A 288,358-nucleotide genomic window follows, 5' to 3' on the forward strand; every position below is an offset into this window, starting at 1 on the left:
AATGAAGGGGTGGTATGAGCCGCTGACCAGGTCTAAGACTAAGCTGACTCCAGCTGCCCTAGGGCTACCCCATGTGAGAGTTCTGAACCTTGTGACCCAGCGGAGAGGTTCCCTTACTCATGAGCTGCTGACCAGGTCTGGGAATTAAGCTGCTAGCCGGTGAACCCTGTGACCCAGCAGACCCTTTCCCTGTGAGAGGGTAAGAATTTTAATTTAGTTTATGAGCTGTTTATGACCTAGCGGACAGGGCACACCCCCGTGTAATTGGAAGATGGGGCGGGGCGGAACAGTCTAAGAATCCCCCCATCGAAGGGTGCATTATGGAATTTTTACACACGTGATAATCCATCTAAACAATTCCCACTAGAAGGTACCTTTGATCTAGATAAAATCATATACCTCAGAGGAACCCTTACATCAGTGGGAGCAATTTGTCTATTGGTGGGAGGAAGCTACAATTGAAACTCCATGAGTCTCGAGTGCAGAGTCTGAAGGACTCCCAGGAAAAATTAAAGACTCAAGTGCAGGATTTAAAAATGAAATGTAAAACATCCGGATGCCTCCCTACTCAAACCACTTCATCAGCACCCTCGGCTCCTTTATATCCCCAATTAGTTAAGGCTGAAAGGGAGGAGGGAAAGGAACAGGTTAATTTGAAAATTCAGCTCAGCCTAGAGATAAAGAGAAAGCTGGTCTGCATTCAAGGTCAAGAATCAACACAGTCTGCCTTGCTCTGCATGCCAGGCACCAAAAAACCCAGCTGACTGTGAAAAATATAGACAGAGGCAAAACAAAGGCAACACAAGTTACAGGACTGAGATTACATTTGCAAAGGTTAGCCGCACAGTGAGACCCAACAGTCTGCCTTTGCGAGCCTGGAGCCAGTGCGGTTTGGGGATGCTGAAGAAACCACAGGCAGCCAGCCTGGACTGGAATACTGAGCAAAGGTCTCTGAAAGGGATGCCCCAAGAGACTCCAGGGTGAAAAAGCCAAGTGTGGAAGCAAGTTGGAGATTTATTTTGCAGCGTTCCTCTGGACAACCTGTGCATAGGATAACCTCCCGTCCACCTCTCTCTCTGTCTCTCCTACCCCCAGGCCTGGCCAGCCTGGGCAGCGTGTTTGTGAGTATGAGAAAAAAAAAAGATTGCAGGTGGGTCTACCCCCGGTCGTAGCAGGACCGGGCAATAAGAGGAGTTGGGAAAAAGGGAAAAGATGTGTACCTGACAGCTAGAGAAAATTGAACAGTTAAAATGCCAGTTGGCCATGCGTTCTGTCCAGGTGGTAAGCCTCACAGGGGAGGACTCAGTTAGTCTTGTGAGTGAGAATGTTTAAGAACAGGACCAGGAGGGGTGGAGGTTAACTGAGAAGGCCACCCTCCTTGCTAAATTGGTAGTGGAACAAAGTCTGTGCCTATGGAAAGGGACGGTGCAGCAAGAGAAAAAGGATCGGGCCCAGACAAGCAGACAGGCAGGCAGAGAAGAAAAAAAATGGAAAACCAGTTGGAAACCCTGAGGGGCATGGTGACAGGACTAAGGGAAAGCAGTAAGTATAGGCATGGGGAATTTAAACCCCTGGAACAATAATTTGAATGGTAAAATCTGGGTTGATTGGGGTGTCGTTTTGGGAAAATAAGCAAGTGATTTAAAGAAAAAAAAGTAAGAAGTTAACTCTATAGTTGCTGGAGGGAATTATCAGTTGGATTTTGTAAAAACACTAAAAGAAAAAGAATTCTTGGTTTCTTTGCAGCCATTCTGAAGGAAAAATGGGCCCTTTTCCAAAGAAATGTCTGTAAATAAATCCAGGCAAAAGACTATTTAATTAAAATCATTTGGCTATGAACATTTTAGTTGGATTAGAAAAAACATGTGGGGTGTCTATTGGAATTTAACCACCCAAATTGTATGAAAGGAATGTCAAGGAAAAGAACATGTGTAGTGTATATTATAAAAGGAGTGACGAAAATGCAAATATGCAATGCTACTTAATACAAATCCTATTAGGCTCCAAGGGGCTACAATAGGTGGTGTTTTCCTTTTTGGATTACTGTGTGTTTTTGAAAACAGGAGTTAAAGATAACAGACAATCAGAACTCTGGTAAAAGTTAATTTTGTCCCTTTTAAGTAAAAGTTTTAACTTGTGAAAGCAAGCCAGGAAGCATCTGTGTGCTAATGCAAATTACCCAACTGATAAGGAAGAAGCCACTGAAACCTGGCCTGCCTATGAAACAAACACAGAAAAAATGGGGGTAATTCCTCTGTTTTGCCTGTAATCAGCAAGGGTATTTGTAGAAGAAAGAAATATTTTAAACAATGACTGATTCTACCAGAAGGGGTAGAAATATGTTTTTATCCCTTAGAAAATTAGAGAAAGCTAATGCCAGCTAAAGAGCAATCCAACATACCATGCATTTACTGGCACAATAGAAATTGTGTTCTGTGTTCTATATCCTTGTGTTGTTTTGTCTTGTGGCTAGAATTGTTGTGTTTAATTTTCTACAGGACAGCCTAGTTCAAAACCAAATGGAAGAGTTAGAGCTAAATGCAGATACTTGTTTTATCCAACTTGGAATACTAAGTGGTTTGTCAGCCAAGTCTCGGCTATGAGCAATGTCCTTGGGCGGGAGCCAGCATTTTATCTTTGAACTGAGTTTGCTAGTTGCAGTGTTGAATTCATTCGTTCTATGCTCCTTTCTTCTTCTTCTCTTCCCCCCTTGGCCTCTCATACCTGTAAAGGAAACTTCCAGTTTCCACTCACACACCTTTGACCATCCCTACAATGCTCTGTGATGCTTGTAATAGTGTTGGCCATGTGTAGTGCTGATCTGCCTTCCCTGGAGACTCACTGAGGGAAGAGGGTCAGCAATATAATATTGGAATAATACTGCCAGTGACATAATATTGGAAAAGCAGTTAAAGCTAGAAAAGCAGCACACCCCTTGGGGACCTTTTGTAAATATTCAGACTGATTTTATTCAACTGTCTAAACGTTGCAATTATGAGTATGTGTTAGTATTAGTTGATGTTTTTAAAGTTGTGTTGAAGCCTTCCCCTGCAGAAGGGCAGACACCAAGTCTGTTGTGAAAATTTTGCTTAAGGATTTCATTCCAAGGTTTGGCATACCTGTGAGTATCAACAGTGATCTGTCCATTTTTACTGGACAGATTGTAAAGGAGTTATGTGCAGCCTTGCCGACCCAATGCAACCTCCACTGTCCCCACCACCCGCAGTCTGCCGGGACAGTGAAACGTCAGAATGGGATTCTGAAAAACAAACTAGCCAAGATTTGTGCAGAAACAAACTTAAAATGGCCAAATGCCCTGCCATTAGCATTGATGAATATGAGGGCCACTCCTAATCGAAAGACTGGACTTAGCCCACATGAGATCCTGACAGGGCGCCCAATGCAACTACTGGCTGCGCCCCCACTGGCCCTTGCCCAGATGGACATTCATTTGATGGATGATACAATGCTTAATTACTGCCAGGCACTAATGAAAGGTGTCAGATCTTTGTATACACAGGTGGAAGAAGCACTACTCAAGGATCCTGAGCAACCCTGCCATTCGCTGGAACCAGGAGACTGGGTCTACATAAAGGTCCATCAACGAAAGACTGCTCTGACCCCGTGCTGGAAAGGCCCTTACCAAGTCCTGTTAACTACCAATACCACTGTGAAGTGCCAAGGATTAACTGCCTGGACCCATGCTTCTCACTGCAAAAAGGCCCCTCCATGTTGAGATGACCCTCTGACTGCTGGTCAGCCTGTCCCTCCTTCTAGTACTTCTTTTCCTCTTTCTGGACAGCAGGAGAAAAGGACAAGGTGAAGTGCTGGTAACCTCTCCCTTGTCCACTAACAGAACCACCATACATTTACCATCTGCTGGAGGAACCCAGTTATTACAGGGTGATGTGCTGGCAACCTCTCCCATGTATGATGCTGAATCACAACTGTTCCAGGAAAGAAGAAGAAGGTATGTGTGTTCCACTGAAACTGCCAAAGTCCAGGGATTCTTGACTACAAAAGACATTAAGAATTGGCCCTGGTGGAAGAGATGGAGTATCATAACCTGGCATGGAGGAACTTGTGGGAACAGTGCTTGGGACTGTGGTACTGAGTGGTGGTTTGGGTATATTCTGGGGACTGGGCTCTGTGCCTTCAGACAAGTACCTTCAGCATGTATAGCCCTCCCTAATTGGCTTTTAGATGATGAATAGTAAAGGCGCCTCGCTGCCACGACCACTGCCCCCGCCATTATCCTCACTACCACTACCACCCCTGTAACACATCCTAAGACAGACAATACCGTATACTCTGATGAAACCCAATGGCCAAGGCCTTTACAACTTAGTTATCCCTATGGGATGGTGCCAATAGTGCAGCAGCAATTTGGAATATTTACAAAGGCCAACAACATGATGAGAAATTAGAGCAACTGGAAAAGGCCACTGGTCTTATTATTGGAGCACAGTTAACCCAGGTACAGGCTGGGGTTGGTGAATTACATGTTATTTCTGCCCTTAGTTCAATGACCCAGAAGCTGTTGACAGAGATGGTATTGAATATCACTGAGGCAGGAAAGGAATTGCAGTGGGATCTGGCATGTTCAGAAATTCAGGATTTTCTGAATGACCCTGTCATGGCCATTCAGAGTGATCTTGAGCATCAGGCTTGGCACACTGCCCTTACTGGTGCTTCAGGAATGCCATCTGATCTGTGGCCATGGAGACATACTTGGAGATTTTCAGGGTGGAAGTGCAGACGCTCACAGTGCTCTTTCCAAGCATACGGGCCAGTTGGAGGGGTGTGGGCTCCCACATCCTGAATCCTGCCGGGTCCGTGGGGAGGATGCATGTGGGAGTGGATAATTCACTGTGATATTTGGGAAATTAAACCACCTGGTATGCCTAACCGATTTATAGTCAGTGCTCCTGGAATAACACCCGACATTTGGATAGGGATAGGGAGTCAATGGACACTTTGGCCATTAGAACCCCCACAGCTTCAGTGTGTACGTAAACTGAAGCCCAGGGAAGTTGTCTTTATGATAACGTCTGTTGGGAAGGTATAGGACAAGGAACTATCCTGATAGGACACCTGCTTTTCCAAGTGAATAACAGCTGTGTGTATGTTAAGGCCAGCACTTTGCAGGACATAAATTTTAATCTCACCACTGTTGCAGACAATAATATCATTTATTGGCCTGCCAATAGGTTCCAGATACACTTTAATTGGACTGCCTTAGCACCTGATCAATTCCAAAATTTGCTTTTACTCCTACCAGAGGTCCAGAAAATCTCTGAATTACAAGGGCAAATTCATATGCTCCAAAGTATATATCAAATTGAAAAGTATTCCTTTCATACAGCCTATAGAGTGTCTACTCCATGTACTAATTATGATGTATTGTGTTTTGTGACTGAGGCTATACAACAACCCCATCATATTATTACAGTGGGAATGTTAATGCTTTTAGTATTGTTGTTTAGTTTAGGATTATGTTATTGTTGTTGTAAAGGATGTAATAATAATAACAATAATACCTTTCATGTTCATACTAAACATGCACTGTTGTTGCATCCAACCAAAACCCATGAGGCTGAACCATTTGATCTAGAATCAGAAATACAAGGTTTGATGAACATGGAGGTTTAAGATTGATAGTTGTGCTGGAAGCACAAAAGGGGGGAGTGTGGAAGTTGGGAAAAGCGCAGACATCTTAGTCTTCCAGGAAGAGTAAGGGTCAGGCTAACTCTTCTATTTAATAATGCGAGACTTTAATTTAGGGCCTGGGCGAGTGGGAAAAAACTGTGAGAGGTTATTTTGACCTTGTGTTAGATAAGAATGGAACGCAGATTGTAGCAGAAAATTGCTGAGAAAAGTAAGATATCAGGAAAGAATATGTATAAATAAAATGTAGCTGTATGTAACAAAAGTTATAAATGTTTGCCCTAGTTGTTTATCTGTTGGAGACCTGCCTAGAGAGGGGAATCCTTGCCCTTGTGTACTCTCCTGTGCAATTGCAATTGCTCATAATAAAGCTGCCTCTGGCTTGTAGCTTCAAAGTCAGAGTGAGGACATTGTTTTCTTCCACAAACCTCATCAGATTTCTTTTGGACTAATCCTCCAATTTGTCTAGGTCAGTCTGGACCCTAACCCTACCCTCCAGCATATCTACCTCTCCCCCCCACCTTAGTGTCATCTGTGAACTTGCTGAGGGTGCAATCCATCCCATCATCCAGATCATTAAAGAAGATGTTGAACAAAACCAGCCTTAGGACCCAGTGGCGTAGCCAGGTTCTAAGTGCAGGGGGAGCAAACATAAAAAAGGCTCCCCCCCTTGGCTCCTCCTCTGGCCACACACCCCTTGGCTCCTCCTCCGGCCACTCCCCCCCGCCCGCTGGCTCCTCCGGCCACGCTACAGCCATGCTGCCCCCCTGCTTCAGAGGGGCTCGGTCCGGGAGGTAGCTAGGCCAACTTGTTTCAAGCCTATCCCAGGCCTTGCTCTTGAGCATTACCGCCCGTCTGGCTATCTACTCCTCACTGCATGCTATGCTGCGCTCAACTCACAGCTCCAGCAGCACTACCACTGCTGGCTAGCGTATATTATTCACTGTAATTCTCCTCCCTGCTGGCTGGGTTAGCCCCTGGGTTTCCCTCGTTCAGGCTGGGGGCTCTCTGGGGCAGGACGCCTTGGTGAGGGCCCTGCATAAACCTCCCATCCAGTATCCATCGCATAGCACAGGCAGGTGAAGAATGAATGGATCATGGCAGATGTAGCCCGGCGGCGGGAACGTGGGACAGGTCCCCCGGCAGAGCATGCCGTGAGCTGACAACAGGCACATCTCCCAGTCCCTGCCATTATTCCCCCCCTCTGATGGGCTCTCCCAGGGCGCCACCGACCCCTCCACACCCTCACAGGTGGGGCTCGGCCTGCTTCATGCCCAGGAAGCGCCCCTCAGACCGCGGCCTAGGAGCCTGAGGCGCTCCAAACCGTGCAGGCCTGATCGAGTCCCCCTCCACTCACTTTAAATGCTGCGCCACAGCCTCCAACGTCCAATCCCACATCCGGCACGTGCTGCCACTACCACCTCGCCTTCCTAAACCCGGCCGCCGTGGAGTAAGAGGTACGGGTCGGCCCCAACTGTGCCTGCGCTCCGGATGGTGTCACCATGTTCCCCTTCCCCTGCTGCACATGCGCCTCGGTGTCCCCGCTGCCGCCTTCCTTCCCAGCTCGTGTGCCACTGCGAGTCCTCTGAGCCTCTCCCCTGTCCCTCCGCAGGGAAGCGGAAGTGCTTCCACTGGACGGGACGGGATGGGAGGGTAGTGGCCTGATTGGGATCAAGCTGGCATGGGGCGGCCGCAGTGATGGAGGAGAGAAGGCGCCAGAGCCGGTTGGAAGGTTGGGAGGGAGGAGATCTTAGAGCGGCCCCCTAGGAAAAGAAGCAGATCCCCGCTCTCCAGTGCTGGGAGCAGTAGCGTATCTAGTACAAATTCTGGTTCTAAGGACCTGGTGCCTGGATCCCATATTGCCTTGCACTGGGATTGGGAATTAGTGCTCTGACATGCAACTCCTCCTATTGTGCCAGTGTAGATCCTGCTGTTAGTACAGCTATCTGCCCTTGTGTTTAGCTGAAACTTTGGACTTAGTTTAATGGAGATGGACTCAGAGACTGAGAGCTAAACTGACACTACTATCCTGCTGTGTGGATCCCAGTGTGCTTGTACTGTGAATTTTTGGCATGCACATGTGGCTATATTTATCTCATTGTGCTGGTGCTACTTCCTTGATGTGATGATGACATTATGCTAAGATGAATCGTGAAAATAGTGTCCTGGTGTTATGGTGGTCACTCTGCTGTTCATGTGACTCTTGCATTTTTGTATGCTGTGTTGGTGTAGCCCTGATGTTCCCAGGAAATTAGAGCCACAAGGTGGGTGAGGTAATATCTTTTATTGGAGCAACTTTTGTTGGTGTGTGTGTGAGAGAGAGACAAGCTTTGGAGCTTTCATGGAGTTCTTTCTTCTTCCTAAAGAAGAGTTCTGTGAAAGCTCAAAAGCTTGTCTCTCTCACCAACAGAAGCTGGTCCAATAAAATATATTACCTCACCCACCTTGATATATATTCCCCCCTGCCCATATTACCTCACCCAGCTTTCCAAGAGTGAGTTTTCATGATGACATGGGAAGTGCTCTGACTGGTCCTGACTTCTCTGTATCAGCCCCTCTAGCTTGCACTGCAGCCCAGTACCTGCAGATCAGGGACTCACAGACCCAGCTGGGAGGGGAAGGGCACTCCTCCTCGGCCTCTCTCTCTTGCTGCCTCCTTTTCCCGAGTGGCCTCATGATGCACAGAGGTGCTAGGTGCTGCATTGGAGAGTCTCCCAGTGCAGCCCCCAACAGACCCTGCCCACCTCTGTCCGATTGTCTCTCTTATGCGGGGGACTGTGCCCTCCTCACCCCTCGCTCCTGTGTGCTGGCTGCTTCCAGGGGCCACAGATTGCAGAGCAGCCCCCTTAGGAGAGATGAGAGGGGCTGTCCCACCGGGTGCGTGCGCAGCCCCCTGGAGCACTGCTTTGCCCCGTTATATCTGAATTCGTGTTATATCGGGTAGCGTTATATCAAGGTAGAGGTGCAATTTGATATGTCAGGTGGCGCCTTTTTTTATGTGTTCGCTCCCCCTGATGTTAGAACCTGGCTACGCCACTGGCTGGGAGCCCTGCTCTGGTACCGGGGCCAGGCCCCCTGCGGGCAGTGCTGCTCAGGAGGCACTTTGCACCCTACTGCCCGGAGAGCTGGAGCAGCAGCACCTGTGCCTGGGCAGCAGCAGCGCCTCCTCCCGTCCCTCACTTTCTTCTCCCACGCTCCAAGCCGGGCATCCCGCTGCAGCCCCTCCACACTGCGAAGCTGCCGGCACTCTGACTAGTGCCGAAATGTCTTGGGCTGCCGCCACAGCAGCTTCCCCCCTCCCGCCACCGAGCTGAGCCGTGCCGCGCAGGGACCCAGAGCTCCAGCAGCTGCCTCCCAGACACCCCTCTCATTGGCTCACCCGCTGCTGGCCTCACTGAAATCGCTCACACCTGCCGCCGGCCTCGCCTAGGGATTCTTTATTATAGGGGCGCCTGCTGGTGCCATGGTAAACCCTAACTAAGACACTGCTTTTGAAAAATGTGCTGAGGGGAAGCAGCTGCTTCCCCTGCACCCCGCTAGCTACGCTAAAGCTAGGACCGACCTCTGGTGCACTGCACTTGATACCGGCTGCCGAGTAGACATCGGACCATTGATCATTACCTGTTAAGCCCAACAATCTAGCCAGCTTTCTATCCACCTTTTAGTCCATTCATCCAATCCTTACTTTTTTAACTTGCTGGCAAGAATATAGTGGGAGACCGTATCAAAAGCTTTGCTAAAGTCAAGGTATATTGCATCCACCACTTTCCCCATATCCACAGAACCAGTTATCTCATCATAGAAGGCAATCAGGTTGGTCAGGCATGACTTGCCCTTGGTGAATCCATGTTGACTGTTCCTAATCACCTTTCTCTCCTCCAAATGCTTTAAAATGGATTCCTTGAGGACTTTCTTCATGATTTTTCCAGGGACTGAGGTGAGGCTGTAGTTCTCTCAATTCTTTCTCCCTTTTTTTAAAAGATGGACACTATATTTGCCTTTTTCCAATCATCTGAGACCTCCCCCAATCGCCAGTTTTCAAAGATAATCGCCAATGGCTCTGCAATCACATCAGCCAACTCCTTCAGCACCCTCAGATGCATTAGATCTGGACCGATGGACTTGTGCTTATCCAGCTTTTCTAAATAGTCCTTAACCTGTTCTTTCACCATAGAGGGCTGCTCACCTCCTCCCCTACTGTGCTGCCCAGTGCAGCAGTCTGGGAGCTGACCTTGTCTGTGAAGACCGAGGCAAAAAAAGCATGCAGTACTTCAGCTTTTTCCACATCATCTGTCACTAAGTTGCCTCCCCCATTCAGTAAGGGTCCCACACTTTCCCTTTCACCTTCTTGTTGCTAACATACCTGTAGAAACCCTTCATGTTACCCTTCATATCCCTTGCTAGCTGCAACTCCAATTGTGCTTTGACCTTCCTGATTACATCCCTGCATGCTGGAGCAATATTTTTATACTCGTCATCTGTCCAAGTTTCCACTTCTTGTAAGCTTCCTTTTTGTGTTTAAGCTCACTGAAGATTTCTCTTTTAAGCTAAGCTGGTCGCCTGCCATATTTACTATTCTTTCTGCACATTGGGATATTTTGTTCCTGTGCCCTCAATAAGACTTCTTTAAAATACAGCCAGCTCTCCTGGACTCTTTTCCCCACTCATATTAGCCACCCAGGGGATCCTGCCCATCAATTCCCTGAGGGAGTCGAAGTCTGCTTTTCTGAAGTCCAGGGTCCATATTCTGCTGCTTTCCTTTTATCCTTTTGTCAGGATTCTGAACTTGACCATGTCATGATCACTGCTGCCCAGGTTTCAACCCACTTCTATGTCCCCTAGCAATTCTTCCCTGTTTTTGAGCAGCAGGTCAAGAGGAGCTCTGCCCATAGTTGGTTCCTCCAGCAGTTGCACCAGGAAGTTGTCCCCAACATGCTCCAAAACTTCCTGGATTGTCTGTGCACTGCTGTATTGCTCTCCCAGAAGATGTCAGGGTGACTGGAGTCCCCCATGAGAACTAGGGCCTGTGATCTGGAAATTTCTGTTAGTTGTCCAAAGAAAGCCTTGTCTACCTCATCCTCCTGGTCTATAGCAGATTCCTGCCAACAAGATCACCCTTGTTGCTCTCACATCTAAACTTAATCCAAAGACTCTCAACAGGCTTTTCTCCAGTTTCATACTGGAGCTCTGAGAAATCATACTACTTTCTTACATACTCCATCTTTTCTCTCTCGCCTGTCCTTTCTGAACAGTTTATACCCATCCATGACAGTGCTCCGGTCATGTGAGTTACCCCACCAAGTCTCTGTTATTCCAATCAGATCATAGTTCCTTGACTGTGCCAGGACTTCCAATTCTTCCTGCTTGTTTCCCAAGCTTCTTGCATTCGTGTACAGGCACCTAAGATAACTAGCTGATTGCCCTGCTTTCTCAGTATGAATCAGGAAGCCTCCCCTGTTGCACCCTCCTCCTTGTAGCCCACCTGCCCACATACCTCTGGGCTTAGGTCACCATCCCCCAGTGAACCTAGTTTAAAGCCCTCCTCACTAGGTTAGCAAGGTTGCCTGCAAAGATGCTCTTCCCTCTCTTAGTGAGGTGGATCCCATCTCTTCCTAGAAATCCTTCTTCCTAGAACAACATCCTATAGTTGAGGAATCCAAAGCCCTCTTTCTGATACCACCTGCGTAACCACACATTTACCTCCACAATTCGATGATCCCTATCTGGGCCTTTTTCTTCAACAGGGATGGACAAGAACTCCTTTATCTCAGGGCCATGTTTCATAGAATCATAGAATACCAGGGTGGAAAAGGACCTCAGGAGGTCATCTAGTCCAACCCCCTGCTCAAAGCAGGACCAATCCCCAGACAGATTTTTGCCCCAGATCCCTAAAGGGCCCCCTCAAGGATTGAACTCACAACCCTGGGTTTAGCAGGCCAATGCTCAAACCACTGAGCTATCCCTCCCGCCCTGCAGTGACTCGCTCAGGGTCATTCTTGGCAGTATCATTGGTTCCCACATGGAGAAGTAGGAAAGGGTAGTGGTCTGAGGGCTTGATCAATCTCGGCAGACACTCCACCACATCCTGAATTCTAGCTCCAGGTAAGCAGCATGCTTCTCGAGTCTCCCGGTCTGGACGGCAGATGGATGACTCCATTCCTCTTACGAGGAAGTCCCTGATCACCAGCACCCATCTCCTCCTCTTGGGAGTGGTGGTCATAGAACCCCCATCCCTAGGATAATGCAGCCCATGCTTTCCGGTCGATGGGGTCTCCTTCTGATCCCTTCCCTCAGATGACTCTTCCAAACCACTTTCCGCTGTAGTACCTGTGCAGTGATCCTGAAAACAGTTTCTTACCTCTATCTGCATTGAGGATACATGGGTTCTCCTCCTTCTTCTTTTGGAGGTCACATGCTGCCAATTTTCTTCCCCGTTCTGCACTACCCTCTCTGATTCTTCAGCATGCTGTGCCTGCAGTACGAAACACTGACTTCTATCCAGAAAGTCTTCATTTTCTCTGATGCAACGCAGGGTTGATACTGAGTCTCTAGTCCTTGAACCTTCTCCTCCAATATGGCGACCAGCTTGCACTTTGTACAGATGAAGTTGCTTCTGTCTGGGAGAAAGACAAACATGGCACATTCTGTGCAGGTCACAACAGCTGATCGCTCACTATCCATAATATCTTCCTTCTAAGAGCCTCTGCATGTGTTGTATTTACTGCTCACAGAAGCCTGAAAGGCAAAAAACAACTTTGTGGGAACTCCCCCCAAGCAAACGCACTCTGTTTGCCTGTCCTCTGTTCTCCGCTCACTCAGTTTGCCACTGGCTGCTTTTTGGCACCCCAGGGTGCAGTCTGGTAGCCACTGGAACCCCTGTGCCCCCTAACAATTCAGCTGGGTTGGCTTCTCTCACACCGCTCTGATGATGATGCCAGCCAGCTTCTCCAGGCCCTGTTATCACCCAATACAACAGCAGGTGGCACCACACACACAAAAGAGTCACCTGAGTGCTTTACCTAAACCATGGACAAACAGCAGGCACCAGTCAATTTCCCAGCCCCCAAGCCTTGCACCCTTACTGGAGTATAAACACAGAATTAGACCAGCTCACACTGCACAGGGGTCTGTGTGGTGCAAGCTCATTAAATTAGTTCGCTTCCCCGTTGATGCAACACGCCTGAGTTTATCAAGCTGAGATTTTCCCAAACACTTCATTCAAAAACACACTGGTTAAGATAAAAACAAGTTTATTAACTACAGAATGATAGATTTTAAGTAATTATAAGTGATAGCAAACAGATCAAAGCAGATTACCTAGCAAATAAACAAAAATGCAAACTAAGACTAATATACTAGATAGATAGGATTTGAATTAGCAATCTTTCACCCTGACTGATGATACAAGCAGGCTTGCAGATTCTTGAGGCACAGGCTGCCTTTTCTGTGTTCCCCTCCCCCATTCCAAATTCTTTGTCTTCCAGAGGTTCTTTCAGGTATTGAATTGTGGGGTAGTGAAGACAAATCATGATTTCACTGACCATCTTTTATAGATGTGAGGGGTTGGACCCCCCCTTCTGGGATGACACCTGATGTACTGGGATTTCACTGAGCTTGCCTGCTCCACTAGCCTGGGCTCCCTCTCCTGTTTTGCTGAATTAGGTTATCAGGCCTCTGGCAGCACACACATTAGCTGTAGAATCACACAGAGTCACAGTATTGCTCTAAATTCTTTATTTTTAAGGTACAACTCTTTAACTCCTTATTGCACAGTTACAGGATGTTACCAAATATTCTATGAGAGAGGGACCTCACTAAAGGAGCTTAGTCTGAAAAAGGAAGAAACAGTTTGCTTAGGTCTGTGCCTTGGTTTCCCCACTCTGCAGCAACTGCTCAACAAGTACTACTTGATTAGGGTCACATGCTGCCCACATTCTCCACCAATTAGTTACCAGATTTGCCCACTACTTTGGGGTATGCTCATTTATTGGGGTTACTCTTCTGGGGGAGGAGTTTTTTCTGTAATTCTATCAATGTACTCCTTGTGTCACTTGTGTTCTTATACGGAGCTCTACTTCTCCCTTCTGCAAGTTCCCTACCAATGGAGCTATACTGCAGGACCTACGTTCCCCAGGGCTGGGTTTTTCCAGCCCTAAAATCAGATGAACACACACACACACACACATACACACATTAACAGAGCACATCTGAGAGGACCAGGTTAATCAGCACTCCCAAGCTGACCCCTTATATGTCCCTGGGCTGGGTCGAGCAGCACTTCCAAGCTGCGACCCTCATATGCTGCATGGTGTTTGGGTGCAGGAGGGGGCTCCCGGCTGGGGTGCAGGAGGGGGTGCAGGGTGCAGGCTCTGGGAGGGGCATCAGGGCTGGGGCAGGGGGTTGGCATGCACGAGGGGTTTGGGGTGCTGGTTCTAGGAGGGGGCTCAGGGCTGAGGGTTGGGGTGCGGCCTCCTGCTGGGTGGCACTTACCGTGGGCGGTTCCCAGTTGGCGGCGCAGCAAGGCTAAGGCAGGCTCCCTGCCTGCCCTGGCCCCGCACTGCTCCCGGAAGGGGCCAACGTGCCTCTGCAGCCCCTGGGAGGGGGACAAGGGGCACGTGGCTCTGCGTGCTGCACCTCTCTGCAAGCACTACCCTCAAAGTTCCCATTGGCCACAGTTCCCGGCCAATGGGAGCTATGGGGGCAGTGCTTGCAGGCAGGAGCAGCGCACAGAGACTCCTGTCCTTCCCCCGCCCCCGCCCAAGGCCATGGGGCCATGCTGGCCACTTCTGGGAGCAGCATGGGGCCATAAGGGCAGGGGGAATGCCTTAGCAGCAGCTCTGCTACACCGCCAGAGATCACAATCGACTGGGAGAGTCCCCAGGATTGACCAGTCGATTGCAATCGATGGGTTGGTGACCACTGGTCTACATGACCTCTCAAGGTCCCTTCCAGTTCTACATTTCTATGATTCTCTGATAATATTTAACACCTTCCTCTAGGTTTGAAGAAATGCACATTCTACATGGGGCTGAACATGAAAGCCACACAGAAGCTCCATCTGGTACAACATGCTGAAGCTGATATCTCATATAAGCGAGACTGAAGAGAACACATCACACAAGTGCCCATAGGCTCACTATAGGATTCCAGAACCACTTTGTACTCATTCTGAAAACTCTTTACAGGCTAGGAGGTAGGGCCGTCCCTAGGCATACACAGAATATGCAGCTGCGTAGGGTACCATGAAATTTGAGACACCAAATTGCCTCAGATTTCATGGTGCCCTAAGCTGATGTGCTGCGCCCACTGCTTGGGGATAGGCTGTCCCTAGGGGCTGTGGGGCCCAGGACAACTCCCTCCGCCCATCTCTTAGTCTTCCCCCCTGCTCCGCTCCCGGCCTGCCCCCATTCTACCTCTTCCCCTCAAGCCTCTTCCCCCAGCAATGGACCCAGCCCCGAGGATTATCAGAGGGCCTGTGCCAGCAGCAGGGGTCGGGCGCAACCCCACACTCACTGTCAACAGTGGGAAGTGGAGCAACCTGGCCCCAGCCCGCTCTACTCCGCCAGCTCCCAGCCGCATCACTCTGTTTCCCGCTGCCAGTGAGTGCTTGGGGCGGTCCTTCCCCCTCCCCTAAGTGACACGATTGAGACCGGGGTGGGGAAAGCAGAGCAGGCTGGGGCTGGATTGCTCCACTTCCTGCTACCAGTGAATGCAGGGAGAGGTCCTTTCCCCAATGCCTCCCCCCCCCCAAGCAACACGGCTGGGGCGGGGGGAGATGAGCAGGCTGGGGCTGGGTCACTCCACTTCCTGCTCCTGGTGCCAGGCCCCTCACTAATCCCCTGGACCCAATGTGAGGCCCCCCCAAAGCATCCCCCCCACAGCTCCTGCCTCTGCAGTTCTGCAGCCCTTGAGCGTGAGTGCCCCCCCCACGGGAGGGCGAAGCAGGTGCTCTGGCTGCATTGGGCACCATAATTTATAGGGATGGGGCTGCTAGGAGGGCTTGACTTTTTTGAAAACTACTGAACTCTCTGAGTCTCCAGGATCGGTATGCTTTATGGAGACATTGCTGTTGATGTAACCTGTAACCTGAGATGATACTCTAGGGAATCATGGATGAGGTATTCTTGGTTGAGGGCCTTGGCTGTGAAACTCCTCCCCCACTTCCAAAGATCAGGAGAGTCCGTCTGTCTACCTTCAGGGCACAATACAGGACCCAGCTATATGCACAAGCCTGTCTTCCATGATGAATGGCCATTGCCATTTCTCATGGAATTAATAATAATCCCCCCAAAAAATCTTAAATAATATCAGTTGAAGCACATAAAGGTGGATTCTAGGTGTAATTTATGTAATATATGATTTTCTTAAAAATATTGGTACCTAGTTACTACAGTGAGGACATATTAGAAATGCACAGCTAGTGCTTCTACCAGGATTAGCTATCACATGGATTTCTAATTGGAAATTTTCTGGACGTCTAGAAGAGCATATTATAGAGCAGTGGTTTTCAAACTTTTTTCTGGTGACCGAGCTGAAGAAAATTGTTGATGCCCATGACCCAACTGAGCCGGGGATGAGGGATTTCAGGTGTGAAAGGAGCTCAGGGCTGGGACAGAGGGTTGAGGTGCGGGGTGAGGGCTGTGGGGTGGGACCGGGAATGAGGGATTTAGGGTGTGGGAGGGTGCTCTGGGCTGGGGCAGGAGGTTGGAGTGTGGGAGGAGGTCAGGGCTCTGGGGTGGGGCCAGGGATGAGGGGTTTGGGGTGCAGGAAGGGGCTCTGGGTTTGGGGGGGCTCAGGGCTGGGGCAGGGGATTGGGGCATGGGGTTGAGGCACGGGCTTACCTCAGGCGGCTCCTGGTTGGTGGTGCAGTGGGGGTGCTAAGGCGGGTTTCCTGCCTGTCCTGGCACCACAGACCACACTGAGCCCCAGAAGCAGGTCCAGCTCCTAGGTGGAGGCGCTCAAGCAGCTCTGTGTGGCTCTTGCCTGCAGGCACTGCCCCCTTCAGCTCCCATTGGCCAGGAGTGCAGGCCAATGGGAGTGCAGGCCAATGGGAGTGCAGGGAACCGGCCAATGGGAGTGCAGAGCCAGTGCTCGGGGTGGGGGCAGCGCACAGAGCCCCGTGTTCCCCCCCCACCTCCTAGGAGCTAGACCTGCTCAGAACAGGTAGGGACTAGCCTGCCTTAGCCAGGCAGCACTGTCAACGGGACTTTTAATGACCCGGTTGGCAGTGCTGACCAGAGCCATCATGACCCTGCGCCTTACATTCCATGATGCAGTACTGGTTCACGACCTGCAGTTTGAAAACTACTAGAGCAGTTTCTCTGGCTCTGGCTCTTTCCTGCCTTGGCATGTGTTCAAACTCTCCACATTTACCTACAGCATGTTGAGTACCCACAGCAGGGTCACTGCTCCCCACATGGACGCTCTGCTCCATCCTGTGCATGTTTGCTCACCTCAGATCATGTAAAAGCAGAGGAATATCTGGCCACTAAACATGTCAAATAATAGTAAAGTGGTCTTGGTGGTGGTTACAGCATGACAAATCTGTTATCTGTGGGGATTTGGCAAAACATGGTCCCCAAATTAACCCTTTCCTTTGCTGAAGATCCCAATTTAATGATTAAGTCCTATTGTATGCATCTGTGAACTGCCTGTTTATGTCTTGAACATTAGTGTTGCTAATTGCGGCTATTACACTCCATTGTTATTTCACCCAATTAGCTCAAGAAATTCCTGTTCTTAAAGTGAGTTGGCCTTCCCAGGGTTTGTTATTGTGCAAACACAGGCAACATGCACTAGTGAAAGCTGCTGTTGTTTGTAGTAAGGTAGTCAGTAATCTATGTACTTAATACCTTTTAATGATAATTTTCATTACTCAGATATAATGCATTCCAACTCCTATAAATTTCATCACATCACAATAAAGATTTTTAAATCCCTTATCAGTTTTATGCTTTTAATTGAAAGCTGTAATTATTTATTCATTTATTTATTTGCTGAGCATAAAAGACAATGGGATGGATAGGGCCAAATTACTCTTTTGGACACAAGATGCTAATTGTCTAAAGAGAACTGATCATTCAAGACCAAGGGAGACTAAGGAGAGTAGCAGATGCATGAATATACAAAAGTGCCTACTGTTAAGGCCATAGCTTTAAGTGTTTACATTCAAACCACATTCCCATGTGAGATTTAAATATATAGAAAGAACATACACAAAAGAGTTTTAGTGTTTTATGTAAATTTCATCTGACTTCTCAGGATTTTCATGATCACAGCATATTTGAGCCCAGGGAAGGAGCAACTTGTTTTCCCCTCTATGTGAAGCTAAATGTTAAAGTTTTTGTTTGTTTGTTTTGGTGGTGGTTGTGTTTTGTTTTTGTACTCTGCAATAGTAAACAGAGGAGCCTATCATATCTAGGCTCTGGTTTTAAAATTGTGAGCTTAATTCTTGGCTTGCAATTCTATTGTTGTTGGATCCTTGCCTTGAACTGATGGTCTTAGATGTGGGGAGAAAGAGGAGGAACCAAGCTAAAAATAAAGTGAAACAAAATGCTAAATATCGCTATTGCATAGATAACACTTTCCTAGATGTCTTAGCTGTAGCTTACTTTCAGACAGATATGACTAGCATACTTCGATTTCACAGGCAAAAATTATAATTTGTATCTTGTACTGTGTTCGTAATATTCTGATTTGCTTCTAACAGTACTGCTCAACACAGTCACAACATCAGCAATAGAAATGGGCTCCATTTTCAAATACATAACAGACAAAGAACAACATTTCACACCACAGGTGTAAGATGCAGCTCAAATTACTCCTTTGAGCTACTAAATGTTACTGGATGGGTGCCCACTGCTGACATGACACCGCATAATTATATAACTACTGTGATATCAGATGCTGTGTAGCATATATATATATAGTCAAAGTATGCTAGTCATATCTGTCTGCAAATTAGCTACAGCTAAGGCATCTAGGAAAGTGTTATCAACTTTATATCTATATCTATAGGTTATATAGGTCTATCTATCTATCTATGTTAAAGGTATGTGCATGTGTGTGTATATATATATATATATATATATATATGTAGATAGATAGATATAGACATTATATATATATATATATATATATATCTCCAAGCTCTGTCTTGGGAAACTTCTGTCATTTTGTTTCCGTTTTTCTTTTTCCTGGTTTTTGTTTTTGATTCACAGTCTGTAGCAATATGGATCCTTTCCTCTGCTCACTTATTACAGACTCCTGCTAAAATTCTAAACATATATATATATAACAGGTTTTTTCCCCGAACATTAACTTGTAGTTACTTTTGCTAAGAAATCCAACTCTTACATTTAGGGCTGGCTAAATAATTTTAAAAAATTGTGACTAAACTACTCACTGACTGCCAGAAAAATTATGAATAATTCAATTAATAGTTTTTGATCTTCTAAATAGAGCTGGTTGAATAGGGGAAAGTACTGATGAATAACTGGACAATCAATGGAAAAACCGTCTAACTGAAGACTGTTATTCAGTCAGATATATTTATGTTGTCCAAGAAAGTTATAATAAAAAAAAACGAGTTTGGAAATTATTTATCGTTATGTTCTTAGAATATAGCAGTCGTCAAAAAGCAAACAATAAATAAAATGGGATAGAAAACAATGAAGATTATTGACATATTATAAATCACTGGTACTGAGTACTGTGATCAGTTCTGGTCAACCCAGCTCAAAAGAGACAACAGAAATAAAAGAGATCAGCAGATAGATAACAAAAATTATTAGCCACATTGAAAGGTTTCTGTTTGAAGAGAAACAGAAATAGCCTGGGGACTTAAGTTTAGAAAGGAGATAAATAAGAGGGGACACAATAATGGGGGAATGTAAATGGACACTATTATTTAACTGCTCCTATTTATTCTTTCCCATCCAATGAATGTTAAGGGCTACACATTTAACGCTAATAAAGGAAATACTTTTTTTTACACAAAACACAATTTGCAGAACTCATTCCCACCAACTATCATCTGATCAAGAGCTAAGCAGAATTCATAAAAGGATTAGGGCCGGATTTTTAAAGGTATTTAGGCATTGCTACTCTCAGCATAGCAATACCTAATTGATTTAGGAGCCTAAATCTCATATTCAAAATGGATTTAGGTACTTGGGAGTCAACATTGATTGAAAGTCAATTAGATTTAGGCTCTTAAATAAGGTGTTGCAATGCTGAATGGAACATTACATTAAAAATATCTTTAAAAATCTCAGCATTAGACATTTATTTATATAGATAATAAAAACATCCGCAGTTACATTGGACAGATACATGTGAGGGGGTGTCCACTCCATACCAACCCTAAAAGAGTTAAAGAAGCTCAAAAAAGGCCAATTAATGTGATAGACCCCCACATGAGGGGATTAGGCTGGCAGCACAACTCCTGATTGAAAGATGAAGCTCACCTGAGCAGGCATGGGCTGGGCTACTATAAAGCCAGGAAGCTAGCAACAGAAAGGGTTGAAGTGAGGAAGTCTGCAGTCATCCTCTGTGCATTAGAGTGGGAAGAAGGGATCCCAGAAAAAGAGTAGGAGCCTGGCCCTGAGGGAAGTGCATACCTTAAAGCAGGGGTGGGCAAATGTTTTGGCTGAGGGGGCTGAGTCATGAAGAGGAAGCTGAAGCTCCTGGAGTGAGAGAGGGGCTAGCGAGAGAGAGGAAAACAGATTGAGAGACCGCAATGGGGGATGGGGGGTGGATCTGGAAGAGAGGTATTCCCCAGAGCAACCAGGCAGAGGTGCCACCTGTAGGAGTGACTAGCCTGTGAAAATACTATATATATATATATATATATATATATATATAAGAGAGAGAACCCTCATGCTTCAGGACATAAGGCAATTACAAACTGTCAGGGATTAGGAGGAAAGTTCCCCTTTATGCAGGCTATTTGACGATTGTTCATTATGGAGGTTCTAGCACTTTCCTTTTACGCACCTGCCTCTCTTGTAATAGTTAATTGTTAAGCACTGACAGCAGGGTTAATGCTGTACAAAACATGAGAGAAGTCAAGATGAAATTCAGAGGTGACATAAATAGGACTGAGTTATACATTGATCAGAAAATTGGTGCAACTGGCAAAGACGTGACTTGTATCCACTTGGCATTCTGTGGGTGTACGAAATGAGTCTGACTTTCACCAATGGCCAAATTATGTTCTCCCTGATCTCAATGGCAAAACTCACATTGAGTTCAGTGTTAACAGGATTTTGCCCCAACTCTCTGTTCTGTAGAGTGCAAATTTAGCCTCTGGAATTATTGGATGCAATTTGCACTGATGTATGGAGATGTCTAACTTGGATTTTTCTCTGTAAACTGCTTCGTCTTTATTTTATTTTTCCATTTAAAATGATACTGAAGCCAAGTTAGTTTATTTTAGGAAGGGTTTGGGATGATGGTGATACACAATGCTATGGGAACCATTTTATTGACACTAGGTCTGAATTTGGTCCTATATGTCTAGTATTGGAAACATTTCTGCTTTTCATATAGAATAATGTGTTCTTTTATCAGAAAGCTTGTTCTAACTATTTATACAGTATGCAGTACACAATACACAAACTAACAAGTAAACGCGTTCAAGAAATTAATTAAGGAACTTTGGAGACAAATTTACTGCTGGCATAAACATGAACCATTCACTCCATTGACTTCAATGGCATTACATACAGTATTTACACCAGCAGGGAATTTGTCCATCTGCCTTTTGTTCAGAACTGCTGCTTGCACTGGTTACTGGCAGCTTGTTTTTAGTACAAAAGCTCAGTCTCTCTTCTCAGTGTTCAGACAGTAGATGGGGTGTGAGATTCGGAATATATGAAGGCCATGTCTATAGTATAGACTTGTGCTGGCATACCTATATTGACCATGGGTATGAAGAGATGTGATCTCTGACCAATGCAGTTGTGCTGGCAGATACCCATAGTGTAGACACAGTAATACTGGCAAAACTGCACTGTGACTAGTCAATCTTGTTTCATTCACAAATGTTACAGTATGGACAGTTTGTACAATGGCCCCAGAAGGAGCAAGAGGAGGGCTGTGGGACTCTTCACCTAAAGTGTCGGTGCAGGGGAACCTATGGGAAGTATAATACACAGGCCTAGACAGAGGGCTGTGGGATCCCTAAATCAAGGGAAAACAAGGGTTGGACTTGTGTGGCTAAAAACTAACTAATATTCTGTAAGAGACTTAATAAAGGAAAATCCTTATAGGGGGAATCTCAGTTTAAAATATTCTGGCTTGGGAGTGACATTAGTGTCAAAACTGTATGCTAATTTTGAGTGCCCAATGTGAGATGTCGATTGCCTGATTTTTTCAGAGACGTTTAGCATTATACGGTCCTTTATATATTCAAAGCACAGTTCCCATTGACTTCTGTTGTAGCTCTGAGTGCTCAGCACTTTTGCAAAGCAAACTTGTCTCAAATTGGGGTCCCTAGAAAATGAGAAATCACACAACCAGCATAGAATCATAGAATCATAGAATCTCAGGGTTGGAAGGGACCTCAGGAGGTCATCTACTCCAACCCCCTGCTCAAAGCAGGACCAAACCCAACTAAATCATCCCAGCCAGGGCTTTGTCAAGCCTGACCTTAAAAACCTCTAAGGAAGGAGATTCCACCACCTCCCTAGGTAACCCATTCCAGTTCTTCACCACCCTACTAGTGAAGTCTGGACGGGTGAGTAGTTCGAACTAAGGTAGTTCGAGTTCAGCTACGCTATTCGTATAGCTGAACTTGCGTACCTTAGTTCGACACCCCCCCCCAGTGTAGACTAGGCCTTATTCTCTATCCCCTTTTTAATGATTCCTAACATCCTGTTTGCTTTTTTGACCGCCTCTGCACACTGCATGGACATCTTCAGAGAACTGTCCACGATGACTCCAAGATCTTTTTCCTGACTCGTTGTAGCTAAATCAGCCCCCATCATATTGTATGTATAGTTGGGGTTATTTTTTCCTATGTGCATTACTTTACATTTATCCACATTAAATTTCATTTGCCATGTTGTTGCCCAATCACTTAGTTTTGTGAGATCTTTTTGAAGTTCTTCACAGTCTGCTTTGGTCTTAAATATCTTGAGCAGTTTAGTATCATCTGCAAACTTTGCCACCTCACTGTTTACCCCTTTCTCCAGATCATTTATGAATAAATTGAATAGGATTGGTCCTAGGACTGACCCTTGGGGAATACCACTAGAGTAAAAGTTATTTACTTATTCCCATAATACAAGAACTAGGGGTCACCAAATGAAATTAATAGGCAGCAGGTTTAAAACAAATAAAAGGAAGTTCTTCACGCAGCGCACAGTCAACTTGTGGAACTCCTTACCTGAGGAGGTTGTGAAGGCTAGGACTATAACAGCGTTTAAAAGGGAACTGAATAAATTCATGGTGGTTAAGTCCATAAATGGCTATTAGCCAGGATGTCCCTAGCCTCTGTTTGTCAAAGGATGGAGATGGATGGCAGGAGAGAGATCACATGATCATTGCCTGTTAGGTCCACTCCCTCTGGGGCACCTGGCATTGGCCACTGTCGGTAGACAGGATACTGGGCTAGATGGACCTTTGGTCTGACCCGGTACGGCTGTTCTTATGTTCTTATGACATAGGAAGTAGCCAAGGAAGAAGTAAGAGGGCTGAGGCAGATGTTAATTGCTTGCAAAAAGGTCCCTGGGCTTGAGCCCAGGGTAGAGGGAGAGATTTGGTTCTTCTACTGCCTCACTGAGAAGGCTAGAATGAAGACGCCAGACACAAAGTCCAGAAGGAATATCAGGCCTTGATTCAGGCTGATGACCTGACATACAGTCACGGGACTACAGTTGATTTGAATGCTGGTTTACCCTGGAAAGGGTGGGACTGGACGTGACATGGCTGGAGGGCTAAGTCACAAGACAAAGGTGTGAGAAAGTGGGAATTCCTGTAATTTTTTAATGAAGCTGATGTGTGCCTCAGTTTCCTCTATGTGCTGCAGTGTTACCTAGGGGGTTAAAAGGGTTGTTTGTTCTCTGCAGATGATCAGAAACTCAGGTGTGAATGGCTCCTAGCTGTCTGGGGCCTTAAGTCCCACATAAGTGGAGCTCTTGAGAAGACAATGGGAAATCCAATTGCCTGGACATGGACACCTAGCAACCAACAACCCAGAGAGAAATGGATTTCCCTACCTCTCAGCAGGGGCACTGAGCCGCATCTCCCCAACTCAGGAACAAAGGACTGGGGAGTGTGAGATGGAAGTTAAGTTTTGGCTATAGGAAGCAGTCAGGAGCAGGGCCGGATTAACTTTTTGTGGGCCCAGCGCCAAACATATTTGTGGACCCCCCTGGGGAATGAAGGGGTAGGGGCAAGAGCACAGCGGACAGGGTGGATTTTATTTAAATCATGATTTAAATCACTAGTCAGGAAGCCTTAATTTAATCATGGTTTTCTACATAAAAGTGCATTCTTGTTGATTGTTAATACATATTCTTCACAACTCAGAGATAGATGTAGATTTCATTTTTAGAAGGTACACACTGTACATTTTTAAACAGTGATTTATTTTGAAAACTTTTCAGATGAGTTTTACAGCTATATCAGAAAATGAATGATTGTTTGGTTATTTCATTTACCAAAGGTAATTGAAGCAGATATTTATGAAGTCATTGGGAGGTGAACTATCTCCAGTTCAACAGGTTAATCATTAATATTTGGAGGATTTTCTTGCCAGGCCGTATTAGGAGGAGAACATCATCAGACAAACTTTTAAATTGTTTTATTTAACTAAAACAACAACATTAAGTATTCTGGATTTTTTTCTTCATTAGCAAACATAATATTTTAACAAAAAAGCATATGTCCCTCACTTCTCACATTTATCTCCAGACTTCTTCTCCTGGTCCAGATCTATTCCGCCCCCAACAATCGTCTATTCACTGAACTTTTTGAAACTTTTCACTTTTAGAAAGAGGTAAGGGATTGACTCTGTGTACACAAATTTACAGAGGGACAATTGAGCTGAGGTCTGTTATTCCTCACCTCTATATATTATTTATTCATTTAAAATATTTTTGCTATTAACAAGCATGTTACCTCTGGAGACACAAATCCACAGTTTGAGAACTGTAAAACTAAGCATCTCTGATGGTATCTTCTAGACTGAGCACTGAGTCCCATTGGGTAGATAGAAAGATTAACCTAAATAATCTATACAGAAACCTGTGGCACCCCATAAGATTGGGTCCCTAATCCATGAACTATTAGAACTCATTTACAAAACTTTTCTCAAACATTACATGAATATATTGTCTCATACTATAGAATTAGAATTTATAATCCCTATTCCATGATGCATTATAATGTATCTTAATTAAAACTATCTTTAGATTGTTTTTTTCCTCAAAAATCTGATTTAAATAAAAAAATCTGATTTTTTTAAAGTCATTGATTTTTATCCACCCTGACAGTAGGGCATGGTGCGGGGGAAGGACTGGTCCCCAGCTGGAGCAAGGCAGGGGCCAGGGGCAAGATGAGCACTGTGGGGCATGGGAGGAGGATTAGTCCCTGCTGACTGGAGCAAGGCAGGGCCAGGGGCAAAAGCGCAGTGGGGCAGGAGCTAGAGTTGGTCCCTCGAGCAAGGGGGAGCCAGGGGTAAACTGCAAGTGCAGCAGGCTGGGGAGGGAGTAAACAGGATCCATCCCCCACCCCCCTGCCCACATAGAGCAGGTACCTACTTTCTCCATAGTTCTAGCCCATTCTCTTCATCTCTCTCTGAACTGAGCTGAGGGTAGGGGTGCACTGAGCACAGGGCCGGGGTTCAGGGTCTGGGAGGGAGTTAGGGTGCAGGAGCAGGCTAGAGGTTGGGGTGCAGGGTCTGGCCAGGAGATAGGGTGAGGAAGGGGGCTCAGGATTGGGGCAGGAGGTTGGGGTGTGGAGCGCTTACTTGGGGCAGCTCCCATTTGGTGTGAGGGGCACAGATGGGAATGGGGGGGCAGGGGTGCAGGAGCTCCCATTTGGTGCTCAGGGTGGGGATGTGGGGGGAGGTGCAGGAGTCAGGGCATGGGGAGTGGGGGGGCTGGATATGTGTGAGGGTGCAGGAGTCAGGACTGGGGGCTGGGTGTGTGTCAGGGCATGGAGTGTGGGGGGGCTGGGCATGTGTGGGGAGTGCAGGAGTCAGGGCTGGGGTCGTGGGGGTGTGTGAGGAGGTGCAGGAGTCAGGGCAGGGGGCTGGAGGTGTGTGAAGGGGTGCAGGAGTCTGGGCGGAGGGCTGGGGGTGTGGGCTAGGGTGTGAGCGGCTCGTGGCAGGGGGCAGGTATGCCCTGATTCCAACCCTTCCACAAGGCCCTGCCTCCGCCTCTTCTCCACAGTGGCGAGCGCACTGCGGCTCCACTCCTCCCCCTCCCTCACACCGGCAAACAGCTTTTTGGCAGCAAGGGAAGCGCTGGGAGTAGGGTGATCAAATGGGATGAAGAAAATATCAGGACAGATGGGGGGAGGGGGAGTCCCGCCAGCAGGGCAAAAAACAAACAAACAAAAACAGGAGTGTGAAATATTGGGACAAATTGCTTCCCAACCAAACATCAGTTGGGACGCAGGACAAACACCTAAATATCGGTACAGTCCCGATTTTATCAGGACGTCTGGTCACCCTAGCTGGGAGGGGGAGGGGCAGGAATGCGGCACTCTGCAACCTGCCTAAAACAACATTTAGGGTGAGAAATTACTATTTGTAACCAGTTTCTTTAGTGAACTGAGCTTAGACTTCATGTTTGTTTATTTTGCTCAGTGATCTGCTTTGTTCTGTTTGCTATCCCTTATACTCACTTAAAATTTATCCTTTGTAGTTAATAAACTTGTTTTGTTTTCTAAACCCAATCTGTGCAATTCATAACTGGGGGAAAGGGGCAAAGAGCTGTTCATATCTTCTTCCATATTGAGGGAGGGGGCAATTTTCATGAGCTTACATTATATAGATCTCTATACAATGCAAGACAATATAATTTGGGATTACACTCCAGAGGTCGTGTGCACAGGAGTGCTGGGCAATCTCCTAGTTGAGTCTTCCACTCAGTCTATCACTCAGAATCTGTGATATTCTACTGTTGGGTGTGTCCCTACTTGTGTGTATGCTGGAAAGGGGCTTGAGAGACTGTCACAGCAGCACAGACTAAGTGAAGCCCAGGCTGGTGGGACAGGTGGGCTCAGTAGGACCCCAGCACATCCGGTGGCATCCCGAAACGGGGATCCAACCCATCACAGGAACCACCAGCAGACCTGAACAGCCAGTTGAAAGGGCTACAGAGGAAAAGCCCTACAATGCTGCAACCAACCACCAGGGGGTACCCCAGCTGAAGAGTCACTCTGTTGCACCTAGCTCCCAAATCAAACTTTCATTTATCCATTGGATGCAGGAATAACCAAAAGAGAGATTTATGCACATACTTGCATGCTGACTAATGACTGTCAGCCAGTCAGAGAACAGGGATTTGAACACTTGAGAAGTAAGTGGGTAGTTATAGATCAAGAACTTTATACCAACTTTGCAATCTGGCTGACACAATTCTGTGTCAGTATAATAATTTTTTTTTAGAAAAAATGGAAAATTGTAAAGAGCCTGATGAAACTGTGACACTGTATGGAATTTGGGGGTCACTTTATGGTATTATGGATACCAATATTGTAAAATTGCAATGAGTCATGCCAGATAGGCTGTGTGAGGTATCAGCAACAATGTTATAATTTGCCAAGTCTGATAATCTTGTTTATATGTGTATATCACCTTTGTATTATAAGTTATAGCTGTGCATGGTATATCTGTATTTCCAAACTTGTGCTGTGTCTCTGGGTGACATCCCCCAGACAGAATGACATCAGCCCTAGGTCTGCTTGATGGCCCATCAAGGTACATCAACTGTACAATGAACCCATTGTACAGGGACTACACCTTATGACACAGCTTCTTGTCTTCGTTCCTGCTTCTTACCTCTGGAGTTTCTACAAACGAAGCTCTGAACAAAGGACTAATGACCCATCCAAGCTGTGGAGGTGTTCCAGAGGGACTTTCAAGCCAGCAAACTCACCAATTCTACTAGGAACTAGATGGACTTTGAAGTTTTTGTATGTATGTGACTGTTTTACCATTTAACATCTCTCTTCTTGTTCTTTCTTTTTTCTTTATAATAAAGCTTTAGTTTTAGACACTAAAGGATTGGCTGGCAGCATGGTATTTTGGGTAAGATCCAAAACTATACTGACCTGGTAACATGGCTGACTCTTTGGGGGTCAGAAAAACATTTTGAATATGTGAGCAGAGTTCTTCTCTCTGTACTGGACCTAGGTGCTGATGGGAGCCAGAGAACTGGAATGCAATAAAGGGGGTTGTGTGATTTCTTTTTTGCTCCGATAACCAGTGTTGGGGGTCAGAAGCATGGTTTGTGACTGGTTGGGGAGTTTAACTTTAGTATTCCCTACCAGTCTTGTGGGAGTATGTGCTCTCCCTTTTGCAGCCTGCCCTGATCTTGTCATTTCCAGTGAGGGCTGCTCTAGGCACACCGGGTCACAGAAGCAATTAAAGATTATCAAATCAGAGAAATATGCCAGCTGTCAAAGGGTATGGCTACACTTACGGTTTGCAGCGCTGGTAGTTTGCAGCGCTGGTCATCCAGCTGTGTAGGAGCAGCGCTGGTGTGTGGCCACACTCACAGCTACCAGCGCTGGTGTGTGGCCACATTTGCAGCATTTGCAGCGCTGTTGGGAGTGCTGCATTATGGGCAGCTATCCCAGCATTCAAGTGGCAACAACATGCTTTTCAAAAGAGGGGGGTGGAGGGTGTTGTACTGTGACAGGGAGCGGAGAAGATAGAGAGAGTGGATTTTTGGAGCCAACACTGTGTGTTAGCTTCCTGGATTGAAAAATCACAAAATGTTTGCGAACCCTTAGTCTTAATTGCAAACAGCCTGCATCCAACGCTGTTTCTCTGTCAAGCAAACATTCACTCCCTGCCTCTCATTTGATCGTTCACAGCCAGGTACAGATAGCTCCTGTTTGCTGTGATCAGTGTTTGTTTTTTTAGATAAGCAGTTCAACGGAGCTCCGATCGATCGGAGTTCACAACAAAACAAAAAGAGGCTGCATAACAAAACAAAGCGAGTAATTTAGTTAAAAGCATTCTGGGATATCTCCTTATTCCCTGGAGGCCAATAAAAGCGCTGGTGTGTGTCCACACTTGATGAGCAGTGCTGGATCACCAGCGCTGCAATCGCTACACCCCAACCTGACCAGGTGTACAGCCAGCGCTGCAGCCAGGGAGTTGCAGCGCTGGATGTGCCTTGCAGGTGTGGACGGTTACTAATTGCAGCGCTGGAAAGCCTCTACCAGCGCTGCAACTTGCAAGTGTAGCCAAGCCCAAAGTTAGACTCAGGACTCACAGTTTGTCAGACCACTCTGTTTTATTAGCACAGCGCTCTGCTAATAACACCCAGATAATGTGAGCACCATGCAAGACACAAACTATCTTATTTATACAGATAAAAGGGCGAGAACTTAACAAGATAACAAAGGAAGCAGAATCTGAGAAATTTACCTGGGCTAGGCATGCATATCTTATTTCTTTACTAACTATTACCAATCTTCTGTTAATGTTTCGCCATTAGCACCATTGTTTATGCCTAATGTTTCTTTTCCTGGCACCTGTATTTCAGCATTTCTTATTTCATACAACATTTCTTTAATCCATTCTTATTTTTACAATATAATTCATTCTACTTTCACACAGCTGTATATCAAAGGCTTCAGTGGGACAGCAGGCATTGCAATAAAAGTCAGTAATGGAACAACCAATACCATGATTGTAATGACCACAGGAAGTAAAATTAATTAATCACAGTTAGAATGTAATGACATTAAGCAAAGAAGTAAATAATCTGACTGTTTCTCCCAAACAGTATTCCATGTTTGGGAGAAAAAACATGTGGACTATGTAGAGAGTGGAGAGGTAGGGGAGGGAGGGAATTCTCTGAGGTGTTTTGAGAATTTGTCCCAATGAAATAGAACTGCCCACTGGAGGTAAGAGGGACATGAGGGAGGTAATGCTTATCAGAGCTGATCACCATAGAATCATAGAAGATTAGGGTTGGAAGAGACCTCAGGAGGCCATCTAGTCCAACCCCCTGCTCAAAGCAGGACCAACCCTAATTAAATCATCCCAGACAGGGCTTTGTCAAGCCGGGCCTTAAAAACCTCTAAGGATGGAGATTGCACCACCTCCCTAAGTAACCCATTCCAGTGCTTCCCCACCCTCCTAGTGAAATAGTGTTTCCTAATATCCAACCTAGATCTCCCCCACTGCAACTTAAGACCATTGCTCCTTGTTCTGTCATCTGCCACCACTGAGAACAGCTTAGCTCCATCCTCTTTGGAATCCCCATTCAGGTAGTTGAAAGCAGCTATCAAATGCCCCCCATTCTTCTCTTCTGAAGACTAAACAAGCCCAGTTCCCTCATTTTCTCCTCATAAGTCATGTGCCACAGTCCCCTAATCATTTTTGTTGCCCTCCACTGGACTCTCTCTAATTTGTCCACATCCTTTCTGTAGTGGGGGGCCCAAAACTGGATGCAATACTCCAGATTTGGCCTCACCAGTGCCGAATAGAAGGGAATAATCACTTCCCTCGATCTCCTGTCAGTGCTCATACTAATACAGCCCAATATGCTGTTAGCCTTCTTGGCAACAAGGGCACACTGCTGACCCACATCCAGCTTCTCATCCACTATAATTCCCAGGTCCTTTTCTGCAGAACTCCTGCTTAGCCAGTCGGTCCCCAGCCTGTAGCAGTGCATGGGATTCTTCCGTCCTACGTGCAGGACTCTGCACTTGTCCTTGCTGAACCTCATCAGATTTCTTTTGACCCAATCCTCCAATTTGTCTAGGTCACTCTGGACCCTATTCCTAACCTCCAGCATATCTACCTCTCCCCACACCTTAGTGTCAGCTGCGAACTTGTTGAGGGTGCAATCCATCCCTTCATCCATATCATTAAAGAAAATGTTGAACAAAACCAGCTGCGGGACCGACCCCAGGGGTACTCTGCTTGATACTGGCTGTCAACTAGACATCAAGCCGTTTAGTACTTCAGCTTTTTCCACATCATCTGTCACTAGGTTGTCTCCCCCATTCATTAAGGGCCCCACACTTTCCCTGACTTTTTTCTTGTGGTTAACATACTTGTAGAAACCCTTCTTTTACCCTTCACATCCCTTGCTAGCTGCTACTCCAGTTGTGTTTTGGCCTTCCTGATTACACCCCTGCATGCTTGAGCAATATTTTTGTACTCCTCCCTAGTCATCTGAACAAGTTTCCATTTCTTGTAAGCTTCCTTTTTGTGTTTAAGCTCACCGAAGATTTCACTGTTAAGCCAAGCTGGTCGCCTGCCATATTTGTTATTCTTTCTCCACATCAGGATGATTTGTTCCTGTGCCTCCAATAAGGCTTCTGAAGAATGTTTCTGAAGAAACATACCTAAAAGTGTAATCTAGGCTAAATCTTGGTCTTCCAATGTGACCCAGATAACTTCCCGTTCAGACTGCAGAGCGGCAGTGGAGCTCTTCATAGGGCTGAAGTAATCCCTGTGACTGCTGAGCCCTGCCCCAATGGGACAGTGGGGTAAATGGCTGGTTAATCTATTAGATTACAGATTCACTGACCCCATCTCTGCTCCTCTTTCCTTCCTCCAACTTCCCATGCACAGTTATGTTGTTCAGGGGCTTCCACACCTAACTTGTACATTGCCTCCACCTATCAGCAGCTTCTGTGAGTGGTTCCGGCAACCAGAAATAGTTGAGATGTAGGAAAACCCTGGGCATTATCCTCTCCTCTGTGAACATCCTTGGAATGCTCCTTACACCAGGGACTGCTGCATGGGATGGTATAGGACTGTCAGCATTGGCCTTATGCCTGCCAGGGACTCTCCCTATATTAGGGTTATTCCCAGAGCAGCACCTATTGATATTTTACAGCTCCCTTATGCTGGCAGAGCTGGTGTAAAGAAGCAATGGGGCACACTTGAATCAGGTCCTTTGTGCCTAATAAGTTTCTCTCTTTATGGTCAATCTTTACCCTATTGTTGATATGGGTCCTTCACACAGCAACAGAACATGCTTGTTTTTAAAATAGGAAAATATGATTATCAAACCACAAATATGGACAAGGAACTTAGTAGTGCTTTAAATTTATAACTAATTTTAAGAAATGACTAGAAATTTTTGGGATTCAGTTTAAGATCATGATCATAGATCATTTTAATTAAAATTACATGTATTTATAAGGTTTAGCTAATTGCATTCTACAACTGTGTCATTATTCAAGTACAGTATGTGTATATTTCTGCAATACAAAAGTGACTCAGACAGTTAAAGTTCATGCTAGTTTAGCTATACAGGTCAGCTACTTTTGGAAATTCAAAAACATTAAATAGGATGCAAGGAATATCAATACAATAAGTCTAACACAATGGAATTGACTGTAATGCACATCTGTATGTTTGTAAAATTCCATTCACAGTTTCACACAAGTGTGTGTGTCTTTTATTGCATATAGTGGGTTATTTTCCTTTGCCCTTATCACTTTTCCCTATGAAATCTCATGTTAATCTGAGGGAGTTGTACTTGCTTCCAAAATCTCTAACATTGGCTACAATATAATCTTTGAGTGGCAAATTCATATTTTACTTTCCTTTTGGTGCCACGCCTAATTTTTGGCTGATTTCCAGCAGCTTCCCATCTGGACTGCTATGGCATTTGCTTTTGGGAAACGGTGAAAAACAATGAATACAGCTACAACTGACCTGAGAATCAGAAACATTTGGAGTAATAAAAAGATTTGTGACAGAGTTTTGCAGTTGCAAACCAGCCTAACAGCTAACTGGCTTCATTCTCATCAACAGGTATCGCTAGCTTCCTTTGGAATAGAGAGTGGACATTTAGGAACACTGATATTATTGTCCTCCCTTCTCAGACAAAGTATAAACAGAAACTGGAAAACAAATGAACATTTTAAAGTCTGATAGAATTGAACATATTATGAAATCTACATTTATGGTGACTCAGAGATCATCTGATAAACATTTAACAAGAGGAACTCTCTTTCCTTTCCAACCTAATTTCTTTATGTAATTCTTTTTCAAAGAGATAGGCACACTCTTTGTGTCCCTTCATTCTGAGCCTTGTCCTGAGAGAGAGTGACTGGTGATAAATCTAAGTCTCTTTTTCTCCATTCTTCTTTTCTGAGCTGGTCAGCTTTTTTCAAGTTAGCTGATAATCCTTTTCAGTCATTTGATTGCTGGATACTGAAAAATTAAACGGAAATGTTTCTGATATATTTAACAAAATATCACCCCACAGACAAAATAAATTACCAACTAAAGATCTCCACATATGTAGGTCACCATGCGGAGGTAAGGTTGCAAATCCCATTCACATGAGGTAATATTGTTCATTTGCTTTAAGTTTACCAACCTCTTGAACTAATGTGTTTCAAGGTAAACACATTTCAGATGCACAGACAATAAATAGCTCTGCAAGATCTGAAGGTTACAACATACTCAATTATCAGAGGGGTAGACTAACACCTACAAGATCTTCACCAAGCATTTTCAAAACTACGATACCCGCATGATGAAATAAGGAAACAAATCAACAGAGCCAGACGTGTACCCAGAAGCCTCCTGCTGCAAGACAAGCCCAAGAAACAAACCAACAGAACTCCACTGGCCATCACCTACAGTCCTCAGCTTAAACCTCTCCAATGCATCATCAGTGATCTACAGCCCATCTTGGACAATGATCCCTCACTTTCACAGACCTTGGGAGGCAGGCCAGTCCTCGCCCACAGACAACCCGCCAACCTTAAGCATATTCTCACCAGCAACCACACAACGCACCATAACAACTCTAACTCAGGAACCAATCTATGCAACAAACCTCGATGCCAACTCTGCCCACATATCTACACCAGCGACACCATCACAGGACCTAACCTGTGTTGATAAGCTACAACATCACCGGTTCATTCACCTGCATGTCCACCAATGTTATATACGTCATCATGTGCCAGCAATGCCCCTCTGCTATGTACATCGGCCAAACTGGACAGTCCCTACATAAAAAGATAAATGGACACAAGTCAGATATTAGGAGTGGCAATATACAAAAACCTCTAGGAGAATACTTCAACCTTCCTGGCCACAGGAATAGCAGATTTTAAAGTAGCCATCCTACAGCAAAAAAATATCAGGACCAGACTTCAAAGAGAAACTGCTGAGCTTCAGTTCATTTGCAAATTTGACACCATCAGCTCAGGTTTAAACAAAGACTGTGAATGGCTAGCCAATTACAAAAGTAGTTTCTCCTCCCCTGGTGTTCATACCTCAGCTGCTAGAAGAGGGCCTCACCCTCCCTGATTGAACTAACCTCGTTATCTCCAGACTGATTCTCGCCTGCATATTTATATCTGCCTCTGAAAATTTCCATTACATGCATCTGACGAATTGGGTATTCACCCACAAAAGCTTATGCTCCAATACATCTGTTAGTCTATAAGGTGCCACAGGACTCTTTGTTGCTTGCAACATACTTAATGAATTTCAGCAGCATGTGTTTTCTTGGATCTTGCCATTCCTCAAACAAACTAGCAATTTTCTCAGAACCATGCGGCTTTAATCTGGTAACATATGTATATCACCTTCAAGAAGAATAGCCAGAGAAAGATTGTACTCATGTAGTAAGTACTTTGGAGCACTGGCTATCTTTTCGTTAGATGTGTGTTCAGTGAATAACAATCTTGATTGGAGCCTCCAGGTGCTACCACAATACAAATTGTTATTAATATTAGTGATCTCACAGGGTAGATGCATCAAGACTTTGAAAGGTGCATAGACAGGAGTGCATTATTTCCATCATCTCCAGGAAGTGTAGTTATTTGCTCCCATTACTTCACTCACAAGCCTTTCATCCCTTATTCCTCAAATCAGAGGGCTTTGTGGCCATGCCCTCTGCCTTCTTGCAATGTGGGTGTTACATGTAGATCTCGGATTCTCGGCATGATTTGCATCAGCTGTCTAAATGGCTCTCTGGCAGGTTATTTGGTTTGGCTTCCTTTGCAATGACTTGCATGAAAGGGAACTCATGGCTCTAAATACAGGAATATATCAACATCTAACAATAATGAGTTTTAATTGTATTTGAAAGATATTTTTCTAAATTGATATATAAATTCATTACTGTTTAATTGCAAGTCGTATTTTAAAGTAATTTAACTAATACAGTATTGTTAGTCATTGCTGGTCGTTGTACTCATTTTAATTATAGTGTTTATAAATAAAGATCTACCCAACAGCCTGTCTAAATGCTTTCATAATAATTGCACTGAGAAGAATGTGCAGTTAATAGTTATACAACATAATGTTAGGGCAGGATCCCCAAATCATCTAACAAATCCGTGGGCAAGGCCCTGTGATTCTGCCTGAATCCAAGCTTTGCTTAGGGAAAGGAAAAATAAAATAAAAGCAAGGACCATATCTCCACCTCATTTAATTTGGCAGAGCTTCCTTGACTCCAACAGAGTGATATTGGTTTACATTGGTTGAGGATTTGGCTCTAAGTTTCTACTCCAAATATGAATTGGACATAAAGCCATTATGGGGGACTGGAAGGGGGGGGGAACATAGGTGGCAGGTTCGTATAATTTTTGGTGGTGCCCAAAATGGTGGTGCCCCCCCCGCTCCCGCCCTGTAAGCTGATATAAAATGAAGCTACAACGCGTCAGCACCACAAGATTACAAGAGTCAATTAAAAATGGAAAGTCAGAAGCAGCACTTGCCTGCTTCAATATATGGTATTATATTTTGTTGCACCTGTTGTGACAAAGTGGGAATGTTCTTAATGTTTTCTCTGAATATTGTGTGGGTGCCTCAGTTTCCCCTGCAAGGTGCCAATTGAAGGTGTTGGGGACAAAGAGATCAGGTGGCCTCCTTGTCCAGAAGAGACACAAAGGCTAGAGGAAGGAGTGTCAGTTTGACCCTGGCTGGGGGAATGGGGAGAGGCCCAGAACTTGGGTCTAGGCTCCCCACCCTCCAAGATGGACCTGACTGAGGGGTCCTGTTTTCTGTACCTACAAGCTCTGTTTTAGACTGTGATCCTGTCGTCTAATAAACCTTCTGTTTTACCGGCTGGCTGAGAGTCACGTCTGACTGCAGAGTTGGGGGACAGGGACCTCTGCTTGCCCCAGGACCTGCCTGGGCACACTGACTGTGGAAAGCGCACAGTGTGGAAGGGCATGCTGAATGCTCCGAGGACAGACCCAGGAAGGTGTAAGCTTCTTGCCCTGCAGACAGTATGCTCAGAGAGAGGAGGCTCCCCCAGAGTCCTGACTGGCTTTGTATGGAGTAGTTCCAAAGCATCCCAGCATCCCCTTCCACACCATGCGCTTCCCGGAAGTCCGCACAGGCATTGACACTCTCTCGTCTGGCCTTTGTCTCTTTTCCAGGCATTAGGAGGCCACCTGATCTCTTTGTTCTCCAACACCTTCAGTTGGCACCTTGCAGGAGAGTGGCCCAGGCCATCAGTTGCCTGGAGACAGGGTTTTGGCCATTCTCTGTGCAGAAAGCATCACACTGGCATTCTAGGGCTCTACAACAATCACACACCCTTATCCCACCATCTAGATCCTTGAGAAATGCATAGGGAAAACTGAGGCACCCACACTGTATTCAGAGAAAACATTAAGAACATTCCCACTTTGTAACACCTGTATACTTTAAAGGGTGTAAAATAATCAAGTATTGTGCTAAACACAATGATACTCCAAACTGATCACCAAATTTAAGTTGCACGTTTTTCCCCTCAAGTGAGGGCTCTGGGGTGGGGCTGGGGATGAGGGGTTCACAGTGCAGGAGGGTGCTCAGGGTTGGGATGCTGGGGGCACAGGCTCTGGGGTGGGGCAGGGCTGGGGATAAGGAACTTGGGATGCAGACAGGCTTCACCAGAGCTAGGGTCAGAGAGGACTCCCCCTCCTTACTGGCAGCAGCAAGCTCCAGGGGAGGGACCCCTCCCCTCCTCTCCCTCCCCCCCCCCCCCCCGCAGCACACTCACTCTGAACCACGGTCATTGCACATGCTCCTAGGGACTCTCTCAGGTCCAGAAAGCCCATTCGCCTCCCCTATGGTGGGTACCGGGGGGGGGGGGTTGCCATCATGTGTGGCCTCCCCTGCTGCTGCCCCTCACCATAGCCTCACTGGGGATGGGGGATGGGACTGCCCCTTGCCCAGCATGGGGCAGGAGTGGGGACTGCAGGGAGGTGGCTGGGGTGGGGGGGTAGGGTGTCACAAAATTCAGCCAAGCCCCAGCTGGTCAGGTCTAGGAAGCTCCCCTCCTCCATCTCCCCTGTGGTGGGTGGGTGCTGGGGAGCAGGGAGGGGGGGGTGAAACTGCCAGCACATGTGGCTTCCTTCCTCCCCTGCTGCAGCCTGCTGCCCCTCACCCTTGTCTCACTGGGGATGGGGCTGCCCCTTGCCCAGCATTGGGCAGGAGTGGGGGTTGCGGGGGGAGGGGGTGGATCACAGGGTCAAACCTCACCGAAGCCCCAGCAGCTGCTCAGGTAAGTGAGGTCCACTCCAGATGTCCATCTCCTGGCCGGAAGTCCCCTTTGCATCTCCTCCATGTGGGTGCAGGGGAGAGAGAGCTCCCAAGCACATGTGTGCCTCCCCTACCCCCCTCCTCTCTCCCTCTTCCCCTCCCCCGGTGCTCCAAGAGGCTGCCGGCCACTGATCTCTATAGCCTTAGGCAGAAGCAGCACAAGCAAGGGAGAGAGGCACCGGCTGTTTTCTTTCAAGCAGGGAAGCTCCAAGGCGGGGGAGGGCCCGCTCCAGGCAGGGCCAGGGGAGAAACCCAGCTCCAAATATTGGTGGAGCACAACCCTCAGCCTTGAATATTCCTGGTGCTCGAGCACCTTGAGCCCATATAACCTGCCGCCCCTGGGGAGGAGGTGGAGAGATACTGTGTTGCTTATATTAATCATGATCTAGCTCTTCACTAAACAGCTCACTAAAAAAATTACCTGAAACTTCCACAGCTTTTCAAATCTGATGTACCAAGCATCTCAGGGCCTGTCTACACTATGGCAACTATATGAGCATAGTTACTTCCACCGTAATCTACCCCTCAAATACTCCTTTTGAGTAAGTGTCACTTTGTTTGCCTGGTTTCCACCTAAAACCTTGAACTGGAAACAACATCCCCATATGTAATAGACAGCCATTTCCCCCCAAACCTATAGAACTCTCTGTCCCTTGTAAGCCTCTTGGGCTTTTTTTTTTTTTTAGGGTCCACTTACAGCTGAAAACATCTTCAGTCGGTAGTCATCTGCTATCCATGCTTAGATACCATGGTGATAGGTACCGTAGAAAAAAATAAAATAAATTGATTTGGCTCCCTGCCTAGGTCTGCATGGATGAGCTTTCTACACCAGACTTCTGTCTTCTGAGGGCTTCCAAGTGAAAGCATATTCCTCCACTAAGTATCATCAGCAGCAGGTTCCTTAAAGGCTCTACCGTGTCCTTCTGCTGCTGTTACTGTACAATGGCCACTTTACCTCAATCTAAGAATGTAAACATCTCAGACTTCAGCTCCTGAGTGGCAGTGTTGCTTAAGGGTTATATTGACAGATTGGGAATCAGGACTCCTTCTCATTCTGCTAGTGACTCAATGCGGAATTTTAGGTGAGTTACTTATGGCCTTATTTTCAGAGGCGACAAGCACCCACACTTCCCATTGTAATTACTTCTCAATCTTTCTCTGATTCAGTTTACAATGGGTATAATAAGATGATGACCAACTATCTCAAAGGGGTATTGTAAATCTTAAATATTCACCAAGCACTATAAAACAGTCTAAAGATACTATGGGCTGGATCCAAAGCCCAGTGAAGTCATTGGCAGTCTTTCAGTTGACTTCACTGGTCTGTGGCTCACACCCTATGTTTTTAACAACTTTAAAGCATCAAGTTATATTTGGTATATACAGAATCAAATATTGTTTCCATTCAGTATAGCAACAAACCTTTTGAAATGCAATAAAAGTATTATTTAAAAAGAACCCTAATTCCATTTAAACCAAAGAATGTGTCTGTTTTTCCAGATCAGAAAATTAACTACAACCATCAGCTTTCAAGTGGCTCAAATTTTTTAAAGACAAACATAAAATGAAGCAGCAATGAAATAATGTTAAGTGCTGTGGAATATACTAATATAAGAAATTAAAGAATGATTGCTTAAAAAAACAAATACTCTGCTTACAATAACAAAGAAAATCACTGTAATGCAAAATGAAAAGAACAGAAAGCAAGTAGAACATGCCATTAATGGAGTCCTTCATTATCTAGGATAGCCTTTAATAGAGGAACTTGCATGTGCCATTGCTGTTATCTTACCATAAGCAGTATTCACACACTGTCTTCATTTTCTGCTTGAAAAGATCATTGTAAACAAAAAAAAGTGCCAGGGAGTGTCATGCTGATTTATTGGCAATTAAATCTGCAGGATTTCTGCACTCCCTTCAAAACAAAGTAACTCTGGGTAATTCAGCCTGGTAGATTACAGAGTGAGCTATCTGCTAGACTACACGAGTCTTTCTGTTTGTGCCAACAGAAACAATTGACTGGGTTTTATTTAGAAAATAACTGCCCTTTTCTGTTAGGATACTTGTATCTTCCACAGTTTTAAGGAGATGAGAAAGTTATTTCTTTATTCAATGTAACAATACAAATTCTTACCAAATAGTAAAATTGTATTTTTACTCACTCCATTGTTCAGGGTGGAATCTCTGCAGATAAACTTCCTTTGGACTAAGTGTACATAGACAACAGTGCTAAGCACGAAGACCAGATACATTTCTAAAGCAGATATTGTATGCTTCAGTCCCTTTTACATTTATCCATTCCTGATAAATATTTTGGTGAGACACTACCAAACTAGGATTCTTAGGCCTGGGGAACACTTAATAGCTTTGCTGGAGTAGCAGGGTCAGCTCTAGCTTTTTTGCCGCCCCAAGCATGGCAGCCAGGCTGCCTTTGGCGGCTTGCCTGCGGGAGGTCCCCGGTCCCGTGGATTCAGTGGCACGCCTGCGGGAGGTCCTCGGTCCCGCGGCTTCGGTGTACCCACCGCCGAATTGCCTCCAAATCCACAGGACCGGCAGACCTCCCAAAGGCAAGCCGCCAAAGGCAGCCTGACTGCCTCCCCTGCAGGGACTGACAGGCCTCCTCCCACAGCTTGCCGCCCCTAGCACGCGCTTGGAGCGCTGGTGCCTGGAGCCGCCATTGTGGAGTAGGTACATTGGGTAGGAGTATGAAAAAAAATCACACTGACATAACTCTGTCAGCAAAAGTATAGTGTAGACATAGTTATACAAACAAAATAGTCTTTTTGGGTACATCTTATTATGTTCATGGAATTGGTATATAAACTATACCAGCAAAATCTCTTTTTGCTAGGATAGCTGCATGTCTGCTAAAGCTGTTTTCCGATACTGGTGGCACGTCTACACTGGCAGAGTTACAGCGCCTGCAGTTACAGAGCCGCTCAGAGAGCGCTGAAGGGAAACTGCTGTTGTGTGTTCATACTGTCAGCTGCCTGCACAATAGCATGTTCACACTTGCGGCACTTGCAGTGTATTTGGAGTGGTGCATTCTGGGCAGCCATTTCACAGAGCATCTCTTTCTCTTCTGCTGCTAAGACTTGTGGGAAGGCAGAGGGGGTCGCAGGGCATCCTGGGTCCTGTCCCAATGACCCGTGATGGATTGCTTCGCATTCCGGAAATCCCTGTGCTTCCATCTGCATTTGGCACCACCTTTCAACGGTTTGTGTACTGTGTGCTCTGCCTCTTCGGTTTGCAGGAATGGATCCCGCACTGTTGACCAATATGCTGCTCGCTCTGACTAACACATCACGGGTGTCAGTGGAGTTATTCCTTAAACTATAAAGGTAAGAGGAGAGTGACATTGATCTCACCATGCATAGTAGCTACAACATGAGATTGCTTGTGGCATCACGGACGTGCTGACCACAGTGGAATGCCACTTTTGGGCTCGGAAAACAAGCACTGAGTGGTGGGATCACATGCACATCTGGGATGACGGGCAGTGGCTGCAGAACTTTCAGATGAGGAAAGCCACATTCATGGAACAGTGTGATGAGCTCGCCCCAGCACTGAATGAGAGCTGCCCTGTTGTTGGAGAAGCACATGGTCATTGTACGGTGGAAGCAGGGCCGGCCCTAGACCCCAGTGCACCAAGCACGCGTGTGGGGCAGCATTTTCCCAGGAGGGCGGCAGGCAGGTCCGGCGGACCTTCCGCAGTCATGCCTGCGGGAGGTCCACCGGAGCTGCCGGACCAGCGGACCTCCCGCAGACATGATTGCGGACGGTTCCCTGGTCCCGCGGCTCGGGTGGACCTCCCACAGGCATGCCTGCGGAAGCTCCACTGGAGCCGCGGGACCGGTGCCCGGCAGCGCGCCCCCTGCGGCATGCCGCCCTGCTTGGGGCGGCCGGATTACTAAAGCCGCTCCTGGGTGAAAGCTGGCTACTCCAGACTGCTACCGATCGGTCACTAACCAGTTCGGAGTGGGAAAGTCGACCATTGGACTTATGTTGATGGAAGTGTGCAGGGCCATTAATCGCATCCTGCTCTGAAAGACTGTGGGTCTGGGCAACATGCAAGACATTGTGGATGGCTTTGCACAAATGGCCTTTCCTAATTGTGGAGGGGCGATAGATGGCACACATATTCCAATTCTGGCACCAGACCACCTAGCCACCAAGTACATTAATCGCAAGGGGTATTTCTCAATGGTTCTCCAGGTGCTTGTGTATCACTGTGGGCGTTTCACAGACATTAACGCAGGCTGGTCCGGAAAGGTGCAGGATGCATGCATCTTTTGGAACACTGGCTTGTTCAGGAAGCTGCAAGCTGGGACTTACCAGACTAGAAGATCACTGCAAGGAAAGTTGAAATGCCTATTGTGATCCTGGGAGACCCCACCTACCCCTTAATGCTGTGGCTTATGAAGTCATACACAGGGCAACTTGACAGCAGCAAGGAGCTATTCAACAAAAGGGTCAGCAATGCAGAATGACTGTTGAGTGTGCTTTTGGCCATTTAAAAGCTCACTGGTGATGCCTCTGTGGGAAGCTGGACCTGGCTGATGACAATATTCCTATGCTGTACACTCCATAATATTTGTGAAGGGGAGGGTGAAAGCTTCACTCAGGGCTGGACCACAGAGGCTCAGCGCCTGGAGGCTGAGTTTGAACAGCCAGAGACCAGGGCTATTAGAGAGGCACAGCGTGGGGCCATAAGGATCAGGGATGCCTTGAGGCAGCAATTTGAAGCTGAAAGCCACTAATGTTTGTTGCCATGCTCGGGATTTCAGTGCTTGTAATGCTAGGAGGTGATTGGTGCACATGATGCAAGAAGGGGCCTTAACATTATTGTATGTTGCTTTGCATTGCTCATTTTGCTTTCAATTAATAGAATAAAAATTGCTTTCAAACCAACACAATTATTTTATTAAAAGACAACAACTGGAGGACGGAGTCAAATAAAAACATACATCAGCAGTGGGGAAGGGAAGGTCCCAGGAGAAGGAGGAGAGGTCCCAGGACAGCTAAAGATTTGTGTATGTCCAGGGATCATATCCAACCTTCTCCTTTGGAGTACAATGCAGCAGGTACTGTACTTCAGCAAGGCCAAATTTCAGAGGGATGGATGTTGAGTGCAGTGGGTAGTGGGAGTCCACAGTGCTGGACTGTGAGGAGGGAAGAATGGAATGCTGCAACAGATACTGGAGCCAGGAGGTTGATAGGAGTGTGTTGATGGTGTCTGGGGGGCTCATGGGAAAGAGTTTTGTGACAGCAGCCGCAGGGGAGGGTGAGCATGGAGCTGCTCAGTTTGAAGAGTTAGTATCCCCTGGAGCGTGTCCACTTGGTGCTCCATAATGTTTAAGAGCTGCGCCGTGGCTTCATTCTGGTATGCTGCATTCTCCTTTCGGTCCCTCTTCTTGCTGTCCTGCCACTCCTTCAATTCCTGTTTCTCAGCGGTGGAGTGCATTGTAACCTCATGCAGAAAGTCCTCCTTAGTTCTTCTTGGCCGCTTTCTAATTCTGCGCAGCTGTTCTGCTGCCGATAACAAAAAGGGAGGCTGGGCTTCCAAGGTCATCTCTATGAAGTTTAAACACAACATTTTACAGAAGCAGTATTGTTTGCAACACAGATAACACTGATTCAATGCTTTAAAACACAGCCAGTACTCACACACCTGTCACTAACTGGCTGACCGCAGGCAAGCGCACATGAGCCACAAGACCCCCCAAAATGGTGAGTAGTCGCAGGGGCAGGGTAAATCACTCTTCCTGGACCCTGCTGTACACTGGGCATGTGGCTCCTGGGGACAGCCAGCACTGTCCCCACACTTTCCACAGGATGCCAGGGCTGGTGCAAGGATATTTTGCACCCTAGGCAAAACTTCCACCTTGCGCCCTCCTTTCCCTGCCCCTCCCCCCGGAGCATTGCTTATTATAAACTTTCAAAAATGAATACAGTGGAGTCACATCTTACGCGGGGGTTAGGTTCTAAGGTCAGTGCGTAAGAGGAAAATTGCATATAGTGAAAATTACCATAAAGTACAGCACACACAGTATACACTAGAACAGGGGTCCTCAACCTACGGCACGCGTGCCAAAGGCGGCACACAAGCCAATTTTTTTTAATGGCAGGCTGTGGGTCCCAGCCACCACTGAGCCCGCTGCTGGTCTGGGGTTCTGTCCGCCAGTTCCTGCCAGCCGGGGTCCCGGCCGCCGGCTCCTCTTAGCCCACTCAGCCCACTGCCAGCCAGGGTCCCAGCCGCCGGCCCCGCTCAGCCTACTCAGAACGTCTACCCTGGCCGTCGGAAGGCTGAGCGGAGCCGCCGGCTGGGATCCCGGCTGGCAGCGGGATGAGCAGGCTTAGTGAACAGAACCCCAGGCCAGCAGTGGGCTCAGCAGCGGCCAGGACCCCAGCCTGCCATTTAAAAAAAATTGGCTCGTGTGCCACCTTTGGCACATGTGCTGTAGGTTGAGGATCCCTGTTCTGTGTGTACTGTACTTTATGGTAATTTTCACTGTACACGATTTTCCTCTTACGCACTGACCTTAGAACCTAACTCCCACGTAAGCTGTAAATCCACCGTAGTAAAAAAAAAATTGGGGCACCGCTTTTTGGTGTCCCCAAATCTTGGCGCCCTAGGCGGCCGCCTAGTTCACCTAGTGGTTACACTGGCCCTGGATGTGATCATTATGAGGGTGAGCAGGGAATCAAGGGATGGTCTTCTCCAAGCCTGAGGCTTCCGCCCTGGCCCCTGTGCTGCTCGCCTGTGTGCAGCAATGGTCGTTCTCCCCCCTCGCCCTGTGATGGCGCAGTGGCACCATTAATGGGGAAAGAAACAAAGCCGCTCTGCCGAAAAACTTGTGGAAGCGGATTGCCCAGTATCTCCACAAGAGTTTCTTGGAGATCTCTGAGGGAGATTCCTGTGAAGTGAAGGAGTCAATCAACAGCCTATTCCGCTGCTCAGACTAGGTATACAGTGAGAGGCAAGCCTGGTTTTTCAACCCTCCTGCCCTCTTACCCACAACAACAGCGATTCCCAAAAACAGCCTCCTCTCCTGTTTGCGCCTCACCAATCTCTGACAGTTGTGACTGGCTAGGCTCCTCCGGGGTAGAAAAGAGCTCCTGGCTGCATGCATCTCTGGCCTCCAAGTCATCCTCTGCCTCTGGGTCCCTTTCCCCCTCCACATCCTCGTCCAAGATTGCCTCATAGACTCATAGACTTTAAGGTTAGAAGGGACCATTATGATAATCTAGTCTGACCTCCTGCACAATGCAGCCCACAGAATCTCACCCACCCACTCCTGTAACAAACCCCTAACCTATGTCTGAGTTATTGAAGTCCTCAAATTGTGGTCTAAAGACCTCAAGGTGCAGAGAATCCTCCAGCAAGTGACCTGTACCCCATGTTGCAGAGGAAGGCGAAAAACCTCCAGGGCCTCTGCCAATCTGCCCTGGAGGAAAATTCCTTCCTGACTCCAAATATGGTGATCAGTTAAACCCTGAGCATGTGGGCAAGACTCACCAGCCAGCACCCAGGAAAGAATTCTCTGTAGTAACTCAGATCCCACCCTATCTAACATCACATCATAGACCACTGGGCATATTTACCTGCTAATAATCAATATTAAATCATCAGTCTCCTCCTGGATTGTTCCACTCTCGACTGGCATGTGAGCCAATGAAGTATCCACAGGATCCTTCGCAGTGGAGGTGGAGTCACCACCGAGTATAGTGTCCAGCTCTTTGTAGAACTGGCAGCTTGTGGGTGCAGGTTGTCTCACGCACCTTGTGGTAGGCATTCCACAGCTCCTTCACTTTGACCCTGCATTGCAATGTGCTTGGGTCATGGCCCCTTTCTGTCATGCATTGTGAAATCTGTCCATAGGTATCATAATTCCTACTGCTAGAGTGCAGCTGGGACTGGACAGCCTCCTCTCCCCAAATGCTGATGAGGTCCAGCAGCTTGGCATTGCCCCAGGTAGGGGATTGCCTGGTGCGTGGAGCAGGCATGGCTATCTGGAAAGATGCGCTGAGACCACTGCATGCATCATCAAGCAATCAGGAAGGGGACTTTCAAATTTCCAAAGGAATTTATGGGGTGGGGATGACAGTTGGTCACCTGAGGGCAGGGCAGTAGAGTTCAAACCAATGACCAGAGAGGTGAGAACAGGCATTGTGGGGCACCTCCCAGAGGCCAATCACAGCATTGTAATTGCCATGGTGTCTACACTGGCACCGCAGCTCTGTAGCCCCGGTGCAGAAAGCTGTACACCGCTCGTTGGGGTGGTTTTTTTAAAGCGCTACAACTGCACAGTTTCTGTGCACTAAGTGGCTAGGCAGTGTGTACACCTCGGGAGTTACAGTGCAGAAAGCTGCTTTACTGCGCAGAAACTTGCCAGCGTAGATAGGGCCTGGCAAACTCTTTCTAAAAGCTATCTACACACTTCTAAATGTCTTTTAGTGTAGGGACCTAAAATTAGCATAGTACTTTATTATGTGTTTTAAATCGCAGATATCTAATACGTGGTGACAATGAGAGCTACAGGCAACTAAACAACACAGGACAGTTTCCCATTCAGTGTAGTGAGTTCAGTTCTATGTTTGAGAGGAACCCAAGATTTTAATGTAATTGATAACACTGCTCTGCTACCAATCCGAGCTCCCTAGTAGTGTGGCCAGAATGACCCTGTCTGACCCGGATCAACCCTTAAGGCATATTCCATGGAATGATTGGAGCATCTTGAAAAGGTAATGTAGCCTAAGGCATAGGAGTTGTGCTGGGGTCAAGGCTGAGTGTGGGCGGGAGCAAGTTGTGGGCAGAAGGGAAGTCTCCATAGAGATGAGAGCTTCAGATTCTGTGCTGCACCTCTCGTGAGGAGCAGCGTGGAATCTGCCAACAGAGGATTTAGGTGAAAACTGCCCTGGGAACAGCATTCAAAGAGTTGAATGCAAAGCTTAGTGCATGCTTCTCTCAGATGAATGGAGAAGTTGTAACAAAGTGGCATTTGGCGGGACACTACTGAGAGTATCAATTCAGGACAAATTGCTTAGAGCAGGGCAGTTACAGACCTAGGCTGGGGTTCCTTCACTACTGAGGCACACCAAACCAGCCAAACAGAGAGGACTTTGGTTTTACCCCACTGGCTAACCAGAAGTCATACAAGCAATTCCTTCAGACACTCCAGTTTCACAGTATCACCACCAGCGCCACTCCTTATGGGGATGAAGGGTTATGACAACCAATACCTCAGTAAAAGAAAAAAAGGTTCTCCTGATCCCAAAGGACCAAGCCCCAGACCAGATCAACCCACAACCCAGTTAGATCTTACCCACAAATCACGCTGTTGCCAGTCCTTTAGAATCTAAAATCTAAAGGTTTATTCATAAAAAGAAAGAAATATAGATGTAATGATGCTGGTTCTGGCAGGACCCAACCGAGAGTGCCAATTCAGGACAAATTGCTTAAAACAGGGCAGTCACAGCCCAAGGCTGGGGTTTTTCCACCTCTAAGGCAAACCAAACCAGCCAGACAAAGAGGACTTTGGTCTCACTCCACTGGCTAACCACAAGTCACACAAGTAATTCCCTTAGACACACCAGTTTCCCAGTATCACCATCAGTGCCACTCGTTATGGGGACAAATGGTTATGAAAACCAATACCCCAGTAAAAGAAAAAAAAGGTTCTCTCGATCCCAAAGAACCAAGCCCCAGACCCAGGTCAATATACAGATCAGATCTTACCCACAAATCACGCTGTTGCCAATCCTTTAGAATCAAAAATCTAAAGGTTTGTTCATAAAAGGAAAAAGATATAGATGAGAGCTAGAATTGGTTAAATGGGATCAATTACATACAGTAATGGCAAAGTCTTGGTTCAGGCTTGTAGCAGTGATAGAATAAACTGCAGGTTCAAATCAAGTCTCTGGAGTACAGTACATCCACAGCTTGCATGGGTCATTCAGTCCTTTGTTCAGAGCTTCAGTTTGTAGCAAAGTTCCTCCAGAGGTAAGAAGCAGGATTGAAGACAAAATGGAAAAGATGCAGCTGCCTTTTATAGTCTCTTGCCATGCAGCCTGTGCTTCCTTTGTTCCAAACACAAGATGCCCAGAACATGGCTTGAAAGCCTTAGAGTCCTCTATGTAGGCATGCCCCTGCACCATGCTAAGGTGTATCTACCCTCTCTCAGTGGGTCAGTTGTATAGCTGATGGTCTTTAATGGGCCATCAAGCAGGCCAGGCAGTGCTGATGCCAAACTGTCTGGGGTGTCACCCAGAAGCATAGCCCAAGTTTGAAATACAGACAGAATAGAGCCAATATTTATAACTTTAAATACAAAAATGATACATGCATACATAGCATAGTCATAACCAGCAAATCATAACCTTTTCATAGATACCTTAGTTGACCTCCTTTGTACAAGATTTGGTGCCCCTATAGGACCCTGGTTGCAACAATGGTTTATACAGTTACAGTTCATGTCAATAACATCACAGAAGCGTAAATTGAATATTTATTGTGGGGCATGGTCACAAAAATGCAGGTATTGTACAGAAAATTCTGAGTAAAAATATAAATTGTAAGTGAACAGGAGGAAGGACGTAAGCATAGATATGAGGATGAGCACAGGAATGGAGATTATCAGGCAAGAAACTTTTCAGGGCAAAGACGGTATATCAGTATGTGTTTGGACAGTACCTAGCAGCACAATGGGGACCTGATCTCTCAGCTGCAGACTCTGTGCACAGAAGGGGCAAAGGCATGTATATCAATGTATGTATTGGTGCACCAGATATAGATAGGAACTAGCACAGAAAGTGCATGTATATCATTACTGGAGATGGGACAGAGCAAATTAAGCATAGAATCATAGAATCATAGAATCTCAGGGTTGGAAGGGACCTCAGGAGGTCATCTAGTCCAACCCCCTGCTCAAAGCAGGACCAAACCCAACTAAATCATCCCAGCCAGGGCTTTGTCAAGCCTGACCTTAAAAACCTCTAAGGAAGGAGATTCCACCACCTCTCTAGGTAACCCATTCCAGTTCTTCACCACCCTACTAGTGAAAAAGTTTTTCCTAATATCCAACCCAAACCTCCCCCTCTGCAACTTGAGACCATTACTCCTTGTTCTGTCATCTTCTACCACTGAGAACAGTCTAGATCCATCCTCTTTGGAACCCCCTTTCAGGTAGTTGAAAGCAGCTATCAAATCCCCCCTCATTCTTCTCTTCTGCAGGCTAAACAATCCCAGTTCCCTCAGCCTCTCCTCGTAAGTCATGTGTTCCAGCCCCCTAATCATTTTTGTTGCCCTCCACTGGACTCTCTCCAATTTATCCACATCCTTCTTGTAGTGTGGGGCCCAAAACTGGACACAGTACTCCAAATGAGGACTCACCAGTGCTGAATAGAGGGGAATGATCACTTCCCTCGATCTGCTGGAAATGCCCCTACTTATACAACCCAAAATGCCATTAGCCTTCTTGGCAACAAGGGCACACTGTTGACTCATATTCAGCTTTTCGTCCACTGTAACCCCTAGGTCCTTTTCTGCAGAACTGCTGCCCAGCCATTCGGTCCCTAGTCTGTAGCAGTGCATGGGATTCTTCTGTCCTAAGTGCAGGACTCTGCACTTGTCTTTGTTGAACCTCATCATATTTCTTTTGGCCCAATCCTCTAATTTGTCTAGATCCCTCTGTATCCTATCCCTACCCTCCAGCGTATCAACCACTCCTCCCAGGTTAGTGTCATCTGCAAACTTGCTAAGGGTGCAGTCCACACCATCCTCCAGATCGTTAATGAAGATATTGAATAAAACCGGCCCCAGTACCGACCCTTGGGGCACCCCACTTGATACCGGCTGCCAACTAGACATGGAACTACCCGTTGAGCCCGACCATCTAGCCAGTTTTCTATCCACCTTACCGTCCATTCATCCAGCCCATACTTCTTTAACTTGCTGGCAAGAATACTGTGGGAGACTGTATCAAAACCTTTGCTAAAGTCCAGAAATAGCACATCCACTGCTTTCCTCTCATCCACAGAGCTGGTTATCTCATCATAGAAGGCAATTAGGTTAGTCAGGCATGACTTGCCCTTGGTGAATCCATGCTGACTGTTCCTGATCACTTTCCCCTCCTTTAAGTGGTTCAGAATTGATTCCTTGAGGACCTGTTCCATGATTTTTCCAGGGACTGAGGTGAGACTGACTAGCCTGTAGTTCCCTGGATCTTCCTTCTTCCCTTTTTTAAAGATGGGCACTACATTAGCCTTTTTCCAGTCATCTGGGACCTTCCCCGATCACCATGATTTTTCAAAGATAATGGCCAATGGCTCTGCAATCTCATAGCAGCAGGATAGTTGAAGCAGAAAATTTGTCCCAGAAGAGATACACTGCAAGCTCTTCCTTTTGGCTTTATCTGTGGTAATGAAAAAGATCACACACATGCCACGTACATAGCAGTAGAGAGCAAACCAGCAGATGTACAGAGACACAAATTGCAAGCAGAGCATTACCGTTGACAACTAGATACGCAGACACATTAACTTGGAGAACAAGTTCACTTTGAAGTTGTCACTTTTCAAAGCATTTAGCAATGAACAAAATTACAAATCTAAGGTGCCACTTGCAGTAAAGAGCCTAAGAAAGCAGGTGTCCAAACACCTAGTGGTTGGTGGATAAGCATTTTTCTGAGTATAAATAGGGATGCCCAGCACTGCCTTTCCTCTCCTTGACACAAGAGTGAAGGTTGAGCACAATCCTCAGAATATGCAATGGGCATACCAATTTGTTTATAGCCTGCTTATTGGTGCTGTGGGATTGCAAGGGTCTGTGTAACCAAACTGTTTCTGTGTGTCTTAACCTGAATTATTTACTTTTCTTAAACATTTTCAGATGGTATAGTTATGATAAGGGTGTGAAGAGAGGTATTATTGTGATGAAAACCTGATTATGATACAAAGTAGAAAGATTAAATATTAAAATCATTACAGGTATTCTCCCAGGTCCTTTCTAATTTCACCCTTCTGCCATCAAATTATCCCCATATTGCTACAAGTGATTCAGTTCTTGCAATGGTAGCAATAGCATAGACAGTGCACTCATCACTGGTGGTTTTACCACCAAGGAATGATTAAAAACACAGGCACCACAGGACAACACCAGTGTTCCCATCATTGGTATTAGTAATGGAGCTGAATTACTGGTAGCACTGAAGTGGAATTTTGGGTCAAAAAGGCAAATGTGGACAGAACCTCAGTGATTAAGAGTAGAGCTGGTTAGAAAAAAGTAAGAATATTTTGTGACAATTTTCAAAAGAAATTAAAATGTTTTATTTCAATTGAAATTTTCTGTAATTTTTTTGTTTCAAATACAAATTTAAAAATGTAATGGAATTTGTATTTAAATTGCTTTGGTGGGGGGAAAACACTTTAAAAAATCTCTCTTCTATCTTTTTCCAGTGGGAAAAACGTAGAATGTGAAAGAAGTTTTTTTTCCTTCTGAAATCAAATATTTATTAAAAAGGTTTAAATGGAAAATTTGTGAATAGCTAAAGTTAAAAGGTCAGAACTGAAATGTATTCAAGCAACAAGTAGGTGAGTACTGTTCAGATAGTTGGTGGTCCAGACTGGAGCCCTAACTGAAACTGAATTCAAATGGATATTGAATTTGTAATTGAATTCAAATGGGTTTCCTTTAGTGTTGCAGAATGGCTGACAAAAGGGTGGTCAACACATCCTGATTCAAATGGCCAAACAATACTCAGTATGTGATAGGGAAGCAGGGGTGGCTCTAGCTTTTTTTCTGCCCCAAGCACAGCAGTCAGGCAGCTTTCAGCGGCTTGCCTGTGGGAGGTCCCTGGTCCCGCAGCTTCGGCGTACCGGCCGCCGAAGGCTGCCTGACTGCTGCCCTCGCAGGGATCGGCAGGGCGCCCCCCTGCGGCTTGCTGCCCCAGGCACGTGCTTGGAGCGCTGGTACCTGGAGTCGCCACTGTAGGGAAGGTGTGGCTTTGGGCTGATTGGAAGACCTTTTATCACAACATAGTCATGTGTCAAACATGTTTATGCACCACCATGCCTTCCTCTATGCTATGAAGCTCTGAGCAGCCATCCCATAGTGCCTTGGCAGGGGGAGAGTGCCTGGAGGACATTCACACAGAACGGCATTAGCATGATGTGGGAATTTTCCTAATGCTCTCTATATTGCCACAGTTGTTACCAGCAGAAGTGCTCAAGCTTTAGCTCCTTGACCTAGCGGCAAGGGCAACAGAGTGTTTTTTGAGGGAGTTCTCAGCTTTGGAACTACTCCTCCCTTGATCTGATATAATCCAGGTTTGTTGGCATGCTTGGGTTAAAGCCTATTTACTTGAGCCTTGGGGGACGGCAGGGCGTGGTGGTTACCAATGTTTGTGGGAAGGGGAAGGGCAAAGTGGTTGTTGCATTTGCCAATGAGTTAGCTGCTAGTTTTAGTTTTGGTTAATTGTTTTTGGTGTCAAAGGTGACTACAGTGTTAGTTATTTTAATAAAATATTAATTAATTAATAAATAATAAATAATTATAATTAAATGTAAGTGCATTTCCCTTACCTACCTGGGGGAGGAGAAGCCACGGAAAAGTTGACTGAAGCAGCAAACCAGGGAAAAACGAATCATAATGTATTTAGCAAGTGATAATCAGGGCCAACCCTAGGCATGAGGAAAACAGGATACTGGAAGTCTGGACCTTCAGTTTGGTGCAAACTTTGCAGCTCACAAGTCACCTCTATTTATGAATCTGGTTCTGTTCCATGAGTGTGGGGAAGAAATCTCTGTGTGCTGCTGCCAGGTGGACAAAGACCTCAGTGCTGCTAGATCTGACCTCTCTTCCCAGAAGGGATGTTCTGTGGATCATTAAGACTGGCCAAACCACAGAAAAAAATACATACAATAGAACCTCAGGAATGGAGGTTATTTGTAACTTTGAAATGTTTGTAACTCTGAACAAAACATTATGGCTGTTCTTTCAAAAGTTTACAACTGAACATTGACTTAATACAGTTTTGAAACTTTACTATGCAGAAGAAAGATGCTGCTTTCCCTTTATTTTTTTAGTAGTTTATGTTTAACACAGTACTATACTGTATTTGCTTTTTTTTTTTTTTTTTGGTGTCTGCTGCTGCCTGATTGCATACTTCTGGTTCCAAATGACATGTGTGATTGACTGATGAGTTCGTAACTCTGAGGTTCTACTGTAGAGGAACTATTTCCTGACTAGTAAATTATTTAACATTAAAAATAGAAACAGCTAATGAGGAATGAGAGAATTTCCTGGTATTCTCTCCTACAACTACATTACTGTCCTTCGCTCAGATAAGTGACTGCAATGCATCAGAGGCCAAGTGTCCCTCCGCAATAAGGGAAACCTTAGGGAGGGGATGGGACACCTTCCTACCGAGGAATGGCGGGGATTGGAAATGCAAAATCTCTCCCTGTTCCTCACAACTAGTTTCCCAGATCCTATTATGATGTTGTAAAACTGCAAGTGTACACAGCACTGTAAACCATGTTAAACAAATAACAAAGTTCCTGCCCTAAAGAGCTTAAAGCTAAAGGCATGAGTGAGCACTAAGCAGTACAACACAAAACAAACACAGTGGCCTGTGGTCTTTACAGCTGGAAACCTTATTATCTCTCAAGACGGATAAAAAATAAGTAAAACAGATTTCGTCTCTTTGGAAATGGAGCATTCACTCTGCCAAAAATATGTACTTCACAAAACAAAACAAACCACAAGTAACTAAGTTGCTAGCCTATAGTTGGGTGCCTGGGGAACGTGAGACTGCTGAGGGGTTGGGGGACAGGGGAGAAGCAAGACTTAAAGTGGGTGTAATTTTCTGGATTTGCTGCTGTCCTACTCCTTTACAGGAAAATCCTATAATTCTTTATTTAAAATTATATATTTTCTGTGTATTTTCCAGACCATATTAAGAATAAAGATTTATATCACTATTATAGAATTTTATAGGATGGCCCAGAAAGCCTAAGAGAAATGGTGTATTCTACCAGCTTTTGAGAGTAACTTCTATAGGCCCCTATTACATTTTTATAAGAACACTGTTGGTTTCATCCCTTTTAAATTCTACAGGACTTTTCCAGAAAGGGATATCTCTGTGACTGTCCCTGTTTGGTCAGGGCCACACATGTGCAGAAGGATGGCTGGCTGTGTGTTCCCCAAATCAGTTCCAGGGCCCACACTAGTTTCACACTGTAGGGCAACCTTTCAACACAAGGTCATGGTGCTGCCACACCATCTTTCAATGGATGGGTTTGAGTGACTTTAGTACAAAGGCAGTCTCAGTTCAATATAAATGGAGGGAGGGAGATGGGGGAGCACAGTCCTCATGACCATAGTCTAAGCCTCAGGCAGAAGGTCAGGAGCTGCAGAAATGTCTGTAGTGACTGACCGCAGGAGCCTCCTTCCTCCCCCATAGAACAACGGAACCCCCAGTCAGAGACACACACACTGAACTTGGCAGGGAAGGGAAGTCACCCCCGTCCCCTTTGCAATGAACTACTCACAAGCTATTCTCCATCCCCCCCCCCCCTCCACAGCAATGGACTCGTCTCCTGTATATGACAGCAGGAGGGGTGGGGGCCAGCCCACTTGGACAGGGGGAGGAGAAGGCTGTGTGGTAAGTATAGGAAGGGGAGGAGGGGTTAGTGGCTTGGGTGCCGTGTTGCTATGGGGAGACCGAAAGACTAGAGGGTGGTGTTGCTGCTGCGCAGGGAGAGAGGGAGCAGCAGCTGCTGCTGATCCCTGACACATCCCCCTACGGGCCTGCTGCCATATTGTGTCCACTTTCCACCAGCCGCACAGCTTCATGACTCCTGTGAGTATGGACCCCATTATTAACTGTGGTGGTGGGGGGGGAGATTTTTCCTCCAACCCCCCCAGCAGAGAGATTCCCAGCCTATATTTGCGTGTGTTTTATTTTAGAATATCTGAATCTACAAAGAACATACATGTGGTTAAAGGATGAGCGTTTCCTGCTCTGAGAGGTGGCAGCACTGGGGGGAGGGGGATCACTGCCGCCTCTCAGAGGTGGGATGTATAAAGGGGGTTTGTTAATTGGGGCTGGAATGAAATTGTGATTCAAAATAACAAACGTGGGCTGAGGGAGGAGGTTTAACAGGGGCAGGTGGGTTGTGGATTGGGGTTTGTCCCGCTCACCCGGCCGCACAGGGGACAGCCTGGCTCTGGTTAAAAGTGCTTTAATAAATATGGAGGGAGAGGAAGCAGTTTGCTCAGGGGGCTGGTGCCTCTGGAGAGCTCGGGTGTGACTCGTGAGGGGAAGGAGCCTTGTTTTGTTTTCGCAGTCAGGTCTGGGAAGAGGCTGGGGGCCGCGTGTGTGTGATGAGAGGGAGAAGGGCTGCTCGGCGGCGGGCGTGAGTGAGCACACATGGATAACGCGCAAAGAGGGAGAGGGTAAATGATGGAAGAGGCGAGGAAGCTTATGCTGACGACTTGGGGCTGCCTGGGTCGGTGTTCCGCATGGGTCGCTTCCAGAGAGGCTATATAAGGTCCGGAACCCTTCAAGCCCGCCCTAAGATAAAGCATGTGCCGAGATCGCCCTCCGGGTTTGCCATGAGAGGGGGCCGCTCTCGCAGCCCCCCCCCCCCAGCACTGAGGACGCTTGCCAGGCGTGCAGATCTGAAGTCGGCGCTGAGTGACTCCTGCGCAGCCCCCACAGTACAATTATCCCTCCAGAGAAGGGAGACTTGCCGTAAACTGACCCCCCCCCCCAAGAAGGGATGCTCTCCTCCCTGTTGGAGAGTGAGGTTGACAGCTGGGCTGAGTCCTGCAACTCTCTTACTGCTGTTGGACTGGCTCTTCCTTCCCAATATGCCCCCGTTTTCCTGTGGGAGGAGGGGGGAGGCTCTCTAAGGAGCATGTGGCCGGGAGACGGTGGTACGCCAAGAACAGCACCCACCGCAGTTCCTTGTAGGTGCCTTTCCTGCCTGAGCCAGCCCGGTGAGGAGAGGAGGTGTTAGTCCTCTTGCCCTTAAAAACATAACCATCCCCAGACCCCAACTGCAGGAAGGGCCTCTGGCGACCCCACTCCACTCTGCGCGGCTCCATTACCAAAGGCAGCAGCTGATGCGTGCAAAGTGAGTTTCACACACCACCACCCCCGGATCATGTGCGTTTAGTTCATTGATCTCCCCCATTTTGGTTGGGATTGTGACAGCCACGTGGCCAGCAGAGCTGAGCCCAGCCCAGCAAGTCATAGGCATTTCTGGGCGTGTGTGTGTCTGTAACAACCGCGACAAAGAGCCAGCCCATGAGCTCCAGAGAAAGGGAGATCGCCCCCCAGTCTGCTGCTGCCGGCGCTGCCCAGCTACTGCTGCACGGCAGTTTAGCCGTTGTTCTCGGTGTCTTCTTTCTCTTGTGCTCTTGGGTGAAGTACTTGGCTCACTGTTGAGATCTTTGCAGTGGGCTTCCTTCTGCCCAACCCCCCTTTTCCACTAGGAATTTTTTTTCCTGGATATGATGATCTCAAACTTTTGAGATACCTAAAAACGGATTTCTTTTTGTCAGGGTTTTCAGATGTTTCTCTTAATCTGTGTTTAGGTATATAAAGGGGCTTTAAAAGCAGTATTGTGTATGTGTATATATATGTACACAAATTGTGTGCATACATTTGTATGTGTTTATGGTAATAATATTTGCATTGGTTGTTGTAATGAAAATGTTAGCCACCGTTTCTGAAATTAACCCAGAAAACTGACTGGCAGTTGATCAGCTTGACATGTTCTTCTGTGTTTTGTACACCATTGGATATGCTTTGAGGCACATTATGAATCATACAGTAGTAGTAAGATGGATTTCAGTTTTTCTTAATCCTCAGCTTTTCAACAGAGATAAATTAACACTGTTTATATTAAATTAAGGGTTTTACTAAAAACAAAATGAAAAAAATATAACACCATTTTACTGCACTGTGATGTATCCTGCTTTTTGGTGAGCATGGGAAAATCCTCTGGCAGAAGTGGGTTGGTTAAGGCAATGGTGCAGCTATGTTTAAAAAAATATATATAGAGGAGAGGGAACCAGGAAAAAGAATTAACTAGTCCTGTACTGAGGAAGACATAGATAGGAGAGTTCAAAAATAAATTAATAAATTGGTGAGTGAGGAGAACATGCCCTCAGCATCCCATCTGAGCCATAACATTGGGGGTTGTAGACTGTGAGTCAGAGATTTTACACTGAATGATTTTGATGATGTAGGAAAAAAATTAACATTGCAATTGTGATCTTTGTTCTGGTTCAAATTATATGATGATGGAAAGTTCTGCTTTGCTCCTAAAACTATATATGCAAACTTAAGAGAGTATGGATTTTTTTTATAGCCAGTAGTGAGTAGGAAACTTTTCCTTGGTGTCTGGTTGTAAGTTACTTACAAATTTCTGCAAAACTGAAATCTAATTAACAGCTAGCAGTGCTAAATTATATTTTATTTTATGGCTGTGAAGACAACCTGATTATGAACTGGTACCGTGCTGTGTAATTGAATCAGCAGACAGAATGGCTTGAGAGGTGTGAACTTCCCCTGTTCTTCTCAGGGGTAGTTAACTTGCATTCTCTGGGCCTGAATATATACTCTACCCTGATTCTGCAACCTGCTGGGGATACTAGTTGGTGGCTCCTCCATGGAGCTGAAAGCATGGGTGTTTGCCTGGTGCAGTTAACAATTTCCCCCAACACCTGTCCCTTTTGGGGCAAGAGAGAGACCTTGGCACACATCTGTGTAGGGTTCATCAGATTGCAGCCCCTCCTTTTCATCATCTAGCACCTGTGGGAGGGATAGCTTAGTGGTTTGAGCATTGGCCTACTAAACCCAGGTTGTGAGTTTAGTCCTTGAGGGGGCCACTAAGGGATCTGGGGCAAAAAAATCTAGTACTTGGTCTTGTTAGTGAAGGCAGGGGGCTGGACTCAATGACCAAGGTCCCTTCCAGTCCTAGGAGATATCTCCAATTATTATTATCTTACTGAAGTTCTGGCTGCAATTTTCCCCGTATCTCCTGATCTGCGCACACTCTATCTGTGGCCTCCACAATCATGGGACATCCTCGTCAACTTTCTCTTGGCACTGGCCAAGGTGGCTATCCATCGCTCCAGATGTAGGAAGCTAGGTGGTGTGCTCTGTGACTTTGGGGCCTATTCCTGGTCCCTTATCTGAGCATACTTCTGGGCAGAATTCCTCTGGGCAGTGTCCACTGACTTCCTAGACACCTTTGAGTAGTGGGAACTGTTGGGGGATTCTCTGCTTGGTGTCCCCCCTCTGGATCCCTGATTTTCAACCTCACTCCCACTCCCATTTTTTTTTCATCTGTTGTCGCCAGTAATCAGTTGTAGCCTGGGCTTAACTGATGGTGTGGGCTTTTAATTATGGGCTGGCATAGAACTGCCTGTCCCAGTAATTCAAATAGTACTGCAGCTCCCACTGGTGCTACTACTTGTGCAACCCTAGTGGTAGCACTAGGGGGAAATTCCTTACCTCCCTGCTCCCTGCAAAAAACAAAAACCTTAGTGCAAGCACAGTTATTGTACCCCTCCACACTAGTAATGCAGTTGTATTAGGGGACTTGGTTACAAAACAGCTATCCCAAATGTAGCTAAAGCATGGTTTGGTTTAGATATACAGTAGTTGAGCCCCCCAGCATATTTTCACTGTACCCCATAGCTACTCCTAAAAATGCTGTGTATTTGAAATTTCTGGGACATGTCAACCATTCCCTGCACTCACTTTGAATGCTGGCAATGAGCTTATCTTCTGGCCAGTGTCTGATTGGGTGACTTTTCAAGAGTTGACCATGGGCCTGTGATAGCTTAAAAACATTGAGAGCAAGTTTTATAGGACTTTCAAAAACTCCCTTTCCTACTTTCAAGAAAGAAGCATGATTTATTAAACTCCTATTGCTTCAGAGTATCAGCCACTGTTAACACATCTGAAGGTCCATCAAGAGATACAAGTGAAAGTAGACAAATGAGAGCCATTGCACTGAGCTCTGCTTCTCAGTGAAATAGTGTTCCAAACAAACAAAAAAAAAAAGAAACCTAGGAGTTCAGAGAAAGTGGGTGATACACAAGTAGTCAGCTGGGGAAGAGCAATGTCATGCATGAAATGATTACAAGTAGATAGACTTTAAATCATTTTCCCTTGTGGGACCCAATTATCTGCAATTGGAGATGCTTTTATCCTGCAGGTGAGAATGGAGCCCTTAATAATTATCAGTAAGTCCCAAAAGAAGCTTGCCGAAATATATACATACACAAAGTATTTAATTTATTTTAAACAGTTTCTCTTTATCCCAGACCCAAAAGGAAAGAGACAGAGGTAGTCTGAGGTTTCATTGCACACAGATGAGAGAGGAAAAAATGTTGGAAAATCTTTCAGAATTGTTCTTCCCACTTTCTCTTGACTTGTACACTCTCTCTCTGTCTCCCCAGGGATTTTAAGTTCCTTCCACACAGTGGGCCTGATTCTCCACTGCCTTGCATCAGGGTGGATTTGATTTAAATCATGATTTAAATCACTAGTCAGGAAGACTCGATTTAATCATGGATTAAAAGTGCATTCTTGTTGGTTTTTATAACCTTAATACATATTCTTCACAACTCAGGCCTGGTCTACACAGGGGGTTGGGGGTGGGGGAATTGATCTAAGTTACGCAACTTCAGATACGTTGTAGCGAGGCAGCCTGGCTCCCAGCCGCACCTGAGAGAGTTGAGCCAGAACAGATGCTGAAGTGGGCGGAGCCACCACCGCCTGTTCCCGCCCCCCGGAAGTCAAGGGGCGGGACAGGAAGTATAAAAGCCCAGCCCCAGCGCTCAGTTGACCGCTGGCCGCCGGAGAAGCCAGACGCTGGTGCCCTAGCTCCCGCTGGGCCGAGCCTGCCCTGTGCTCGCTACCCTGAGGAGGACTGGCTGGGCCTTCCCCGTGCCCGGTACCCAGAGGAGCTGCCTGAGCTTCCCCGCGCCCGGTACCCAGAGGAGCTGCCTGAGCTTCCCCGCGCCCGGTACCCAGAGGAGCTGCCTGAGCTTCCCTGCGCCCGGTACCCAGAGGAGCCCATGGTGTGGGACACTGCGGAAGACGCTGGGGATGCACAGGTACCAATGGAGGGGGAGATTGGAAGTGGCCCAGGGGTAGCCGACCCTAGTCTGGCTGCAGCAGACCCCGAGCCAATGTCAGTGTGTTGAGGCCAGGATCCCCACTGACATAGCAGCAGACTGACTGCCGCTGTTAGGGCCCCGGGCTGGGACGCAGTGGAGTGGGTGGGTCTGCGTCCCCCCTGCCACCCCACTCATGGGTGGCAGTTGCCCCCTCACTCCCAACGCTCAGGCATAGGAGCCTGGACTTACCTTAGTGTCTGCTCAGCCCCTGCCTAAGGGCCTGAGCCCTGAACTGCTTGCTGCCCCGCCCTGCCCAAGGGCCTAGGCTTATGTACTGAACTGTTTGTCTGCTCAGCCCCTGCCTAAGGGCCTGGGCCTATATATTAACTGTTTGCTCAGCCCCTGCCTGAGAACTGGAACTCTGCCTGAAAGTAGTTTGCCTTCCCGCCCGGACTGAGGGCCTGGGGTTAGAGAATATTTAAAAATAAACGATACAAAGTGTTTGAAGCGTCAGTTATTGTGTCATTGGGGGTAACATACAGGTTGTAGGGGGATGTTAGCGTTTTGGTATTGGACGGCATATACATATACACAGTCTGTCATGTCCCCAATGCGGGGTATACGGTGGGTGAGTTCAAGGTACAGCCAGCAAGCAGTGAGGGTACATCACTCATACAAACAGGTTATGGATAGTCGTGGGCATGAATAAATGAGCGGACTGGGTAATGATGATAGGATGACCCTCACAGGGCAGAGTTCAGTTTGGTTGGTTCAGGGCTCAGGGGATAAAGTCCAACAGGGGAAGTTTACAGGTCTCTTCCCCCTTGTGGGTGCACGAAGTCATGCCGGCTCACTCTTGGTATTGATGGTGGCCGGTGACGTGCTCTGTGTAAATGTCTCTGGACCACCGAATAGCGTCCGAGACCATTAGGCATCTCATGAGCCGCGCGTAGCGACGGCCCACCCCACAGGTCCGCAGCATGCGTTCATTAAGGGGGTCCCAGGCACCCAAGGCCCCAACGATCAGAGCGTCAGTGTAGACCTCGTAGCCCTTTGCTCACAGGGTGTCAGCCAGGGGAGCGTACTTTTCGAGTTTGCGGGCTCGGGCTTGGCAGAAGGCCGTGGTCCTATTCTCGAACGGGACCGTCACGTCGACGAGGATCTTTTTCCGGTCCTCATCCGTGATGACGATGTCCGGGCGCAGCAGGCTGTCGGTGCCGGGGATGGCGCGATTGACAGCGATCTCTCCCAGGTACGGGGCGATGGCTTTCACCAGGCGGTCCTGGACGGCGTTGTGGTGCAGCTACCAGGCTCTGCCATAGGGCCTGCAGCTGCACAGGACGTGGGGCAAGGTCTCCATGGCGTACCCACACCTCCGGCAGCGTTTGTCCGGGTTCCCGTGGCGGATGGCTCCGTTGAGGGGGACACAGTTCAGCCGGGCGCGGTGTATGAATCGCCAGTAGGCGAAACGGATGAAGCTACCTGAGGGGAGGAAGTGGTTGCTGGAGTCCCACTTGCTGGTGACCTCGAAAGCCTTGCCCTGGTCCGGCTTTTTCTTCAGGGTGTCCACGTAGAGCGCGCGGATGGCGGCCTTCAGCGACCTCTCCAGCATGCCTCTGGCTCCGGGGTTGACGACGGTGTTGCCCTCTGTCCCGATATGTGGCACCAGGACTCCTAGCTCCTGCCATTCCTCGCTCCACACCCATCGGCAGCCCAATCGCTTTCCCAGTCGGCGCGTGGCGTTACGGGCGCGGATCCACAGTGAGGCGATGTCGCTCCTGTCCGAGGCGAACTCACCGTCCAGGGAGCCGCTCAGGAAGGTGGCCACATCTTGGTCAGAGGGAGCTCTGCCGATTCGCTTCGCGGTGGCAGCGCGCAGGGCGGTCGTCGCGATGTTCTTTACCACGACGTCTGGACTGATTGTTTGTTCAGCCCCTACCTGAAGGTCTGAGCCTGGAACTGTAGGGCTGTTGCCCGCCCTGAGTTAGGGCCCGGGCTAATTAGATTGTTTGTTCACTCGGCCCTGGCCTGCGGGCCTGAGCCCTACCTTACCGTTGGTGCCCCGCCCGGAGCTAGGGCCCGAGCTAAAGAGACTGATTTCCGGCTCAGCCCATCTGAGTGCCTGAGCCCCCCCGACTGTTCTTTGCCCTCTCAGACTACACCGCCGATAGCAGACTCGTGTAGCGAGGCGGCCTGGCTCCCAGCCACGCCTGAGAGGGTCGAGCCCCACCACCGGACGCTTGCATACGTGAATAACGTAGCTGAAGTCAACGTACTTAGATCGACTTACCACGCGGTGAGTCGACTGCTGCCACTCCCCCGTCGACTCTGTCTACACTTCTCGTGGCAGTCGAGATGGGAGAGTGCTTGGGGATCTATTTATTGCGATAAATCGACCTCTGCTGGATCAATCGCTGCCTGCCGATCCGGCGGGTAGGGTAGACACACACCCTCAGAGATAGATGTAGGTTTCATTTTTAGAAGGTACACACTATAAATTTTTTAAGTGATTTATTTTGAGAACTTTTCAGTTTAGTTTTACAGCTAGCTATATCAAAAATGAATGATTGGTTATTTCATTTACCAAAGGTAATTGAAGCAGATAGTTCACCCCACAATGACTTCATAAATATCTCCAATTCAACAGGTTAATCATAAACATTTGGAGGATTTTCTTGCCATGCTGTATTAGGAGGAGAACATCACTAGACAGACATTTAAATTGTTTTATTTAACTAAAACAACAGCGTTCTGAATTCTGGATTTCTTTCTTCAACAGCAAACATATAATATTTTAACAAAACAAGCATATGAATTTTTGATTTTAGTTAAATATTCAAGTTTTTCAAAATCAGGTTTGTTTTTGTTAATATTGTTTTTAACTAAAATAGTTTAATTAAATTTAAAAACAAAAACAAAAATTAAATCGACTATATCAGCCAGGTCAACATGAGAAACTTAAAATATTGTCTTCTTTCTACATTGTCAGAAGAAGCTACTGCTGTTAATAGTGAGATTATCAATTCAACAGTCTCTGAATCCAAGTGCTTAAGTCACTTCCAACAGTTCACTGGTGTGACTTTCTTTAAAACATCATCAACAAACATATTTATTGAATGGTTCTTATTCCCAAACTGGGTCTTTTTTATGGCCTCCTGCCATTATAGATTTTCCCTTCTAGTGACAGAATGGTATGGTAGATCTCAAATCAATGAAGGCTACACTCAGAAAGACCTCAAGACTTCTGGAATATGCTGCTCAAACAGTTTCACTTTTGTTTCTGCTGCCTGTCCTTCCCCTCTCACCTTTATTTCTAGGCTTCTTCTCCTTGTCCAGATCAATTCCGCCCCCAACAATAGTCTATTCCTGGAACTTTTTGAAACTTTTCACTTTTAGAGAGAGGTAAGGGATTGACTCTGTGTACACAAATTTGCAGAAGGACAATAGGTTTGAGGTCTGTTGTTTCTCACCTATATTATTTATTTATTTATTTATTTTAAAACATGTTTGCTGTTAACAAAAAAACATGTTATCTCTGGAGACACAAATCCACAGTTTGAGAACTGCAGAACTAAGCATCTCTGATGGTATCTTCTAGACTGAGCACTGAGTCCCATTGGGTAGATAGAAAGATTAACCTAAATGATCTATACAGAAGCCCCTGGAACCCCACTAAATTGGGTCCCTAATCCATGAACTATTGAAACTCATTTACAAAACTGTTCTTAAACATTACATGGATATATTGTCTTATACTATAGAATTAGAATTTATAATCCCTATTCTATGAGGAGATATCTTTGAGCTATGATGTATCGTAATTAAAACTATCTTTAGATAGGTTTTTTCCCTCAAAATGCATTTTATCAAAAAATCAGCTTTAAATAAAAACAAAATCATTGATTTTTATCCACCTTGCCTTGCATCCTATCTAATCATTTTACACATGTGAAGAATGGATGTTTAAATGCTATTGAATCAGAATGACAGGGCTTGATTCTCCACTTAGGCAGGTGCAAATCAAGAATAATGCCATTGGAGTTACACTGTGATGTAATGATATGATATCAGTGATATGTAAGATACATATGATCTTAACATTTCTGGTTTTGTTTAGTAGCTTAATCTGATTTAAAAACCACACTTAGACATAAAGAGGAAACTCCTTTTTGCCTGAACTAGTTTATAATACTGTTTGGCCAATACGGATAGGGACAAATGTTGTTTTTTAAAGTGTTCAAGACTAAGCCCTGTTGACTTGCACCTTATCAAGTATGCTAGTACAAAAAGTGTAAAATGCTACCATTAGAATAATTGCATTTTATACTCACTTTGCACTGCTGTAAATGACTACATAAGGTGCAGGCCAACAGAGAATTGGGCCATGGTCTCTGGCTTTGGTAGGGAACTGCAGTGGTATTGACAATACAGAGCACTAGTGTAGAAGAGATTTCTGCAGCTGCAACTGTTTTTAATGTGGTAAGGTTTAGACTTACCCTGGGTAGGTTTAAGTGACAGTGTGGCTGTTGCCATGGGCAACTGTGCCAGACTAGGGTGCTCAGACCTAGTCTTTATTAGAAAAGTTGCACTGGTTTAACTAATTTTTTTTTTTTAAAGTGTAGGGTTGGAAGGGACCTCAGAAGGTCATCTAGTCCAACTCCTTGCTCAAAGCAGGACTAATCCCCAGACAGATTTTTACCCTAGTTCCCCAAATGGCCCCCTCAAGGATTGAACTCACAGCCCTGGGTACTGTGCTATCCACTAAGCTATCCCTCCCCCAATTTTAAATCAACTTAGCTCAACCAGTGCAACTCCCTAATAATACAGAGGCAGTGAAATTAAACTGATTTAAGCAAGGGTTAGCTTGCAATTTACAGACACAAGATAAACTGATTTAAACCATTTTAACTTCTGCTTATGTGTATCTACATCTGGGGTTTACACCAGTCTAACTAGATCAATATATTTACACTGGGTGCAGCTTTTCTAATGTAGAAATGCTCATTGTCTTGCTACTACTGGTCGAGCAAGGAGGGGAATTTTCACAAAAAATCTGTGGTGTACTAGTCTCTGTTCTTTCATGACCCAGCTTTAATATTTAAAAACATTGACATATATTTGCTTGGCTGAACATGCACAGGTGTACTAGCAGGGATTATTCTATTGCTTTGATTGCTCATCTCTAGTGAGAGCATTTAGAAATCTCTGATAAGAATTGTGGATGGTTTGTGCATGTGATAGGTGAAAGAAGGACAAGAGACTACTTTCTTGCTGCACAGCGTACTTGGAGTGTGGGAGTTCTGAGTATCCTCTAGCTTTTCCCACTCTTACACAAATGAGAGGCTTTTGTTTTTTTGCTTTTTATTTTATATTACATTTGAGCTTCCTAGAAACGTCTCAATTTTCCCCCGCTTTTTAATACTATTCTAAACTTAGCCCTAAAATTACACTTCACAGTTTCCAAACACTTTATAAACACAGAGCCTGATTCATGGTAGGTGCTGAGCATCCTTAGCTCCCATTGGAACTGTGGGGAGTGAAGGATACTGAGCACAGTTGACTTATTGGCAAGGCTGTAAGAATGTCTTTTGATTTGTTTGTTTTTTGGTTCAAAAGTTGCAACAACTGTTTGCTGAGATTGTGGTTTTGGTGCGGTCAGTTCAACCTGGATTATGGGGTTGTAACACAACTCAAATTTGGCCGGACTGTGCCTCCATCATGATAGGCAGGTGTATGTAGAGGTGCCCTCAAAGCAGAAGTGTAGTATAGTTGTAGGGTGGGGAGCCCCTCAGGACAGAGGGATGAGGGGTGCAGGTGTGTGTGGGGAGGTGCAGGACCTAAACTCTTGTTTTGAAAATCCAAGAGAGGCAGCCCTCATGTGTTGTGGTATACAGGCCTTTTGTCCCCCAGAAATAAAGATTATCAGCTTTATGGGTACAGCAGTGTGTATTCCTTGCTTACATAATTTATATTAGCTTTTAGCATCAGTGTAAGTTTCATCCATTTTATTTCATTTGGCTGTACAGGTTTGGGACAGTTGTTAATCCATGTGGTAGTATGTATATGTTAGTATAAAATGATATTGTAATTAACTGTCTTGTGTTTCCATTTTTGAGTTAGTGCTTGGTGAGCATATTAACATAGATAGATCTGCTTTGTGTGCTCCCTGCTTGACAGTTAATAAAATGGTGTTGTGTAACTTCCTGTGCAGAAATTGTATTGTGCTTTTTTCACTTAGTGAATCATATAGCATATCTTCCAGTCTTTACAGTTTGTATGGAAGTATGCACTTGTATAATTTCTGTCCATAGCCAGGCTTCACAAATTATGAATTTTTATTTTTGAATGGTCACACAAAGCTTCCCTGTATCAAGAGAGAGATCCACAAGGAAAGCAAGAAGCATCTAAGTGACTTTTTTCATTTAGAAGTGGATATTTACATATTATTTATATCCCTATATTACAATGCATCCACTTCCCATCATATTTTCAATTTTGCATTGTGGATGTAATCATACTGTCTAACACAGTACAATATATGTCAGGGGTTCTCAACCTTTTTCTTTCTGAGGCCCACCCAACATGGTATAAAAACTCTGGCCCACCTGTGCCAGAACAATTGTTTTTCTCCATATAAAAGCCAGGGCCGGCGTTAAGGGGTAGCAAGCAGGGCAGTTGCCCAGGGGACCACACCACGCAAACTAAGTTGCTCAGGCTTCAGCCGTTGGGGTTCGGGGCTGCGGGCTGCAGTCTTGTGCAGCGGGGCTTTGACTTTCTGCTCTAGGCTCTAGTGAGTTTAATGCTGGCCATGCTTGGCGGACCCCCTGAAACCTGCTCGTGGCCCCCCAGGGGGCCCTGGATCCCTGGTTGAGAACCACTGATAAATCAGACACTTCTCATCACATACGTCTTTATCACATTAGGTAAAAGTGTATAGTGGTATTCCAGGGTATGGACAAAGTATAATTTAAGTCAAGTGAGATTTGCATGTGGTAGGGTAGCAGATTACTCACTACAAAAAAAATTGCTCCCTGGTGTCCAATGGTGTCCTTATAACCTTTGGAAAAAACAAGGAGGAGTACTTGTGACACCTTAGAGACTAACAAATTTATTTGGGCATAAGCTTTCGTGGGCTTCATCAGATGTGGAAAATACAATAGGTAGGTAGGTAGATAGATATACACACACACACACAGAGTACATGAAAAGATGGGGTTTGTCTTACCAATTCTAATGAGACAATTCAATTAAAGTGGGCTGTTATCAGCAGAAGGAAAAATCATTTTTGTAGTGGTAATCAGGGTGGCCCATTTCAAACACTTGACAAGAAGGGGGTGGTACCGTTCGACTGGAGATTAGCTCGGGGGTGGTACCGTTCGACTGGAGATTAGCTAATGTAGTTCCTATATTCAAGAAGGGGGAAAAAAAGTGACCCAGGTAACTACAGGCCTGTTAGTTTAACATCTGTAGCATGCAAAATCATGGAAAAAATTATAAAGGAGAGAGTGGTTACGGACCTTGAGGCCGATGGCAACTGGGACAAATTACAGCATGGTTTTATGAAAGGTAGATCGTGTCAGACCAACCTGATCTCCTTCTTTGAGAAAGTAACAGATTTTTTAGACAAGGGAAATGCGGTGGATCTAATATATCTTGTTTTCAGTAAGGCGTTTGATACGGTACCGCATGAGGAATTACTGGTTAAATTGGAAAAGATGGGGATCGAAATGAAAATCCAGAGGTGGATAAGGAGCTGGTTAAAGGGGAGACTGCAGAGGGTCGTATTGAAGGGTGATCTGTCGGGTTGGAGGGGGGTTACCAGTGGAGTTCCTCAAGGTTCGGTTTTGGGTCCGATTTTATTTAATCTATTTATCGCTGACCTCGGAACCAAAAGTAGGAGTGGGCTGATAAAGTTTGCGGATGACACCAAGTTGGGAGGTATTGCCAATTTGGAAAAGGATCGGGATATCCTCCAGGGAGATTTGGATGACCTTGTAAACTGGAGTATTAGTAACAGGATGAAATTCAATAATGACAAGTGTAAGGTTATGCATTTAGGGATGACTAACAAGAATTTTAGTTATAAGCTGGGGACGCACCAGTTGGAAGTAACGGAGGAGGAGAAGGACCTAGGAGTCCTGGTTGATCGTAGGATGACTATGAGTAGGCATTGTGATGTGGCCGTTAAAAAAGCTAATGCGGTCTTGGGATGCATTAGGCGAGGTATTTCTAGTAGAGATAAGGAGGTGCTAGTCCCGTTATATAAGGCGTTGGTGAGACCTCATTTGGAGTATTGTGTGCAATTTTGGTCTCCCATGTTTAAGAAGGATGAATTCAAACTGGAATGAGTACAAAGAAGGGCCACTAGAATGATCTGAGGAATGGAAAGCCTGTCGTATGAAAGGCGACTTGAGGAGCTCAGTTTGTTTTCCTTAACCCAAAGAAGCATAAGAGGAGATATGATTGCACTCTTTAAATATATCAGAGGGATAAATACCAGGGAAGGAGAGGAATTATTTCAGCTCAGTGCTAATGTGGACACGAGGACAAACGGATATAAATTGTCAGTTAGGAAATTTAGGCTTGAAATTAGATGAAGGTTTCTAACCATCAGAGGAGTGCAATTCTGGAACAGCCTACCGAGGGAAACAGTGGGGGCGAAGGACCTCCATGACTTTAAGATTAAGCTGGATAAGTTTATGGAGGGGATGGTATGATAGGATAATGGGTTTAGTCAATAGGTCAATAACGTGCCACACTGGTAATTAGTACAAAGGGTCAATGTTGGGATATTGTTAGCCTTTTCCAGAGGGTCTGGCTGGAGAGTCTTGCCCGCATGCTCGGGGTTCAGCTGATTGCCATATTTGGGGTCGGGAAGGAATTTTCCTCCAGGGTAGATTGGCAGTGGCCCTGGAGGTTTTTCGCCTTCCTCCGAAGCATGGGGCAGGGGTCGCTTGCTGGTGGATTATCTGCTACTTGAAGTCTTTAAAGCACGATTTGGAGCATTCATCAGCAGAGTCAAGGGAGAGAATTAGTTCATGAGTGGGTGGATCGGCTTATGTGGCCTGCATCTTGCAGGAGGTCAGACTGGATGATCATAATGGTCCCTTCTGATCTTGAATTCTATGATTCTAAGGTGTGAGTAACAGTAGGGGAAAAATTAGTTTTTAGTTTGTGTAATGACCCATCCATTCCCAGTCTTTATTCAGGCCGAATTTGATGGTGTCCAGTTTGTAAATTAATTCTAGTTCTGCAGTTTCTTGTTGGAGTCTGTTTTTGAAGTTTTTTTGTTGTTGCCACTTTTAAGTCTGTAACTGGGTGTCCAGGGAGGTTGAAGTGTTCTCAGACTGGTTTTTTAATGTTATAATTCTTGATGTCTGATTTGTGTCCATTTATTCTTTTTTTCTCTATGCAAAAGAATAAACGGACATCAAGTTATTTTTTGTCAAGGTCCAAATTTCTTGGTCAAGATATAGTCAAGGTCCAGACTTCAGAGAAAATAATACTAAAACCAATAATGATGATGATAAGTAAATAAAAAGATTTCAGGGTCTATTCAAAACTGTCAGTCCAGATTTGGCCCGCGGTCCGCCTATTGACTACCTCTGCCTTATTAGCTGAAGAGTCTTTAACATGATTTTAATTTGGGTCCATGAGGGGCCTAAGGATTCTTAATTCCTATGATTAGCCTTTTCAGCAGGCTTTGACAACTGTTATCCTGCTTTAAGTGGTGTTGAACTTGGTTTGCCCACATTAGCGGGACAGGTCAACACAGTTCAAAATGCCTTTCAGCAGCATCATTGACTATGCTTTGATTTTAAATTGGAAATACTGTTTAATCCATTAACAGTGTTGCCTCTGATATCAAGAGTTGCTTCTTGATCCTTGTACTGTCAGATATCTATGCTCACACATTACTTTCTGTGATTCTACCATTGCATTTGATGCTGCCTTGCTACTATGTTCTTGCTGTGGTGGACCCTAAAGTGTATAACTTGATCTGTCCTCCCAAAAAACATAATCTTTTGTACCTTCCCACTGTAGCACCTCTAAGCTTTGTTTTATCAAAATTATTTTTAGTGCATTCCTCATATTTACTACCTAACTTTAGTTGCCTATTTAAAATGTGGGCCCTTCATTTGTTGTTGTGATTGCAGTTTAGCAGGATGGTATTTTATTATGTTGTTTGTTTTGAATGCTATTATACAGCAGCCAAAGTAATTTTAGGATACTTTCTAAAGAAAATTCAGTGATTTAAAACCCATACCTAGTGAGATTAGAGTGCAGCAGCAGCTGGTGAGGGCAAGCAAGCCTGTTGCCAAACAGCATTGATAGCCTCTACCACAGACACAATCTCTGGGTCAGTTTGGCCCAAAATAGTCAGAATGGTTATAGGCAGCTTTTCATTACACCTCTACCCCGATATAATGCGGTCCGATATAACAGGAATTTGGATATAACACGGTAAAATAGCGCTCCGAGGGATGGGGCTGCTTTACCTCATTATATCCGAATTTGTGTTACTGCAAGCGGTTCCTCAGCACCCGCCCGTTACTTGCTGCAGCCCTCCCCGGGGCCCCCCCCACCCCAGCTCACCTCCGCTCCGCCTCCTCCTACGAGCACGCTGCAGCTCCGCTTCTCCTCCCTCCCAGGCTTGCTGCACCAACCAGCTGTTTGGGGCGGCAAGCCTGGGAGGGAGGAGAAGCAGAGCTGCAGCTTGCTCGTGGGAGGAGGTGGAGGCGGAGTGGAGATGAGCTGGGGCAAGGGGGTCGCAGCAAGTAAGGGGGAGGGGCTCAGAGGAACCTGGGCAAGCCTGGGAGGGAGGGAGAGTGGAGAAGCAGAGCTGCGGTGCACTCATGGAAGGAGGTGGAGCGGAGGTGAGTTGGGGCGGCGGGGAGGGATGCAGGAAATAACGGGTGGGTGCAGAGGAACCGCTCCCTGCTCCAGCTCATCTCCGCCTCCTCACCTGAGCACGCTGCCACCGCTCTGCTTCTCCCCCCCCCCCCCTTCCAGGCTTGCCGGGCAAAACAGCTGATTGGCATGGCAAGCCTGGAAGGGAGGTAGAAGCGGAGTGGTCGTGGTGCGCTCAGGGAGGAGGTAGAGGCAGAGCGGAGGTGAGCTGGGGAGGGGAGTGGTTCCTCTCCCTACTCCAATATAGCACAGTCTCACCTATAACGCGGTGAGATTTTTTGGCTCCTGAGGACCACGTTATATTGGGGTAGAGGTGTATTTTTAGAGTTTTTTAATCCAAATACAAACTATATTCTTCCTTTCTGCTTTGGTATCTTTTTACCATGTTGTATGAGAAGTATAGGATATCATTTTGTATTTACATAGTTTAGCTTGATTAATGCAAATGCTTTTCTCTTTGCTTTGAGAATACTGTATTTACTATATCTAACTTTCATTCTAAGTCGAGATAGCGTAACTATGTAAGGCTTCATCTCCCATTTTACCCAGAATGTAGTGGCACTGGTGGAACTGTTTCCTCTAATAAATAAATTGGTTTATTATTTTACTAAGTTTTGACTGGCATAGCTATTCTGGAGTAGTTTTCCCCATGTGGAGACACTGTTCTGGAATAATTACTCCACTCCCAAAGTGGAGTAATTATTCTGGAATTAAATCATTTTTATTTTGGAATAGATGTCCACATGGAGGAGTTATTCCAGAATAGCTATTCTGGTGAACTTCTTGCATGTAGGCATGGCTTAAGCAAAATTACAATCTGAAATCAAGAAAACTTAAACCATTAGGTGCATGAACATTCTATTGGTGCCAAGCAAAACAAAACAAAAAAAGGTGATTTTTTCTCTAACATCAGCACCATTTCACTTTAATCATGGTTTTCTAGGTCTGTTGACCTACATTAATATATTTCTGATGTATACTTTGTTATTTTGTATGCATGTGACACAGAGGTCCATTGGTGATTCAGTACTGTCAGCAACTCTTGTGAGGCTTGACTTATTCATCACATCTAAATACTATTGCCATAATCTGTATCTAAAAGGTGTGATGTAAGATATTATTAGAAAACTAATTAATCAATATTCTTCTGTAATGTATGTATGGGGTGTGTACAATGCTATGCATATGTGCTAAAATTACGTTCTCAAAATGTGTTTGGCAAGCAATGTATGAGCACAGTCTGCCTTTGACAAAGCAATGTGTATTTGTTTGGCTGACCAATCTGGTAGTTAGGCAGTGGCAATGAAGGCACATTTACAAGGTAAGCAAAGCTGTCAGCCTAGCAAGTGGGGGAGGTTGCGTCTTCCCTATAAAAAAAGGGAGTCTGAACCTCAAATAATTAACTGATTGTACACAGTATTACTGTATTATAAAAGTACATCAAGTAAGGTCTTTTATGAAAGCTGATGACACACTGGTGATCAACATCATTGTAAAATGCATGTGTAAACACTATGTGAGGAATTATGAATATTCAGTGATAGGCATTAAAGCAAAGGTTGTCAATTATTTTCTCATCAAGGTATACTCAAGGTCCAGACTCCAGAGAAAATAATAGAGCAAATAACAATAATAAGTAAATAAAAAGATTTTGGGTCCATTCAAAAGCATCTGCCAGTCTGGATTTGGCCTGTGGTCCACCTATTGACTACTCTGCCTTAAAGTCTGTGAATGAAGGGTATTTAAATCAGGCACATCAGAGGGAGTTAGTAAACAGGTTTTCTCCCAGACAGGAGGGAAGGTAGTTGTCTACCTGTCTCCAGTGAAATTAAGCAAGGAGTGACCTGAAACAATGGAATTTCTATTTACATATGAATCAGCAGGGAGATGGGATGTCCAGGGGGAAAGAAAGAACAGCTTGAGATTATCTTGAGTCTGGGGACAAGTTTTGGAAGATAATATAATGAGAGAGAAGATGCTATCTTGGCATCCATCACTTGAGGGAGTGAAGAGGCCAGAGCTCTTGAGATGAATTCTTCAGCGAAGGTGGTTGAAATCTCCGGAAATTGATTATAGATGAGAAACGTGCTTAGGCAAAGATAGTAACTGTCTGAAATTAAGTTTTAGTCTTAGAAGTGTATTCCTTCTTTTGTTTGTTCGTAACAAGGGACATACTGGTTAGCTGGCTGGCTGTTGGTGTCCAGGCTGAGAGCCACAACAACAGAGCATTCAAGGCACCCGAGGTTACAGAGCAGGCAGTGTTTGCTTACTCTGCCTTTTTAGTTTCACTGTTCAATCTGATTGTCCATGTCACTTTTCATTCCAATCAGTTACATTTTCAGGTTCTAATGCACATGGAGCCTGATCCAAAACTAACTGAAGTGTGTGGGAAAACTCCTGTTGACTTCAGTAGGTTTTGAATAAGGCTAGGGGCAGTTTTAAAATAAATGGCCCTGATCCTGCAATTCGTGTGCTGCTTCACTATGATGCTTACCCGCACATAAAAAATTACAGGATTGGGCCAATGTTTGCAGCTAATGTTGTCAGGGAATGTTTATTTAAAATACCAGTTTCATGGACATTATTGTTTTGTCTTTTAAATCATGAAAACATTTATATTTTGTTTTGATTTTGTAAAAATAAACTTACAAAACCTAAATCTTGGGCTAAATTTGAGCTGCCTGTGTCCCTGTAAGGTCTCTCTTCTTTCTGATGCAGAATTTTGTAATCATTTCATGCATCCCTCCTGATACTGGTTCTCTTTCAATTTTGTGCTCAGTTTCAATTTTACATCAAGGAGTGGAAAAAGACTGGGAAGAGACATTAAAAATGATAGAATTTTGAAAATTTTTTAGTGAATAACTGAAAACCTTTATTTTATATAACACCCAGTAAAATATGGGAAGAAAGAGTTCCTCCCCATATACGTGAGTCAGAAATGAATATTGCAGAGGTTTTGCTCAATAATAGGGAGACATTCAAGGCCCCTCACCTTGTCTGACTTCTAAAACATATTACAAACTGATTTTAATAAATTGTATCTCCATCTTTAAAGTATCTGGTATGCCTTTTTATTTAAAAAGAAAATATCAGTTTTGTTTCTGTATGCTGTTCAATTAGAACAATTATTTGGACCTTTTGTTTTTTGTAATGTGTTTTGCTGAAGAGTGCAGCTGCATACATTTTTCATTTGGAGACAACGGATCAGTCACATGCCTGGGGTGCCTAAATCTATTACCAAGAGGTAGTTTTATCCCTAGGAGACCATAATGCCTTAGTTGTCTTGGATACATGACATCATATAGCACTGTAATCAAATATAGGCCTTCTGCAGTGCATTTGGGATTTAAATCTGAGCTCAATCTGAACAGCAGCTCTTGTGAGATGCACAATACATTGTGTAGACAAAGGAAAAGGGGAGGGGAGAAGGAAATCAAATTAATTAAATAAATAACACCACCACCCCAGTGTCCGGCTCTTGAAATACATTGGTCAGATGAATGCATTGTTTTAACTTTTCCAGTTTTTAAAAATAATGTTTTACATAGCTAGGCAGAGATTTTTTTTTTTGACAATATCTTCCTTCATTACAAATAGATAGTTCTAATTGAGTTTGTCCTCTATTTGCATGTATTTCCAAGTATAGGGCTTGTGAGTAGTTTCACTTATTCCTACAAGGGCTGGTCTAAACACAGTTTTTCTACTGCTTTAAGGACAGCTATTTGAAACCAGGATAGTTAAAGCAGTTACAACCTTTTGTGTGGACAAGTTATACCAATAAATTTAGGGGAATAAGCAATAATAGTATAAAGATGTCTTATACTGGTGTAATTGCTTCTGTGCTAAGGGTTATACTGATTTATCTTGCATCCGATGAAGTGGGTATTCACCCACGAAAGCTCATGCTCCAATACGTCTGTTAGTCTATAAGGTGCCACAGGACTCTTTGCTGCTTTTACTGATGTATCTATTAAGGTGAAAACATAAAATAAAAAATCACACCCCCTCACCAAAAAACTGCATAGACCATGCCTAGGAATAGTGGTGTAAGTTAGGCTTCATGCACTCTTCAGCTATAAATGAGTCCAGGGCATGGTTAAAACGCTGCTGTCCTCTGACACAGTTACAACATAGTTGAAATTCTAGCCTATATGGGACTGAACTATATCCTCATTAGGCTAAAGCCTTGGATGATATACATTAGAATTTTTAACTTTCAGGGGACAGCTGTATTGTAACCAAGTCTCTTGACTCATTTATATTAGTAGTATACATGGGGCCTTACTCGCATCAGTAGTTCCATGGGAACAAGTGGGTATATTCACATGAGTAAAGGTTTCCCTGCCCTTGGGTGTAAATATTCTTTTTTATATTAAAACGGATAGCAAAGAGATAGACAAGTTACACCTCTGTCAAGAAAATGTGTCAACACAAATCTGTAAGTTTTTTGTTTTGTTTTTGTTTTTAAATCCTACAAATGTTAGGCCTTGTCTACGCTGCAGAGTTTTGTTGGCAAAACTTTTGTCAGTGATCAAAAACTGCTAAAAGAAAATGGGTATTGTGTGTTAATACTATGCTCCTTCTGTCGGCACAGTGTGCCCACACCTGGGGCACTAGCATCGTCAGTGAGAGCAGTGCACTGTGAGTAGCTATCCCACAGTTCAGCTTGCCATCTTCTGCTACTAGGTCTTGTGGGAAGGTGGAGTGGTTCGCAGCACATCATGGGTCCGAGTTTAATGTCCCATGATGCATTGCTTCCCTTTCCAGCATTCCATGTGCTTCCATCTTTGCGGCATTTTTCAATGGTCCTTGTTTACTGTTTGCCTTGCCATCTCTGTGAAAGGATGGATCCCACACTGCTGTCCAATTCTCTGCTTGCTGTCAGTAACACATCGCAAATGGCCGTGCTGTTCATCGTGAAGTTCCTAACTTAACAGTATTCACAGTTGCCTGACATGCTGTCTGACATGGACAGGAGCAACATTCGATTATTTTTGGCATTCATGGAACAGCTGCAAATGGTGGACCATTGCTTTTTGGCTCAGGAAACTACCCCTGGGTGGTATCGTGTCGTCATGCAGGTCTGGGACAATGAGCAGTGGTTACAGAATTTTCTGATGAGGAAAGCCACCTTCCTGGAAGTGTGTGCGGAGCTCGTCTCTGCCCTGTGGCACAAGAACACCCAAATGAGAGTTATGTATCAGAGGTGTAGCCGTGTTACTCTGGTTCTGTAGAAGCAGCAAAGAATCCTGTGGCACCTTATAGACTAACAGAAGTTTTGCAGCATGAGCTTTCGTGGGTGAATACCCACTTCTTCGGATGCAAGCAGTGGAAATTTCCAGGGACAGGTGTGTATATATAAGCAAGCAAGAAGCAAGCTAGAGATAACGAGGTTAGATCAATCAGGGAGGATGGGGCCCTGTTCCAGCAGCTGAGGTGTGAAAGCCAAGGGAGGAGAAACTGGTTCTGTAATTGGCAAGCCATTCACAGTCTTTGTTTAGTCCTAAACTGATGGTGTTAAATTTGCAGATGAATTGGAGCTCAGCAGTTTCTCTTTGAAGTCTGGTCCTAAAGTTTTTTTGTTGTAAGATGGCCACCTTAACATCTGCTATTGTGTGGCCAGGGAGGTTGAAGTGTTCTCCTACAGGTTTTTGTATATTGCCATTCCTAATGTCTGATTTGTGTCCATTTATCCTTTTCCTTAGAGACTGTCCAGTTTGGCCGATGTACATAGCAGAGGGGCATTGCTGGCATATGATGGCATATATTACATTGGTGGACGTGCAGGTGAATGAACCGGTGATGGTGTGGCTGATCTGGTTAGGTCCTGTGATGGTGTTGCTGGTGTAGATATGTGGGCAGAGTTGGCACCGAGGTTTGTTGCATGGGTTGGTTCCTGAGCTAGAGTTACTATGGTGTGGTGTGCAGTTGTTGGTGAGAATATGCTTCAGGTTGGCAGGTTGTCTGTGGGCGAGGACTGGCCTGCCACCCAAGGCCTGTGAAAGTGTGGGATCATTGTCCAGGATGGGTTGTAGATCCCTGATGATGCGTTGGAGGGGTTTGAGCTGGGGACTGTATGTGATGGCCAGTGGAGTCCTGTTGGTTTCTTTCTTGGGTTTGTCTTGCAGAAGGAGGTTTCTGGGTACACATCTGGCTTTGTTGATCTGTTTCCTTATTTCCTCGTGTGGGTACTGTAGTCTTGAGAATGCTTGGTGGAGATTTTCTAGGTGTTGGTCTCTGTCTGCGGGGTTAGAGCAGATAAGGTTGTACCTCAGTGCTTGGCTGTAGACAATGGATCTTGTGGTGTGCCCGGGATAGAAGCTGGAGGCATGAAGGTAGGCATAGCGGTCGGTAGGTTTTCGGTATAGGGTGGTGTTAATGTGACCACCACTTATTTGCACCGTGGTGTCTAGGAAGTGGACCTCCCGTGTAGATAGGTCCAGGCTGAGGTTGATGGAGGGGTGGAAGCTGTTGAAATCGTGGTGGAATTTTTCCAGAGTCTCCTTCCCATGGGTCCAGATGATGAAGATGTCATCAATGTAGCGTAGGTAGAGAAGGGGCGTAAGTGGACGGGAGCTGAGGAAGCGTTGTTCCAGGTCCGCCATAAAAATATTGGCATATTGTGGGGCCATGTGGGTGCCCATAGCAGTGCCACTGATCTGGAGATATATATTGTCATTAAATTTGAAATAGTTGTGTTTGAGGATAAAGGCACAGAGCTCAGCAACCAGTTGTGCTGTGGCATCATCAGGGATACTGTTCCTGATAGCTTGTATTCCATCAGTGTGTGGGATGTTTGTGTAGAGAGCCTCTACATCCATGGTGGCTAGGATGGTGTTTTCTGGAAGGTCACCAATGCATTGTAGTTTCCTCAGGAAATCAGTGGTGTCACGGAGATAGCTGGGAGTGCTGGTAACATAGGGTCTGAGTAGAGAGTCTACATATCCAGACAGTCCTTCAGTGAGAGTTCCAATGCCAGAGATGATGGGGCGTCCAGGATTTCCGGGTTTGTGGATCTTGGGTAGTAGATAGAATAACCCTGGTCGGGGTTCTAAGGGTACGTTGATTTGTTCCGGTGCTAGTGTAGGGAGTGTCCTGAGTAGATGGTGCAGTTTCTTAGTGTATTCCTCAGTGGGATCTGAGGGAAGTAGCCTGTAAAATTTGGTATTGGATGAGAGTTGCTGCTCTCGGTGTAGATGTGCGTGGTGATTGCAGAGTGGAAGCTGGCAAATCCAGACTGCTACCGGTCGGCTGCGCATCAGTTTGGAGTTGGGAAGTTGACTGTTGGGGCTGCGTTAACACAAGTGTGCAGAGCCATTAATTGCATCCTGCTATGAAGGACTGTGACTCTACACAATGTGCATGAAATAGTGATGGCTTTGCAGAAATGGGCTTCTCTGGGCTGTGGAGAGGCGATAAATAGCATGCATATTTAAATTTTGGCACTGGACCATCTTGCGACGGAGTACATCAATAGAAAAGGGTACTTCTCCGTGGTGTTGCAGGCACTTTTGGATAACCACAAGCGTTTCACTGACAGCAATCTGGGGTGGTTCCGAAGGGTGCATGATGCATGTATCTTCAGGAACACCAACCTGTACAGAAAGCTGCAAGCAGGGACTATTTTTCCAGACCAGAAGATTACAGTGGGGGATGTTGAAATGCCCATAGTTATCCTGGGCATACCCCTTAATGCCATGGCTCATGTAGCTTACATGGGAAACTTGGACAGCGGTAAGGAGCGCTTCTACAACAGGCTGAGTAGGTGCAGGATGACCATGGAATGTGCGTTTGGCAGATTAAAGGCATGCTGGTGATGCCTTTATGGCAGGTTAGACCTCAGTGAGGATAATCATAGAATCATAGAATCTCAGGGTTGGAAGGGACCTCAGGAGGTCATCTAGTCCAACCCCCTGCTCAAAGCAGGATCAAACCCAACTAAATCATCCCAGCCAGGGCTTTGTCAATCCTGACCTTAAAAACCTCGAAGGAAGGAGATTCAACCACCTCCCTAGGTAACCCATTCCAGTGCTTCACCACCCTACTAGTGAAAGTTTTTCCTAATGTCCAACCTAAACCTCCCCCTCTGCAACTTGAGACCATTACTCCTTGTTCTGTCATCTTCTACCACTGAGAACAGTCTAGATCCATCCTCTTTGGAACCCCCTTTCAGGTAGTTGAAAGCAGCTATCAAATCCCCCCTCATTCTTCTCTTCTGCAGGCTAAACAATCTCAGTTCCCTCAGCCTCTCCTCGTAAGTCATGTGCTCCAGCCCCCTAATCATTTTTGTTGCCCTCCGCTGGACTCTCTCCAATTTATCCACATCCTTCTTGTAGTGTGGGGCCCAAAACTGGACACAGTACTCCAAATGAGGCCTCACCAGTGCTGAATAGAGGGGAATGATCACATCTCTCGATCTGCTGGAAATGCCCCTACTTATACAACCCAAAATGCCATTAGCCTTCTTGGCAACAAGGGCACACTGACTCATATTCAGCTTTTCGTCCACTGTAACCCCTAGGTCCCTTTCTGCAGAACTGCTGCCCAGCCATTTGGTCCCTAGTCTATAGCAGTGCATGGGATTCTTCCGTCCTAAGTGCAGGACTCTGCACTTGTCCTTGTTGAACCTCATCATATTTCTTTTGGCCCAATCCTCTAATTTGTCTAGGTCCCTCTGTATCCTATCCCTACCCTCCAGCGTATCAACCACTCCTCCCAGTTTAGTGTCATCTGCAAACTTGCTACGGGTGCAGTCCACACTATCCTCCAGATCGTTAATGAAGATATTGAACAAAACCGGCCCCAGCACCGACCCTTGGGGCACTCCACTTGATACCGGCTGCCAATTAGACATGGAACCATTGATCACTACCCGTTGAGCCCGACCATCTAGCCAGTTTTCTATCCACCTTACCGTCCATTCTTCCAGCCCATACTTCTTTAAGTTGCTGGCAAGAATACTGTGGGAGACTGTATCAAAAGCTTTGCTAAAGTCCAGAAATAGCACATCCACTGCTTTCCCCTCATCCACAGAGCTGGTTATCTCCTCATAGAAGGCAATTAGGTTAGTCAGGCATGGCTTGCCCTTGGTGAATCCATGCTGACTGTTCCTGATCACTTTCCCCTCCTTTAAGTGGTTCAGAATTGATATTCCCATGGTCATAACCGCGTGCTGTACATTGCGCGATATTTGTGAAGGTAAGTGTGAAAAGTTTGCTCAGGGGTGGACTGCTGAGGCAGACTGCCTGGCTGCTGATTTTGAGCAGAGGGTTGCCGAATACCTCCAGGAAAGTGTCCTAGAGATCTCTCTGGAGGATTCCCATGAAATCTTGGTATGCATCAACACCCTGTTCTGCCATACTAGTTAGCTGCACAGGGAAATGTCCAGCACACAGAAACACAGCCAACCATGTACATTTCTATGTCCTCAGCCCACCTCTGCACTACACATAGCAAAACCACTTACCAGGGTCTCCTCTCCTGCTTCTTGCTCACTGGAGTGCGACTGCTGAGACTGGCTAGACACCTCTGGAGTGGAGAACAGCTACTAACTGGACGCACCACCAGGCAACCCCGCTGTGGGCTCCACATAGTCATCTGCTTCTACCTGTTTATCAGTGACTTCGTCCTCTGGGTTAGGTCCACTTTCTGCCAACTCCAGCCCTGCCAAAGTATCTATGGGGCTCTTGGTGGTGGAGGTAGGGTTACCACTGAGGATAGCTCCAACTCCTTATAGAAATGGCATGTCTTCGGCGCGGCACTGGAGCAGTGATTTGCCTCCCTTGCCTTCTGGTATGCGTGCCTCAGCTCCTTGATCTTTACTCTGCACTGCACCATGTCTGGTCATAGCCCTTTTTGCACAAACCTCGAAAAACCTGGCTGTACGTATTGAAATTCCTATGGTTGGAGCGCAGTTGGGACTGCACAGCCTCCTCTCCCCAAATACCAGCAGCTCTGCAGTGGTGCAAGTGGGAGAGCGACTGCTGCATGGAGCCACCATTGTCAGCTGAGAAGATGTGATGTGAGTTCTCCATGGCAAGCAAACAGGATGTGGAATTTCAATAATTCCCAGGGCTTTAAAGGGAGAAGGGTGATGGTTGTTTACCTGGCTGCAGGGCAGTGGAGTTGGAACTGCTGACAAGAGTGGTCAGGAGGGATATTGTGGGCCAATTAAAGTGATAAATTGAAGGCCAATTAAAGTGATAAAATCAAGCATGGTGTCCACACTGGCACTTTGTCAAAAAAAGTTTTGTGGAAAAAGTCCTATGTTTTTCGTCAAGATGGTTTCGTATTGTCACCAAAAGTGGCATTGCAGTGTGTACACCTCCATCGTTTTGCTGCCAACAGCTGCCTTTTGCCACCAGAACTTTGCAATGTAAACATGGCCTTAAGAAAGTGTTAACCGTAACTTCTTTATAGTTGTATGACCTGATTTGCCATAGTCTTGCACCTCATGTTGTAGCCATTTACAGCTGGCTGTGCAAAGTGGGTGAGTTCTGATTTTTGGTGAAGTTTATATATCCATTTTAAGGAAGAGTAAATTACTAAACAAAGCATAAGGCTCATAGTTTAGATGGGGCTTTATGTATGACCATAGTGTGATTGAATTCATTACTTGTATGAATATGCGGGCAGACTGGGTTGTTTCATAAAAGTCAAGCATGTGCATTAAATAAAGAAAATAATTGATTTAAAGTAACAAAGTTGTGTTTTCATGGATATTTCTTGAAGAAAATTACTTTTTATGTTACAGGAAATATAGCAGTATTGGATATACCTGCAATTTGATGAAAGGTAACTCTATAGTGGGGATAAACAGTACGGTATTCCACTCTGAAAATAGCAAACACTATATTGAATGCACCTGTATCTAACTGAACCCACATGTAAAAAAAACAAACCAACCCCGAACAATGACAACAAAAAACACCCTTAAAACTGTGTGGGTGTTGTGTGTGTGTGTGTGTTTTTATTTTTTGGTGACCTTGGTTTGTATATAAAGTTTAAAAAAACAAAACACCCTCATCTTCTGTATTTAATTGTGGTTCTGTTTATTTTTCTTCAGTGTGTGTGAAAAACAGAAATGAAAAATCATATTGTATCACTTTAAAATAGAAGCCATTCAAGAGACGTGGTTCATAGTTCTATATGTGAACTCTTCCATAGAGGAAATACTATCTCTTATCTTTGTTAATATAAAGATCAGAAGAAAACCTGTCTATCTTTCCCCTGGAAAAAAAATCAAGTTTAGTGTCTAAATTAAAACTTTGGGAATTATTAGGTACATAATTCCGATTTTAGGGTAAAATCCCATTGAAACAAAACATGTGTGTTTGACAAAAACAAAACAAAGAAATCTCCAAAATACCCCAAACTTGTAATTTTTAAAGTGTTGAGTTGATTATTGAAGGGCTCTAAAAAATCCCCTTCCCTCTTCCCTGCTGGGGCCCACTGGCAGCATGGGGCCTTTGGAAGGTGTCAACTTAAAAATATGATTTTTGCTTTGAAAGTAGGAGCAATAAATTGCTTAATAAACAAACAGTGGAAATCCACAACATTAAACACCTCCGTCACTTCAGTTAATTATAATTTGTAAGTCCAAGAAATGATCTGTTATGAAAACATTTCTTAGGATGAAACCCTCTTCCTGTGAGTGTGAGGCCCAAAAGATATCAGAAATGGCACACTTCTGCCAGGCCATGCCTGGGGAATTCTGCACATCCTTGTGTGTGGAATAGCCAAGTTTTCTGGCAGGTCTGTCAGCAGGAGTGTTGTGGGAGGGGCTTTTAGCCAGAAATCCATTGCTCAAAAAATAAAGTACACAGCCCGGCACCCCATCCCTTAATAGCAGCTGCTCATTGGGTATGCACAAGGTACTCTAATTTGGAACTGAGGTTTGCATTGCTCAGCCTCACTTGTTTTACTTTGAGCACAAGGTTTGATCACTTGGGCTGTGCACTCATTACCAGAATTTCACCTCTAGTATGTAATGTGATCTTACATTAGTTAATAGCTGTTTCTGCTGAAACTGTAATTACAAGATGACACCAGATAGGTTTATTCAGTTATAGCACTATTAGACAAGAGACATTGACTATCCTCCTCTAATATCTTATATACTTTATAAACCTGACCATTACCAGAATGTGTCTGTGCAACCTTAAATTTGACTCCTTGTACTTATGTAATATGATACTGGTCTTAATTACATGATCACTTACTGCTTGTTCATCAGGACCCTGCATTATTTGGTACATAGATTAGACAGTGAATGAGTCAGAGGATTGCATGAAAGGGATACCTTGTGTTTCAGGCACTGGATTGAATCCAGTAGAATGGAGTTTATCCCTGACTGTACCACAGACTTCCTGTATGATACTGGCTAAGACTATTATAATGCATAATCACAAGGGAGATGAAACAAAGCTGCCTGTACAACCTTATTTCTGGCACTTATTAACTTTAAGGTTGTAAGTCAAGCACTCAGCTGTTCATTTAATGTAGTTTTACTATATGTAATTACTGTTTTAAGAACATAACATAAGAACGGCCGTACCGGGTCAGACCAAAGGTCCATCTAGCCCAGTATCCTGTCTACCGACAGTGGCCAATGCCAGGTGCCCCAGAGGGAGTGGACCTAACAGGCAATGATCAAGTGATCTCTCTCCTGCCATCCATCTCCATCCTCTGACAAACAGAGGCTAGGGACACCATTCCTTACCCTTCCTGGCTAATAGCCATGAATGGACTTAACCACCATGAATTTATCCAGTTCTCTTTATAACACTGTTATAGTCCTAGCCTTCACAACTTCCTCAGGTAAGGAGTTCCACAAGTTGACTGTGCGCTGCGTGAAGAAGAACTTACTTTTATTTGTGTTAAACCTGCTGCCTATTAATTTCATTTGGTGACCCCTAGTTCTTGTATTATGGGAATAAGTAAATAACTTTTCCTTATCCACTTTCTCCACATCACTCATGATTTTATATACCTCTATCATATCCCCCCTTAGTCTCCTCTTTTCCAAGCTGAAGAGTCCTAGCCTCTTTAATCGCTCCTCATATGGGACCCGTTCCAAACCCCTAATCATTTTAGTTGCCCTTTTCTGAGGATAGCTGCCCTTAATGCACCACTCCCAACACCACTGCAAATGTTGCCACACGGCAGCGCTGGTAGCTGTCAATGTGGCCACACTCCAGCGCTTTACCTACACAGCTGTACGAAGACAGCTGTAACTCCCAGCGCTGCACATCTGCAAGTGTAACCAAGCCCTGAACCTTTTCTAGTGCCAGTATATCTTTTTTGAGATGAGGAGACCACATCTGTACTCAGTATTCGAGATGTGGGCGTACCATTGATTTATGTAAGGGCAATAATGTATTCTCAGTCTTATTCTCTATCACCTTTTTAGTGATTCCTAACATCCTGTTTGCTTTTTTAACCACCTCTGCACACTGCGTGGACATCTTCAGAGAATTATCCACGATGACTGCAAGATCTTTTTCCTGACTTGTTGTAGCTAAATTAGCCCCCATCACATTGTATGTATAGTTGGGGTTATTTTTTCAATGTGCATTACTTTACATTTATCCACATTAAATTTCATTTGCCATTTTGTTGCCCAGTCACATAGTTTTGTGAGATCTTTTTGAAGTTCTTCACAGTCTGCTTTGGTCTTAACTATCTTGAGCAGTTTAGTATCATCTGCAAACTTTGCCACCTCACTGTTTACCCCTTTCTCCAGATCATTTATGAATAAGTTGAATAGGATTGGTCCCAGGACTGACCCTTGGGGAACACCACGAGTTACCCCTCTCCATTCTGAGAATTTGCCATTAATTCCTACCCTTTGTTCCCTGTCTTTTAACTAGTTCTCAATCCATGAAAGGACCTTCCCTTTTATCCCATGACAGCATAATTTACGTAAGAGCCTTTGGTGAGGGACCTTGTCAAAGGCTTTCTGGAAATCTAAGTACACTATGTCCACCGGATCCCCCTGTCCACATGTTTGTTGACCCCTTCAAAGAACTCTAATAGATTAGTAAGACATGATTTCCCTTTACAGAAACCATGTTGACTACACTGGTCTACAATTTTTGAGAAGTCGTCTGCTTCAGAGATAAAATGTGCTATTTATTATGTATTTTGATGTGCTGAATTCAAATATGACAATTAAAACAACTGCTATTGTATTATGGTCACTATTTCCAATTGGTCCTGTTATAGTTACCTCTTCGACCAGCTCCTGCGCTCCACTCAGGACTAAATCTAGAGTTGCTTCTCCCCTTGTGGGTTCCCGTACCAGCTGCTCCATGAAGCAGTCATTTAAAGTATCAATAAATTTTGTCTCTGCATTTCATCCTGAAGTGAATTGTTCCCAGTCAATATGGGGATAATTGAAATCCCCCACTATTATTGAGTTCTTAATTTTGATAGCCTCTCTAATTTCCCTTAGCATTTCATCATCACTATCACTGTCCTGGTCAGGTGGTCGATAATAGATCCCTAATGTTGTATTCTTATTAGAGCATGAAATTACTATCCATAGAGATTCTATGGAACATGTGGATTCACTTGAAGTAAAATCTTATTTGATTCTACATTTTCTTTCACATATAGTGCCACCCCACCCCCCACGACCTGTTCTGTCCTTCCGATATATTTTGTACCCCGGAATGATTGTGTCCCATTGATTGCTCTCAGTCCACCAGGTTTCTGTGATGCCTATTATATCAATATCCTCTTTTATCACAAGGCACTCTAGTTCACCCATCTTATTATTTAGACTTCTAGCATTTGTGTACAAGCACTTTAAAAACTTGTCACTGTTTATTTGTCTGCCTTTTTCTGATGTGTCAAAATCTTTTTTATGTGAATGTTTATCGTCTGATCTGGCCCTTACATTATCCTCTTCCATCCTCTGCTCCTGACTATAACCTGGAGATTCTCTATTATTAGACTCTCCCCTAAGAGAAGTCTCTGTCCGATCCACATGCTCCTCTGCAGCGTCGGCTTTCCCCCATCTCCTAGTTTAAAAACTGCTCTACAACCTTTTTAATGTTTAGTGCCAGCAGTCTGGTTCCACTTTGGTTTAGGTGGAACCCATCTCTCCTGTATAGGCTCCCCCCATCCCAAAAGTTTCCCCAGTTCCTAATGAATGTAAACCCCTCCTCTCTACACCATCATCTCACCCACACGTTGAGACTCTGGAGCTCTGCCTGCCTACCTGGCCCTGCACGTGGAACTGGGAGCATTTCTGAGAATGCCACCATAGAGGTCCTGGATTTCAGTCTCTTCCCTAGCAGCCTAAATTTGGCCTCCAGGACATCTCTCCTTCCCTTCCCTATGTCATTGGTACCTACATGTACCACGACCACCGGCTCCTCCCCAGCACTACATATAAGTCTGTCTAGATGCCTCGAGAGATCCGCAACCTTCGCACCAGGCAGGCAAGTCACCATACGGTTCTCTTGGTCATCACAAACCCAGCTATCTACGTTTCTAATGATCAAATTTCCCATTACTAACACCTGCCTTTTCCTAGAAACTGGAGTTCCCTCCCCTGGAGAGGTAACCTCAGTGCGAGAGGCAACCCCCACACCATCTGGAAGGAGGGTCACAACTATGGGAAGGTTTCCCTCTGCCCCCATTGACTGCTCTGCTTCTCTGGGCATTTCATCCTCCTCAACAACGCAGGGGCTGTCTGATTGGAGGTGGGACAATTCTATGGTGTCCTGGAAAGCCTCATCAACATACCTCTTTGCCTCCCTTAGCTCCTCCAGTTCCGCCACCCTGGCCTTCAAAGTCCATACGTGGTCTCTGAGGGCCAGGAGCTCCTTGCACCGAATGCACACATATACCACCCGCCCACAGGGCAGGTAATCATACATGCTGTACTCAGTGCAATAAACTGGATAGCTCCCACTCTGCAGCCATTTGTTTGTCCCCACAATAGCTTGTGCTTTAACATGAGATATTTTGGGTGGGATTTTCAAAGGCCCAAATCCTATTGAATTTCAGTGGGATTTGTGTGCCTAATGTCTTTAGACTTTATTCACAATTGTTAAAATATAAAAACTGTACTAAAAGAGGAAACATGGTATGGCATGACTGACAGCATCCATGTGGCAGGACCAATACAGAGGAGTCAGTGTGAGCTGTTGAGTTAACAGGGGGTCTAGGGATGCACAGCTGATCAGATGTGTTGTGGAGTTTTTTTTTGTTTAGAAGAAGGCAGATTGAATTGGTGCTGCTTTCAGGTCTGGAATTATCACCGTGGGAATTGTAGTAAATTTCTGGGCTTCAAAATGCCGAGCAGAGAGGTCAGATAAGTGGCTGCCATCTTCCTCCTTTGGTAAGGCGGGGGTAAGAAGAGGGATGGCAGCAGGAAGGAGAAATGGAGTGTGTCTCATCAGTTGAGCAGGTGCATACTACTTTAATAGGGTTGCCAACTTTATACTCACACAAAACTGAACACCTTAGCTCCATCCCTCCTCCGAGGCCCCGCCTCCCGTTCACTCCATCCTCCCTCCCTCTGTCGCTCCCCCCACCCTCACTCACTTGCTAATTTTCATCAGGCTAGCTCAGCAGGTTGGGCTGTGGGAGGGGGCTCCGGGCCGGGGCTGAGGGGTTCGGAATGTGGGAGGGGGCTCTGGGCTGGGGCTGGAGTGTGAGGGTGTGTGAGGGCTCTGGATGGGGGTGCAGGATCTGGGGTGAGGCTGGGGATGAAGGGTTCAGGGTGTATGAGGATGGTCCGGGCTGGGACAGAGGGGGTTCGGAGAGCGGGAGGGGGATCAGGTTTGGGGCAGGGTGTTCGGTTGTGGGGTGAGAACTCCAGCTAGGGATATGGGCTCTGGGGTGGGACTGGGGGGTGCAGGCTCCAGGCAATGCTTACCTAAGGCAGCTTCCGGAAGCAGCTGCATGCCCCCTCTCCAGTTCCTACATGGAGGCACGGCCATGTCCGCAAATGCCACCCCTGCAGCGCCCATTGGCTGGGGACGCTTGGGGCGGGGGTAGTGTGCGGAGCCCACTGTCTGCCCCTATGTCTAGGAGCCGGAGGGGGGACATGCTGCTGCTTCCAGGAGCTGCGTGGAGCCATGCAGGCAGGGGAGCCTGTCTTAGTCACGCTATACCGTCAACCGCACTTTTAACGGCCTGGTGAGCAGTGCTGACCGGAGCCACCAGGGTCCCTTTTTGATTGGGTATTTGCACAGAATTAATGTTCACCACAGAATTGTATTTTTTCCTGCAGAATTTGTGATTTCCCCCGCCCCCAGCACTCCCACCCACTGTAAGCCCCGGCCAGCTGAGGCTCCTGCCAACAGTTGTCCTGTTCACTTTAGTGACCCGTTTAGCCACAAAAACCTTAGAGAGTATGACACTGGTGCTTCAGAGCATAAACCACATCTGTAGCCGTTACAGTCTTTCGCTTGGCATGTTCAGTGTAAGTGACAGCATCGCTGATCACGTTCTCCAAGAATACCTTCAGCACTCCACAGGTCAGTTTGTAGATCAACCCCGAAATACGCTTCACCCACCTACGTCGAGCCAAGCAACGAATAGCTGGCTTGGTTATACCCTGGATGTTATCTGGAAGCACTTTACAATGGCGCTTGGCACCTCCCTTTCTCAAGCCTTCACCACCCTTACCGCAAGCAGACATGGTGAAATCACACAAACAGTTGTCAGCGGGAGCCCCAGCCACCCAGGGCTGTCAGCAGGAGTGTGATTTATATTGTGTTATTTTGAAAAATAAAATATGCAGAATTTTGCAGGATTTTAAAATACTGTGTGCAGAATTCCCCCAGGAGTAGTAATTATAACTTTGTCTAAAACAGGATGCTTTTCCTAAACATTTTCTACTGTTGCTATGACCAATTCAGCTCTGATGGAAGCATTAGTGTGAACAAAGTATTGTTGACCACCTGATAAGCTGTCTACACTAGCCCCTCCACTAGTGGAGCTGAAGCACTGATGGCAACAGTTTAGCAAAAAATCCTAATGCAGAAACGGCTACAGTGTGTGTAAAACCTGCCTTGTAGTGATGTTCCAACTAGCAGTATTCTACCATTTGCAATTATTTTCTCTCCTTGAATTGTCATTTCCTTTAGTGCAGCATTCCTAGTAAGAAAACACTCCTCTTCCCCCGCCCCCCCCCACAAAAAAACAACTTCATTAACTTACATCTGAGATTGCTGTAAGTCATGTATACAAAATACATTAGAACAGAAACATATTTTAAGTGTTAAAAATCTTGGAAATGACCAATTAGGGTAATTTACTAAATATTCTGTTACATTTCAGTTTATATGTTCAGTTACTAGCTGAATACCCATATTGAAAGAGTTAATAAGTATGTCTTGTGGTTGTTGGAGAGTGTATGGTGGATGACTTGTCAGCATGTCATTAACTGAATGTATGAACAGTAAGAGCTGTAGAACGATGATGTAAATTAATTTGATTGGTCACTTCTGTTCTTTCAAATTGTCACATGATATGCACACCCCATCCTCCTTTGGGGGTGGGTTGGGGTTGTGATATAACCACAGTTAGTCTGGGGGAGGGGGGAAGGATAGCTCAGTGGTTTGAGCATTGGCCTGCTAAATCCAGGGTTGTGAGTTCAATCCTTGAGGGGGCCACTTAGGGATCTGGGGCAAAAATTGGTCCTGCTAGTGAAGGTAGGGGGCTGGACTTGATGACCTTTCAAGGTCCCTTCCAGTTCTAGGAGATTGGTATATCTCCAATTATTACCTTATTTCCTACCAGCCTGTCCTCAGGCTGAAAGCAGCATGGCCCAGGGGTCAAAGTCAATATGGCAGCTCTCAGGTACAGGGCTGCACAGCCTAATGGCCAGAGTCAACACAGCTGCCCTTATGTTCAGGGCTGCATGGCGTAGTGGCTGGATTCAGGGAAGTGGGCTGTCACCTAGGGGTGGGTAGTGGCTGGGGTAGGGGGACCAGGACTCTCCCTCTCCATGGGGTCCCAGCCCAGGGCCCTCTTGGAGACAGATGTGGTCACCACCCAGTCAGCAGGGAATCCTACCATAACACGCTGACCTTGCTCAGGTGGGAGATACCACTCTCTCTGCCCCGCCTCCCTGGGCCACTTCCTACCATGTTTCCTGAGGTAGCAGTCCATACATTGTCAGTGTCCCTGGGTTCCCTGGTGGGGATAGCACCCTGGAAGTCTGACTCCCAGCAGTTGACTGAAGGTAGCAGGTCTCCAGTCTGGTCCCAGGGTTCTCTGGCTCCCACAGTCAGTGGCTGTAACAGCTCCTCACCAGGAGCCTCCACCAAGCATCTTCTCTCCTGGGTGGTCAGCCTAGAATGAGCTGGGCTGCTCCCTTTTATTATGAGGCAGCATATGGAGCATTCCCAGCATGGTCTGAGGGGCGGGAATTCTGCCACCCATAGTGTGGGGTTAACCCTCTCTTGCCCACTGCAGGGTATGCACACCCAGTCACACAGATGCATACCATAGATCGTGTCAGGCGCTATCCAGCCCCTAGCTTGGTCTGTACAACAGGGGTGAAGATGGTGTCATGTCAGCTGTACAGCAGCAGTAATTCCCACAGGTTATATGGCCTTCTGTGTTTTGGGGGATGAAGAGCAAAAAAGGGGAGACAGGAAAGTTCATTTTAATGAGCTTTCCTTCCTTGAGTATCCTCACAATTCATCACAGCTAATCTCTGTTTAGAGAAATGGTGGGCTCTGTGGCATTGCAAGCCTTTCCTATAGAAAAGAAGTATCAGCTGCCTTTCTAGGCTTTTGCTACAGCAGCCCATAATGTGCTGAATTAAGCCCTAGAATATTCTGTTTTGTGGAGAAGAAAAATAATTACAAACCATTGTTACTTAAAGAACATCAGTTATTTGGAGTTGAGAATAGAACTCCAGGGACACCAATTATCTACAGGAAATCACCAAACCTCTCAGCTAAAGAAACCTGTCCTTTCTGTCTTAGGTGTCATTTTAGTCCTGTCTACCTTACATTAGTGTGCTCAGAGTTATTACAGTGGAGTTTAAATATAATTATATTTAAAATAACTTTTTATATACCATGCTTCTTATAATTTACCAAGTATTTAAATAATACTTGATACAGAATTTAATTAAAGCCCTTGTGGAGTACAGCCTCGAAAGTTATAGGGCTGTGACTTTATTGGGCCATAATAGGTGAGTTTACAAGTATTCTTCACAGTTCCTGAAAAATAAGAATGTTTGAAGTTATATTTTATTTTAAATGTTTAGGATAGTTCCTTATACATTTTAATGACATTTGGCGAACGCTTAATAACACATAAACCAATAAGTCTTTAACACCACAATGCTTACTTGATTGTAAGAGCCAGTTTAGCTAAATTAACATTTTCCTTCAATTCCTGCCTTTGAAAAGGCTGCACGAGAGGCCATGCTAAATTCTCACTAGTAAACTGAGATCACTGATTCACTTTCTCTAAAATGGATAACCGCAACCTAAATTTGAATGTTACTTTTTTGTCTCCTGTTTAAATGGGTTGACCAGTAAGTGACCATAATACATAGCTGAGCAGTGTGAACTAGAGCAGTGCTTCTCAAGCTATCTGATGTGGGGGACCGGCAATTTTTTTTTTCCAGTGTGCCAGGAACTGGTGCCATATTATTATCCTATTGGATGCTCTTATGAGGAAACTCGCTGTGGACCGGCAGCCGATGGCTTGTGGACCGGCACTGGTCCGCGGACCATCACTTTGAAAAGCACTGAACTAGAGCACAATTGGGTGGAAAGGAATGGAACAAGGAAATGAAAATTGCTTATCATGAGGAAAATTGTAAAACCCACATTGTATTAGTTTGGGGTTTTTTAGTTTTTAAAGAACTAGTTTAGAATTAATAGTGTTCTAGTTTTAAGAAAGCATGGAAAAATTGAATAATAGATCTATAAGTTTTTATTTTTCTCAGGTATGTTTAAATCGGTCCTCAGCAATGCACTGATTATTAACATAAATCTGCCATGAGATTTGCGGGCTTTTTGATTGGGAAGAATTATTTAGTTTTTCAGTAAAGTTGTTTTTGACCAGCTATACCAAGTAAGGTTGCATGATTTTTGAATGACTGAGTTAGTTAACAATCCCAGTCACTGCACATACAGAGAAAATGAAAAACTGGTTTCCAGCTGTAGCAATGGTAACTTTAGATGTGTTTTTTGTTGTTGTTGTTTTTAATCCTGAGGTCAGATTAATTTATTTTTGCTACTATGCACACTCCTAAAAGGTTTGTGCACATTTTAAAGATTCCACTACATTTAAAGATTCCACCACTTTCTAGGTCCTGAACAGTAAGCTCTTGAATGTACAGTGTTCGGCAAAAATTAGTCAGTAGCTCTGATCATGTTCTTAAATGGCAGTAGTTAAAGTGTGGCATTTCTGACTGAAATGCTACTTCTCCTTCCTTATATTTTACTTTATGAATATTTAACTGGTTTACAGTCAAACTGTCAGGCTAGTTCAACAGGAGGAGCAGGCAAACTTTTTGGCCTGAGGGCCACATTGGGTTTTGTAAATTGTATGGCGGGCAGGTTAGGGGAGGGGGTCGTGGCCTGGCCCCCACCTCCTATCTGCCGCCCCTGGGACTCCTGCCCTATTCAACCCCACCCTGTTCCCTGACGGCTCCTCTGGGACCCCTGCCCAATCCACACACCCCCACTCCCTGTCCCTGGACCCCCACTGCCCCACCCAACCCCTCCTCTCATTCCTGATGCCCTCCCCAGGACCCCTGCCCCATCCAACCACTCCTTCTGCCCCCAGAACCCCTGCCCTTGACTGCTTCCCACCCCCCCATCCAACCCTCTTCTCCTTCCTGACTGCCCACCCCCTGACCACATTTTTCCTTTGCTGTAGCAAATCTAACCCCTTGAAGTGGCCTCTAGGTTGATGGAAGAATTCTTCTGATGATCTAATGGTATCTGTACTGAGGGTCAGGTCAGTTTAGCTATGTTTATCAGGGGTGTGAATTTTTCATAACCCAGAGTGACATAGCTAGGGGCATGTCTACACTACATAGCTAGGGGCATGTCTACACTACGAAATTAAGTCGAAATTATTTAAGCTGACATTTAGCCTCCAATTTTACAAAGTCAATGCTGCATGTCCCCACTATGCACATTCTGTTGGTGGCGCACATCCTCACTACCATGGCTAGCATCGACTCAGCTATCCCACAGTTCCTGCTGCCAGTTGGAATTCTGAGTAGGCTCCCAATGCCTGATGGAGCAAAAACATTTTTGTAGGTTGTTTTGGGTACATATCATCAGCATCCCATGATGCACTTGCCTCCTCCCTCCCTCTGGCCCTGAAAGCAATGGCAAACAATCATTTTCGCGCCTAGGCCGGGGTTACTCGTGCAGACGCCACAGCACAGCAAGCATGGACCCCGCTCAGCTGTACACTGTTGTGAGTGTCGCATACACCTTGCACATCATCCTGCGGTATTTGCAGAGCCTAGCCAGGAGCTGTGCAGAAGAATGTGATGCCAAACTAATAGCCGTGCTGGAAGCCATGGAATGGAGCAATTTGCACATGCTGGCAGCAGCAGCTGGGCTTGATGACACAGTGGAACGCCACTTCTGGGCCCGGGAAACAAGCACAGACTAGTGGGACCGCATAGTTATGCAGGTATGGGATGAGGAGCAGTGGCTGCATAACGTTCGAATGCGTAAGGCCACTTCCGTGGAACTTTGCAAATTGCTTTCCTGAGCCCTGAAGCACAAAAATACCAAAACGAGACCCGCTCTGACAGTTGAGACGCAAGTGGCAATAGCCCTGTGGAAGCTTGCAACTCCAGATCAGTTGGGAATCAGTTTGGAGTGTGTAAATCTACCGTGGGGGCTGCTGTAGTCCAAGTAGCCAGGGTAATCAATTCACTTCTGCTAAGAAGGGTAGTGGCTCTGGGAAATGTGCAGGACAAAGTGGATGGCTTTGCTGCGATGGGGTTCCCTAACTGTGGTGGGGCGAAAGACATAACGCACATCCCTATCTTGGCATCAGACCACCTTGCCAAAGAGTACATAAACTGCAAGGGGTACTTCTCAATGGTGTTGCAAGCGCTATTGGATCACAAGAGCCATTTCACCGACATCAACATGGGATGATCAGGAAAGGTACATGATGTGTGCATCTTTAGGAATTCCAGTCTCTTCAGCAAGCTGCAAGAAAGAACTTTCTTCCCAGACCAGAAAATTACCGTTGGTGATGTTGAAATGCCAATAGTTATCCTTGCTCTCGTGGCTCATGAAGCCGTACACAGGCAGCCTGGATAGCGGTAAGGAGCAGTTCAACCATAGGCTGAGCAAGTGCAGAATGGTGGTAGAATGTGCCTTTGGATGTTTAAAGGGGCGGTGGTGCAGTTTACTCACTAGGTTAGACCTCAGCAAAAGCAATATTCCTATTGTTGCTGCTGCTTGCTGTGTGCTCCATAGTATCTGTGAAAGTAAGAGGGGAAAGTTTCTGGTGGGGTGGGGGGTGGAGGCAGATTGCCTGGCAGCCCATTTTGAGCAGCCAGACACCAGGGCAATAAGAAGAGCACATTGAGGCACATTGCATCTCCGAGAGGTTTGAAAACCAGTTTCATGAATGATCTAACGCTGATGTGACAGTTCTGTGTGGTGTTCCTTACCAAGCTACCCCCTTTTTTTGCATGTACTGCCCTGTAAACTAAACCCCCACCAACCACAGTGTGCAGTGAATAAAGAGCCTTTTGTCCTCAATTCATGCATTTTTATTTTGCTAACAAACACTGAACAGAGACAGCAATGAATAGCAAAGATAACCCACGTCTAAGGGCCTGATACCACAGGGGAGGAGGGGTAAGGACATGTGGCTTACTACAATTGCACTGTCTAGCAGTCAAAGCTGTGGGAATGAGAGCTTTCTGCTCCATGAACCATCCCCTGGAGTTGAGTTCAAGGGATAATGGAGTTTTCCCCCCTGCATTCTAGGATGTCTGGGGAAGAAGGAAATGGAACTTGGTGAGGAGGGCAACTGGGTCATCATTGGGTGCAGCGGGACTCTAATGTCTAGCTGCCTTTCCTGCGCCTCAACATGTCTGTTTGCTCCCCCATAAGCCGCAGCATCTCCTCTTGCATGTTACGCTCTTGTCCCCTGCATGCTTTCCTGCTCTCTTGGTCAGTGTGCATGCTCTCCGACAGTGTAAGCCTCCATGAATTCAGCTGTGCTCTGTCAGTCTCGGAGGAATGCATCAAATCACAGGAGATGTCTTCCCATGTGCGCTTTTCTGCCTTCTAATGTGGAGAAAGCTAGTGTACGATGTGGAGAAAGCTAGTGTACTCAATGCTTTTTTTGCCTCTGTCTTCACAGACAAGGTCAACTCCCAGACAGCTGCACTCTGCAGCACGGTAGGGGGAGGAGGTGACCAGCTCTCTGTGGAGAAAGAAGTAGTTTGGGACTATTTAGGAAAGCTGGACGAGCACAAGTCCATGGGGCCGGATGCGCTGCATCCGAGGGTGCTAAAGGAGTTGGCCGATGAGATTGCAGAGCCATTGGCCATTATCTTTGAAAAATCATGGCGATCAGGGGAGGTCCCGGATGACTGGAAAAAAGCTAATGTAGTGCCCATCTTTAAAAAAGGGAAGAAGGAAGATCCAGGGAACTACAGGCCAGTCAGTCTCACCTCAGTCCCTGGAAAAATCATGGAACAGGTCCTCAAGGTATCAATCCTGAACCACTTAAAGGAGGGGAAAGTGATCAGGAACAGTCAGCATGGATTCACCAAGGGCAAGTCATGCCTGACTATCCTAATTGCCTTCTATGATAAGATAACCGGCTCTGTGGATGAGGGGAAAGCAGTGGATGTGCTATTTCTGGACTTTAGCAAAGCTTTTGATACAGTCTCCCACAGTATTCTTGCCAGCAAGTTAAAGAAGTCTGGGCTGGATGAATGGACGGTAAAGTGGATAGAAAACTGGCTAGATGGTCGGGCTCAACGGGTAGTGATCAATGGTTCCATGTCTAGTTGGCAGCCAGTATCAAGTGGAGTGCCCCAAGGGTCGGTGCTGGGGCCGGTTTTATTCAATATCTTCATTAACGATCTGCAGGATGGTGTGGACTGCACCCTTAGCAAGTTTGCAGATGACACTAAACTGGGAGGAGTGGTTGATACACTGGAGGGTAGGGATAGGATACAGAGGGACCTAGACAAATTAGAGGATTGGGTCAAAAGAAATATGATGAGGTTCAACAAGGACAAGTGCAGAGTCCTGCACTTAGGACGGAAGAATCCCATGCACTGCTACAGACTAGGGACCGAATGGCTGGGCAGCAGTTCTGCAGAAAAGGACCTAGGGGTTACGGTGGACGAAAAGCTGAATATGAGTCAACAGTGTGCCCTTGTTGCCAAGAAGGCTAATGGCATTTTGGGTTGTATAAGTAGGGGCATTTCCAGCAGATCGAGGGATGTGATCATTCCCCTCTACTCAGCACTGGAGAGGCCTCATTTGGAGTACTGTGTCCAGTTTTGGGCCCCACACTACAAGAAGGATGTGGATAAATTGGAGAGAGTCCAGCGGAGGGCAACAAAAATGATTAGGGGGCTGGAGCACATGACTTATGAGGAGAGGCTGAGGGAACTGGGATTGTTTAGTCTGCAGAAGAGAAGAATGAGGGGGGATTTGATAGCTGCTTTCAACTACCTGAAAGGGGGTTCCAAAGAGGATGGATCTAGACTATTCTCAGTGGTAGAAGATGACAGAACAAGGAGTAATGGTCTCAAGTTGCAGAGGGGGAGGTTTAGGTTGGACATTAGGAAAAACTTTTTCACTAGTAGGGTGGTGAAGAACTGGAATGGGTTACCTAGGGAGGTGGTGGAATCTCCTTCCTTAAAGGTTTTTAAGGTCAGGCTTGACAAAGCCCTGGCTGGGATGATTTAGTTGGGTTTGGTCCTGCTTTGAGCAGGGGGTTGGACTAGATGACCTCTTGAGGTCCCTTCCAACCCTGAGATTCTATGATTCTATGAATCAGCCCAGCTTAAAAGCTGCTTTCTCCAGCCACATCCCCCTCCCAGGGCTGTTTTTAAGCCTTCAGGGCAGGAGCAGGGGTCCACCCTGCTACAGGGTCACACACAATTTTTCTTCACTGTTTTTTTAATGGAGAATCTTTTATAATTTCTGATAATTGGAGAAAATGACTTTCTTAAACTCTCCAATATTTTGGACATTGGAACAGAAAATATGTCCTCTTCAGTTTCTCCTATGTTGCATTGGGTACACAGACCTTCATTTCTTTTCACGCTTCGTTTTGTCTTCCATTTTCAATCTCTAGTGGAATAATTATATATTTGGTAAAAGTCTGCCTTAGTTTTTCACATTTAACTGTTGAGATTGGGTTGTGTAGCATTCTGTTCTGTTTTCAGTAGGGCTGCCAAGCGATTAAACAAAATTAATTGTGCTGTTAATAATAGAATACCAGTTATTTAAATATTTTTGGATGTTTTCTACACTTTCAAATATATTGATTTCAATTACAACACAGAATACAAAGTGTACTGTGCTCACTTTATATTTTTCATTACAAATATTTGCATTGTAAAAAAGAAACAAAAGAAATGGTATTTCAGTTCAGCTAATACAAGTACTGTAGTGCAATCTCTTTTTCATGAAAGTTGAACTTACAAATGTAGAATTATGTACCAAAAAACCTGCATTCAAAAATAAAACAATATAAAACTTTAGAGCCTACAAATCCACTCAGTCCTACTTCTTGTTCAGCCAAGTGCTTAGACAAACAAGTTTGTTTACATTTGCAGAAGATAATGCCCCTTTCTCACTTTCAGGTGACATTGTAAACAAGAACAGGTGTTCGCATGGCACTGTTGTAGCCAGCTGTGACATTACGCTCCATATTCTTTATGGAAATATACTTATGATATGGATATAACATAACTGAGATGTACTTTATGCAAGATGAATCATGTAAGGTATCATTGGAAAGGTTATGATTTACTGATTGTGTTTATCCAATTTGTATGCATGTATCATTTTTGTATCTGAAGCTGGGAATATTGACCATGTCTGTATTTCAAATGTGCTATGTTGGATGAGGCTTATTGAAGAAATGCACGCAAGCATAAGGATTACCCCAGGAACTGTGTGCAATAGAAACCTCTCAGAGATAGCTCTACACAATGGGAACTGTTTGACCCAGGTCACAGCAAAAAAACTTTCCAGCAAGTGGGGGGAAGATATAAAAGAGGGACAATGACACCATGAAGGACCTCACTCTCCCTAAAACAACATACCTGAAAACACCTGAGGAAAAAAAACGGAACTGTGGGAAGTGATGGTCCCAGGCTGGAAGGATTTTTAGCCTATGTAAGAAAACCTGGGAAAGCCAAGGCAACTTGTGTCTTAAGAATCTGCCAGCCTGTTTATTACTCAGGGTGAGAATTTGCTAATTTGTATCCTACATATCTAGTGTGTTAAGATCAGTTTGTGGCTTTTGTTTATTTACCAAGATAATCTGCTTTGTTCTGTTTGCTATCTCTTTAACCACTTAAAATCTACCTTTTGTAGTTAATAAACTTATTTTGTTCATTATTAAACCCAGTTTATGTAATTTCTAACTGGGAGGGGGCAAGAAGTCATGCACATCTCTCTTCACATTGAGGAAGAGGGTGGATTTTTACGACCTTGCGCTGTGCAGATTTTCTATATGGTGCAAGACAATATTATTTTGGGGTTATCTCCCCAAAGGGGTGTGCATATGAGTGCTGGGAGAGTCCTCTCACATAGAGCTAGCTGATTTTAGTCTGTGTCTGCAGCAGTGTGTGGCTCTACCTACATTTGTAGGTTGCAAGAGGCCAGAGAGCCTAATTCAGCAAAGAAGGGAGCGGGAACCCAGGCTGCTTGAGCAGAAGAGGCTCAGTGAAATCCCAGTATATCAGGTGGCATCCCAGAAGGGGGGTCCAACCCGTCACACCAGCGTCGCAAGATATTTACTTGCCAGATGCGCTAAAGATTTGTATGTCCCTTCATGCTTCAGCCACCATTCCAGAGGACATGCGTCCATGCTTATGATAGGGTCTGCTTGATAATGATCCAAAACAGTGCAGACTGACACATATTCATTTTCATCATCTGAGTCAGATGCCACCAGGAGAAGGTTGATTTTCCTTTTTGGTGGTTCGGGTTCTGTAGTTTCCACATCAGAGTGTTGCTCTTCTAAGACTTCTGAAAGCATGCTCCACACCTCATCCTACTCAGATTTTGGCAGGCACTTCAAATTCTTAAACCTTGGATGGAGTGCTGTCTGTATCTTTAGAAATCTCACATTGGTACCTTCTTTGCGTTTTGTCAAATCTGTAGTGAAAATGTTCTTAAAATGAACAACATGTGCTGGGTCATCTTCGAGACTGCTATAACATGAAATACATGACAGAATATGGGTAAACCAGAGTGGGAGACATACAGTTTTCCCTCAAGGAGTTCAGTCGAAATTTCATTAACACATTATTTTTTTAATGAGTGTCATCATCATGGAAGCATGTCCTCTGGAATGGTGGCCGAAGCCTGAAGAGGCATATGAATGTTTAGCATACGAATGTTTAGCATATCTGGCACGTACTACCTTGCAATGCTGGCTACAAAAGTGCCATGCGAATGTCTGTTCTCACTTTCAGGTGACATCATATATAAGAAGCGAGCAGCATTATCTCCTGTAAATGTTAGTTTTAGCGATTGGCTGAACAAGAAGTAGGACTGAGTGCACTTGTGGGTGCTAAATTTTTACATTTGTTTTATTTTTGAGTGCAGTTATGTAGCAAAAAAAAATCTACATTTGTAAGTTGCGCGTTCACGATAGAGATTGCACTATAGTACTTCTATGAGGTGAATTGAAAATTACAATTTCTTTTGTTAATCATTTTGACAGTGCAAAAATTGTAATAAAAGTAATCTAAAGTGAGCACTGTACACTGTATTCTGTGTTGTAATTGAAATGAATATATTTGAAAATGTAGAAAAACATAAAAAATAATTAAATTTCAATTGGTATTCTGTTGTTTAACAGTGCAATTAAAGCTGTGATTAATCACGATTAATTTTTTTTTGAGTTAATCACATGAGTTAACTGTGACTAATCGATAGCATGTTCTTGCATGTAACTAGTACTTTCATGCAGTAGATCTTTTAGGTCTAGTGGCTTGAGCATCATTCAGTTTTGAATAAGGTTGTCGGTCAAGTTAGTGTTGATGCCTGGGAGTAATGGCATATAGGAGTAGATGCACTTTTCATTTGGATTTAAGTTTTGTTCCTCTAATGCTTTGCAGTGAAAGAAGTGCATGCTACTTTAATTGAGATGCTACCAAAAGTTTAATATTATCTCTACTTCAATTAGAAGAGGGTGTGAGAAGTTCCCCCCGAGGTGCCACCTGGAACTGGGGTACCACTGAGTCCCCCTGACCTCCCAGCCTAGGCTCCCTTTACACTGTACTGCTATGACCATCCTGCACTTTCATCAGCACACATACAGGTAGGGACACACCCAGCTGCAGTTTCATGCAGATGCTGTAACCAGCCCTGCATGGGAAGGCTCTAGCTAGAAAACTTCCCAGTTACTCAGGCACACACCCCCTCTGGAGTGTAAACCCCAAATTATACTGTCTTGCACTGCAAAGGGAACTGTACGGCATAAGCTCATGAAATTCACCCCTCCCTCTATGTGGAGAGGAATACACAACAGCTTTCTGCTCCAAGTTATGACTCTCACACACTAGTTTTAGACAAAGCAAAAACAAGTTTATTAACTACAAAAGTTAGATATTAAGTAAGTATAAGGGATAGCAAATAGATCAAAGCAGATTACCTATTAAATAAACAAATACTACATAGATTGGATATGAATAGCAAATTCTCACCCTAAGTGATGGCACAAGCAGGCTGTAGATTCTTAAGGGACAAGCTGCACTTGCTTACAGCTTAGAAATCCCAGGTGTTCCATTCACAGGCTAAAAATCTCTTTAGCTTGGGTCCAGCACTTCCCCCATTTCAGTCTTTGTTCCTCAGGTGTTTCCAGGAGTCTCTTTGGGTGAGGAGTCAGTGAAGAACCAAGATGATGTCACTCCCTTGCGTTATACACGGCCGCTCAGAGTGGGGGGCAACTGGGGCAATTTGCCCCAGGTCCCGGACCCCGCAAAGGCCCCGTGAGCCCTGGCCCGGCGGCAGTCTGGGTCTTCGGCGGCGGGGGGCCCTTCAGTGCTGCTGAAGATGTGGATCGACTCAAGGGCCCCCCGGAGCCGAAATGCTGCCGAAGACCCAAACAGCTGCTGGGTGAGTACAAGCACTGCAGCTCCCCCGCTTTGCCCTAGGCCCCCTGGATCCTCTGGGCGGCCCTGGTCTTATATAGCTTTTGTTTCAAAGCTTGGTTCCCACGCCAGCCAGTGGAAAAATACTGATATCCAAAGGTGGACATCCTGGTCACATGTCCCTGTAGTATCACAGCTGCCATCACTCTGAGGCTGTTTGTAGTGTCCTCAGGGAGGGCCCCTCCCCCCAGGAGATAAGCTTCTTCTACAGGCTATTGTTTTCTTCTAATGGCTCATTAACCTGATTGGGCCGTTCCCAGCCAGCCATCTAGACCAAGAGCCTTTTGCTTTGTGGGCATTTTCCAAGTGTAAACACATTTGAAATGATACATAGTCAATATTTCTAACTTCAGATACAAAAATGATACATGCATACAAATAGGATAATCATATTCAGTAAATCATAACCTTTTCAATGATATCTCACAAGCTATCTTGCATAAAATACATCATAATATGCCATAATTGTATCATAATAATATCTCTATGAGGAATATGGGGTGTAGTGTCACAGAAGGGAATTTTCTTGTTAGTTTTCCTCCGTAGTTTGTGCTTCTGAAATTCCTATTGCATGCAGTATAATTGGAGCATGGTAAGTATAGGGCTTTCCTTGGGGTTTTACCCCAATTGAGGTATCTGGTTATTATGGTTGGGCTCTAGAGTTGGCACTCATAGAGTATGCTCGACCTATGTACTTCCACTCAAAATATACTGCAGGTTTTCTCCACAGATAGTCATGCATGGCTATGTAACATAAACATTTCCACCCTGCTTCTCTAAAATAAGGGCAGTCAAGTGGCTACGCTTGTCCTTGAGGCAACATGCTAATTTCTTTGTTGATACGACTTCGCATGTCTCATCACTAAGGTTAAGTTTTTATCACAGATCTTTTTAGTGAAAGTCATGGACAGGTCACAGGCAATAATAACTTTTACTAAAAATACCCAAGACAAAATGGGTAGGCTGGGCAGCTGCGGTGGTGGGGATCTGCCAGCAGCAGGGAGTGGTGGGGGTTCCTCTTGCTGCCAGCGGTGGCTGGGAGCTCCGTGGATCCCCCCTGCCTCCCGCAGTGCATGGGGCGGCCATGAGCAGCAGGTATTCCCCCTGCAGTGGGGAGCACTGCAGCCGTGAGCAGTGGGGATTCCCCTGCTGCGGGGTTCCCTTTGCTGCCTGCAGCGGCCAGGAGCGGTGGATCCCCCCTGCTGCCCATGTTGCTGGGAGCGGCGGGGGAGCTCCCCACTCCAACCACAGTGGCCAGGAGCTGCGGGGGGTTCCTTGCAGCTTTCTGCCTCCATAGGCAGCTCCCAGCCAGCCAGCACTGGCTGAAGTCATGGCGGTCCCTTGCTGCCTGCGGAGGCAGAAAGAATATGGAGCGTAATGTCACAGCTGGCTACAACATGACCTCCGTGACTAAATCGCAGCCTTTCTCATCACAGTTTGTACAAGGGCATCCTACCAGTTTCTACCTATCCTCTGATTAACCAAACAATATGTAAGATTCTGATATGAGTATTCTTTGGTTGACATTTATGTCAGTTTCCTAGGATCACGTCTATCTTTTATGATCCTGCATCTGCTTGTGAAATATTGATGAGTACAATAATCTTTCTGACAGAGTCTGGAGAACGTCATGTGGAAGCGTGGGTTCACGGTGTGATGACACTTTGACACAATCAGTTGTTGATGCAATATGAATCACGCTGAATTTGTCTCATTGCACAAACTGTAAGAAATGGCTGTGCTAGGAGTGAATTTTAATCTCCATAACGATTAAGTCCATGGCATCTTTGAGATTTTCAATAAAGCTATGTTGTCTACTGCGAAAGTCAGGCTGTATGACTGCAAGAGGGTGCTATATTAGTCCCAGAATGTTAAAGGCCCTCTTCCCTACTAACTGAGAAGGGGTTACCACAGGTCATTGCAGAGGGAGAAATGCTAAGTCTGGCGAGACGAAGGAGGTACCTTGCCACACTACACTTTAAATGCTACAGTGGCATAGCTGCAGCACTTCAGTGTCAAAACTTACTACAGAGATGGGTGGGGTTCTTCCATCGCTGTAGGTAATCCACCTCCACAGGAGGCGGTAGCTTGATTGACAGAATTCTTCCATTGACCTAGTGCTGTCTATACCAGGGTTAGGTCAGCTTAACTACATCTCTCAGAGCAAGGGTGGGGAGCCGGGTCGGGTTGGGCGTCCGGCTCCCAGAAGCAGTGGCATGTTCCCCCTCCAGTTCCTACACGTAGGGGCAGCAGGGGGCTCCACACGCTGCCACCACCCCAAGCGCCGGCTCTGCAGCTCCCATTGGCCGGGAACTGCACCCAATGGGAGCTGCAGGGGCGGCACTTGTGGACAGGGCAGCGCGCACAGCCACCTGGCTGGCGCCCCACCTCTGCATAGGAGCCAGTGGTGGGACCTGCTGCTGCTTCCGGGAGCTGCTTGAGGTAAGCGCCGCCTGGAGCTTGCACCTCTGACCTCCTCTCGTGCCCCAACCCCCTGTCCCAGTCGTGATCCCCCTCCCACCTGCTGAACCTCTCGGTCCCAGCCTGGAGCCCCCTCCTGCACCCCAAATCCCTCATCCCCAGCCCCACCCCAGAGCCCACACCTCCAGCTTGGAGCTCTCACCCACTCCCCCCCGCACCCCAACCCCTCTGCTCTAGCCCAGAGCGCCCTCCTGCACTCCAAATCCTTCTGCCCCCGCCCAGAGCCCCTTCCCATACTTTGAACCCCTCTGATCTGCCTGCAGCCCCCTCCTGCACTCCAAACCCATCACCCAGCCCCATCCCAGAGCCTGCACCTCCAACTAGAGCCCTCACCCCCTCCTGCACCCCAACCCCCAATTTCATGAGCATTCATGGCCCACCATACAATTTCCATACCCAGATGTGGCCCTCAGGCCAAAAAGTTTGCCCACCCATCTCAGAGTGTGGATTTTTCACACCCTTGAGAGACATAGCTATGCCAATGTAACTTTTCAGTCTATATCAGCCCTAAGAGTGGCTATTTGTCTATTGGTTTTGGTGACGTCTATACACTTTCCCACTAGGAACTAGACTAAGGATTTATATACACTATAACATTTTACCAAGTTTGTAAACAGGTTTTCTCTTGGTTATCTTGATGCATGGTTCATTTCCAGACACACAGTTCCTAATTGCTGGTGTACAATATTACAACCCCACTGTTGAGCAGGTATGTAGCAGGATTGTTGAGCTGGAACCACATTCTAATATGACTTTGGAGATGGGAGTAGATCTGTCTAACAGAGCTGGCCAGCTCTGCTGGTTCCTAGGTTCTCTTTGGTGTAGTAAATCCCATGTGCATTGCATAATGTGTTACAGGGAGCACTCTGGTCATTCTGTCACACTGTCCCCACTTTGCTATTGCATTGAATTCCCTGATATGAGGGGAGGAAAGTTTCCTTTTAATTGGAATTCTTGAAAATTCTGGCATCATGGAATTTGCCAGTCCAGCTGATGTTAACTCATTTAAAGAATATTGGTATGCTCAATGCCAAATATTCACAGAATAGAAAGATTTGAGATTGTAGAACACAGTGGTGTTATGTAGGGGGCAGAGAACAACCAAATAGGCTCTGCACTATTGGTGCAATCTGGATTAGTACAAAATTTCCAGAACTGTATGTGCTATGTGGTTCAGAATGATCTTGAAAATCATCTACAATCCTATCGCCTGGTTCTAGCATCTGAGGCGATATGGGATAGCTGACCAAATTTTCCTAAAATACACTGTTGCAAACACTTTGTGCATCTTGGTCACGTGGACAGGCAAACACCACTGGAGTATGGTTGTGCTAAAGTGTATTAACTGAAACCATGTCTGATGGGTGCATCAAAACACTGATTCACTGGACATGATCCCATCTGTAGTGTAGAGTGGCCCTAAGATCACAACTTCACCTGCAGCTTAAGTCCTAAAGGGGGAAATAAAAACATTTATAAGGAGGGTTAATTTGTAATATAATAATGTAATTAAACAGTTAATGGGAGACCTGAACATATTAGAGATCACTTATTCAGTGCTTCTCATTTTGTTGTGCAGACCCACTTTACAGAAGATGATCTCAATATAGCCACTCCTGTTGTATCTTGTAAGGTATAGCAATTTCCAAATAGTTAGCATAAGTTCAGTAATGAGGACCCAGTCACAAACCAATGGGAGTTTAACACCTGGTTGAGACAATTTCACAAAGGTTCAGACAGGGCTGCCCAGAGGATTCAGGGGCCCGGGGCAAAGCAATTTCGGGGGGCCCTTCCATTAAAAAAAGTTGCAATACTATAGAATATTATATTCTCATGGGGGCCCCTAGGGGCCTGGGGCAAATTGCCCCACTTGCCCCCACCCCCACCCTGGGTTCAGATGGTCCCAGGCTTTTGATAGCTATACCCCAACACATTTATAAATGTATTAGAGTTAAGGCTGTGTGTCTGTCATGGAAGTCATAACTTCTGCAGCTGCCGGTGTGGCTGGCTCTGGGGCTGCCTGAGCAGATCAGGCAGCTCCTGGGCCAGCCGCACCAGCTGCTGCTGGGGCAGTTTGGGGGTAGAAGGGGGATCAGGGCTGGGGCAGGGGGTTAGGGTGTGGGGTGACGCTTACCATGGGGGAAGACGGGGAGAGACTCCTCCGAAGCGGCTGGCATGTCCCTTCAGCTCCTAGGTGGAGGGGCCAGGGGCCTCTGTGCACTGCCTCCGCCAAGAGGTGCCACCCCCCGCAGCTTTCATTGGCTACAGTTCCCTGCCAATGGGAGCTACGGAGCTGGAGATTGTGGCAGGAGCAGCTGTAGGGACACAGCGGAGCCGCTGTGTCGTGTCCAGCCCCCCACACTAGTGGGGGTCCTGGTCTGTACGTCACTGCCCATGGCACCCCCCAAACCACCCCTCCAGAGCACCTGCAGCCCTCCCAGCCCAAGTTTTAGTTACAGATCTATAGTACAAGTCATGGACAAGTCACGGACTGTAAGGTGGATAAAAAGCTGGCTAGATCATCGGGCTCAACGAGTAGTGATCAATGGCTCCATGTCTAGTTGACAGCCGGTATCAAGTGGAGTGCCCCAAGGGTTGGGCCTGGAGCTGGTTTTGTTCAATATCTTCATTAATGATCTGGAGGATGGCATGGACTGCACTCTCAGCAAGTTTGCAGATGACATTAAACTGGGAGAAGTGGTAGATACGCTGGAGGGTAGGGACAGGATACAGAGGGACCTAGACAAATTAGAGGACTGGGCCAAAAGAAACCTGATGAGGTTCAACAAGGACAAGTGCAGACTCCTGCACTTAGGACGGAAAAATACCATGCACTGCTACAGACTAGGGACCGAATGGGTAGGCAGCAGTTCTGCAGAAAAGGACCCAGGGGTTACAGTGAACGAGAAATTGGATATGAGTCACCAGTGTGCCCTTGTTGCCAAGAAGGCTAACAGCATTTTGGGCTGTATAAGTAGGAGCATTGCCAGCAGATCGAGGGACGTGATCATTCCCCTCTATTTGACATTGGTGAGGCCTCATCTGGAGTACTGAGTCCAGTTTTGAGCCCCACATTACAAGAAGGATGTGGAAAAATTGGAAAGAGTCCAGTGGAGGGCATCAAAAATGATTAGGGGGCTGGAATACAGGACTTATGAGGAGAGGCTGAGGGAACTGGGATTTTTTAGTCTGCAGAAGAGAAGAATGAGGGGGGATTTGATAGCTGCTTTCAGCTACTTGAAAGGGGGTTCCAGAGAGGATGGATCTAGACCAGTGTTTCCCAAACTGGGGTTTGTGAACCTCTGAGGGTTCACGAAATGTTACAGGGGGTTCTCGGGGAAAAATTCCCTAATGGCGGACAGAGCTGTCCCTAGGGACCCAGGGACCATGGGACCAGCAGCCCGGAGCCCCTAGATTTCCAAGAGCTAAGCAGATCAAAGCAAGCAGATCTATCACACTGAGGAGACTTAACCTTCAAGACTCCTTGTAAGAAATGGAAAGGGAGGTGGATATTTTTTGCTGTTTTTAAAATTAAATAGGCAGCTAGTATTGTTGTAAAAATTATTATGAAGAACAAGTTAAAGCTTTGTTGTAATGTGTGTTTGCCTGGAGTGCTCAAGACCTGAATGCTTGTGTAGGAGGAACTCTTTGAGTTGGCTTCTTTAATACCTTCATGCTGTTTCACATCTGATACTCCTTGATGAAACACAGGAGCCTTGTCTTATAACAGGTTTATGCAAAGTGATACAAGCTATGAAAGTGAGATCTTGGAAAAGTGTTGCTGTTTTCATAATGCAATAAAAATACTGTAATGATAATTAATAATACATAGAGTGTAATAAGTATGTCACAAAAACAAATTTTATATTTCCAAGATCACTGCTTTTATAATTTGTATTCAGGTAAAGGAGAAAATCCCTGGAAATATTCATTTTTAAGAGGGGGTTCACGAGACTTGACATTTTAGTGAAAGGGGTTCACAGGTTGTTAAAGTTTGGGAACCACTGATCTAGACTGTTCTCAGTGGTACCAGATGACAGAACAAGGAGTAATGGTCTCGAGTTGCAGTGGGGAAGGTTTAGGTTGGATATTAGGAAAAACTTTTTTCACTAGGAGGGTAGTGAAGCACTGGAATGGGTTACCTAGGGAGGTGGTGGAATCTCCTTCCTTAGAGGTTTTTAAGGTCAGGCTTGACAAAGCCCTGGCTGGGATGATTTAGTTGGGAATTGGCCCTGCTTTGAGCAGGGGGTTAGACTAGATGACCTCCTGAGATCCCTTGCAACCCTGATATTCTATGATTCTATGGGCTGTCAGTTTTTGTTTACTGCCTGTGACCTGTCCATGATTTTTACTAAAAATACCCATGACTAAAATGTTGCCTTAATTATAGTGACTGAGCAGGATAGAGGAAATACAATACTGAATTTCTTTGATTTTGTTGGCTTAGTGGCTGCAGTTGGATAAGATTTTTAAGACTTACATTGATTTATAATTGTTTTCTTTGTTATAGACAAGTAAAATTAAATGGGTCCAGTAACTGGAATGACTCCAGATAAGAAAGCTGAAGCACCCGGAGCAGAAAAGGCTGCAGGATTAAGACAGATTTACAGAATGGGAAGCTTGCCTGAAGCAGTTGATGCTGCTAGGCCGAAGGCCACATTAGTGGACAGCGAATCAGCAGATGATGAGCTCACAAATTTGAACTGGCTTCATGAAAGTACTAATCTTCTAACATACTTCAGTCTTGGAAGTGAGGGTCTTCCAATTGTTAGTCCTATATATGACATTGAGGGTGATAACGTGCCATCTTTCTCACCATCCTGCTACCAGAATCTGGAAAAAAAATCAGCCACTTCCAAACCTCCTTATTCCTTTAGCCTTCTCATTTACATGGCTATTGAACATTCTCCTAATAAAAGTTTGCCAGTCAAAGAAATCTACAGCTGGATTCTGGAACGCTTCCCATACTTTGCCACAGCACCCACAGGGTGGAAGAACTCTGTTCGACACAATCTTTCCTTGAATAAATGTTTCCAAAAGGTGGAGAGAAGCCATGGCAAGGTGAGATGTATGGGAAAAATGTTTTTAACAAATATAAAGTATATTGGGAAATGGAAAAAGGCTGTTGTGTTTGTTTTTAAGGAATTTTGGGGGGGGGTGTATTGGACTAACATTAGATATACTGGTATATTGAAATATTTTACATTTATAGCATTTTTTTTTTTGGCAACTCCAAATGCAACTTGGAAATGCCACTTGTGATAAGGTGCATGTATTTTATTTCATACAGTATTTTTATTTAGCAATGTCATAAGCAGAGCTGGCAGTGACAGCTGTAGTTAAAGTTGCCTAGCACTTTCCTTAGAAGGCCCTGTGTTCATTTGCCTATAACTTTGCCTAATAAGTTTGGGCTGAAATTTCAGGCTCAGGGTGTTCGTTTGTTTGTTTTCAATTTCAACAAAAATAGCTCAGCTGTTTCTGAAAACTAGGTTTGGGAAAAAAAATGCTTTGCCTATGTCAAATTTTTTTTGAAATTCTCATGCTTCCAGGCTTTGGAATCTTTAAACTGGCGAGGGGGCTCCCTTGGTGCTGGAGAGATGTGTTTTGCTGTCCTTGTGAAAATCTACCCAGACATAGCTGAGGTATAAGCCCCTGAAAAAAAAATCACTTGTTTGCACGTGCTTAGTTGGGGATTATTAGAGTATGACAGCTAAAATCTATAAAGATTCTGTTTACAGTGAGTATGTGCCATTCTAGGAGCTAGGCAGGAGTTTCCTGCAATTGATGCTCTCAGGAATGAGGGACTACTGTGGTAACAGGCACCAGTACTGAGAGCAGGAATATTGTTTCTTTTATCTTCTCCATGCTCTTCCTGCTGACATTCCAACAGCATGGAGGAAACTGAGGAAGCAGCCTATCTGACATAGAGGGATGAGGAGCAGAGAGAGGAACCAGAGGCAGGCTGGGAAAAGAGGACAGAGCCTGGCAGGAGGAATAACAGTGGAAAGTTAGCAGGCACAAGAGCCAAGGGTTTAGGAGCAAAGCCTACAGGAATAGAATGGGACAAGACACAAGAGTCTGTGACTACTAGACTGCATGTCCTCCGGAACCTGGAAATAGAACCTAGGATTCCTTATTCTCAACATTCTTCTGCTATCTAGCAAATAGCTGTGAACCTCAAGGTAATGTGTGTACAGGCAAGTCTCATCTTAGGCGCATTTAACATGCATGAATTCAGCTTTGCACGGTCAGCAAAAACAGGAAAAAAAAAAAGAAAAATAACAATATAAAAACTGCATCTGTAGTGCGGGTGATTCCGCCCACCATTCAACTCAATGAGTGTTTCACTATATGTGGTTTTCGCTTTACGCGCTAGCTGCAGAATGGAACCCCCGCATAAGATGAGACTTGCCAGTATTACATCCTTGTCTATGGCTACCATTCTACTCCATTAGTATGGCTTCACATGATGGAATTTCTGGAGTCAGAGGTCCTGTGGGGAAAAGAGGGAGCTAAATTGAGGTTTCCCAGTCAACCTTAATTCTGGCATTTCTTAATTTGTCAGTGCTTGACTTTACAACCTTATCATTATTTTAACATAGTAAATCATATGATTACATACAAAGAAAGCTAACATTCATTTTCAGATAAAACCATCTCTGCTCAAGTTAGTTTGCCTGTGTTCTTTGTTCTATGCTTTTATTTCTCTTAAGTTTCATTTATTTCAATATCTGCATCATTTTCCCCTTGTTCAAGTGGAACACTAAGAAATATTTCAGGTTGCTTTAGGAAAAGTGCTTTATCTTCTCTTGAAAAAGAAGTATAAGCACTCGGATTCCCTGCACTCAGTTTCAGTGCAGTCTTAAATCACAAAGTGAAAATTAGTAAAGATTCAATATTTTCTTACTGTTAATACTAATAGAAACCCTCCCCCCCATAATTGAAGATGCTGTCATTTTAAAAAAATTAAAAATCCCTAAATGAACACATTTTCTTTATAGAAGGCAAATCAAAACATAATTGCCATTTACACTATGTGACAAAGTTCCTCCTCTACCTTGGTGGGTCCTGCGCTTATTGGCAGATTTGCTCACCTCAGTGATCTTCCCCACAGTCTGGGTCAGCTCCTCCTGTGTCTGATCAGGAGTTGGGAGGTTTGGGGGGAACCCGGGCCCACCCTCTACTCCGGGTTCCAGCCCAGGGCCCTGTGGATTGCAGCTGTCTATAGTGCCTCCTGTAACAGCTGCATGACAGCTACAACTCCCTGGGCTACTTCCCCATGGCCTCCTCCAAACACCTTCTTTATCCTCACCACAGGACCTTCCTCCTGGTGTCTGATAACGCTTGTACTCTTTAGTCCTCTAGCAGCACTCACTCTCAGCTCCTTGTGCCTCTTGCTCCAATTCCTCTCCTCTGGCTCCCCCTGGCCTGAGTGTAGTGAGCTCCTTTTAAAACCCAGGTGCCCTGATTAGCCTTCCTCGATTGGCTGCAGGTGTTCTAATTAGCCTGTCTGCCTTAATTGGTTCTAGCAGGTTCCCAATTACTCTAGTACAGCCCCTGCTCTGGTCACTTAGGGAACAGAAAACTACTCATCCATTGACCAGTATATTTGCCCTCTACCAGACTCCTGTACCCCACTGGTTTGGGTCTGTCACAACTAGGAATAGTGTCAAATAATCCAATGCACAGTACAGTAAGTAAAGGTCCACTTTTCTTTATTTTTTGAAGAAAGGCAGTAGGAAAGAAGGCATTATTCAGAAAAATGTCTGTCCTGAGCCATGTGACCAGTGGTTTTGTTCCACAGGGAGACAGCTCTTGAGTAGAGAATTATCCTCTATTTACTAGACCACCCTGGGTTCTCAAACTTCATTGCACCCCGAACCCCTTCTGACAACAACAATTACTACATGATCCCAGGAGGGGAGACCAAAGCCTGAGCCCGCCTGAGCCCTGCTGTCCCAGGTTGGGGGGGCCAAAGCCATAGCCTGAGCACACCACCGTGGGGGGGGAAGAGCAAAGCTGAAGCCAAGGGCTTCAGCCTCAGGCAGGGGACCTGTAATCTGAGCTCTGCTGCCCAGGGCTGAAGCCCTCAGGCTTCAGCTTTGGCCTCGGGCAGTTGAGGCTTGTGCTTTGGCTTTGGCCCTGGGCCCCAGCAAATCTAAGCCAGTCCTGGTGACCCCATTAAAACGGGGTCGCAACCCACTTTGGGGTCCCAACCCACAGTTTGAGAACTGCTGTAAAAGACAACAGTAGTCTGTCACAGAATTCACAATGTTGAAATCCACATTGTGACAAACTATCTGGAATGATTGACAATCTCTGCTTGGAAAAGGCCTGTATTTGAATAAGTAGTGATGCTTCAGACAAGTACTGAAGTATGTTGAAGGAGCTGTATTGCATGAAGAAGCTAGAACATCATCTGCTCCCACTATGCCTGACTTTAATTAAAGTAGTCCTTCACTTTCACAAGCACCAAATTTGCATTTAAAAGACAGAATTAAAAAATTCATTGATTCATTCCTACCATGCTGTGCTGTGATATTACAATCACGACCGAGTGCTACGAGAGAGCTTAGACTTGGACTGTATGTATGGAGTCAGGTTAGTGTCAAACTGTATACAAGTGTTTGTATTTACTACTGTAGACTGTACCTAGCTGAATGTTATATACCTACATGCACCCACAGCCTCCAGGCTCCCATAATTCAGTAGTGACTGTGATGTCACCAAATGGCACATGAAGGGATATTGCTTGAGGAGCCAGCCGGTTGTGGCAGAGAAGGATGTCATGCATTTCAAAAGAAGAAAAAATAATCAAGTCAATCTATTGTTTGCGTCTTAGGCTAGTCATTGGAAGCATTAAGAACATACGTTTAGGATCATTGTCCTGTTTTATTTTGAACAGTACATGTCAATTTTAATCAGAGCAATCAAACATGGAAGGGGAAGCTTGTGTCTAATCTCTCTTCAGGGGATCTAAGATGAAGGCCTACAGGTCATGCTAACTAAATGTTGACATATTACAAATGAAACTAGAGGTGACTGACAAAATAGTAAGGTACTTGGGATTCTGGATTCTTCTTCTTTCTTCTTTGATTTCTGTCCATCAGCTCAGCAAAGTTGATGGGGCTAAATTAAGTCCTCCTACCACTTTCTGTCTTGTACCAGCTTCATGGCTTCATTCACCTTTAAACCTTTTTCTGTGTCATTCTTCACCATTTCTATCCAGTGCATCCTCGCTCTTCCTCTATTTCTAGTTCCTTGTACTTTGGTATGTATTGCCATGCCATGATATCCTTTCCAGGACTGTTCCTGACACATGTCCAAACCATCTCAGTAATCTTTCTTGAATCTTCTGTAACAGCGTTATTTCTTGCCCTATCCATTTCCTTATCACTTTGTTTTTTATTTTGTGCTGTCTTGAAACTCACAGTATTCCCCTCAGCTAGAGCATTTGTGCAATTCATCAGCTTACATTCATCAGCTTACCTCGTATTTCAACATTCTGACCCATATGGCAGTATCAACATGACAGTTGTCTCATAGACACTTATCTTCATCTTTATCAAAATGTCTTTAGTCTTCTAGATCTTACAGAATTTTCTAAACGCAGGAGCAGCTAGTCTGATTCTTCTTTTAATATCCTTGTCACAATTCTGATTCTTTGATACTAGTCCTCTAAGGCACAGTTTTTTTTCTGCTTGTTCTAGTTCTTTGTCTCTGACTTCGATTTTTACCTCTTACTCTTGTCTTCCAGTTGCCATAGTTTTTGTCTTCTCTGTTAATCTTCAGTCCAGATTTTCTGCTATCGCAGTCTACTTTGTCAGTTATTCTCTGTACCTACTACTTGGTCTGTGCTATCAGTTCTATATCATCTGCAAATCTAAGATTGACCTTCCACATTCCATGACTCCTCTTATTTCATCTCTCAGTGATGCCATTGCTGCTTCCAGTACCATGTTGAACAAATCTGGTGATAGTGTTCATCCTTGTCTCACTCCTGTGGTCAACCTGAACCATTCCATTAGCTTTCTGTTTACTTTCATCACACTCATTGACTTTCTCTAGATATTTTTTATCAGCTTGATCATTTTCTCAAGGATGTCCTACATTCTCAAGACTTATCATGTGTAGAAAAGGGTTATGGCATCAAAAGCTTTTTTACAGCAACTCTGGCATCTATAATATGTTTAGTTGTGTTCGGTATACTACTGTGATATCTGTCTTCACCTTGGTCTAAATACAGCCTGTTCCTCTGCAAGCGCAGCATACAAATACCTCTTAGAGTATCTCTACACTGCAATGTAAGCCCATGCTTGAGTCCGGGCTCAAAGCTAACCTCCCTTGCAGCTACACTGCAATTGTGCTAACCCAAGGCTCGGACTCAGGTTCCCAGGACCCTACAGGGCTGGAGAGTCCAAGCCATGTTGCTTTGCAGTGCAGACACAGCTCTGCTTGATTCAGATCTCGGGAGTCATCTGGAAGTATCCCGCAATTCCATGAGACAACTTCCTTCATCCTCTCTATCCCAACAATCTGCAGTCCACACTATTGAAAATGGAAGCCACACCCCCTTTGCAAATGGCAGCACTTCAGGTCAACATTAACCCATTCTGTTCTGATCACCAATCTGCAAGCACACGATCAGAGATCCTCTTGGGTTTGCAATGGAGAGAGAAACGATCAAGTCCTTTGCAAAGCGATCTGCTTCTTGGTAATGTGCACGGCGGGTAGTAAAGTTTTCCCACAGTGCACCACGGTCCTAGTGCTAGAGTGGCCACATTTTGGGGAGTGGCACTAGGGAAACGGATATGGTTACTTTGACTCAGGTCTGAGCATTGCAGTTTGGGTGCCAGAGCCCTACGTTCAAGCATGGGTCAGAAAATTCTTAACCTAGAGTTAAAAGTACAATGTAGATGCTCAAGCCCGTATTTCCCTACCATGGGTGAGCTGACTACAGTCTCATTAACCTTGGGCTTACATTGCAGTGTTGACATACCCTTATTCTCCTCTGCAGTGTCTTGGTGAATGCTTTTCCTGGAACTCTCAATAAATTGATTCCTTACTAGTTTTTGGACTCTCTCATTATCACCTTTTTAATAGATCAATACTATTATCATTTTCCCCATGTTTGGCACTTGTGCGTGCTTGTAAATCTTGTTGAATAGCTTGTGCATTGCCCTTATCGTGTATTCCTCACCTGCTTGCAACAGCTCTGCATTATGTTGTCACTTCCCAGCACCTTTTCCTTTTTCAAACTTCCTGTCGAGATCTTTACTACTACTAAGAATTCCAGTATCTGCTCTTCCTCATTTATAGTGGGAAGCTTTTCCAGGACAGTTTCATCTACAGTTTTATGTACGTTGCACAGCTCTTCAAAGTATTCTTTGCATCATTTATTCTGTTCTTGTTCATCCTCAATTTTTTGTCCCGCTTATCTTTCACTGCTGACATCTTCCACTTGTGTCCCACTCAGTTCTCTTATCTTGCAATATGACTGCAGTGTCATGTTTCTCTTTACATATTCTTCTGCTTCTTAGCATTGTTCAATTATCTAGTAATTTCTCTCTCAGCTTTCTGTTTTATCTTGGGTCTTCCTTTTTATTTTCCTTCAGCTTCCTGTGCTTGTCACTCCTCTGCAACTCAACTCCATCCATTATACACCTTGTTTTCATCATTTAGGCCTTATAGCCCAACACTTGTTGAACTGCTCTTTTTTACCCTATTCCACGTCTCTTCAAGGTTCATTTTCCGCATTGCTGCTTTGTATTTTTTCCCTCATATTTGGCTCTTTCAGATCTTAGTTCTTAGCACTTTTTCAGTTACTCTCAGCCTCAGCCTCATTGATGCCAACAACATATGATCTGATCTGATAACAGCAGCAAATGATCTGTACAACACACTCAATTTCCATCTGTGATTCACATGTGCAATATCTATCATGTTCTTTGTTTGCCCATCAGGTGATATCCAAGTCCACTTTCTCTGCAGCTTTCTTGTTGAAAAAGTGTGTTTATCATCACCAGGTTGTTACTTTGGCTACTAAATTTCTGCCTTTCTTCACTTTCATTTTCTTGACCAAGTCAAAATCTGCCTATCATTCAGAAATTCCAGTTTGATCCTACTTTCTCATTAAAATCTCCCATAACCAACAACATGTTTTGTCTTGAAACCTGTTGTATTGTTTTCTGTAGCTGTAAAATTAGTCAGTTTCTTTCTTGCGTGCTGCTGAGGTCAGTGTATATACTTGTAGTATATAGATTTGATTCTGAATATTGCCTTCAGCATATGGAGAATTTGCAGGTTAAATGCCATAAGATCCTGGCTTTCTTTGGCTTTAGCACAATGCAGTTCCATCCTATGTCTACCATCTTCTTTTCCTGAAGTCAATATCCTGTGTTAATCATGGTAGAATTCTCTTTTGCCTTCCCATCTCGTTTTGCAATCACTGATGATTTCCCACTCCTATCTTTTCAACTCGTGCATCATTACCATAAATACTCCAGCTTTGTATAATGTTCTTACGTTCCATATTCCAATAAAGGCTAATAGCCTTTGAGTTCATCGTGTAATTCCATATTCTGTGTACTGTTTTTGTTTTTTTTATTGCACTCTTTACCTCTGCTTTGGTTTCTGCAGTGAATGCAGACTTGGTTTATCTGAATGATTACTGAGCTGGCATGCTTTTGTTTTCTTTTCCATTCTTCATTCAGTTTCTATGGTCCAGTATTCACTAGGTGTTTGATCACGACTCCTTGTTTTTTTGTGGTTGACCAATGTATTATATAATCTGTCTTCAGCGCTGCTCTAAAGCTATTCACTAGCATGCTCCAGCACCGTTTCTGCCAATGTTATATTTTGGAAGTTATATTACCATCTTTGTTGTAGGAGACAACATGCATTTGGAAGGCCATATACACCCTTTCACTAGTGATCACCACTAGCTGATATCACTAGGTTTAGTATGCCAGTGGAGGTAAGATTCTGGGGTGTGGTACTGCAGGGCACATAAGAACATAAGATTAGCCACACTGGGTCAGACCAAAGGTCCATCTAGCCCAGTATCCTGTCTTCCAACAGTGGCCAATGCCATGTACCCCGAAGGAATGAGCAGAACAGGTAATTATCAGGTGATCCATCCCCTGTCGCCCATTCCCAGCTTCTGGCAAACAAAGGCTAGGGACACCATCCCTGCCCATCCTGGCTAATAGCCAGCTAATAGCCTCCATTAATTTATCTAGGTTTTTTTTTAACCCTGTTATAGTCTTGGCCTTCACAACATCGTCTGGCAAGGAGTTCCACAGGTTGACTGTGCGTTGGATGAAAAAATATTTCCTTTTGTTTGTTTTAAACCTGCTGCCTATTAATTTCATTTGGTGATGCCTAGTTCTTGTGTTATGAGAAGGAGTAAATAACACTTTCTCATTTACTTTTTCCACATTAGTCATGGTTTTATAGACCTCTGTCATATCCCCCCTTAGTCATCTTTTTTCCAAGCTGAAAAGTCCCAGTCGTATTAATCTCTCCTCATATGGCAGATGCTCCATACCCCTAATAATTTTTGTTGCCCTTTTCTGAACCTTTTCCAATTCCAATATCTCTTTTTTGAGATGGGGTGACCATATCTACATACAGTATTCAAGATGTGGGCATGGATTTATATAGAGGCAATATGATATTTTCTGTCTTATTATCTATCCCTTTCATAATGATTCCCAACATTCTGTTCACTTTTTTGACTGCCGCTGCACATTGAGTTGAGTCATTTTGGATAGTTCTGTGAAAACATCAGAGATCTCTTTCTTGAGTGCTAACAGCTAATTTAGACCCCATCATTTTATACGTATAGTTGGGATTATGTTTTCCAGTGTGCATTACTTTGCATTTATCAATACTGAATTTCACCTGCCATTTTGTTGCCCAGTCACCCAATTTTGTGAGATCCTTTTGTAACTCTTTGCAGACTGCTTTGGACTTAACTGTCTTGAATAGTTTTGTATCATCTGCAAATTTTGCCACCTGACTGTTTACCGCTTTTTCCAGATCATTTATGAATATGTTGAATAGAACTGGGCTCAGTACAGACCCCTGGGGGACACCACTATTTACCTCTCTCCATTCTGAAAACTGACCATTTATTCCTACACTTTCTTTCCTCTTTTAACCAGTTACCAATCCATGAGACGACCTTCCCTCTTATCCCATGACTACTTACTTTACTTATTAGCCTTTGGTGAGGGACTTTGTTGAAGGCTTTCTGAAAATCTAAATACACTGTATCCACTATATTCCCCCTTGTCCACATGCTCAAAGAATTCTAGTAAATTGGTGAGGCATGATTTCCCTTTACAAAAACCATGTTGACTATTCTCCCAACAAATTATGTTTATCTATGCGTCTGACAATTTTATTCTTTACTATAGTTTCAACCAATTTGCCCGGTACTGAAGTCAGGCTTACCAGCTTGTAATTGCCAGGATCACCTCTTGAACCCTTTTTAAAAATTGGCGTCACATTAACTATCCTCCATCCATCCTCCAGTCATTTGGTACAGATGCTGATTTAAATGATAGGTTGCAAACTACAGTTAGTAGTCCTGCAATTTCACATTTCAGTTCCTTCAGAACTCTTGTGTGAATACCATCTGGTCCTGGTGACTATTACTATTTAGTTTATCAATTTGTTCCAAAACCTCCTCTAATGACACCTGAGCATTTCATAGTCACTGACACCATCCTGGTCAGGTGGTCGGTAATCTATCCCTACTGCTATGTTATTATTAGAGCATGGAATTACTATCCATAGAGATTCTCTGGTACAGTTTGGTTCATTTTAAGATTTTTACTTCATTTGATTCTATGTTTTCTTTCACATATAGTGCCGCTCCCCCACCAGCATGACCTGTTCTGATCTTCCGATATATTTTGTACCCTGGTATTACTGTGTTCCATTGATTATCCTCATTCACCAAGTTTCTGTGATGCTTGTTATATCAATATCCTCATTTAATGCGAGGCACTCTAGTTCACCCATCTTATTATTTAGACTTCTAGCATTGGTATAGAAGCACTTTCAAAACTTGTCACTTTCTAGCTGTCTGCCACTACATGCTGTAATTGAATGAGACTTTTTTTCATTTGACTGTTTCTCATCAGATCCTCCCTGTATTTTATCATCTTCCAGCCTCTCCTCCTTACTAGGACATAGACAATCTCATTTAGTAGATCCTGCCCTAAGGGATGGCTCTGTCTGAACCACATGCTCCTCTGCACCTGTTGGCTTTCCCCCAGCCCTTAGTTTAAGAACTGCTTTACAACCTTTTTAATTTTTAGGTGCCAGCTATCTGGTTCCATTTTGGTTTAGGTGGAGCCCGTCCTTCCCGTATAGGCTCCTCTTTTCCCAAAAGTTTCCCCAGTTCCTAATAAATCTAAGCCCCTCCTCCCTACACCATCGTCTCATCCACGCATTGAGACCCTGCAATTCTGCCTGTCTAACTGGTCCTGTGCATGGAACTGGAAGCATTTCAGAGAATGCTACCATGGTGGTCCTGGTCTTCTATCTCTTACCTAGCAGCTTAAACTTGGCCTCCAGGACCTGTTTCCTATCCCCCACTATGTCATTGGTACCTATATGTACCATGACCACTGGTTCCTCCCCAGCACTACACATAAGTCTATCTAGATGTCTTGAGAGATCCACAACCTTTGCACCAGGCAGGCAAGTCACCATGCAGTTCTCCTGGTCATCTCAAACCTAGCTATCTGTGTTTCTAATGATCGAATCGCCCATTACTAATACCTGTCTCTTCCTAATAACTGGAGTTCCCTCCCCTGGAGAGGTATCCTCAGTGCGAGAGGATACCACAATGTCATCTGGAAGGAGAGTCCCAACTATGGGATTGTTTCCTTCTGCTCCAATTGGATGTTCTCCTTCCCTGAGACTTTCTTCCTCCTCAGAGGCTGTCAGACAGGGAGGTGGGACCATTCTACTGTGTCCCGGAAAGTCTCATCTATGTACCTCTCTGTCTCCCTTATCTCCTCCAGCTCACCCTGTTCTCCAAAGCCCATACATGGTCTCTGAGGGCCAGGAACTCCTTGCACTGAATGCACACATAAGCCACCTGCTCATAGGGCAGGTAATCATACATGCTGCATTGGGTTCAATAAACTGGATAGCCTCCACTCTGTTGCTGGACTTCTGCCTGCATTCTCTTTTCACTCCTGAAGTTAGTTCCTTTGTTGAGGTTTTGTTTTTATCAGGGTTTTTTGTGTGGCTTAAGTTTAAGGAATGTAATGTGTATCTAGCCTCCCACTCCCCCTGTAAACTCCCTCACAAAACTCCTCTGTTTGCTAGCTCCTCTGGTGGCTTAGGAACGGGCTTTTTAAAGTCCTGGTTTTCCTGAGTAGCCCCGGACCCTGGTTAAGGTCTTAGGTATCAAAGCCTCATTAAGAAGCTCTCAGTCTTGCTTAGCAGGCTGTTAGGCTCAGCACTCACATAGTCAGCACATGGTCCCCCAGACGAACAGACCACAGGGTATATTTCAGTGCAGCAGCAAGCACTCCCCACAGATAGACAGACAGAGACAGACGACAAACTTACCCAAAGGGTCATGTAATTGCTCCTCCTTCACCTGGAGAAGTCCCTCGCAAAACTCCCGTTAGCCGCAGCTACTTGAAGCCACTAATGAGAGTTGAGAGAGTCACCGTAACCAACTGCAAGCAAACCATCACTTGATGGTATGGTTGTCTAATATGCAGAGGTACTATGTTTTGAACTCACCCGATACATCCCTTGTGTCCCTTGTGTCTAGTGTGTGGTTTTTCTCCTTTAAACAAAGATGTTGCCAATCTGGAAAATCTCTCACTTCAGTAATCACCAATCACACCTTGAATATCTTACATATTGGCAGCAGGAACTACAGATGGTCTGATTCTTTTCTCTCGCTAGTGCAAATCAGGAGTAACTCCATTGAGTCAATGGAGTTATACTTGTGGAAAACTGATGTGAGACGAGAATCAGAATTGTTATTACTAGTTGTGACCCGTCTAGTTGGAAAGAGGAGATAAAATTCAGAAAAGATCTTATCATTCCCCAACAGAGAGAGCATACAAATGTATTTCACAGGAACATTTTCCCCAAGTTCCTATGAATTCCATAGTTTAGTAGTCTCCAGAGTAGTGAAAACATTTAAAAGAACAGAACAGGATTTTCAAAAGCATCCACTTTCCAACAGTTATTCAACGGTAAGCATTAAAACTACAGCTGAGACGGGAAATAATTTTCCCGTCCCACAAATATTGAGACATCAAAAATCTTTCCCATCCCAAATCAGGACAAAAGTCAATCTTGAATTTTTTCACAAACTACTGATGAAAAAAAATTCCTGATCAGGCCAAGCAATATGTTTTATTTCCATAATTTCAAAATGTTTTGTTTTCAGTCATTTTAAGTCTTTCTGAGTGTAAATTAAGTAAAATTTTGAAATGAAAAGTCATGGTACCTCCCCAAAATGAAACATTTTGTTTTGAAAATGTCAAAACAGGGCATTTTGACAATCTCAAAACTTTTTTGATTGGGAGATTTCATGAAACCGGCTGTTCCTGCAAACAGTTTCAGTTTTGACAAAATGACATTGACGGGTGGAAAAAATGTTTTGAGTGGGAAAGTTCCTGACCAGCTCTAATTAAAACTCTTATTTTCTGTCAGCTTTATGCTGGGGTCATACTGTGAGGAGATGGGGGAGAAACTATGGTGGTACTCTTCCAAGCTCCTCCTACCAAATAAGCTCCACCAATGAGAATCAGTAGTCTCTGCGGATGTTCAAAATATGATCATGCACACTGGGCTCCTCCAGCTTATTGTTCTTTTCATAGGCTACTTAGGCTTGGCTTTCCCCATGGGACATTTCATACCAGGCTATCCCATGGTAAAGCCACTGAGTACTACTTGAGCTTGGCTCCATTTGAGAGACATCACATGTCTTGTGGATTCTGCTAGGCACTTTGGGCGTGGCTCCTTCTTGACTGGTGGGGTGGTGAAAAGTGGTATCTCCTAAGCCCACTCACTGGTGGTGCCAAAATGAGATGTCACACACAGTATATTGTGCAGATCTTCAGAATAGAATCCTCCCTCTCCTTTCGTATGTGCTTTGATGACCAGTGAAATAGTTAATACTGTAAATGTTAACGTTATTATCACTGGGTCTCTGAGTTAGGACCCCCAGAGATGTTTCAGATACTGCAAATGCAAGCAGCTGTCACGGCATCAGTTACACTCAGTTCATGTTTTCAAGGCTATTTCAGCAACCAGAATAGTTAGAGACTCTTATTCTGCAGAATAAGAAGGTAGCATGAAAGAGGTGCTGGTATGCCATACCAGTGTGTACGCTCAAAATTTGAACCCTGCTTTTATGTCCCAAAATCTTCACAGTGGGTTCTTCCTCTTGTATATGCTTGGAGACAGACCGGACTTATAACACTGTACTCAGCTATATGATCATCAATGGAACCCTACCATTATTCTTTCCAACAAGGTTCTAATTGCAGTGCTGTGATTTTTACAGAATTTATGTTCTAAAGGAGCAAGAAGCTGCTTTTTCTTGATTTGTTGTCTGACACCTTTCATTTCCTGCCTCTCACTCTTCACAAAATGTTGCACTTCCACAAACTCCCTGCAGCCCAGTATAGAGAACAAAGTCTGTATTATCTGCTGAGATCCTTAGCAGGCTCATGAGACCTCTGGCACATGGAGGAAGGCACAAAATTGCCCAAAATTGGTTAATGGAGCATCTGAATTAGACATCTGGCTTCTGTTGGGGTTCTCTCAGCAGTGGTTCAAAGAGCAGTGGCCCTACTGTTATCATTTACTCAACCAGGAGTGAGGAGAAAGCAGCACACCAGTTTCTCTCTAGGAGCAAGTGATTTATCAGGACTCAAGGGTTCCTGTATTCCTTCCCAACTAGCTAGAAGGAATTTCTCTTCCTCCTTCTGCCTCAAACATCATGTGGTGTATATATTTGTTTTTCTAGTTACAAACTGGAAATATGCCTTCATTCATGTTTTCTAATTTAGGTGTGACTATCCCAGCAGCCTGTTCAAATAGTTCTTCATCACTGAAAGCCTCCTGGATTTTTAACAGGGTTCCTCCCTCCTTCACCCCCCAACACCCTCTCCCTCAGCCCCCAGTAACAGAAGGGAGCATTTCTTTAAAGAGGGGGAAGACTCTCCTTCCACCTCTAAACCCAAACGGAATGAGCCTAAATCTGTTTCTAAAAGGTGTTCCTCTAAAAGAAAATGTCTATGAACAAACTTTCTTTGGAGTCCTCTTTCTCAACATGCAAAAAGTCCAGTAAGGATCTCTGGACAAAGAAGGAAAAGCTAATCCTGAGCTCAGATTCTGCATTTCACTCACATGGAGCTTCTGGGTGAACATTCTGAACCTTCAAAAGAATAATCCCAGATCTTGATATCTGTTCTTCCCAGATTCATTGTCTGATCACCTACCATATAAACACAGGTACCCAAGATATCCAAAGGCACAGAAAGAACAGATAATCTTCGTTTATCTTCATCCCAGGAGGAAGGTGAGCTGTGCCTATCAGAACCAGGGGAAGAGGAAGAAGAGATGGAAAACAAGTTATTTTCTCCACATCTGTGTGGAATTGTTGTCAAAGGCATTCTCCTCTGTCTAGAGTGATGATTTCTCTGTCAAGAATCTTTCAAACATACAGGATTAATCGTATGTTTTGCCAATCGTGAATTGGTTTGCCATAGTAATTTGTTTTAATTCCTTCTCTTCAGTTTCACTTATTCCCAAACCCTAAAAGTTTAATTAAAAAACCAAACCAAACCACCCACAAGCTTAAGGAATGGCGGGGGTAATCATAACTTCCCTGCATGGAAAAGCTACTTTACACAACTAAACCAGATTTTGATATCCACACCAATCAAGCTCCCAGCCTTCTCTGCCGGGGCCTGGTCTGGAACATTTGGATTCTCTTGCATTTGTGGGGACAACAAAGCACCCTGCCCCTCTGGCTTCCAAGCAGAAATGATGGTCACTAACTTTTTAAGACAATAAACAAAAATCAACTGACTCAAAAGAGAAATGTGATTCATAAGGATAATGTCAGATAACTTCTGACGTCACCTGCAACCTGCTAAATTCTGCATATTGCACCAAGGATTTGGAATACAGCCTGAATGTGGTGTATGTAGAGTAGAGGTGGGCAAACTACGGCCCGTGGCCACATCCGGCCCACAGGACCCTTCTGCCTGGCCCCTGAGCTCCTGGCCTGGGAGGCTAGCCCCCGGCCCCTCCCCTGCTGTTCCCCCTCCCCCACAGCCTCAGTGTGCTGCGCCACTGGCACAATGCTATGGGCGGCCGGCCAGCGCAGCTGCAAAGCTGCGGCCTGACCCAGTGCTCTGTGCCATGCGGTGGCATGGCTGGCTCCAGCCACAGCCGTACTGCCGGCCACCGGTGCTCCAGGCAGCGCGGTAAGGAGGCAGGGAGCAGGGGGTTGGATAGAGGACAGGGGAGTTTGGGGTGGTGGTCAGGGGGTGGGGGTGTGTATGGTGTCGGGGCATTCAGAGGGTGGGGAATGGGGGGTTGAATGGGTGCAGGGGTTCCAGGGGGGCAGTCAGGAAGGAGAGGGGGTTCTGTGGGTGATCAGGGGACAGGGAGCAGGCGGGGTGGATGGGGCAGGGGTTCGGGGGGGGCATCAGGGAACATGGGGATTGGATGGCGCAGGAGTCCTGGGGGAGCCATCAGAGAGCAAGAAGCAGGGAGGGGATGGGGGCGGGGCCGGGCCATGCCTGGCTGTTTGGGGAGGCACAGCCCAATACAATTTCCAAAACCCGATGTGGCCCTCAGGCCAAAAAGTTTGCCCGCCCCTGTTGTAGAGGAAGGTTGTTCCCTATATTGATTAATTGCACAATAAAATATCTATTGTTACATTTGTTAAATATTTTTGGATGTTTTTCTATGTTTTCAAATATATTGATTTCAATTACAACACAAAATACAAAATGTACAGTGCTCACTTTATATTTATTTTTTATTACAAATATTTGCACTGTAAAAAAGCCAAAATAGTATTTTTCACTTCATTTCATACTAGTACTGTAGCGCAGTCTCTTTATCGTGAAAGTGCAACTTACAAATGTAGATTTTTTTTTTTACATAACTTCACTCAAAAACAAAACAATGTAATACTTTAGAGCCTACAAGTCCACTCTGTCCAACTTCTCATTCAGCCAATCAAGTTTGTTTATATTTGCAGGAGATAATTCTGCTAGTTTCTTATTTACAGTGTCGCCTGAAAGTGAGAACAGGCGTTCGCCTGGCGTTGTAACTGGCGTCACAAGATATTTACATGCCAGATGCGCTAAGGATTCATATGTCCCTTCATGCTTCAACCACCGTTCGAGAAGACATGCATCCATACTGATGGCTAGTTCTGCTTGATAATGATCCAAAGCAGCGTTCTTAAATCAGCTTGCCTGCGGGATGTCCCTGGTCCTGTGGATTCGGTGGCTTGCCTGCGGGAGGTCCGCCGGTCCCGCAGCTTCGGCATACCCACCACCTAATTGCCGCCAAATCCGCGGGACCGGCAGACCTCCCACAGGCAAGCCACCGAAGGCAGGGACCAGCTTGGAGCGCTGGTGCCTGGATCTGCTGCTGGACTGCAAAATATAATGTGGGATGGTTGTAATTGTTTTGACCTCTAAAAATTTTATGTTATGCTTTTCTCAATCTTTGAAATTGGAAGAATTGATATTGAAAGTTGTGCAGCTAGGGGACAGTTAAGTGTCTGGTTTCAAATAACCCTGTTTTTTGTTGCCATGGCAGCATTTCCTTTCACTTGGTGTGCTCATGAGCTGTTAGTAAAGTGAGACAAGGCTATTTTCTTGCTGATCTGGAGGAGTGTGTGCATTCTGATGTCTGCAAAGAAAAACCATCTCCTTCCTCTGCCTTTATTAACTCACCACTGAAATCTTGTGTGTTTTAGTGCGTTTATGGTGATATAATCTAAACTAGTTGAAGTTTATTGGAATGAAACTAACTACTTTTGAGTTGCTTTTATAAACCAGATTTTCAGTGTTAAGAGGAATGACTCAAGGCTGTGGAAAGAGGATGTACGTATTTCAAATCTGCTCTACTAAAATATATTAAACTTTTTTGTTTGGGTTTATTGTGATGATTTTATGTAAGAAGTTGTGCAGGTTGAGCCGCGCGGATGGATTTCTGAGCTGAAATATATTTGGCTTAATTTGATTACAGTTGATAGTCTTTTTTCAGTTTGCAGTCGTGGCTGTGCGCTTGATGCTCCTCTCATGCCAGTGGGGGAAGCTAAAACTGGCAAGGAATGGAGAGGGTGCTGTAACAGATCACTGGCCAAAGGATTCCTCCACACCTGTCAGGCAGCAGGCCTGAGAGGGAGACTTTTACATAGAAGCCTCAGTAGGGGAGAGCTGTGAAAGCCTTGAAGGAGGCCAGAAGACAAGGGTGACACAGGGTAGCTGAGAGGTGTGTGTGATGGGTTGGATCACAGAACCCCCCTTGGGAGCTGCCACCCGATGTCCCAAGACTACCTCTGCTCCTGTTTTCCCTGCCAGCTCAGGACCCCAGCACCCTTGTCTTGCTGAGCCAGACACACCTGTCTGCTCCAACAAAGACCCAGGGTCTGAATTACTTGCCCCAAAGCTGCAGCCTTCACTGAAAGCAGCTAACAGAAGTGTTCTTGTCTTTAACACCCAGATGCCCAACTCCCAATGGGGTCTAAACCCAAATAAATCTGTTTTACCCTGTATAAAACTTATGCAGGGTAAACTCATAAATTGTTCGCCCTCTATAACACTGATAGAGAGAGATGCACAGCTGTTTGCTCCCCCAGGCATTAATACATACTCTGAGTTAATTAATAAGTAAAAAGTGATTTTATTAAATACAGAAAGTAGGATATAAGTGGTTCCAAGTAGTAACAGACAGAACAAAGTAAGTTACCAAGAAAAATAAAATAAAATGTGCAAATCTATGTCTGATCAAACTGAATACAGATAAGATCCTCACCAGTTCTAGAATGCTCCCTTTTACAGACTAATCTCCTTTTAGCCTGGGTCCAGCAATCACTCACACCCTTTGCACACTGTCCTTTGTTCCAGTTTCTTTCAAGTATCTGGGGAATGGGGGGTGGAGAGGCTCTCTCTTTAGCCAGCTGAAGATCAAATGGAGGGGTCTCCCAGGGGTTTAAATAGAGTTTCTCTTGTGGGTGGAGACCCCCTCCTCACTCCTATGCAAAGTCCAGCTCCAAGATGGAGTTTAGGAGTCACCTGGGCAAGTCACATGTCCATGCATGACTCAGTTTTTACAGGTAGCATCCATTGTTTACATGCTAACTGAACATTCTCGAGTAGACTTCTTATGTGGATTGGAGCATTCCAGGATCCAATTGTTCTTTAAGTGTTTCTTGTTTAGGTACTTAATTTCAACATTCCTTTCTCCAGGAACTGACCAAATGCTCTACTAAGGTTCTTTAGAAATCAAGCCAGTACACAGGCATCATTCATAACATTCATAACTTTGAATACAAAAATGATACATGCATACAAATAGGGTTAATACATTCAGTAGATCATAACCTTTACGGAGATATGTTATATGGCATATGTAGCATAAAACACATCCTAAGCATATTTCCATAAAGCCTTATGGGAGGTACCATTACAGTGTGGTTCCCAGCCTGAGTAGACTTGAGCTAGCATGCTAAAAATACCAGTGTGGATGTTACGGTACTAGTAGCACCTTAGGATAGCCACAGGAGTACAAATCTTCTTGTCTTCTGTGAGTCTGAGCCTCGGGAGTTAGCCCCAGCCAGTGCTGTAGCATCTATACTGCTAACTCGGCTGGGAATCACACCTCCCAGCTGCAGTGCAAACATACCTTATGGCAGGGGTTCTCACAACAAAATTTTTGGTGGCCTCAGAGTGCAGTGATCAACTCTCATGGGTGGCCACACTGACACTTTTTTCCTAAAATACTTAATTAACTTTAGGAAAAACAAATATCCACAGATTCACATCCAAATAATTGTAATTTATATTTGTAGAGTTTTTTAGGCAGACTAATGCTGCCTCCCTATTTGCCCTCCATCTAGGTCTTAATGGGTCCTGGGGCTTGCAGTGAAAAGTGATATTTATATATTTGTTAATATCACAGTACACTTAGTAGCTACCTGGAAGGCTATAAAAAGTGGTAAGTGATATTAGCAAACATACAAATATCACTTTTCATCAAGAGCTAGTAAGTCTTCTGTGAAAAATGATACCTGCATGTTTGTTAATATCACTTTTCTCAGCAAGCCCCAGGACCCATTAAGCCCTGGATGGTGGGGCCAAAGGGGATCAGAGGCGATGGTGGGTTGGATGTGGGGCTGAGGGAGGAAGCAGGGCCATGGAGCAATGGGGGAGGGATGGATACAGGGCTGTGGGAGGCAGCGGGGGCTGGGGGAATGGGGGGGTGATGAGCCCCAATGTCACATGGCCGGAGCCTGGGCCTGGTGTCTGTTGCCATGCGGCCAGGGGTGGGGCTCAATGCCCGGAGCTAGGGACAGGAATTGCGTGGCCGGAGCCATGGAGCGGAGCCAGAGCTGTGGCTCAGCACCCGGGGCCAGTGCCTGCCACTACATGGCTAGAGCACAGAGCTGGGTGCCAGAGCCCAGGGGTGTATGGCTGGAGCCAGGAGTCAATGCCTGGGGCCAGCTCCCACCACTGCATGGCCGAAATCCAGGAACAGAGCTGTGGGTTGGTGCCTGCTGCCGTGCAGCTGGGGCAGGGGATCAGCACCAGGGGCTAGAGTCGCGTAGCTGGAGACCGGGTCCAGCGCCCACCACCTCATGGCTGGAACTGGGGGTAAGAGGCCGACTGAAGCTCCAGAGCCAGGGGTTGGCACCTAAAGCCCTATGTTTGGAGCCCACTGCTGTGTGGCTAGCCTGTGGCCAGCGCCTGCCGCTGTGTAGCCGGAGCCAGTGCTTGCTGCTATACAGTTGGAACCAGCGGCCTGAGGCTGCAGCCCCGCAGTTGGAGGCCAGGGCTGCGTGGCCAGAGCTGGGGGTGTTAGTAGCCACTGCCCTGAAGTCCCGCAGCTGGAGCCTGCCACCCAACCCCCCACCCACCAATGTAGGTCAAGAACTCACCTTGCTCCTGCAGTTGTGCCCCACCTCTCGCCAGTGGCAGTGCAGGGCAGCGTATCTAGGAGCAACACCGCCCATGAGGCTGTCGTGGCCACACAGAAAGCCCGTGGTGGCCACATTTGAGAAATGTTGCCTTAGGGCCAGTGAGACTGATGGGTGCATTGGTTTGAATTATTGTTACATAAAAAGTCTCAGAAGAGGACTGGAACTGCGCAATCATTTGGAGCAACCAGATTGCAATTGTGCTTCAGCCACAGAAGACAAAAAGCAGGGGTATCTTACAGCTGTGAATTCACAGGAGAAAAGGCCCTTTTGATGAGACATTCTATTCTAACGTCTTGTCTATATGGGAAGTTATTCCAGAATAGTTATTTCTGATTAATTCCACATGTGGACACTCTTATTCGGGAATAAGAGCATCCACACATGGAGTTAATCAGAAATAGTTAATCAATTTAAAATTTACACCCTGCTATATCCCAGATTAATTTGTATGTGTAGACAAGCCATAAGAAACATTGTTTTATCAATGAGGTGCTTTGGACAAGAAAAGGTACCCCCCGCTGTGATATTGCCACCAACCCAAGGCATCTCAATACTGTCCTGAAATATGCAGACTGGCCTGGGAGATTTTTGCTATTATAAAAAATCCAAACATTGGCAATTTAAAAAGCCTTCCATTTAGTTTGCTTTACTCTGCTACTATGGCGAGTTGAATTATAAAAGTTACAAATGTCACTGTTTTTAAAAATTTTTTTGCACACATGCATTTTCTTTTTCAGACTGCCCATCCTTATTTACCCCAGATCTTAAAATGAATCAGCAATTCATTTGTTTGTTTACACTGACAATAACATTTTCCATTTTGGTAGATGTGAAATAAAAGTTATGATCACATTTCAATAAGCATAGCTATAGTCGCAGCAGAGGTGGAAAATCACACAGATCCTCCTCCCACAGTGGAGTGTGATCATCATAGCCTAATTAAGACCAAAGACCTTTTAAGGTTTATCTTGACTAGGAAAAGTGTTCAAGTTTAGATAGGATTTAGGTAACACCACATGCTAGCTAAATCTGACTTAAAACTTAAGCTAGAGGTGTAACTTTATATATCTATACTAGGAAAAAGGATGAGTTTATCTAGTTTGTGTTGTAGCCTAGGCAGGAGGAAATAACTGTAGAAGTATCTTGGTGGTATTGGTTAATGCTGAATGCTACTATGTACAGTCCTCGGGTTTTACAGAAGTTTTCTTTTGCACTGTGAAGTTAATGTGTGTGTCTTTAGAAGGCCAAGATCTGATTTCCTTGACCTGCGTTCTAAAAGCTGGAGTGGATTAAGTGATCAGTAAAGTAAGGATCAACGTCCTTCTTATTGGTGACATTCTATACAGTTCTTTCAACTGGGTCTTTCACATCTGTACCCCAAAGAGGCAGTGCCAGATTGAAATTCACATCAATTCCCACTAAGTTTTTACTGAGTGGTGAATCTGAGCACAGTAGTTACTTATTGCTTCACAGGCAGTGCCATAAAGAAGCTGATTTATGCCTGTGTTTAGCACAATGGAAGTGCGGTAAAATTGTATCCTATTCAGAATAGGAATACCGTATGTAGCAATTGAATGATAGATAAGATGAGTTTTCCATGCTCCATGAGGGAAGGAGTGAGAGCCCTCAAGGAAGGAAGAGGAAGCCAAGCGGGTGGGTCCTTTGAGGAGTAGCCTAGAATGGAATGAGCCCGCAAACCAACCCAGGAGCAATTCTCAAGAGATGAGCCCCAGAAGAAAGCTGAGAAAAAGAAGAGGCTCTCACCAGCGGCTATCACAGTTGTTGCACAAAGCCAATTTTCAAATAAAATAATGGCGCAATATCAGGGTAGATTTGATTTAAATCAAATTGATTTAAATCATGATTTAAGTCACTAGTCAGAAAGACTTGATTTAATCATGGATTTCTACATAAAAGTGCATTCTTGTTGGCTGTTATAACCTTAATACATATTCTTTACAGCTCAGAGATAGATGTAGGTTTCATTTTTAGAAGGTACACACTATACATTTTTAAGTGATTTATTTTGAAAACTTTTCAGATTAGTTTTACAGCTATATCAGAAAATTGGGAGGTGAACTATCTCCAATTCAAAAGGTTAATCATTAACATTTGGAGGATTTTCTTGCCATGCTGTATTAGGAGGAGAACATCACCAGACAGACATTTAAATTGTTTTATTTAACTAAAACAACAATCTGTATTCTGGATTTTTTTCTTCAACAGGAAACATACACTATTTTAACAAAACAAACATATGAATTTTTGAATTTAGTTAAACATTCAAGTTTTTTAAAATCAGGTTTGTTTTGTTAAAATTGTTTTTAACTAAAATGGTTAAATTAAATATTTAAAAAAAATTAAATTGACTATGTGAGCCAGGTCAACATGAGAAACCTAAAATATTGGCTTCTGCAGCTAATTCAGTTGTCTTCACCTTCATTTTCCTGTTTGCTCATAATCTGGAAAAGAAAAACAAGCTTTCCTGCTTTTTCAGGTCCCAAACGATTTCTCAATTGGGAATGAATTAGTCCAAAGGAAGAAAATATTCTTTCTACACCAACAGAAGAAGCTACTGCTATTAAAAGTGAGATTATCATTTCAACAGTCTCTGAATCCAAGTGCTTAACTGACTTCCACCAGTTCACTGGTGTGCCTTTCTTTAAAATATCATCAGCAAACATACGGTATATTTCTTGAATGGTTCACCCTTAGCTCTGAAGTTTATTATAGTTGGCATTATGGAGGGATGATGGCTATCCAGCAAACTCCTCTTCACCAGTTAAGGTTTGACCCTGGTATTGAGACTATTTGCAAGAAAATGAGCTGGAGATAGTGCTTGTCCCATTCGTTTTTTTAATGCTTGTAATTTAACTCTGTCATTGCATATTTCTCATTTTAAGACCTCACTCTGTTCTTTCCAAATTTCAACAGTAAAACAGCTATTTCCCTGCATTTTGTTCAAGGCTACAGAAATAGGCTTCAGGGTACTCAGCATGTGTTCAATATTTCTCTTAAGCCCAATGTTGAGAACTTTGGCTGTGACAGTGCCATCTATTTTTTCACAATTTTGTTCACAAACTGTCATCAGATTAGGCCATTTCTTGATATAGTGCTCAAAACAGTCCACTACTGAGTTCCATTGCATGTCTTGTGGGAGAGTTAGCTTGGTTCCTCCCACTTTTTTCAGAGCAGCTGCTGCAAAGTGGTTGTTAGGGAAGGATTTTGCAATTTCAACAACTTTAGCCTTTATTTCTGGAACACTGAAGTCTTCGGCTAGGAGGTGCATTGAATGAGCAATATATGCACCATATGTTATTAGCTTGGGACTCTCTTCACTCTCTTCTACACAATTTCTTCTCATCTTGGATACATTTGCAGCATTGTCTGTGACCAAGCTGGGTACTAGACATTTGAATTTTTTTTCACAGTTTGTTATAGCTTTTACTGCTACTTCTTGTAAGTATTCTGCTATGTGCACATTTCCTGATGTATCAATTGTTTCTGTAAGGAAGACATTCCCTTCTGTTGTCACACAAGCACATACAACAGGATCATTGTGGACATTGCTCCACCCATCAAGACTCAGGTTAACTATTTTACCCTCTAAACCTTTTGCACACTGTGTTATACCAATATAATAAAAACCAGCAGGATCTTATTAAGAGGGATAAGGCAAAGATGCCACATTTATTGTAAATATAATAATAAGGCAAAAGATAAAAGCAACGTTGTTTTACTACTTACTCCTATCACTTCTTATTCCTTATACACATACACACACATACATATATTCATTCACACAATCATTCATTCAGGTTCTTATAGGTGTTATAGTTACCAGTCTAGAAGTTGCTCATGCCAAGTTACTGGCCAGGTATCTTGGTCATGAGGATGGAGCCGAGTCTGTGTCAGATGCACCTGATGCTCCTGGAGGTTGGCAGCAGAACCAGGGACTCAAAGTCCTCAGTTTTTAGAGTCCATTTTTATAGGAATTAATTCCTATGTTAGTCTATGGGAACCGTTTCATCCTGCTGTTGTTGGCTCAATTAGCAGATGGCACATTCCTGGTGGCTCCACACTGTTTAAAGTGGCACATTCCTTCCAGGTGTTTGGGGTGGATCCCAGTTTACCCTCCGGGGGTTGTCTGGTGGTCCACTTGACACATTCTTCGGCCGATGGATCCTTTCTAGGCTGGCACCTCCCTAACCATTCACATACATCAAACATTCATCAACATACATTCCATATCTTAACCATATTTTAATTTACTGTCTACACCACTTTTGGGGAGTGAGTTAATTCCTATGAGATTCCTGGCCCTGTAATCACAGAGGGTGGGAGTCTGTTTGTTTACATTGTATCAATTACAGCTTAAGGCTAGCATAGTGTTTACTTCAAGAACAAAGTCAATTAACTTGTTTGTAAGTTTTACATAGTAATAGAGTATGTTTCACAGGACAGATACAGTCAGTGTTTTCTGCAGACAGGAGCCCACAAGCCCCAACAGAAGAACTAAAAGACCTCTGCACTTGGTGAAACTGGGGGGGGGGGGGGTCAGTGTCACTTGGGGGAATCACTGTTAGTACCCTCTTTAATATTCCTACAACTGCTCAATTTCTCTTTCATACACTTTATCCAGCAATTTGCCTGTGACATCTCCTCTGTTGGGTTGACTGTATCCTGGTCTTAATGACTGAACCATGTTAATGAAGTGTGGGTTCTCAATCATACGAAAGGAGAGTTCGTTGCATAAACAACCTGGGCAATTTTTCCATGATTACCTCTTTTTGTAATTTGCTGGTTCTTATCACAAACTTATCTGTAGTTGTTTCTGGATGATGGAGATTTTCTTTTCTTTTTGCTACAGGTGATCTACTGTGGCTATGTGACATACACAGGGCCGGTGCAACCATTTAGGTGACCTAGGCGGTCGCCTAGGGCACTAGGATTTAGGGGGTGCCAATTTCTTAAGCAGTGACCACGGTGGCAGGATCTTCGGCCACCCCGGTCGCCGCTGGCATTTAGGTGGAGGGAGCTGGGGCAGGGGAGCGCAGGGAGGGCCGCCTGCAGCAAGAGGGGGGGCCGGCACACAGGGGAACTCCCCGCCCCAGCTCACCTCTGCCCTGCCTACTCCCCGAGCATGCCGTGGCTGCTTCACTTCTCCCGCCTCCCAGGCTTGCGGCACCTAAGCTGATTGGCGCCGCAAGCCTGGGAGGCAGGAGAAGTGAAGCAGCGATGGCATGCTCGGGGTGGAGACGGAGCAGGGGTGGGGAGCTGCCGCAAGGGGGGCGCCTCAGGGCGGAGGGTGGGGAGCTGCTGCAAGGTGGGCGCCTCAGGGTGGGGGCGCAGGGGGGAGAAGGGCGCAAGGTAGAAGTTTCGCCTAGGGCGCAAAACATCCTTGCACTGGCCCTGAACATACATGATGTGACTGAAACACTATCATTGGCAGATAACTCTAAAACTATAAACGTGTGCTGTGTATTTATACCTGCCTCTGTATTTTACACTCCATGCATCTAATGAAGTGGGTTTTAGCCCATGAAAGCTTATGCCCAAATAAACTTGTTGGTCTCTAAGGTGCCACAAGGACTCCTTGTTGTTTTTTCTGAAACTATAGAAAATGCTGGTGATTGTAAAGGTGGATAGTCTTCAGAATCCTGTATGTTGAGGATGTATTTTCCTAAACAAAATAAGTTAATGCAGTTATTTAATTATTATTACCATACTGCTCATTTAGTATTACATTCACTGATACTCCGTACTACTTTAAAGGTGAAATTGTAAAAGGAAGATCTGCCTATTTCAGCTGTTTATTTCTATTTATTTTTTATCACAACTGCATCTAAAATGATAGTACCATAGAGTAACAACTATATTTTTTGCTCAAACATGAGAATTCAAGAATTGTCCAGAAGGAAGACAGGCAGTCCTTAAGAAAGAAGTATGAAATAAAAAAGTTTACCAACCTGAAGATCCTGCATGTTCAGATATGTTCCTTTCATCAGCGCAGGTTCCTCCTGAGAAAGAACACTTCTCATGATGTTTTTTCATTCAGGCAACCAGGCCTTGCATTTCTTTGTTGCACTGTTTGCATTTTGGACACATGCCTGTCTTACCCACAGGTAGAGGAACTTCATTAAAATATTCCCAAACTGGGTCTCTTTTACGGCATGCTGCCATTATAGGTTTTCCTTTCTAGTGAGAGAATGGTACGTGTGACAGGGCAAGGCCAGATGGCTATAGGAAAGTAGTGGGAAACAGGTATGTTAGCCCCAGGCTAAACAAATCCCTCTTTCCATGGTAACCAAATGTCAGTTGCTCCAGATTAATCAAGACACCTGGTGCCAATTAAGATCCTTCCAGAAAGCAGTGGAGACAGCTAGGTTGATTGGGACACCTGAAGCCAATCAGGGGCTGGCTGAAACTAGTTAAAAGCCTCCCAGTTAGTCAGGGAGGCACGCATGTCGGGAGCTATGGGAGGAAGTTGTTGGAGAGACTGAGCAGTACACAGGAAGGACTGTGCCCCTGATTAATCACTGAGACTGAGAGACAACAGAGACTATACAAGGGAGGATAGCTTCTCCTCACCTCCCTCGCTGGCTTATGATGAAAATAGCTCAGTAGGCTGTGACCCCTGCCTCTAAGAGGGCTATGTGGAGGGTCACAGTGAACCTCTGAGGCTAGTGAAATCCGCTAGGAAACGTGGGACACATGGAGACAAGGACAGAGCTTTGTTACAACTGGTGTTAGCCGTGGGATCATTGTTTACAGTGTGTGGATGAAAGAGGTTTAAAAAAAAATAAGTGCACTGGGGTTTTGGATTTTTTTGTTTTGGTTTGTTTGTTTGCTTTGTACCACAATGGAGGAGGTACTAAGAGCTCTGGTACAAGCCACGGCAGCCCGGCAGGAGGCCACCTGGGCTCAGGCAATGGCACAACAGGAGTCTACACGGCTACAGCAGGAAACCAATCAATTATTGATGGGCCAGGCAACCCAACATCGTGCCCACTTGCAAGAGGTAGTGGACCAGCTGAAGAGCCTCACCATCCAGGCCCGGGGGTCCGACAGGACGTGAACTCTGAGGGCCACTGGTTGTCTGCCAAAGATGACATCAGAAGATGACGTAGAGGCATATCTCCTCTCATTCTAGAGGACTGCTTAGCGTGAGGCATGGCCCCAGGAGCAGTGGGCCAGCATTCTCACCCCTTTTTTGTGCAGCCTGGACAAGATTTTGGAGACCCTATGGTGATGGACCATTACATGTGGGGACTGCCACCAGATCTCCGCAAATGGGTAGGCCAGCATGATCCGTTCACCTACGATGAGATGATCACGCTGGTAGAAAGACGGATGACAGCCAGGGAATTGACCCGACTACCCAAAGAAAGCACCTTTTGGAGCAAGCACCTGAACCCAACCCTGGAAGACTGGGTGACCAAACCCCCAGGGAGTCCTAGGTGGAAGGCGGGGTGTGTGAAAACCAGCGGGGACCCCAGAAGAAAGGGATTGGCCTGAATGGGGGGGACCCTGGGACTAAACCCCCTAACTTCCATGATAGGGGAGTGATTAGAAGCAATTATAGATGTTATGCATGTGGGGAGTGGGGACACATAGCAGCACAGTGTCCCAGCACCGAGGAGCCTATGCAATGTAACTTGGGGGATTCTGAGGTCCCATGCTCCCTTATCCACCTTGCAGGCATCGCATTAGCCCCGCATAACTACACCAGGCCGGTGATGATAAATGGAGCAGAGACTACAGCGCTTGTGTACTCTGGGAGTGCTATCACCCTCATATCGGGTAAGCTGGTAAATAGTAGCCAGCTGCCACAAACCAAACATGTAGCAGTGACGCGTGTGCATGGGGCCGTGAGCCATTACCCTACCATCCCGGTGGAAGTAGAGGTTCCTGGGAACCCCATGGAGGTGACAGTGGGCGTAGTTCCTAAACTACCATATCCTGTAGTCATTGGGAGGGACTATCCAGGGTTTGATAATTTCCCCCCCCCCCCCCCCCGAGAGGCTGGAGGGAGGTGGGGACCTTGAGGGCAGCAACTTATCTCCAGGGGAATGCCAACCCCTGATGTTCGCTGAGATTTCTCAGGATCTGTTCTCAGCCTCCTGAAGGACCCGGAAGACCAAAAAAGAGAGGAAGGCCACAAAAGCTGTGGGAATCCGGATCCTGACCCAGGGCCAGAAGACCGCCCTAGTAGGCAGATGAACACGAGCAGCCAACAGACAAACTACCACCACAGAAGGTGAACCGGAGGCCGGCCCAGCCATGACGGTGGCGAGCCATTAGAAAAAGAAGACGCGGGTCCCTGGGAGCTCACACAGGTTAGTCCTGGGAGAGAGACTTTTGGGTGGGACCAGGCGGAGGACCCCAGATATGATAAAGCCAGGAAAGATAGATGGGATACCCGTGGATGGGTCCAGGACCTTACTTTATAGTAAAGAAAGATCTCCTGTACCGGGTGATGCAAATGCAGGAGCAAGAGATACAGCAACTTCTGGTGCCACAAAAACATCAAAAAGCCATATTGAGCCTTGCCCACAGTCACCTGTTTGGAGGACACCTAGGGGTAGAGAAAACCCAGGCACGGATCCTGTGGAGGTTCTTCTGGACAGGAGTACACAAAGATGTCAGGCGATATTGCACTTCTTGTCTGGAGTGTCAGCTACATAGCCCTCGCCCGCACTTGCAGGCCCCTTTGATACCTCTTCCAATAATAGAAGTACCATTTGAACGCATAGCCATGGATCTGGTAGGGCCCATAGAGAAAACAGCTCGAGGCCACCAACATGTGCTTGTTGTACTGGACTATGCTACCTCTTCCAATAATAGAAGTACCATTTGAACGCATAGCCATGGATCTAGTAGGGCCCATAGAGAAAACAGCTCGAGGCCACCAACATGTGCTTGTTGTACTGGACTATGCAACCTGGTACCCAGAAGCTGTCCCCCTATGCATCACAGCTACCAAGACAGTAGCTAAGGAGCTAGTACAGATCTTTGCCCGGGTTGGGCTACCCAGGGAGATATTGATGGATCAAGAGACACCTTTTGTGTCCAAGTTAATGAAAGATCTCAGTTCATTGCTCCACGTCCAAGCCCTACGGACTGCTGTATAAGACCCGCAAACAGATGGCCTTGTGGAAAGGTTCAGTAGGACTCTCAAAGCCATGATCAGGAAAGTGGTGAGCCGGGATGGGAAAGATTGGGATACCCTATTGCCGTACCTCATGTTCGCCATCCAGGAGGTCCCGCAAGCCTCCATGGGTTTCTTTCTGTTCAAACTACTATATGGGCACCACCCACGGGGCATATTTGCTATAGCCAGAGAAGCCTGGGAAGAGGAGCCTGTAGATGGGTCGGACTCACCCCTGCAGCGCCTCCTGCTGGTGACTCCGGGAATTAGCTCGTTCCAGCGCTGGAGCGCCCTCTGCAGGCTGGTGATCCACCTGTTCTCAGGCCCCCGTGTCCCTCCCTGGACCCGGTGCCCTTTTACATGGGGTGCTGCCCCCAGCAGTAACCCCTTTCTCTCAGGGTTTCCCCTCCTCAGGGAACCCCCACCCTCTATCCCCACCTTGCCTCAGTGTATGGCTACTGCCAGTCATTGTCTAGCCCCACGTCCTGGGGCAGACTGCAGTATCAGCCAACTCATCACTGGCAAGGTTGGGTTGGGGCCTGCTGCCTTGGCCTACCCCTGGGCTGCCCTCTGCAACCCCCAATACTTTTTAGCCCTCTGCTAGGCCGCAGCCTGGGGCTTTCCAGGCTGGAGCTCCCCAGCTCCTCTGCCTTTCCCCAGCCCTGCTTCACTCAGGTATCCAGTCTCAAGCTCCCTGCAGCTAGGCCCTTCTCTCTCTGGAGGCAGAGAGAGACCAACCTGTCTGGGCTCCTGGCTCACAGCCTTTTATAGGGGCCAGCTGTGGCCTGATTGGGGTGTGGCCCAGCTGCAGCCACTTCCCCAATCAGCACAGCTTTTAGAGCCACCGCTCTCAAGCCCTGCCAGGCCGCTTTTAAACCCCTCAGGGCAGGAGCAGAGGTCCACCCTGCTACAGAGCCAAATCCCGGAAGGAACATAATCGAGCATGTACTGCAGATGAGGGATCGGATAGCCCAAGTTACGCCCATTGTACGGGAACACTTGGAGAAAGCACAGGAGACCCAACGAACCCATTATAACCACCAAGCAAAGCTTTGATGGTTCCAACCAGGGGATCTAGTGATGGTCCTGGTGCCCACAGCTGAAAGTAAACTCTTGGCCCAGTGGCAGGGACCTACAAAGTGATCGAAGCTGTGGGAGAGGTGAACTATAAGGTGCAGCAGCCAGGCCGCAAGAAACCGGAGCAAATTTACCACATCAATATTCTAAAACCTTTGCACAATTGAGAGGCATGCTTAGATGCGCAGGAGACCCTTTCCCAGGAGGATAACTTACACAAGCAAGTGAGGATATCACCCAACTTGATGACGATCTGAAAGATCAAGGCAGCTGACATGATTAATCGCAACCGAGATGTGTTCTCTACAAAACCAGGGCAGACGACTGAGACCTATCGTCATATCTGCACGATCCCTGGAGCCAAGATAACATTGAGACCCTACCGAATCCCAGCAGCCAAAAGAGAAGAAATCAAGGCCGAAGTAAAGAAAATGTTCGAATTAGGGGTTATTGAAGAATCTTATAGTCAGTGGTCAGTCCAATTGTTTTAGTGCCTAAACCTGACGGTTCCACGAGATTCTGTAATGACTTTTGCCGACTGAATGAAGTATCTCAATTTGATGCATACCCCATACCATGCATCGACGAACTGGTTGATTGACTGGGTAGTGCCTGATTCTTTTCTACACTGGATCTGACAAAAGGGTATTGGCAGATTCCCCTGACTAAAGAAGCTAAAGAAAAGACAGCGTTCTCCACCCCGGATGGGCTATTCCAGTACATTGTCCTCCCTCTTGGGTTACATGGGGCCCCAGCCACATTCCAGCGCCTCATGGATAAACTGCTGTGCCCCCATACTAGTTATGCAGTCGTGTACCTAGATGATGTCATAATCCATATGCCAGACTGGGGAACCCACTTAGAGAAAGTTGAGGCAGTACTACGCACCTTAAGATGGGCTGGCCTCACCGCTAATCCCGCTAAATGCGCCACAGGTCTAGCAGATATATTGTAGGAAGGGGCATAGTGAAGCCCCAAATGAATAAGCTAGAGGCAATTAAAAACTACCCACGTCCGACTTGAAAGAAGCAGGTCCACGCGTTCCTAGGCGTGGTAGGCTATTACCAATGTTTTATTCCCCTCTTCGCCACTAGGGCAGTCCCTTAATGGATCTGGTAAAGGCCCGAGATCCAGACATGGTGAAGTGGACCGACGCAGCAGAGGGGGCATTCACAGACCTTCGGATGGCCCTTTGTAATGACCCCGTACTCATAGCCCCAGACTTTAACAAGGAATTTATTTTACAAACAGACGCTTCTGAGGTGGGGTTGGGGGCGGTTCTGTCGCAAATGGTGGGAGAAGAGGAACACCCTATCCTCTACCTAAGCAGAAGGCTGCTCCCAAGAGAACAGAAATACTCAGTAGTTGAGAGAGAATGCCTTGCTGTCAAATGGGCCATGGAGACACTGCGTTATTACCTCTTAGGCTGGCGATTTACTCTTGTGACGGACCATGCACCCCTCCAGGAGATGCAGCGGAATAAGGAAAAGAAGGTCACCAGGTGGTTCTTATCCCTCCCAACCGTTCCAGTTCCGCATACGGCACAGGGCTGGATGCCACCATGGCAATGCTGAGGGTCTGTCACGAGCACACTGCCTAGCGTCCCAAGTTGCCGAACTCTATGGTGTTGAGCAGAGTGTGTGGGGGGGGATATGTGATGGGGCAAGGCCAGATGGCTATAGGAAAGTAGTGAAAAACAGGTATGTTAGCCCCAGGCTAAACAAATCCCTGTTACCATGGTAACCAAATGGCAGTTGCTCCAGGTTAATCAAGACACCTGGCACCAATTAAGATCCTTCCAGAAAGCAGTGGAGACAGCTAGGTTGATTGGGACACCTGAAACCAATCAGGAGCTGGCTGAAACTAGTTAAAAGCCTCCCAGTTAGTCAGGGAGGTGCGCATGTCAGGCGCTATGGGAAGAAGTTGCGCTGTTGGAGAGACTGAGCAGTACACACCATATCAGGCACAAGGAAGGAGGCCCTGAAGTAAGGGTGAAGTGGAGCTTGAGGAATTGGGGGCTGCTGTGGTGAAGTAGCCCAGGGAATTATACACGTCCTGTTTTTAAATGATCAGCTACCATAGCTGATACTATTAGGGTCCCTGGGCTGGAGCCCAGAGTAGAGGGCGGGCCAGGGCTCCCTCCTATGCCCCCGATTAATCACTGAGACTGAGAGACAACAGAGACTGTGCAAGGGAGGATAGCTTCTCACCTCCCTCGCTGGCTTATGAAAATGGCTCAGTAGGCTGTGATCCGTGCCTCTAGAGAGAGAAGGGCTATGTGGAGGGTCACAGTGAACCTCTGAGGCTAGCAAAATCCACCAGGAAACGTGGGGCCCACGGAGACAAGGATAGAGCTTTGTCACATGTGGTAGATCTCAAAACACTCAGAAAGACCTCAAGACTTCTGGAATATGCTGCTCAAACAGTTTCACTTTTGTTTCTACTGCCTGTCTCTCCCTTCTCACATTTATCTTCAGACTTCTTCTCCTTGTCCAGATCTATTCTGCCCTCAACGATCTTCTATTGATTGAACTTTTTGAAACTTTTCACTTTTAGAGAGAGGTAAGGGATTGACTCTATGTACACAAATTTGCAGCAGGACAATAGGATTGAGGTCTGTTATTTCTCACCTCTATATATTTTAAAACATTTTTGCTGTTAACAAGCATGTTATCTCTGGAGACGTAAATCCAGTCTGAGAACTGCAAAGCTAAGCATCTCTGATGGTATCTTCTAGACTGAGCACTGAGTCCCATTGGGTAGATAGAAAGATTAACCTAAATAATCCGTATAGAAGCCCCTGGAACTCCATAAGATTGGGTCCCTAATCCATGAACTATTGGAACTAATTTACAAAACTTTTATTAAATATTACACGAATATATTTGTCTCATACTATAGAATTAGAATTTGTAATCCCTAATCCATGATGAGATATCTTTGAGCTATAATATATCTAAAATAAAACTATCTTTAGATAGGTTTTTTTCCCTTCAAAAAGCATTTTATAAAAAAAAATCTGATTAACATTTTTTTTTAAAAGATCATTGATTTTTATCCACCCTGTGCAATATACTCTTATTAAGAGGATGGGTTCAGCCAGTTAGAGCTGTGCTGGGGTTAACTGGTAATCAGAGCTGTGCTGGGGTTAACTGGCTAACAGTCTATTTAAATACAAATATCTAAAGAAAAAAAGTTGGTGTATTTCTTATAGTTTTCACACTAAGCTTAGTTGCAGGGTAAAGAATAGTATCCAGTAAAAAGGGAATTTTACAGAAAGCAACGTTCAGAGGCATCTGTTTGTAGGGCATTTCAATAACTACTAAATAACACTCACTTTTATTTCTGAATTTTCCCCCTAATTCATAGTGTAAGCTCTTTTTATAACAAAATTTTTCATCTTATGAAAAAAGCCCAATAACTTAGATCCCTCCGTGAGTGGATGCTACACTGGTGCTGTCTAAGCCCTGACAATATTTAATTGTCAGGAAACATCAGTTCATAAAAGCATAGGAATGGATCCTCAGCTGGTGTAACTAGTTATAGGCCCAATGAAGTCAGTAGGTATTTGACAATTTACAAATGCTGAGGCTTTATCCCATGAAGTTTGAATCTTCATTCTGAAACATTTTCCACATGTATTGACAAGATTACTTTTATTTTCTCTTCTGTCCTAAAATATAGAACTGCTCTAATGCAAATATTTAATAACCAACATGTGAGAATGGCTGTCTGGTATTATGCATTTTCTGTTCTTTTTATAAATTAATACAGAATCATTTATATTTGTCATCTTTTATTTTTTTGCTTGATCCACCTTTCATCATCCGTATACATTAGTTGCTTTTGTAAGATTCTGCCAGATTTCTCAACAGGAAAACTTGGCACTGCTACCCTCCTAGCTGTGACATGATAGCTCACTGGGATAGGGTTGCTTTAACTCTCAGTGTCTGATTTGTCTCTTCTGTATTACAAGAAGCAACTAGCCTGACTAATAGCTTTCCCCTATATTCAGTGAATGGGCAAAGAAGCTTTGGGAGGAGTAGAGCATGTTCTCTTCTGCTTAGTTTTTTTATATGTCAATTTGAATAACCTGGAATGTGTAGCAAAATCGTGATAACATCGCTGGGCTTACGGGTACTGCCAAGTAGGATACACTAAATTGTCAGGATTTCAGGTTTTGGAAACATGGGACCATAATAATTCACTTAGTAGTTGATTACCAGACATGATGCTTTCTCACTAAACTAGAAGCCATGGGGAGTCATTAGCCTCGCCTGGACTAGGAAGAAATGGTATTTTTTCAATCAAATTCAGTCAAGCTAGTTTAACGCAATTGAATTAACATCAGTATAGGCTCAGTGTGATGGGTTATAAAAAAAAAAACCCTGGCAAGGAAAGGGTTAGTGAGCTGCTGTGGGCTCAGTCATCCCAACCATGCTATAGGTATCGGGTTTGGAAGAAGAGGTTAAAAGGGTAGAGTCCAGCTCATTTGGGAACTAGCTGGAAGGAAGAGCAGACCTCCAGGTCTCGCTCTCTGAGAAGCCTTCTGGGGTCAGGAACTGCTTGAGATTGCTGCCAGCCAGTCTCTCTCCGAGGGAAGATAGGCCTGATGGAGGACTTTTATTTTGATTTGCTACCAGTGCCTTCCTTGTTATTGCTGGGAAAGACTGCTGTAGGTGTTGCCCCTCCCTCCCTCCCGCCCCCGAAAGGGGTGACAGCCTAATAAAACACTTTTGTCTTGTACACCTGACTGGGAACCTAGCAGTGGTTGCCCACAAGCTTAAGAGCAACTCTGTTGCACGAGGTGATTTTAGATGGTTGAGTTATAATCTAATTTGATCTGCTAAAATCTAAACTGTGTCTATATTGGTTTTAAATGGAGGGTTCATTCAAGCTAAGGTCATTTGACTGAAAAAAGTATTTTCCCCCAGTCTTGACAAAGGCCATGGACTTCAGTGTAGAACAGGGGTCGGCAGCCTTTCAGAAGTAGTGTGCCGAGTCTTCATTTATTCACTCTAATGTAAAGTTTTGCATGCCAGTAATACATTTTAACGGTTTTAGAAGGTCTCTTTCTATAAATCTATAATATATAACTAAACTATTGTTGTGTGTAAAGTAAATAAGGTTTTTAAAATGTTTAAGAAGCTTCATTTAAAATTAAATTAAAATGCAGAGCCTCCCGATCGTTGGCCAGGACCCAGACAGTGTGAGTGCCACTGAAAATCAGCTCGTGTGCCGCCTTCAGCACATGTGCCATAGATTGCTTACCCCGGTGTAGAAGAAACTGGCTGTTCACATTTTTTATTTATTGTAAAATACCATTCCAACCAGAAAGCAAAGATGGGGGAAGAGTATTGTCATCTGAATATTACTCAAGAGTACTAAGAGATGCAAGAGCCTTCTGAACTGAAACATTAATGCAGAAACAGTTATTCAGATAAAAAGAGGAATGGGGCCTGGGGTCAATCTGACAGTGTTTGTGTTTCTGACTTCCTGGAATTCTTAATTTCCAGTCAGACTCGGGGAGTTGCAGTGGTTGCCGCAGCTAGTCTAACCTAACCCTTGCTGCTTTCACTTCATTTAAGGACATGTCTACACTTAAAGTTAATAGCTTCATTGGGCAGGGGTGTGAAAAACCCCACCCCTGCGAGCAACATGGCTATATCGACAAAACCCCCAGTGTGTACGCACAGCTATGTGGATGGAAGAGTATTTCTGTCAACATAGCTAACATCGTTCAAGAAGGTAGTGTTCCTAGATCAGCAGAAAAACTTTTTCTGTAGGTATCAGCTGTGTCTACACTAAGTGCTCTGAAAGCTTAGGCTATGGGACATAGACATAACCTGAAACTAAACTATTCTGATTTAAACACCTTTTATATTGGTGTAACTACAGCCCTTATAATTAGGGGATTGTACTGTTTTAACTCTGTTTCTAACCCAGTGTAGCAGTACAAAAGCTGTGTGTAGACCAGCCCTTACATTCATACACACCTCCTGAGATGCTGACTTCCCTTGCACATACCTAGTCAACCCAAAAATGATTTTGTTTTAAAGGTTAGAAGAAAACTGAAACTGAAAACTGTTAATTCACACATTTGTTTTTCAGAATTTGTTCTCCCTTTACTCTTGTGATAAATCAAACATGACTTGTTTTTGTAACTTCCAACATGCTATGCATTTACTCCTCAGTACAGACATTTGACTTGGATGGATTTGAAAAGACTGGCTAAAATGAAAAAAGTTACAAACACTTTAAACTTCCCAGTCCTTTTCAGATGCTTATCTTGCAATTTTTGCTAATATGACTCTACTAATATGTACATTTCCTCATCTTCCTCATGCCAGGCTCAGTTGACATACTACATGGGCTCATTTCACACAACTCCCTACATTCCTAGAGTGCAGGGGAGAGAGGAGGGAATCCCAACTTTGGGACCCTATTTCTGGGGGTAGAAAAGGGGCCCATATCACTGCCCCTCAAATGGCTGAAGAGACTTTCTTCAAACTTACAAAAATATTTAACATGGACTGAAATCAAACTTTACAAGTTCTAGCTGAGAAAATGGTGAGGGAAAATGGATTTAGAATGGAAATACTATAGCCTATAGTCAGTGTTGTTGATACAATGGATGTTTAATATTAGTATTGTAACAACGGTCTCCTCTATGGCTTGTTTACTAATTTCTCCTAAATCTTCTAATTCACACTACTATGTTTCCCCCCTCCAGGTGAATGGAAAAGGTTCATTATGGTGTGTTGATCCAGAATATAAGCCAAATCTTATACAAGCACTGAAAAAGCAACCTTTTCCCTCAGCACTTGCATTTTATACCCCACCGGCATCACCACCGAGGTAGGCAAATTTTCCGTTACAAGTATAGCATTAAGTTATGGTAACCTTTCCCAAAGAACACAACAGCCTGGGCAACCTGTAACCCAAAGGAAGTAGTTATTTCGGGGGAAAATGGGGTGACCAGTTATGCCTCCCAAACTCTATTGTTTCCTGACATGGGAGTGGAGAGGAATGGAGGTAGAGGGTTGGGAGAAAGAGACAAAATACTGCATGGAAGGGTGGTTAATAGATTGAAAATGACTGGTGGAGAGAAGGAGCTGAATGGGGCTCAGGGAGGGAAGTGGGCTGAATGGACAAGGAAGTGAGAATCTAGTGAGTCTAGATTTTCAGGCTGATACATCAGGACACCTGTCTCATGAGAAGCATTTGATATCTGTGGGGAAGGAGGAAAAGTGTATGAAGCAAGTGGGCAGGAAGGAGGGCTCCCTCTCCAGAAAAACTGGGACACCTTTGAAAAATGGAGGTGGAGAAAACAGTTTTTAACCCTGTGTATTTTGTTCTCCCCTAAACTCAACTCATAGCTATGTTTTCTAACCCATTCTTGCAAACCCAGCATCTTTTTTTGTTTTGTTTTTTGTGTGTGTGTCCTTTGTTAATCTCCTGGGCTTTCATTTGGGTTGGTTTGTTTGTTTTTACTGCTTGTCTTCTGCTGGTTCCACTTCCCTTTATATGCACCCTGTTCTTTCTCTACTCTCACTTTCTCCCTGTTCTTTCTTCCCAATGTGACTCTACCAGGGACATAGCTAGGAGCAGCACAAAGAGGAGCTACTGCTATTAGCAAGTCTTTGGGCTGCCTTTCAGCTATTTTCAGGTTTGTTGGGAGCAAATATCCCTTCTTTTCTCACTAACAACTTGATGCGGGGTGAGTAGCTGTCTGAACATCTGTGGGTAGCAGTACTGCACCGTGCCCTGGGTTTTGTGTAAGTGGGACAAAATCCCAGTTTCAGTGGAACTAACCACAACTAGCCTGGAATGTCTGGGCACCTTAAACTTAAAGAAAAGGCAGTAGAAAAAAAATAGTGACTTATTGAAAACACTTATTTGCTGACATATCTACAAAGCAGGGACGGGCAAACCTTTTGGCCTGAGGTCTGCAGTGGGTTTCGGAAATTGTATGAAGGGACGGTTAGGGGAATCTGTGCCTCCCCAAACAGCCAGGTGTGGCCCGGCCCCTGCCCTCTATCAGCTCCCCCCCTGTTTCTTGCCCCCTGACAGCACCCCTCCCGGACTCCTGCCCCATCCAACCCCTGCCATTCCCTGACGGCCCCCCCAGACCCCTGCCCCATCCAACCACCCCTTCTCCCTGTCCCCTGACTGCCCCCAGAACCCCTGCCCCGACTGCGGGGGAGGGGGAATAGCAGGGGAGGGGCCAGGGGCTAGCCTCCCAGGCCAGGAGCCCAGGGGCCGGGCAGGAGGGTCCCGCAGGCTGGATGTGGCTCGTTAGTCCATAGTTTGCCCACCTCTGCTACAAAGGAATACTCCATACTTCTTTATAGAGACTATTTCCATTCATGTTGGAGGATTTCTTTTGTATGTTCATACTATTTTAAAAAGTAAAATAATTTAAAAAGTTAAATTGGAAAAATAAAAATATATATTTAAAAGTGTGTAATCTAAGCTGAGGATGGTAGATGGTTCAACTCTAATGAATATAGAGAAATATTTCAATATTACTTTCTGGTAGAACTTATAATTGCTAGGTCTACCACAAAACTCAACTTGGCATTTTACTTTTAAATGAAACTGCTACACTGACCCTTGGATTTGACACCCTAATGCAAGCGTTTAAATACATAGTAGTGAATAAAAAGCTTTGCACAGCTTGGTGGCTTACACTTGGGTTTTGTATTCTCTTATTTACAAAAGTGGTCTCTAACCATCTAGCTGTGCTAAGCCATATGTGATCATTCTTCTGTTTGAAAGAGCCCAGCAGAAGAATTTGAAGCTATTGTAAGGCACTTGAAAAGTGTATTTGGCACTTTGGGATATATATGTTAAAAATCAATTTTAAAATCTATTTTAAAATGTCTAACTGCAGTGCACTTTTTTATAATATATAGCTGCATTTATTTAGAAAGAAATCACTATTGGAATAAAAACATTAATAAAAATCATTGCAGAAAATTTGAGTACTATTAAATATTCAAAACTAAAAGTGTCATAATATGGTTCGTGGCCTTTTCAGGCTTCTTGTTGTCAAAACAATGGCAACTGAAACAACAGTCATTAGATTCTAGAAGGTGATGTGTTTTACAAGAGCTAGTATTTTTGCATAATGGGCATGAGCTTCTCTGAAGATAAAATTTGAAGTGAAGGCTCTGTCCTAAAAACCTTTGTTCATGAGTTTGTTTGTTTTTTGTCTTGTTTGCAGAGTCAAACCCTAAATTCATAAGGACCTGATCCTGCAGACACTGAAGTAGGAGTAACTTCATTCATATGAATAGTCCTCATTGACAACAGCGGGGACCACATAAGTGAGAAACTTTACTCCAAATGCATAAGTATTTGCAGGATCAGGTCCTACATTTGTAGCACTTTTGTTGTTTGTAGTTTTTCTTTTTCATTGAAGCCAGGCAACAGTCTCACACTAATTATGTTAGTTATTGCACATAATGTGAAATACTGGCCCTATTGAAATCAATGGCAAAATTTCCATTGACTTCAATAGGTCCAGGATTTCACCTCAGGCTTTATTATTGCGTATCTTTTTTTTTTTTCTTTTCTATTAACTAAATGTTTGATATATTTCCTTATGTCTTTTAAAGTTTTTTCTTTTTAAATTCCCCCTTTAAAAAAATTACATTTCTAGGCCTCTGACCTGTGCAGGAAAGGGATACATTCATCTTTCTCTTTTTTCTTAGCCTAAGTTTTGGCTATGTCTAAATTACAAATTTAAGTCCACTTAAGTTATGTCAACCTACTGCCACCGCTGTAATTAAACCACCATGCATGTCCTCACTACGCTCCATGTGTTGGCAAAGCAAATCCTCAGTAGCAACTCTTGCATCAACACAGAGAGCTGTGCACTGTGAGTAATTAGCCCTCTGTGCAACTGGCGCAGGATGTTTTGGGAAGGGTTTGTAATGCCTCCTGGGGGCAGGTTTAGTGTCACATGATGCAGGTTTCTCAGTCCCATGATTCGATGGGTATCCTACTAAATTGCCAGCTGCTTTTCAAATGCCCTGCTAACCTGCAAGCCAACCATATCTGTTAGAAAGCATGGATCCTGCATCATTCTTCAATATTGTGCTGTGTGTTATGAACATAAGGCTATAAGAAGAGCTCAATGGGGCGCTATTTGGCTAGGGGAGGCTGTGAAGGAACATTTTAACATTGAGCCAGAGTAATACGTGTTTCTGTAGTGTGCTGAGCCTGGCATTGTTTGTTTGCACCACGCTATGAACTTTGTATGATTGCTGTGTGTGCCCAACTCTTATAATGCACGTGCACCTATTGCTATTGTCTTGAATGTTAGCACCAGCCACCATGTGATGGAGAATAATAAAGATAAATTCAGTTTCCAAAAGTAGATTTTTATTCCACACCCATGCAAACATACCTATGTAATACTGAGGTAAACTACATACATGCAGGGGAAAGTATCTTTAAAGGGGATGGAAGAGGGAATTCATAAGCACATACACCTGGCTGTGAGAGCCTCCTTGAGGTATGTGCAGCTGTCGTGTTTAATCTCCTATGGGGTGGAGTGCCTTGGGTATTGCTGTGGCCCCAGAAGATACATGGAATTGGTGGGTAGGGATGGGGGGAAGGGGAGTGTAGGGAGTCCTTGTGATTCTCTCTCCCAGCCTCCCTACAGTGATTTCTCCGCCCAGACCCAGGAAATCCACCACCTTCTGTGTACTCCAGGCAGCATCATGTTTGTTGCATGAAGCTGACATGCTCATCTGGGCAGTTGCCCTGCAAATCCGTGGATATCTGTTTTATATCATTTTTGTGGATCACGGATCGGATGTGGATACAAATTTTGTATCTGAGCAGGGCTCTAGCTATGTGAGCTCTCCACACTGAGCAAACAGGAAGAGCAATTTCAAAACTCCATGGGGCTTTAAAAGGGGAGGAGCACATATCTGTGTACCTGGCTGCAGAGCAGTGGAGTTCAAACAGTGATCAGAGCAGTCACGGTGGCCATTGTGGGATACCTCCTGGAGGCCACTTTGGGTGATGTAAGCAATGCAGTATCTACACTGACGCTGCATCATTCTAACCAGGTTGCCCTAAGTTCTCATCAGCATAGCAGGAAAGTTAAAGCAGCGGGAGGAGTATTGCAGTGTGTAGACCTCCATAGTTAGGTCAATGTAAGCTGCCTAATGTCGGCTTAACTTTGTAGTGTAGAGAAGCCCTTAAATCTTAATCCAATAGTTCTTAGAGAGCTGTGGTTTAAGGCATAAGTAAATATTACTCTAAAGTTTTATTGTGAACAGAGTAATTCAGACATTTAGCTTCAGCTGTTATTTCAGCAGTAGTGCTGCAAGGAAGCAGTTTCTAAATAATAACAATAATTAATAAACATATATATGGTATTAGTGAGACCAGTACTAAAATAATGAGTACTGTTCTGGTGTCAGCATTTTAAAAAGGATGTGGAAAAATTGGAGAGGATGGAAAAAATGTCTTACAGTGAGAGACTTTTAGCGTTTACAATCTATTTAGTTTAACAAAAAGAAGATTCAGAGGTGACTTGATTACAGTGTATAAGGACCTTCACATGGAGAAAATACCAGGTACTAAAGGGCTCTTTAATCTAGCAGAGAAAGCGATAACAAGAACCAGTGTCTGGAAGCAGAAACCAGACATATTCAAATAAGAAATTAGGCACAAATTTTTAATAGTGTGTGGTTAACCATTGTTGAAAACTAACAAGGGAAGTGGTGGATTCTCCATCACTCGATGTCTTAAAATCCAGATTAGATGCCTTCAGGAAGTTATGCTTTAATCAAACACAAATTGTTATTCTCAGTACAGGGGTATCTGAGTAAAATTTAATGGCCTCTGGTATCCAGCAGTTCAGACAAAAAGATCAAATCATCCCTTCTGGCCTTTATGAATCTAAATGCTACTTTTATTAGTGAACAAAATATATATCTATAATAATGCCAAACAGAATGCTATAATCCCTCCACCCCCATCCCAAAAGCTTAATATATTCTTCTATGAAGAGAAAGAAAATTATGGTTACTGTACCAGAGGAAGCCCCAGATTTCATCAAGAGGGCTTGTATTTGTAGTCAGTAATATTTTAGCATGGTCTTAGAGCTATTGTTCACTTGTTGTCCCAAAAAACATAATTGTTGCCTTTTTAAATTTTGGTCGGCTTCTGATCTACAGGACCTGTTTTTAGACATAAATCTTTGGTACAGTAAATAATTGGCATAATTGATGTACTTTGTTTCTGTGAAACCTGTTAGGCAAGTTGAGTATAGTGAGTATGGCCAGTTTCAATATGTGCATTTTGCCTTTAGATTATGGTGATCACCTAGATCCTGATCCTGCAAACACTTAAGCATGTGCATAGCTTTCCTCGTGTGATTAGTTCCACTGAAGTCAAATTATGTGTGGACATAGTGTTTGCAGGATCTGAGCCCATGTGAAAGGACAGGTTGCTATATTTCTTGCATACTTGCCACTTCATCACTTTATGTGAAGGACTGCAAATCAAACAATGTTGTGTAGATCCCTTATTTTCCTTCTGATAACAGTTGTGATTTTCCATTCTTTGAATAAATTCTCCTTGTTCATCCTCTCCCGCACCACAGCAACCTATCCAGACAAAAAATTGAAATAGCTGTGTTTGTTTATAGAGCTAAACTGTTATGTTTTCTTGGATGGTGAATGTGACAATTTTCAGAGCCAATGAAAATGAGATTGATATCAGTAACTATCACCAAACATAATGCAGGCTAGCAATGTACCAGTTTTGTTACACACCTCAGTTAGTGCACTTTTGTCCCTGATATGCTGCACCATTGCTAATCTAGTTATGAAACCCTCTTCAGCAGAGACTGTTAACTATGCCAAATTGAAATTATGATTATATGATGAGGATGAATCCACAGTGGGCCCGACACAGCCCCCGGTGGTGGCTCGGAGGCCAGTGCCTTGAAAAGACCTTTGGCCTCCCTCAGCCACCCACGAAGGGGTCAGTGGAGCGCTCCTCCTCGGTTCCGCGCTCAGAAGGGGACCAAGTGTTGGGACCTGTGGCTCTGGTGGGGACGCAGAGTACCACACCCCCATTTTCATCCTCCTCCAATAAGGCAATCATGGCACCTCCTCCTCCTGTGCCTCAGGAGGACACAAAAGCCCACCAAGAACTTTTGAAAAGGGTGGCATTAAGCCTCAACCTACAAGCTGAGCAGGTGGAGGCACCCTTGGACTCCCTCTTTGATGTCCTCTCGGCTACAGTGCCAGCCAGGGTGGCTCTCCCCCTCCACAAAGGGGTGGCAAAGATGTCCAATGCCCAGTGGAGACCCCGGCTTCCTTGCCCCCCATCTCCAAGAAGGCAGAACGAAAGTATTTTGTGCCCGCTAAGGGGCACGAGTATCTATATACCCACTCCACTCCCAACTCTCTAGTAGTTGAGGCGGTCAACCATAAGGAGCATTAGGGCCAACCCGCTCCTACCCCTAAGAATAAGGACTTGAGGAGACTAGACTTGTTTGGTAGAAAGATTTATTCTTCCTTGAGCGTCCAACTGAGGGTGGCGAACCACCAAGCCCTGCTGGGCAGATATGACTTTAACTTGTGGGGCTCAATGCCAAAGTTTGTGGACTCCTTCCAGGAGTGTGATAAGAGGGAGTTTAAGGCTCTGGTTGAGGAGGGCACAGCTGCCACTAGAGTGGCCCTTCAGGCAGCCTCGGATGCTGCGGACACGGGTGCAAGATCTATGGCCTCTGCAGTGTCCATAAGAAGAGCGCTGTTCCTCCTGTTATTTGGGTTGTCCAGCGAGGCACAGAGCTCCTTGCAGGACCTCCCATTCGATGGCAAGGCCCTGTTCACGGAACAAACAGATGGGAAGTTAAACGGTCTCAAGGACTCCCGCACAACATTAAAGACTCTTGGTCTCTATGTCCCGGCCCCGGCCAGGACCAAGTTCAAGCCGCAGCTAGCCCCCAGTCAGGCCACCCACTCCAGATACGAGCCCCCTTCTAAAAAATCAAGGGACTATAAAAAGCGCTCACAGCGGCAATCTTGGCCTGCACACCAGCCTGGGCCTTCCAAGGGCAAGCAGGCAGGTAAGCGCCAGTTTTGATGGGACATCTGGGGATGACTTACTAGTTTGTACCAGGGATCCACCCAACCTTCCCTTCTCCAACCGCTTATGTACTTTCCTCCCAGAGTGGTCGCTGCTGACGTCAGACTGATGGGTCCTCAACACAATCTCCCAGGGCTATACCCTCCAGTTTCTCTCTACCCCACCTGAAGGGCTTGGATTGCCTCTTCCCTTATGTTAAACCCCTGGTCCCTCCATTTGGACCTCCGTTTGAGCCGCTTGCTAAATGCTTCTGGTCCCACCTCTCATGGAAAGTAGCCTTTTTTGTGGCAATCACATCTGTTAGGAGTGTCTCGGAGCTCCGGGCCCTGACCTCCGAACCCCCGTACCCGGTATTCCATGAGGATAAAGTCCAGCTCCACCCACACACTTCGTTCCTCCCTAAGGTGGTCTCCACCTATTGTATGGGCCAGGATATTTTCCTGCCGGTGCTCTGTCCCAAGCGTCCAGTGAGGAGCGCCACTTCCATATGCTAGATGTGAGATGGAGTCTGGCTTTTTACCTGGTACGTACAAAACCATTCAGGAAGTCTTCGCAACTGTTCATCGCCATGGCTGAATGCATGAAAGGTCGGCCGATCTCCACTCAGCAACTCTCCAACTGGATCACTTCAGGTGGCACGTACTTGTTACGACCTGGAGGGAGTTCCCCTGCCGCTGATTGTGAGGGCGCACTCGACTAGGGTGCAAGCCTCGTCGGCTGCCTTTCTGGCTCACGTCCCTATTCAGACATTTGTAGGGCTGCCGCATGGTTGTCGGTCCACATGTTCACCTCACATTATGAAATCGTTTCCCAAACTAGTGCTCCGTGAACTACTACCCACCTCCAACAGGTATAGCTTGGAGTCACCTATTGTGAAATGCACATGAGCAATCACTCGAAGAAGAAAAGACAGTTACCTTTTCCGTAACTGGTGTTCTTTGAGATGTGTTGCTCATGTCCATTCCACATCCCGCCCTCCTTACCCTCTCTTGGAGTTGTCTGGCAAGAAGAAACTGAGGATGGGGGGAGCGCGCAGCGCCCCTTATACCGCACCACAGCGGTGCCACTCCAGAGGTTGCTAGGGGCACTCCCATATGGGTACTCCTAAAGGAAAAACTTACGGCACCGGTGCATGTGGCGAGCACGCACACCTGTTGTGGAATGGACATGAGCAACACATCTCTGTAACGCCAGTTATGGAAAAGGTAACTGTCTTTTGCTAACTATGGATTTGGAAGTACTTCTGAAAATAAGGTTGCCTAACTTTTTAGGCACCCAGGTTTTTTAATCTTTAATCATGGGCCATGCTCACTGCAAAGCTCTGATTATACACTGAGCTTGAAAAATCTATCTTTGCCTACTAACCTGAGGTCAAATCCTTCTACGATGGTAAGAAAGACCTATGTTCCATGCAATTTGAAGGAATAAAACAGTTGTGCACTGTTTGTTGTATATGGTATTTAATTGCAACATATTGCTAATCAAATTTCTTTTGTATACATTTTAAATGAAATTTAACATACTATAAGGGCTGGTTGAGTATCAAAAATATTTTCTGAATATACTACTTGATTAATTTCACTTGTTTGTATTGAATAATGTATTCACAGAATAGTATATGGCCAGCTTTGAGATGGTCAGATAATACAAAAAAGTATCTGTCAAATAATGTTATTTGACAAATACTTGTGAAATTTGTCGATTAATGTATGAGTCAAGGCCTGCTTATGCAGTCCTGCTTACTATATATCTTTATTTATTTATTTATTTCTGTTCCTCCTTTTCTTCCTTGCTTTTTCTCTCATTTTTGTCTTTTCTGTAATATTACGGTGTTTCGCTTCCTGCATTGTCTTCAGTGTCTCAGAGACCAATATAAAAGATAGGGGTGGAGGAGCGCACAATCTCGAAAGGCAACATCTAGGAGACAAGCCAACTTCCCCTCACCTGTCCATGGACCCCGTTTGGGGGCTTAAGTGTCTGATTACATTTGAAGGCCCTCTCCTCTGCTCCCCATTTCTTTTGGAAAAAGAAGTCTCTCTGTTCCTTCCTTCCACTGTAGTCTTCTGGCTATGAGTGTGTCTGGGAGTCCTTTACTTTGCCCCACTTCCAAGCCTCCTGGCTGCTGTGAAGGGAAGAGGCACATATATGTGTTGCTTTACTGCTCCCTTAGCCTCAGGTTTTGAATCCTCCTCACCGGTAAAAAGTTCCATTGCCTGCTTCTACTTCTGTTCAGAGCTTTCTCTAGCAACTGTAGAGTGAGATTGACTTAATTTGTCATTGACCACTACATTTTGATTAGCAGCAATGAAACTGACAGGACTCTTGACATTCTTCATTTAGCTGCAGCCAGGCAAAATCCTTAGCAACAGCAGAGGCACCTGAGTTCTGGACATCACTTCACTGATTTACACTTAGGTCATATTTAGAAAGTTTCTTCATAACCATAAAGGCTAGAGCTTTTACAAAAATTTTAATAAACACTTAGAATCTGCAGAAGTTGATGGCTGGCCAAGCAAAGTTTCCTAATCACCCCAAAGCGAATGGGCTTTTTTGAGTCCTGAATATAAATCTATATAGTACTATAATCAGACTGGCTTGCTTACTATCTAGCTACCAAAAGTAGTAGAAATTGTGGGGCTTCCTTGGCTTACCTCTCCTATTTTAATTACTTTTTTCTTTTAACTTTTTGTGGTATAGAAATTTCTTCACTTCATCTATTCACAGTATATTAAATTTAGTACTATTTATGGTTTTAGTAAAAAAATTTTTCTTTTCAGTAGGTCATCCTGTCCTCATTACTTAACCTCAGTACTTAAGCAGAATCATGGCCGGTCTCTCAAAGGTAATTATGGCATTAATATTCTGTATGTTTTGCCCTCCCACAATGTTATTCATATTCAGAATAAATTGTAGTCTGAAATGTGCAGATGGACCTTTGTCAAAGTGTACAAAGACTCTTTCTGAAAAGTCAGTTAATAGAGTGCTCCTTAGTTGTCCTAGTGTGTCTTTGCTTTAAACTGATTTTGTTCTTTTAGTAAATCCATCACAACAGCTACTTTAAAAAAAAAGTTTACACTTTGTACTTTGGTGTAATTACACCAATGTATGCAATGTCATAGAGTGATACGGGCATATGCTGTACCTTTATGAAACAAGGATGTCATGGTGTAAGTAAATCCAGAGTAGCCTGGTTAACACTGCCATTCCACCTCATAAATGCTCTGTGCAGGACATCCTGTTTTATGGCTAGTCTTATGGCCATGTCCTGCAAAGCTTTGTGTATTAAAATCCGCTTGTCTGTTCTCTTTGTTTTCTATTCTCTATGACAGTGGGAGAAAAATTCTTCTCTGATATAGCTCTGAGTCTGGTTATTTATGTTGTAAGGTACAGTAGTATCTGAAGATTTATGCCTAAAGTCATGATGATTAATGTGATAGCCAGAAGAGCCCTATGATTGCACCATGGGCCAGCACATCTCTCTGCAATGTCAAAAAATGTTAGCTTTACCTTTCAGAGGAGAAAAACTGCATTTGGATAAACCACAAGGCAGAGGTGCAGGATTACAATTTCCTATGGTCTACTCATGAGATCCATAAAATACTATGGGATCCAGATGTGAGTCTCGCAGTTATGCAAAGGACGAAATATAGCATGTCTATCTTTCGCCATCCTGGTGCTGAGAAGGGGTTCCACTCTTCAAGAAGCCAATCCTCCTTCATGGCCTTCTGTGTTCCAACAGCCAGTAAGGGCAGAGGATGGTTTATAATAAAAACATGTGATGGTCCCCCTGGCAGTCTGAAGAGTACAGAGCTCTGTTAATGACATGACAGATGATAAAGATTCCCTTCCCTATGTATCCGAGACGCACCATTTCCTCTGTACCACTCCTTAACATGGGCTGTCCTTCTTTCAAAGGTCCCTTCCCTTCTCCTTTATTTTATTTTCAAGGGAAATTTCATTTGCCTTCAGATGAAGCAAATTCTAACAAGAAGCTGATTTTTCTGTCTGCCTTCACTGTGCAATATCTGGGGGGGGGGGGTTGTCCCCCCCTTTTTTAAAGGGAGGACTGTGCATCAGTCTTCATTGACAAGTAGGTGTTAACCATGGTGAACACGTATGACACTTACTACATTTTCAAGTCAGCCTCAAGGGCATAGGAGGATACCATCCCTTTTATTCAAGAAAAAGTTTACTCCACTGTCTTGTTCTTTGTTTCCATTGGTACCATAGAACCTGTCACCAAATCAAATAGGTTTTGATGTATTTATTGGCTCTAGATAGAGCTGTTGACATCTTAATATGTAACTCTCTCCCATATTCAGGTTATAGCTCTGTTTTCCCAACCGAATTAGTAATAAAATAAATATTAGATCACATAACCTTCCTTCTTATAATATAGATATACCTTTAAATCATCCCCCAAAAACGGTAATGGAGAGAGATTGGAAGGGCCTGAATCAGCACACTGTTAAGGATTAACAATATGTTTAGCTGATGTTAGGGCTCAACAGTGTAATACAATTTTTTTCATTTCCCATGAAATGTTGCCTCACAATCCCTATTTAAGCATAGTTATTTTTGTAGAGCAGGTAGCACCTATAAGACACTTCAAAATGTAGTCATCCTTCTGTGTGTTTTATGGCTGTTGTGAGAACTTCACTCACTAGTGGCTCGAAGGCTGAAAAGATCTAAGCTGTACTGCTACTGAAAGATAATGGAAATTCATTTTAAGTTGTGTGTATTTGGATCTGAAAATTCTCTGTTCAAGTCCTAGCAGAGTCCCGAATCTTCCTGTTCATATACTCAATTACTGATCTGAACCACACTGGCTTGACTCTAATACACCTTAATGTGTGTCCACCCGACACAGTATATACGCCAAGTATACAGTGTACTTCAATAGCCCTGTCATTTATAGGGCTCTCTTTGATGCTGAAGTGAAGTATTTTATCAAACTCTAAAATACATTATGATTTGTTCTGCTGTGGTAGCTCCAATAAAGAAACACTCTCATCCTCAGTATATAATGTGTTAATTTTTGGTCATACAACAGTCATGTATGTTTGGGATTCTTTGCCACATGGACAAAAAAGAAATGTTAGTTAACTATAAGTGCATATTATGCCTTTCTGGTAGCCATTTCCTCATCCCAGACAGTTCTGTCTAATCTGTCCATCTAGGTTTTGATGAGTGCAGTATAACAGGGGTTTGGGATCTTGCAGTAGCCCTATCCTGTAGACTTTCTGATGTTCAACCAGGAAAAAATTAGCCATTAGGGCAATCCAACTTTCACATTCAAAGGTAGTGTTATTGTTAAATATAAATGGTACATCTTTCACCGTAGTTTATCTCCATCTAAGGCCAAGCATAATTTTGGAACTTCATTTCTCCCTAAATAGGAAAAGCAGCTTCTGATTTCAAAACATCGTGTTCTGTACAGTGGTTCCAGAAATATACTAAAACCACCATATACCTAGTACCCGAACTAAGATTCTTACAGAGCCTGTTGTATATGGCTGAATTCAGGGCTTGCCTGATCAATAATAAGGCATATTCCACCAGAGGTTTAGTGTCCTGAGCAAGTAGGAAATGTGTCTGTAGAGGATCTCTGCTGATAGCAGTTTTGGAGAGGGGAGAGGTGTCAAATGACTTATCCTGGATCTTGAACTGGCTGGCTGACAAGAAAATATATTGGTTCTATTATTTTTTTTAAGCCGTATAAGAATAACCTTACGCACGCTTCTCAAATTCCAGTATGAGGCACAACTGACTTAATAGAACCTAAGCAGGAATTTAGTGATGTAGCAGAAAGGCAGATTAAATAATCAATTTCTTCAGCTGTATGTTGGGCTTTAGGCAAATGAAATGGGAGGTTAGTTTTAATTTTCAGCCACAGACCACCAGAAAAGTTAGTCAGGACTTTTGAGGATAGATCAGCTAGCTGTTTGTTCAGCCGGAAGCATTAAACTTCATTCATCCAAACCAGGTTTTTGGTTGTCCCATGATGCTGGACTAAGGATGTTTCCTGGCCTGTCTGCTGAACAGCTATTGAGCCTTTTCTGCACACTTTCCCTAGGGAATAAAGGCTAGACATGTTTGTTCTAAGTATCCCAAGGGCTTACTGTAGAATAAAATTCTGTATCTCACTCTTTTTTAAATGACTGTGCTGATGTGGCCCATACAAGTTTGGGATTGCTAGTAAGAGACAATGAGTAACTGTTGATGGGAAGATGATGTATTTTGGGCTGGGGGTGGGGCATGTGACCCCGCGTGCTCCCCCCCCCATCCCCATGCATCACCTTTGATTTTAGTCATTCCAATTGATACACTAAGGGCATCAAGAATTCGTATCAGTTCTAATTGAATTTCTGCATATCATACAACAGTTCAGAAAATCCTCTCTGTTAGAGGCAAGCCATTAGTGTTCCCTGGGTCTTAGGAGGCAGCTGTTGTTGAGACTGAAGACTTCTTTTAGCGTGTTCTTTAGCCATGGTGCTGGGGAAGCATACATTTGGGAAAGTACATTCCAGCAAGAGGGAGCAAGCCAAAATACATTAGTGGTGACCTGAAGAGCTGCTTACAAGGCGAAAGAAAGAACTGCAACTTATGAGTTCTGTGTTGGGGTAGTGAGACGCAGAAACAATGCTTGCAGGTAGTTCTGTCTTGAATTAATGTTTATAACTCCTTGACATTTAACAAAGTGGTGTTTATATACCAACATCATATGCTAAAAGAAAATGTCTGTGGCAGCAAGTGATAATTCTGAACATTTCACTTCCTGATCAAGATAATGGAGCAAAATAATGGTTCACAACTTTTTTTTTTTGTCAGTTGGTTACATAAGAGCTGTAAATTCAATGGTGGTGTTGCTGCTAAAATCATTTTGGAAAGGAAAAGAATAAAAATCTCACGAGCTGTAGGGCAGACTGTAAAGGATTTTGTTTTAGCATTCTCCCATTTTAACAGTGAAAATTTATATATTCTATAGTTAGCACTGAAAACAGAAGCTCAGTCCCCCCCCTTCCTGAAATAGTATCAAGCTGGCTTTTCATGGCCTTCTGTGAAGTGAATTCTAAGAAAAGCTTTGTAAATGCATAGCATAAAATTAAGCTGAATTCATCACTGGTCAAGGAGAAATTTGACCCAATGTGATTGTTTATTTTCCTCTTGAAATATAAATATATAGCTCCCGTGTCTAAGGATGATAGCTATTCATTTAATAATAATAATTAGTAATAGTATTGCCATCAGGAAAAACAAAGAGCCATATGAGCTGCTGTGTACCACCAGTTTAAACTTCAACAGATGCTTAACAGGGGAAAACTCTGAATAGCCAGCTTCTCTTCTCTTCCCCCACCCTGTTCAGCAGGATTGCAGGGTGCTGGTAGCCTGTTCTCCCCCATAAAGGTTCCTTTCCCAGGCATTGCCCCCGATTCATTTCACAGTCCGCCACTCCCCATACATGCTTACTCCCACTATATGTTTTCCCTCTGTGAGACAACCACGATACTTCATAGGGGGTTCCCACCTTTGAAACACCTTGTTCCCTCATACCATAAACAGCTGCTCTCCTTTTGTCTGACCCGTGCACCATACATGAGAAATGTGTGTCTGATTCTGTTATGTTGCTGAAAAAAGATCAGGGAGAGAATGTCTGTAAGGCCCATTTATTGCTTTCCTCTGCTTAAAATACATTTAAGATGCCCTGAAATCACATAGAATAGGACAGACAGACAGAAACTTTTTCCACTAAATATTTGCAAGGCATATTTTTGGAAAGCGTGGTGTAAATAAAGAGCAAGTTGAGAAAATAGACATAATTTAGTTTGATTTTGATTTTTAGATGGAGTAGTCCTGAGTAGGTGGATCACCATCAGGAAAAGGTGTGCTTAGTAGCTCTAATGAGAACATAACAACAGCTCTTTTGTTGTGAGCAGAGAGCTAATTGCTAACCCAGCTGATTCTGATTCCAGTTAGTAACTTTAGTTGTTTTACAGTACTGTCCATTGTTGTTGTTGGGCTCTTCAAGAAACTGATGATTTCATCTTGCTGTATAGAATTTCTACAGCTACGTGTGTAATTTTAAGTAAAAGCAATGCTGTTTATCTAATTATTTTTAGGTCGTCAGTTGCCCATTTATTATTTATACTTTCATGCTCCCCTAGACTGAAGAGTTCTATAAATGTTTTTCCTTTTGTTTCCCTGCTTGGCTGTTGTTCCATTTGACATGTGGGTAATGTGATGGATATTGCAAGGAAAGCTCTTTGTATTGCACTAATATAAAGATGCTACTCATCCATGTTGAATCTCAGTGCTGTATTTAACTAATGCACCAAGTTCTAAGGCTGCTTAAGGCAGATCTCTGTTGTGGCAGATGGCTAATCTTTTTCTTTGTATTGTTATGAATAGCAAATATTCATAGATAAATATAACATTGCAGCCTGATCATACATATACAAAACTGCCTAATGTGAGGCTACTCTTCCTTGACTTCAGCTCTGGTAATGTACATTAGAACTGTACATTATAATGTTCATATCGCCACTAAAATACCCTGTGATTTGTTCTGCAATGGTAGTTCTAATCAAGTCACATTCACTCATGCTCATAAGCTAATTTTTAAGCATACAGCGGTCATGCCTGTTTGGGATTCTTTGACACATGATTCCAATTCCTTGTGTGTCCAACTATTAAATGCATATTATTGTTGCTGTTGTTACTTTTTAGCAGGATTCCTTGTTCTCCACCCCACCCCAAAATGAAACTTAACTTTTTGCTTCCTCTCTTTTACAGAATCTGATATTGATGCTGCTACTGCAATGATGCTGCTAAATACTTCCATTGAACAAGGGATTTTAGACTGTAAGCAAAAACAGTTTTATGCGTTGTTTTTTCCTTCACTGAAAGCTAAAAAAATTATAGCTGAAAATTTCAGAAGTGAGGTATGCTCTAGCTCAGTGTTTCTCAATCTTTTTAATAGCAGTGACTGGCTTGCTGCCTTCCTACACTGTGTCAGGGAGATCTCGGGGACTGGCGCCGGTCCACAGACCCATTGTTGAGAAACTCTGTGGCTAGTTTATAAATGGTAGGGAGGCAGTAGGGTGGCCATCCTGTATCTTCAGCCCCTTCTGCCAACATTTCCCAGTTTTACAGGGACCCCATTTCTGCTTTCTTTTGTTAGTTTGGTTGCCTTCTGCCACTCCATAGTTGGAGACACTATACTTCTAGCCCGCATCTCTACCACTACTATTCGTATTCAGGATTTGCTGAATATCAAGATCTTCTAGTATTCAGTGTTCATTAAATGATGGATCCATCACATCTTATGTAAACTAAATACACAGTTTAAAAATCTTACCTTTGCACATCAGTCTGACAGACTGGGATGGCAGATTTTAGTTTGAGCTATTTTGCTTACTTATACATCTTTGCTTTCAATAGGTGAGAAGGCCAAACCTCTCAAGATGCCCAAGAAGAGGAGTTATGACAGTGCATTTAATCATCACAGTTCCATAAACCTGCAAGAAAATCATTCTGCAGCCACTAATATTGATCCAAAGGAGGATCACAATTACAGTGCTAGCAGCATGGCTTTACAGTGTTGTGCATCTAGGTCCAGCATGTCTTCCTTGTCCTCTGTTGATGAGGTGTATGAATTTATCTCCAAGACCAGCCATGCAGGAAGCGATGGCAGTGAAGGATTTCATAGTGAAGTGGATACGGACATTGACTATGAAGACGACCCTCTTGGAGACAGTGGCTATGCAGCACAACCGTGTGTAGATACCTCTGACAAAAGTCAGCCTAGCAAGAAAGCTCTCAAGGAGTTATGTCAAGAAATTGATGAGGAGCTGAAAGAGGCAGCTGGGTCTCTGCTCCACCTGGCTGGAATCAGCACATGTTTGGGTTCCCTAATAAGTACTGCAAAGACCCAAAGTCAAAAGCAGAGGAAAAAATAGTAATGCTTGTTAGTGTGAATATATACATATATATTTTTTAAGTGTGGCAATACTCTTCTACTTTTACCCTTCACAAGGAAGATCAAAGCCATAAGAGGACTTGTTTTTTATTTTTTGATGCTAATTATAGTTTGGCCTTTTATTTTCAAATCATTGCTTAGAAAATGTTTTATTTAATCTTTACAGATTAGGAGAGATGCATGACATGTGAAAACCTAACTGTATACTTTTTGATAACCAGTGATTGAATAGTTGACCATTTACAGAGCAATGCATAGGTTCAGATGCATGTTATGGGTGAAATTTACCCCTGTGCAGGCCTACTCCACATAGGAGTGAATTTCACCCTATGTGAGGGGACACAATTTCCCCATCTCCCTCCCCAAGACACAAATAACTTTCACTGGTGTAGCAAACAGTGAGAAGCTGCCACTGCACATGTGCCACTTACCATTTTCCCCAACTATTGAATACACAGTAGCTGTTAGCTAAAAGTTTTTGCTGTTTTTGTTTTGTTTTTCATGTGTAAAAGATATTTGTTAAAAACACAAAGTTCATGCTGTCTCAATCCACAAATGAAGTGGAGATTCTAGATGGCTAAATTGTAAATGACTGCTGGAAAGAACTTTGGGTCATGTTTAAGAAAAGCATAATATAATAATTTCCTTTAAGATTAGGAAAACTGAGTTAATTACATTAATTTCTAAATACACTTTGTGCATTTTAATATCGGCTACCATAACTTTGGTCTAAGTCCACTGATTACTGTGCTTCTGCTTCATGCTGTATGTACCATTTTAGCTTCCTTTGAACTACAGTGTATGTCCAGTAGCATGGCATTCTTAGGACATACACTGTTACTCATGGTGGTCTCTTCATATTTGCGGGTGAAGCTCTTTAAAATTCATCACCTTTGCAATAATAATCTTTATAACCCAAACATCTTGCGGACAAGAATGTTATAGTAATTGAGTGTAATGGATTTTTTTACTGCTTAACTCTTAATGTAGATGGTGGCAATTTTTTTAGTATTTTGTGCAAAAGAAATGGGTACGCAGACATGTTAGAATAAGTTTAACAGTACTGTAAGTATAAGAATGCCTTAAGTATGTTTCAGCATAGTGTAAAACTTAAGAGGTCATTTTGCCTGTGTTTGAGAGGCAGCGTGATGTGCCATGAATCTGTTTAGCTCATACGTTAAGCTGCTGCTTTCAATAAGTGTTGGGCAAGATGGCTTAGAATTAGACTAAAATACTGTATACCCATATATGAAACCATGTCCAGTGTTTGGTTGTTCAGAACAATGCTGGATTCAACAAAAAGAAATTAAGCTAAACTGTTACTAATGGGATAATGTTTTTCTGGCCACTTTGATACAAGGCTCTTAGAGTTCGGTGTTTTCTTATTTGTCAGTTTCTCCATGGATCCTGCCCATATAATTATCCCTTCCAGTTTAAGTATTCATACAGCCATGCTGCTGAAGGCCTACTGTTCTCAGGTTCTGCTCTAGTGCTTGTTGAAGATAATGGTGATACTCCCATTGACTTAATGGACTTTGGATCAGGCCCCAAGATATTCAAGCACCTACATAGCATTTCTTTGGTATTTAAATCCAGTGGCTTTAAGAGGGCTCCACTTTTAGTTTTAAGCATAAAAGTAAAAAGAAAAAAAAAGAAATCTGTCTCTCTGGTACTGTGACTGTGCATACACCCACCCATCCGCCTATAATGAAGAAAAAATGGTATACAAATGTGCTCCATTTTGCATCACATTTGCATCTCTCTTAGATATCTCGAGCAGTGAATTAGCTGACCTGTTATTGAACAGATAATGGGTGAAATTAATTTTCTCACAATTGAAAAACAAACAAATGAAAAACCCCATTAATTTTAATTACGAACATGGGATTTCTTAACACTGAGATGTACATGACATTTCTTTCACTAGTGTTTGCCAATATACTTTTTAATAGAGTTTGATACAAAACTTGTTCAGTATAGCAATGTAAAAGTAATTATTATTATAGCAATATAAAAATAATGATTCAACTATGGAGAAGCATCATTAATATCCCTTTGAAATTCATTTAAGTTTTGTATATCTCAATTTTTTTAAATTCAGCACTATGGAATAAGTGTTGTATTAAGCTCCAGATAAAGTCAATCACAGCCTTTCTGTTAACCTTAAAGGAAGGTGGATCACTCCCTAAATATTCAAATACTGGAAATTGTATTCATACTAATTTTCTTGCAGTTTGCCTTGGTAAGAATGTTAACCTGTTCAGATCATATCCTTCATTTCCCAACAGAATCAATGTTTTCAAAATAAAGATTCCATACTAAATAGGGGCCTGATTGTACTACTGGAATCAGTTGTGCTACTCAGCATGAGTGAGGCTGTCAGAATTGGGAGATAGATTTATAATGCATTTTAGTCTCCATATGCAAAGACAGAGCAATAAAATCATTCTGTAATTAACAAAAAGTTAAGGGTGCAATTTGCACCTTTCACATAAAACCTAAATGAATGAACTGGGAGATATGGGGGATTGGAATCCTCCCTTCTGAGCAAGCGGTAGTAGGGCACAGGACAATTATACAACTGCTTTGCACCCATTGCTACAGTCAGTGCTGCACTCCCCACCAAATGTAAAGGCAGATGGATCTTTACTTTACTCACCCACTGACCACATTCCTGCATGTCTCTGTATTAATCTCAGTGCTCTGTTCCAGCAGACAGAAGGGCTGTGGTGTCCTCCTGCAATCTCTTGCTTCTCAGATCTCAACACCTCCCGCTGCAGAGGATGTGAATGTCACCCTAACTGTTCTATTGTGGATTACCCTTCTCTTATATTCACCTCAGATAGTTTCATATCCTTTCACTTATACACCTTGAGGTCTGAGTTAGACCATGGTGTATATAGTATAAATTGAAGGGTGTTTTAACTGCTTTTTCAGTGACATTCAAAGAGTTCATACCAAATGGTCAGTTTAACTATATGTTAGCAGCTGTTAAAAGGGTAGGGAAAGTGTTAATGTCACTTGCAATTCTTAATTAAAATGAAGAAGTGTGTGAGACCTGTTTACCAGGGAGACGATCCTATTAAATACTGATGTGAATACTGTAAAAAACTGAATCAGTCTTTCAAATTCCAGTACTAAATTATTGCTTCTGTGAAAATCACAGCAAATGTTTTAAAATCCAACTTTAAAAATGGAAGTTGCAAGTCATTCAACTTCTTTGTTAGGCTAAAAAGTGAAAGCTTTGGTTAAAGCAAAGCATTCATACATGTTAATAATGGTGTAGTCAAAATATTTATTGAAAGAAAAAGTAGAGTATTTTAAATGTTGCACCTGCCATTATCTAAAGCACATTATTCACATCTGCCAGTGCCATTATCAAGACTGTTTTATAAATGTACATTTCTTCAAACTAAGTGCATAATTTAAAGTATTATGTTGCCATCATATAGTGATATAAGACATTTTATAATTGCCAATTCATTTGTAACTATTATTTATTTAAAAGTGAAATTGTAAAATGCTTTCTGATCAAAGCAACTGGAGTTGTTTTAAAATACTCCCTTTAGCTTAATGTAGCATACGAAATGTCTTGGGTTTATTTAGAATAACTCTGCCAGTAGATGACCAATCCTAACCTACCCCCACACCCTAGTTCAGTCCTTTACCCATTTTAAAGACAATTTACAGAAGTTTAGTTTTTTGTATTCTAACCTCTGTTAATTAAAATGTTTATAAAGTTTATTTTTACCAAAGAGATGCAATTCAATATAAAACATTGCAGAATAAACTTTGTTTTATAACATTTGTGACTGTTCATTGCTGCACATTTTTCATGCATGTGATTGAAGGGGCTTATATACAAATAAACAGCATTAAGAATGGGAAGCAGCCCAGTATTATCTATTTTTCCACCGAGATACAGGGCCTGTTCTCATGAGGGGCTGCATGCCCTTGACTCCTATTCAAGTCACTGCCTCACAGGATTGGCCTATTTAAAAAAAATCTTTGTAATTCAGTCTAGGTCTCTGTTTAGTTATGAAAGTCACTCTCATATGGAAATAAGTTGTACCACAAGTGAACTCTGTCAACACATCAAAACATCCACTGTCTGTCTAACTCTTTCTTGATAATTGGACCAATTCTGAACTATAGATGAAAATGACATGACTTATCGGCAACATCTTGAGCCCCACCCCCTCTATTTTTTTCTAAGTTCATAAAATGGAAGAATCCACTCCTGGGGAGAAATCCTGGCCCCACTGAAGATTATGAGAATATTGCTATTTGACTTTGAGACCAGAATTTCACCCCTAAATTCAGGAATTTAAGACTATTTTGAGGTCACTGGTCACTGCAATGTCTGAGTATCACTTCATCCCTTTCCCTTCTCTACTGCTATGCCTTGCTCATGAGGTGTATTTTTTGCTTTTATACACAAGGTATTTGTTTCAAATATTTACTTAATTTTAAAAATATTTGCAGATAGTAGTAATCAGATGATCCACACAATTATGAAATAATGCAATATCTCCAGTCGGCTAAACTAGTTACCCACAGAGCTGCCATTGAGTGCTTGGAAGATACATTATTGCTTAATAAAACAATGCAGTTTCTCCAAGGTTCATTGTATTATATCTCTCTCTGGGTTTGTGATTTTTGTTTTGTTTGGTACTTTTCCAGTTTTATCTAATTTTTCTTTCAATATGATGATGTTCAAACTCTGGCATGCCCTACTTTTCATGGGGCCTTGTGCAAAGCAATATGCAGTAGCTCACTCCTTTTTCTCCTTCCTGCTGCCCCAAACCACTTACTCCTTTGGGCTCTGACTCCTTACTAAAATTAAAAATGGACTCTTATTCTGCCTGACAGCAGGGGTGTGTTTTGTGAATAGGGTGGGGTGCAGGGTGGGGCCCAAAGAGCTGCCTGCACTCATAACCAAGCTTCTCAACTATGCATTCAACCCTGTTGATCCATGCCCTGAACTCTGAAATGTGTTGTTCCCTCTCCTTAATTGAATGTCTTACTGCATGTTCCATCTTTATCCTAAGACAGTGCTTCATACCACAAGATGAAATCAAAGTTGATAATGTACTAACATAACTTACTCCATTTTAATATTCCCCCCTTTAATCTACAAGAGACTAGCTTGCTTTTTTATTAGAATTGTTTTATTTTGAACTGTGCTAATTAATGTGAATTTTTCATTAAGCAAATCAACTAGAAACTTGGGTTACATCATGTAAAAAATTGTTCTTAGAAACTGTAGTAGGATAGTATCTGAGCTTAAAAGTGAAGTGCTTCAGCACCATCATGGAAGTCTTGATGGTGCATTTTGTCTACACTTACCTCCGGAGCAATTGATCCAGTGGGGGTCGATTTATTGCGTCTAGTGAAGGCACAATAAATCGACCACCAAGCGCTCTCCCGTCGACTTCACTAGGCCACCGGAGTAAGAAGTGTAAGCGGAGTTAACGGAGAGCATCAGCAGTTGACCCTACTGCAGTGAAGACACCGTGGTAAGTAGCTCTAAGTACATTGACTTCAGCTATGCTATTTTCGTAGCTGAAGTTGCGTAACTTAGACCAACTTGGCTCGCCCCCCCCGTGTAGACTAGGCATCAATGTTATAATTAAAAGCCTAATGAGACACTCTGAGTTATGAGTGTCTGGTCCCATCATAGATTCCATTGACATAGAATCATAGATTATTAGGGTTGGAAGGGACCTCAAGAGATCATCTAGTCCAACCCCCTGCTCAAAGTAGGACCAATCCCCAAATGACCCCCTCAAGGATTGAACTCACAACTCTGGGTTTAGCAGGCCAATGCTCAAACCACTGAGCTATCCCTCCCCCCTAAACCTCTCCATCCTAAACCTCAGGAGCGCCAGAACTTAATGATGGATTTTTTTTCCTGTTGTTTATCTTATTTTTTCCAGTGGTTTATCTGTTTTCTATTTTTCCCCCTGTATGTAATTTATTAAATCTCACAAATGAAATTAAAGCTCTACTGTCTTAGAAATGTTTTATTCTGATATTTTAAATGCATGATTTGCAATAAATGTGAATCTTAATTTAGTAAACCAAGAGAGATGTTCAGGCTCTAAATCACAAATTACACAATATCCCAGTGCCAATAATGCTTGTTGAGCTGTCGTGTTAGTTGTTATCTGATAGCTGACAAGAGTACTCCTTATATTGTCTAATTAGCTTAGGTGAAACAACAATTATATATGAAGTTTTAGTGGTGTGTGTCTAATTGTCATTCAATGGTATTGTAGAAAAGAACCTTAACTTCACTCTTAAATTTCCCAGGGTCTTTTTCCTTGGGTTTAGCTGTGGATTATGCTCAAGTCTAAATAGTCATAACTTTTTAACCATTATACAAGGTGTGATTTTGAATATTTATCATGAAAAGGGAATACTTAGATGATTTATTTGTTTCTTAACACAATGAATCCAAACCTGGAATCTAGTACTTCCTAGGGTGCTCCACTGTAGGTTTTTCTGCACCTCTAAGCAGAGATTTTAGGTAGTAGTGTCTGTTTGGCCCACATGTGCTCTCCCTCCTTTGTGGTCTGCCTTGAGGCTATCTAGCGCTGCGTGGGCATACCATCCCCAGTTCCGTCTCGACCACCTTTGGTCTTGAATGGTGTGAGCAGTTGTCCCTTATCTGCATCATTCACAAAAGTAGTTGTTATTTGCAGTCTTTTAGTTTAATAATTAGAATTTCCGTTTCCCCTATTGGGAATAAAAATAAGGTAAAAATAACTTTTCGTATATGTTTCCTGCCCTTTCAGGGAGGGGGGGGAGAATCACCCTCACAGGGATGCTAGCTAGTCCAGACTTTCGTCTTCTCCGTTTAAAAAAAATAAATAGGAAAGAAGACAAAAAAGAAGAGTGGACTTTTATTTTGTACTGCTCGCTTTTGGAGGTTGATAGCCTCACCAGGGGCATGCCTGACTCCCCCGGTTTCACGAGCTGCCTCTCCTGCAAGGAAGCAATTCCTGTAGAAGACACACATTCTCGCTGTGTCCGATGCCTGGGAGAGACACACATCCCACAAGAGTGCACCCTCTGCCAGCAGCTGAAGACAAGGTCTGGGGGAAAAAAACAGGAGCTGAAGTTAAAATTCCTGATGGAGAGTGCATTTCAGCCACCAGCTGACAATCGTGCTGAACTTTCTCCAGGATGCACATCATCCCCAGATCCTTCAATTTCCAAGGGCGTAGCATCACGAAAAAAATCAGCAGATTCCCCCCATAAAGGTTCAAGAAAAAGGTCCCCAAACCACCAGAGTCTTTGGCCAGTCAGAGGGTTCCCCAGTGCACTCAGCCACTTCAATAGCAATCGCACTGCTGGCTCCGAAGCGCGGTACCCAGAAGCATCAGGGTTTGTCCACTATAAGCTCTGCCACAACGCCTAAGGACACCAGGGGCTCAGGCTCCAAGGCAGCGGTGCCACCTTCTAGAGAAAAGGATAAAGACCACATCGCCACAGAAAGACCAGCACTGGTGAAATCATCAGTACCGAGTGCAGCAAAGCTCCTCACACCAGAGCATTCATCATATAAGCAACTGGCAGTCCCACTGAACACTGACAGTCCTCTACGGTACTGAGTGAGTCGATGGTGCTGCAACAGTTCCGGGACCTGGTGATCAAAATCCCCGTTACTCGGTCCCGGGGCCCCAGTACCAAGCAGATCCCTAAGCCCGGAATCACCCATGGCACCGGGTCATTTACTACAAACACCCTGGTCAGCTCCACCTTTACAGACTGATATGTCTGACAGTGACCAGGAGGATGTTATTTCCCTGGCTTCTCACTATGGTCACAGTACCAGGGAATACCACAGCTCCACCCTCATGCCAACCCTCAATCTAGGTATAGGCCTACTTTGGTACCCTCACTGCTCAAGCCCTTCCCTCCCCAGTGGCCATATTGGGATCCTGGGTGATCAGATCACACATTCTATGGGCGTCCAATGTCTCTCACAGAGTCAACCAGACATTCTCCTACAGCTTCACTATCTAGAGCCCCTGAACTGGAGGAGAAAGAAACTCCCTTTTGAGCCTTTCTTCCTCTCCTTCAAAAAGGAGAGGAAGAAAGGCTCAAAAGGGAGGCTACCCTCCACCAAACTCCTCATTATCACCAGATGAGGATTTAATGCCCCCCCACCCCATCATTAGCTGGTGATTTTTAAAACTTTCAAGATCTTACTAAGAGGGCGGTGGATTAGCTGCAAATTCCCCTACAAGAGGTAGCAGACACACATCACAAGCTGGTGATATTCTCCACATTGCCTCCTCATCCAAAATCGCCCTCCCAATAACAATTCCTGGGCCACATTATCTCCCTGGGAATCTACTGTGGGACAAAAAAAGAAGATATGGTTCTCAACCACAGCACAGGTCACGACCTCCTCAGTACACACTGTCACAGTGCTACTATGAGCTGCAGCGTAAGAGGTCCAGGGTACAAAAGTGGAAGCAGTCAGCATCCCAATTTGTGACCTCTCCTACTGCCTCTTCTAAGCACTTTTGACGGGTTGGTGGAGGGCCCAAGAGCTATTCTTTGCATCATCAGCTACCATCTACGCACCTGCCATGTCCCTTTGGCAATTGCCTGTGCCTCTTTCACAGCAGTTGGCAGAACATCACCTCTGACAGATGAGTCTTAGAGATTATTTTGGAGGGTCACGCCATTCAATTCACATCCCTCTCCCATTCACACTCTCCTTCCCCGTCCCTCTTCAGGGACCTTTCTCGATTTTGCCAGAAAATAGATGGTCCTGTTGCAATTCAGAGACAAGAGGTTTTACTCCCATTATTTCCTGATCCCCAGTGCAAAGGGAGGTTGGAGGCCCATTCTAGATCTACGGGCATTAAACAGATACGTGAAGGCACAGAAGTTCAAGATAGTCATGCTAGCTGCCAATATTCCAGTTCTAGAGCAAGGAGGAACCAACTAGGGGCAGAGCTCTTCTTGACCTGCTGCACACAAACTGGGAAGAATTAGTAGGGGAAGCAAAAGTGGATGGGAACTTGGGAGGCAGTGACCATGAGATGGTTGAGTTCAGGATCCTGACACAAGGAAGAAAGGAAAGCAGCAGAATATGGACCCTGGACTTCAGAAAAGCAGACTGACTCCCTCAGGGAACTGATGGCAGGATCCCCTGGGAGAATAACATGAGGGGGAAAGGAGTCCAGGAGAGCGGGCTGTATTTTATAGAATCCTTATTGAGGTTGCCGGAACAAACCATCCCGATGTGTAGAAAGAATAGTAAATATGGCAGCTTGGCTTAACAGTGAAATCCTGGCTGACCTTAAACACAAAAAAGAAGCTTACAAGAAGTGGAAGATTGGACAAATGACCACAGAGGAGTATAAAAATATTGCTCAGGCATGCAGGAGTGAAATCAGGAAGGCCAAATCACATTTGGAGTTGCAGCTAGCAAGAGATGTTAAGAGTAACAAGAAGGGTTTCTTCAGGTATGTTAGCAACAAGAAGAAAGTCAAGGAAAGTGTGGGCCCCTTACTGAATGAGGGAGGCAACCTAGTGATCGAGGATGTGCAAAAAGCTTATGTACTCTGTGCTTTTTTTGCCTCTGTCTTCATGAACAAGGTCAGCTCCCAGACTGCTGCACTGGGCAGCACAGTATGGAGAGGAGGTGACCAGCCCTCTGTGGAGAAAGAAGTGGTTCAGGACTATTTAGAAAAGCTGGATAAGCACAAATCCATGGGGCTGGATGTGATGCATCCGAGGCTGCTAAAGGAGTTGGCGGATGTGATTGCAGAGCCATTGGCCAGTATCTTTGAAAACTCATGGTGATCGGGGGAGGTCCTGGATGACTGGAAAAAGGCTAATGTAGTGGCCATCTTTAAAAAACGAGGGAAGGAGGATCCAGGGAACTATAGGCCAGTCAGCCTCATCTCAGTCCCTGGAAAAATCATGGCGCAGGTCCTCAAGGAATCAATTCTGAAGCACTTAGGGGAGAGGAAAGTGATCAGGAACAGTCAGCATGGATTCACCAAGGGCAAGTCATGCCTGACTAACCTAATTGCCTTCTATGATGAGATACCCGGGTCTGTGGATGAGGGGAAAGCAGTGGATGTGTTATTCCTTGACTTTAGCAAAGCTTTTGATACGGTCTCCGACAGTATTCTTTCCAGCAAATTAAAGAAGTATGGGCTGGATGAATGGACTATAAGGTGGATAGAAAGGTGGCTAGATTGTCAGGCTCAACGGGTAGTGATCAATGGCTCCATGTCTAGTTGGCAGATGGTATCAAGCGGAGTGCCCCAAGGGTTGGTCCTGGGGCCAGTTTTGTTCAATATCTTCATTAATGATCTGGAGGATGGCGTGGACTGCACTCTCAGCAAGTTTGCAGATGACACTAAACTAGGAGGAGTGGTAGATACGCTGAAGGGTAGGGATAGGATACAGAAGGACCTAGACAAAGTAGAGGATTGGGCCCAAAGAAATCTGATGAGGTTCAACAAGGACAAGTGCAGAGTCCTGCAATTAGGACGGAAGAATCCCATGCACTGCTACAGACTAGGGACCGAATGGCTAGGCAGCAGTTCTGCAGAAAAGAACCTAGGGGTTACAGTGGACAAGAAGCTGGATATGAGTCGACAGTGTACCTTTGTTGCCAAGAAGGCTAATGGCATTTTGGGCTGTATAAGTAGGGGCATTGCCAGCAGGTCGAGGGACGTGATCATTCCCCTCTATTTGACATTGGTGAGGCCTCATCTGGAGTACTATGTCCAGTTTTGGGCCTCATACTACAAGAAGGATGTGGAAAAATTGGAAAGAGTCCAGTGGAGGGCAACAAAAATGATTAGGGGGCTGGAGCACATGACTTATGAGGAGAGGCTGAAGGAACTGGGATTGTTTAGTCTGCAGAAGAGAAGAATGAGGGGGTATTTGATAGCTGCTTTCAATTATCTGAAAGGGGGTTCCAAATAGGATGGATCTAGACTGTTCTCAGTGGTACCAGATGATAGAACAAGGAGTAATGGTCTCAAGTTGCAGTGGGGGAGGTTTAGGTTGGATATTAGGAAAAACTTTTTCACTAGGAGGGTGGTGAAGCACTGGAATGGGTTACATAGGGAGGTGGTAGAATCTCCTTCCTTAGAGATTTTTAAGTTCAGGCTTGACAAAGCCCTGGCTGGGGTGATTTAGTTGGGGATTGGTCCTGCTTTGAGCAGGGGGTTGAACTAGATGACCTCCTGAGGTCCCTTCCAACCCTGATATTCTATGATTCTATGAGATTGGTTTTCGGACCTAAACCTACAAGATGCCTACTTCCACATCTCAATATGACTGTCACACAGGAGATTCTTAGGATTTACCTTTGGGCAGGACCATTATCAGTACAGGATGCTCATATTTGGCTTCTCGTCCACACCCAAGATATCCTCCAAGGTTCTCTCCAGCATAGCAGCACACATGAAAACATTAGGCATTGTCTACCCAAACCTAGATGACTGCCTCCACAAGGCGCTCACATTCCAGGACACCATAGTGACCACCCTATGACCAGGCATACGTTTACGCAACTGGGCCTACAGCTCGGTACCCAGAAATCAACACTCAATACAGTACAGAGACTGGAGTTCATTGGAGCCGAACTTGACTCAAAGCGAGCAAGAGCATTCCTCCTGCTGCACAGATTTATCACCCTCATGAGTCTAGAGACAGTCCAGGACAGCCCACAAACATTGGCCAGGGCCTGCCTACAGCTGCTCAGCATATGGCAGCATCCACCTCCATCACCCCACACACCCAGTTGTTCATTAGGTGTCTACAGATATAGCTCAGATCTGTCTATTCCCTGAACAAGGACAGGCTAAGCAAACCACTATCAATACCTTCCACTGTAAAGAACTCTCTGATGTAATGTCTGAGCATGTGTTCCATTCATGCTGACTCTAATGATAGATGCCTCCCTAATAGGCTGGGTAGCTCATCTACAAGACGTCAAGGTTCAGGGCAAGCGGTCTCCCCCAGAAGCAGCCCTCCATATCAATCTGTTGGAGTTAAGAGCTGACAGGAACGCCAGTGCACACTTTCTCCTATTCATCAAGAACACAAAGGTCATGATGGACAAAATAACTTTTATGTTTTACATCAATCATCGCGGGGCACCAGATCTGCCTCCCTCTGCACAGAAGCACTAAAACTTTGGAATTACTGCATCCAACAAAACATGCTCATCTCAGCTGTCTACCTACCTGAGATACAGAATGTGACAGACAGTCTGTCAGAACTTTTCTCATAACCACAAATGGGAACTGAACTGAGAGGTGCTTTGCGACCTTTGGGGAACCCTGACTATAGATCTCTTTGATACATACCAGAACAAGAAATGTTCTTGCTGTTGCTCCAGAGCAGGCTGTAGTAAGTGCAGGCCCTGATAAAGGCCCAGTATGAGGCCTGAGGCCTGAACTGAAGTAATGAACAAGACTTAGCTAAAAAGCAAAGTGAGGCTGTGAGCTGAAGGCTGGCTCAGTTCACAGAAGCTGGCAGGAAAAAGGCTGACGTTGCATAAACATATATTCACCTAGCATACCGAAGTATAAACACAACATTAGAACACACTATACTGAAATATTCCATAGATAACAAAAGGACAGGCCGACCCATCCCAATGACAGGGGCAAAAGGGTAAAATGATGGATAGAGTTGTTTTGATCGAACCAACATGTACAAAGTAGAAGGCGGCACCTAAATACGTAGAAAGGTTGAACCTTGCTGCATAGAGGGGTGGCCCCTCAATACGTCAGGAGAGATGTGTAACTTGTTTGTACCTGTGTATAAGAATGTACCCCTGGGGCGGTGTCTTTGTCCGGCCGAGGGGGCAGTGGAAAGTCCCGCCACTGACTGAGCCGGGTCCATTGCCAAGAGGCACTTTCTCGTAGTATGCCCGGTAGACTAAGTAATCTACGGGGAACTGCCATTGTGTCCGAGGTTGCAAAAAACCTAGTCAACGTGACTTTGCATCTTACTGGACTCTGTGGTTATTGGGGGTTCTCGTCGGGTCTGCTGTGTCAGCTATCTGCGCAGAGCTGGGGCAGCACACAGAGGGAACACACGCACGCAGCCGAGTGATATCAACAAGGAGAAAGCAGAGCACCACACCAGTACCACTCTGCCAACACAGGCCTGAGGAAACAGTCCCTGGGGAATGCACTTACCTCCCATGGGATAGGGACCTTTAATACACCTTCCCCCTGATTCCTCCACTATCCAAAGTCATGTCAAAAATAGGAGACAAAGCGAGAGTTATTCTGATAGCCCCCTCCTGGCCAAGGCAAGTTTGGTTTCCTTACCTGGCACAGATGGCACTAAGTCTATGGTTCCTCTTCAGCCCCATTCCTCACCTTCTCTCTTCACCCTAACATGCAGGTCCTCCACCTTCAGGCTTGGCTCCTTCTTGGTTCCAAGACTTAGAGGAAGAATGCTTTGACAAGGTGAAAGATGTGTTGCTAGACAGCCGAAAATTGACTATTCAGCATATTTACCTGCAGAAATGGAAGCAATTCCAAATTTGCTGTCATTCTAACCACATAAACCCAACATTGTCCTCTCTCCCTCTCATTTTAGCCTTAAAAAGTCAAAACTCTCTCTGAGCTCTCTTAAGGTACATCTTGCAGCTATCATTATACAGGCCTTTCATTGTCCTGTAGATGAATACTTGGTGTTTGCTCAACTACTGACGCATGGATACCTTAAGGGCACTGAAAATCTCTTCCTGCATGTGAGAAGACCCACTCTAACGTGAGATGTTAATCTAGTTCTCAGAGCCTTGACTAGACTGCCAACAAATCACCTTCCTGTTTTTTCCCCAAAACCACATCATGACAACAGGGAAGCAATTCTGTATATGCTAGACATTAGAAGAGCGCTTGCAAGTCCTGTCCAAGTAAACTTTAGGAAGTCTCCTAAACTCTTCCTTTCATTTGAGGAAAGATCCAAATGTTCCATAACATCGGCTCAAAGATTATCCGAATGGGTCTCTGGTTGCATTAAACACTGTTACCAGGGGCGCAGCCTGTTGCTTCCATCTGCAGTCTGTACACACTCCACAAAGTCAATCTTTACCTCAATCACATTCCTTAAAGAAGTCCCTATCTCCAAAACTTGCAGAACAGCGAGTAGGGCCTCTGCCTATACTTTTGCAGAACACTAGGTGATAACCAGAGACTAGGCCTCTGATGCCATCTTAGGCTCCACAGTACTCTCTGTAATAACAGACTGTACTCCAAAGCTCCAGCCCCCATGGGGGATACTGCTGTGGAGTCACCTACACTGAAGCACCCATAGCGACACTACTCGAAGAAGAAGAGTAGTAACAATGGTTCTTCAACATGTGTGTCCCTATGGGTGCTCTGTGACCTGCCCTTCTACCCTCTACTTCGTAGTTCTCAATATGGGGCTCTGCGGTAGAGAAGGAACTGAGACCGGTGTGCTCACACAGCACTAGATAGCCTTGAGGCAGACCATGAGGGAGGGGAGAGCACATGTGTGGGCTGAACGGAACCTGCTACATAAAATCTCCAATTAAAGGCATAGGGGCGCAGATACAACTACAGTGGAGCACCCATAGGGACATACATCTCAAAGAACCATTTTACTGCACAAGGTAACTTCCTCATACTGTTTTAGACCTCAACCCTGCAAACACTTACAAATGTGCTTAATTTTAAGGACATGAGTAATCTGAGCTCACTCACTCATTCAATGGGACTGCTTCCATGCTTAGAGTTAAACATATGCATAAATATTTGCATGATCTGGCACTTATACTCTAGTACTGTGACAAAAGATCAAATAAGCAACATACTAGGTTAAATCACATACATAAAACAAATGTATCCATTCATAAAAAGCTGATACCAAGTAAACATGTTTTGGGAAAACACTAAGGCCTGGTCTACACTAGGACTTTAAATCGAATTTAGCAGCGTTAATTCAAATTAACCGCTCAACCGTCCACACCAGGAAGCCGTTTAATTCGACCTAGAGGGCTCTTTAGTTCGAATTCGGTACTCCACCCCGACGAGGGGAGTAGTGCTAAATTCGACATGGCTATCTCGAATTAGGCTAGGTGTGGATGCAAATCGAACTTACTAGCTCCGGGAGCTATCCCACAGTGCACCACTCTGTTGACGCTCTGGACAGCAGTCCAAGCTTGGATTCTCTGACCAGCCACACAGGAAACGACCCGGGAAAATTTGAATTCCTTTTCCTGTCTGGGCACTTTGAATCTGATGTCCTGGTTGGACATCGGGGTGAGCTCAGCAGCACCTGCAACGATGCAGAGCTCTCCAGCAGAGGAGTCCATGCAATCCCAGAATAGAAAGAGGTCCCCAGCATGGACAGACCAGGAAGTCCTGGATCTGATCGCTGTGTGGGGCGATGAGTCTGTGCTTTCGGAGCTGCGCTCCAACAAACGGAATGCAAAGACCTACGAGAAGGTCTCCAAAGCCATGGCACTCAGAGGATACAGCCGGGATACAACGCAGTGCCGCGTGAAAATCAAGGACCTGAGACAAGGCTACCAAAAAGTCAGAGCGGCAAACGGACGCTCCGGAGCCCAGCCCCAGACATGCTGCTTCTACGAGGAACTGCATGCCATTCTAGGTGGGTCTGCCACCACTGCCCCACCAGTGACCGTGGACTCTGAGGATGGAATAGTGTCGACGGGCAGTTCCTCGGCGATGTTCGCCGATGGGGAAGATGAGGAAGGGTTTGTGGAGGATGACGCAGGTGACAGCGCTTACAATACCGCTTTCCCCGACAGCCAGGATCTCTTCATCACCCTCACAGAGATCCCCTACCAACCCTCCCCGGCCGTTAACACGGACTCAGAATCAGGGGAAGGATCAGTCGGTAAGTGCTATAAACATGGAAACATTTATTTTTTAAAAAACAGGAATAAAAACTATATAAAAACTATATAAAAACTTGTGGAAAAACAACATCGCTTGCCTCATAACCTAAGTCGTGCAGAACGCAATGCCATCCACAGCCTCAGAAACCATCCTGACATTATAATCAAAGAGGCTGATAAAGGAGGTGCTGTTGTCATCATGAACAGGTCTGACTACCAAAAGGAGGATGCCAGACAACTCTCCAACACCAAATTCTACAGGCCACTGCCCTCAGATCCCACTGAGGAATACACTAAGGAACTGAACCATCTACTCAGGCCACTCCCTTCACTAACACCGGAACAAATCAACATACCCTTAGAGCCCCGACCAGGGCTATTCTATCTACTGCCCAAAATCCACAAACCTGGAAATCCTGGACGCCCCATCATCTCGGGCATTGGAACTCTCACTGAAGGACTGTCTGGATATGTGGACTCTCTACTCAGACCCTATGCCACCAGCACTCCCAGCTATCTCCGTGACACCACTGATTTCCTGAGGAAACTACAATGCATTGGTGACCTTCCAGAAAACACCATCCTGGCCACCATGGATGTAGAGGCTCTCTACACCAACATCCCACACACTGATGGAATACAAGCTGTCAGGAACAGTATCCCTGATGATGCCACAGCACAACTGGTTGCTGAGCTCTGTGCCTTTATCCTCAGACACAACTATTTCAAATTTGATGACAATATATATCTCCAGATCAGTGGCACCGCTATGGGCACCCGCATGGCCCCACAATATGCCAATATTTTTATGGCTGACCTGGAACAACGCTTCCTCAGCTCCCGTCCACTCACGCCCCTTCTCTACCTACGCTACATTGATGACATCTTCATCATCTGGACCCATGGGAAGGAGACTCTGGAAAAATTCCACCACGATTTCAACAGCTTCCACCCCACCATCAACCTCAGCCTGGACCAATCTACACGGGAGGTCCACTTCCTAGACACTACGGTGCAAATAATTGATGGACACATTAACACCACCCTATACCGAAAACCTACCGACCGCTATGCCTACCTTCATGCCTCCAGCTTCCATCCCGGGCACACCACAAGATCCATTGTCTACAGCAAAGCACTGAGGTACAACCGCATCTGCTCTAACCCCACAGACAGAGACCAACACCTACAAAATCTCCAACAAGCATTCTCAAAACTACAGTACCCGCACGAGGAAATAAGGAGACAGATCAACAGAGCCAGACGTGTACCCAGAAGCCTCCTACTGCAAGACAAACCCAAGAAAGAAACCAACAGGACTCCACTGGCCATCACATACAGTCCCCAGCTAAAACCCCTCCAGCGCATCATCAAGATCTACAACCCATCCTGGAGAATGATCCCACACTTTCACAGGCCTTGGGTGGCAGGCCAGTCCTCGCCCACAGACAACCTGCCAACCTGAAGCATATTCTCACCAGTAACTGCACACCGCACCATAGTAACTCTAGCTCAGGAACCAACCCATGCAACAAACCTCGATGCCAACTCTGCCCACATATCTACACCAGCAACACCATCACAGGACCTAACCAGATCAGCCACACCATCACCGGTTCATTCACCTGCACGTCCACCAATGTAATATATGCCATCATATGCCAGCAATGCCCCGATGCTATGTACATCGGCCAAACTGGACAGTCTCTAAGGAAAAGGATAAATGGACACAAATCAGATATTAGGAATGGCAATATACAAAAACCTGTAGGAGAACACTTCAACCTCCCTGGCCACACAATAGCAGATCTTAAGGTAGCCATCCTGCAGCAAAAAAACTTCAGGACCAGACTTCAAAGAGAAACTGCTGAGCTCCAGTTCATCTGCAAATTTGACACCATCAGCTCAGGATTAAACAAAGACTGTGAATGTCTTGCCAATTACAGAACCAGTTTCTCCTCCCTTGGTTTTCACACCTCAACTGCTAGAACAGGGCCTCATCCTCCCTGACTGAACTAACCTCATTATCTCTAGCTTGCTTCTTGCTTGCATATATAAACCTGCCCCTGAAAATTTCCACCACTTGCATCCGAAGAAGTGGGTATTCACCCACGAAAGCTCATGCTGCAAAACATCTGTTAGTCTATAAGGTGCCACAAGATTCTTTGTTGCTTATATAAAAACTATATAAAAAGTTTTCCATATAAAACTATATAAAAAGAAGGTCCACACATATAGGGATGGAACAGAAATCCTCTTGGGACACTTCCACGAAGCTCTCGTAGAGGTGCTCGAAAAGCCTCCGCAGGAGGTTCCCGGGGAGAGGTGCCTTATTTGGTGCTCCGTGGAAGCACACTCTTCCGCGCCAGGCCATCCTAACGTACAGCGGAATCATTGCCTCGACCAGCATCGCAGCATACGGTCCTGGTCTGTGCAGGGATTCTCGCAGCATCCTCTCTCTCTCTCTCCGAGTGACCCGCCTCAGGGTAATGTCGTTCGGCGACTGCTGCATCTAATTAGGGCAATTAGTGTACTGTTACTATTGTGAATGCTTGACTTTTACTTTGCATAGCAATGACCTTCGTTTAACAGCCACGTGTTGGAGGCTGCAGAGGAAAAGCATACAGTGATCTTTCCCGGGCACAGCCGCGAGGGGCTGGAACAGGGTCAGACTTTATGCTTTCCAGATTGCCTTCAGCGGGATGGCACAGCTATCCATTAACTGTTAAGCAGCCTATAGTGTAGGGCTTACCAGGCCTGGCTGCTACACGGATTCAGCTGTACCGCCCCGCTTGTCCGATCTCCTGTGCAAGACCGCAGCCAATGAAAGCTTATTCCGAAATCTCGAACTTGTCCTGAGAGCTCGTGAGACTAGGTGCCCTGTATGGTCTTGTTCACAGAAACTGAGTAGACTGTGTTCAGTGTTCGCAAACATGTATCTTTTCAAGGAAATCACTTCCTTTTTCCCATCACACAGCTGTGGCTCTTTCACGAACTGCCCCGGCATCCCCCTCACAGAGGCTGGCGCAGATTAGGCGGCGAAAGAAAAAGACTAGGGACGACATGTTCTCGGAACTGATGGCCTGCTCCAGAGCCTAGGCGGCCGAGCAGAGACAGTGGAGGGAGACCCTATGTCAGCACCAGCGCTCACACAGCGAACGGGAGGACAGGTGGCGGCAGGAAGACCAGCAGGCGACTCAAACGCTGCTTGGGCTAATGAGGGAGCAAACGGACACGCTCCGGCGCCTTGTAGATGTTCTGCAGGACCGCAGGCAGGAGGAGAGAGCCCCCCTGCACTGTATCTGCAACCACCATCCCCCGCCACAAAGTCCTGTCCCCCCCTCACCCAAAATAACAAGAAGGAGGGGCGCTAGGGGCCGTGAAAACTGTCACTGCACCCCAGCAGAGCGCTCATGTACCACACAGCTCTCATGCCATAAATTTTGAGAAGTGCTTCTCTTCCTGGATCACCCAGTCCCAAATCCAAGTTTCATCCCCCCACTGTGTAGTTGAGTATTAAAAGTAGTTTGTTGTTATTCACTGTTTTCGTCACGTTTTTCTTGTCAGAAGACTTTGTGTCAAGGGGGGGAGGGGTTTTTTAATTGCATAGGACAGCCTCCATTACCAGGGTACAGACTTGGGGGCAGGATCAACAGCAGGACACACACAGACTGCAGTCACTAGGCACCAGGGTCAGTCTGTGAGGTGTATGCTGCCCCGGGTCAGTCTGTGAGGTGTATGCTGCCCCAGGGTCCTAGCGCCTGCCATCCACAAATGGCAAGGCAGGCTGCCCTTACCATGCCCTTCCACCCTAGCCACGAGCCTCTCCGATGCCCTGAGCCCCAGCAAGAGCCCTCATCCACGGACACATACTCACCCTTCCCACACACCCCTCACCCCTTCCTACGCACCAATCCCCAGCCCAGAGCCTGCACCCAAACTCCGTCCCAAAGACGGCACCCCTCACCCCTTCCTGCAAACCCACCCCTTCCTGCACACCCACCCACAACCGTCCTCCCCCCAGAGACCGCTGTAGGAGCAGGAGCCTGTCATTCCTCTAGTGTAGAAGCGGTCTGTACATCAGTGCACACCGTACCCACCATAGTCTGCGTCCATGTTTCAACCCTAGAACAGGAATTCATAATTAAAGAAAACTTTGTTAATAATCAGTGTTCCATTAAATTTATTTTAAAACGTGTGTTGGAAGGGGGGAAACCTGGAGAACGGGGTATGTAACCGCAGATCGAAGTCAACAGTCACTGAAACAGGCTCAGGTTCAGCTTCTCTGTAAATCAAGTGGACAGTCATAGGTTAGCCTGCTCTCCGAGGAACCTAGCTTTCAAAGCCTCCCGGATGCACAGCGCTTCCCGCTGGGATCTTCTATCGGCACGGCTGTCTGGCTGAGCGTAATCAGCAGCCAGGCGATTTGCCTCAACCTCCCATCCCGCCATAAAGGTCTCCCCCTTGCTCTCACAGAGATTGTGGAGCACACAGCAAGCAGCAATAACAACAGGGATATTTTTTTCGCTGAGGTCCGAGCGAGTCAGTAAGCTCCGCCATCTCCCCTTGAGACGTCCGAAAGCACACTCCACCACCATTCTGCACTTGCTCAGCCGGTAGTTGAAGAGTTCCTTCTCACTGTCCAAGACGCCTGTATAGGGCTTCATGAGCCAGGGCATTAGCGGGTAGGCTGGGTCCCCGAGGATCACTGTAGGCATCTACACATCCCCAACCGTTATTTTGTGGTCCGGGTAGAAACTACCTGCCTGGAGGCGTTTAAACAGACCAGAGTTCCTGAACACACACGCGTCATGAACCTTGCCGGGCCACCCGACGTAGATGTTGGTAAAACGTCCCCTATGCTCCACCAGTGCTTGCAGCAACATAGAAAAGTAGCCCTTTCGGTTAATGTACTGGCTGGCCTGGTGGGCTGGTCCCAGGATAGGGATGTGAGTCCCATCTATAGCCCCACCGCAGTTTGGGAATCCCATCATGGCGAAGCCATCTCTGACGACCTGGACGTTTCCTAGAGTCACTACCTTTGAGAGCAGTTGCTCAACAATTGCGTGGGCTACTTGAATCACAGCAAGCCCTACGGTAGATTTGCCCACGCCAAAGTGGTTCGCTACTGACCGGTAGCTGTCTGGCGTTGCAAGTTTCCAGAGGGCTATGGCCACTCGCTTCTGCACAGTCAGGGCTGCTCGCATCCGGGTGTCCTGGCGCTTCAGGGCAGGGGACAGCAAGTCACAGAGTTCAAGGAAAGTGCCCTTACGCATCCTGAAGTTTCGCAGCCACTGTGATTCATCCCAGACCTGCAGCACTATGCGGTCCCACCAGTCCGTGCTTGTTTCCCGGGCCCAGAATCGCCGTTCCACACCATGAACTTGACCCATTGCCACCATGATCTCCACTGCGCGGCGTACCCTGCTTTGTGAGAGGTTTGCGCCACTCTGTGACTTCCTGTCCTCACCGCGCTGACGGAGCCTCCTCGCCCTATTTCTCAGCAGCTGACTGTGGAAGAGGTGGTCGATAAGGTGCGAGGAGTTGACAATGGCCATAAGTGCAGCGATGATCGCAGCGGGCTCCATGCTCACAGTGCTGTGGCGTCCGCGCTGTAACCGACCAGAGAAGGGCGCGAACAGATTTCCCGCCGGCGCTTTCAGGGAGGGAGGGCGTGATTGACGGTTCAATGACGACAGTTACCCAAAACCACCCTCGACACATTTTTTCCCCCAGCAGGCATTGGGGGCTCTACCCAGCATTCCAATGGGCAGCGGGGACTGCGGGAACTGTGGGATAGCTTCCCACAGTGCACCGCTTCCAAAGTCGATGCTGGCCCCGTTACTGTGGACTCAGACAGTCGAATTAGTGTATTTAGTGTGGATACACAAATTCGACTTCATAAGGTCGATTCCACAAATTCGAGTTAAGTAGATTCGAAATAGTCTTGTAGTGTAGACGTACCCTAAGGGTACTTTTAAAGGTATTTAGACACATGGCTGCTTTTTAAAATCCAACTAGATGCTTATCTGTACCTTTGAGTGTATAAATACGTTTAAAATCTCACCCTAAGTGCTTAGCATAATTTTTAAAGGGATTAAAATAAATTAAAGCTTCAATTTGTGTTTCTTATTAGTAAAAGGTGTCAATGGGCTCCTAATAGCTTTACATCCTCAAATCTGCACCAACAGCATTATTTCCAACAGCAATAGGTTTCAGCTATCTGGATTCTGTATCTCCATCTATGGATCTTCTGACTGCTAGTCAGAAAGTTGCAGCCTCCAAACACGTTGGAAATCTACCTCAAAGAGTAAGAAACACACCTTTTATTGGCTATGTTATGGGTAAACTGAAAAGATTAAAAATACCCCTTGAGTTATTAAGGATGGCTGTGTAAGAGTTGCAAAATGACCACTCTTTCTAATATTTTGCCCCAGCCTCCTCTCTTAGTGTTACCCCTTTCCAAAAGCAGGCAATGCTTGGGTGATGCTTTAAATTAAAAAAAAAATAATAATAAAAAAAAGGAAGAGAAAAGATTATTTCCTTATACCTACAAATATCACAATCTTGGCATTGATTTCTGTTATATAAAGTGCTGCCTTAAAAAAAATCAGGATTCCATTGTGCAGCATTACGTCACCGCAACCCAATCATAACCTGTTTTCTCTGAACATAATGGTAACTCCCCAGAGAAGTATCCAGTGAGTGACAGCAACATCCCATGCAGCAGTTGCTGGGCAACAAGATTCAGCTTTCAGCAAGATCTAATTCTAAAGCATTTAACCCTAGAACTGTCAGGGCAAATTATTTCTGAAGTGGTTGTTAATCTCTGCTGGTTGGTTCTTTTAGAGAGTGTCCTAAGAATTCCATCTGTAGAAACAAACTCCAGTTCTGGTAGAATTGCTCTTCAATTAATAATTTTAAGCATCTCATTGGGAAGTATTCTAAAAAAAACTACCAAATGGATTTTGGTATGGAATTTCAACTTCCTTAATAATAAATGTATACATACAAATAGAAGACAAAATCTTACTATGCAACCTGCCTGTCTTCTTTATTGTCATTGCACCAATGGTCAGAAGCACAATTTCTAAGGAATCACATTTTTAAAAACAATGACTAGGTATCAATAATGGTCATTGATACTTAGAAATAATTAAATATTAATTTTATTATTGTTATTGTGTCTTCTCAATCCTAAATTAATTTTAGTATAAATAAGCTAAAGATTAAATAGTCTCTTCTTATCTAAAATCATTCAAGTGAAAATTTTAAATATAGTTTTGTATTCTGGGTAATTGTAATTATCGGTAGGCTGTAATTAATACTCACTGTATTTGCTCAATTACTCAAAAAAAAAAGATGGAATTGTCCCACTAACTCTCAATAAGCATTCCTTTATTTCACCCAAGTTTGTTAACTTTAATGTATTTTCACATTAATACAAAATTGCCCCTTGGAGGTGGCCTTAATACAAAACTGCTCCTTGGAGGGCCTATTCACATTAATACAAAACTGCCCCTTGGAGCTGGCCTTCATTTAACAGAGAAAAATACCTCCGAAATATGACTAATCTTATTTTCTCTGGGCCAATTATTCCATACCTAAATGTAGGTGCACTCTTTTGGTTCATAAGCTCAAGTAATGTAGCTTTTACAGTGCCAAAACTGTGGTCATGAGCTTTAATATCAGATACATATTGCTGTGGACTCTTAAAAAATACAGAAGTTGTTTCTTTAAAAATACACAAAGGAATTAATGGAGATTGAACTGTTTGCTTAAGAAGTATTTAAAATAGTATTTTCTCAGCTTTGAGACTACTGTTGTGAGGACTCAAACCCAACACTGCATTGCTTTTGATGCCATGTTTCCCATGATACTGAGCCTGTAGCTACAAAAGCATACTTACCTATTTAACCCCCTGGATTGCAATGCTACCCTTGCCCCCTTCAATCTCTGCACTGGCTTCCCTTCTTCTATTGCATCAAGTTCATATTTCTTGTTACCGATTTCAAAGTTCTACATAACTCTGGCTCTCCTTACTTATCTGCTCTTTTCTGATTCCATGTTGTTCCTGTCCCATGTTCCTTTAATGAAACAAGCCTCATCCTTCTCATGCAAACATCTCTGTTTTTACACACTAGGCTCTATGGAACACTCTCTTTGAGCTCCTCCAAAAGGCCCCAACCCTTTCCATATTCAAGTCCCGACTTGAAAACCATGGGAGTGTCTATGGAAAACTTGCTAACAATGACAAACTAGAGTAATCTGGGAACAGTTTACATGTGCTGTTTAAAATACATATATATTTTTTGTTAATGCAACTGTAGATCTGTTATACCCTTTGCTCCTCCCCTCTCAGTGTTTGCTTATTTGTCTCTTTGGATGATGAGTAACTTGGAGCAGATAAAATGTCTACTTTCCTGCTTAGAAAACCCTATCATGTTGTGAATGCTATCAAAAAGACATAACTAAATAACCCAGGGTAGTAAAGATTACTCACATAGGAGTATGCAGAATGGGGTCCATAGCTGGCACCAGTTAAAAGACTGTTCTATTAACAAAACCATATTGGTTTTCAATGAGATTTTCCCTCTTTATCAGAGAACATTTCAAAATTGGAGACATCAATTTTTATAACATTTCTCCTTTTTGTTTTGACCACGCCCTATGAAACTGGGTGACTTGTCTCACTGAAAATAATAAAAGTCATGTAGGATTGTTGTACCTCTTTTCCTATGGGCAACAAAGCTAATGAGCTGGAGATTTTGAGTGCAACTGGCATCACTAGTATGTGTTTCCCAAAGTGTGGACGTACCCTTCAAGGAGAAAGGCATGAGAGACTAGCAGGGGGGTGCAGAATATGTATAAATAGAGATTGGTAGACCGTTAACAGAACATGGTGGGGCTACAAAGCAGGGTGAGGCTAGAGGCACATGACTGGTTTCAATTTCCTGAAAGGAGATCGGGGGCAGTGGAGTCAGCTTAGCTTTCACAAGTTTGGGAAACACTGACTTCTGCAACTGTTACAATTTTTGTTGGTGTATCAAGATCTCAATTGCCCCCTCTGCAACACAACCCATGCATTCTAGTGGAATTATGAAACTGTTCAATGGAGATGAGTCCTAAGTGCTGGACAAAAAATACTTTCAAATGAGCTGTGAAATCAGATACAAATCACTATGGGCAGCTTCATGATCAGAATTGAATGCAAAAGTCATTTGTTCATCTTGTCTTTCCCTGGTAATTTCTTTACACACAGACACAACTCACCCAGTCACATACATACCAATACTCTATGAATGAATCAAGGTATTTCTCCTACAGGCTGGGAAGAAAGGAAGAAGCAAAGTATTTATAAAGTGTGAATGTATGTGTGCATCATGCTTATATTTTTAAAAGCACTTGGTTTGATTTTATAAAAACAGAATGATCAGATTGAGAAAGACGTAAAAGGCATTACTCAACGAAAGATTTGTTATAGATTCATCATGAGAGGGCACATATCCTGCTGTTCAAACTTGCTGTTGCTAAGATAAAAGAAACAAAACATAAGTTTAGGTTGTTTGCTGCATCTGAGGGTGTGGCTTGTGCATTTTCTTATCATAGTCTGATCTCTGAAGATGGTATGTTTCCAATCATTTCTGGAATTTTTCTAGTTCTTAGAAAACCTATTGTTGTAAAATACTCTTAATGGTCTAAATGAGAACAGTGAAGCTTGTTTTTCCACAGCATGAAAAACCTGCCAAATGATTCAGAGTGTAATTTTCATTTATGTCTATATCTGTGTCTATACACTCACTATACATGTCTATCTGTGTGTCCTAATTAATTTGCTATGGGGGAAGCATTGATTTTTTTGTTTTTTGGGGGGAACCAGGGGGAGGAATATGGAGATGGATGTGAAACATGTCAATCCAATTATCATCTTTAAATTGGTAACCAAAACTATTCAAATACAATATTTGCCTTAAAATTTAGCATCTATTAAAATTAGGTTATCTTTTTTTCTATCTTTTTTTATTCAGATTTTTGTCCCCCTTCCCCCATCCTGGGATTTATTTTGAGCCTTACTTCTATCCTTGGATTTTTATTCCCCTTTACTATTAGTAGTCATTATTTGTATTAGTCTTTTTTCCATTGTCTGTCCTTTGCTTTCCATTCCCCAGAATTAGTCTTGATAAGTGAAACTGATGTGAGTCTAGTAAATTTCACTTTCCCACACAGGACTTCTAGGTCCAGCCATGTCAGTTTCCCTCTGGTGCTGCTGTTCTTAGCAGTTCTGCTGCCGAAGCATTCTACAAGGAGTATCAGCACCAGCCCAATCAGTCCCTGCTGTATTGTCCCATGGCAAAATACCCAGATCTAACCCCACACCGAATTTAATCCTGCACACATAGTTTTTCAACTGCATGCAGTATGATCCCAAACATGTTGAGTTTAACTCTAAAGTGGCTTCAATTCAGTGGTGCAAATTATGATTCATATACATAGTGTGACACTCTACACCCCCAGGGAGCACCCTGTGACCCCCATATTCATCATTTGTATATAACTGACATGTAAGGTATCATGGGAAAGGTTATGATCTGCTGAAACCCACTGTTCCAGCTAAATATGTATATAATTAATGCACATGAAGTTACGAGAATTGTGTTGTATAGTTGTCACTAAAATATGCTATGGGTTTGGGAAACCCCCAGATACTAGCTCCCCCAAAGACGATAACAAGGGAGGTAACCAATGCCCGGGTGGGTGTCGAACAACCATCAACAGCCATTGTCCAGCAACGGAGTTACAATTCAATGACTCACTTGCACAAGGCCACACCAGGGGGATTGCTCAACCTTGCCTGGTGACTCAGCAATGCCCACCAGACATGCCTGGATTTGTGTTCTCCAAGCACATGGACTAAGGGTAAAAACAGAACACAATGGCCCTATGCTTTTGCCTTTTCTTCTACCCCCGCCTGCAAGCAATAAGGACACTCAGAAGACTGATGATTTCAACAGAGGAGACTGGCCCAGGTTTAAGAGACAAACGTATATTAAGGACTGTAAGATCCAGTGAGATGAGAACATTGCTTGACCTAAATACTGTCTAGTGTGATAAGGGCTACGGTTTAGACTGTGTGATTATATTTTAAACCATTCTGACTTTTTGCCTATCACTTATAATCTATCTTTTGTAATCTATAAATTTGTTTTACTGTTTATCTTTACTAGTCAGTTTGCCTGAAGTGCTTGATAAATCTGCTCATACAAAGGCTGGTGTATGTTCACTTTCCATTGATGAAGTGGTGAACTAATTAATAAACTTGCATTGCTCAAGAAAGGGTCTTGAACAGTGCAAGATGGTATATTCCTGAGGTGCAAGGCTGAGAGCTGAGGGGATTTGGCGGATGCCTTTCTCTGTGTTGTTTCATGAGTGGCTCTGGGAACATTCATGCAATCTAGCTGTGTGTGAGGCTCCACATGCAGTTGTGCTGAGTGATGGCAGCACCCGGAGGGGTTTTCTGCTTATCACTAGCAAAGCATTGTGAGAGACAGCCAAGTCTGGAGAGTTGAGGGGGCACAGTGGTCCCACAGTCCCAGGCTGCACCCCAGGGATACCGTCACACATCGAATCTGAAGTTTTTCTGATTGCAGGATTGGGGTCATAGGTTATTATACAATGAATTAGTAAAGCTAATAAAGCACGTTTGGGCCTACTTGCATTAACAGGGCCGCCCAGAGAGGGGTGCAAGTGGGGCAATTTGCCCAAGGCCCCAGGCCCCGCAGGGGCCCCCAAGAGAATGCTCTGGCCCTGCCTTTCCCCATCCCCCGGCGCCTCAGCTTGCCGCATACAGGAGCGGCCCTGGACAAAGCGGCGTGGCTTTAGCGGGGCCTGAGCTCCGCCCCGCTCGGAGCCGTGTGGTAAGGGGACTGGGCTGCAAGCTCCGGGGCCCCGCTGGAGTCACACCGCTGCAGCGCTGTCCAGGGCCGCTCCTGGACGCAGTGCACTGAGGCTCTGGGAGAGGGGGAAGGTGGGGGTAAGCAGCAAGGCAGGGGGCTGGGGCCGGGGGGTGGTGGGGGTTGGATAAGGGGCAGGGAGTCCCGGGGACAGTCAGGGCACAGGGAGGAGGCAGAGGTTCTGGGAGGTCGGTCAGGGGATGGGGAACGGGGGTTGGATCGTGGGCATTCTGGGGGTATGTCAGGACTCACGGGGGGACAGGGGTTGGGGCAGTCAGGGGACAGGGATCGGGGGGTTGGTGGGGGGTGGGGTCCCGGGGTGGTGGTTGGGAAGGGGGTCTTGGGGGGGCAGTGAGGGGACAAGGAGCAGGATGGGTCAGGGATTCTGAGGGGGACAGTCGGGGGGCAGGAAGTGGGTGGGGGTCGGATAGGGGGCAAGGCCAAGCTGTTTGGGGAGGCACAGCCTTCCCTACCCTAAAGCTCATTCAGCAGTTTGAGGCTTGCAGACAGCTATTTAACACAAAGAGCCAAGCTGTTATCTTTTCCATGGGGGAGGGATCACACGAGAAGAGCAATATTCTACACCACCTACCTCCTTCCCAACCCTACTAAGGGAGACCCCCCTCCCCTGCATTCCCCAAGGCTCCAAAGGGGTTAATTCAGTGGTTCTCAAACTTTTGTACTGGTGACCCCTTTCACATAGCAAATCTCTGAGTGTGACCCCCCTTATAAATTAAAACCACTTTGTTATATATTTAACACTATTATAAATGCTGGAGGCAAAGCGGGGTTTGAGGTGGAGGGTGACAGCTCGCGACCCCCAGTAATAACCTTGCAACCCCCTGAGGGGTCCTGACCCCCAGTTTGAGAACCCCTGGGTTAATTTAATTTTAGCACCCTGTGTCCATTCACATGCATGTGCTATTTTGAGCATTTCAGTTTTCTCAACATAGGCTCATCCCAGATTCTGGAACAAGCTCAAATGCCCAGTTCGTGAGTATGTACATAAGCTATACCAAAGACAAACCCACAGTAACTGTCTCCAGTTTGTGAGGGACCCCGTGGAGCCCATCTCTAGGAAACAGATACATTCATGGAGGTTAAGTCCATTAATGGCTATTAGCCAGGATGGGTAAGGAATGGTGTCACTAGCCTCTGTTTGTCAGAGGGTGGAGATGGATGGCAGGAGAGAGATCACTTGATCATTACCTGTTAGGTTCACTCCCTCTGGGGCACTTGGCATTGGCCACTGTCAGTAGACAGGATACTGGGCTGGATAGACCTTTGGTCTGACCAAGTATGGCCATTCTTATGTTCTTATGTTCTAAGCTAAATAAACCCAAAGTTATGGAGATAGATATGAGTCAAGGAAACCAGCAGAGTATCAGAAACCTGGACAAATCTCTGACTGGATGGGCTCAGGCTTTTGGTCACAAGCTGAGGTGGTTCAAAAGTTTTGGATTTTTTTTTAAGCAGAATTTTTTTATTGTTTCTTTAAACAAACACAGCAAGCAGCAAATATTTGGCCACACACTTCTGAAACCCCATATTCAGGTTTTGGCAGACTAATTTCAGCTTTTCAATTAAAAAAACCACAACAAATTTTGAAGGAAAGCAGACATTGTCCATGATTTTTTTCTGCTTTTTAAAAACCCCTAGTTTTCGATCCAAAAAAAGTTTTGACAGAAAATATTTGTCCAACCCTTTTAATGAGCTTTAGTGCCTTTTAGCACTAGCTGATGCTGAGAACCAGTGATACCTTGTAAAGGTGACATGAAAAGAAGTTTTCTCAAAACTGGGTTTCTGCTGAGATGTGGAAGGTTTTTAAATGTTTATTTTTCCCAGGGCTTCCCCCGGGGCGGGGGGGGGGGGGGAGAGGAGAGCAAGTGGGGGCAACTTGCCCTGGGCCCCACAGGGCCCCCCATGAGAATATAGTATTCTATAGTATTGCAACTTTTTTTATGGAAGGGGCCCCTGAAATTGCTTTGCCCCAGGCTCCCTGAAACCTCTGGGCAGCCCTGTGCATTAAAGGCCTATATGATTAAGCTCATTACACCCTTGACATCTTCTGACATGATCATGATGGAGAGGCAATGCAGTATAATGTAATCGATTGAGTATGGTACTGGGAACATTAATACTCCTGACTATTAATCCCAGCTCTGACACTGACCTGTTGTGGACCTTGGGAAAATATCTTAATTGCTCTATGATTCATTTCTCTAGCTATACAATTGCAATAATAGACTTAAATCTACTCCTAAAGCCAATGTTTGTACACTGTTTTGAAAATATAAAATGTTATATATTATTAGGGCTGTCAAGTGATTAAAAACATTATTCGCGATTAATCACGCGATTAAAAAAATTGCAATTAATCATGCAATTAATCATACTGTTAAAGAATAATAGAATACCATTTATTAAAATATTTTTGGATGTTTTCTACATTTTCAAATATATTGATTTCAATTACAACACAGAATACAAAGTGTACAGCACTCATTTTATATTTGTTTTTATTACAAATATCTGCACTGTAAAAAACAAAAGAAATAGTATTTTTCAATTCACCTAATACAAGTACTGTAGTTAATCTCTTTATCATGAAAGTTGAATTTACACATGTAGAATTATGTACAAAAAATAACTGCATTCAAAAATAAAGCAATGTAAAACTTTAGAGCCTACAAGTCCACTCAATCCTACTTCTTCTTCAGCCAATCACTCAGACAAACAAAGTTGGTTTACATTTGCAGGAGATAAATGTTGCCCGCTTCTAGTTTACCTGAAAGTGAGAAAAGGCATTCACATGGTATTGCTATAGCTGGTGTCACAAGATATTTATGTGCCAGATGCGGTAAAGATTCATATGTCCCTTCATGCTTTGACTACCGTTCCAGAAGACGTGTATCCATGCTGATGACGGGTTCTGCTCGATAACAATCCAAAGGAGTGCAGACTGACAGATGTTCGTTTTCATCACCTGGGTCAGATGCCACCAGCAGACAGTTGATTTTCTTTTTTGTGGTTTGGGTTCTATAGTTTCTGCATTGGAGTGTTGCTCTTTTAAGACTTCTGAAAGCATGCTCCACATCTCATCCTTCTCAGATTTTGGAAGGCACTTCAGATTCTTAAACCTTGGGTCAAGTGCTGTAGCTATCTTTAGAAATCTCACATTGGTACCTTCTTTGTGTTTTGTCAAATCTACTGTGATAGTGTTCTTAAAACAAACAACACGTGCCGGGTCATCATCCGAGACTGCTATAACTTTAAATATATGGCAGAATGAGGATAAAGCAGAGCAGGAGACATACAATTCTCCCCCTGAAGACATGTGTCACAAATTTAATTAATGCATTTTTTTTAACGAGCATCATCAGCATAGAAGTATGCCCTCTGGATTGGTGGCCAAATCATGAAGGGGCATACAGATGTTTAGCATATCTGGCATGTAAATACATTGGAATGCTGGCAACAAAAGTGCCACGCAAATGCCTGTTCTCACTTTCTGGTAATAAATAAGACGAGGACAGCATTAGCTCCTGTAAATGGAAACAAACTTGTTTGTCTTAGCGATTGGCTTAACAAGAAGTAGGACTGAGTGGACTTGTAGGCTCTAAAGTTTTACATTGTTTTGGTTTTGAGTACAGTTATGTAGCAAAAAATCTACATTTGTAAGTTGCACTTTCACGATAGAGATTGCATTACAGTACTTGTATGAGCTGAATTGAAAAATACTATTTCTTTTTTATCATTTTTATAGTGCAAATATTTGTAATAAAAATGATAATATAAAATGAGCACTGTACACTTTGTATTCTGTGTTAGTAATTGAAATCAATATATTTTAAAATGTAGAAAAATATCCAAAAATATTTAATGTTTCAATTGGTATTCTATTGTTTAACAGTGTGATTAAAACTGAATAATCACAATTAATATTTTTGAGTTAATCGACAGCCCTAATTATTATTATTAATTATATTATAGGAAAACTACCACATATATGCAACTGACATCATAGGCTAGCAGGTTGCTCAGGGAAAGGAGTGCCGAAACCTAAATCTAAGCTTTGTGAAAGCACTGACCACCTCAATGAGAAAGTAGTTTTCCATAATTATTAACTTGCATTATCTACTTTGTCTCAAATCTAGAGACCTGAGTGTAGTAAAATGAGCTCACCCACGATCTTTGTAAATAGCTACTGTTGCTACCAACAGGTTGAACCAATTACCTATTAAAGTGCTTGTACATTTCTCCTCCTGTTCTGAAAATCAAATTGCCAGACTTGGGTAAAAGGCTCCCCCTAGTGTGTTAATGCTAAAAGCAGCTTGTACAATTTATAGGACAAAATGTGTGTTTAAATTAGAGTTTTTTCATTTTTATGCCTTGCTGTAGATTTTGACTAAGGTTTTACATAGTAAATTAATTTTATTGAGGCAAACGTTCCAGTGAGACTTAATGGAATACATAGTGTGACATTGCACTCCATATGCTTTATGAAAATATACTTGGAATGTGAATATAATGTAACTGGAATATGCTTTATGCAAAAGGTATCTTATAAGGTATCATTACAAAGCTGATAATTTACTGAGTGTATTCATCCTATTTGTATCATTCTTGTACACCTGTACCCTGATATAATGCAGTCCTCCGGAGCCAAAAAATCTCACTGTTATAGGTGAGACGGTGCTATATCGGGGTAGGGAGAGAAACTGCTCCCTGCCCCAGCTCACCTCCGCTTCTCCCTCCCTCCCAGGCTTGCCCTGCCAATCAGCTGTTTGGCCTGGCAAGCCTGGAGAGGGGGGAGAAGCGGTGCACTCAGGGGAGGTGGCGGAGATGAGCTGGAGTGGGGAGTGGTTCCTCTGCGATCGCTGCTGCCCTCCCCGCCCCCCCTACCCCAGCTCACCTCTGCAAGCCTGGGGGGGAGAAGAAGCAGAGCTGCAGCGCGCTTGTGGGAGGAGGCGGAGCAGAGGTGAGCTGGGGCAGGGGGGAGGGAGGGGCGCAACAAGTAATGGGCGGGTGCAGAGGAACCATTTGTGATAACACGAATTTGGATATAATGCAGTAAAGCAGCACTGTCCCCTGGAGCGCTGCTTTATCATGTTATATCTGAATTCGCGTTATATCGGACCGCATTATATCGGGTATATCGGGCAGTGTATCTAAAACTAGAAATATGAAGTTAACTCTGAGGTCCTATTGTAATTATGTAAAGTGTGTGCAATTAATGGGAGTTTAGAATCTTGCTGGCGCCCATTGACTAGGACAATAGGCTGTAGATGGTTTATTTACCTGCAAGCCTTCTTGTGGACATGGGGGACAGCCTGTGCGTAATGAAGAATAGGGTCTTACAGTGACACGTGACCATGTCACCTGATACTGGAATCCATCTTAAACCTGGTTCTTTTCCATTAGAAGGAAGGGTGGGAACCCAGAGAGAGACAAAGGATTCCCACCTTGTGCCAAAGCTATAAAAGGGGGTGGAACAGAACAAAGGGGGCAGCAGTCATGAGAAATCCCCTAGTTACCACCAGAGCTAGAACTAACAAGAACTGTACCAGGGAAAGGATTGGGCCCAGACTAAGGAGTCTGGAAGACAGGGTTCTGGACTCCCAAGCTGACAGGGAAAATGGGCTCCGAGGTAGTTTCAGCTCAGCAGGTGACAGTCCTAAGGTAGTCTCTGTGACTGAAACCGCCACACACAGCTCTTTATACTTAAACATACATATTTAGTGTTAAAAATACACATCTAATTTGTTCATATCAAATATTTTCCAAATGACGGTGTGATGTGTTCCCTATAAATATATATTTATTTCACATGGTGACAATATCCATGGATTAAATTCCCTTATTTCTGCACCCATATCATAACTGAATTTATGTTGTGGCAGTGATGGTCTCATATGCACCCTCCCCACTGATTCTTCTCACCTGAGACTTATTTTCACATCTAATCCCTAAGGATCGTTTAAACAAATGCTTGATTTTTTCAAAGACCCTGCCTGTTAAAAAGGTTTTCTTCTTTCTCCCCACGTACATTTGCGGTAAGGCAGGGCTGGCCAGCTTTTACTGCTCCCCAGCTAGGACCACCTGGGGACAGCCAGGAGCCCTTGGCTCCAACTGTGGCCATATGCCAGGTAAGAGAATGAGCCCGGCCTACCCATCCTGATTTTGGACGTTTTAAAGTACAGTCTAGTTAGCAAGCCCCACGCCTCCAATTTCACCGTGTGACAAACCTGGGCTCTTCTCAACTTAGTGCCCTGAAACAATTGCCCCCGCCTCTCCTCAACCCGGTACATTTGGCCCCCTCCCTGCGGTGGCTGAGACACTGTTGCCGCCCAGATCACGGGGATTGTGCACACGCAACTGAGGCGCTGCTCACAGGCCCGTTCATTACGGGTTGGGGGCGGCGGGGCTCGACTATACCCGGCGCCCGCCCCTCAAAGATTTTAAAGCGGGGCGTCTAGATACGGGTGAGAAGCCCCCGCAACTCCGTAGTTTATTGGCCTTGGCCGGGCTCCGTAGCCACGTTGCGCGTTACGCAGGGCCACTCCTGGAGCGAGTGTGAGGCTGTTGCCATGGTAACAACGGCGCGCTCGCGCCTTCCCGTGTCACGTGACCCGCACTCACGCTTTTGTCGGTTACGCCCAAGGTGCGGGCGGAGAGGGTAGTTTGTGACCCGCCCTCGCTCTGCCATCTTGGATTTTGCGTCAAGATGATGGCGCCGAAGAGTGAAGTCGACCCACTCCGTAGCCTAGTGTGAGATTGCGCGTTGACGTTAGCGCGTTCTCACGTCCGAAAGCGGAAGTGTGTCGGTAGGGACGGGGCGTGGTTGGATTGAGCTGCGGCGGCCCAGGGCAGTGGGTTCTCTGACGGGGACAGCGGTACCTACCGAGGAGCGGTGGGGCGATGGCGGCGGCTGGCGCGGAGCTGCAGGGGAAGTACCAGAAACTGGCTCAGGAGTATTCGAAGGTACCGGGCGTGAGACGCCATGATGCCGATACTCTTCCTGTATCGCGGTACTTTCCAGTTACCAGCACCGATCCCGATACTGGGACTGTAGTGCGAGAAAGTGCTACCTGTAGGAATTTGCTACCTGTAGCAGTTATTCATGTGTAAGGGATTGTTAAAAAAAACCCTGCTATCTGATGTAATTTGCTGCCAGTAGCCGCTAATTGTTACCATGAGCAGTTACTGATACCTAAGGTGATTATTTGCTGACTTGTCCTAATTTGCTAAAACTTGACAGTAGAGTGGGATGGAAGCATAAAGTCTTTAGCTTCCAAATGACCCTGCCTGGTGTACGTATCAATTACCTCTTAATAGGGGATTGTAAAAAATAGTGAGGTCATTTAAACATCATTTATTTTGCAGCTTCATTTACTGTGCTGATAATGTAGCATTCTGACACTGATACTTGTGCCCAAGTGATCTGTGGGTTCTATTCATTTTAGTGGGATGTAGGACATGTGGAGGAGAATTTAAACTCTTAATTTCCTTAGGGTTTGTGTCAATATACTTCTATGCTGGTGTGATCTCTGACCATTACAGTTCATCAACTTAGCAGACAGGCACAGGAAGCAATGCACTTGTCCTGTTGCCTTGACTGAGAGAGGTTTCTGATCAAAGGGAGTGTAGATTCCAGGAAGCTCCTGGAGTAATAGGTTGGAGATGAAAGGACTTATTCAAAAAGAGATAATGGAGTTTGTAGTGTAAAGATAAGCCGGATGGGTTTGTCTCCATTCTGGTATATTTTACTCTCTGGGGACTGGGTAGAAAGGAGAGAGAAGTATTTTGGATTTCCTGTTTCCCTTAATGAGAGCCATCTATGCTCACCTGAAATTTTTCCTGGCAGAAGCAGTTCCTATCTATTTATTACAGGGTCAAAATATGGCTGCCATCAACAGAGGCATTAGTAGTGGTGAAGGTGAGAAGAGGGCCAAGAAGTCCTTTCCCTCCCCCAGCCCACACTCCCATGTATGTGGAAGTCATACTGTTGTTGCTGCCTAAATATCCTGATGGCAAATGGATAGGGGCAGAAGGCACTGCCAGTTATACCGAGCACCCCAGAGGAGCCATGAACTGTGTGGAGTTGTGATGCTCTCTACCACAGGTGGACACCCTACACCCCCATTTTCATCTTTATAAAATGATTGTACAGTATCCAATGCAAAGTTTGTCATGTTGGATGTCTTCGGAAGGCTCATGATGCACCGAGTGTTGTTGTAGTGATCGTTATAATAATATAGGTTATAATTTGATGTATATAGTTATGAGGATGAAAATGTATCCTCATGGCTTAAAGGAAGCCTATTGAAAAACTCTCCAAGAACAGGGAGGCAGTTCACACCTTGTCAGGGCATGGATGGGACAAGCCCAGCCCAGCCTCACAGGAACAATGGACACTGGCTTAGGCCGCAACAAAAGAATCTGTTATACTCTCCAGGGAGTCACCCCTTTCCATTGGGCAGTTTGGGACTGCAATGAGGTAATGCTCACCTGACTCTGAAGGACGGGGGCAAAGCCAAGAGGAAAGAAAGGACAAGATAAAAGAGAGAGACATTTTGCCATGCGCACTCTCTCTCTCTCTCTCTTCCATCTACATCTACAGACACCACCACCACCAAGAGACTGAAACGCTGATCAAAGGGGAGAGTCTGACTGAAAAGCATTTTAAGTTTTTAAGGACATTGAAAGTGTTAAGATCAGCTTAGAATGCATTTTGCTTTTATTTCATCTGACCAAATCTGACTAGTTATACTTTGACTTATAATCACTTAAATCTACCTTTATAGTTAATAATAAATTTGTTTGTTTATTCTACCTGAAACAGTGCATTTTGTTTGCGGTGTGTCAGAGACTCTCCTTGGAGAACAAGGCTGGTACATATCAATTTCTTTGTTAAATTGACGAACTTATATAAGCGTGCAGTGTCCAGCAGGCATAACTGGGCACTGCAAGATGGAGGTTCCCAGGGTTGTGTCTGGGACCGGAGATATTGGCTACTGTCATTTGCTTGCAAGTAGCTGGGAGCAGCTTACATGCCAGAGGCTGTGTGCGAACAGCCTAGGACTGGGGGTTCGCACAGCGCAGTAAGGCTGGCTCCCAGAATCAAGGATTGGAGAGGTCTGGCAGATCACTGGTCCAGATTACACTCCTGTGACATTCTCCTGTTGTGTTTTCTGATATACCTATTCTGTACTAGTGAGGGAAACCCTCATTCCCCAGTGCTCCCGGTGGCCCCAGTGCTCAAGAAATCACAAGTGACACTTCAGCTGTATGACAAATGCTTAGGCAACATCCTCACATACCTATTAGATAACACTCGATACCAAACACATTTTTGGAGTAGAGAGGACCAAGCCTACATTCCTGTCTTTACAGGACTGTTTAAAAAGCATTTTACAAGTTGAATTTTAGGGCTATAGTATGAAAAACCCCTAATGAAAGTCTAAGCATTTAAAAACCTTTATTAGTCCCTTTACACTGCATAGACGGTCATACGGTCTTCTAGTAAAGAAACATTAAATGCGCACACAACATTGAGAGTAGTGCAGAGCATTATAAATAGTATTTTAAATACTTATGAATTCCTTTTGAAAGCAAGCTCATAGGCAGAAAATCTACCATTGTGCTTTATACAGACTTCCACTTTTGTCACTGTTACGTATATCAAGCAACAAGGTACCACCACAAAAATTACACTCAGAACCATGGTGCTCACGTCACTTTATTGCTCTCTGATTTAATTTTTGAGACATTTTCTTGAGCCTTTACCCTCACTGTTAAAACTTAATTTGTCTTGTCTTGATTGTGTTGTCACTTTTCAACACCCTTATTACTGCGAGGCGATTTAAAAAAAAAAATCAAAGTTTTTTTTGGCAGCAGGGTGGATTTGATTTAAATCACTAGTCAGGAAGACTCAATTTAATCATGGATTTCTACATAAAAGTACATTCTTGTTGGTTGTATTAACCTTAATACATATTCTTCACAACTCAGATAGATGTAGGTTTCATTTTTAGATGGTACATACTATACATTTTTAAAGTGAGTTATGTTGATAACTTTTCAGATTAGTTTTACAGCTATATCAGGAAATGAATGATTGTTTGGTTGGTTATTTCATTTACCAAAGGTAAATGAAGTAGATAGTTCACCTCCCAGTGACTTCATAAATATCTCCAGTTCAACAGGTTAATCATTAATATTTGGAGGATTTTCTTGCCATGCTGTATTACAGGAGTCTCAAACATGCAGCGGCCTGCGAGGCTCTTGTGTGTGGCCTGCCAAGCTCCCCGTACCCCTCCCCTGCCCCTCTGCCTACAGGGATTGCATCCTGTGGCGCTGCGAGCCCCGCGCTGCTCTCTGAAGCAGCGGGCAGCACGCCCCTTCAGTCCGGGGGGGAGGGGGAAGGAGGCAGAGGACTCCTGCATTGCCTCCTTCTAGGCACTGCCCCCCGCAGCTCCCATTGGCCGGGAACAGGGAGCTGCGGCCAATGGGTGCTTCGTGGGAGGTACCTGCAGGAACGGCAAGAGCAGCAGACGCACGGAACCCTGAGCCCCTCTCTCTCCCCCCTGGGGCTGCAGGGACATAGTTCCAGCTGCTTCCTGGAACGGAGTGGCTTGGAGCCAGGGCAGGCAGGCAGGGAGCCTGCCCTGGCCCCGGTGTGCGCTGCTGCCACCCCGGAGCCACTCTAGGTAAGTGGCGCCAGGCTGGAGCTCACACCCCTGCTGCACCCCAACTCCCTGCCCTGAGCCCCCTGCTGCATCCCGCACCCCTCCTGCACTCCCTGCCCTGAGCCACCTGCTGCACCCTGCACCCTGACCCCGTGCTGCACCCCTCACCCTCTTGCACCACACACACTAACTCCCTGCCCTGAGCCCCCTGCCACACCCTGCACACTCCTGCACCTCAACTCCCTGCCCTGAGGCCCCGCCACACCCTGCACCCTTTCTGCACCCCCCCGGGGCAGTGTTGGGGTTTGGACTTTGGGGAAGGGGTTGGAATGGGGCGGGGAAGAGGTGGGAAGAGGAGGGCCTAATGGAAGGGGTGGAGTGGGGGCGTGGCCAGAGACAGCGAGGGGTGTATGTCGGTGATGCGGCCCTCGGGTCAATGCACTAGTCCTCATGTGGCCCTCATGGTCATTTGAGTTTGAGACCCCTGCTGTATTAGGAGGAGAACATCACCAAACAGACATTTAAATTGTTTTATTTAACTAAAACAACCATGTTCTGGATTTTTTTTCTTCAACAGCAAACATATAATATTTTAACAAAACAAGCATATGAATTTTTGAATTTAGTTAAACATTCAAATTTTTTAAAATCAGGTTTGTTTTTAACATTGTTTTTAAGAGTGAAATGAAATATTAAAAAAAAAATTAAATTGACTGTCAGCCAAGTCAGCATGAGAAACATATTGGCTTTTGCAGCTAACTCAGTCGTCTTCACCTTCATTTTCCAGTTTGTTCATAATCTGGAAAAGAAAAACAAGCTTTCTTGATTTTGGAATGAATTAGTCCAAAGGAAGAAAATATTCTTTCTACACTGGCAGAAAAAGTTACTGCTATTAAAAGTGATAATCTCACTTCAACAGTCTCTGAATCCAAGTGCTTAAGTCACTTCCACCAGTTCACTGGTGTGACTTTCTTTAAAACATCATCAACAAACATATATTTCTTGAATGGTTCTTATTCCCAAACTGGGTCTCTTTTATGGCCTGCTGCCATTATAGATTTTCCCTTCCAGTGAGAGAATGGTATGGTAGATCTCAAATCAATGAAAGCTACACTCAGAAAGACCTCAAGACTTCTGGAGTATGCTTCTCAAACAGTTTCACTTCTGTTTCTACTCCCTGTCCCTCCCTTCTCACGTTTATCTTCAGACTTCTTCTCCTTGTCCAGATCTATTCCGCCCCCAACAATCGTCTATTCATGGAACTTTTTGAATCTTTGCCCTTTTTAGAGAGAGGTAAGGGATTGACTCTGTGTATACAAATTTTCAGAGGGACAATAGGTTTGAGGTCTGTTATTTCTCACCTCTATTTATTTATTTTAAAACATTTTTGCTGTTAACAAGCATGTTATCTCTGGAGACACAAATCCACAGTCTGAGAACTGCAAAACTAAGCATCTCTGATGGTATCTTCTAGACTGAGCACTGAATCCCATTGGGTAGATCGAAAGATTAACCTAAATAATCTATACAGAAGCCTCTGGAATCCCATAGAATTGGGTCCCTAATCCATGAACTATTTGGAACTCGTTTAGAAAACTTTTCTTAAACATTACATGAATATATTGTTTCATACTATAGAATTACAATTTATAATTCCTATTCCATGATGAGATACATTATAGCTCAAAGATATCTTAATTAAAACTATCTTTAGATAGGTTTTCTCCTCAAAAAGCATTTTATCAAAAAAATCTGATTTAAATAAAAAAGGTGTGTGTTTTTTTTTTAAATCCTTGATTTTTATCCACCCTGTTTAGTAGTGAGGAAAAGGCTATGTCTGCATAATGTAGACATAACATATACTGTTCAGTGGTTGATAATGTCAGATCCCTCTTCTGCTCAGTATCCTGAGCTGAAGTATTTGTCTTCCCAGTGTACAGGTTGCTTCCAGCATAGGTTGGTGAAGATTTTGAGGTAAATGCATGTTGCCTTTATTTTATAACTTGAGTCCATGTACCTGGAAAATAGTTGCTCAGAGAGGTGATAATGGGCTTTGCAGAGTGAATTTGTTCAGAAATACCCCATGTATGGTCTGTCATTGAATTGGAAATCCATTGATTATAACTCCCATTGCCGAGTAATGGCTGGTGATGATTATTCAGTGCCCTCCAGCTGTTCATTCTCTTTTGTTGTCACTAGAGAGCTAACATTGTGCAACTCCCAAATTAACAACATATTTCAGTAACAGTCATGCAACAAAATTTCATAGCTTCATATGCACTAACAATATACATACTTTGACAGATCAATGGGTTTCAGCAGATCTTGATCTTTCATATTATATGTGACTTGACATTCTTTGTATGAAATGTATCATAATTATATGATGGGGTGAATGGGAGGGGCAGGGTACTGCTTAATTCCGGAGTGCCACAATACAGTTGAGATACTTTTGAGTAAGAGGTAACAATCTGTTGCAAGTTTCTCAGTGAAATCTGTATTTGCTTCTCCATTGTCAATGCAGCTGTCATTTTGGCAAGTTCAGCACACAGATCAAGGAGTGTGGCCTTGTACATCCAAAAGTTGTGCAGCCAATGCTCATCATCCCAAAACCGTGAATGCCACCAACAAGTTTGAATTGGTTGTCGCTATGTCCCACAGCAGTCAGTTTTGCATAGAATCATGATGTCCCCCACTTCTATGCTTGCGGCTCTGCAAATACTACAGGATCGTGCACCTTGGCCTTGCAACGCTCATGACAATAGTGCAGAGCCATGCAGGCTCCATGCTTCTGTGTGAGATGGCAGACAGTCAGGAGGGCCAGGCAGGTTTTTGGGTATAGAAAAAACGGTGCCGTCATAGACTTTAAGGTCAGAAGGGATCATTATGATAATCTAGTCTGACCTTCTGCACAATGCAGGCCACAGAATCTCACCTATCCTCTCCTGTATTAAACCTGTGTCTGAGCTGGCATATTTACCACTAGTAGTCAAAGAGGAATTAATTGCCAAAATTAGGCTATCCCATTATACCACCCCCTCAACAAATTTATCAAGCTTAGTCTTGAAGCCAGATATGTCTTTTGCCCCCACTACTCCCCTTATAAGGCTGTTCCAGAACTTCACTCCTCTGATGGCTAGAAACTTTGTCTAATTTCAAGTCTAAACTTCCTGATGGCCAGTTTATATCCATTTGTTCTTGTGTCCACATTGGTACTGAGCTTAAATAATTCCTCTCCCTCTCTGGTATTTATTCCTCTGATGTATTTAGAGAGAGCAATCATTATCTCCCCTCAGCCTTCTTTTGGTTAGGCTAAACAAGCCAAGCTCTTTGAGTCTCCTTTCATAAGACAGGTTTTCCATTCCTCGGATCATCTTAGTAGCCCTTCTCTGAACCTGTTCCAGTTTGAATTCATCCTTCTTAAACATGGGAGATCAGAACTGCACACAGTATTCCAGATGAGGTCTCACCAGTGCCTTGTATAACGGTTATGTATCAGTTTATGTATGGATACATATAAAATCAGGGGATGTATTTAACAATGCTGTGACATTCTATACCTTGGGGGAGCATCATGGAACCCCCATATTCCTCATTTGTATATAATCGTGATCTTACCTTACAAGACATGCTTTATATGTATCCGGGGAAAGATTTCTGATCTGCTGAGTCATTTCTCTATCCATATATGTATATCATTAATGCATATGAAGTTATGAGAATTGTGTTATATGGTTCCCCAGTTTACAGCATGTTTTAGTGACAATCAGCCAGATATTAGCTCCCTAGAGGCAACAGCAAGGAAAGTAACCAACACCTTGATTGATGGGTGTCAAGGAACCCATCAATAACCATTGTCTAGCAAGGGAGCTACAATTCAGTGACTCACCTGCATGAGGCCATACCAGGGGAATAGCTCAGCCTTGTCTGGAGATTCAGCAATGCCCCCAGACATGCCCTGGACTGGTGCTCCCCAAGCACGTAGGACTGAGAGTATAAAACAGACACAGGCCCAGCATGTGGCCACTTTCTCCTTCACCCACCTACGTTGCAAGCAACACTCTGAAGACTCCAACTGAGGGGACTGGCCCAGATTTCAAGGGTGAAATCTGTATATTAAGGACTGCAATATCCAGTGGGGTGAGGAAAAACTGCTTAGTCTAGTTGTTGCCCAGCCTAATAGAGTTGAGAGTTTAGACTGTGTGCTTATTTTATTTCTTTTGGTAACTAACTCTGACTTTTTGCCTATCACTTAATCTATCTTTTGTAGTCAATACATTTGTTTTGCTGTTTATCTTTACCAGTGAGTTTGTATGAAGTATCTGGCAAAACTGGCCAGGTTTGCAAAGGCTGGTGTATATCCACTTTCCATTGATGAAGTGGTAAACCAGTTAATAAATTTGCACTGCTTCTCTTGATCACTGCAAGATGGTATATTCCTGAGTACAGTGCTGGGAGCTGGGGGGATCTGGCTGGTGCCTGTCCCTGTGTGATTCATGAGTGGCTTTGGGAGCATTTATGCAATCTAGCTGGGTGGGGGAGTGCCACATGTGGTTGTGCTGAGTGATAACAGCACCTGGAGGGGTTTGCCTCTGGTCACTAACAAGGCATTGTGAGAGACAGCCCATGCTAGAGAGAGTTCACGGGGCACAGCAGTCCCATAGTCCCAGGCTGCACCCTGGTGATCTCGTCACAAATGTTTATGGGAAGTTGATCTCATGATCACAGTCACCCCTGTGCAACCTGTTTGGGCCTCAGCATACAATGCCAAACCAAAGCTTCCCAAAATACAGTGCGGTGGACAGTGATGAGTTGCACAGTGGGATATCTATTCATGATGCACCACACTCTGAATTGATACAAGTGCTTCTGGTGAGTACCCTCACTGCCAAAACTAGGAGTCCCGTAGGCATGTGCACAAGTAACCGTAGCAACTCTGTGCTGACATAACTTCAGTTAACATACCCTTGTAGTGTAGATATGGCCTTAGGTATATGAAATGTTTGGGACAGGTAACAAGAAATTCCTAAGTATGAGAGTAGACCAAGATTCATTCAGGTGTTTAGGCTCCAGCTTTTGTGGAACTGGCCTTATTGCACTCTAAAAGCTCAGAAACAAAGTGGCACATAAGAACAAAATATCATGTATTTATTAAAAAATTTTGACGTCAGGGTGTATAACTCATGTTTTTAGAATTCTTGTGGTTGTCAAGCTATCTTGGGGTTGTAGATGTGTGTTCATTATATTTTGAAGGCCAAAATTATAAATGGGTTCAACAAAGAATTAGATCAGTTCCTCAGGATAGGTGCATCAGCTATTAGCTGAGATAATCAGGGATGCATCCCCATGCTCTGGGTGTCCCTAAACCTCTGACTGTCAGGTGCTGGGAGTGGACAATGGGATAGTTCACTCAGTGATTGCCTGTTCCCTCTGAAGCACCTGGCACTGGTTGCTGTCAGAAGACAGGATACTGAACTAGACGGACCATTGGTCTGATCCACTATGGCATTTCTAATGTACAGCAAAAATTACAATAGATTTTTGTCTTTGAGAAAGATGTTACATGAGATAGCATACTGCCTTTATTGAATATTTGAGAATCAAGTTCTACACACGACCAATGGCATGCAGAAAAACGCTAACAGCTGGATTTAAAGCCAAAATAACAGTTACAAAAGGCAATCATCATTGGTGGATGTGATGTTGCACTTTATATGATTTTATGAAAGTATGCTGGTGAGTATGAATATAATGTAACTGAAATATGCTTCATGCAAAAGGTCTCTTGTAAGGTATCCTTACAAATCTTATAATCTACTGGGTGTGGTCATCCTATTTGTATAAATTATAACTCTTGTATCTGAAACTAGAAATATAAAATATAACTCTGAGGGCTTATTGTAATTGATGCAAAGTGTGGACCATTAATCATAGAATATCAGGGTTTGAAGGGACCTCAGGAGGTCATCTAGTCCAACCCCCTGCTCATAGCAGGACCAATTCCCAATTAAATCATCCCAGCCAGGGCTTTGTCAAGCCTGACCTTAAAAACCTCTAAGGAAGGAGATTCCACCACCTCCCTAGGTAACCCATTCCAGTGCTTCACCACTCTCTGAGAGAAAAAGTTTTTCCTAATATCCAACCTAAACCTCCCCCACTGCAACTTGAGACCATTACTCCTTGTTCTGTCATCAAGTACCACTGAGAACAGTCTAGATCCATCCTTTTTGGAACCCCCTTTCAGGCAGTTGAAAGCAGCTATCAAATCCCCCCTCATTCTTCTCTTCTGCAGACTCCCAGTTCCCTCAGCCTCTCCTCATAAGTCATGTGCTCCAGCCCCCTAATCATTTTTGTTGCCCTCCGTTGGACTCTTTCCAATTTTTCCACATCCTTCTTGTAGTGTGGGGCCCAAAACTGGACACCAGTGTCGAATAGAGGGGAATGATCACATCCCTCGATCTGCTGGCAATGCCCCTACTTATACAGCCCAAAATGCCGTTAGCCTTCTTGGCAACAAGGGCACACTGACTCATATCCAGCTTCTCGTCCACTGTAACCCCTAGGTTCTTTTCTGCACAACTGCTTCCTAGCCATTCGGTCCCTAGTCTGTAACAGTGAATGGGATTCTTCCGTTCTAAGTGCAGGACTCTGCACTTGTCCTTGTTGAACCTCATCAGGTTTCTTTTGGCCCAGTCCTCTAATTTGTCTATGTCCCTCTGTATCCCATCCCTACCCTCCAGTGTATCTACCACTCCTCCAAGTTTAGTGTCATCTGCAAACTTGCTGAATGTGCAGTCCATGCCATTCTCCAGATCATTAATGAAGATATTGAACAAAACCGGCCCCAGGACCAACCCTTGGGGCACTCCGCTTGAAACCGTCTGCCAACTAGGCATGGAGCCATTGATCACTACCCATTGAGCCCGACGATCTAGCCAGCTTGCTATCCACCTTATAGTCCATTCATCCGGCCCATACTACTTTAACTTGCCGGCAAGAATACTGTGGGAGACCGTATCAAAAGCTTTGCTAAAGTCAAGGAATAACACATCCACTGCTTTCCCCTCATCCACAGAGCCAGTTATCTCCTAATAGAAGGCAATTAGGTTAGTCAGGCATGACTTGCCCTTGGTGAATCCATGCTGACTGTTCCTGATCACTTTCCTCTCCTCTAAGTGCTTCAGAATTGATGGTGGTTCGGAATCTTGATGGCTCCCATTAACCAGGACAATTTTCTGTGGATGGCTCTGTTTTACTTGTGAGTCTTCCTGTATACCTGTGTGCTGGCAAGTGAGTAATGAAGTCTTTGGGTATGGCTACACTTGCAGCTGTACAGCGCTGGGAGTTAAACCTGTCTTCGTACAGCTGAGTAGGGAAAGCGCTGCAGTCTGGCCACACTGACAGCTACCAGCGCACTGTCGTGGCCACATTTGCAGTATCTGCAGTGGCATTGGGAGCGGTGCATTATGAGCAGCTATCCCAGCATTCAAGTGGCTGCAACGTGCTTTTCAAAAGGGGGTGGGGTGGAGTGTGACAGGGAGTGTGAGGGAGAGAGAGTGGATTTTTGGAGCCGACACTGTCAGCACCCTGCCTTGCAAATTCTGACCCCCTCCCGCACCCCTCTCTCACTCACTGACAGCAAACAGCAGCTGTTTGTTTCCTCAGAGACCAGATAAGCAGCCGCTGCCGAAACTGACCCCCCCCTTCCTCCCTCCCGCCGCGCTGCTTCTCTCTTCAAGTCCCCTCCCTCCCCCTCTCTTCAAGCAAACACTATCTGTGGGCATTCCAAAGGGAGCCCCCTGCCTCTGCTCATTCACAGCAAACAGTAGCTGTATTTGTTTTTTTGATAAGCAGCTCCGGGAGCCCGGAGTTCACAACAAAACAGAGTGGGACCTTTACTTAAAAAGATTATGGGAAGCTTCCGGAGGTCAGTTACAGCGTACTAAGATTATTCCCTGTTTACACTGGCGCCCCAGCGCTGCAGCAGCAGCGCTATACTCTTTATTGCTCTCGTCGAGGTGGAGTACAAGCAGCGCTGTCGCCACGGAGATACAGCGCTGTATGTGCCTTGGCAGTGTGGAGGGGGAGTGAGTTACAGTGCTATAAAGCCACCAACAGTGCTGTAACTCTCAAGTGTAGCCAAGGCCTTACAGTGATATGTGATCCTGTCACCTGAACTGGAACCCATCTTTAACCTGGTGTCCTTCCATTGAGAAGGAGGGGGTGGAAACCCAGAGAGGGACAAAGGATTCCTGCCTTATGCAAAAGATATATAAAGGGGTGGAACAGAACAAAGATGGGAGAGGAGCCATCGTGAAGAATCCCCTAGCTACCACCTGAGCTGGAACAAGAGCTGTACCAGGGGAAAGTATTGTTTCCAGGCCTGGAAGGTGTCCAGTCTGAGGAAAAAAACTTACTGAAGCATCTCTAAGGGTGAGATTATCTGTATTCAATTTGATTAGACATAGATTTGCACATTTTATTTTATTTTGCTTGGTGATTTACTTTGTTGTGTCTGTTACTACTTGGAACCACTTAAATCCTACTTTCTGTATTTAATAAAATCACTATTTACTTATTAATTGACCCAGAGTATGTATTAATACCTGGGGGAGCAAATAGCCATGCATCTCTCTCTATCAGTGTTATAGAGGGCGAACAATTTATGAGTTTACCCTGCATAAGGCTTATACAGGGTAAAATGGATTTATTTGGGTTTAGACCCCATTGGGAGTTGGGCATCTGAGTATTAAAGACAAGCACACTTCTGTTAGCTGCTTTCAGGTAAACCTGCAGTTTTGGGGCAAGTAATTCAGACCCTGGGTCTGTCTTGGAGCAGACGGGAGTGTCTGGCTCAGCAAGACAGGGTGCTGGAGTCCTGAGCTGGCAGGGAAAACAGGAGCAGAGGTAGTCTTGGGACATCAGTTGGCAGGTCCCAGGGGGGTTTCTGTGATCCAACCCATCACTGTGGATTAAATGAAAACAAAGTTTTGAGACCAGGCCAGAAATTCAGTCAGACTGGAAGTCAGATGATCCAACAGAATAAACAACTCTTAAAAATAAGAAGAAAAAGTTAGACTTAAAAATTGAAAATTAGAAATCACAGTAAAAAACATAGCAAGTACAATAATAGAAACACGGATGTCATTGCTAAAACTACTAGCAAGTACTTACTTATACATATTTTCAATAAGTATTTGTTAAAATATAAATGTAATAGCCCAGTGACATGCATCTGCACAATAACAAAGCTAAATGATGAAGTGCTAAGAGTAATTCAGGGAATCCCAGCAGCAGATAAGACAAATTTGTGAACTTCTATGAGACTTTATGCAATCAGATACACCGATCAGGGATTCTTTGTTTCCGAGGGTATATGTAAAATGTTTCACTGAATTAAGTCTCCTGCAGCACTTTAGTAGGTTACATTAGACTGAGCAGCTGCAGTGACTAGGCCTGTGCCTTTAAGAAAAACCATTGGGATGCCTGTGCTTGTAAGAACCCAGCCCTGGGAAGCCCATGCTAACAGGTACTGTCTGTGGGAGGGGAAATAAAGCCCCTCCTGCCCCATTTTTTGCAAACACTGGTGTCTCAGTCCACCAGGGTAACTGTTACCCCCTGTGCTGGGGTTTTGCCCTCTGGCAGCGCCTCACCTCTAGGCTTAACCCTGGCTCCTTCTCTCCCCCATCCCTGATTTTCCCCTTCAGCCCCTATCCTAACCCTGCCTGCAGCTGCTTGACCCCCCTTACCAGTCAATTTCCGCCCCCTGCTCAGACCTTGGCTACCCGTCTCCTCCGATTTGCCCCCTTTGCCCCTTTTAAAAAGCAGTCTGCAGACTCCTATGCCAAGTAAGAGTAGGGTGAAGGCCAGTGGCTTCAGCAGATGTTACTGAGCATACTCAGTGCACCCTAAGTAGCAAATTCCTAAAGATAGCCATTTCTCACACTACACCATTGCTGTTGTAAAGTGCTGATCTGAAAGTGCTATTAGAGTGTCACATTTTCTAGTATTGATACTGCGGCTTGTGCTCCATCACTGGCCCACTTATCTTCTTGGCCCTTCCTGATGCCTTGGAGTATGAGGGAAAGTAACACTTCAGTCAGAGATTGAAAAATGTATTGCTGTGATATGGATGTTTCTTGTTTAGCATCTATGAGTTTGCCTTCCTTGAAGGAGAGGAAAAGCTTTAGAGGGCTGGGAAGACACTGTCCCTGTTTTCTCAATTCCTACAATTTCTCAAAGGGCTGACCTGCTTTCGGGAGAGAGAAGCTAGGGAGACTTGCCTGCAGCAGAAGGGAATGGTAGAGCAAAGCCCAGGCTGCTGGTTATCAATGGCAATGAAACTGGTTGTAGCACTCCTTGCTTCTCCGTTCCCCACCCATTCACCTGTCATAGGTATTTATTTGATGGGGGTGTGCTTGTCTTCAATTCCTCCCCCCATATTTACCCCTGGTTGGATGGACTGTTCCTTTCTGCTCAGGCTGGCAGTGGTGGGCGTTCACCACTAGCATTTGTTCTGCCCCGCCTTTTTGAAGTACTTTGGAGGTAACTTTACTTGATCCCACACCTACTCCAAGGTGGATATAGGGTACCCTTAGTGTTTTCTTCTGTCTTACAGCTGCCCAAGTGGCTACTCCCTGTTACCTCTTTTCACCTTCTCACTGCCATTGCTGCTGCTAACCTGAAGGAACTCTAGGGAGCTCTTTTAGACATCCTAGGGGGGGATGGTACTCATTTTCTAAGTGCATGCTGATCCTCCAGTTAGATGAAAAATCCCGTATTGGATTAACAACACTGAGCCTCCATTCTGTTTAAGAAAGGACAATCGGGGGGAAAGTGAATGCTGCAGTTCACGTGCAGGTTCTGAGAACATCTATATAGGAAGAGGCAGTGCTCAGATATTGTACTTCTTAGCAATAGAAGCTTTTGGCAACATATTCTGACCAGGTTTGATGGTTTGTCCCTAGATTCTATTGCTACTGTCCTCCTGAAAGTACACAGCTTTAGTGGCTGCTGTCAGCAACCATGAGCTGCAAAGACTCTAAAACAGTCACAGACAATGTTCCCTCTAATTTTTTACATCCACGTGCGGAATTAATTTTATGTGCACAATATTGAGGTGATGGGTGGCAGGGTGGGGATGGGAGGAAGAGGGTTGGGTGCAGGAGGTGAGGGCTCTGGCTAGGGGTGAAGGTTCTGGGGTGGGGCTGGAGATGAGGAATTCGGGGTGCAGGAGGGGGTAGAGGATTGGAGTGTAGGCTCTGAGGTGAGGCCAGGGATGAGGGGGTTGAGGTTTAGGCTGTTCTCTCTCCCCACCACAGCCCCAGGACTTCCCCATCCCTCTCTCACTGCAGCAGCTTGGGGCCGGGGGAGGGGCACCTCTCCCTGGCAGCTCCGGCGGGCCTGGGCTGGGGGACCTAAATAGCCTGCTGCGTGGCCACACACCTTATAGGGAACTTATTTCCTTACGAAGCTCTGTTCCAGAAGTGCTGCAAGCTGAAATTAGCATCAGAATTGTACCCCTTGCAGAGGGATTTTAGTCTTATCACCTTCCACTGCTGTCCTATTGTATCTTAGAAATTAAAAATTGCTCAAGGAGATATTGTAGGGAATTTTGCTACTTTGAGCCTCAATTTTTTAGGTTCTAGTTTGTTTTGAGAAAGAACCTGATGAGCTGAATGTCAAAAAAGGAGGGGAACAAAACATTCCAGCTACACTGGAGTGGTTATGACTAGAGTAGGGTGAAAGTTTTTTGGTTTTGGATTAATAGTTTATTTGCAAAAAACATGCAGTATTGGGTCAACAGAAACTATTCCGCAAATTTGTGTCAAATTTCCAAATAGTTTTGGCCTTTTTTTTCTTTGAGACTTAAATACCATTCACAAAATGACAGTAGGAGAAGGAGGTGCCCTCCTTTATAACCTTTCTAACCTTACCAGGCCCAGTGACTATTCATTGCCATTCATAGTGGCAATTCATAGAAAGTTACTGCTTGCAGCATTCTGTACAGGCCAGTGTTCCTGAAGATGTGTGCATCATGCATCTTCCCGGACGACCCTGCGTTTCACTGATATCAATGCAGGGTCATCCAGGAAGATGCATGATGCACACATCTTCAGGAACACTGGCCTGTACAGAATGCTGCCAGCAGTAACTTTCTTTCCAAACCAGAAGATTCTAATAGGGGGCGGGGTGTTGAAAGGTCCATAGCGATCCTGGGAGACCCAGTGTACCCCTTACTCCCATGGTTCATGAAGCCTTATATGGGAAACCTGGACAGAAGCAAGGAGTGATTCAACAATAGGCTGAGCAGGTGCAGGATGACCATAGAATGTGCCATTGGCAGATTAAAAGCATGCTAGTTCTGCCTTTATGGCAGGTTAGAGGAATGAGGAAATGAGGAAAATATTCCCATGGTCATAGTCGCCTGCTGTGCACGCCATAATATTTGTGAGGCTAAGGGTGATAAGTTTCCCCAGGAATGGAGCATGGAGGCTGATTTTGAGCAGACAGATACTAGGGCTATTAGAGAGGCACAATGGGGAGCTATTTGAATCAGGGAGGCTTTGAGGCACCATTTTGACAATGAGCACTAGCAGTGTGTCATTCTGTACAGCACTCTGCCATGCTTTGTAAACTTGCTGCCTTGCATGAAAATTTTGATGATTCCTGACCGTGATTTGTAGTCAGCATATTCCCACTGTGTATTAATTCCCCCAGCAACCACTGTGTGTAGGAGACAAAGATTGGGATTATCTTTCAGAGAGTGTTTTTATTAAATACCAATTAACAACACACACAAAAGGCTTGATGGGAAGGGAGATAACAATGAAGGGCAGTGTAGGCTCTAATAGCTGTGTGCATCATTTTGGAAACTGGCCAAAGAGGTGGAGTGAACAGGGTACTGAGATGGGCTGAGAGATGCAAGGGTGCATCTTCTGCATATGTGTGGCTTCAGACTGGTTACCTATGCTGCTCACCTGTGTGCTGCTTTGGTCCCTGTACAAGTGATTGCAGATCGGCACAGGAAACTTTCCTACAATGAGGGAAGGAACAAAGCACCTCTCGCCAACAAACCTTCAGCATAGGATTGGCGAGTACCTCCAGAAAAGTTTCCTAGAGATCTCTCTGGAGGATTCCTGTGAAATCTCGGTGTGCATTAACACATTGTTCCACAGGGCCCCCACTGTGTAGCTGCATAGGAGAATGTGAAGCATACCCAAACACAGCTAGTTTTGTACATGTCTATTCCTTCTGCTAGAATATACAAAAAGGACAGCTCTACCTCATATAACCAAGCAGCATGAACTGAAAAAGAACATTAATGGAGCTCTCCTCTTCTGCATCATGCACTCCAGAGATGAACTGCTGGAATTGGCTAGAACCCACTAGAGTAGAAAAGATGTCTTGACTCGCCATGCCACCAGACAACCCTGCCGTGTGCTCCACGTCATCCTCCAACTCGATCTTCTCATCCACGACTTTGTCCTCTGTGTTGAGACCACTGTCTCCAGCCCCACCGAAGTATCTACGGGGCTCTTGGCAGTGAAGGTGAGTTCGCCACGGAGGATGGCATTCAGCTACTTATAGAAGTGGCAGGTCTTTGATGCAGCACCAGAGCAACGGTCTGACTCGCTTGCCTTCTGCTCCTTTATCTCAACTCCTTTAACTCAGTTCCTCTATCTTTGCACGGCACTGGTGTGTGTCCTATTCGTAGCCCTTACCCAACATGCCATGAGAAATATGACCATAGATACTGAAGTTCCTATGCCTGGAGCGGAGCTGAAACTGCACAGCCTCCTCTCCCCACAGTGCCAGCAGATCCAACAACTCAGGTGTGTTCCAAGCAGGAGAGCATTTGCTGTGTGGAGCTCCTGTGATCAGCTGGGAAGATATGAGCTGTCCACACCAAGCAAACAGGAAGTGGATTTTCAAAAATTCCCAGGCCTTTTAAGGGGGAGGGATGGATGCCTATGTACCTGGATGCAGGGCAGTGGAGTTCAAACCACTGACCAAAACCGTCAGATGAGCATTGTGGGACACCTCTTAGAGGCCATTTACAGTGACCTAACCAAGCACAGTGTCTACACTGACACTTTGGGCTTGGCTACACTTACAAATTTGCAGCGCTGCAGCAGGGTGTGAAAACACACCCTCTCCAGCGCTGCAAATTGCGGTGCTGCAAAGCGCCAGTGTGGTCAAAGCCCCAGCGCTGGGAGCGCGGCTCCCAGCGCTGTCCATTATTCCCCACAGGGAGGTGGAGTACGGACAGTGCTGGGAGAGCTCTCTCCCAGCGCTGGCGCTTTGACTACACTTAGCGCTTCAAAGCGCTGCCGCGGCAGCGCTTTGAAGTGCTAAGTGTAGCCACAGCCTGTGTCAATACGACTTCACCACAAAAAGCTCTACGCCTCTTGTCAAGGTGGTTTTATTTAGTGGGCAAAGCAGGAGAGTTTTTTGTTGGTGGAAGGAGCTTTGTAGTTTGTACACCTCGAAGCAGCACCAATTTAGCCCGTAATGAAGACAAGCTCCAGAATATCCAATAGACCAGTGGCTAGGGTATTGCCTGAAAATATCAGAAACTCAAGTTCAAATCCATTCTCCACATCTGGCAGAGGAGGGAATTGAATGCACAGTTCCCACATCCCAGGTGAGTGCCCTAATCACTGGGCGAAAGGTGATAAAGAGACTACTATCTACAGCTGTTTTGTGACTCTAGCGACCAATTAAAAATGCTGGAGATAACATTTTGGGTAGAACGTTTTAATTCAAGCAGAAATGGATTTCTTCAATTCACTAAATTTTTTTTGTAGCTTTCAGAATTGGTTCAACTCAAACCGAATATTTGCCGAGCACTGTGAGGGGAAATAGGTTTTGGCTTTCTGGATTAAATCTACTCAAATGACTTTATGCTTGGGAAACCAATGGTCTGTTGCTTGTCCTGATTTGAAACTTTAGGAAGAGAAATACAAGTTCTTGTCACTTGGGTATTTTCTAAACAAAGCTCAAGCTCATTAGCGTAAAGCTAATAGATTAAATGAGCTTGATTTCTGATGTCTATGAAATATGATTCTCCCTTCTTAGTTTGGTGTCTGTCTATTTTGAAACTTCTGTATATTACTCCTGGGGCAATTTTGCGCTAACTTCTGTCTACAGCTACCTAGGCTTCTCTAACTTCAGAATGTATAAGGCCAGAACGCTCCAGTAGATCATCTAATCTGGGCTCCAATATATCACAGCTCCTTAAATTTCACCAGGTTACCCCTGTATTGAGCCCTAAACTTATATTTGACTAAAGCACAGCTTCTATCAGCTGGCAGCAGACCCTAGTGGATCATATGCCAATTAAGGATAGTAGACATGCTCCCTGTGCCAGTAGCTGTGAGGAGGGAGGCATAGGAACCTGTTATATTGGCTCTACACCTGCTGGGACTCCCTGTCCTTGGGAAGTTCCCAGTAGGCAACTTGCAGGTGGCTTCCCCTCCCTTTTGGCCCCCTACGCAATTCAAAGGGAGCATAATAGGCCCACAGTATTACTTGTTGTCTCTTGATCTTTTGAAATGTTCGGCTGTCAGACAAAAGTTTAGACATCAGTATTGCTTTACGTGAATTCACCCGCTTTGTGCTTTGGCCAGTGGCATTCCCCAGTGCAGTGCAAACTATTTTAATTGTGTTGGATTCAGTCACGTCAAATTAATACAAACTATTGGTGAAGAAACCTGAATCAGAGCCATTATCAAGGAATGGGAAGATGGAACGATCAATGCCTTTATTATTAATGCTCTAGCGGTGATACTCTGAAAAGTGAATAGAAGAATGTCATTTTGGAGCTCCCTCTTTGTCTCAATGGCTCAAACTAGCCAAAATCATAGTAAAAAGATGGGAGTTTTTTGGCAGTCTGCAAACTCATCCTGAGATGTTAATTCAAGCTGTGTTCTCTCTGGCTTGTGACACTGGTAATGAAGCATAAGTTTTGTAATCAGAATGTAGTTAACAAATCTGTGGAAACATGAGGCGGCATAGAATCCTGCTGACTCTGTTAGCTGTGTTGGTTCTGTAGTGTGAACAAAAATAAGAAGTATCAGAGGGGTAGCCGTGTTAGTCTGGATCTGTAAAAAGCAACAAAGAGTCCTGTGTCACCTTATAGACTAACAGACGTATTGGCGCATAAGCTTTTGTGGGTGAATACTCATTTTGTCAGTAATAAAAGGCGCAAATCTATGTCTAATCAAACTGAATACAGATAATCTTACCCTTAGAGATGCTTCAGTAAGTTTTTTCCTCAGACTGGACACCTTCCAGGCCTGGGCACAATTCTTTCCCCTGGTATAGCTCTTGTTCCAGCTCAGGTGGTAGCTAGGGGATTCTTCATGATGGCTCCTCTCCCATCTTTGCTCTGTTCCACCCCTTTATATATCTTTTGCATAAGGCGGGAATCTTTTGTCCCTCTCTGGGTTTCCACCCCCTTCTTCTCAATGAAAAGACACCTGGTTAAAGATGGATTTCAGTTCAGGTGACATGATCACATGTCACTGTAAGACTTCATTACCCACTTGCCAGCACACAGGTATACAGGAAGACTCACAAGTAAAACAGAGCCATCCACAGACAATTGTCCTGGTTAATGGGAGCCATCAAGATTCCGAACCACCATTAATGGCCCACACTTTGCATAAATTACAATAGGCCCTCAGAGTTATATTTTATATTTCTAGTTTCAGATACAAGAGTGATAATTTATACAAATAGGATGACCACACTCAGTAGATTATAAGCTTTGCAATGATACCTTACAAGAGACCTTTTGCATGAAGCATATTCCAGTTGCATTATATTCATACTCATCAGCATACTTTCATAAAATCATATAGAGTGCAACATCACAGTATATTTCTTGTTTAAGAACAGTTTGGTTGAGAGTGAAGTTCATAGAAGGTAAAATGACTTGTTTTCCAAAATCTAAAACAATGGAATTGGGTTATGCTGGTTTTATACTTTTTTCAATATTACTACAACACTATATCTGTAACAGAACTAATACGGCCTGATTAAAAATGCACATATTTCCTATTTTCCTAAACAAAGATATGTACTCTTGCAGGTTGTTAATGAATACTTTGAGTGTTTGTTGATTCCTGGCTGGATTAATAATTTGCACCTTGTTTTCAGCTTCGAGCTCAGAATCAGGTGCTGAAAAAAGGTGTCGTGGATGAGCAAGCAAATTCTGCTTCTCTGAAGGTACAAGTTAAAAAGTCTTCTATTTAATTGCACTCTTGTCAAACTGTATGATCAGATGGTGAAGTTTTGCAGATCCACTTTGTGGTTAAGTGGATGTAGCTAATTGTAACAAAGGATTGATTCAGTAAGAATTTCCCATCTGCAACTATTCTGTTCCTGATGCGGTGTGGTGAGCATTTACAATACAGTCACCAGGAAGTGTTCATCTGACTGTGTAAAAGGAAGAAGTACGCACTCGCAGCATGCTTTGTGTAGACTTAAGGAATCTAAACTCTTTTGCTAAAAACAATCCATATGTGCGTTTAGGTTGTCTACAAATTAGTCACTTTTTTTTTATAATGCTTGTGCTGAAATTGTAGTGGATTGATGAAACTTTTATGCTAATTAAGGAACAACTGAAGATGAAGGACCAATCATTGAGAAAACTGCAACAAGAAATGGACAGTTTGACATTTCGAAATCAACAGCTTGCAAAGAGGGTGGAACTGCTTCAGGATGAACTTGCTTTCAGTGAAGCCAAGGGCAAGAAGAACAAGGTAGGCTTCAAATTAAAACAATTTACTTAAAGAAAAATGTCCTGGCTTTCCATCACTGGTCTTGTTTTTATCAGCATCTTAGTAAGAGACATAAAACAATGTCCTTCACTTCTTCTTTTCTGCCTTTCTATCCCCATGTATATTTTGTGCCATATATTGTATGGAAACTTCCTAGCAGTAACAATTGGTAGAGCATTGCTTCACCACTTGATAGTATCTAATAATAAAGAAATTTAATTTAAAATAAATGAACATACGTTGTAAAACAAGCAATAGAGAATGCCCCGAATTTAGTGTGTATACAATACAAACCTAATGTTTAACTATATAAACTTAGACTTTTGTCTATCGACTTGTACCACACACTTTTGTGGTCCCTTCTAACCCCGTGATTCTATGCAAATCTGTAAACTGTGTGGACTGGGGTAGGCAACTTATGGCACGTGTGCTGCCAGCTGATTTTTCAGTGGCACTCACACTGCCCAGGTCCTGGCCGCCAGTCCGGGGGCCTCTGCATTTTAATTTAATTTCAAATGAAGCTTCTTAAACATTTTAAAAACCTTATTTACTTTACATACAACAATAGTTTAGTTATATGTTATAGACATAGAAAGAGACCTTCTAAAAACGTTAAAATGTATTACTGGCACGCAAAACCTTAAATCAGAGTGAATAAATGAAGACTTGGCACACCACTTCTGAAAGGTTGCCGACCCCTGGTGTAGACCATGGTTTCCTATGATTTGATGAGTAGGAATATAGGAATTTATACTGGATCAAACTGAGTCCATCTGGTCCAGTATCCTGTCTTTGACAGTGGCCAATACCAGATGCTTCAGAAAAAAGTGTAAGAACCCTGAAATAGATACATGACGTGGGAATCTGCCCCCTCTGCAGATTAAATTTCTGACTGGTTTTTAGTAGATTTACTTAATCCCTGAAGCATGAGGTAAATATCCTTTCCAAAATTTTTATCATCAATTGATAATTCTGTATGGGAATCAAGAATATTCAAGTTGATATCTTGAGTTGATACAGTTTACTTAGAATTATGTAAGGTGTATGAATATTTAATTTTTCCTCCTCCAGTGTGCATTAGTGTACATTTATCAACACTGAATTTCACTTACTTATTTCCTTTCCACATCTTTAATAAGTATATTAAACAACATGGAACCTAGTACAGAACCTTGAGTCACCCCACTCTGAATCTTTTGCATGACAACTGACCTTTTATTCCTATTTATATCTTTCTGTCTCCTAGCCAGTTTGATTGAAAACAGTACTTTGACTCTCACCCCATGACTATTTAGATTCTTTGGTAGCCTCTTCTGCCAGGATGAACTGACTTAAATCATCTGTTTTGTATTTGTACTTTTTTTAGTTTATTTTTAAACAAAAGTTAATTCTCATTAGTTGGTAACCATTAAAACATGTTGATTTGCACCTGAGTATAGCCTTTTCACTAAATTTAGTGAATTCTTTTTACTAAACAGGATACACTATATTATGCAAATTTATTTAAGCAATTGTATAGCTTAATTTAACTTATTCAGAGTGTTAACAGTTACATTTTTTAAAATGGTGAATGATACATTTCTTATTTACTAGATGATTCTTGTTTGACTCGGGACTTGTGTCAAAGCCTGCTCGGATGAAAATTCAGATTCAATTACAAATGCACAAAACCAGCGTTTTAATTTTTGTATTGACTAAAACTTCTTAAGTGCTGAAAACATAAGAATTTTTAAAAAACATGGTTTGCATTTAAAATTAACCTTTTTAAACAAAGGAAATATCTGTAGTTAATGAATTGAAGTGATTGTTTCTGGTCAACATGTTCTTCAAGATTTTACAGATTGTAGAGCTCACCCTCTCACAAGATTGAAAGAGTAAAACAAGCTTTTCTGCTTTTTCAACTGATTTCTTAACGCTGACTGAGCTAGTCATTTGAGCTGAACTAGTTAAACTCAAATGAAGAAAATATTTTCTCTGCACTTGCAGAAGAGGCTATTTCAAAAGTTGGTTTAGCAAATCAACAAACTCTGTTTCCAGGTGCGTAGCCCACCAGTTTAGTGGTTGACTTCTGGTAACAATTCACAGCAAACATCGCTTAGTATTTTTTTGTGTTTAATTTACATAATCTTAATAGATTATAATAAATTTAGGCTTTACCTTATGCTATCAGTTTTAAAAAACATTGATTTTTATCCACCCTGTGTTGTATGGAACCTCGTCAAAGGCCTTTTAAAGTCTAAATGAACTACATCGGCTAGTTTTCCTTCATCTATTACTTTATTGACACCTTCAGTGAAGTCTAAAAGTTTAGTGAGACATGATTTTCCTTTGCTAAGACCATATTGCTTAGACCTATCATACCATAATCTTCCAGATGTTCTGTTCTGCTTATAATTATCATTTCAACCAGTTGGTCAGGTACAGATGTAAGGCTTTACTGGCCTCTAGTTCCTCAGATCACTCCAAGAGCCTTTTAAAAATATAGGTACAACCTTTCCTATCCTCCAGTCCTCTGGAACAGTGGCTGTTTAATAGGAGCTTAGCCATTTCATCCTTAAGTGCCGCCTTATCTTTTGGATGTATACAATCTATGCCTGTTGGCTTATCACCTTTCACATTATTATTTTGCTGCAGTACCACCTCTTCTGAAACCTGAATTTCTGAGAGTAGCTGATCTTCATTATGAGAAAAGAGCAGGTCTGGGGTAGGTTTTCTCAGTGGTGAAATCTGATACAGAGAAATCACTTAGCTTCTCATTAGTGTGCTTATCGTCCATAATTGCTCCATTTAGCTCCGGTGATTCAACACACACACCCATTCTTTCACAAGCTTTATGCTTCTGATATACTTAAATCTGTTTTTATATCTTTTGTTATTTGTTCCTCAAAATACATTTTGGCCCTTCTAATTTCCCTTTTACTTATTGCCAGCTGTGATTTATGGCTTCCATCAGTTCAGACTTCCAAATTTTGAAGGATTGCAGTTTGCTTCTAATAGCCTCTCAGACCTTACCATTTACATTGCCTTCCAGGTTCCCATTTTGTTCAACAACCGGAATGTATTATGACACTCCATTATTGTTTAGTTAAGTAGCATCCATACCACTTCTTAAGGTTTTTACTTCCCTTACTTTTAAAGCCATTTTGACTAACTATATTTTATTGAAATCTTCCTTTCAAAGTTCAGTGTCATTGTCACTTTTTGGTAACCTGCCTGCCCCAGGATATAGCATTTAATTGTGTTGTAGGCCTGGTCTACACTATAATTTTAGGTCTAATTTAGCAGCATTACCTCGATTTAACCCTGCACCCGTCCACACGATGAAGCCCTTTTTTCAACTTAAAGGGCTCTTAAAATCAATTTCTTTACTTCATTTCTGAGGGGATTAGCGCTGAAATCGGCCTTGCCTGCTCGAATTTGGGGTAGCGTGAACTTCTATAAATTCGACAGTATTGGTCTCTGGGAGCTATCCCAGAGTGCTCCATTGTGACCGCTCTGGACAGCGCTCGCAACTCAGATGCACTGGCCAGGTAGACAGGTAAAGTCCTGTAAACTTTTGAATTTTATTTCCTGCTTGGCCAGCGTTGTGAGCTGATCAGCACAGGTGACTATGCAGAGCTCATCAGCAGAGGTGACAATGAAGTCCCAGAATAGCAAAAGAGCTCCAGCATGGACTGAAGGGGAGGTATGGGACCTGATCGCTGTATGGGGAGACGAATCCAGTAAATGAAATGCCAAAACATTTGAAAAAGTCTCCAAGGGCATGAAGGACAGAGGTTATAACAGGGAATCGCAGCAGTGCTGCGTGAAAATTAAGGAGCTCAAGCAAGCCTACCAAAAAAACAGAGAGGCAAATGATCGCTCCGGGTCACAGCCCCAAACATGCAGCTTCTGTGATGAGCTGCATGCCATTCTAGGGGGTGCAGCCACCAGTACCCCAACCCTGTGCTTTGACTCCGTTAGTGGAGTAGGACGCAACACAGAAGTGGGTTTTGGGGACGAGGAAGATAGCTCTCAGCAAGGGAGCGGAGAAACAGGTTTCCCCAACAGCCAGGATCTGTTTCTCACCCTGGACCTGGAGCCAGTAACTCCCGAACCCATCCAAAGTGGGCTCCTGGACCCTGTAGGCAGAGAAGGGACCTCTGGTGAGTGTATCTTTGTAAATATTAGACATGGTTTAAAAGCAAGCATGTTTGATTAATTTGCCCTGGCATTTGTGGCCAGTACAGCTACTGGAAAAGTCTGTTAACGTGTCTGGGGATGGAGCAGAAATCCTCCAGGGACATCTCCATAAAGCTCTGCTGGATGTACTCCAAAAGCCTTTGCAAAAGGTTTCTGGGGAGGGCAGCCTTATTCTGTCCTCTATGGTAGGACACTTTACCAGGCCAGTAGCACGTAGTCAGGAATCATTGCAGAACAAAGCATTGCAGCATATGGTCCCGGTGTTTGTTGGCATTTAAACAACATCCGTTCTTTCTCTCTGTGTTATCCTCAGGAGAGTGATATCATTCATGGTCACCTGGTGGAAATAGGGTGGTTTTATTAAGCGGACATTCAGAGGTGCCTGTTCCTGCTGGGCTGTTTGCCTGTGGCTGAACAGAAATGTTCCCCACTGTTAGCTACGTGGTGGGGGGAGGGGTGAATCCATCACAATGTGACCTTGTAATGAAAGCACATGTGCTATGTAATATTAATAGCAAGGTTTACCGTGAAAGTTTACATGTTGTTCTATAAAATGTGTCTTTTTAACTTCCACTCTCCCTTTTTTTTCCCTCCTCCACCAGCTGCATATGTTTCTCCTTCCCAGAAGCTAGCAAAGATTAGAAGGCGATAAAAATGCACTCGGGATGAAATGTTCTCTGAGCTCATGCTGTCCTCCCACACTGACAGAGCACAGCAGAATGTGTGGAGGCAGACAGTGTCAGAGTGCAGGAAAGCGCAATATGAACACGAGGAGAGGTGGCGGGCTAAAGAGAGTAAGTGGCGGGCTGAAGGTGATAGGTAGTGACAGAAGGCAGGAGTCAATGCTCAGGCTGTTGGAGCATCAAACTCATATGTTCCAGCGTATGGTTGAGCTGCAGGAAAGGCAGTAGGAGCACAGACCGCCACTACAGCCCCGTGTAACCAACCGTCCTCCCCAAGTTCCATAGCCTCCTCACCCAGATGCCCACGAACGTGGTGTGGGGGCCTCCGGCCACCCAGCCACTCTACCCCAGAGGATTGCCCAAGCAACAGAAGGCTGGCCTTCAATATGTTTTAAATTTTTAAAGTGCAGTGTGGCCTTGTCATTCCTTCCTCCCCCACCCCTCCTGGGCTACCTTGGCAGTTATCCCTCTCTTTGTGTGATGAATTAATAAAGGATGCATGAATGTGAAGCAACAATGACTTTATTGCCTCTGCAAGCGGTGATCGAAGGGGGGAGAGGAGGGTGGTTAGCTTACAGGGAAGTAGAATGAACCAAGCAGGGGGTTCATCACGGAGAAACAAACAGAACTTTCACACCGTAGCCTGGCCAGTCATGGAAACTGGTTTTCAAAGCTTCTCTGATGCGCACCACACCCTTCTGGACTCTTCTAACCACCCTGGTGTCTGGCTGCATGTAATCAGCAGACAGGCGATTTTCCTCAACCTCCCACCCTGCCATAAATGTCTCCCCCTTACTCTCTCAGATTTTGTGGCGTGCACAGCAAGCAGTAATAACGATGGGAATATTGGTTTCTCTGAGGTCTGTCTGAGTCAGTAAACAGCGCCAACGCACTTTTAAACGTCCAAATGCACATTCTACCACCATTCTGCACTTGCTTAGCCTACAGTTGAACAACTCCTGATTACTGTCCAGAGTGCCTGTGTATGGCTTCATGAGCCATGGCATTAAAGGGTAGGCTGGGTCCTCAAGAATAACTATAAGCATTTCAACATCCCCAATGGTTGTTTTCTGGTCTGGGAAGAAAGTCCCTTCCTGCAGCTTTTGAAACAGACCAGAGTTCCTGAAGATGCTGCGTCATGTACCTTTCCCGGCCATCCCACGTTGATGTTGGTGAAACGTCCCTTGTGATCCACCAGTGCTTGCAGCACCATTGAAAAGTACCCCTTTCGGTTTATGTACCCGCTGGCTTGGTGCTCCGGTGCCGGGATATGGGTTCCGTCTGTTGCCCCACCACAGTTAGGGAATCCCGTTGCAGCAAAGCCATCCACTATGGCGTGCACATTTCCCAGAGTCACTACCCTTGATAGCAGCAGCTCTTTGATTGCGTTGGCTACTTGGATCACAGCAGCCCCCACAGTAGATTTGCCCACTCCAAATTGATGCCCAACTGACCGGTAGCTGTCTGGCGTTGCAAGCTTCCAGAGGGCTATTGCCACTCACTTCTCAGCTGTGAGGGCTGCTCTCGTCTTGGTATTCTGACACTTCAGGGCAGGGGAAAGCAAGTCACAAAGTTCCATGAAAGTGTCCTTACGCATGTGAAAGTTTTGCAGCCACTGGGAATCATCCCAGACCCGCAACACTATGCAGTCCCACCAGTCTGTGCTTGTTTCCTGGACCCAGAATCGGCTTTCCAGGGCATGAACCTGCCCCATTAACACCATGATGTGCACATTGTCACGGCCCGTACTTTATGAGAAGTCTATGCCCATGTCTATGTCCTCATCACTCTTGTCACCACGCTGCCGTCGCCTCCTCGCCTGGTTTCGCTTTTGCAAGTTCTGGTTCTGCATATACTGCAGGATAATTTGCCTGGTGTTTACATTGCTCATAATTGCCGTAGTGATCTGTGCAGGCTCCATGTTCCCAGTGCTATGGCATCTGCGCTGAAAAAGGCGCAAAACGATTGTCTGCCATTGCTCTGACGGAGAGAGGGGCAACTGATGACATGGCTTACAGGGAATTAAAATCAACAAAAGGGGTGGCTTTGCATCAAGGAGAAACACAAACAACTGTCACACATAATGGCCCCCTCAAGGATTGAACTCAAAAGTATGGGTTTAGCAGGCCGTTGATTTCATGGAGGGAGGGGGGAACAAATGAATACAAAACAAATCTGGTCTGTTTCTTGTTTTGATCCACTCCATCTATCTTATACATCTTAGGCTGGCAGCAGACGGTGCAGTACGACTGCTAGCCATCATCATCTCCTGGGTGCTCGGCAGAAGATGCTGCATTACTATTGCTAGCCATAGTCATCTCCTGGGTGCTTGCTGGAAGATGGTGCAGTACAGCTGGGGAATGACCTGGCTGAGTCACTCCCATGTCTGCCCAGGCGCCCCTGACCGACCTCACCAAGGTTGGCTAAAAGAGCACCCAGGAGTATGATGGCTACCAGTCATAATGCACTGTCTGCTGCCAAAAGGCAATGAGCTGCTACTCTGTAGCAATGCAGTCCCACGTCTGCCAGCACCCAGGAGACGTATGGTGATGGTGAGCTGAGTGGGCTCCATGCTTGCTGTGGTATGCCGTCTGCACAGGTAACTCAGGAAAAAAGGCGCGAAACAATTGTCTGCCGTTGCTTTCACGGAGGGAGAGAGGGAGGGAGGCAGAGGGGGGCCTGACGACGTACCCAGAACCACCTGCAACACTGTTTTTGCCCCATCAGGCATTGGGATCTCAACCCAGAATTCCAATGGGCGGCGGAGACTGCGGGAACTGTGGGATAGCTACCTACAGTGTAATGCTCCGGAAGTCAACGCTAGCCTCGGTACTGTGAACGCAGTCCGCCGAGTTAATGTACTTAGAGCATTTTGTGTGGGGACACACGCAATCGACTGTATAAAAATGATTTATAAGGAACTGACTTCTATCAATTCTAATTTTGTAGTGTAGACATAACCTGTTACTCAATAGCTGAGCTACTGTCACTATTTGGATTAGCTTCTGTGTCAAGAGTAGCCTCTCCTTGTCTGCTCTAGTTATTCCAAGAAGCAATCATTTAGTGTTAAGAAACTATTACTTGAAACTTTGTCCAAGTATGCCATTTCACCAGATTAGGCCTATACAGGTTTACAAATGTTGTGACTGAATTTTTTGAGTAATGACTAACTTGTTGTCTTCTAACGTGTACAAATAACATATTTAATGCAATTTGTGCATGCAGTTGTAATTGTCCAGGCTCAGAGATCTGGTGCTGTCTTTGAACTTGTGTTTTAATACAAGTGATATATGTAGGTTGTAAGAAATGTTTGGAATAACTGTATTTTAGGGATGTTAATCATAGTCTGTGCTTCTATAACTGTGGAAATGTGACTAGACCCAATTTTAAGCTGTGTAAAGTATGCTTACATATTGGGAATGGGTGCCCTGTAAATCTGCATGCAATACATGGAAATACTTTTTTAATTTTTATCAGAAAAGTGGAGACTCTTCATCTCAGTTGAGTCAAGAGCAGAAGAGTGTCTTTGATGAAGATCTTCAAAAGAAGATAGAGGAGAATGAACGATTACATATACAAGTGAGTAATTCTCAAAGAATTTCTCTTCTGAGGTTTGAAAGCTGGTTATATGTGAACTGCAATGGAGAAAATAGTAGTAAAGCATCTAAAAACCACTCTGGTAGCTCAGATCTCAGATGTGGCTTGTGAGAATAGTGGATTAAATTGATGTTTTTTTAATGATCCTTTGAAGCCTCAGACCACACTAACTGGCACTGCTGTGCATGTGTTTAAATTCACTTTGAATTGCAAAATGTCAGAAAAACTTAATTTCTGTGTCAGTTTATTTTACTCCTGGGGTAATTCTGCGCCACTGTGCAATGCAGAATTTTATAGAAATTAATGTTTTTTGCACAGATTCTGCACCCCCCCCCAAATGGGCTGCAGTGCTGTTGGCCGCCAATAGGGGCCACTGGACCTGGCAGAGCCCAGCTCACAATAGAAGACACTGAGGGTGGGGGTGGGGGGTGAGAGGGAAGAGTAGAGGGTTCCTAGCAGCTGCAGTTCGTCACATGCTCTGAGGGAAAGAGACCGAGGTGCGCACTGCAGGAAACTCCATACAAGCCTGGGACTGAGCATCAGACTATTTCTCCCTCTGGATCCCTGGGCTAGGGGTAGTTGGGGGGAGGAGAGTGGGTGTCTGGGCTCTGGGGGGTAGGGAGGCTCGTGTGTGGGATCTGGGTGGGAGAGGGGTTGTGGTTGTCTGTCCCCCTGGCTTGGCTCGGGGTGGCGGGGGCAACATACAAACAGGAACTGGGTTGTCAATAGGGGTTTCTTTAATAAATTGGCAGTCGGGAAGTTTAGGCTTGAAATTAGACGAAGGTTTCTAACCATCAGGGGAGTGAAATTCTGGAACAGCCTACAGAGGGAAACAGTGGGGGCGAAGGACCTCTCTGGCTTTAAGATTAAGCTTGATAAGTTTATGGAGGGAATGGTTTGATAGGATAACACTATTTAGTCAATAGGTCAATAACGTGCTGCCACTGGTAATTAGTACCGAGAGTCAATGTTGGGATATTGAAAGTCTTTTTCCTGAGTGTCTGGCTGGAGAGTCTTGCCCGCATGCTCAGGGTTCAGCTGATTGGGATCGGGAAGGAATTTTCCTCCAGGGTAGATTGGCAGTGGCCCTGGAGGTTTTTCGCCTTCCTCCGCAGCATGGAGCAGGGGTTGCTTGCTGGAGGATTACCTGCTACTTGAAGTCTTTAAACCAGGATTTGGGGACTTCAACAGCTGAGTCAAGGGAGAGAATTATTTCAAGAGTGGGTGGGTCAGCTTTTGTGGCCTGCATTTTGCGGGAGGTCAGACTAGATGATCATAATGGTCCCTTCTGATCTTAAGTTCTATGATTCTGTGATTCTATGAACTTTCTACTCCTGGGGGGATTTTTGTGTCTCTGTATTGTCAGACATACAGTAACTCCTCGCTTAACATTGTAGTTATGTTCCTGAAAAATGCGAATTTAAGTGAATCCAATTTCCCTGTAAGAATTAATATAAATGGGGGGTGGGCGGGGGGTTCGGGTAGGTTCCAGGGAAATTTTTTTCACCAGACAAGACTGTATATTTTTTACATATATCGTGACAAAGCTCTGTCCTTGTCTCAGTGGGTCCCACACTTCCTGGCGGATTTCACTAGCCTCTGAGGCTCACTCTGACCCTCCATGTAGCCCTTCACTCTCTAGAGGCAAGGGTCACAGCCTACTGAGCCATTTTCATCATAAGCCAGCAAGGGAGGTGAGGAGAAGCAACCTGCCCTCGCACAGTCTCTGTTGTCTCCCAGTCTTAGTGATTAATCGGAGAGGGGAGAGGGAGAGCCGGGGCCCACCCTCTACTCCAGGCTCCAGCCCAGGGACCTTAACAGTAGCAGCTATGATAGCTGACTTTTTTTTGAAGTAGGACGTGTACAATTCCCTGGGCCACTTCCCCACAGCAGTCTCCACTTCCTTAATATCTACTTTACTGTTACCTCAGGATCTCCTTCCTTGTGCCTGATATGGTTTGTACTGCTTAGTTCCTCCAACAGCATGGCTTGCTCCTGACACGCGCTCAACTGACTAACTGGGAGGCTCTTAACTAGTTTCAGCCAGCCCCTAATTGGTTTCAGGTGTTCCAGTCAACTTAGTTATCTTCCCTGCCTTCTGGAAAGATCTTCATTAGCCCCAGGGAGTAGCTGTCATTTACTTATTCTGTTAACAGGGATTTGTTTAGCCTGGAGCTAATATATCTGTCTCCCACTACTTTTCTATAGCTGTCTGGCCACACTCACACTCACACACTTTAATACTATACACAGAAAAGATGATTGAAGTTTGGTTGAGGTGGTGGAGGCAGAGGGTGAAATATTTCTCAGGGAATGCCTTAGTGCTGAATGATGAACTAGCACTCGGCTGAGCCCTCAAGGTTTAATACATTGTTGTTAATGTAACCTAACACTCTACAAGGCAGCACAAATGGAGAGAGGGGAGACAGTATGGCAGACAGAGAGACACACCCTGTGTGTGTGTGTGTGTGAGAGACATGCTCATTGCCCCTTTAAGTACTCTGACGCCACTCTACATTGCCTTTTTAAGTAGATCAGTAAGTTGAAACAGCAGCTGCTGCTAGCAAGCTCCCTCCATCCTGAGCCCTGTTGTGTCTCCCCCCCACCCCGCTCTATGGAGATGGGGTAAGCGGGGAGCAGGAGCAGGAGGGAGGGGGAAGCCCTGACATTAACACCTCTCTTCTCTCTTTCCACTCTTCCTCCCAGCAAGCAGGAGGCTCTCGGTAGCAGCTCCAAGGCAGAGGGCAGAAGCAGCACATAGCAGTGAGGGGAGGGACAGCTGAACTTCCAGCAATTGATAACCTGCTGGGCAGCTGCCGCACAGGGAACTTAGGGGAATGGGGAGCTGATAGGGGGGCTGCTGGTCTACTCTGGTTCCAAGCCCCCACCAGCCAGCTGCAATGGGCTGTTCTTTCTGCAAGCGGTGGACAAAGCAGGCGGCTGCCGAACACCGTTATAAGGGAGCATTGCGCAACTTCAAACGAGCATGTTCTCTAATTGATCAGCAATGTAACAACAAAACAACATTAACCGAGATCACTTTAAGTGAGGAGTTACTGTACTTGCTGACAGGTATTTTGAAATAAATTACCAAAATAATTGAAACTGGTATGATTATGTAGTTATTTTGACAAATAAAATTTGCAGAATTTTTTAAAATATTGTGTGCAGAATTTTTAATTTTTTGGTGCAGAATTCCCCCAGGGTTATTTTTTGAAGCTGCTACATTCTGAATAGTGTATTACAGTACTATGGACAATGCTCCATTAGTGTTCCAAGATTTATAGTCCTCATGAGGCAGTCTGATGATATGTTGATGAGGGCCACATAAGTGACTACACAGAGTAAAGCAGCATAAGAAACTATAGCTTGTAAAAATCTGCCTTCAGTAGTAAGAGTCTATGGTGTCCATATGAATTGACATAACTTATAGTATTGGGTTAAAAGGAATATTTCAGATAAGAAAATTCCTTTTCTCATTTGTAGTTCTTTGAAGCAGATGAGCAGCACAAACGTTTGGAAGCTGAGCTGAAAAATAGACTTGAGGTTTTGGAAACAGATGCTGCCCAGCATCAAGCAGTGGTGGATAGTTTAACCCGGAAATACATTGATACTATAGAAAAACTGCAGAATGATAAAACCAACTTAGAAGTAAGTTTTACAATCGTACTTACTAAAATGCCTAAAAAGTTTTGCAAATACATGCAAAAATGTTATAGTACTTACATTGTGGGGTTCTGTTCTTTTTGCATAAAGATCAAGTCTCAGACACTAGAAAGAGAAGCTAAGGAATGTAGATTTCGAGCAGAAGAATGGTAAGTTCTTATGTTAAAAATAAATTTTCTTTAATTTTTCTTAAAGTAAACCAACCAGAGAAGTGATTGCTCTGCATTGCTACAGCAATTGAATACAGCCATATACACTCATTTCTGGTAAAACCGAGAGTTACTTAGTGCTCTGTTAGTTTCATGTCACAAGTAACAATAGTACATGGGTATCGCAGCCACTTTGATTTTATCTAGGAAAAGGAAATAAATTGATCTCATCTCTACATGTTGATCAGCTACTGTGTTCTCCTAGAGATCTCTGTATCCATCCTCCTTGATATCTGACAAGACAGCAGCTTTTGCACATGTTAAAATCCTGTTACGCAGAGCTCTTTAGTTCAGTGTTCTTTCTTCAGCAAGAATGCTAGGTAGTTGTAAAAAACTGTAAAGCTTGTGAAAAATTGTGGAATTGTTTACAGAAGTAAGTTATTGATGTGTGTACAATGTCTGAGTAGAATCTTTTACTCTACAGTATGAGCAATGATCAATGTTTGTCTCATAGACTTGTCTTTATAAAATTCATAACAGCTATTAGATTTCAGTCGAATAAAATACAGGTGAGTAGAAATATGAATAATTATTTTTACAGAGCTCTTTGCTTTGCAGCTTAGGCTCCTAGGTTATCAGCACTAAATATAGGACTCTGAAATGCTTGTGGCTCTTCTGTAACAATTATGCAACAAATAAATATACTTTGTAGTTACCTGAATTATCCACCACTCACTCACTGTGGGGTGAAACAATACAGGTTGTATTTTCTGACTTGGAGAAGTAAAAGGATCCTAAATGTGACATACTTTGGAACTGAATTAAGTTTTCATATAGTATATGTAATACAGTTTAGAAATAATGTAAAGATTACTTTGACAATAAATTGAGTCTTGGAATGCAACATGGTTATTCAGCTCTCTGGCTTTCTGTGCACTTCTCATTGTATTGGGAGGGGGAAATGAAGAACTTGAAAATCCTGATCACCATAAATGTCAGTCCTGCTGTGCCTATCCTGTGTCTCTTTACTCATATTGCGATCTGTTTCGCTCTTTTAAAAACTCTGGAAAAATGTGGACAGTATTTGAACATGGGACCACAGCTTAAGGTACAACTGAGATGTTATTGATTTACTTAAACAAGGTTTGTAATGTTATCCTGTTTTTCTACCCAGCCAGCAGCAGTTAAAGAACCTTCATGCAGATTTGGGTAGGCGATTGGATGACTCTCTATGCATAATCAATGAAAAAGTACCTTTCAATGACACAAGTAGGTATTTCATTGATTCCCCCCTCCCCTCAAAAAGAAAGAAACATTCAGTCTTAATTTGGGCATTCCTGTGGAAAAAGTGACCACCTTGTGAATTAAACAGATATTAGGCCCAAAAAACCCCAGGAAACTGAACTCTCTCTCATTACAGCTACTTGTAATGGTGCATTAATGATGCTCGATATATTTAATGTTTAGTTGGCACTTCTGTTCTAACTTAGTGGTCTTTAAATATATAAAGCCATTAATTGTGTGGTAAATACAACTTAAAAGCTCTATAGAGGGTGTCTTAAACTCTCCTATAACCTACCATCGGATCAACTTAATTTGGACAGAATATTATAAAAAGAGAGGGTAATTCTGTTAATTTATCAAGGCCCTTCCATGGATGGATCTTTAGGCGGTCATATCCAAGAGGGTTCTATCAGGCAAGGAGAGTACAGTTGTTAACATAGGTTATTGCTTAGATGGGAGGAGGGTACTATCTGGAAAAAAATCTCGATGTCATGTGGCAGTTTCTCAAATGTATAATGGCCTTTCTTGAGGATCCCATGGGAAAACTTAATGCTTGGTTAAAGCCCAGCAACAAAGGCAAATCTAAACTGAACTCTGCATATCCCAAGTAAGGTCCTAATTTCTCAGATTCTCTAGCATATCCAGCAGTGGGTTTCTTCCTTTCTCCTAGGAATGTGGAGACAGGTAAGACAATGAACCGGGACTGGGCAGGTTTAGGACTAACATTTCTCTCTTGACACTACCCACAATTCTCTGCTTCCCAGTAGAGCAAATAGCAGGAAGCAGCCCTCTGCTTTTACTTTTTAAGATGGCTTTTATCCCTCCATGTCCAGATATTCAGCCTAACTCTGTCTGTTGAAAAAATACTTTGGGATTTTGACATGGAATTTGACCTGAGTCAGCCTGCCCCTTCTCTTCCCTTTCCCGACCCCATCTGCTGCAAAGTGGCCAAAAAGAATAAGGAGAGGGTCAGGGTCAGAAAGTGCTCAGCTTCTGCATCTCTCCTGTAGCTTCATGTTAAGGGAAAGTTGGAATGCTTTGCCAGGCTCCCCAGCAGAAGGGACAGAGCCCAGGCAAGCAGAGAAGGGCAGAATTGTCCTAGAACGTTTTGGAGGATTCTCATCCCATCCTAGGCAACTAACAGTCTGGGTCACAAAGAGCTACTTGGGCAGGCAACAGGATACCCTCTCTTCCCTATAGAGCAGGTCTTAGTGCAGAAGAGCCTGAAGAGAGTGAGGAGAAGAAGCAGCAGCAGCAGTAGTAACAGAATTGCATTGAAGGGCTTTTACCTGTCCTTTGAGCCATCATCCACAGTGGAACAAGTAATGGGCTTAGCAAAGTTAGCTCTCCAAACCTTGAAGTCAGGCTATACAGACTGCCAGGCTCTCTAGCTCCTCGGCAGCCTTGTGGGAAATTTGCTGAGGAACTGGTGACCTGGCTCCTCAACAGCTGTGTTTGTGGGCTGCCACAGGTTAGTGGGATGTCCAGGAGATGGGAGCCCTTGCTTCCATGATCCCCAGTAGCTTGTCTGGTGTGTTGCCATGAAGCCAGAGTTCCCAGGGAACATATTTTGTTTTGGAAACACCAAAACATTCACTCAGTGGGGACATTTTGGTGTTTCTGTAATGAAATGTATTGCAGAAATTCATTTCCTGCAAAAAATTTTGCAGGGTTTTGGCCTTTTATCCTGATTTGGGGGACCCATTTTTTCCCCAAAACCTTAGTTTTTTTTCAGAGGTGAAATTCACTTTCCTGCCCAGTCTATTGCTTATTCACCATCTCACTGCTCTTCGAAAACAGTTCTGGCCTTGCTCTCCCACGTCAGTGTTGCCAAAGCTAAAATCAGTTCTTGCTCCCTTTAACATTTGGACACAAGATACGTTTGCCATGTGTTTCTCTCTTTAACACCTACATGTTCTTCTTTCTGAGGTCTGAGATATCTTTGCTGGTTGGGCTGCCAACATGTGACATTAAGCCTACAAGGGGATCGTAGAGTTTTCCCTCATAATTTCTCTTTTCTCGTGAGATTAGGATTCATTAATCTTGGATCCAATTCTTGCTCTTCAGAACAAACAAATGTGACCTTCATGACAGTTCCTCACATTTATCACCAGCAAAAATAAACAAGTTTGTCAAGTATAAATAATATAAAAAGGACAGTGCATAAGTTGCTTTGAAATACATTTTTTCCTCTTCCTGTGCATATTGACCTAAAGTATGGATCTCTTCAATTAAATTTTCATATATATTGATTTCAATTACAACCCAGAATACAAAGTATGCAGTACTCACTTTATATTTATTTTTTATTACAAGTATTTGCACTGTAAAAAAAAAACAAGAATAGTATTTTTCAATTCCCCTAATACAAGTACTGTAGTGCAATCTCTTTATCATGAAAGTTGAACTTACAAATGTAGAATTATATACAGAAAATAACTGCATTCAAAAATAAAACAATGTAAAACTTTAGAACCTGCAAGTCCACTCAGTCTTTCTTCTTGTTCAGTCAATCACTCAGACAAACAAGTTTGTTTACATTTTCAGGAGATAATGTTTCTTGTTTACAATGTCACCTCTAAATGAGAACAGGCGTTCTCATGGCACTGTTGTAGCTGGCATTGCAAGATATTTATATGTCAGATGCGCTAAAGATTCGTATGTCCCTTCATGCTTCAACCACCATTCCAGTGGACATACGTCCATGCTGATGATGGGTTCTGATTAATAACAGTCCAAAGCAGTGTGGACCGACGCATGTTTATTTTCATTATCTGAGTCAGTCGCCACCAGCAGAAGGTTAATTTTCTCTTTTGGTGGTTCAGGTTCTATAGTTTCCTCATCAGAGTGTTGCTCTTTTAAGATTTCTGAAAGCATGTTCTACAGCTCGTCCCTCTCAGATTTTGGAAGGCACTTCATATTCTTAAACCTTGGGTCAAGTACTGTAGCATCTTTCGAAATCTCACATTGGTACCTTCTTTGCATTTTGTCAAATCTGCAGTGAAAGTGTTCTTAAAATGTGCTGGGTCATCATCCGAGACTGCTATAACATGAAATACATGGCAGAATGTGGGTAAAACAGAGCAGGGGATATACAATTCTGCCCCAAGGATTTCAGTCACAAATTTAATTAATGCATTATTCTTTTAATGAGCGTCATCAGCATGGAAGCATGTCCTCTGGAATGGTGGCCGAAGCATGAAGGAGCATACGAATTTTAGCATATCTGGCACGTAAATTCCTTGCAATGCTGGCTACAAAAGTGCCATGCAAATGCCTCACTTTCTGGTGACATAGATAAGAAGAGGGCAGCATTATCTCCTGTAAATGTAAACAAACTTGTTTGTCTTAGCGATTGGCTGAACAAGAAATAGGACTGAGTGGACTTGTAGGCTCTGAAGTTTTACATTGTTTTGTTTTTTAGTGCAGTTATGTAACAGTCTACATTTGCAAGTTGCACTTTCACAACACAGAGATTGTACCACGGTACTTGTATGAGGTGAATTGAAAAATACTATTTCTTTTGTTTATCTTTCACAGTGCAAATATTTGTAATCAAGAATAATATACCGTATATACTTGTTCATAAGTCGAATTTTTTAGTAAAAAAGGGAAGTACCAGAGAAGGGGGTCGGCTTATGAATGGGTATAGAGAGGGAGAGGTGGGACGCAGCCCCTCCCCCCAGCAGAGGGAGCAAGAAGGGGCAGCAGAGCCAGAAGGGAAGAAGTAGGGCCAGCGTCTCTCTGTTTCTGGCTAGGCTGCTCTCCCCGCAGCCGTGCCACTCGGCACTGCCCCCCAGAGTGGGCTGTGGCCGTGCCACCTGGTGTAGCGGCACAAACAGCAACCTTCCACTTTTGCAACTAGTTGCAGTTTCTGCCACACAAACTTGAAGGTTACTGGGCATGCTCAGTTTGGGTGAGCATGCTCAGTGCACCCAAAGTAGGGAACTGGGAGAGGGAGCTTTTTGTGTCGTCACACCGGCCCTCCGGAACACGTTGCGGCCGCACTGCCCGGTCTGGCTGCAGTCTCTCTGCCCAGCCTGCCGGAGCAGCTCCAGCCAGGCCAGAGACATCCTCCCCAGATAAGGTGGGAAGGGATGGCATGGGGAGTGTGTCCGGGTCCTGGGCTAGGGGTGGGGTCATGTAGGGGGTGGTTGCAGGGGTTACTCCCTTGACCCCCAGCTTCTACCCCCCAAAACAGTTTCCCACTGCTTGCTATCCCAGCCTGTCAGGGTAAGCAGCTGGTGCACCGGGACACTTTTTTGTTTACTTAGTTTACCTCCACAGGCAAGGAGGTAAACCTATCTCAGCCCACCAGCGGCTTATCCTGATAGCCTGGTAGCCAAAGTTTGCCGACCCCTGAATTATAGGGTCAGCTTATGAACGAGTCATAAAATTTGTCCATTTTTACTTACCCCCTCCCCCCCATCCCCAAGATGGATATCAGCTTATAAACTAACCGGTTTATGACGAGTATATACGGTACACTTTGATTTGAATTACAACACAGAGTACTATATATATAAAAATGTAAAATCAGCCAAAATATTTAGTACATTTCAGTTGGGATTCTGTTGTTTAACAGTGCAGATAATTTTTTTGAGTTAATCGTATGAGTTAATTGTGATTAATCGACAGCCCTGTTAAAAACCATTAAAAATCCAGATTTAGATTGGAAGTACCATTTCAGCCACAACTTGGTCACAGTAATGATGTTAATGTGGGGATATTCATTGTGACTATTTCTAAAGTCAAATGATTTTTTGTTCAGGTATATACTGTTTAGTATCAGCTACAATTTTTTTGTCAAATCTGTAAAATTTATTTTAAACTCAGTGACATTGTGGTAATGCAGACATTACATTGAGCAGATTTCATTGTTAGACTGCCACAAGAATTTAATGTAAAAACACGACTCCATTATTTGTATGTGTAACTGTCAATTTTTGGTTTGTAGGATCTAGTCAATATAATGCTCTTAATGTACCATTACACAATAGAAGATGTCAGGTAAGTAATAACCTTACATGGCTTATGGGGGAGGGATAGCTCAGTGGTTTGAGCATTGGCCTGCTAAACCCAGGGTTGTGAGTTCAACCCTTGAGGGGGCCACTTAGGGATCTCAGGCAAAAATCAGTACTTGGTCCTGCTAGTGAAGGCAGGGGGCTGGACTCAATGACCCTTCAGGGTCCCTTCCAGTTCTAGGAGATAGGTATATCTCCAATTATATAATTGTATAACTGTAAAAGTCTATTGTTTTTTTACATAAATGAAATGTGAATGTTCAAGACAAAAATGTAAATATCCTATTGAGCCTGACACTGAGCAATAAGCCAGCAGGCTGTTTTGGCTGCACTGCTTTTATTATTACACTTCAGTGCAATTCCCTCCTCAAATCCTCTTTATTTTACAAAAGCGCAGGTCATTCAAGTTCCACTGCTGTGCTCTGGGCAGGCCCATTGAAGGAGTGCTATGTTGCCCAGAGGCCCCACCTTCATGTATCATAAAGTTCTGGATCAGAGCAAGTCCACTTGTAGTTGACTGGTGGTTATATCGCTATTGTGTTTTGCTGGTGCTTTTGCTGAGGATGTGGGCTGATGCTGCTTCCATGGCTCTGCTAGGGTCATGGAAGGGAAGAGGAATCACTGGATGTAGTATTAAGTATCAGAGGGGTAGCCGTGTTAGTCTGGATCTGTAAAAGCAGCAAAGAGTCCTGTGGCACCTTATAGACTAAAAGATGTGCTAAAGGAGTTGGCGGATTTGATTGCAGAGCCATTAGCCATTATCTTTGAAAACTCATGGCGAACGGGGAGGTCCCGGATGACTGGAAAAAGACTAATGTAGTGCCCATCCTTTAAAAAGGTAAGGAGCAGGATCCGGGGAGCTACAGGCCAGTCAGCCTCACTTCAGTCCCTGGAAAAATCATAGAGCAGGTCCTCAAGGAATCAATTCTGAAGCACTTAGAGGAGACGAAAGTAATCAGGAACAGTCAGCATGGATTCACCAAGGGCAAGTCATGCCTGACTAACCTAATTGCCTTCTATGAGGAGATAACTGGGTCTGTGGATGAGGGGAAAGCAGTGGATGTGTTATTCCTTGACTTTAGCAAAGCTTTTGATATGGTCTCCCACAGTATTCTTGCCAGCAAGTTAAAGTAGTATGGGCTGGATGAATGGACTGTAAGGTGGATAGAAAGCTGGCTAGATCGTCGTGATCAACGGCTCCATGTCTAGTTGGCAGCCGGTTTCAAGCGGAGTGCCCCAAGGGTAAGTCCTGGGGCCGGTTTTGTTCAATATGTTCATTAATGATCTGGAGGATGGCGTGGACTGCACTCTCAGCAAGTTTGCAGATGACACTAAACTTGGAGGAGTGGTAGATACGTTGGAGGGTAGGGATAGGATACAGAGGGACCTAGACAAGTTAGAGGTTTGAGCCAAAGGAAACCTGATGAGGTTCAACAAGGACAAGTGCAGAGTCCTGCCTTTAGGACAGAAGAATCCCATTCACTGTTGCAGACTAGGGACCGAATGGCTAGGAAGCAGTTCTGCAGAAAAGGACCTAGGGGTTACAGTGGACGAAAAGCTGAATGAGTCAACAGTGTGCCCTTGTTGCCAAGAAGGCTAATGGCATTTTGGGTTGTATAAGTAGGGGCATTTCCAGCAGATCGAGGGATGTGATCATTCCCCTCTATTCAGCACTGGTGAGGCCTCATTTGGAGTACTGTGTCCAGTTTTGGGCCCCACACTACAAGAAGGATGTGGATAAATTGGAGAGAGTCCAGCGGAGGGCAACAAAAATGATTAGGGGGCTGGAGCACATGACTTACGAGGAGAGGCTGAGGGAACTGAAATTGTTTAGTCTGCAGAAGAGAAGAATGAGGGGGGATTTGATAGCTGCTTTCAACTACCTGAAAAGGGGTTCCAAAGAGGATGGATCTAGACTGTTCTCAGTGGTAGAAGATGACAGAACAAGGAGTAATGGTCTCAAGTTGCAGAGGGGGAGGTTTAGGTTGGACATTAGGAAAAACTTTTTCACTAGTAGGGTGGTGAAGTACTGGAATGGGTTACCTAGGGAGGTGGTGGAATCTCCTTCCTTAGAGATTTTTAAGGTCAGGCTTGACAAAGCCCTGGCTGGGATGATTTAGTTGGGTTTGGTCCTGCTTTGAGCAGGGGGTTAGACTAGATGACCTCCTGAAGTCCCTTCCAACCCTGAGATTCTATGATTCTATGATGTATTGGAGCATGAGCTTTCGTGTGTGAATGCATGCATCTGACGAAGTGGGTATTCACCCACGAAAGCTCATGCTCCAATACATCTGTTAGTCTATAAAGTGCCACAGGACTCTTTGCTGGCTGTAGTATGAAGGTTCCTGATTACAGCATGCAGGGATTCCTTTAGAAAGATTGCTATGACTGCCCTCTGCTCTTCAGGAGCCTCTCTGAAGAGAATGGGCTCACTGTCTCTGTGGCCGTAGCCAAGCTGGGAGTGAATGGATGGCTGTCACTGGCCTGTTTTGTGATGAAGATAGTCTAGCTCCAGGCAATTGCTGAGTGGTAGGGTCTGGCTGAACCAGTACTTGAAGTGACCTCCCTTTTTGGGCTGTGGGAATATGGTGTCAGTCAATCTGACCCTGCCTCTGGTACAGAAGCAGACCCATACTGGTTGGTCACTAATCTACAGTCTTGAAAATCTGTTTTCAGGGCAGATTTTTGCACTTGTAGTTTTATTGCATTAATGAGGTTCTACTGTAATTGCACCGATTGAAATACACAGGGGACACCAAAATAGGAGGAGGAGAGTGGAGTGTTTGGGTAAGTTAGGGAAATAGACAATAAAAAGAAATGTATGAGGTATTATATCTGGGGAGACTTAACAAACAGTGAAAGTTTATAACAAATTTTGTCCAGACAGGGCAGAATAAGAAAAAAAAAAACATGGGGTGGTTGTAATAAATTGTGAAGGTAGGGTCACAGGATACATCTACAGCAAAGCACCACCAGAAAGCTAGGTTACATGAAAAGGAATATACTGTCTTAAGTTAAAGACTTCCTTAAGCTATTCAGAAAATTGGTACAGCAAAATGCCGGTGCAATGCTGCATGGTATAAAAGCATTCTGTATCTTTCTTAAAGTGGTATTCTGCAATTCCAGATGCTTTTTTTGTCCCACCGCACGACACATTAAGTCCCACATTTTAAAACATGGTAAACATTAAAACCATATATGCTGATCTCTGGATACAGTCCTGTCCTGTCCTTCAGGCAGAAAGATCTAATTCACAATAGGGGATCAAACTTGATAGGAGTTACAGATAATAAAAACTGTTCTTGTCCCATCTAATTATAAGCAGTGTTGTTTTAAGGTCTCAATTTAAATAAATTGTATTTGTAACTGAAATATACCAACAGTAACTGTTTGTGTTAAAGCTGAAGTTGCGGGACATTGCTGGTCAGGCTTTGGCTTTCGTTCAGGATCTTGTGACAGCACTTCTGAACTTTCATACTTACATGGAACAGAGAGTCCAGATTTTTCCCATTGATTCTGCCACTGATACTATATCGCCATTAAATCAGAAGGTAAACTTATTTTTTTCAGTTAATATTGTACAGAAACTTGATTACCTTATACTTTGGCCTGTTCCTCATGGGAAACACCTTATTCTTCCCTTATTGGAGCAACATTAATAATTTCTGAAGGAGTAGTCTTTCTTCGGAGGGTCATTGCTGTGACAGGAATCCTTTGGGTGCAGGAGAGGGGATGGTTGTAGAGAATCCTATTTTTCCCCCTCCATGTGCCTTCACTACGTGAGCATTACAATAGTCAAAACAAGGCTCTGCTAGAAGCATAGAAGCCAACCTAATTGCATTTGCGTTTATTAAATGAGCCAGCAGATTACCTTCAAATATCTAAGTATTACACTGCCTGAGAGCTGTCCTTTCTTTTTAATAGCTGCTATAAGAATATTTTGAGAGATGGAGGAACATGAGGATGAGAAGAATGTGAGGAACGGAGAAAGGCCTAGTTAACTGTATACCTTTACATCTCTGTAATGGGAAACTAAAAGGGAATATTAAAGGTGGAAATGTTATGGTTCACATACGATTAACTTTTGAGCTCTGTTCCCAAGTTATTCATTGTCTTACTGTCTGATCCTGGGCTATCTGTGTGTTTAACCATCCTTAATGTTCTAGAGGGATTATAAAGCTTTTTATCCGTACAGTGCTTTGAGCTATTCTTAGGGCTTATCTACACTGGCAGTTTACAGCACGGCAACTTTCTCATGCAGGAGTGTGAAAAAACACCCCACTGAGCACAGCTAATTTCAGCATTGTAAAGTGCCAGTGTAGACAGTGCCCCTCATGGAGGTGTTTTTTTTTTTTTTTTAAACCATGACCCCACAAGCCACGTTAAAGCGCTGCCACAGCAGACTAGCCCTTAGGCCTGGTCTACACTAGGACTTTAAGTCGAATTTAGCAGCGTTAATTCGAACTAACCAGTCAACCGTCCACACCAGGAAGCCATTTAATTCGAACTAGAGGGCTCTTTAGTTCGAATTTGGTACTCCACCCCGACAGGTGGAGTAGCGCTAAATTCGACATGGCTAGTTCGAATTAGGCTAGGTGTGGATGCTAATCGAACTTAGTAGCTCCGGGAGCTATCCCACACTGCACCAGTCTGTTGATGCTCTGGACAGCAGTCCGAGCTTCGATGCTCTGACCAGCCACACAGGAAACGACCCGGGAAAATTTGAATTCCTTTTCCTGTCTGGGCACTTTGAATCTGACATCCTGGTTGGACATCGGGGCGAACTCCGCAGCACCTGCAACAATGCAGAGCTCTCCAGCAGAGGAGTCCGGGCAATCCAAGAATAGAAAGAGGTCCCCAGCATGGACTGACCGGGAAGTCATGGATCTGATCGCTGTGTGGGGCGAGGAGTCTGTGCTCTCGGAGCTGCGCTCCAACAAGCGGAATGCAAAGACCTTCGAGAAGGTCTCCAAAGCCATGATAGACAAAGGATACAGCCGGGATGCGATGCAGTGCCGCGTGAAAGTCAAGGACCTGAGACAAGGTTACCAAAAAGTCAGAGCGGCAAACGGACGCTCCGGAGCACAGCCCCAGACATGCCGCTTCTACGAGGCACTGCATGCCATTCTCGGTGGGTCTGCCACAGAGTCGGCCCCACCAGTGACCGTGGACTCTGACGATGGCATAGTGTACCTGGACAGTTCCTCGGCAATGTTCGCCGATGGGGAAGATGAGGAAGGGTTTGTGGAGGACGGCGCAGGCGACAGCGAACACAATACCGCTTGCCCTGACAGCCAGGATCTCTTCATCACCCTCACAGAGATCCCCTACCAACCCTCCCCGCCCGTTAACCCGGACTCAGAATCAGGGGAAGGATCAGGCGGTAAGTGCTACAAACAGGGAAACATTTATTTTTTAAAAAACAGGTATATAAAAAATAGAAATACTATATAAAAATTTTTAAATCTCAAACTATACAAAAAGTAGGTCCACACATATAGGAATAGAGCAATAATCCTCTTGGGACAGTTCAAAAAAGCTCTCAGAGAGCAGCTCGAAAAGCCTCCGCAGGAGGTTCCTGGGGAGAGGTGCCTTGTTGGGTGCTCCGTGGAAGCACACACTTCCACGCCAGGACATCCTAATGTACAGCGGAATCATCGCCTCCACCAGCATTGCTGCATATGGTCCTGGTCTGTGCAGGGCTTCCCTTAGCATCCGCTCTCTCTGACTCCGAGTGACCCGCCTCAGGGTGATGTCGTTCTGTACAGGCTGCATCTAAGTAGGGCAATTAGTGTATTGTTACTACTGTTAATGGTTTTAAATTAGGTTGCATAACAACGACCCTCGCTTAACAGCCACGTGCTGGAGGCCACAGAGAACAAGCATACATTGATCTTTCCCGTGCACTGGCGGGAGGGGCTGGAAAAGGCTCAGCCTTTCTGCTTTACAGATTGCCTTTAGCAGGAGAGCACAGCTATCCACTAAATGATAAGCATTATCTACTTTAAGGCTTACCAGGACTGTCTGCAAGACGGATTCAGCTGTCTCTCCCCGCTTGTCCGCTCTCCTGTGCAATGGCGCCGCCAATGAGAGCGTATTCCGAAATCTCGAACTTGTCCTGAGATCTCGTGGAACTTGGTGCCCTGTATGGTCTTGTTCAGAGAAACTGACTACACTGTGTTCACTGTTCGCAAACATGTATCTGTTCAAGGAAATCACTTACTGTTTCCCATCACACAGCTTCTGGTCTTTCCCGGACTGCCCCGGCATCCCCCTCGCAGAGGCTGGCTCAGATTAGGCGGCGAAAGAAAAAGACTCGGGACGAGATGTTCGCGGAACTGATGGCCTGCTCCAGAGCCGAGGCGGCCCAGCAGAGCCACTCGAGGGAGACCCTCTCTCAGCAGCAGCGCTCACACAGCGAACGGGAGGACAGGTGGCGGCAGGAAGACCAGCAGGCGACTCAAACGCTGCTTGGGCTAATGAGGGAGCAAACGGACACGCTCCGGTGCCTTGTTGATGTTCTGCAGGACCGCAGGCAGGAGGAGAGAGCCCCCCTGCACTGTATCTGCAATCTCCCTCCAACGCCAAGAAGTCCTGTCCCCCCCTCACCAAAAATTACAAGACGGAGGGGTGGTAGGGGCCGTGAGAACTGTCACTGCACCACAGCTGAGCGCTAATGTACCACACACCTCTGACGCTATAACTGTGTAGAAGCGCTTCCCTTACAGGATCACCCAGTCCCAAATCCAAGTTTCATCACCCCACTATGTAGTAGATTAATAAAAGCTGTTTGCTGTTGTTCACTCTTTCCGTCACGTGTTTGGTGTCAGAAGACTGTGTGTATGTGGGGGGAGGGGGGGCAGGGGATTTATAATTGCACGGGATAGCCTACATTAGCAGGGTACAGAGTATCGGGGGCAGGATTAACTGCAGGGCACACACACCCTGGTGACTACTGACTGCAGTCTGTCACTGTGTGGTGTATGCTGCCCCGGGTCATTCTGTGATGTGTACGCTTGTCCACGGTCCTAGCGCCTGCCACCTCCTAATGTTAAGGCATGCTGCCCTTACCATGCACTTCCACCGTAGGCGCGATCCTCTCCGCTGCCCTGAGCCCCAACAAGAGCCCTCATCCACGGACAGATACTCACCCTTCCCCCACACCCATCACCCCTTCCTACGCCCAAACCCACAGCCCAGAGCCTGCATCCAAATCCCTATCCAAAGACGGCCCCACTCGCCCCTTCCAGCAAACCCACCCCTACATGCACAACCATTTGAAACCGTCCCCCACCCCAGAGACCTATGTAGGAGCAGGAGGCTGTCCGTCCTGTATTGTACAAGCGGTCTGTACATCAGTGCACACCGTACCCAGCACAGTATGCGTCCATGTTTCAAACCCTGAACAGAAATGCAAAGTAAAAGAAAGATTTATTAACAATAACTGTTCCGTTTAATTTGTTTTAAAACTTGTTTGGGAAGTGGGGGAAACTTGGAGAACGGGGTATGTAACTGCAGATCTCACTCAACACATAGAGACACAGGCCCAGGATCAGCGTCTCTTAAAATCAAGTGGAGAGTCATAGGTTAGGCTGCTCTCCGAGGAAACTTGCTTTCAAAGCCTCCCGGATACACAGCGCTTCCCGCTGGGATATTCTTTCGGCACGGGTGTCTGGCTGAGCGTAAACAGCAGCCAGGCGATTTGCCTCAACCTCCCATCCGGCCAAAAAGGTCTCGCGCTTGCTCTCAAAGACATTGTGGAGCACACAGCAAGCAGCAATAACTACGGGGATATTCTTTTCGCTCATGTCCGAGCGAGTCAGTAAGCTCCGCCACCTCCCCTTAAGACGGCCGAAAGCACATTCCACCACCATTCTGCACTTGCTCAGCCGGTAGTTGAAGAGTTCCTTCTCACTGTCCAAGGCGCCTGTATAGGGCTTCATGAGCCAGGGCATTAGCGGGTAGGCTGGGTCCCTGAGGATCACTGTAGGCATCTGCACATCCCCAACCGTTATTTTGTGGTCCGGGAAGAAAGTTCCTGCCTGGAGGCGTCTAAACAGACCAGAGTTCCTGAACACACGCGCGTCATGAACCTTGCCCGCCCACCCGACGAAGATGTTGGTAAAACGTCCCCTATGGTCCACCAGTGCTTGCAGCACCATTGAAAAGTAGCCCTTTCGGTTAATATACTGGCTGGCCTGGTGGGCTGGTGCCAGGATAGGGATGTGAGTCCCATCTATAGCCCCACCGCAGTTTGGGAATCCCATCGCGGCGAAGCCATCTATGACGACCTGGACGTTTCCGAGAGTCACTACCTTTGAGAGCAGTTGCTCAACGATTGCGTGGGCTACTTGAATCACAGCAACCCCCACGGTAGATTTGCCCACGCCAAAGTGGTTCGCTACTGACCGGTAGCTGTCTGGCGTGGCAAGTTTCCAGAGGGCTATGGCCACTCGCTTCTGCACAGTCAGGGCTGCTCGCATCCGGGTGTCCTGGCGCTTCAGGGCAGGGGCCAGCAAGTCACAGAGTTCAAGGAAAGTGCCCTTACGCATCCTGAAGTTTCGCAGCCACTCTGTTTCATCCCAGACCTGCAGCACTATGCGGTCCCACCAGTCCGTGCTTGTTTCCCGGGCCCAGAATCGCCGTTCCACACCATGAACGTGACCCATTGCCACCATGATCTCCACTGCCCGGCGTACCCTGCTTTCTGAGAGGTCTGCGCCACTCTCCTCACCGCGCTGCCGGAGCCTCCTCGCCCGATTTCTCAGCAGCTGACCGTGGAAGAGGTGGACGATAAGGTGCGAGGAGTTGACAACGGCCATAAGTGCAGCGATGATCGCAGCGGGCTCCATGCTCGCAGTGCTGTGGCGTCCGCGCTGTAACCGACCAGAAAAGTGCGCGAACAAATCCCGCCGGCGCTTTCAGGGAGGGAGGGCATGATTGACGGTTCGATGACGACAGTTACCCAAAACCACCCTTGACACATTTTTTCCCCCAGCAGGCATTGGGAGCTCTACCCAGCATTCCAATGGGTAGCGGGGACTGCGGGAACTGTGGGATAGCTTCCTGAAGCTAGCTTCCCACAGTGCACCGCTTCGAAAGTCGATGCCGGCCCTGTTGATGTGGATTCAGAAATTCGAATTAGTGTCCTTAGTGTGGATACACAAATTCGACTTCATAAGGTCGAATCCACAAATTCGACTTAAGTAGATTCGAAATAGTCTTGTAGTGTAGACAAGGCCTTAGATGGAAGCGGCTGTGGAAGGGGTTGTATAGAAAAAATTAATACTACCTGCAATGAAATCTTTTCCTACAGCATAATACATTGTTCAGAGTTGTTGAGCGTATTCCATGTGATTGCCTGTTTCTTTCTATGGGACAAAGCTTAGAAAAGAACTTTGTCTACCCACACTTTGCTGTAACCCAGAGCTGTCACTGCTCTGAGATGTTGGATCTAGACTTTCAGTGCCCAGAATAGCACTTAAATGGTTGGACAACCCAGTTTACTTTTGGCTACTGTAATTGTGGAAGGCTTTTCCATTCTTTAGCCTTCTTATCTAATGGTTTGGACTTCTAATATATTCCAAATTATTTAGCTTGGGTACTAAGCTAAAAGTTATCAACTTCTCCACTCTCAAGTTCGCTAATACTGTTGCTAGTACTATTAATTAAATAGCTCTCACGTCGAGCTACAAGAATTAACTTTTTAGTAATTGGTTCTGTGGTAGATTTCAGGAGCAGAACAGAAAATCGATTAAAAAGTCAGACACTTTTAACATCTGATTTACTTGCATTCCTCTATGTACAGTGCAGTGTTAATTTTAACTTCCAAAGTGCAGTTGTACTCTGAAAAGTGACTGTGCGGTAACAGCACAATCTTATATAGATCTGGTCCCTTTGTATGTTCAGTGTCATATCTACTGACTTAAATGACAAATTCTTCCGTTTTACAAATCCTTATAGCACTGCAGAGGCAACACAGCTGAGTGTGTAAGCTGTTTGTACTTGGTCTTCTACATCCCAAGAATTGTTGACATTCCAGTCACTTACACCTATGCAAACACATTGAAGAGCAAGACACTATACCGGTATCTTTGGGGGCTTAGTGCCCCACAGAACTTTCCTTGGTGGTGGTATGATAGCAGATATGACCCAGGTTGAATCTGAGTCCATAGTGAATTTGTAGAGCTGGCTATAGGAAAAGAAACTCATTTTTACTTGTGAATTGAACACATTTGGTTTGAAAATCATTGAAACACAAAATTGCATTTCGCAATAGCCCCTTGTCTAAAATTGCTGTGCAGAGCAGATCTGCATATTTCAATGTAAGTGATTTTAGTAGTTGTGTAAGTATCCAGCTGGACAGTTATGAAGCCTGATATTATATTTTATCCACAGAACAGACATGGTGTGGGCAATGGCGATGTAAACTATCTCAAACTGTTCACAACTGGCACCTCTGGGTACTACTGCAATGCTGTGACCGGGGTCCTAGTGGGGAGCCAGCTGTGGTCACTCAATTAGGGTGAACTGCAAAGAATAAGGCAGACAATCCCCAAAAAGCTGGTGGATATTCCAATACTTAGATTCACCAAACCAGCACAAACAGCTTCTTTATTACTTTACTGGTTACTCAGAAGTCCAAACAACATAGTTCCCTTAAAGTGATCCAGCCTCAGGCTCCCATCCAGGTACCCACAGCAAATATGATGAAAATTTCTGTAAATCTTATTTCATCATTTAAAAGAACAGGTTCTACCAATCCCAAAGGATCGGACACATTACCTCCCAGGTTAATGAATGTTTCAGACCTTACTCAAATACACGCTACAGCCAATTCTTATTAACTAAACTAAAATTTATTAAAAAACGAGAGAGAGAGTATGGTTAAAAGATCAATATACATACAGACATGAGTTCAGTCTATTGAGATTCAGATTCATAGCAGAGATGGTGAGTTTCATAGTTGCAAAGAGTTCCTTTAAAATTCAGTTCATAGGTTATAGTCCAATGTCCAAATCTCATATACAGGCATACCAGCATAACTTGAGACCTCAGTCTTGTGACTCAAACTTCCCCTGATGAAGTGTAAGCAGATCTGAGATGACAGAATCAGGACCCAAGAATCTTTTATACAATTTCATGTCCTCTTTGGCAAGTTGGGAGTTCCTCAGGGAACACAAGGTAATTAGGATGACTCTGAAGGATGTCCATCAGGATACTTAGCTATAGCAATTAACATAAGGCCATTTGCTTGTTCCTCCACCATTCACAGTACATTCCAAAGAGAGATGAATACCAAGATATCCCGTGTTTACAATTCATTTAAATGATAGGATGATCTTTTGACCTCTGAATTATCAGAATACAGCATAGACAGGGACTATTGATTACATTGTCCACCCTACTCATACATATATAAATACACAAAAACACAATCATTATCTCCCCACATGTCTTCTGTGGGTTACTTATTTTGCAGGATGTTTAACCCTTTCTAGCCACGAGTCACAAATGCAAACTTTTAAATGAATAAAATCCGATTTCTTAGTGAAGAGTTGGCCCTTCTTGATAGAGATTCATCTTCATCAACACTTTTGGAAATTGTTGTTAGCAGGGAAAGGTGCCTCCACGTGGTACAAACTGATAACTCAAATCACTGCTGCTATTTGAGCCTTCAGTTTCTAATAGAGTCTCTGATCCAGTAGTTTAGGTGTTTGGTTTTTTTTGTTTTGTTTTTTTCTGTCCTCTGAGCCTTTTCTGTGACCTGGTCTTATTCTCACCCTTTCGTGGTCTAATTGTTGCAATACACTCTTGTTTCCAGTTCTTCCTCTGTGGCTCTCCCAACAGTTCAGTATCTCATGTCAAAGCTTCTCCTGAAACTTTCTTTTATTATCTATCTGCTTGACAAGTGTGATCTCAGTTTCTCCACTGAATTGTCCAAAAATGTCCCCCCTCTGTGCTATGGAGTTCTCATAATGTTAGTGTCATGAAGTGGGTTAGCACGCTCTTACTGATGTATTGTCCCCCAACTCCAGGTTTTGTCTGGCACTTTCAAGCTATTCCTAAACTTTCAGAGTAGATGTGGATAGTTCTGGGTTCAAGTATTACTTTTTTCTTTGTGATTTCTCAGCATCAGACCAGATAGCTCCAAGTCCTGACAATACAACTCGAGAACATTCTGCTTGTGGTACTTCAACATCCTTAGATTTACCAGTTGCCCTTTGTTTAGTCCTTTTTTGTTAACATTAGACTACATCACATCACACTTTTATTTTTGTAGGGTCCTTACAATATATCTGGTAGGGGCTTCTAGATGCTACTGCAGTATAAATAATACCTGTGGGTAAATGAAGCCAAATCCTTTTTTTTGGGGTGGGGGGGGGAGTTTACTTTGAATTATTATGGCTTCAGTCAGAATTTGTAGAATAAATTGCTTCAAAATTCTGTGTTGTCACTACAGTTGAAAGCCAGTGTTATTCTTATGCATCTTCATGGGTTCATAACCTAATAAGAATGCACATCTTAAAAGCACTATTGTTCTAAAGTAGACCTCTTTGGAAGAGAAAGTTATAACACTTTTTTAAAAAGCTTCTTAATGAAGCTTTTCTTTTAAGGCAGCTCATTAGTTTTTTGTACGTAAGCTTTAGGGAGATAGAGGTTCTGACTACTGTGCATAGCCATAAAAAATTCCATCTTCCTTTTCTGAGGGGTTTGCTCCAGTATCCCTGACCAGAATTTGCTTTCAGTGTCTTTTCCTCCCCAAAATAGTGCAGGGTCTGGTGCCTTTCAGAGATGGCTGCCCATCAGTAGGGGTGTATACCTTTTGTGAAGCACTTTGGGATCCTTCACAATGAAAAGTGCTATATTAAGGTGAAATATTCATCTGTCAGCTTTGAGCAGTTTGTAATCTTTACTAGCAAGTGCCACTTAAATCTCTTTGTATTCAGTTCTCACAGTATCTTCATGAAAATGCATCCTATGTTCGCCCTCTGGAGGAAGGAATGCTTCACTTGTTTGAGAGTATTACAGAAGATACTGTGACTGTGCTGGTAATATTTTTGATCATATTTTCTCCTGATGAAAAATAAATCATTACTGTGCAAATAGCTCTTAAATCTGGTTATCTTTTTCTTAGGAAACAACTGTGAAATTGAAGGTCTTTTCTGAACATTTAACTTCCTACACATGTTTTCTCAGGAAGATTCTTCCTTATCAGTTAAAAAGGTATTTTCCTCTTGAAATCTGTTAAGAGTTCTAGCTTGTATTACCAAACCCAACTCCTCAAAAGTCATCAGCCCATCTTCAAAACACCATGCAATTGGTTTAAACACGAGATTTAAAAAAATTTTTTTTTAGGGTTTTCTGTGCTTTCTGGCTTTTGAGGTAGTAGGCAGCATTTGGGACCCACTTGCCAGGTTTTGCCTGCAACCACGAGGCCTAGAAACTTACATTTGAAAAAAGAAAGCTGAAGTTCTCATGGTCGCAATCACTGTGAGTTTGAGAAAAATAACAGATATTGTGAATCTTGTGATAAATCCATGAGATTTGGGAACTGTGGAATCACTTTAAGTGAGGTTGTTTACTGAAATCATTGATTTCCTGGGTCTGCCCCAGGCTTGGATATTTGTCATGGAATGCTTATGGCATCTTCGAATTTGCACCTGTAAAACAAAGCCACATGCTTGTCCCCTTTGCAGGTTGTCGTCTTTCTCTCCTTATTCCTGTGCAGATCCTATTTCCTGCCCCATTGGGTGGGTTGGAAGGAGATGGATTGTGCCTTCAAAATAATACCCAAAATTGAGGTATGGGCTAGGAGGTGTGGAAGGAGAGAAAGGTCTTGTCCTACCCCCATCCCCTCCCCCAAAAAATCCTTGATCACTGTGTGGGATGGGGAAGGGACAAATGGATTATCTTCAACTTGATAGGACAGTCCTCTCCCTGCTGATAGTTCTGTAATTTGTCTTCCTGAGAACGCATTTTCTCATTGTTTCCTTGTACTCCAGAAGCTGGATATGAGTCAGCAATGTGCCCTCATTGTCAAGAAGGCCAATGGCATACTGGTCTGTATTAGTAGGAGCATTGCCAGGAGATCAAGGGAAGTGATTATTCCCCTCTATTCGATACTGGTGAGGCCACACCTGGAGTATTGTGTCCAGTTTTGGTCCCCCCACTACAGAAGGGATGTGGACAAATTGGAGAGAGTCCCGCAGAGGGCAACAAAAATGATCAGGGAGCTGGGGCACATGCTTTATGAGGAGATGCTGAGGGAACTGGGGTTATTTAGTCTGAAAAAGAGAAGAGTGAGGGGGGATTTGATAGCAGCCTTCAACTACCTGAAGGGGGGTTCCAAAGAGGATGGAGCTAAGCTGTTCTCGGTGGTGGCAGATGACAGAACAAGAAGCAATGGTCCCAACTTGCAGTGCAGGAGGTCTAGGCTGGATATTAGGAAACACTATTTCACTAGGAGGGTGGTGAAGCACTGGAATGGGTTACCTAGGGAGGTGGTGGAATCTCCATCCTTAGAGGTTTTTAAGGCCCAGCGTGATGAAGCCTTGGCTGGGATGATTTAGTTGGTGTTGGTCCTGCTTTGAGCAGGGTATTGGATTCAATGACCTCCTGAGGTCTCTTCCAACCCTAATAGTCTATGATTCTACTCCCCCCATCTGTCTGTATCCATCTGTTGTCTCTTATTTTATACTTAGATTATAAGACCTTTGTGGCAGGACTGTCTCTATTCTGTTTGTACATTGCCTAGCTCAATGGGGTCCTGGTCCATGCCTGAGGCTACTAGATGCTAAGATACTACAAATAATAAATAAGTCATTAACAGCAAAAAAAAAAAATGAAGCACCAGTATGGTGGGTATTGGAAGTGGAAAAACATCTTTTTTCCATTATTCGTAGTTTATGAATAATCTAAAATTGTCTAAAGTACTCCTAGTTGAGCCACATGCTGCGGAAGATCAGCACAGCCCTTGTAAAGTGAAATCATGCCTCATCAATCTATCAGGATTCTTTGAGGGTGTCAACAAGAATGTGGACAGGAATGATCTAGTTGATATGGTGTACTTGAACTTTCAGAAAGCTTTGATAAGGTCCTATACCAAAGGCTCTTGAGCAAAGTACGCAGTCATGAGATAAGAGGGAAGGTCCTCTCAATGATCAGTGACTGTTAAAACATAAGAAACAGGGGTTAGAAATAAATGGTCAGTTTTCACAATGGAGAGAGGTAAATAGCGGGCTTCCCCAAGGATCTGTACTGGGACCGGTGCTATTCAACATATTCATAAAGATACCTGGAAAAGGGGGTAAGCAGACAGGTGGCAAAATTTTATGATACAAAATTACTCCAGATAGTTAACTCCAAAGCTAACTGCGAAGAGTTACAAGGAGATTTGACAAAATGGCAGATGAAATTCAGTGTTGAGAAATCCAAAGTAATGCACATTGGAAAACATAATCCCAGCTATGCGTACAAAATAAGTGGTAACAACTAATTTAGACCCCATCAGGAAAGAGAACTTGGAGTCATTGTGGATATTTGTCAGAAAACATCTGCTCAGTATGCAGCAGCAATCAACCCACCCCCCACCCCACCCCACCCCCCGAAAAAAACTAACTATGTTAGGAACCATTAGGAACGGTATCAATAATAAGAAAATATAATGACACTATATAAATCCCTGTTTGCCTATGCCTTGAATACTGCATACAGTTCTGGTAAACCCATCACAAAAAAGATATATTAGAATTGGAAAAGATCTAGAGAAGGGGAACAGAAATGATTAGGGTATGGAACAGATTCCATATGAGGAGAGATTTAAAAAGACTTGAAATGGTTAGTTTAGAAAAGAGACAACTAAGAAGGGGATATGATGGAAGTTTTTATAAAATCATGAATGGTGTGGAGAGAGTGAACAGGCAAGTGTTATTTACCTCTTTATGTAACACAAGAACTGGGGGCAGGGGTCACCCAATGAAATTAATAGGCAGCAGGTTTAAAACAAACACAAGGAAGTACTTTTTCACACAACACACAGTCAACTTGTGGAACTTGTTGCCAGAGAATGTTGTGAAGGCCAAAAGTATAACTGGATTCACAAAAAGAATTAGACAAGTTCATGGAGGATAGATCCATCAATGGTTGTTAGCCAAGGTGGTCAGGGATGCAAACCCAGGCTCTGGGTGTCCCTAAACCTTTGACTGCCAGAAGCTGGGACTGGATGAGATGGGATGGATCACTTAAGTGCCCTATTCTGTTCATTCCCTCTGAAGCATGTGGCATTGGCTGCTGTTGGAAGACAGGGTACTGGGCTAGATGGACCATTGGTCTGACCCACTATGGCCCTTTCTGTGTTCTTACAAAGAAATAAAATTATCAGCCCCTTTTCTTGTTGCTTCTCTGACTCAGAATTTAAACAGCAGCAGAGATGTTTATTCTGTTGATTATGAAAAATTTGCATTTGTTTGGCAAGATATTCACTTTAAAAATAAATTCATATATTCCTAGTTTGGAAGAAGAGTGTGAATCTTCTCTTTGCACAGCTGCTTTAAGAGCCAGGAATCTGGAGCTCCACAATGATATGAAGAAGATTACTGCAGTCTTTGAGAAGTTACATGTATATATTAGTCTTATTGTCTTACCAAGTAAGTGTCCATTATGGCTCCAATCTGTTAGAATATGAAGGATGCTAATGCTTCCTGGTTTTGAATCAACCATATGCAAATATGAAACACAAAAATAAGTCTTAGGGGGACATAATAATGCACTGGCTAAGCGATAGGTGTTATACGTTAAATGCTGTTTGTAGAAAAAAGATGAAATGGGCCATTAGCTTTTATAGTATAATTACTTGTTCCTTTATATCTTCTGTAGGCTTTTTAAGCCGGTATGAGAGTATTCAGTCTTCAATTATTAGGTCAGAACCTTCTAGCACTTCCTCATCACCACCAAAACAAACAACTTCCCCCTGCCCCTCACACAAATACAACCCAAACAAATTTATAAGGTATCTTTCTAACTATAGTAGTATGTAAGTGAAACACAAAAAATCACTTAAAATCAGTTTAATGCTGTAAAATAAACATTGAAATATATAGTGGCAAAGTAAAAGAAGCAGCAAATGAGGTGTAACTGATCCTAACATTTACCCTAACATTTAGAGGGGGGGAGAAAAAAGGCTCCTGGTAAAAATAACCATTATCTTGGATAGTAAAGGATATTGCAACAACTGGGTAGATTTCATACTACATGTTGAATTGATTTTTCCAAACCAAAATACTCTGGTGTAATTGCAGTGTCTGAGCAAAATCTAAAAAGTTTAGAAGTCTGACTTGCTTGTGTTAGCAAAATTCAATTTTTTTAAAAAAGATTTCATTAATAATTATGGGTCAAGTTCAGTTAACAAGTCTTGCTTCCTCAGTGCTAAAGATAAAACCTGCAAATATTTCCACCATTCAGAAACCAGATAACTTTCAGGGTTTGATTTTTTTTTTAATTGATCATTGAATATAGATTTGTCAACTTTCTTGCATGGTTTTTAGGTATAAAACCAGAAGGGCTGCTTCGGACAAATTACAGTTCAGTATTCACACACATTGCTGCAGGTCTTCATGGATTTCATAATGTTATGAAAGGTGAGAATAAATGAAGGGTAAGCAATTTAAAATGGGCTATATCTTAATTATTGAATGCCTGGTTTTGAAAGTAAGGCTAAGTATATCTACATTTAGTAATTTAGCTTGTAAAGGATTATGTTAAAGGTTGAAAGACCTAAAATTAGACCACCCAACATAATTTTAGTTTGCAGGTCTATGTATACGTATTGTGGTGCCTCCACTGTTCTGGCTGTCACCTTCATTCTTGTGAGTGGGCTGGGTATTAAAATAGACAATAATACTGCTCTGGGTGCTTCAGAGAGCAGGATTCTTCTGGTTTCAGTGCTCTGCTCACTCTAATGAAACTGACATGTAGAGTGGAAGGACAATGAAATGTACATTCTATAATCATAGGACTGGAAAGGACCTTGAGAGGTCATCTAGTACGCTGCACTCAAGGAAGGACTAAGTATTATCTAGACCATCTCTGACAAGTGTTTGTCTAACTTTCTCTTAAAAATCTCCAATGATGGAGATTCCATAACCTCCCTAGGCGATTTATTCCAGTGCTTAACCACCCTGACAGGAAGTTTTCCTAATATCCAACTTAAACCTCCCCTGCTGCAATTTAAGCCCATTGCTTCTTGTCCTATCCTCAGAGGTTAAGAACAATTCTTCTCCCTCCTCCTTGTAACAAGCTTTTATGTACTTGAAACCTGTTATGTCCCTTCTTAGTCTTCTCTGTTCCAGACTAAACAAATCCATTTTTTTCAATCTTCCCTCATAGATTGTTTTCTACACCTTTTAATCACTTCTGTTGCTCTTCTAATAAATCCCAGAATGAAGTTCGCTTTTTTTGCAACAGTGTTACACTGTTGACTCATATTTAGTTTGTGGTCCACTATGACCCCCACATCCCTTTCTGCAGTACTCTTTCCTAGGCAGTCATTTCCCATTTTGTACGTGTGCAACTAATTGTTCCTTCCTAAATGGAGTACTGGAGTCCTTATTGAATTTCATCCTATTTACTTCAGACCATTTCTCCAGTTTGTCCAGATCATTTTGAATTTTAATCCTATCCTCCAAAGCACTTGCAACCCCTCCCAGCTTAGTATCATCCACAAACTTTATAAGTGTACTCTCTATTCCATTATCTAAATCATGGATGAGATATTGAACAGAACCGGACCCAGAACTGATCCCTGTGGGACCCCACTCGTTATGCCCTTCCAGCATGACTGTGAACCACTGATAACTACTCTCTGTGAACAGTTTTCCAACCAGTTTTGCATCCACCTTATAGTAGCTCCATCTAGGTTGCATTTCCCTAGTTTGTTTATGAGAAAGTCATGCGAGACTGTATGAAAAGCTTTACTAAAGTCAAGAAATGTATGTGCATGCCCACCGTCATAAACATCACAGCTGATGCAGAGTCTCAACCATCTGATACTGGAATTTTCCTAACACTTTTCTCCGTGGAGGGGATGGGGCTGAGGATTTTCTCTGAACTAGAATATGTATAATAAATGAGAAACTTGAGAGCTGCTCAGCTTTGACACTGCCCTGCTGACTTTTTCACAGAAGGTATAATTTAATGATGTATAGAAGACTTCGCTATATTGTGCAAACAAACTGTATTAGTTGGTTACTAATTGGGGGTGGAGGGAGGATTAATTCAAATTATTTTAAAATGCCTTTACAAAATGCTAAACGTTGTTAGAACTCTTTCTAGAACCAAGACTATTGAGATTTTTGATGCTGAAGGAAAGAAGGGTAAATTTAGTTGACTTATTTTTATACTGTAACTCTAGTCAGCTGTATAAATATTAACATTCTGTAATTGTCAATGAGATATTTCCATTGTTCAGTCTGTTAGCAATATTACTGCAGTTTATTACTACATATTGCGGTTCATGTTTTTAAAAGTTGGTTCTACTGGAGATCATTAGTTCAATTTTAATTTTATTTTTGTTTTCAATACGCCCTTACAAAATGGACAAATTATCATTGAAGCAATGACAAACACAATAGGTTTATTGGGAACCAGTGGATATGTTATTGAAAGAGACTAACATGAAGATTATTTGCTGAAAAAAAAATAACCACAAAGAGGAGGAGAAATTGTTGCACCATTAGGATGGTAAAAAGCTGCTGAGATGTTTTGTGTTTCTTCTACTTTCCATATCATAGTTCATAAAAAGTAGCCAGATGTCAGTCGGAAGAGTCTTTTCTAGCATGTATTTTTTTTCATAGCACAGACTTGTCACAACAATCCCTCTTTCTAGTGCTTGTGAGCTGCTGCAACCTTGAGCAATTCATTTAGGGTCAGATTTTCAGAAGTGCCCAGCATCCACTAGCTCTTAATTGACAGCAATTAAGGGGGTGGGTATAGGAAAGACTATAATGTAGTATGTAGACAATTAACACAATGTAATTGTTTTCATTTAGAAATTTCCAAGCACTACAGTCAGAAAGCTGCCTTAGAACATGAGCTTCCAACAGCCACACAGAAACTTATAACAACAAATGACTGCATCTTGTCCTCAGTAGTGGCTTTAACAAATGGAGCAGGCAAGGTAATTTGTTTCCTAGCCAAAATCTAATGGTGTCAACCATTAGATTAGAGTTTAAAATCTCTCACTTTTCTCAAAGATTTAACTCATGTATAAAGATCTCAGGATACCACAAAGTATGTAAAGATTAAGGCAGTCGATTAATCTCAGTTACAAAAATTAATCCGTTTTAATTGCACTGTAAACAATAGACTAGCTATAGAAATTTATTAAATATTTTGGATGTTTTCTCTGCATTTTCATAGATATTGTATTCTGTACTATAATTGAAATCAAAGTGTATATTTTTTATTACAAATATTTGCACTGTAAAATGAAAAACAAAAGAAATGGTATTTTTCAATTCACCTCATACAAGTACTGTAGTGCAATCTTTGTTGTGAAAGTGCAACTTACAAGTGTAGATTTTTTGTTGTTACATAACTGCACTCAAAAATAAGATTGTAAAACTTCAGAGCCTACAAGTCCACTCAGTCCTACTTCTTGTTCAGCCAGTTGCTGAGACAAACAAGTTTGTTTACATTTACAGGAGATAATGCTGCCCTCTTCTTATTTACAATGTCACCAGAAAGTGAGAACAGGCATTTGCTTGGCACTTTTGTGGCTGGCATTGCAAGGTATTTACGTGCCAGATATGCTAAACATTTGTATGCCCCTTCATGCTCTAGCCACCATTCCAGAGGACATGCTTCAATGCTTTTAAAAAAAAAAAAAGCATTAATTGAATTGGTGACTGAACTCCTTGGGGCAGAACTGTATGTCCCCTGCTTTGCTTTAGCCCCACTCTGCCATATATTTCATGTTATAGCAGTCTTGGATGATGATCCAGCACGTGCTGTTCATTTTAAGAACACTTTCGCTGCAGATTTGACAAAACGCAAAGAAGGTACCAATGTGAGATTTCGAAAGATAGCTACAGCACTTGACCAAAAATTTAAGAATCTGAAATGCCTTCCAAAATCTGAGGGATGAGGTGTGGAACATGCTTTCAGAAGTCTTAAAAGAGAAAAATTCTGATGCAGAAACTACAGAACCTGAACCACCAAAAAAGAAAATCAACCTTCTGCTGGTGGCATCTGACTCAAATAATGAAAATGAACACGTCGGTCCACATTACAACCAGGGGGAACGGGGGATAGGTTAGAGGACCATGCTGTCCCCAGGCGAAGGCAGGTCTACGTGATTGGGGATTCCATACTGCGAAGGTTGGACAGCCCTGTGACCAGGGCCGATCCGGAGAACAGAAGGGTGTGCTGTCTACTGGGTGCTAAAATACGGGATGTGGACCTGAGGTTGAAAAGGATCCTAAGAGGAGCGGGTAAGAACCCTTTGATCATCCTTCATGTAGGAACGAATGACACGGCTAGATTCTCGCTAGAGAGGATCAAGGGAGACTATGCCAGGTTGGGTAAGACGCTCAAGGAAATTGAGGCTCAGGTGATCTTCAGTGGGATTCTACCTGTCCCTAGGGAAGGGTGCCAAAGGGGTGAGAGGATCGTGACGATTAATAGTTGGCTGAGGGAGTGGTGTTACAAGGAGGGCTTTGGGATGTATGGGCACTGGGAGGCTTTTGGGGACAGACAACTGTTCTCAAGGGATGGGCTCCACCTAAGTAGGGAAGGAAGTAGACTTCTAGGAGGGAGGCTGGCTCATCTGATTAAAAGAGCTTTAAACTAGACACTGGGGGGAGACGGTCGGGAGAGGTCCTAGTGCTCTCCACGCCAAATTTTCACATTGGGAGTGAGGACAACAAGATAACAGATATAGCCAGAGGGGGCGGTTACGTGTAAGGAAGAGGGGGGGGACAGATTCTAGATCTACAAGTCATACTGGAAGTACTGTGTCCCTACCGAGTTGGGTGAAAAGAGTGAGAGGAGCCCAACAGGAAAAATTAGGATGTTTGTCACCAATGCGAGAAGCTTAGGTAACAAAATGGAGGAACTGGAGCTCCTGGTCCGGGAATTGAAACAGGATATCGTAGGAATAACAGAAACATGGTGGAACGGTAGCCATGACTGGAGTACAGGTATGGAAGGGTATGTGCTGTTTAGGAAAGACCGATGCAAAGGTAAAGGTGGGGGAGTAGCACTGTATATCAATAATGAGGTAAAATGTAATGAGATAACTAGCACTGCAATGGACAATACAGAGTCTGTTTGGGCAATGGTCACATTGGGGAAGAAAACTACCAGAGCCTCACCCGGGATAGTGATTGGGGTGTGCTATAGACCGCCAGGATCTAGCTTAGAAATGGATAGAGAGCTCTTTAATGTTTTTAAGGAGGTAAACACTAATAGGAACTGCTTGATCATGGGGGACTTTAACTTCCCGGATATAGATTGGGAAACAAATGCTAGTAATAATAATAGGGCTCAGCTTTTCCTAGAAGTGATAGCTAATGAATTCCTTCATCAAGTGGTTGCTGAACCGACGAGGGGGGATGCCATTTTAGATTTGATTTTGGTGAGTAACGAGGACCTTGTTGAGGACATTGTTGTAGGGGACAACCTTGGCTCGAGTGATCATGAGCTAATTCGTTTCCAAATAAATGGGAGGATAATCAATAGTGCATCTGAGACTAGGGTGTATGATTTCAAAAGGGCTAATTTTACTAAATTAAGGCGACTAGTTAGGGAAGTGGACTGGGCTAACATATTTAGGGATCTAAGGGCAGATGACGCCTGGGGTTACTTCAGGTTGAAGTTGCAGGAGTTGTCAGAGGCATGTATCCTGAGAAGGGGGAAACGGCTCATAGGTAGCAGTTTTAGACCGAGCTGGATGAGCAAGCGTCTTAGAGGGGTCATTAAGAAAAAACAGAAAGCGTACCAGGAGTGGAAAATGGGAGGGATCAGCAAGGAAACCTACCTTATTTAGGTCAGAGGGTGCAGGGAAGCTGTGAGAAAGGCAAAGCGACGAGTGGAGATGGACCTAGCGAAGGGGATTAAAACCAATAGCAAACGGTTTTTTAGCCATATAAATAGGAAGAAAACCAAGAAAGAAGAAGTGGGACCGCTTAAAACTTTAAACGGAGTGGAGATTAGGGATAATCTTGGAATGGCACAATATCTGAACGAATACTTTGCCTCAGTCTTTAATGAGGCTAATGAAGGGCTAAGGAATAGTGATAGAGGGACCGATGGGAATGAAGATATGGGGGTAGACATTACGGTATCTGAGGTAGAAGCCAAACTTGAACAGCTTAACGGAAGTAAATCGGGGGGCCCGGATAATCTTCATCCTAGAATATTAAGGAATTGGCGAGGATATTGCTAGCCCGTTAGCGATAATCTTTAATAAATCCCTAAATTCGGGGATTGTACCGACTGACTGGAGATTAGCTAATGTAGTTCCTATATTCAAGAAGGGGAAAAAAAGTGACCCGGGAAATTATAGGCCTGTTAGTCTAACATCTGTAGTATGCAAAGTCATGGAAAAAATCTTAAAAGAGAGAGTGGTTCCGGAGCATGAGGCCGATGGCAACTGGGATAGATTACAGCATGGATTTACGAAAGGTAGATCGTGCCAAACCAACTTGATCTCCTTCTTTGAGAGAGTAACAGATTTTTTAGACAAGGGAAATGCGGTGGATCTAATATATCTGGATTTCAGTAAGGCGTTTGATACGGTACCGCATGAAGAATTACTGGTTAAATTGGAAAAGATGGGGATCGAAATGAAAATCCAGAGGTGGATAAGGAGCTGGTTAAAGGGAGACTGCAGAGGGTAGTATTGAAGGGGAACTGTCCGGTTGGAGGGGGGTTACCAGTGGAGTTCCTCAAGGCTCGGTTTTGGGTCCGATTTTATTCAATCTATTTATTGCTGACCTGGGAACCAAGAGTAGGAGTGGGCTGATAAAGTTTGCGGATGACACAAAGTTGGGGGGTATTGTCAATTCGGAAGAGGATCGGGATATTCTCCAGGGAGATTTAGATGACCTTGTAAACTGGAGTATTAGTAACAGGATGAAATTCAATAGTGAGAAGTGTAAGGTTATGCATTTAGGGATGTCTAACAAGAACTTTAGTTATAAGCTGGGGACGCACCAGTTGGAAGTAACGGAGGAGGAGAAGGACCTAGGAGTCCTGGTTGATCGCAGGATGACTATGAGTAGGCAATGTGATGTGGTTAAAAAAGCTAATGCGGTCTTGGGTTGCATTAGGCGAGGTATTTCTAGTAGGGATAAGGAGGTGCTAGTCCCGTTATATAAGGCATTGGTGAGACCTCATTTGGAGTATTGTGTGCAGTTTTGGTCTCCCATGTTTAAGAAGGATGAATTCAAACTAGAACAGGTACAAAGAAGGGCCACTAGAATGATCCGAGGAATGGAAGGCCTTTCGTATGAAAGGAGACTTGAGGAGCTCGGTTTGTTTTCCTTAACCAAAAGAAGGATAAGAGGAGATATGATTACACTCTTTAAATATATCAGAGGGATAAATACCAGGGAAGGAGAAGAATTATTTCAGCTCAGTGCTAATGTGGACACGAGGACGAACGGATATAAACTGTCAGTCAGGAAATTCAGGCTTGAAATTAGACGAAGGTTTCTAACCATCAGGGCAGTGCAATACTGGAACAGCCTACCGAGGGAAACAGTGGGGGCGAAGGACCTCCATGACTTTAAGATTAAGCTAGATAAGTTTATGGAGGGGTGGTATGATAGGATAACGGGCTTAGTCAATAGGTCAATTAAGTGCCACACTGATAAATAGTACAATGGGTCAATGGTATGATATAACCTTTTCCAGAGGGTTTGGCTGGAGAGTCTTGCCCGCATGCTCGGGGTTCAGCTGACCGCCATATTTGGGGTCGGGAAGGAATTTTCCTCCAGGGAAGATTGGCAATGGCCCTGGAGGTTTTTCGCCTTCCTCCGAAGCATGGGGCAGGGGTCGCTTGCTAAGGAGTGGGTGGATCGGCTTATGTGGCCTGCATCTTGCAGGAGGTCAGACTAGATGATCATAATGGTCCCTTCTGATCTTGAATTCTATGATTCTATGATTACTTTGGATTGTTATCAAGTAGAATCCATCATCAGCATGTCCTGTGGACTGGTAGTTGAAGATGAAGAGACACATGAATCCGTAGTGCATCTGGCATATAAATATCTTGCGACGCCGACTACAACAGTGCCATGAGAACACCTGTTCTCACTTTCAGGTGACATTGTAAACAAGAAGAGGGTAGTATTATTTCTGGAAAATGTAAACAAACTTGTTTGAGCAATTGGCTGAACAAGAAGTTGGACTGAGTGAACTTGCAGGGTCTAAAATTTTACATTGTTTTATTTTTTAATGTAGTTTTTTTGTACATAATTCTACATTTGTAAGTTCAACTTTCATGATAGAGATTGCATTACAGTACTGGTATTAGTTGAATTGAAAAGTACTATTTCTTTTGGTTTTTTAAGGTGCAAATACTTGTAATAAAAATAAATATAAAGTGAGTGCTGTACACTTTGTATTCTGTGTTACAATTTGAAATCAATATATTTGAAAATGTAGAAAACATCCAAAAATAATTAAATAAATTGTATTCTATTTAATGGTGCGATTAATCGCGATTAATTTTAATTGCTTGACAGCCCTAGTAAAGATCTGTTATAGTCTAAGATTTCCAGATCCATTTTTAAAAAGCTATTTGCGTATTAGTTTGCTACTGTTGTGATACATCGCAGTACTGCCAAAGATGCATGCTTAATAGGGGAGCAGGTACAATTATGAATGATCTTTGTTTAGTTCATGCCTGTGCAATATGTGAGTTTTGTAAAGCCCCTAATAAATTTGTACTTGCAATTTTGCTATGAACTTCAGTTCCATGACTATTATTTCTCTTTTGAAGTAGCTCTTTTGTTGTTTCTGCCACATTTCTCTATTTAAAGTAAAAATCTTTCTTGACCTGTCTAGATTGCCTCATTCTTTAGCAACAACTTAGACCACTTCACGGCTTCATTGAGCTATGGGCCTAAGGGAGGGACAGAGTTCATCAGCCCTCTATCAGCTGAATGTATGCTCCAGTACAAGAAGAAAGCAGTTGCCTACATGAAATCTTTAAAAAAGGTGTGTGTTCAGCTAACATTTACATTCAAGTAGAGAAGGCAAAGGATTGTATCTAATTCAGTTACCTTAGACAATAGAATCCTCTTAATCAGGATGCCATATGGAATGGACTTTCTCCCCCATGAAACAAGAATTAATGGTTATCAGAACCATTTTAATAGTACAGTAGAACCTCAGAGTTGTAAACTCCAGCCTTATGGACTGACGAACCACACACCTCATTTGGAACTGGAAGTACACAATTGAGCAGCATCAGAGACCAAAAATAATAAAGCGAAGCGAATACAATACACTACTGTGTTAAACGTAAACTGCTAAAAAATGAAATAAAAGGGAAGCATTTTTCTTCTGCATAGTAAAGTTTCAAAGCTGTATTAAGTCAATGTTCAGTTGTAAACTTTTGAAAGAATAACCATAATGTTTTGTTCAGAGTTACGAACAAGCTCCATTCCCAAAGTGTTCGTAACTCTGAGGTTCTACTGTAAGGATGTTGTCTGAGGGATGAGCATGGCAGAGGACCCTGGGTTGAGAGCAAGCTCTGATCTTACTGTTTGCCCAGTTTCACCAGTAGGGTCAGCTGCAAGGCTGCTAGAAAAGTAGCCCACCTGTGTATGTGGTTTGTTCTTTCCATAAGAATAGCCAGGTACATACGTGTGGAATGTGAACTTTACTGTATTTCTTTGAAGTGACTAGCAACTGTTAGTGAGGCAAATTGACAAAAACAGCATGAAGTGGAGAAACAAAATTTGTATAGAAGGATGAAAAAGTACTTCGCAAATAATGAACCCTGCTAAACCAAAAGATTCAAGCACCAATACATCTCCCCAAAAAGCTTACATTGATTCCTTGGGGGATGTCCCAGTTAAGCAAACTTCAAATGTGTCCTAAGTGTCATGTGTACTGTACTAAGCATTTTGCCTTGCTTGGAGACCCAACTGGCTTGTATTAATAGATAGGGAAACAAAATGAAAGAAATTTTAACCATGCAAAGCAGAACTCTTCACCTTGCTTTAGCAAGGACAGTGGGGATGCAGGGAGGAGGACAACATATAATCTGATTTACTGTGAAAGCCTTTGCTGTTTCTTTGGTTATAGCCCTATTCAGATTCAGTGCCTTATGAAGAGGCTTTGGCCAATCGCAGAGTTCTTCTGAGTTCCACAGAAAGTAGAGAAGGTCTTGCACAACAGGTATTCTTGTATATATTTTGACAAATATGTGTTAGCACACTGTTTTTATTAGAAAAAAGTGTTGTGTCTAAAGGTCACAGACTAACTCAAATTAATGTGTTATAAATACATCTACAATTTCAGTTTTGTATCTGTAAACACTGACAGATTATAGAAATGGTAAAGCAAGTATAATTAGTTGCAAGATGATCTATAAAGTCTGTTCTTATTAGGGAGAACTTGTCTTGAGCCTTCTTCATTTGAATGTCTAGTTCACATTTCTGTAATAGGAAGAGAGTCATAACCTTTTAGTAAAAAGAATTAGAACATAAGAACAGCCGTACTGGGTCAGACCAAAGGTCCATCTAGCCCAGTATCCTGTCTACCGACAGTGGCCAATGCCAAGTGCCCCAGAGGGAGTGAACCTAACAGGTAATGATCAAGTGATCTCTCTCCTGCCATCCATCTCCACCCTCTGACAAACAAACAGAGGCTAGGGACACCATTCCTTACCCTTCCTGGCTAATAGCCATTAATGGACTTAACCTCCATGAATTTATCCAGTTCTCTTTATAACACTGTTGTAGTCCTAGCCTTCACAACCTCCTCAGGTAAGGAGTTCCACAAGTTGACTGTGTGCTGCGTGAAGAAGAACGTCCTTTTATTTGTTTTAAACCTGCTGCCTATTAATTTCATTTGGTGACCTCTAGTTCTTGTATTACGGGAATAAGTAAATAACTTTTCCTTATCCACTTTCTCCACATCACTCCTGACTTTATATACCTCTATCGTATTCCCCCCCTTAGTCTCCTCTTTTCCAAGCTGATGAGTCCTAGCCTCTTTAGTCTCTCCTTATATGGGACCCTCTCCAAACCCCTAATCATTTTAGTTGCCCTTTTCTGAACCTTTTCTAGTGCCAGTATAACTTTTTTGAGATGAGGCGACCACATTTGTACGCAGTATTCGAGATGTGGGCGTACCATGGATTTATATAAGGGCAATAATATAGTCTCAGTCTTATTCTCTATCCCCCTTTTAATGATTCCTAACATCCTGTTTGCTTTTTTGACCATCTCTGCACACTGCGTGGACATCTTCAGAGAACTATCCACAATGACTGCAAGATCGTTTTCCTGATTTGTTGTAGCTAAATTAGCCCCCATCATATTGTATGTGTAGTTGGGTTTTTTTCTTCCAATGTGCATTACTTTACATTTATCCACATTAAATTTTGTTTGCCATTTTGTTGCCCAATCACTTAGTTTTGTGAGATCTTTTTGAAGTTCATCACAGTCTGCTTTGGTCTTAACTATCTTGAGCAGTTTAGTATCATCTGCAAACTTTGCCACCTCACTTTTTACCCCTTTCTCCTGAGGACTGACCCTTGGGGAACACCACTAGTTACCCCTCTCCATTCTGAGAATTTACTATTAATTCCTACCCTTTGTTCCCTATCTTTTTAACCAGTTCTCAATCCATGAAAGGGCCTTCCCTTTTATCCCATGACAACTTAATTTACGTAAGAGCCTTTGGTGAGGGACCTTGTCAAAGGCTTTCTGGAAATCTAAGTACACTGTGTCCACATTTTGGAATTATAGATGTAGGATGGAACAGGGAATTTGATTTGGTTTGAGCCTAGCACAAACTACAAAGATGGAAACTTTTGCCCAGTCACTAAACTGATGTTTGCGTGCACTTCTGAGAAGGAAGAACTGATATGACAACCTAATTCAGGGTAGGCAACCTATGGCACGGGTGCCAAAGGCGGCACGTGAGCTGATTTTCAGTGGCACTCACACTACCTGGGTCCTGGCCACCAGTCCAGGGGGCTCTGCATTTTAAAATTTTTAATTTTAAATGAAGCCTCTTAAACATTCTGAAACCTTATTTACTTTACATACAACAATAATTTAGTTATATATTATAGACTTATAGAAAGAGACCTTCTAAAAAGGTTAAAATGTATTATCGGCACGCGAAACCTTAAATTAGAGTGAATAAATGAAGACTCGGCACAGCACTTCTGAAAGGTTGCCGACCCCTGACCTAATTAATTATCACCCATCTGAAGTTACATTTTTAATTAGAATGTTATCATTGCACCACCGAAAACTGAAACCGTTTGACAAAGCATATAAAGGGCTGTACAATACTTTGATTCAGGATGAGTATCTTCTTCCTCACAATGATATGCTGCACTGTTATACAAGAAATTATCAGAAGGGTTGTTACTTTATAAAACAAATGGCCCTCCTCAATTTGAGACTTCAGATTAGATTGTAGATTTCCCATTTGTTCAGTTTACAGTGAACAGTAGCTTTCTGTATTACGGCCAAACAATAGTATCCTGAAAGAGTGGAGTTCTCAACAGCAGCATTATGCTAATTTTCCACTGTAAACATGAGATCAGATTATTTTTTACAGAATACTTAATTTGGCAAGAAATGCAAAATATATGCAGTTTAGTCTAGTATGCATTATTTAACATTTCCTGTTCAATTTGGTCATTTCTTGCTCTGTTTTTTAAAGAAATAAGCTCTTGAACTTTGTACTATTTCTCATAACTTTACTTTCCAGTCAACTGTGTCCTCCTTCAGTTCACAAATGTGTGTTTAGCTCTTATTCTCAGATGTATGGTGTGTTTGATTTGGCATTACCATTCTTATTGTATTCCTGCACTCAGGAGGTAAGATTATGTAGAAGTATATTTATCTGAAGGGATTTTTAATTTAAAATGTATCTATTTGATTACTTGGAATTTAAAATATGCATTCTATTAATCTTAAATGGTCACTGGCAGAAAAAAATGAATTATGAAGTGTCATAGAGGATCTGTAAGCTTCGGAGTTGCTCTCTGGAAGCTCTGGGGCAAGAGGAAACTCAACAAAGTTTTAATTCGTTCTCTTGAGATCCGTATGCTGAGTATATGTCAAACTTTAGGGATTAGGTAGCGGCTAGTTTGGATAGACTGGGGCCAAGCTAAAGCAGAGCTAACTGCTCTAGATCAGCGATTCTCAAACTGTGTGTTGGGACCCCAAAGTGGGGCGCAACTCCATTTTAATGGGGTCGCCACGGCTGGTGTTACACTTGCTGGGGCCGGGGCTGAAGCCTAAGACTGAGCCTCACTGCCAGGGGCTGAAGCCCTGGGTGGCAGGGCTCAGGGTTTGTTTTCAGCCCTGGTGGGTGGGGCTCAGGTTACAGTCCCCCTTCCCCAGGGCTGAAGCCCTTGGGGTTTGGCTTTGGATCCCCCAGCCTGGTTCGGCAGGGCTCCAGCTTCGGTTCCCCCCTCCTGAGGTCTTGTAGTAATTTTTGTTGTCAGAAGCGGGTCGTGGTGCAAGGAAGTTTGAGAACACTTGCTCTGGATATTAACTACCTGATTAGTGCAGAGAAATCAGTGGGTTGTTAAGATCTTTTCCATTTATTAAAAGCTCGTTGTTTAGCGTGTACTAAGGAAGAGGAGTTTAAATGAAATGTATGTGGAATTTTCCAAGACTAAATATTTTTCTATGGCTCTTGAGGTATTGCAGCCCATAAATTTAATTTGTATTGTGTTTATTCCTTTATTTTTGCAGCATGTTTGTTATGAGCTCGCAGAACTTAAAGCTGTGAAATGGCTGGCTGGAGCCAGGCATGCTGCTGTTTGAATTTCCACACACTGTTCTTCTAATCCTGACCTACTACTACTCTGATATTCTAGCCCTGGATCCCCCTTAATGGAAGATTGCCAATTGTGCTGACTGTTGTGATGTGAAGATATGCAGTAGGGACCAATTGAAACCATTAAAGACATTCTACTTGTGACCTAAGCATGTTAAACCTAGAACTTTGGGCCTTTAGGCATTAACCTGCTGTACCATCTAATCTCATTCACTTACTTAGACCGTATGTCTTCAGGTATTTCTTAATTTAATTCCCAACATTTCACATTCTACAATTCAAACACAGTTAACTTTTCCTTTCTAAGGTCCAGCAAAGTTTGGAGAAGATTGCAAAACTGGAGCAGGAAAAGGAACATTGGATGCTTGAGGCCCAGCTAGCCAAAATTAAGTTAGAGAAAGAAAACCAGAAGCGAAAGAGCTCACTTAGTGGACAGTTGATTGAGCCTATGCCAGAAAATTCTGTTTTGCTTAATGCAGCCGAACAAGAGAAAGAAGTATCCATAAAAAAGACTTCAAGGGAGCCTGTTAAAAAAATGAGTCTGGTAAGTGACTTTTTCCTCAGATCCTTTTATTTCTCAGTGTGCTGGAGGAAAGATCTTTTACACTTGGAAACAGCAACTTTTTGGTAATATTGTTTGATCAATGGAACAATATCATTGGAGGTTTTAATTATGACATCATCCACATTACATTTAAAGCAGTTTTGAGTCTAAATCAAGTTGACAGCTGATGTCTCCTGCAGGATGCAGGCCATGGTTTTTGTATTTTTGGTTTTTTTTAGAGACACCTCTTTTGTTCTGCAGCTTCATTAATATTACTTATAGGTCCACAAAAGTCATATTGGTAGGAGATGTAAAGAACTGACTTTAAAAATCAGAATCAAAAGTATATAGAGAGCTGGTATCCTGCAAGAGGTAACTTACTTAGAGTTGGCCTGAAATACATTTCTCTTGTAGACAATATTTTTAGACTACTTAAGCATCGTTGAATATTTGGGCTGCAAACACTGCATCCATCATTTACCTTCCTGGCATAAACCCAAATTGGTTGTCACTTTATGCTCCAGTCCCTCCCAATAATTCTTTCCAGCCATTTAATCATGTGACTCGTTAACTTGGTGGCTCAGTAATTACTAAATTCTTGCACATCTCCCTTAGGCTTGAAGATAGGGAACAATGTGCGCTTCCTCTACTCAGCTGGTATCAAGTGGAGTGCCCCAAGGGTCGGTGCTGGGGCCGGTTTTATTCAATATCTTCATTAACGATCTGGAGGATGGTGTGGACTGCACCCTTAGCAAGTTTGCAGATGACACTAAACTGGGAGGAGTGGTTGATATGCTGGAGGGTAGGGATAGGATACAGAGGGACCTAGACAAATTAGAGGATTGGGCCAAAAGAAATATAATGAGGTTCAAAAAGGACAAGTGCAGAGTCCTGCATTTAGGATGGAAGAATCCCATGCACTGCTATAGACTAGGGACCGAATGGCTGGGCAGCAGTTCTGCAGAAAGGGACCTAGAGGTTACAGTGGACGAAAAGCTGAATGAGTCAACAGTGTGCCCTTGTTGCCAAGAAGGCTAATGGCATTTTGGGTTGTATAAGTAGGGGCATTTCCAGCAGATCGAGGGATGTGATCATTCCCCTCTATTCAGCACTGGTGAGGCCTCATTTGGAGTACTGTGTCCAGTTTTGGGCCCCACACTACAAGAAGGATGTGGATAAATTGGAGAGAGTCCAGTGGAGGGCAACAAAAATGATTAGGGGGCTGGAGCACATGATTTACGAGGAGAGGCTGAGGGAACTGAGATTGTTTAGCCTGCAGAAGAGAAGAATAAGGGGGGATTTGATAGCTGCTTTCAACTACCTGAAAAGGGGTTCCAAAGAGGATGGATCTAGACTGTTTTCAGTGGTAGAAGATGACAGAACAAGGAGTAATGGTCTCAAGTTGCAGAGGGGGAGGTTTAGGTTGGACATTAGGAAAAACTTTTTCACTAGTAGGGTGGTGAAGCAGTGGAATGGGTTACCTAGGGAGGTGGTGGATTCTCCTTCCTTAGAGGTTTTTAAGGTCAGGCTTGACAAAGCCCTGGCTGGGATGATTTAGTTGGTGTTGGTCCTGCTTTGAGCAGGGGGTTGGACTAGATGACCTCCTGAGGTCCATTCCAACCCTGAGATTCTATGATACTCATCAGGCATTTTTCCAGTATGGAGAATTAAGTTGAAAAAGTTCATCACCACAACTCCCTCATGACCGAATGTTTTAAGTGCTTCAGTGGATACACTGTCCAGTCCCACTGCCTTCCCATATTTCATTGTGTCACGATGTCTGAGTCTCCACCATGGTGATAGGTCTTGAGAGGTTGTTGCTTGCTCATATTTCCCTCAACGGGTTTTTTGTATTCTTTTCATTGAGTAGCTTCACATAAAACCGCTTCCTTTGTTAGTAGTCTGTGTATAAGGCTTTCGATGCCTGACCTTTAACTTCTGCATCCACTGTTTTTGATGTTTTCTTTACCAGCTTGTAAAGCTTGATCACTTCCTCTGGTCAGGAAGTGATTGATCTGGTACTTGTTGGCACCGCTTTTGTATGTACTTAAGTCTCCCTCTCTCTTGACAATCAGGCCATGGATTCTGGCTAAACCTAAGGTATCCTCACCAGCTTTGTTTGTGGTTCCAAAGACTTGTCCTCTGACAGTTGTTATACCCTTCACTATGTTCTCCACTATGTCTGTTGAGATCTGCTCTGATAATCAAGTACTCAGCTTATGGTATTTCACTTATTTGGTCCAGCTTGAGCTGGAATTCCTCCTTGTCCTCAATCGTAAAACCAACCTGTGGCACATATCCACATATAACATTAAATATTTATTCTAACTTTTATTAGCTGGTCACTCTTCCTTTCGACCCTCTCCATTTTGTCTTTTGGATACAAGCAATGTGCACTCTCCTTCTTTTCAGTGTCTCAGCTTCTTCTCTTGATTTCTCAGCTCCTTCTTCTCTCATCCAAAGAAGCCATATGTAAATCTTGGACTCACTTCTTTAGCCTCAGGAGCCCAGAATACAGTAGCCTTTTTCCATTTTCCACAACTGTTGGGCAAAGTGGTTGCATGCTGCTTCCGGGGGACGCCCTAAATCAGTTGATTTAAAAAAAAAAATTTTTTTAATTTTTATCAATTTAAATTTTCACAGTGGGAAATTGAGGGGTGGTCATAATGGGATGGAAAATAATTATTTAATAACAGCTGTCATAAGTAGTTAGTTAAGGGTTAAGGTCTACCTGTAAAGGGTTAACACAGACCTGGTGAAACACCTGACCAAAGGACCAATCAGGGAAGAGAATTTGAAAATCCCAGAGAGCGGGAACTTGGGTCTCTGTGTTCTTTGTTCTGAGTTCTTAGCCGTCTGGACCTACACCAGTCCAGATGTTTAATCAAGTCTGCTCATCTTTCTGAACTAATTTCTTCTATTCAAGCTAGTGAGTATTAGAAGAACTGGGTAATTGCATATAAGAATCCTGTGTCTGCAATTCTGTGTGTTTGCATTGATTATTCGTAATTTTGCCTGTATTGTTTGTACTGAGGAAAAGGGAGAAATTTCTCCAGGGATTAATAAGATTAGACCCTATGAATGTCTATCTTGGATTCATAGAGATTGTGTATTTTTTCTCTTCTTTCTTTTATTCTTTTAATAAACTCTTAAGTTCAGGACTTGGTTAAGTTCCTTACCTGTGGATTCAGGGGAAGGAAGCTAGGCACCACTCTGTGGAGACAAGGGTTGTCTCCAAGCAGAGAGAGAGCAGGAGAGGGAGGGGGGAAGTGGGCTGCTTCCCTGTGTGTAGAGATTCAAGGGATTTGAATCTGGGTTCCCCAGGGGAAGCTTGGGGGACAGGCAGTGCGTCAGACACGTTAACCTGACTGGTGGCAGCGAGAAGGAATCCTACCCTAAGGGTTAGGGTGGGGGGAGAATACCTGCGGGTCCCCATCTTTGAACCCACAAGCTCAAAGTGGGGGTGAGATCCCAGGACAACAGCGTTTGAGGTTCAAAGTTAAAACTTGATAACCTTTAAAACAAACATTGTCAACATCACATGTCAAAATAAGTAAATGTATGTATTCCAGGCACAGTTTTGTTTGGTCTGTAGCTTCTAGGAACATTTCTGTGAGCCTTCTAGTTTCTTTAAAGGTGTGTCATTAGCTCTAGAAGTCCCATCTTTATCTTTGCCAGAAAGAACCTTTCCTACGTAGCTGGGCTAACCTGGGTTAAAGAAGATGTTTAAAAGCAGAAAGTAACAATTAGGAACATCTCTGGAATCTGACATGGAGGCCTGGTGCATCTTTGTTGGGACAGAACTAAGGGGAAAGCCAAAAGAGCACAACCTCCAAGATGCTAGGGCTCTGCAAAATAGAAGAGAGGACAAACAAGTAGGCTTAAGTTACTCTTAAAAAAAAAGTTAGGCAGGTGCATGCTCTGTGTTGTGCCCAGATGGAAAAAGCTCTGCATTACCTTTCTATAGTTGACTACAAATTTCACTGATTTTCCGTGTCCTTCCGCCTCATCTGTGTAAAGTATGTTCCTAAATTGTGTTTGCAGCCTAGAATAAGCCTATGAAGATTTGTGCTTATGCCAGCTTTTGAACGCTTAGCTCAGTGAGCAGATGGGAACAGTTTAGAAATATAATTTGTAATGTTTAACTCTCATCACTAGGAAACAGTAGCTGATAATTGAAATAATTGATAATGGATAGTTGGTTGGAAAATATTCATCAATGTACTTTATTTCATTTTTACCACCTACCCTACCTCGTCTCATCCAGAGTGTCAGCCTTGTTAACAGCAAAATACATCTGTCCAAACTGTGGCAGTATGTTTAACAAATTTCCACTTTACAGTTGTGGACAGACTCAGTCATGGATACAACACAGAAGCAGACTGAAGTGAAAAGGGAAATCTAAAACTTTGTGTGCTGCAGAGGAAAACCTGGTTTAATGTTTGTTTAAAAATGGTTGTATATGGAGTACTTAGTGACTAGGAAGAAGAGAAACTACTTCCAAGGTGAAGTAATTATGAAATGAGATGCTGGACCAATAAAAGATGATACTTCACCTACCTTGTGTCTCTAATATCCTGGTTCCAACACAGTTGCAATTTGTTGTATGCAGTGTAGTTGTATTGGCAGTTTATTTGAATGAGAGAAATCACAGAGAAAAAGATTTTAATAGGAGTTCTAAGAAATTCAAGATGAACTTCATTGACACCAAAAGAAGGCGCTGAGGAAGTATTTTAGTACAGTGGAACTTAATTTGTCTATTTCTTGCAATAAATTGAGAGAGATACTATAATCAGTCTGATTAGTAGTGTTGGCTAATGTTAGGTGGGATCATTCTTTGCATGATCCTTGGTCTGTATAAAGAAAAATAAAAAAAAAAATTAGTTCCTTGGCTAGTCAGCAGCTAGCAAGGTTTCCATAAGTATTTGGTTTAACCTTTATCTATACTGAAAGGGAAAAATCCTTAAGTATCCTGGATACTGTAACTATTTGTAAATTCTCACTGTGAAATATTAGTAAACACTGTGCACCTAATACTCTGGTCTAATTTAATTAGAAAATTTTACTTATAAAAAGTTAGTTTAGTGTTGCACCCTCACTAATAGCTCATATATGAGCAAAGCCTCATAACTTGTAACAGTCTGAGATTTTTAATTTAAAAAATGTAATCACCTTATTGCTTTTCTTTATAAGTAGGTGCCAAAGTAACCTGTTGGAGTGGAGTCTTGTTTTACAGTTCTGAGTTTATTTTCTCCCTTGTTCTAGATTGGAATGTTGACCATGACTACTGACAACAAAGAGGTACTTTATGACTTTTTGATACACATCATTCATTATATGTAATAAAGATTTATACTATGTATAATTCAGAAAGTGCTAAAACTTGTGCATGACTAAGTTACTCTGTCAGTTACTTGGAGACCCCTGGAGTAATTTAGTACAATGTGGTAAGAATGAATTCTTGCGCAATAACTTTTCCCTAAGAATATCTGAAACTTATCATTTCCTATTAGTAAGACTAAGATTTAGTGATGGGTATTTTTACTAAAAAGTCATGGACAGGTCATGGACAATAAACAAAAATTCACGCTGGTGGTGGGGGACGGCAGCCCGGTAACCACTGCTGTTACTGTGGGGGGCTGAGCTGCTCAGGCGGCCCTGCGGTCAGGCACAGCAACAGGCTGCAGAAGTCACGGAGTTCCCAGAAAGTCACGGAATCCGTGACCTCCATAACAGTCTCGCAGTCTTACCTATTGATGATAATCCATACTTCATTCTCTCAATTTGATCTAACTCTGACAATAGCTTATAGTTCTGCTTCATATATTTTATTCAACAGATGTGTTCAGATAAGGAATTTAACAAGATGTGAGCTGCGCTCTCTTAAATTATCAAGTTCTCTGTAGCTTTAGAAAGTATAGCTCTGTATTTGTATTTCAGTGACCTGCTGCTCACAAACAGGGAAGAAATAGTAGAGGAAGCAATAGTGGATGGGAACCTGGGAGGCAGTGACCATGAGATGGTAGAGTTCAGGATCCTGACACAAGGGAAAAAGGAAAGCAGTAGAACAGAGACCCTGGACTTCAGAAAAGCAGACTTTGACTCCCTCAGGGATCTGATGGGCAAGGTCCCCTGGGAGAATAACATGACTGGGAAAGGAGTCGAGGAAAGCTGGCTGTATTTTAAAGAAACCTTATTGAGGTTGCAGGAACAAACCATCCAGATGTACAGGAAGAAAAGTAAATATGGCAAGCGACCAGCTTGGCTTAACAGTGAAATCCTTGCTCGTCTTAAACACAAAAAAACAGCTTACAAGAAGTGGAAGATTGGACAAATAACCAGGGAGGAGTATAAAAGTATTGCTCAGGCGTGCAGGTGTGAAATTAGGAAGGCCAAATCACACTTGGAGTTGCAGCTAGCCGGAGATGTTAGGAGTAACAAGAAGGGTTTCTTTAGGTATGTTAGCAACAGGAAGAAAGTCAAGGAAAGTGTGGGGCCCTTGCTGAATGAGGGAGGGAACCTAGTGACGGAAGCCTCTGTCTTCACAGACAAGATCAGCTCCCAGACAGCTGCACTCTGCAGCACGGTATGGGGAGGAGGTGACCAGCTCTCTGTGGAGAAAGAAGTAGTTCGGGACTATTTAGGAAAGCTGGACGAGCACAAGTCCATGGGGCCGGATGCGCTGCATCTGAGGGTGCTAAAGGAGTTGGCCGATGAGATTGCAGAGCCATTGGCCATTATCTTTGAAAACTCATGGCGATCGGGGGAGGTCCCGGATGACTGGAAAAAAGCTAATGTAGTGCCCATCTTTAAAAAAGGGAAGAAGGAAGATCCAGGGAACTACAGGCCAGTCAGTCTCACCTCAGTCCCTGGAAAAATCATGGAACAGGTCCTCAAGGAATCAATCCTGAACCACTTAAAGGAGGGGAAAGTGATCAGGAACAGTCAGCATGGATTCACCAAGGGCAAGTCATGCCTGACTAACCTAATTGCCTTCTATGATGAGATAACCGGCTCTGTGGATGAGGGGAAAGAAGTGGATGTGCTATTTCTGGACTTTAGCAAAGCTTTTGATACAGTCTCCCACAGTATTCTTGCCAGCAAGTTAAAGAAGTCTGGGCTGGATGAATGGACGGTAAGGTGGATAGAAAACTGGCTAGATGGTCGGGCTCAACGGGTAGTGATCAATGGTTCCATGTCTAGTTGGCAGCCGGTATCAAGTGGAGTGCCCCAAGGGTCGGTGCTGGGGCCGGTTTTATTCAATATCTTCATTAACGATCTGGAGGATGGTGTGGACTGCACCCTTAGCAAGTTTGCAGATGACACTAAACTGGGAGGAGTGGTTGATACACTGGAGGGTAGGGATAGGATACAGAGGGACCTAGACAAATTAGAGGATTGGGCCAAAAGAAATCTGATGAGGTTCAACAAGGACAAGTGCAGAGTCCTGCACTTAGGACGGAAGAATCCCATGCACTGTTACAGACTAGGGACCGAATGGCTGGGCAGCAGTTCTGCAGAAAAGGACCTAGGGGTTACAGTGGACGAAAAGCTGAATATGAGTCAACAGTGTGCTCTTGTTGCCAAGAAGGCTAATGGCATTTTGGGTTGTATAAGTAGGGGCATTTCCAGCAGATCAAGGGATGTGATCATTCCCCTCTATTCAGCACTGGTGAGGCCTCATTTGGAGTACTGTGTCCAGTTTTGGGCCCCACACTACAAGAAGGATGTGGATAAATTGGAGAGAGTCCAGCGGAGGGCAACGAAAACGATTAGGGGGCTGGAGCACATGACTTATGAGGAGAGGCTGAGGGAACTGGGATTTGTTTAGTCTGCAGAAGAGAAGAATGAGGGGGGATTTGATAGCTGCTTTCAACTACCTGAAAGGGGGTTCCAAAGAGGATGGATCTAGACCGTTTTCAGTGGTAGAAGATGACAGAACAAGGAGTAATGGTCTCAAGTTGCAGAGGGGGAGGTTTAGGTTGGATATTAGGAAAAACTTTTTCACTAGTAGGGTGGTGAAGCAGTGGAATGGGTTACCTAGGGAGGTAGTGGAATCTCCTTCCTTTAGAGGTTCTTAAGGTCAGGCTTGACAAAGCCCTGGCTGGCATGATTTAGTTGGGAATTGGTCCTGCTTTGAGCAGGGGGTTGGACTAGATGACCCCATGAGGTCCCTTCCAACCCTGATATTCTATGATTCTATGACCTGGATTCCAAACCTCTGATTGATTGATTAATCAAAGGAGGGTTGACACAGCAAAAAACACATATTTATAGGCCTTTCCTAACTCCTTCCCTTTCCTATCTCCTTTGTCTTTCAGTTCCAACTTATGGGGAATTTGCCTGGATAACCTCTTCCTTACTATTCTAGTATGCATTTTAAGTGCCCTAAAAATATACTATTCTTTATTTAAACAGGTGATTAGAACAAATAAAACATGACTGGCAGTCACAGCAAATGTTATGTTTTAGTGGTACTAAAGAAATAAAGTTAGCATTTCTTATCACAGCATGAACATTGGGCTAAGATGCAATGTTTTCTCCTCTCTGTGATCCTGCAGAGGGCAGTTCTGTTGACATGAATGGTAAGGTTACTCTAAAAGCTGTTGGAAGATGAGATGGGGTTTAAGTGCACTGAGTGCTTCTTTATAAAAGACGTGTTAAGCCATGTGACTTAGCTGTATAACAATTCTTTAAAATAAGTCTGTATAGTGCGAACCTCAAAACTTAAATTTAAGAGGGTGCAAATGTATTATGAAAGTTGCCCCAAGCTGGTAATTCATTGTCGTCTACAGAAAAGTGTGGGATTTCTGCAATTAAAGTCAGATTTCTTTAATCAATCTTCTGAAAATGCACATGCAGTTTTGAAAATGTGGCTCCTAATGTCCACGGGCTGCTAATGTTGTGGCCATCTTTGAGAAGTCCGTCTTTGCTGGAGAATCCAAGGTAACAATTGTGTGGTGAGAAGGGGACAGTAGGTCGTCCTCAAGAATTTGCATCCTCGCCAGAAATCCTTTAATGTAAATTGTGACTGTTTTATATTCTACTACTTACTCAACTATCTACATAAAATATAACCTTGAGTTTTATCATTGTTTTTCAGAAGACTCAAGTTAATAGTGTTGTATGATATCTGATAAGACTGCTTTTATTTTATAAATGTGTGTGCTCTAAGAAGTGCCAAGCTCAATCAAATTTTACATGCTATATAAATAGTCCATCCCATTTGGACAACTTGCCACTTAAAAAAAAAATCTTTTCTGTATAAAGAGCTAAGTTATGGCTTTAGTTCTCGTAAAGATAAAGTCCTTTTAATTGTTTGATCACATGAGCTCTCACTCTTCAGGCTCCAGAGGCTAAGTCCCGTGAAGACTTGATAAAAAATCACTATATGGCAAGGATAGTAGAACTTACGTCTCTTCTACAGCTGGCTGACAGCAAGTCAGTACATTTTCATGCTGAGGTGAGCATCCAGTCAATCTCCTGTACTGAAAACAGTAACGCTTCTCTGAACTTTCTATAGATCAATGTTATGAACAACAGGCTCCTACCAAAACACCATGGACAATCTATCTGATAATTTGTTCCTGCAGTTTATTCCTTGGTTTTGGGGTAGTATTCATAAAAGGCTGTACTTGCTGTGTGTTGCATCAGTTTCTTAATTTTGAATAATCGCATATTCAGCCTCCCTTGTTAATCAGTTACATTTGGTAAAAAGAAAGCACATTGGTTTTAAGTGGCCTAGATATAGGTTATTCTTATACACCTATTTTATTGCTGGCTTTAGCTACCAAACTGTATAGAATTGAATTTAAGTCCTTGGCTTAATGCCGGGTGGGGCATGGGGAGATACTGAGACTTGGGCAGGAGGGGAGAGAAGCTGGCTCCAGGCTGGAAAGGAGGTTCCTGGGGTTCCTACCAGGGCCTCATCCAGCCCCTCTGGGTCGCACTCCCCAACCCAATCCCTGCACTGCAGCAGCTGCTCCCTGCTCCCCAGCCCAATCTGGGCCCCACAGTTTTAGCCCCTCTGGTTCCTGCTTTGACACACCCTCCTCCTTGGCATATCTGAGTTAACATAATATTTCTATTGCAGGGGTGCTAGCCCCCCATGCGGTTCCACTCTCCTGGTTTAATGTGACAAACTACAGTAATTTCAAAGAATTTAGCAATTTGATAATGAAATACTAGAACTAACCTCTCACCTAGAAATTGGAGAATGTTGTATAATTTGGCTTGCTTGACCCTTGCAAGCTGAGAACTGTTTTCAAGCATTTGTTATATTTAATTTTAGAATCACATAAATGCTCCTCAGTAAGATGAGCAATTTTTGCCAGAAACTCATGCAGAACATGCCCCCTATTTGGTTAGGTTTGCTTTGTCAGCTTTAATGTATACAACTGTTATTGGTATGACAGATAATGAGATCATGTGAAAGAACCATCCTTCCGCACTGACATTTTAAGCAATATGTGCATGTGCCTGGCATCTTGAGATCTCATTTGTTTCTTTTTATATTTTCTTTAAACAAAATTAATAGATCCTTCTGATCAGATATTATTTTCTAGCAATAGTGTCTAAAATGTAAGGTGCTCGTCTATAAAATAAATCCTGAAAGTTTAGTGTTTGATAATGTTAAATCACTGTTTAGCTTGTGAAGTTCTGTATAAAAGCATATTTCTGTAACACACTTTCTGTAAATCAAAAACTTTGTATTTTGAAAGGCCCAAACATTCAGATTTAAAAAAAACTCTGCCTCAAATAATTTGCTATGTACAATACTCTGCCGACACTAACTGATTTTTTTTCTTTGATAGTGCCGAGCCCTTGCCAAAAGATTATCATTAGCTGAGAAGTCTAAGGAATCACTAGTGGAGGAGATGAAATTAGCTAGTCAAAGCATCAGTAGATTACAGGCAAGTGAAATGTTAGCTAAGCAATTTGAAGGACACCCTCCATGGGATAGTTGTGGGTGGAAAAACATAAAACCCAGTGTACGTCCCATGCTAAGTCTGAAAACTGTTATGGCATGTGAGTGGAATTGTAGACCAAACCCACTAATGCACATGTTTAAAATTATCGAAGATTGAGTATTAAATGGGATATGTCTTATTTTAAAAAACTGAGAAAATGCTTACAGTAACTGAGATACCATTTTGATGTAAACATACCTTGTGCAAATATTGTCCCTTTTACCCTTTATCATCCCGGTTTGTGTTTTGTTTCCAAAACTATGGTTAAATCTCAGCCGCTTAGCTGGGTGGAAAACATTATAGCGTATATGCATCTAATGTCCCTTCTCTCCTCTTGCCACACTTCATTTTAATAGGCTGGCTGAAGAGGAGAACTTGACAAAGTTCTTGCTCAATGAGCACTTTAAAATAGAAAAGTCAATTTCACTTCATATAAGAACTTAGCTAGCAGAGAGACTGTGTGAAATGCACTTACATATTCACTTTCCCAGTAAAACCCAGAATCGTAAATGTACATTGGGACATCCTCCCTAGCAGCTGGGATTTTTAAGACTATTTCAGCCTCTGCTTTTTTCCCCCCTGGAAGGCTAATGGTGTGTTATAAAAACCACATGGCAACTTAACCACAGTTAAAAATTACTTTTTGATTATCAAATTGTGGACATGTCAGTTTTAGTTCCTTGAAAAACTGCTCTGCAAAAATGCACAACGCACCATTTGCACTTAAAATCCAGAGAACTGAGCAAAGATAATTAAGAGAATGAGAAAAGAGAAAATTGTAAATACTTAAGTACTCAGGAACTTAGAGAGGTTTAACTTTCTGACCCCCCCTCTATATTCAGTTAGTTCAAACCAGTGCTAACTCTAATGAGCAGATGATTCTTTACTTTTTAAACAAACCAACATTTTTTGGCTTAGAAAACTTTTAGAGGAAGGAAGCTATTTTTCCATATGAGTTATAGTTGCCAGAGTATAGTATTCCTTCTGGTTTTGAACCATCTCATGTAATCTCTCCTTCACATCATCATAGTCCTTTTTATCATTGGGTAAGGTGGGAGGCTTCTTAATTGAGATGTGGAATGTAAAATGAATCTCGTAATTTCCTTTTTAGATACTTCATCAGTAAACTCACAATCTTACTAAAAAGCAGCTTTGTGATTGAGTCCATGTAGTAATACAGAACCATGAAAGGGGGTGACAGTTTGTCAGGGTTGCCAAACACAGGAAGCACATACTCATGACTCAGATGGACAGGATCTGTTCAGCAGTGCAATGTGAGGCCTTTGCATTGAACAATGTAACCACATGGCCTGCTTTTCAATATAAGGCTACGTCTATACTACCCGCCCGGGTCGGTGGGTAGCGTTCGACTTCTCGGAGTTCGATATATCGCGTCTCATCTAGACGCGATATATCAAACTCCGAACGCACTCCCGTCGACTCCGGAACTCCACCACCGCAAACGGCGGTGGCGGAGTCGATGGGGGAGCCGCGGACTTTGATCCCGCGGCGTCTGGACGGTGAGTAGTTCGAACTAAGGTAGTTCGAGTTCAGCTACGCTATTCACATAGCTGAACTTGCGTACCTTAGTTCGACACCCCCCCCCCCCCAGTGTAGACCAGGCCTTAATTAAAGATAAATGAATTATCTATGAAACATTTTAATTCTTTACATCCATTGAATTTCTACTGAGGGCACAGTAAATAGTGATCACTTAAAACAGTGGTTCTCAACCAGGAGTATGCATATCCCTGAGGGTACGCAAAGGTCTTCCAAGAACTATATCATCTCATCTAGATATTTGCCTAGTTTTACAACAGGCTACATACAGATCACTAGCAAAGTCAGTATAAACTAACATTTCATACAGACGATAACTTGTTTATACTGCTCTATATACTATACACTGAGATGTAAGTACACTATTTATATTCCAATTTATTTATTTTGTAATTACATATTAAAAAATGAGAAAGTGAGCGATTTGTCAATGTGTTCTGTGAAGCTTTTTTGTATTTTTGTCTGATTTTGTTATAAGCAAGTAGTTTTTAAGTGGAGTGTAACTTGGGGATCCACAAGGCAACTCAGACTCCTGAAAGGGGTTCAGTAGTTTGGAAAGATTGAGAGCAACTGATTTAAAATACTAATAAGCACAATGTGGCTGTTATGAGGCTTTCAGTTAATGATGACAGTACTGAAAATTGCTGAATTAGGGAGCCTGTTCTTCTACTCAAACATTTGTGGTTACCCTAGGAAATACTTCATGGCACCTTGTTCCCGGTCCTAATATTGACGTTCCTAAAGTCATATTGCTATGGCCTACATTTTTTTAAAATGCACCTTTGTTCTATAGGTAAAGCACATCTTATTTTCTCAAACTTGCAAAGGTGACTTTGCACAAGTTTTATGATAGTGACGCCCATGAAAAAAACCTTCTTTTAGCTTTTTGAATGTCACTTTATATGCCTCTGCTCTCACATCTGAAATATAAAAATATCTTTCGTGTATTTCAGATTGATGTCAAACTAACATCTGAAACAGCCTTACATTGATCTTTGGCATTCACTGCAACAAGATAAGATTTTTAAATAAAGTTCTGTTTGACTTAGTGCAGTCCTCATTCACTACTGCTTGAAGATCACATCACATATAAAAGGAAAACAACATGGTGATCTTGTCAGCTAACTGCCCATTTAGTGTTCTTTGACATATGGCTAGTGGACTGCCATTTTGCCATCCCTTGGAGTAATGATTACAATGGTAGACTTTTATTAGTAGCTCTTAAAGTACTTGACTTCTGATGCAAAACTTTTTAAAATTGCTAGTACTATGCTTAACCTCCATAAACAAGACCAGCATTATCGAAATTATCCACAAATTCTCCAGTGACTTAATGAATCCCTGTATGATTTCAAGGTATTAATGACGTGACATGATTGTGCAGCCCAGACTCCCATACAAATAGTTCCCTTGAAGTCAGTGAGCATACTCGGCATGAGAGAGGATCTGATCCTGCAGCCCTTAATCTTTAACTGTTACTTTTCTTAAGTATTCAGATACCATACTGAAGACTTTGTATATGCAGATATTTAATAGTACTGTCCTTTTGGGCTCAGTTCTATCTACCCATGTTCTTAATGGAGGTTTTGGATCACCTATTTGAGTTTATTAGGATTTCTATTCATGGTATATTTAAGACCAGGATTTATGTAGTGTTTTTCTGAACTCTTTTCAGTGTGAAGTTCTTGTATGATGAAATTTGACAGTTTCTCTGGTGGTGGCAAATAGGCATAATTATAAAATTGAATTCCTTCTAAAACAGTGCCCCCTCAGTACATATCTGTAAAGATCCATATATCTCCCCAAAAAATCTCTCACAAACTATTCATCCACAATTATATAACAATTTTTTTTTAAAGCATACTGGCTGGCACACAGTTATTTTTAAACACATAGTCCTGAATGTTAAACAGAACTTAATAAATAAAAACAATTGCATCTGGGCTGAAAACTGGGTTTTAGCCTCAGTGATTTTTTGTCCCATGTTGTTAAGCCCTTAGTTAGATGATGATCTATAAAATAGGGTAATAAAATAAGTTTTGGGATGTGATAGTGGAGGAGAGGGAGGGATGAAGTTTTAAAGATATAAGAAAACTATTGAGACTTTTTCATTTACATTTTTGCATAGTTGCTTTTCTCCATAATGAAATTGCTTAAGCGCACACGTTTGGTCAACCTAGAAGCTTTGTTGGACAACTTGCATGTCTGCATGAGCAATGTGCTACTGTAGTATTAGGCAGAGCTGAAAGCTACTGTTCATTCACTCCTTAGGATGAGTTGACAACCACCAAAAGAAGCTATGAAGATCAGCTAAGTATGATGAGTGACCATCTGTGCAGCATGAATGAAACCTTATCTAAACAAAGGGAAGAAATTGATACACTAAAAATGAGTAAGGTAGGTTATGAAGTATTGTATTTACTTTGGGCATAGTCTGTAGCCTGGGTTAGCGAGTAGAGTGTGAAGTTACTAGCTTGTTTTTATTCTCAGCCACTTGGCATGAAAACCTGAAGCCCTATCCCTACTGATCCAGGTGAATGAGAGTTTTAGAACCTAACTTGGAATCTGGACATGACTGGTGGTCATAAACGAGGTCTTTTCCTGCCCTCTTAACTGTAAAGAGCTTATTACATCCTCCCCACACCAGATTAGGCTTTAAAAGGGGATTTCTTATAAGAGCAGTACCATTTTTCAGCTACCTAAAAATAAAACATACTGTTAAATGCACATGGAGGGATGATCAGGAAGGAGGAGGAGATAAGAGTCACACTATAAGCATTCATTCATGGATACTCTTTATGGTCACTCCTTCATAGTTACAATATATTGTCTTCGAAGCTGCTATTCTTTCTCTCATCCCAATAATCCAGTTGAAAAGTTAGCTGCTCTTGTTTTTTGTTTTCACACATAGAATCATAGAGGATTAGGGTTGGACGAGACCTCAGGTGGTCATCAAAGCAGGACCAACCCCAACCAAATCATCCCAGCCAGGGCTTTATCAAGCCGGGCCTTCAAAACCTCTAAGGATGGAGATTCCACCACCTCCCTAGGTAACCCATTCCAGTGCTTCACCCCCCTCCCCCCCCCCAAGTGAAATAGTTTTCCCTAATATCCAACTTGAGACCATTGCTTCTTGTTCTGTCATCTGCCACCACCGAGAATAGCCTAGCTTCATCGTCCTTGCGACCCTCCCCCCAAGTAGTTGAAGGCTGCTATCAAATACCCCCTCACTCTTCTCTTCTGTAGACTAAGTAAACCCAGTTCCCTCAGCCTCTCCTTGTAAATCATGTGCCTCAGCCCGCTAATCATTTTTGTTGCCCTCCGCTGGACTCTCTCCAATTTGTCCTCATCCTTTCTGTAATGGGGGGCCCAAAACTGGACGCAATACTCCAGTGCCGAATAGAGGGGAATAATCACTTCCCTCGATCTGTTGGCAATGCTCCTACTAATGCAACCCAATATGCAGTTAGCGGTCTTGCCAACAAGGAAACACTGTTGACTCATATCCAGCTTCTCGTCCACTGTAATCCCCAGGTCCTTTTCTGTAGAACTGCCGCTTAGCCAGTCGGTCCACAGCCTGTAGCAGTTCATGGGATTCTTCTGTCCTAAGTGCAGGATTCTGCATTTGTCCTTGTTGAACCTCATCAGATTTCTTTTGGCCCAATCCTCCAATTTGTCTAGGTCACTCTGGACTCTATCCCTACCCTCCAGCATATCTACCTCTCCCCCCATCTTAGTGTCATCTGTGAACTTGCTGAGGGTGCAATTCATCCTATCATCCAGATCATTAATGAAGATGTTGAACAAAACTTGCCCTAAGACCGACCCCTGGGGTACTCTGCATGATACTGGCTGCCAGGTAGACATTGAGCCATTGATCACTGCCCAGAGAGTCCGACAATCTAGCCAATTTTCGATCCACCTTATAGTGGATCATTCATCCAATCCATACTACTTTAACTTGCTGGCAAGAATACTGTGGGAGACTTATCAAAAGCTTTGCTAAAGTCAAGGTATATCATGTCCACCGCTTTCCCCATATTCACAGAGCCAATTATCATAGGAGGCAATCAGGTTGGTCAGGCATGACTTGCCCTTGGTGAATACATGTAGACTGTTTCTGATTACCTTCCTCTCCTCCAAGTGCTTCAAATTGGATTCCTTGAGGACCTGCTCCATGATTTTTCCAGGGACTGAGGTGAGGCTGACCGGTCTGTAGTCTAAATACCAGAAAGTGAAATTTAATCAGTTTCAATCTAAAACAAAAATAGTCTGCTGAGCAAAAAGTACAAAACAGATCTAAAATGGACTTAAGCTATTTTAATTTATCTAAGATCTCGCTGTTGATACAGGTAAATCTGTTTTAAATATAAATTGTAACAGTAGTGTCCCTTTAACAACTTTATCAGGATCTGAAATCATGATACCATCATAATACAGAAGCGCAAGGATGCTCTTTTGGTTCTCTCTCCTGTGATGGAGACTATTTGTGCCATATTATAATGTTAAAAAATCCTCTGGAAAATAGTCACTGCACAAATGGTGTAAATTGCTTATTAAAATAACAATGTCTGAAACATTTAAAAAGTAAAAGATACCCTCCCCCACCCCCCATAACCTTAGGTCCTCAGGCAGCAACTTCACAATTTCACTTAAAATGAGGCCCTTTTAAATATGGAAGCATGACAAAGTGAAAGTTGCAAATTTGCGAAGTCAAAGCAGCAAGAAATAACAAAGCATCAAACACTGACAACATTTAACCAGTTCTGCTTAAAACAATTAAACAATGAACTCCTGCAAATAGATGTGCATTTTTTAATTACTGTCATCCTATTAATGGAAAATGATAAATTTAGAACTCTTCTCCAGACTGTGCTGTAAATATCCTGATTAAAACAAGCTAAAATATGATAAGGTGGCTGTTTTCTTAAGAAAGATTGATACAAAATAATTCCCAGTATTATTCCTTTGGGCAATTATCTTGTAATGGTTTTATTAGAAACAAGTACCATTTACTGGTAAAGTCTCACTTGCCTTCACAGCATTTGAATGATGGTGTAATCCTGAGAACGTGGACACAATTCCAGTGCCTTTCTTCTAGCTTTTAATTAGAATGAAATATTTGTGGTTTTGATGACTATGAAAGCGGTAATCCATTCTTCTCTCAGTTATAACAAGTGTAATGGGAATTTATACAGTATACACAAGATTGTAAATACAGAAGCTTTCTTTTTTTCTTATTTTGAAATTTAATGACTTTTTTCCTCCTATGCTGCATTTTCTTTTTTAATTTTTTTTCTGTATAGGCATCAGATTTGCTCTTGTTTGTGGTTCGTACAAGTTATTTTCATATGAATTATGTTCTCCCGTGCATTGTTTATTTTTCACTACAGGGAAATTCCAGAAAGAACAAAAGTCGATAGTTTACAGCCAATCAACTGTCTTTCAGATGTTGCTCCTGCTACACAGAATTGCAGATGCTGAAAATTCAATGTCACTCTCTTGGCTAGTTCTTAAAAGGAAATAGAGGTGGGTTTGGCCTAGTAATAAGTCATTTGGTGCTGTATATGAATTTGACACATATAGAACTTGTAATCAGTAAAACAGACACAATTTAATGTTGGCAGTTAAAACAAAGAATTTTCACTCCATGGTTAACTTTCATCGGAATTCCCTTAGGTTGTTTTTACTGTACACTTTTTGAAATTAGATTTTAATGTAATCTAAGATTATGTACATTTTCAAATTCAAGTATGGGTTAAACTTGGTATCTGTGCGGTAGTGTGTTTCTGGATAAAATGTTTAAACAGCCAACATTCATACATTCCATTTGTTGCTGTTCTTAAAAAAAAAAGTGTCTCCAGATTCATTTGAAAATGTAACGTTTTTGGCCATGCAAGCCGTGCATTTTGTGTACATTTATTGTTTCCTCCTGCTCTCAGATCTTCTGAATTAGTAGGGATGGTTGCTTAGGGAAGCTGATGTTAATAAAATCAAATTTAAAGTGAACTGGCTCAGTCTTGTTTGGGGTATATGCAATATTGGAAACTTCAGTTTCTCGTACTTGGGGGCTTGGGTTTTGAACTCGAGGACAAGTAGCTCAATCAAGAAATGCTCATGAAACTACATTAAAGACTTGTTGGGGAATTTTGTTTGTATTTTAAAATGTGCTGATATAAAAATTTGCTCATAAAATCTAGAGCAAAAAGTGAGCATAAAATGTTGAAAAGGAACAAAGATATTTTTTGTAAAGTCCTGTGTCTCAGCAATGTAACAGCACACAGGGTAGGTTGATCTGCTACTCTCTAGAAGTTATTAATTCATAGATGACTTAAACACTGAATTTGTAAAGCAGTTAAAACATTTTATGGTATTATGAAGAAGTTTCCCTAATGGATTGACTTTTAAAAAATACCTGTTTTATACTTGTTTACTCATCATTATAATTTATTTAGGAAGCCTGTAAATCTCTCT

The 288,358-nt window shown here is 43.9% G+C and overlaps 2 protein-coding genes and 2 long non-coding RNA genes across 11 annotated transcripts; 2 read left to right on the forward strand and 2 right to left on the reverse strand.

The window, feature by feature from the left end:
- The first annotated feature begins 417 nt into the window (after window positions 1-417).
- On the forward strand, window positions 418-166,679 carry FOXN2 (forkhead box N2). 5 transcript variants are annotated; one of them, XM_039532691.1, is made up of 7 exons: window positions 418-1,121; window positions 107,786-108,336; window positions 108,825-108,917; window positions 145,471-145,595; window positions 155,642-155,706; window positions 161,658-161,726; window positions 162,306-166,679. In XM_039532691.1, the coding sequence occupies exons 2-7, from the start codon at window positions 107,800-107,802 to the stop codon at window positions 162,821-162,823; spliced, it is 1,407 nt and encodes a 468-aa protein (XP_039388625.1). In that variant the 5' UTR covers window positions 418-1,121; window positions 107,786-107,799; the 3' UTR covers window positions 162,824-166,679. The 5 variants fall into 5 exon arrangements, with proteins under 5 accessions (XP_039388625.1, XP_039388624.1, XP_039388627.1 ...); XM_039532690.1 differs by lacking the exon at window positions 418-1,121 and adding an exon at window positions 54,105-54,249; XM_039532693.1 differs by lacking the exon at window positions 418-1,121 and adding an exon at window positions 54,105-54,249 and having other exon boundaries at window positions 155,645-155,706.
- A 3,099-nt stretch (window positions 166,680-169,778) lies between these two features.
- On the reverse strand, window positions 169,779-197,461 carry LOC120402228. Its single transcript, XR_005597069.1, has 3 exons — window positions 197,338-197,461; window positions 176,181-176,372; window positions 169,779-169,943 (listed from the first exon to the last, which is right to left on the reverse strand). It is a non-coding gene; the product is annotated as an uncharacterized LOC120402228 (long non-coding RNA).
- On the forward strand, window positions 197,333-287,893 carry PPP1R21 (protein phosphatase 1 regulatory subunit 21). Of its 4 annotated transcripts, XM_039532686.1 has the most exons (23): window positions 197,408-197,466; window positions 199,541-199,589; window positions 218,553-218,621; window positions 219,011-219,157; window positions 227,518-227,619; window positions 231,124-231,288; window positions 231,394-231,452; window positions 232,627-232,721; window positions 237,694-237,746; window positions 241,162-241,311; window positions 250,711-250,812; window positions 250,899-250,987; window positions 254,273-254,409; window positions 255,307-255,399; window positions 257,809-257,936; window positions 263,834-263,986; window positions 265,082-265,174; window positions 269,118-269,354; window positions 274,620-274,655; window positions 278,701-278,817; window positions 280,169-280,267; window positions 284,156-284,281; window positions 287,278-287,893. In XM_039532686.1, exons 1-23 carry the CDS (start codon window positions 197,423-197,425, stop codon window positions 287,305-287,307), a joined length of 2,373 nt encoding a protein of 790 aa, XP_039388620.1. In that variant the 5' UTR covers window positions 197,408-197,422; the 3' UTR covers window positions 287,308-287,893. The 4 variants fall into 4 exon arrangements, with proteins under 4 accessions (XP_039388622.1, XP_039388623.1, XP_039388620.1 ...); XM_039532688.1 differs by lacking the exon at window positions 199,541-199,589 and having other exon boundaries at window positions 197,333-197,466; XM_039532689.1 differs by lacking the exon at window positions 199,541-199,589 and having other exon boundaries at window positions 197,370-197,522.
- On the reverse strand, window positions 271,067-274,572 carry LOC120402227. The gene is made up of 3 exons (XR_005597068.1): window positions 274,527-274,572; window positions 273,915-274,207; window positions 271,067-271,936 (listed from the first exon to the last, which is right to left on the reverse strand). It is a non-coding gene; the product is annotated as an uncharacterized LOC120402227 (long non-coding RNA).
- Window positions 287,894-288,358: the final 465 nt, after the last annotated feature.

The sequence above is a fragment of the Mauremys reevesii genome, linkage group 3 (genome assembly GCF_016161935.1).
Source record: "Mauremys reevesii isolate NIE-2019 linkage group 3, ASM1616193v1, whole genome shotgun sequence".
NCBI classification, from domain to species: Eukaryota; Metazoa; Chordata; order Testudines; family Geoemydidae; genus Mauremys; species Mauremys reevesii.

What these genes read in the sequence shown, in the direction of transcription:
- FOXN2 (XM_039532691.1), top strand. Translation starts at nt 107,800, where the DNA reads ATGGGTCCAGTAACTGGAATGACTCCAGATAAGAAAGCTGAAGCACCC. An exon ending in TGGAGAGAAGCCATGGCAAG is followed by an intron (nt 108,337 to 108,824) that starts GTGAGATGTATG and finishes TCATGCTTCCAG; the next exon opens with GCTTTGGAATCTTTAAACTG. An exon ending in TCATGGCCGGTCTCTCAAAG is followed by an intron (nt 155,707 to 161,657) that starts GTAATTATGGCA and finishes TCTCTTTTACAG; the next exon opens with AATCTGATATTGATGCTGCT.
- PPP1R21 (XM_039532686.1), top strand. Translation starts at nt 197,423, where the DNA reads ATGATGGCGCCGAAGAGTGAAGTCGACCCACTCCGTAGCCTAGT. An exon ending in TAACAAATGGAGCAGGCAAG is followed by an intron (nt 257,937 to 263,833) that starts GTAATTTGTTTC and finishes TGACCTGTCTAG; the next exon opens with ATTGCCTCATTCTTTAGCAA. An exon ending in AAAGCATCAGTAGATTACAG is followed by an intron (nt 280,268 to 284,155) that starts GCAAGTGAAATG and finishes TTCACTCCTTAG; the next exon opens with GATGAGTTGACAACCACCAA.